General features: G+C 33.1%; 12 protein-coding genes across 15 annotated transcripts in view; 8 read left to right on the top strand and 4 right to left on the bottom strand.

Moving 5' to 3' along the window:
- The window catches only part of LOC145324297 (D-beta-hydroxybutyrate dehydrogenase, mitochondrial-like), a 26,766-nt gene extending 17,379 nt beyond the window's left edge, over window positions 1-9,387 (top strand). Inside the window, exons 8-14 of the mRNA XM_080166912.1 lie at window positions 368-417; window positions 4,330-4,398; window positions 4,634-4,752; window positions 5,236-5,323; window positions 7,372-7,415; window positions 7,778-7,840; window positions 8,400-9,387. Coding sequence (XP_080023038.1) covers window positions 368-417; window positions 4,330-4,398; window positions 4,634-4,752; window positions 5,236-5,323; window positions 7,372-7,415; window positions 7,778-7,840; window positions 8,400-8,469 — 503 coding nt within the window. The 3' untranslated portion in view covers window positions 8,470-9,387. The remainder of the gene's footprint in view (window positions 1-367; window positions 418-4,329; window positions 4,399-4,633; window positions 4,753-5,235; window positions 5,324-7,371; window positions 7,416-7,777; window positions 7,841-8,399) is intronic.
- Window positions 9,388-15,446: 6,059 nt separating this feature from the next.
- LOC145323677 (uncharacterized) lies at window positions 15,447-31,024 on the top strand. The gene is made up of 26 exons (XM_080166121.1): window positions 15,447-15,622; window positions 16,721-16,834; window positions 17,255-17,326; window positions 17,690-17,783; window positions 18,050-18,096; window positions 19,024-19,133; window positions 19,770-19,882; window positions 20,193-20,266; window positions 20,750-20,857; window positions 21,087-21,192; window positions 21,424-21,536; window positions 21,856-21,937; window positions 22,487-22,567; window positions 23,124-23,234; window positions 23,757-23,819; window positions 24,398-24,472; window positions 25,299-25,379; window positions 26,169-26,230; window positions 26,791-26,907; window positions 27,580-27,693; window positions 28,127-28,234; window positions 28,487-28,628; window positions 28,974-29,077; window positions 29,687-29,753; window positions 30,383-30,436; window positions 30,923-31,024. Exons 1-26 carry the CDS (start codon window positions 15,525-15,527, stop codon window positions 31,007-31,009), a joined length of 2,397 nt encoding a protein of 798 aa, XP_080022247.1. The 5' UTR covers window positions 15,447-15,524; the 3' UTR covers window positions 31,010-31,024.
- A 5,546-nt stretch (window positions 31,025-36,570) lies between these two features.
- Window positions 36,571-44,288, top strand: LOC145323681 (uncharacterized). Of its 2 annotated transcripts, none has more exons than XM_080166128.1 (11): window positions 36,571-36,701; window positions 37,023-37,082; window positions 37,501-37,553; window positions 38,030-38,124; window positions 39,151-39,221; window positions 39,968-40,030; window positions 40,471-40,565; window positions 40,882-40,990; window positions 41,245-41,341; window positions 41,978-42,024; window positions 44,129-44,288. In XM_080166128.1, the coding sequence occupies exons 1-11, from the start codon at window positions 36,671-36,673 to the stop codon at window positions 44,170-44,172; spliced, it is 765 nt and encodes a 254-aa protein (XP_080022254.1). In that variant the 5' UTR covers window positions 36,571-36,670; the 3' UTR covers window positions 44,173-44,288. The 2 variants fall into 2 exon arrangements, with proteins under 2 accessions (XP_080022254.1, XP_080022253.1); XM_080166127.1 differs by having other exon boundaries at window positions 36,572-36,701; window positions 37,023-37,085; window positions 37,504-37,553.
- A 95-nt stretch (window positions 44,289-44,383) lies between these two features.
- Window positions 44,384-50,753, bottom strand: LOC145324518 (uncharacterized). Its single transcript, XM_080167102.1, has 8 exons — window positions 50,736-50,753; window positions 49,113-49,164; window positions 47,873-48,679; window positions 47,650-47,697; window positions 47,205-47,256; window positions 46,159-46,224; window positions 45,266-45,329; window positions 44,384-44,501 (listed from the first exon to the last, which is right to left on the bottom strand). Exons 1-8 carry the CDS (start codon window positions 50,751-50,753, stop codon window positions 44,436-44,438), a joined length of 1,173 nt encoding a protein of 390 aa, XP_080023228.1. The 3' UTR covers window positions 44,384-44,435.
- Window positions 50,754-53,339: 2,586 nt separating this feature from the next.
- On the bottom strand, window positions 53,340-71,701 carry LOC145323678 (uncharacterized). The gene is made up of 20 exons (XM_080166122.1): window positions 71,612-71,701; window positions 70,683-70,746; window positions 69,970-70,064; window positions 69,622-69,714; window positions 68,915-68,976; window positions 67,817-67,954; window positions 67,139-67,198; window positions 66,696-66,777; window positions 66,060-66,157; window positions 61,243-61,332; window positions 60,805-60,869; window positions 60,154-60,285; window positions 59,074-59,170; window positions 58,575-58,654; window positions 58,119-58,197; window positions 57,289-57,354; window positions 56,808-56,868; window positions 55,628-55,702; window positions 53,890-53,931; window positions 53,340-53,578 (listed from the first exon to the last, which is right to left on the bottom strand). The coding sequence occupies exons 1-20, from the start codon at window positions 71,653-71,655 to the stop codon at window positions 53,506-53,508; spliced, it is 1,596 nt and encodes a 531-aa protein (XP_080022248.1). The 5' UTR covers window positions 71,656-71,701; the 3' UTR covers window positions 53,340-53,505.
- Window positions 71,702-74,666: 2,965 nt separating this feature from the next.
- LOC145323679 (palmitoyltransferase ZDHHC7-like) lies at window positions 74,667-96,585 on the top strand. The gene is made up of 11 exons (XM_080166124.1): window positions 74,667-74,752; window positions 75,114-75,183; window positions 75,382-75,487; window positions 75,939-75,992; window positions 76,285-76,344; window positions 93,692-93,757; window positions 94,333-94,385; window positions 94,676-94,775; window positions 95,186-95,262; window positions 95,665-95,798; window positions 96,200-96,585. The coding sequence occupies exons 1-11, from the start codon at window positions 74,738-74,740 to the stop codon at window positions 96,326-96,328; spliced, it is 864 nt and encodes a 287-aa protein (XP_080022250.1). The 5' UTR covers window positions 74,667-74,737; the 3' UTR covers window positions 96,329-96,585.
- Window positions 80,721-83,161, top strand: LOC145323680 (uncharacterized). Of its 2 annotated transcripts, XM_080166126.1 has the most exons (3): window positions 80,721-81,593; window positions 82,270-82,367; window positions 83,123-83,161. In XM_080166126.1, exons 1-2 carry the CDS (start codon window positions 80,871-80,873, stop codon window positions 82,354-82,356), a joined length of 810 nt encoding a protein of 269 aa, XP_080022252.1. In that variant the 5' UTR covers window positions 80,721-80,870; the 3' UTR covers window positions 82,357-82,367; window positions 83,123-83,161. The 2 variants fall into 2 exon arrangements, with proteins under 2 accessions (XP_080022252.1, XP_080022251.1); XM_080166125.1 differs by lacking the exon at window positions 83,123-83,161 and having other exon boundaries at window positions 82,270-82,694.
- A 26,417-nt stretch (window positions 96,586-123,002) lies between the features above and the next one.
- On the bottom strand, window positions 123,003-135,230 carry LOC145324519 (uncharacterized). Its single transcript, XM_080167103.1, has 6 exons — window positions 135,215-135,230; window positions 134,555-134,656; window positions 134,040-134,224; window positions 133,140-133,220; window positions 124,795-124,860; window positions 123,003-124,264 (listed from the first exon to the last, which is right to left on the bottom strand). The coding sequence occupies exons 1-5, from the start codon at window positions 135,228-135,230 to the stop codon at window positions 124,804-124,806; spliced, it is 441 nt and encodes a 146-aa protein (XP_080023229.1). The 3' UTR covers window positions 123,003-124,264; window positions 124,795-124,803.
- A 38-nt stretch (window positions 135,231-135,268) lies between these two features.
- On the bottom strand, window positions 135,269-176,557 carry LOC145324520 (uncharacterized). The gene is made up of 17 exons (XM_080167104.1): window positions 176,474-176,557; window positions 174,797-174,855; window positions 174,264-174,290; window positions 159,849-159,930; window positions 159,277-159,323; window positions 152,163-152,204; window positions 151,280-151,332; window positions 150,652-150,720; window positions 149,673-149,729; window positions 149,000-149,072; window positions 146,655-146,693; window positions 146,375-146,434; window positions 144,207-144,277; window positions 142,533-142,615; window positions 141,652-141,718; window positions 141,080-141,224; window positions 135,269-135,391 (listed from the first exon to the last, which is right to left on the bottom strand). The coding sequence occupies exons 4-17, from the start codon at window positions 159,874-159,876 to the stop codon at window positions 135,269-135,271; spliced, it is 957 nt and encodes a 318-aa protein (XP_080023230.1). The 5' UTR covers window positions 159,877-159,930; window positions 174,264-174,290; window positions 174,797-174,855; window positions 176,474-176,557.
- Window positions 176,558-182,630: 6,073 nt separating this feature from the next.
- LOC145324521 (uncharacterized) lies at window positions 182,631-221,278 on the top strand. Its single transcript, XM_080167105.1, has 16 exons — window positions 182,631-183,314; window positions 209,383-209,519; window positions 209,967-210,051; window positions 214,272-214,298; window positions 214,974-215,002; window positions 215,649-215,689; window positions 216,198-216,319; window positions 217,525-217,593; window positions 217,953-218,007; window positions 218,243-218,319; window positions 218,796-218,857; window positions 219,082-219,181; window positions 219,370-219,448; window positions 219,801-219,928; window positions 220,787-220,933; window positions 221,178-221,278. The coding sequence occupies exons 1-16, from the start codon at window positions 182,631-182,633 to the stop codon at window positions 221,226-221,228; spliced, it is 1,893 nt and encodes a 630-aa protein (XP_080023231.1). The 3' UTR covers window positions 221,229-221,278.
- Window positions 221,279-248,914: 27,636 nt separating this feature from the next.
- Window positions 248,915-261,819, top strand: jus (EB domain-containing julius seizure protein). 2 transcript variants are annotated; one of them, XM_080166913.1, is made up of 8 exons: window positions 248,915-249,039; window positions 249,680-249,796; window positions 253,173-253,202; window positions 253,941-253,969; window positions 254,920-255,002; window positions 260,387-260,463; window positions 260,948-261,001; window positions 261,484-261,819. In XM_080166913.1, exons 1-8 carry the CDS (start codon window positions 248,928-248,930, stop codon window positions 261,561-261,563), a joined length of 582 nt encoding a protein of 193 aa, XP_080023039.1. In that variant the 5' UTR covers window positions 248,915-248,927; the 3' UTR covers window positions 261,564-261,819. The 2 variants fall into 2 exon arrangements, with proteins under 2 accessions (XP_080023039.1, XP_080023040.1); XM_080166914.1 differs by lacking the exon at window positions 260,948-261,001.
- Window positions 261,820-266,723: 4,904 nt separating this feature from the next.
- The window catches only part of LOC145324522 (uncharacterized), a 42,542-nt gene continuing 26,765 nt past the window's right edge, over window positions 266,724-282,500 (top strand). The window contains exons 1-11 of the mRNA XM_080167106.1: window positions 266,724-266,748; window positions 271,445-271,545; window positions 271,870-271,968; window positions 272,289-272,387; window positions 273,504-273,544; window positions 273,831-273,886; window positions 276,870-276,947; window positions 277,491-277,569; window positions 278,091-278,184; window positions 281,251-281,307; window positions 281,774-281,847. Of these exons, the coding sequence (XP_080023232.1) occupies window positions 266,724-266,748; window positions 271,445-271,545; window positions 271,870-271,968; window positions 272,289-272,387; window positions 273,504-273,544; window positions 273,831-273,886; window positions 276,870-276,947; window positions 277,491-277,569; window positions 278,091-278,184; window positions 281,251-281,307; window positions 281,774-281,847 (803 nt within the window). The remainder of the gene's footprint in view (window positions 266,749-271,444; window positions 271,546-271,869; window positions 271,969-272,288; window positions 272,388-273,503; window positions 273,545-273,830; window positions 273,887-276,869; window positions 276,948-277,490; window positions 277,570-278,090; window positions 278,185-281,250; window positions 281,308-281,773; window positions 281,848-282,500) is intronic.

Consider the following 282,500-nt stretch of genomic DNA (forward strand, 5'->3'; position numbering starts at 1 on the left):
CAATAATTCAGGCAATGTAGTAGACACTTTGAGTACCAGTGTAATTTACAGTCCAACGTTTCCTCCCTCCCTATGTGATGTAATGGTTTTAGAATATATGGATATTGTGACATGGGAATTTTTGTCGTCAATTTAAGTTACTAATATGGACCTAATATGGATATAGGTCAATATGTTCCTCCATAGTCAGGAGAGGGGATGAATAAATTCATGAGTGGGGAGGGAGGATAGGGGTAATGTTACATTAGCCAACTGGGAGAAACATTATATTATGGTATGCAAGAATATCTCTCAATATCCACGTATCCTATATCCTTTGTTGATATAATACCAGCAACAAGTCTTGCAGAGATATTTCATATTTTAGGTCTGTCAGCTTATTGTGCTTCCAAATATGCTCTAGAGGGGTTTTCTCAGGTATCTATTTGTTCATCTTTCTATTAATCCATCTTTTTTTGTTCTTGACCCGTTTTAACAAAATATACAACCTCCCCCCCCCCAAAAAAAAAAAAGTTATAAACCTTCCTTATAGAAAATACTTTGTAAAGGATAACCTTAACGGCTCGTCGGTTGGTGAGGTCCTTAGGTACTCACACACAAACACACACACACACACAAGGAGATAGAGAGACTCTCAAACATCCTGTTACTTTTATATGAGGATAAATCTATATATTATACAATCATTAACTATTTATTTTACTTTTTTCTTCCTACTCCATGACTACTTAGTTCCAAACAATAAGAAACTATGACTACAAATACACACAGTTTTTATTTTATTTTTATTCATCTATTCAAAATCTATTTAATCTTATTTATCTATCTAATATATCTAACACATCTATTTATCTAACATAGTTAGAAACAAAGACCAACGAACAATTATTCTTATTTAATGAAACAAAATGACTTTCTGTTTCATATCTGTGCTAAAGATAACGCTAAACAAAGAGCTCTGCTTTATATTAAAGCTTCTTATAGGTCTCGGAAAGGTTTTTAAAAAACTATTTTTGGGGAAGCTACCCCCATCCTCCTTTAAAAATATCCCGTAGGAAAGTATACCCCCCCCCCCTCAAATATCTTTTTTTTACTTAATTAATATGTGTGATTAAAAGTTGAGGGTCGAGACACCCTCCCCTCCCCCCTTTCTGTAGGGTACCCGAAGGTCTTTAGGGGCGTAGTCGATATTTACGGATTTCTATTAAAATGTATTTTCAAATAAAGAATTTAGGGTGTCCCATAGTGTAGTGGTTAGCGCACTACGCTGTGGTTGGGAGAAACCGAGTTCAAGTCCCCTCATAGACTTTGCACTTGGTTGACAAATGCTGTCGCAATTTGTCAGATTATGATCACGCAACCTTCCCTAAGATGCCCTAGGGTTGTAAGGGGGGAGATTTGTAGGAAGTTAGGATTCTACAAATCAAGCAGCTCTAACCATGCTTTCCCTCATCCATACTCCTCGTATGAGAGTGCCATTAATTAGGGTGGCTTAATATGGAACACCTGCCAAAACTCTAGGCCAGGGTGATGTAATAATTGAGTAGCTTCCACGAGAATTGCGGGTCAGCTTGTAATGTAGCATAAAATGCAATCAGCTGTGCGCGAAGCTTACCAATCTAAGATTGGCCAAAGGATTCTCACTTCCAGTCTCCGTGTGCATCTGAGTCCTAACTTCAGAGAATCATGGCTACAACAACAACAACAACAAATAAAGAATTTAGATTTTAGACACAATAAAAATTCTTTCATGCACTATGTTACATTCTGTGCAAAACTCAAATCAAGCATGGATTTATCGAGGGTTACTTAAGGTTAAAGTTAACCCCTCCCCCCTTCCAATAAAAACCTTAGATACCTCTGATGGCGTTGCTGCTAGATTTTTTATATGAATAATCTGTCTATTTTTAGACAATTGTGAAATTGGCAATGACAGTAGATTTTTCTAAACAACCAAATTATTTAAAATAGCAATTATTGTCAACAAGGACAATTATTTCAAAACAAAGCATAAATGTAAAACTTTGATCAGTTATCATTTCTAAATGATACATTTCTATAGTTGTAATTAAAAATTATTTGAATGTTAGTATGTTTGTCTGTTCTCTTGTGTCTGTTTATGTCACTTGCAAGACATAGCAGCAGCATAAACCTTTTTTAACATCTCTATAGTATGTTGTGGTTATTCCTAGCCTTGAACCCAACTGAAAATTTTCATGCTTTTAGCTATTTATACTTTTTTTATTGGCTTATTTCAAAAATCACCAATTGGGAGAAAAAAGGTAACCACAATCATTTCTCAATCCTTTCTTACTTTTGTCTTTCTTTTTTTACTAGTTGTTAAGCTTCTCCATAACTCACTTTGTCTGTCTCTCCGTAATAACAAATTTAAGTTTGATTCTACTCTGGGAGGGATGAGAAATTGTATTGTTAATTAATACTATTTGGAGTGTTTTCTAATTTGTTAGCTTTAAAAATCTCAGGGTAAGTTGTCACAAAATAGCAATGTTCAAACTTTCACACCGATAAAGGGACCAATTTTGTTTATCATCATTGGGAGTCATTTATTGGGAGTTCATTACTTTGTATTTTTTATCAGATTTCAAAGTTGCAAAATTATTAAAGGATCTTTAAATTGCAAAGATTTTTTAGACTTGTTAATTAAAGTTGGTTTGGTTTGCAGTGGTCAATAAATTATTTGGAGAGAATTTTGTACAATATCTTGTAAGCTTAAAAGTAACCCCCTCTTATTAGATGTAAATTTGAGAATCTTTTAGAATTGTTTTATCTATTTCAAATTTTGTATAAAATATTTATGTGGTTATTAGAAGTTCATAATATTAGAATTTCAGAATTTTTGTGTTTTAAGCTTATATATGATAGAATTGCCCTATTATCTTTAAATATGCTGATCCCATGTAAGTTAGGTACAATGTCATAAGCGAATCTATTAAAAAGTCTTAAATTTGAGTATATCCTTATTTTGCATCCTGTATGTAAGCAATTTTGAAACCTCTCCGAAATATTATGTTATTTTGTCTGTCCGTCAGATTTGCTTAGCTTCGCTTTTATTGATGTGGTCTTCCGGATTCCAATTTTTGTAGAGAGGGGAGGATGAGGGGGCTGAATTTGACCCAATTTTCTTGAAATAAAAAATGTTTCAAAGTTCCCAGGCTTTTCTTTTCACTTTCAGAACCAATCAATTATATTTTTATCAGGAGTTAACTTACAATACCCTTGTTCAGAATTTTTTTAAATCCAAAGTAATGGTATTAGCAGATATACAATAGCAGGAGATTTGGGTGTAAAAGGATTGGCCCCCAACTTTAAACCTTAGTATTTTAAAAAGTATACATTTTGTGTTTTTTTTTTTGGGGGGGGGGGATTAAAAATATAGATTGTTTCCTTCCAGAGGCGATTTAATTTCTTTTGGTAGGGAGGAGGTATCCTACCTCAAACTATTAAATACCTTTCAATTTACCAATGAGAAGTTTTACTATAAAGGAGAACAATATCAGCGGTTAGTGTGTTATGTATTACATCATGGACTTGGAATTTTAGCATAAGATATAATATATCCAAAAGATATACATATACAGCGTAAGATTGCTTTAATAACATAGAAATTTACAGAAAACTAAATTTTGATTGTACAAAATTTGTCTGAAAGTCCCAAGGGAGTTGATGTGCTATTTAGGCACTTTAAGGGAAAGCAACACTTTATCTGTGAATTACAAAGAGTTTTGCTTGTTTATTGGCCATGATATTATTCAAACTATTAGTCTTATTGCAATAAGGAGCTAGCAATAATAAAAAATAATGTTAAAGTATAATACACAAAATATAAAGAAACTATTTAGCCAATGATCAGAAAAGAACAATTGTTTCACATGTTTTTGTATTATAAACATCCATATAATAAACTAGAAATTTTGTACTTTCCCTTAAAGTTCCTAGTGAGCACAATAACCCCTTCTAATTTTAGTAATCAGCAATTTTACAAATTTAATATTTTCAGCTAAAATGTATGAACCTACTTTTATATAAATTATCAAAAGTTTTTTTTGCACACATTTTGTAATAAATATAAAATTACCAGTAAAAAGAAAGTTATCCTTTCGATTATTCTTAATTATCTTAAAATTGGCAGTGACCAAACTTTTCCAACAATGCTCTTAATTTACAGAATATGTAAACATTTTGAGATAATTGGGGTGAACATATAATTATCATCCATTGTCTTATCCCTTAAGAAGCATACAGGATTTTATGGATTTTGTTTAGTTCAGGTATTGTGTTTAAACCTTTCAACCAATTATTTTGATTTAGGTTTTGCGACTTGAGATGGAGAAATTCAACATAAAAGTTATAACAGTCCAACCTGGGGATTTTAGTAAGGTACTGTTTTTAGTAGCGAAGCTACACATATATGTTAGTTCAGTCTGTTGGTTGGCAAGTTATGCTGGTCCTCATAGTTTTATAAAAACGTTCTCTCATTTGTTGGCACAAATATAAAGATTATAAGGGAGAAAAAGACGGAAAGATGAAAGAGAGAGAGAGAGAGAGAGAGAGAGAGAGAGAGAGAGAGCGGAAAATCTTTCTATCTATCTATCTATCTATCTATCTATGCTAGGCTACGAACCTGCTGACCTCTCACCACAGGAACATGAATGAGATGTGGGGAGAGATGGATGCAACTGCCAGACAAGAATATCAAAATTATTTCACAGCTTATCATGATAGTGTGGCTAAGTAAGTCTTTTTTTTTAAATTTCCATCTATCCATCTTTAATTTGAGGGGGGGGCCTAATCTATTTCTAGGGGCGATTGCTCTTGAAAAGGTGGTGATACCATCCTCTAAAATTGTTATAAACCTTCCTAAGACTTATGAGAAGCTACCCTGTAAAGGAGAACCATATCGGTTAGTAAGATACTTCGGTACAGACAGACAAAGATCCTATTACTTTTATAACTTTTAATTTCATTAACTTACTTGGATGGATTGAAAAGTCCTTAGCGAGCATAGATACCCCCCCCCTCCCCCATTATTTTTCAATTGAATTGAAAACTAAGATGGAAGAGGTAGTTTTTTTCTTCATACCTAACTAATAACCATTCAAGGAGGCTCTAGCCCTACGGTGCCCTAACCTAACGCAGAAAGCTTACGACCAATGGGTTGACCTACGGACAGACACTAAGTATAGAGTAGCTACGCTACTTACAATCCCTATCTAGGTCTGGTTTTACTGGTGAACGCAGGAAGCCTTTCTCAAGCCTTCCTCAAACCTTCCTTACTAGCTTCCAGGCAGCTTTGCTACAGAAGGTAAGTTAGATAGGGATCCTAATGGATGAGACAATGTACATTAAATTAAGTATCCTTCCACAAACCTCTCTAACTAGCTTCCAGGCAGCTTTGCTACAGAAGGTAAGGTAGAGAGGGATCTTAATGGACAATGAAACTTAAATTGAGTAACCTTCCCCAAACCTATCTAACTAGCTTCCAAGCAGCTTTGCTACAGAAGGTACATATGTTAGACAGGGATTTTAAGGGATAAGACAATGAAACTAAGATTCTAGTCTTCCTAAAACCTTCCTCACAGAATGTAGGTTTGAAAGGGATCCTAATGGATAAGACAATGAAACTTAAATTAAGTATCCTTCCACAAACCTCTCTAACTAGCTTCCAGGCAGCTTTGCTACAGAAGGTATGTTAGACAGGGATCAATTCTTAAATTAACTAATTTTCCCCAAATCTGCCTAATCAGCTTTCAAACAGCCTTACAACTGGAGGTAAATATAACAGGGATCTTAAGTGATAAGACAATGCACCTTAAATTCTAATCATACCCAAACTTTCCTTAATAGCTTTCAGGCAGCTTTACTGCAGAAGGTACATATTTTAGACAGGGATCTTAAGGGATAAGACAATGCACTTTACAATCTAACCTTCCCCAAACCTTCATGATCAGCATCCAAGCTGCTTTACTACAGAAGGTGGATTAGACAGGGATCTTAATGGATAAGACAATGTAACTTAAATCAACTAATCTTCCCAAAATCTTCCTTACTAGATTCCAAGAAAGACAGAGAGACAAACAGATAGACATATAAACAGACAGACAGACAAACAGACAGAAAAACAAACTAACAAGTTTATATTTCAGAATCCAAGCGGAAGGTGTCTATTGATGACAAGCAGACAGACAGCAGACATATAGAGAAACAGACAGACAGAAGAATTACAGACAAAAGATGGAAAGACAGACAAACAGACGAACAAAAGACGGACAGACAGACAAACAACCAGAGGACAGGCCGACAGACACACTAACAAGTTTATATTTCAGAATCCAAGTGGAAGAAATCTGTTGATGAAAGAAGACAGGCATACTGACAGAAAGACAGACAGACAGACTAACATGTTTATATTTCAGAATCCAAGTGGAAGAAATCTGTTAATGAAAGAAGACAGGCATACTGACAGAAAGACAGACAAACAGACAGACTAACATATTTATTTTTCAGAATCCAAGTGGAAGAAATCTGTTGATGAAAGAAGACAGGCATACTGACAGAAAGACAGACAGACAGACAGACAGACTAACATGTTTATATTTCAGAATCCAAGTGGAAGAAATCTGTTGATGAAAGAAGACAGGCATACTGACAGAAAGACAGACAGACAGACTAACATGTTTATATTTCAGAATCCAAGTGGAAGAAATCTGTTGATGAAAGAAGACAGGCATACTGACAGAAAGACAGACAAACAGACAGACAGACTAACATGTTTATATTTCAGAATCCAAGTGGAAGAAATCTGTTGATGAAAGAAGACAGGCATACTGACAGAAAGACAGACAAACAGACAGACAGACTAACATGTTTATATTTCAGAATCCAAGTGGAAGAAATCTGTTGATGAAAGAAGACAGGCATACTGACAGAAAGACAGACAAACAGACAGACAGACTAACATGTTTATATTTCAGAATCCAAGTGGAAGAAATCTGTTGATGAAGAAGACAGGCATACTGACAGAAAGACAGACAAACAGACAGACAGACTAACATGTTTATATTTCAGAATCCAAGTGGAAGAAATCTGTTGATGAAAGAAGACAGGCATACTGACAGAAAGACAGACAAACAGACAGACAGACTAACATATTTATTTTTCAGAATCCAAGTGGAAGAAATCTGTTGATGAAAGAAGACAGGCATACTGACAGAAAGACAGACAAACAGACAGACAGACTAACATGTTTATATTTCAGAATCCAAGTGGAAGAAATCTGTTGATGAAAGAAGACAGGCATTCTGACAGAAAGACAGATAAACAGACAGACAGACTAACATGTTTATTTTTCAGAATCCAAGTGGAAGATATGTATTGATGCCAAGCAATTCTTCCAGGTGAAGCCTTATCTTGGTCCGTCTTTCTGTAAGGTTAAGAGGAATCGTGATTTTTCGGCTTCTATTTAAGATATATAGAAGAAATTTTTGGTGAAGATTGCTATCGTTTTTTTCCTTTGGTCTTTTTATATTGATTTAATTTTACCTCTAGGCACTTAATGGTTGGTATTTTTTCAATTCTCTTCGGAGGTCGGTTCGGAGTATAAACTTTCTCTGGACCTAAAAGAACCTACACTGTTTAGAGAACCATACTGTTCCTTTGCTACACATAGGTAGATAGACTGATAGACATCCTGCTACTTTTATAGAAGGATATTGCTGCGCCTCTTATGGATATTATTGATTGTTTTTGTATGCTTTAGGATTCGAATGACGCTAATGACTTTATTGCCATCCATGGTCTCGGATTATTTTATCGCTGCCAGGTATAAAATCATATTTTTTCTGTAGCGCAGCTACTCTATAATTAGGGACTGGCTGTACGTCACGTCGTCCAAGTATTTATTTATTGACTATTTCCTCCTTTAAACAGACAGATGCTTTGAGTTTCATTTGCAATCCAGGGAATTTGATATATTAAGTTGATTTATTTTTACTACCTGCCAAAATAAGAAAATTTATCATATATTTGATAAAAATTACAGTTCCTATCTTTATAAATTTTGACAAAATTTTCCCTCAAATGTCTTGTTAAGCACAGAAACACACCATAAAACTTATTTTGAAATAATTTTAAAATAAGGATGAGTAGAGGAGTGGTGGTAGTTTTACGTTTGTTTGTTTTTTAGTTTAGAACAGGTTAGGCTAGGTTATATTGGGTAGGGCTACCGGTTAGCCCCGCAGGGTATACAAAATATCCCTCACCCTCTTATTTTCAACATGCTTCACAAATAAGAGAGAGTTTCAGTGCTCGATAGGCACTTTGAGGTAAAGCACCAATTATCCCACCTCAAAAAAATACAGTGACTTGTTACATTTTTTCAGATACAGAAAATCACTGCCGAAGTGTGACTTAGGACGAAGCCAAGCAAGTCTCAACACAATAACATACTAATTCAGCCTTCCATCAACATCAATTTTAGTTATCGCAGCACATTATAAACAGTTTTCCACGGATAAATAAGGAAAAATTATAGAGTTTAATTCTTTTTGGTTAGTTCGGTGGGCCTTAAGTCCACTGCCAACAGAACATGGATTAGTTTATTAATTTTTCCGTTATGGCTTAGAAACCGAATTATATAACCTGGATGAGAACCAGTATATATAAACGGAAAAATCTTCTAGCATCGTATTAGAGACAACTTTCCATAATTATTAAAAATAAAAATCATAAAAGTTTTGTTAGCCAGGGCCTTCGGCCCTTCTGGGCTAACTAATCTGAAAGTAATCTTTTTATTTTTTTTTTATTTTACTATACGCGGAAAGCTGTCAATAATAAGATTCGATGTACAACTAAACTTAAAAAAAAACTTTTATCTTCTAACTTGAACAGAGGATATGGGTCTTTGGCTTTGGCCAAGAAAAATAAATAAAGGATATTATGACTTTAAATAGCGCAGTAATAGCAATATACAATGAAAAATAGTGGCAAACTAAAATATTAAGAAAGTTTAATGTTTAAAATCTAATATTTTCTAGGAATACTTTCAGAATTTTTATCAATTGGCATTTTTTAAGGTTAAAATTTTTGTATGAAAAAGAATTTAATCACGAAACCTTGGAGTTTAGACCAAATATTTTTTTTTCTACGACGTCTATACGGCGTCTAGCATATCTATTTATAGAGAAGCTGCGCTTATAAAAACGTGCCTATGAATTGCTCAAATATCAATATATCACGGCCAAAACCCAGTTTTAAAATAACATTAAAACTAGCCGTTATATATAAATTTTAAAAATTATTTTTGTTGAATGCTGTATAGTTTATTAAACTTATTATTATAACCTTTTGTGAATAAATATTTAAAATACATTTTTTAATGGATTTTTGTGTACATAGATGAAAGAAGAAGTAGATTTATTTCTTTATCATCCACATATTTAATATCTATTGATCATAATCGTATTCTTGTTATAAATCGTTAATACATGAAAAAGATGGCATTGCCTCCCTACGTTCTTATGGACAATATTATTCTTGTTTCTTTTTAAACAAGGAGAAAAGCGAAGCTTTGAAACAGTAGGACAAACGCACATTCAAACTTATGGATTTCCAGAACTGAATAATCAGAATATAAATGTATATAAGTCGAAACAAAATTAGTTAAAAATTAAATACATGATAATGTTTAAGGACATACTTACATTTTTAGGACTTAATTATAGAGATGGTTCGCTTAAAATATAGCACTTTGTTGTCCTAGGAATCAGTATTCCTAATATCAGATCAATTGTATAATCATATCATACAAAAAAAAATGTTGTTAAAAATTTAAAAATTAGCATGTTTTAAATGAACGTACGGTTTTTTAGTAACGATTATAGAAATGCTATGCTTTCTAATTCGTGCCTAAAAGATATTCGTTCCGGGCGTACTGACGGACTGGCCTTAATTATAGAAAAGCTTTGCTGTTTCTTATTTTTACTCAGTGTTATTTTGTTTTCCTTTGCAATAAGCTTTCCATCACATTACTTGATAGTAAAAAACAAGGATGACAATATTCTTGATATCAAAGCTATATCATAAAAAAATAATGTGACGAAAAGAATTACAATTGATTATACTGTTAAGATTATCCCTAATTATTATAAGAATCATTTCAGGACGTTAAAACGGTCAGACGTAAATTCCATCTTCCCCTAAACATATACAAAATTTGTTTGCAGAATGACAGACGGACGTACACCTAAATTTAGAAAGCTTTGCTTTTGATAAGGTTATACTCAGTGAGCTACCGGCCTCCGTCGGAGAAAGCTTTCTTTCTCCCCTCCCCCATTTCCTCTCCCAATGGCAACCCCCAATTTTTTTCCCTTTTTCTTTCCCATCCCCTTTACACTTTAGTAGACTGACGGAGAATTTACGGCACTCTTTAATTTTATCCAAACAGAAATTTTAACATATATTTTGAATTACATAATACAATAAAAAGATATGCATGTTTTTTATTTGTGTGTTCACTAAGATCTCAAAGACTTCATACAAAGAATGTAGGATCTTAGTATTGCTTAAGAGCAGGTTTTAAATTATTTGAATATAAGCTAAAAGTCAACTTAGATAAAAAAAATATAGTTTTTTTTAAATTGAATTAAAATTCCATGCTTATAATTTATATATTACTGTTCTTTTTTATCTTAAATATTAATAAAGTGTAATTATTATATAAATAATAGTCTATTACAAAAAAAAATAAAAATCTTGAATATTCCCAGGTTGGGTGTGTAACGTGAAGGAATATAAATTCTACTACCACCCACTACTCTACACTATAAGACTCTAATACAAACTCTTTACACACACACACACACACACACACACACACACACACACACAGTATTACTTCAGCAGTGTGACTATTTCTCTTTCTTTAACATACTCCTTTCTTATTTTATATTGGCAAAGCTGTTTTTATCAATTAAATAGAATTACACAGTTTTTATTCAGCTTTCTTAACAGTTATAAGTTATATTTAGTGAATAATATAAGTGAATATTTAGCGTAGCTCCGTTACAGTTAGGGTAACGTCTTTACGTCCGTAAAGAATATTTGATTTAAATGCATTAGAAGCTTCCCATAGATTTTAAAACCTGTAGGAATTTTACTATATAATTTATTCTTTTACATACATAAACGACCAAGCTAATATTGCTTGATTCACTTCTGCAAGAGACAAAATGAATTGAAAATGATTGCTAACATCGAAATATATCTTCATGTCTTAGAATAGTGTATTTTTTTAAACAGGTTGAAAAACATACTAACTTTAAAATATATAAATATCACAAAGTTGAATTATGACTGTATGGCTCTGAATTTAGGGAATATACCTACTGGACTTTAGATGGTTTTATGCTATTTATTAGGATAATGTTAATAGTATAGTGTGGTTACCTAAAACTGTGCCCGTCCGTCAGTCCATCCGTCCGTAAAGGATAGCTTGCTTTTATGGTAAAAATGTTTTCATATTAGAATTGTTTTATTGGCATGATAATTCCTGTAACGTTAGTTAAAATTTAAAATGCGTAGCAATGCTAGTAATTACTAGAAAGTCCTTTTTCGTATAGATGAGAACCGGTTCCTATCCACCGGATTCGAATGAATACGAGAAAGTCCTTTCTGCTTTGCTTTTATGGATGTTGTCAACCTTGTTTTGACACAGAAAAATATTTCTTTTCGTTAAAAACATTGAAGTCGTTGTCGAGATCTTTTTTTCAAACATACTTTTTTTCAAACATACTTTTTTTCAAACATACTTTTTTTTAAACATACTTTTTTTCAAACATACTTTTTTTCAAACATACTTTTTTTCAAACATACTTTTTTTTGTTTATCTTCTTTGATGTACTCTAATAAAGGGAAACTCGCAGCTGGCTAAACTAATTTCATCCCATCCGCTCCCTCCTACTGGATTTTTTTTCAAAAACTGACCAATAAATGAGGTCCATATTAGCAATCTAAATTGACGACAAATTTGCCCTGTCAATACATCCACTATATTCTATATCCATTATTATACCTTTCTTTATTTTCCCCTATTAAGGGAAATTTCCCCCCATCCCCTTTTCTCCCCCCTGCTATAAAACATAGGTGTATATTAGCAGGGAAATATGGATAGAACAACGAAAGAAAAATTAATCCCCACCCCATTATTACGCATAGAATTGTCTCTTTTGTAAATGAGAAATATTTGGAGGGTAAAAGAAGGGTTGTATATTTACTTAATAGCCATTGTCCCCTACCTCCCTGATATTAATACGGGTAAGGGAAGTCGATTTGTTGGGGGGGGGGGGGGGGCGCTTTCCTTCGTCCTTTCAGAAATATATGATATACGATAATGTGTTAAAATCAGGGGGAGGAAGGGATTTGACATTTGACTGTAAATTATTCTCTTTATTCGAGGATTAAAGCCTTTGGGTGTTTTTATTATTTCTTGATTGGTTGGTTCAAACTAGCGCTGTACTGTCCAATAATTGCATCTACGTAAGGGATAATTTAGTTTATCATCATTAATCATTAAACACAGGAATAATAGAAAGCTCTTTATGGTGCCTATAGTAAAAAGGGGATAAATTTAAAAACTGTTGGCCGAAGTATCCCGAATGACGTTAAAAAATTTCCAATTTATTCCCTTTTTATAGGCACTATAAAGATCTTCGATCAATGGAAATTCTTTTTAAAAGCGAAGCTTTTCTATAATTAGGGTTGGTCCGTCCGTCCGTACGTCCGAGATAGATAGCTTTTATTCGTTAATTTAGGCATGTTAGAATTGTCCTATCGATTTCAAACTTTGCATGATGATTCCTGTAGTAGTTAGGTACGATTTAGAAAGCGTAGCAACTCTATAATCATTACCAGAATGTCCGTACGTCCATATTAAACATGTTGATTTTTCTAATTTTTTAACAGCAAATTTTTATGTGATCTAATTATCCGTTTGATCTGATTTTTGGTATATTGATTCCTGGGACAACAAAGAACAATATTTTAAGCGAAGCAACTCTATAATCAAATCCTAAAAATGTAAGTATGTCCATAAACTCAATAAACATTATCCTGTATCAAGAAGTTTTTCAACAAATTTACTTACAATTTTGCTTCGACTCTTATAATTTTATATTCTGATAATTCAGTTTAGACACTATACAGGTGTTAATGTCCGTTTGTCCTACCGTTTCAGTGCTTCGCTTTTATGGATGTTGTCATCCTTGTTTTATAAAGTTGTAGCCGTGTCTATGATCTTTGGCTACAAACAGATCAACGGATAGTTGAACATCTAATAACTATTATGCGTAGGATCTCTATATAGTACCCGCTTCCCTTACTGACTCACTTACTTACTAAGAAATGTTGTATACTGCTATTAGACCAAATGTTATTGAGTGTCCTTGAAATAAGGAGCTATTAGAGTATATTAGTATGTATGTTAGATAACAGCCCTTTATTTTTTAGTTGGCCAATTTTAATTTTCTCTTTTTGTACTTTTTGTACATTGAAACAGTTTTTTACTCTTCAAATTTTCCAAGAGGGAAAGGACAACGGAAATTTTAAAAATATCCTATTTTATTCAGTCTATGTAATATACAATGAATACATCTATTATCGTTTTAGGTCTAGTTTTAATTATATTTGAAGAAAATATAATAACACTTGTAATATTCTCATAAAACTGAGAAAGAGAGATAGATAGAGAGAAAGAGAGAAGGAGTGTGAAAAAGACATTGAGAGAGAGAGAGAGAGAGAGAGAGAGAGAGAGAGAGAGAGAGAGAGAGAGAGAGAGAGAGAGAGAGAGCATATGTAAAATTTATTGATTTCTTTCAATAAATACAAATAATTATTAGCATAGCTACTCTATAACTAACTTATTTGGGAAAATTGAAACGAATATTTGGTAATTTTTCAAATACTAAAGGCTTCGCTATACTTATTAATATTATCATCCTTGTTTACTTATATATTTCAAGATAGCATGTTTTTACAGTATTACTGAATTACTTCTGGATATATTTGTTCTTGTAATTATAAAATAAAAGCAAAGCTCTGAAACGGTAGGACAAACGAACATAAACGTACCTATAACTACTAAAGACGGACGGACTGACCCTAATTATAGTAAAGGTTTGCTTTTAACTTCTTTTGCTTTCTTTTTTTCTGCTCTCTTTTTACCTTTTTCTCTCTCTTTTCTTTCACTTTTTCTCTCTCTCCCTGGCATTATAAAAAAGAAAAATTATTTTTATTTATTATAAAATCCAAGAAAAGAGAAGGTTTTTTTGCAAAAAATAACGCAAAAATATGGGTTTAATCTACAAAAACTGGAGTAGTTTTAATACTAGAAGAATTACTAAAAATTAGAATTTAATTTCATTGCTAAATTTCCCTTTTTAACGGTTTTGATCAAACACTTTAAGTCTCCCTTCGGCGTTGGAGAAGTTCGGCCCTTTAAATATAAACAGCTGTTTTCCGTTCCCCCCTCACCCCCTCATATTTTACCCTTTTCTAATAGACATAAAAAGTTTAGATAAACAATTTCTAAATTTGACCATTAGGAACCTTGTGTAAGAAATTCCAATCACGGTATTAGGTAAAGATTATACATTTCTTGTAACGAAAGGCGCATTATTATGTCTAAATTGTGATTGATCATCTAAAGTATTAAACCTATTTTCTTTCGTTTTCGGACGGCCTCTGCGTAACTTTCCCCCTTGACTTTGTCCTCCACCTCTCTCCCTCCTTTCTATCTCTCTCTCTCTAGATCTAAGTACGAATTTTTATCGATCGATTTCATCATATTTCAGTTAGATACTGTACATTAACAACGAAACATAGTCAAAGTTATCGATTTAATCTATATTTTTGAAATGTTATGTTATATTTTTGTTAATTACAAGTTTATTTAGTTTTAGTGAATAATAGCCAATTTTTACCTACTGTTATTGGAAAGAATGTGATTTTCTAGGTTGTTTTTAAAGATAGACACCTGAATTTGTTGTGTACGTTATGATTACATTGAAAAATTACGCACGTTGTACGTCTACTGTTAAAGATAGACGTCTGAAATTAAGTTTTTGTAGATTCTTATTACCTATATAAGGTAGTTATTGATTTTTCGGTTGGTGCAATATTTTCATTGTAGGGATGCTTCATATGGGTCTTGGAATGTTTTAAGGCCATTTTTATGTCCACGGCCCAAAAAAGTTATTTTATTTATCGGCTACCATTAAAGATAAATGGTTTAAATTTCTTGTGAAAATTCGAGTAAATATGAGTCTCGACAGCTAGCTATAATAGATTAGATGTTTGACATTTTTAGTGATGATTCCTACGTTAACTCTAACATTGTCAATCTGTGTTTTTTTAGTATTATTAATCCTTTTTTCAGATTAAAATGTAAATAAATCAAAAGACAAAAAATAATCTCTCTTTAAAAAATTTCTTGTATATAAGTGACCCACCAAATGAAAATGGCTTCTTTTATCTGTACAGCTAATGTTAATAACAATAACAGCAGTGGTAATAATGCATCAGGCAGGGGATATAATCCTTTAGAAAACAGGTTGGTAATCAGGACTCTCAAGGTATAAGACAGTAAATGATAAATTAATGTAAACACCCAATTATGATGAACAAAATTGTAACTTGAGATTAAAGCAATGGTTTGTACGTGTACCAAACAATTAAGATTTATTAAAATATCCCTACAATTTTGAAGCCAACAATTGAGAGAACTATAGTTTCCAAGACTTGGGGACCAGTATAATTTACAGTCCAATCTCCAATCCCTTACTGGGTAGTTGTTATTTTGTTGTGAGCGCAATGTTCCGATATTTTGTTTCAAGATATTTCTTCCCTATTACCATGATTTTTAAATGAAGATTTCTATGATGATTAGGCCTTATTTAATCCTAAGCAAAGTATATTTGTTCGTTTGTCCGTCTGATTTGCTAACATAGAGAAAAAAATAAAAGAGAGGAATCGAAGCAACTAGAAGACGAAAATAGGCAGTGGGCCTAGAGGCCTACTCAGCTCTGTTGCAGCGCTAAAATTTATTGTTATTCCACTACTTTTTAAATGGGAGGATTAAAAATTATTAAAAAAAATATTTTTTTACTTTTTACTATTTCCATATTTAGGGCAAGAAAATTAGATTAGATATTTTCGTTTTAATGTTTTAATTAAAAATTACATAGAATTTTATTTTTATTTAAAAAAATTTGTTCATGAAAGATGAATCCTTCTATTTCTAAAAAGAGGGAAATTTTTTTCATAATGAACATTCAGCTGATTCTGACCGTTGCTAAATATCACTTTTCTTTTTATTCACATTATTATTTATGATTGACTTACAAAAAGCCCTGGGCGGTTTTTGATTTTTGTCTGCTTCTAAATTTAGGGATGGGGAAGTAGTATTTTACCATGAAAAAGGGGTGAGTATTCATCCTCTTATCCTTTTACCTTATGTTTGCTAAGCTTCGCCTTATGGATGTTGTCATCCTTATTAGTGCTTTTCCTCCAAGTGCCTAGAGTGAACAGAACCCCTCTCCCATCCTTTATATTTTTAATTAAAATGAAAGTAAAGGGAGAGGGTTGTAGTTCTGTGCTCGACTTTTCACTTTTCAGGAAAACCACTTCTTATTTTATGTTTATTTTTTAGGAACATCACAATAAAACCTCCGCCAGTGGGTGACATACTAACAATTGAAAGAAAAAATATTGGCGGCTTCATCACATATCCACAACCAGCCGCCGCAGCCGTCTTCATCGAACCAAAGGAAATGATTATTTTTAATTGATAGCTAATTCATGGTTATGAATGTTAGTTTGTCTGTATGTAATGCACGCTTAAAAATTGGTTAGTTTAGAATAGGGGTTTAAGGGGATAAGACAACGGACATTAAATTGATATTATCGGTGGAAAAGATTGAGCACTACAAGTTTGAATTAATCAATCATGATTAAATAAAAGTACCCAAAGTTTTAAGACTACTAATTACAGATGTTTTAAAATGAAACTTTGGGTACCAGTATAGTTTATAGTTTAAACTCCCATCCCCCAATACGTTAATAACAACTTTAGGAAGGCATATATGTATTATTCAGGTTGGGTTTTAAAGGGGTGAAAAATTAACTAAAATTACATAAAATTGACGTTTAATGAAACAATAATTTGAAGAAAAAAAACTAATCTAAAGGAGGAGGCTATTGATATTGTGGAGCATATTAAACAAGAAACTATTGAACAACAAATTGAAACTGAAAGGTATGGGTATTATTTTGAGTAGTGCAGCTATTTTTATATTTCAAATGTCCGTTTGTAAAGCTCTAATTAAAGTTAGACGTCTGAAATTTCTTGTTAAGATTCGCTTGACCAAGAAAGTATGTAATCTGTTAGTTACCTATTTTTACCGTCCGTCAATCCCTTATGCTATCACCTATATTCATTATACTGAGAAGGTTGAGTATGATTTTCTTGCATGCTATCAAAGGATAGATAGACATCTGAAGTTTTTTTTGTAACTATGAGCAAGCATCCCCTCTTTAATGTAAAGGTTTTTTCATTTATTGTTTTTCATTGCTGCGCTACTTCTAAAAAATATTTATTATCCTTGTTTTTTTATTCTAGGCCATTGTTACTGAACGCTGATGTTCTTGCTGAAGTAGTTAAGGATGAACCAGTTGATATTGAAGAGTATTCCTTGGTTGATAAAGAAAATAATGTAAGCTTTTTTTACAACCAAATAAATATTTAATGATAGGTAATTATTTAAAGTTATTAAGCCATCAATAGCAGAAGGTATAAAAACTCTGTGGGTCAGTAAAGTTTTCAGTCAGAAGTCCCCTTCTTTCCTTACTTTTGCCCCTTTATAAAAGGCAAATGTTTAGGTCACGGGAAGGCTTTATGAGGGGTATAAGGGGGGTGAGTCGACAACCCCCTGGCACAAAAAAAAATTTAAAATGTATAGGTAAAATACTTTGTTTTTAGGTTCCGCTAGGGAAGAAGGAAAAGTTATACGAATATGATCCCAACAGGTAAAAGATTCTCTGAAAAGCAAATCTCAATTGAATATTTCATCAAAAAAGTGTGTGTGTGGGTTTTATTTCTATATATAGTTCCCACCTTACCGTTAAATAATCCACATTCTGACCTCAACCAAAACCATGATATTTTTTGTGAAGATGTTCCTTTCCAGAGAGTACTTAGTATTTAAGCTACCTTGTCCGTCAGTTTGTCGGTAATGCTTCAAAATGCATTTTTATTGATATGTAAAGGTTGACATTCTATTATTTAATTTATCCTTATATTATTTTCTTCTCCCACTTTTTATGACCATTGACATCTGCTCTTCAATTTAATCTGTATGTTTGTTCAGCCAGGATTTTTTTTGTGTGATTCGCCCCTTGTGCCTGCTTTATCATCATTGGTTTCAAAGGGGGGGGGGCGAAAGTGACACTTTTTGAAACCAAAACTAAAAGTCAAAGGAACTCAACTAAAAAAAGTGTTACAGGTCTGACATTTTGCATGGCAGTTGCTTTATAGGGGTACAATATGGAACTGTGAAAAAACGGCGGCGCAACCGCCGAAAACCGCCGAGAAAAGGCAACAAAAATTACGGCGGGAAACGGCGGTTTTCGGCGGTTGCGCCGCCGTTTCTTCACAGTTCCATATTGTACCCCTATAAAGCAACTGCCATGCAAAATCTCATACCTGTAACCCTTTTTTTTAGTTCAGTTCCTTTGTTGACTCTTAGTTTTGGTTTCAAAAAGTGTCACTTTCGCCCCCCCCCCCCCTTTAGAACAAAATTTCCAGTATGGCTTCGAATCCGACCAATATCCACCATACTGAAAAATCATTAAACTAGTTTTAATCTTATAATAATTCATTTTAATATCCGCTAAAAGCTGTGTATAATAAGATGCGATGAATAAATATTCTAATATTTATATAAAACTTTTCAGTTTTGCCCGAAACCTGACAGTGAAGGAGTTGGTACGACTAGAATTTGGTATCGAACACGAACAACACAAATTTGTTTTTACCGGGGTGCCCTTTGTTAATATCAGAAATGGTAAGTTTCTTGTTTCATTTTATCGCAGCTACTTCGCTCATCGGGATGGAAGGGACATTGAAGGTGAAGTACCTAAAGTTTTGCCTAAAATTTTGGGTACTCTTATTAGATCTTAAAGAAATAGTTCAAACTTTAAAATCCTAATTTTTGTTTTACGCTAAACAAAGTGTTATTTTGTCTATCATAATTGGGGATGTACATAATTTTATCGTCCATTGTCTTATTCTTGTATCCCTGTGTTAAATTAAGATATTATTGTAACTTTAAATTTTACAAAGCATTTGATTGATAAAAAAAATGCTTAGGTAGGTATGTTTAAGAAAGATTAATTTGAATTTTATTGAGTTGCGCCTGTTTTAATTTCAATGCATTTTTACAACTATCCGTTTGCATGTCCGTATGTCAACAGATAGAATTTATATTTTGGTTTTCGCCGATTTTCAAATAATAAATCCTTATTAATCCCAGTATTTAAAACAGTTGCCTAGGTAATTTTTGTTTGTTAAATTAACGCCAACCAATAAACTCATCTTCAAGAAAGCTGGGAGTGTTTATGGCTTTTATTTCGAAAGTATTTGGATGGTTTTAGGCTACTTTTCTACCCCGCACCTCATTAAAAATGATTATTTTTTTCAGTGCATAAAGAAGAGTATGAGGGAATGTTGGTTTCCAAATCAAAATTAGAAATTGAAGAAAAAAATCTTCCAAAACGAAAGAAAAAGTCGACAAGAAAATCTAAAGAGAAAAAGGTAAATTTTTCTTTAAAAAATTTGGGAAGATTACTATGACCAATGATTGGTCATTTATTAAAAAACTTGCTTTGTCCGTCCGTTTGGCAGTCTAAGTTATTTTGATCTCATATATTTGTTGGGTATCTAGATTTTTATTTGTCGCTCTTTTTAATATAGAAAGAACTGTTTATTAAGTTAATTAAAAAGAAAAACAAATAATTTTGTATCTATTTCAGAGGTATCTTTTTTTTTATTTTTCTAATTCTTCCATCCAACTATCTATCAATCTATCAGTCCATAATATTAATCCCTTTATCTATCTATCTAGAATGATGTAAATGTAAAAGAAGAGCCTATGGACTGGGAAATGACGGCTGAAGAAGAAATTTTGAAAGCTAACAAGTAAGGATTTATTATATTTTACTTGTTATGGCTGCGCAATGTATGGACATATTTGTACCTGTTTCAGTTACTTTGTTTGTTAACACCAACAGATGGCACAATATGTTTCTCCTTAACTGTGAACCTTCTTAAAGGTCCTGGAAGGTTTTTTGAGAAATGGTAGCACATTCCTCCTCCCTCCTTATATTTTTACTAGCTTCATCGCAATACTTCACTTGAAATTCACATGATAAATCCTTTTCCATTATGGCTTTGAAACCGATTAATATCTTTTAGATAAGAACTGGTTCTCAACCACACTGAAAAATGTTGTATCGTATCATTTTATATCCAGTTTTGTATCTTCGACATCTCGGGGCTAAAAGAATGGTTTTAATCTTATTTTTATCTTATATTTTAATTATAATTGTAATGAACATTTTTATAACTGCGGATAGCTGTTTAAAATACGATGCGATAAATAACTATACCTACTTTACCCAGGGAATGGTCCAAGAACAACTACAGAGTCATTGAGAACCTGGATCCAGGATCCTGCCAGCAGTCACAACCATCCTCCAAGCCTGCTGCTCTCCAAACTCCAGGTTCCAGGTATAAAACAAATTCTTTTAACAACTCATATTGTCGTCACAGGAAGGTGATTGGTTCGAATCTCGTGATGTTATCATTTATCGAGTGAATACTTTGACCCAAAAACACATTACCATGCATAATTAAGACTTCCAGACAAAGGTTGTGCAATCAAAGGTTTTGTTTTTTAAAGTTTGAGATGCTAATGCCTTTGAGCTACTATAACACACACATCCTATTACTAATTTAGGTCAGATAGTCCAGTTATGATGGGGCCAGGACTAAACAAGGAAAGGTATGAACAACATAGGCCTGCCAGAAATAAGTTTCTACCTTTGCCACTTCAAAATAGCCAGGTAGTGTTTTTTTATTGATGTATAGTACTAAGATGTTCATCTGTCTGTCGGCAAAAGATCTCCAAAAACTGTGCTAGAATTAGGTCAAGTTTTTTGGTTGGTTTCATAGAAACTGTATGTAAAACATACAAAAAAATATAACATATATCTTGTAATACTAATAATACTCTTATAAATTAATCAATACATCTATTTATTTATCTATCATAATCTATCTACCTATCTGTTAAGATTGAAGAAGCAGTAGACGACTTAGAACCAGAATCTGGTGGTGAAGACATAGAGAATGAGAATAATAGTGATGAAGATTATGATCCTCAAGAGGATGGTTACAGATCTAGCAAGTATGTATATTGATAGATAGTTGGATAGAAATATGGTGTATCATGGGATTTAGAGATAGAAATGTAGACAGTTAGATAATAAATTCAATAATTAGATTTGGAAGATTATAATCCTCAAGAGGGTGGATTCAGGTCTAGCAGGATAATAGATAGATAGGTGGATAGTTGAATAGATAGATATATAAGTTTTATATAGATGTATTTAGTTAAAACGTATTTCTTGTAGGTAGAAAGGCGACCCACTAACAATCCTATCAAAGCATAGTTCATAGTCTTTTCTTTTACAAATACTATAGGACAAAAAATTTATTAATTTTAGGTGGAGTCCAGATTTAAGTGAACTCAATGAAAACCTAATTCACGTGGAAATTGAGGATAACTCTAATACTGGCTCTGATCAGGTAGATAGATAAAAGGATAGACAGATAGATAGTCAGATAGCCAGACAGATAGATGGATAGATAGTCAGATAGCCAGACAGATAGATATACAAAACCTATACATACCTAATTCATACTGGCTTCAGGTAGATAGATAGATAGGCAGACAGACAGACAGACAGACAGACAGACATACAGATAGACAGACAGACAGATAGACAGACAGATAGACAGACAGACAGACAGACAGATAGATAGTCAGATAACCAGACAGATAGATATACAGAACCTATACATACCTAATTCATACTGGCTTTTATCAAGTAGATAGATAGATAGGCAGATAGACAGATCGATAGATAGATAGACAGGCAGATAGTTAGTTAGTCAGACAGACAGACAGGTAGATAGATAGATAGCAAGACATGATTAGTTGGATAGCTATACATATGATTGTTGATTCGTATAGATTCTTTTTCCTACAGACGTCCTGATCGGTCAAGTAGTTTTGCCGTTTTTAAAAAAGCCCGTTTTTTGGCCCCACCCGGTATATTGTTATCCTTGTTTTAGATTACAATAAAGGACGAGTTAACCGCGGATGATGTAGAAAATACTGATGATGTCAAGATTGTTGAAATTGGAGATTTTAAGGTTTGCATTTGATATATTGTACTGTCAATTATACAGGTCCTCTAGGTTTTATAAACTTGTCCTCTCATTTAATGTTCTAAAAACTTTCGGGACTTTACAAGATGAATCGAACTAAAAGTGTTTAAACCTTTTCACTAACAATAATTTTAATTGGTGTAAAATTCCTTCTTAATTGAGGGAAATTTTTAAAATGATTAAACTTAAATTGTTTAAAATTGGAAAAAATATCTAAAAGCTAAAGGAGAGCAAGTGATTCTAATCACCTTCCTGCATTGATCAATAGTATTTTTTAGTGAATATACTAGGTTTATGTTTAATATTTGGTTTATCGACTAAAAAGTTGTTTCCATAGTGCGGGAATCATATTTTTCCGCGTATTTTCTATAAAGTTACCTTTGTTTACCATTTTGACAAACTGTTCATAATCATAACCAAATGTATATAAATGAAACGGACATAATTAAGAACAGTTTGACCGAATAAGCAATTTTGATCAAACGCTAACACACAACTTTACGGAAAAAAATCTGCAAAAAAAATGACCCTCTTTTTTCAGGTTGAGACTTTTGGAGACTATTCCAAGTGTCCTCGCTGTTCTAAATTTATCAAGTCTACTTTCATCATTAGGCATATCAAGAGCCATGATAACCCTCCAACCTTTCTCAAGGTGAGAATAAATTAAAAGTTAGACATACAGAAAGATAGTCAAACAGACAGAAAGACAAACAGACTGACTGAAATCAAGTCTACCTTTATTATTAGGCAAATTAAAAGCCATGATAACCTACGAACCTTTCTTAAGGCAGGTATAATGATATAGATTGCTAAATAGACATACAGACAGACAGACTGAAATCAATTCTACTAGAATCATTAGGCATATCAAGAGCCTCGATAACCCACCAACCTTCCTTAAGGTAGGTACAGATTATGATAGATTGATAGCCTAACGGACAGACAAACTTTAAAACTGATAGATAAAAAGACTGACCGACCGACAGACAAACAGACTAAAATAGATCATAGATAGATTGACGGAAAGACAGACATATAGATGGAAGAACAACTCCTTAAAAAATAGCCTAAATCTATAAAAGAAACAATGGTAAGTGGGAGCAACATCCAGACGGACGGACGTAGTCGTACAAACAGTTGAATAACACCATTATATTTTTTGTTTTTATTTCAGTGTCCTTACAAAAACTGTAAAGTCTCATTTAACAGATCAAATAACATGTACAGACATTTAAAGGTAATTTTGTTTATCATCATTAGGGGATGTTCACTGGTTCAGTATTAGTTATTTCTCGTATCGTATTATAAACGGCTTTCCGCGGATATAGAAAGTATAATTATGAGATTAAAACTGGTTTTAATCTTATGATTGTACATTTCTATATTCGTAGAAAGCTGGATAGAATACGATGCTAGACATAGTTTTTTCGTATAGATGAGAACCGGTTCCTATCCACCGGATTCGAATGAATACGAGAAAATTATTTATTGTCTATTGTCCCTTAAGAATTAAAAGATTTACTTAATTCATATAAAACATCACGTTTTTTTCTTTGAATTGTCCTTTTTTGTATTGCAATGTATTATATTTGTGTTCTTTGCTACTTATAAATGTTGTCATCCTAGTTAGAAGCGTAGTAGCTATGTTATTATTTATTTACTTTGTCTGTCCATTGGCAAGTTGATTTTCTTGGCTATTTAAAAATTTACTTTTTTATTTCCTTTACTAAATAAAGAGCCTCTTGTATACATTTAGTATAGTCCGTCAGTCTTCTGTCGTTCATGCTACTAAAGAATATCCTCACTTATGTTTAGGTAATCCACAACGACCCATCACCCTATATCTGCTGCTATAAGACTTGTGATCAAGTAAAATTTTCAGAATCAAAGGTAAAAAAATCATTTGCTGTTTATTGTAGGATTTTAAAGATATTGTCGCATTTGGAGATTTGCTTAATATTAGTAAATTATTCTATAAGTTACCTATTCATCTATATTGGATTACTCTTTAAATCAGTAAGGAAAGGGATTAAGGGAAGGGACATGGACGTTGGACTGTATATTTTAACTGGTGTCAAACTTTTCAAAACTAGTTCATCTTTCATTGTTTAAACAGTAAAATCTTTAGCTACTTTTCAACCAACTAGCGGCTGTGCCCCTAGCATCTAGGGGCTCTGTATTTAAAGGGCTAGTAAAATAGCTTTAAGAAATCTTAAGACCTAAATCTGAAAATGAAATAGCCTTAAACCACCTATCTCAAGATTATCTTAAATAGATAACCCTTTAAGTTCAGTAGTCATAGATATCTTAAGCTTTAGACAAAAACACTTACTACTTTATATATTAGGATTACCAACAGAAGGGGTTATTTTGTCTATCATAATTATTTTATACAATAATTTATCGTCCATTGTCTTATCTTCTAAGATCCCTGATGACTACACTTTATTTTTTTTCTATAATTTCCATTGTCAGACTGGAACGTTTAGGAGGAAATTTCATTTTCTCAGCTGCTATTACAGTTACATGGGAGATTTTTTATAAGATTCTTATGAAATAGGCATCCAGGACTTTTTTTGATTCCTCTATTTAAGATAGACATCTGAATTTTTGTGTGTAGATCTTTTTAACCGTTTTGCAAATAATTCTTGAAATAACTCAGTCTGTTTAGCTTGTTATTGCTGTGTTACCTTTGGACATAATTATCCTTGTTAAGGATCTACGTGACCACATCCGGTCATTTCACAAGTCCACGGTGGAACGGGAGATAGAAGAATTAGAGAATGGAAAGTTTCAGGTATAAAAATATTAAAGGTATTCTTCCAGTCTTGAAAGGAATTATGCACGAACGAGAGCAACTGATACTAAGCACCATCCAGCATTGATCCATAGTATTTTTTTAGTGATTATACTAGATTTATGTTTAATATTTGGTTTATCGACTAAAAAGTTGGGTTTTACCATCGTTTTATATGGGAAAAAAAATTTTTAAATGTAAAGCATTTTTTGATGCAATATTATCTGATGCTTTGTTAAGTTCAAAGGACAAAATAAAATGACACGACAGAAATGCATCAAATGCTGTAAATTGCAAAAGTTCATTAATTAAACTGTTTACAATATTACAAGTTACCAACCTTTTTTCTAAATATACATTTTTAATCAAAATACTATACTTTTGTGTCAAAGCTTTTAAACAACAGTTTGAACTCATCAAAACATTTGATGGTATTGCACCAAAAAATGCTTAACATCAAAAAGTTTTTTTTTACATATAAAAACATGGTGAAACCTAACTTTTTAGTCGATGAACCAAATATTAAACATAAACCTAGTATATTCACTAAAAAAATACTATGGATCAATGCTGGAAGGTGCTTAAAATTACTTGCCCTCGTTCGTGCATAGTCCCCTTTTAAGTGAATAGCTCTAATTTTGGTAGATGATAAATATTGTTGATGGGGAGAAAGTGTGGTTGGTAAAAAGTTTATAATTAAAAAAAAACATGCGTTTTGTCAAGTAAAGTAATATTTAAAATGTGTTTTCTTACTCTTTACTGTGTTACACTTCACTTTTCTTTTTTTAGTGCACCTATCCTGATTGTGATAAAGTTTACGGCAAGAAACAACATCTAAAAGAACACATTAGGTATTTTGAATTTGTTTAATAGATTGGAAGGAGTCATTTGCACTTTTGGATGCTTGGATTTTTTTCAATGTAAATAGTTTACTGATAATAAGATCATTAGAAATTGTGAGAAAGCGCAAAATATTTCTTTGTCTGTCAGTCTGTCGGTCGTGCTACAAAAGACTTTAATATACTTATATGTAGATAAAGGTTTCGTGATTTTATAATCTCACAATTTTTCTTCACTCTCTTTTTTTCGACAATTACTGAACTTCTGCTCTATGATTAACCTTATTTATCAATAAGAAATGTTGTCACCAAGAGGGAGAGGGGACAATTACACCAGCCCTCAAAGTTTTTTAACAACTTTGTCTTATTCGTTGGATTAAAAAACAACTTTGGGAACATTGGGTGAATTTTGATCGGTTGGTTAATTAAGTTGAGTGTTGAAACGATTCAACCACCATTTTAATCTACAAAATGGGTAATTTGTATATCATCATTGGGGGTGTACATCAAATTATCGGCCATTGGTTATCCCTTTAGATTCCTGATTATCATCCCGGTTTTTTTTCTTCTAGAAAGCACACAGGCGAGAAGAAATATGCATGTGACGTTTGTGGAGAAAGATTCTATGTTCATGGACATATGAAGAGACACTTGTACAGTCATACTGGCATTAAACCTCATGCTTGCAGGTAGATAGATAGATAGTGAGAAAGATAGACAGATGGTTGGATAGATAGATAGACAGAAAGATTCTACGTTCATGGACATATGAAGAGACACTTGTACAGTCATACTGGCATTAAACCTCATGCTTGCAGGTAGATAGATAGATAGTAAGAGAGATAGATAGATAGACAGATAGACATACAGATTCTATGTTCTTGGACATATGAAGAGACACTTGTACAGTCATACTGGCATTAAACCTCATGCTTGCAGGTAGATAGATAGATAGTGAGAAAGATAGATAGATAGACAGATAGACATACAGATTCTATGTTCATGGACATATGAAGAGACACTTGTACAGTCATACTGGCATTAAACCTCATGCTTGCAGGTACATAGATATATAGTCAGATATACAGATAGATCGATAGACAGACAGCCAGATATACAGAAAGATGGGAATGTGAGGCTATGTTCACTTCTTTTAATAAGAGGATGAAACATGAAAGATATCTGTATAAATACCTTATTTAGATTGGAATGTGGGGCTATATTTTCCTCTTCTAATAAGAGGATGAAACATGAAAGATATCTATGTAAATACCTTATTTAGATTAGAATGTGGGGCTATATTTTCCTCTTCTAATAAGAGGATGAAACATGAAAGATATCTATGTAAATACCTTATTTAGATGGAAATGTGGAGCTATTTTTGCCTCCTACGGAGGGAGGATGAAACATGAGAAGGCTCAGCACAGTGAAAACCCTTACAAGCTGGAGTGCGACATTTGTGGTAGGCCTTTCAGGTACACAATTTTAGGTTTTCAGCTTGTCTTTGGTGCATTCCTTAAAATCCCCGTTGAGTACTAGAACCTCCCCCTCCCCTCTAACTCATTTTTTTAAAGTAAGCGGTGGTTAGTTTGTTTTGCTATGTCTAACCCCAATGTTGGATGTGGGGCTTCCTAGTACCAAATAAAACTTAAACTAATAATCTTATCTCTCTTATTCAATTTATTTCAAAAATAAGTGGGGAAGGATTCAGTGCTCATAAGGATTTTTGAGATATATTGTTATATTATATATAAGAAATTTTTACTTATAGGCTTCTACTCTATAACTATCGATTTGGCGTTCCAAAACGCTATGGAGGAAATGTAATTCAATCAATTGCTAAATGAAATAGATTTTTGACATTTAACGTAAAGATTCCCTTGAAGATAATTTGTTTCCCTGTTTTAGATTTGACCGAGAACTAGACAAGCACAAGATGACCCATCTAGCCCCTAGCGAGCGTGTTGCCTACAGATGCTCTTTCTGTGGAATCATTTTTGACAGCATTTCTCATAGGTAATAGAGGAAAGAAAGTTTTAAACAGGGGTGTATATTCTGTACAAGATTCATTTATTTCCCCGGCAGCAAAATTATTTAATTTTTCTTCACCCCCCCCCCCCCCCACATTATTGTAATGTAGTTACCATCTAGAGAAAAAAGAAAAAAATTATGATCTTTTTGATACATCATCTTGAATATGGATTTGGGGGGTTCCTGTATACGATTAGGCACTTGAGTAAAACTAACAAACCTTATTTTATATACTAGAGAGCGCCACGAGAAGCGTCACCAGGACAAGGACGACTTCCATTGTGAAGAGTGCAACAAATATTTCAAGAATGAGAAGAATCTGCGTCACCACAACAAGGCACACCATGAACAGAATGGGGAGCATGTTAAGAAGCATCAGGTATGTCAGGGAAATGTTTGATTTATTTAAGATTATAGCTTAGATCATTTCAGCATAATTAAAGTTGTAAGGTTTTTGTCTATTCTTTAAGATCTCCACTGAATTAAGCTCCTTGGTAAGTTTTTAAGTTTTTTTTAGCTATTTTATTCTTTGCACAAAGGGTTTCTAAATGCTAGAGAAGATTGAATTAGAGTCAAAAATCATTCTAGGCATTCAATATTTTTCGTCTTTTGTTTGGCCATATGGTTCTCAAAAAAAACAACATTGTATTGGTCTGAGTTTTAGCCGCTTTTCATCCGATTTTAGAAAGTGTAGGTTAACATAAAACAACTTTTTTGTGTTAAGAATGCAGAAAAGAAGATAAAGAAGGAACCGCCAAAGTATAAGTGTCACATGTGCAACATTGACATAATGTTTCCGCTTACTGCACTAAGGAGACATCTAGCGAGGTAATTACAAACTAAATTCTAAAGAGTCTCCAAAGCATAAGTGTCATATGTGCAATATTGACATCATGTTCCCGCTTACTGCACTAAGGAGACATCTAGAGAGGTAATTATAAACTAAATTTAAAAAGAGTCTCCAAAGCATAAGTGTCACATGTGCCGTATTGACATTATGTTCCCGCTTACTACACTAAGGAGACATCTAGCGAGGTAATTAAAAACTAGAATTCAAAAGAAGACTTTAAAGTATAAATGCATATTTGGAATATTGTTTACTGGTGGCTATGCCCCTTTAGGCCTCTAGGAGGGGCATTTGAAGAAAGAGGGGGGGGGGGGGGGGGTGCGAAGTCAACCCTTTACTTTAGTTTCAAAAAGAAAAAAAACTTGATAGAGAAAGTTATTTTTTTTTTCATTGGATATTTCTCTTGGGGGGAGTGGTGGATGTACTCTCTCCCAAAATAGTTATATACCTGTCCAGAACTTTAAAGAAGCTTCACTGTCAAATAGATCCGTGTCGGTCCATTGGTTACCAAGTTCATGCAGTACACACATATAGGCAGATAGACTCAAAGATACCCTTTTACTTTTTTATAAATCATGTTTTTTTTTCAGAAAACATAGCACAAATTTTAAATGTGAGAAGGAGGGGTGTAACAAAACATTTGCACAACAATATCAGGTAAGTTCGCTAGATGCAAATAAGCGATGATAAAATTAAACAATATTATTAACTACAATATTTTTAGTTATAGAATAATTTATATAGCAAATTGCATAGGTATATACAATGTTGCTTAACGGGTTTATATTTATCATATTTTTTTATATAAAAACTTTAACTTTTTCTGTTTTTACAAGCTAAGCTACTCCACAATTCAAAATGCCCGTCTGTCTCCGTCCGTAACACACCAAGTGGAGGAAACCTGTTTTTTTCTTAGTTTCTATTCAATATACACGGCTGAAACTTCTTGTCAACATTCCCATCAAAATATTTTGGATAATAGTATCAAAATTAAATTTCCCGTTGTTCTGAGTATCCAGTATGTAATTTGACCGTCTGTCTGTCAGCTATCATACAAAAAAATAACTATTATAAAATATAAAGGTTTCGTGATTTCTTTCTATTCAATATATTCATCATCCTAACAAATGATCTTTAAATCTCCTTGTCCGTATTCCTTTCCATGATTTTTTTGTGCTTCGCTACTTATAGATGTAGTTATCCTTGTTTATTTTTAAAAATCATTGCATTACAATCGCAGCTTATCGACAATTATAACACAAATATATACGTTCTTTTTTATTCAGTTTGACGCTCATATGAAGCTGCACGCACACAGACATTGTCATCTTTGTGGAAAGGTTAGTGATTTTTATAAACGTAGCTGCTCTGCAAGATGTCTATGTTAGTTGGTTGTTAAGCTGGGTGGTTAATATTTATTTATCGCATCGTATTATAAACAGGTTTCCGCGGATATAAAATATACAATTGTAAGATTGAAACCTGTTTTTGGGCCCCGTGATGCTGAAGGCACGGGCTTAAAAAATGGGTTAATCTTATGAATTAATATCTTTATATATGTAGAAAACTGGATATAATCCGATGCTATACTTATTTTTCAGTATAGCTGAGAACCGGTTGCAATTCACCCGATATTAATCGGTTTCAAAAAAGTATACGACCCGCTTCCCCCCCCCCCCGCATGCATGGGGCCACCCAAAGTTTCCAATCTAACCAATGATAAAGGTGTTTATAAGAAATTCGGGTACAATTGTAATTTACAATCCTATATCCCCTCCCCTCCCCCTGACTCAGCTAGAAAACAAGTTTATTTTTTTATATTTTAGGATTTTAAACGGAAACAAAACGCCGATATCCATCTAATGGGAGTGCATGGATTTACTAAAGAAGATTTGGTAGCGCAGGGCAGATAATTTAACCAGGAAAAATAGTTCATCATTCAGCTTCATTTACAGCTTCAGCAATGGATTTGTTATTACTTGGATCTTACACCAGATTAACATGCTGTACTCTAATGAAGTGAAACTTGAAGCTGGCTAAAATTACGACCCCCCCCCCCTTCAGCCCCCTTTACCCTATCCCCTCCTCTCCTTCTGGATGAACAAACTGACCAATTAGTGATGTCCTTGGAAGCAACCTGTATTGGGCTTTCACTTCCGCTTATTGTCTCATACGAATAGAGCTTCATAATCGCCAAAAGACATGAATAGCTAAAATTTAGTTGTAGTTGTTTAATTCTCCTATCTTAACCCAACCAAACCAAACCAAACCAGTTTTGTAATTAAGGGGGGGGGGGGTTAATGCAACCATCTCGTAATCAATGCGCCAATGGCACCTAGAATCCGAATTTCATGATGAAATTTGGTATAAGTAATCCTTGGTAGGTCTATTTTCCCTAAATCGAATAAAAAGTTGGAAAAGTAACGGCTGGCGGCTCAGCCGTTTGGTCGGTTTTTGGCTATACCTACTTGATTTTTCGTTTTCATTATGGCTGAAAACCGTTTCTTATTCATTGGTGGATGGAAGTCATCTTAATATTAGCCAGCCGGAAATACCATTTCATTAAAATAGTCGAAAATCTGGTGCAATATCCAAGTAATTATATATTGATTATTATACAGGGTGTTTCAAATAAAACTGCGTTTTCCGGTTTTGGGAAACAGCCAGTAGGAGTATGAAAAAAATAATTATATGTCCATATTCTCTATAAAAATATGCATTGAACTTATAAAAGGTGTTTTTTAATATCTCTTAAAACAACGCCACTTTTTAGAGCCCAAAAAATTTAAAAAGTGTGTGTGTTACTGTATTCGCGTAGAATTTTATGATATAACGTTGAATTAAAATCTTGTTTTACTTGAAAACAACATTATAGCATGCACAACAAAATATTCTAAAAATTACATTTAAAATTTATTTTAAAATACATAAATATGAAAACAAAAATCAATTTTCTTATTGCTTGCATTTTGATTCTTAGTATTAAAAATGTTCATATTCGTTCATCATCCCTCCCCCTATAATTTCTTAATTTTGATTGACAGGTCATAACAGATTAACTCATAAAACTTAATTAATCTAAGAAAACGCATTTTTAGCAACAATTTAAACCAAAATAACTTTCTTATTAATTAAGATATTCAAATGAAATAAAAAGTGACTTGTTTTACTTATTGATATGCAAAGTAATAAAAGAGATCTTTTATGAAAAATAACTTTGCCATAGAGAAATAGAAAAAACAAAATTCTGAATAATCTAAAAAGCTCTTTGCATGAGGCCAAAAAAAGAAAATATGTAAAAAATCTCATATGGGGACATTGATTTACCCTTTTAATACTTTCATATTGTACTTTTAAACCAAAATGTTACAAAATAAATAAGTTAATTGAATATAATAGGTAGTTATCACAGTTTTAGCATGAGGCATTTTTACCCTACATGTACTTATCAGTACAGCCACATTTTTAGAGATATCAAAAAACACCTTAAGAAAATGTAATGTACATTTGTACAGAAAATATGCTTATATAATTATTTTTTTGAAACACCGTGTATATTGTTATATGAATTTATTAAACAACACTTGAAATTTATTTAATATTGTGAATAAGCCTAAAAAAGTGTTCTGAAATTAAGTAATTAATACATCACCTAAAATTAACCTAAACATCACTAAGTTTAATGTGAATTTTGAATTAAGTTCTGAATTAAATGTAGATAAGTATAACTTTATAGTATTATTAATTGAACTTGTACATCAAAGTGACAAAATACCTTATGTATCTCATTTAAACCAAAGATAACAAGGATGACAACATCCATAAAAGCGAAGCACTGAAACGGTAGGACAAACGGACATTAACACTTGTATAGTGTCTGAACTGAATAATCAGAATATAAAAGTATAAGAGTCGAAGAAAAATTGTGAGTAAATTTGTTGAAAAACTGCTTGATACAGGATAATGTTTATGGACATACTTACATTTTTAGGACTTGATTATAGAGTTGCTTCGCTTATAATATTGTTCTTTGTTGTCCCAGGAATCAATATACCAAAAATCAGATCAAACGGATAATTAGATCACATAAAAATTAGTTGTTAAAAAAGTAGAAAAATCAACATGTTTAAAATGGACGTACGGACATTCTGGTAATGATTATAGAGTTGCTACGCTTTCTAAATCGTACCTCACTAATACAGGAATCACCATGCAAAGTTTGAAATTGATAGGATAATTCTAACATGCCTAAATTAACGAATAAAAGCTATCTATCTCGGACGGACGGACGGACGTACGGACCGACCCTAATTATAGAAAAGCTTCGCTTTTAAAAAGCTCATTTCTTTACTGATAATACCTTATTTAAATGCATAATACTAAGTAAAAGCCTAAGATTGAAAACTTTTGTACCTTAAAATTAAAAAGTTTTTGCTAAAAAAATTTAAACCAAAGAAGATAAATTTTTAGTATTAGTTTATGAACAAAAATATAATTATATATCTAATTTTGTTTTTCATAATGGGTTAAGTTCTATAAAATTTCCTTTAGCCTTACATAGATATAAAGGAATATGTTAGACTTTAGAAAACAGAAAGCTAACCGATAAGCCTAAGAAAGGGAGGAGTAGGTTGCGCTAAAAATTCGTAAAGTTGTGAGTTTTAAGGGTTAAAAAATAGTAGTAGATCAGTAATATTAACTAAATATGTGTATTTCTTATTGAAAAGAACTAAACCTTGTAAAAACAATCAAAAGCTAACATAAATTTTTATCGTTCTATTACTGTTTTTAACTTAATACTCACAACCTTACGGAGTTTTAGCGCAACCTACTCTTCCCTTTGTTAGGATTTTACCCAATATCTTTATTCATATAGGATAAATTTAGATAAGCTAATCTATAATTAACTTTGTCTTTACCAGTACAAGGTACTTTTTATCCTAATTTGTAATAATGGCATGCTCATAGCGTTATCAATCAAGAAATTAAATATTTGTGTTTTTCCTTTCAGCCTTTTTTTTGTCTTGAAATTGATTGCTACGCTTCTTATAGACATAATTATCCTTTCTTGTTAGTGTAATATATGATTTCTCAGTATGGCTCAGAACCGGTTTTAGTCCAGCGGATATGAATCGGATTCGGAGGCATATAATTTAGTGCCATAATAATTAAAACAATTTCTAGTCTTATTAGTTAAACTCTTGCTCATTGTTTAATAGTGCTAATTTATTTTAGGGATTTCAAGGGATAAGATAATGGTGGATAAATTGAATTGTTGGTGGTAAAGTTTGGACATTGCTACTTTCTATCATTTCCACCGATAGATTTAAGCAAACAAAGGCAAAACGTGTTTATAAACTTATATAGTATAGTATAGTATAGTCCCTTTCGTGGCAACGCCCCTTAAGGGGGCGATTCGTCGTATTTTCAAAATGGCTTTTCATAGGTTATTTTAGGTTAAGTGAGGTATTTGCCCCGCAGGGTTTAGGCAATTGGCCCCGCAGTGTTAGAGCCATCCGCAGGGGCTAGAAATAGATAGGAGAAAAGCTACTGAGAAAATACGAGGAAACGCTCCTAAAGGGGCGCTGCCAAGAAAGGAACTATACCCCTTATTTACAGTCCATAGTCTACTCTGATTGGTTACAACAAACTAGCTGAGTCCAAACTTTACCACCAATATTTTAATCTACTAAAGGTATAATTTTGCTTATCATAACTGAGATTATTATTCAATTTAAGTTCCATTGTTTTTATCCCTTTAGAACCCTCTTATTACCTATAGATACTAATTTAGAAGTCTGCCATAATATTATATAACACAACAGTGCTATAAAAATACCAAAAAAATCTTTCAAACATTTTTGTTATTAAAGTATATATATTATTATCTAGTCAATTAAAAATGAAAAATCTTCCAAAAAATTATTTAGTTATAGTAATTAGTTTTACATTAATAGTGAATTTTAGTTTAATTTGAAAAATACCTAAACTTAACCTTAAACCAAAATGATGAGCTTAAATCCAATCCTAATCAAATGTAGTATACTTAATAATTAAAATCATTTAATTATTTTAACTTAATTTTTTGTGAATTTGAAACATAATTTTAAGTTGTGAATTCTTATTTAAATTTAAAGGGATTAGGTATTCCATTAAAGCTATATTAAAATTAACACTTTTTTATTTTTATAATCTTTCAAAATGGCCTAGAACCTTACACAATTGTAGATTAATCTGTATTAATGGAATTCAACCCTTTAAGTTATGTATAAAAAAACCAGTGATATAGTGTAATGATTTTTTTGTGTGTAATATATGTATATAAAATATTTTTACAATTTATGATTTGAATTAATTGTTTAATTGCTTGTAAATTTTCGAATATTTTCCCTAAATTTTATGTAAATAATCAACTATTTTTCATTATTGGGGATGTACAGCAGTTTTCTTCCATTGTCTTATCCCCTCAGATCCCTGACAATAATATTCATTTTTGCATTTTTGATAACTTCCAAATTAATTGTAATATATGATAACAGTTGAAATATGTAGGATGTTGTATATTTTTTTTTAAAGATAAATAATTTTTTTTCTGCTTATCTTTTATTTTTTATCCTTGAAAGTTTTTAGTAACATTGACATTGGAGTGAGGATTTATAGTGTTTAAATTAGTTGGACAAAAACAAAAAATAGTTAGTAGCGCTGCTACTCTACTACTAAGATGTTTCTTCATTTCATTGGCGGTGCTTTCACTTCATACTAGATCAACGAAAACACTCTTCTACACTCCCTATACTAGAAACCGCCGTTTGATTTTGAATTTTGATGCCGATCATATTAGATTTATATACTATCCGCCAAACTGCTGTAATAAATGATTTTATGGCGCTCCCGGCCCAAAAAGGCAGATTTACCGTGTAGTGATAGGTTTTAAATCTAATCCTACTTTAAGTAAAGTTCTTTATAGTTCCCAGCAGGTTTTATCCTATTGCTTTGGAGTGTACCTTAATCTTCCGAGAGAAATTATCCCCAGAAAAAATTGCATTACCCCCTTAAAAAAAAGGTTCACTCAAGATGTCTGAAACAGCAGAACTTTCTTGGATTTTGGGAAGTATGATTTTTTTGTAGGGCGATTTTTCTTGAGTATGGAATAATCATTTTACAATCTCCCAAATTAAGAGAGTGGGTACAATGGGCTGTTTATTACACTAATCCACAAAGTGTAATAATAACGTTATCTTATTTTATTCGTTGGCTTAACAAATTTGGAAACTTTAGTGAATGATTGGTTAATATTTAAGTTAAGTGTTTAAACGTTTCAATTACCAATTTTAATCTACAGAAGGGTTAATGTTGTGTATTAACATTGGGGATGAACATCGAATTGTCGGCTGTTACTTATCCCTTAAGATCCCTACTCCCAAATAAATATATATTTGAGGTTTCCGCCAACTAGCGAGATCTTTCGTTACAAAATCGCAGATAAGCTTATAGATAACAACAAATACTTTGGAACAAGGATTTAAACCAATTGAGATTGTACGATGTTTGTGCGTTAATTAAGATGCTTTAGAATGACAGGACCTGCTGATCAACGCTCACCAGGTTAGGTTAGGTTATATTGGGTACTGGGTATCCCCGCAGGATATTTAGAGGGGGGGGGGTAGGATGGATACACCTACTTGGTGTACACTTTCCTAAAACAAAGGGGATGTTTAAAAACTTGCATAAAAAAACAAATGAGGCCTGTTAGACTTTAATAAGTATGCAAATAACAATCTTCTTGAAGCCTTTATTAGACTCTACCGATTTTGGCTTAAGGGTGGTGTCAAAATTTTCAAATATCCCTCTGTGGACGAACCTGGCCTGGTTTAAAAGCTTCTTCAATTAAGCTTCAATTAAAATTAATAACTTAGCTTTTTATAGGTGGAGTTTGGGACATTGTTTGGAAAGGTGTTTGGTGGATCTTAACTTCCATCCCAATAGGTGTTATTTATTTATATACAAGGACAATAATATCCATAAGTGGAGCATCAACAATTAAATACTGTTTTTAAACCTGCAATGGACAGTATATTTTGTTCTGAAACCATTATTATTAACAGACTAGCTGTCTTTGTGATGGACAAATTGACATGGTACCAAAAAGTCTTAGAAATTTATGGTAATTAGTTGCGCATATTTAAGGTTTCAACATATCTTTTCCCACAATAAGACATACAAACCAGATTGAACGACCTTTGTCTTGAAGTGCTAATAAATAGTAGTGGCTTTTGCCTGTTTTTGGCCAAGACACTCCTCTTAATAGTATCTGACGCCTATTACAAGAAATTTATTTTCCCTCTAATGTAATTTGTTTAGTGATAAGAAAAATTTGGAATATATTATTATGATATTTATTTAGGAATATCCTACAAAGACAGACTTCAGCTAAGACATCCTATTAATCTTCATAAGGTATGATTATAACAGGGGTAACAAAATCCATTAGTACTGAAGCATAGATTAATGGCCTTAATTTTAGAGTAGATGCTCATATTGGGGCAAGGGTTTCACCAAAAAAATTCTTAGCCAAATCTAATAATAGTTATTTATCGCATCGTAATATAGATAGCTTTCCGTGGATATTAAAATGAAAACCTATAAGATCATAACCATCTTTGTTATCCCCGAGGTGCTAAAGTGCTGTTATAAGAAAACTGGTATTAATTTTAATATTCGTGGAAAATTGTTTTTAATACGATGCTGTACATGATTTTTCTGCATGGCTGAGAACCGGTTCAAATCCAGAGGATATCAATGGGATTTGAAGCCATAATGGAAATCTTATTAATCCCCATAGCAACTAAACATTAAAAAAAATCTACCTTTAATAGCAGACGAGTTTCTTAATTGTCTAATGCCTAAAAACAAAATAAATTATATATATTTAGGGCCTAACATTTTTTGTGATTGGATTTCTGAGCTTCTATTATGGAAGGTTTACTTATCCTGTAGCTGCTTACATTGGGGTTCATGGAAGTTATGGGTAATTATCCATCTATCTATCCGTCTATATGTCTATCTATCTATTCATCTGAATGTCTATCTATCTATGTGTAATGTCAGTCTATCTATCCATCTATATGTCTATCTATCTATATCTATGTGTATATCTACCTGTATGTCTATCTATCAATCCATCTGTATTTCTATCTATCTATCCATCTGTATTTTTATCAATCTATCCATCTGTATGTCAATCTACCTATCTATATGTATGTCTATCTACCTATCCATCTGTAGGTCTATCTATCTATCGATCTGTATATCTTTCTATCTATCCATTTGTATGTCTATCTATCTATTTATCTGTATGTCTATCTATCTATGTGTAATGTCAGTCTATCTATCCATCTATATGTCTATCCATGTGTATATCTACCTGTATGTCTATCTATCAATCCACCTGTATGTCTATATTCAATCCATCTGTATTTCTATCTATCTATCCATCTGTATTTCTATCAATCTATCCATTTGTATGTCTATCTACCTATCCATCTGTAAGTCTATCTACCTATCCATCTGTATTTTTATCAATCTATCCATCTGTATGTCTATCTACGTATCCATATGTAGGTATATATATCTATCCATCTGTATATCCATCTTTCTTTCTGTCTATCTATCTGTATGTCTATTTATCTGTATGTTTATATATCTGTATGTCTATCTATCTGTATGTCTATCTATATGTATGTCTATCTATCTGTATGTCTATCTATCTATCCATCTGTATTACTATCTATCAATCCATCTGTATTTCTATCAATCTATCCATCTGTATTTCTATCTATCTATCCATCTGTATTTCTATCAATCTATCCATCTGTATGTCTATCTATCTATCCATCTGTATTTCTATCTATCTATCCATCTGTATTTTTATCAATCTATCCATCTGTATGTCTATCTACCTATCCATCTGTATGTCTATATTGTCTACCTATCTATATATTTATTCTTCAAGGCAGCTTTGCTATACTGTTGAACCTAAACGTTCTTGTTTTAGATTTTTATGGTTATCGAAAGAAGAAATTTACAGAGATGCCAGCTGGGAGACACCCTGTTCTTTAGGATCAGGTATATATTGCTGAAAGAGATCAATAGAGAGTGTGTGAGAGAGAGAGAGAGAGAGAGAGAGAGAGAGAGAGAGAGAGAGAGAGAGAGAGAGAGAGAGAGATAGAGAGATAGAGAAAGAGATAGAGAGAGAGAGAGAGAGAGAGAGAGAGAGAGAGAGAGAGAGAGAGAGAGAGAGAGAGAGAGAGAGAGAGAGAGAGAGAGAGAGAGAGAGAGAGAGAGATAGATAGATAGAGAGAGAGAGAAATAAGCCTTAAGACAAGAGATGAAAATAGACAGCTAAAGAGAGAGGAAAAGAAATAGCAACAGAATGAGAGATAAAGCGAATTAGGGATAGAAAAGAGAGATTAAACTTGACTTTTACAGTTGTATTGTTTGAAATCAACAGGACGATTCGTTTTACAATTCAATCCGTACTGCACTAACCGTCCCTAGATGTTGACAAGAACTAGCTTTTACAAAATAATAAAGAATTATAGATCCAGACATTTTTAGTTAGAATGCACTAGATGCAAGCAATTTCTTTTATCTGGTTGTAACGCTATGTTGAAAATGCAACTTTCTCAGCTACTATTTAAGATAGTCTGTTGATTTTTTTTATCAAGATACCTCTTATCAAATAATCATATATTTTTGTGTATTCAAATGTTTCTTGATTTTTATGCCTATCATATACTTATCCCTCTTCTTTTCTTTGTTATGATCAATAAATATATCTGCTTTATAATTCACTTTGTCATATTGTTTAGGCGTTGGTGTGTTTGTTGGTGTTAGCTTTCTATATTGGTCCAGCCCATATTTAATCATCACAGGTAGTATTAGCATCATCCATTGGTAGTTTATCTATCTATCCATCTATTTATCTATCTAACTACCTATCTTTCTAACCATCTATTTATCTATTTAACTACCTATCTTTCTAACCATCTATTTATCTATCTAACTACCTATCTTTCTAACCATCTATTTATCTACTAACTACTAGTTTCTATATTGTTCCAGCCAATATCTAATCATTACAGGTAGCTCCTATCATTAATTTGGTATTTCCATCTTTAAGTTAACACAATTGCACATAAAACATACATATAGAATTGACTGTCATAAAACTTCTATTTATCTTTCTATCAATCTATCTGTCTGTATGTCTGTCTATCTATCTATCTATCAATCAATCAATCTATCAATCTATATGTCTATCTAACTCTCTGTCTATTTATCTATCTACCTAATCATAATCTATATTTGTAAGGTGGAGAATCTACCGAGCCAGGACCTATGCTCCTATGCATCCTTGTACTTTCATACTGTATTGGCCTTTGGATGCATCATACAGCTGACGCGCAGGTTTGATAGAATAGTCCTATGGATTTAAATCTATTGAGTATATTTATATTGGTTTTTACTTTTAATGTTTTTTTTCTCGTATTAATTCGAATCCGGTGGATAGGAACCGGTTCTCATCCATACGAAAAAACTATGTCTAACATCGTATTATATCCAGCTTTCTACGAATATAAAAATGTACAATCATAAGATTAAAACCAGTTTTTTTAGCCCCGAGGTGCCGAAGGCACGGGCTAAAAAAACTTAATAATTGCACATTCTATATCCGCGGAAAGCCGTATATAATACGATGAAAGAAATAACTATTAACTTTTAGAAATATTTTGTGCTACGGGCTAAGAAAGGGTTGATAACTAATGGAATGTTCGCTAGATGTCGCAATCCTAATTATCTAGGAGAAATTATCATCTATGGAACTTTTGCAGGTTATCTACCTATATATTTATTCATCTATCCATATCCATTTAATTATCAATCTATCTCTCTGAAATGTTCGTTAGATGTAGCAATCCAAATCATGTATAGAATTTTTGGTCAATCTTTCTATCTAACTATCTGTTCATCAATATATAGAACTTTTGAAGTTTAACTATCTATCGGCCTATTTGTCTGTATAATTATCAATTTTCCATTTAAATTGATTTTAATTGATTTTAAAATTTCGAAATTTTATATTTAGGATTTAGTTGGAACCATCCCTTATACTATATTCCCTGGATTAACTGCTTTGTAATATGGACATTCTTGTTTTATCCTGGTTGGCTAGCTAAAGATAGGTAGGTAGTATCTATCTATATGTATATCTATCTCTCTATCTGTAAATATCCCTTGGATTAACTGCTTTGTAATATAGACTTTCTTGTTTTATTCTGATTGGCTTGCTATCATCTGTCTATATATAAGTTAAAGTCTATCTTTATATCTATTAACCAGTACAATTTACAGTGCAATTTCCCCTCCCTCCCTCTAAATTATCTATCTACAAATCTGAGTGAAATGTGATTTTCCCCACTGCTATCTAAGAGAGAATGTATGTTTTTGGTAAAGAGCATCCAACACACAATTTACTGTGTCCATATCAGTTTTCAGGTCATGCAGAAAAACACAGATTTATTTATCTATTTAATCACAATAGTTTTTTTCCTTTTACTTTTTATGACGTCAGCTCTCTAGCTTACTTTTCCCATCTATTTATGTTTAGCTACTTGTAGATGTTGTCATCCTTATTTTATTCATTTTTCTTTCCATCAATTAGTTCGTAATTTGTGCATCAAAATTTACTAAATACGCTTGCAGATCCAGGTCTTTAAATAGTTTTCATTTAACCTTAATTATTACTATACTTTTGTCTTGGCAGCCTATTGTAACTGCGATACTTATGGACATATCTTTCCTTGTTTAAATATATCTAGATCAATGTCGAGATACCCAGAATGGTCCGAATACATTTCTAGAAGTGGTTAGTAATTTTAGTAGCGAAGCTACTCTATAAATGACGTTGTCTGACCGTCGGTTCGAATTTAACATCCTAGGAGGCATAGATTTTCTCTACTTAGCAGCTACGCACAAAGAGGCATATAGGGACAATTTATGGAAGGGCCGATTGCTTAGGGAAGGTAGGTAGGTGATAAACCTTCATTGGACCTATAATCAGCTTCATTGCAGCTTATATCAATAACGAAATTAATTTGGAAAAAATTACGAAACCTATACGTGTTTTTCAGCTGTCGTTGGGGGGCAACACATCGTAAAATTGACGCTCTCTTCATTTGCCCCCCAAATTTTATTTTAGATTTAATTCACTTGTTGGTTATACATTATTCCTGGCTTTATTGTAAAGGAGAATCATATCGGTTCAGCGCTTCGACACAAACAAACACAGATAGACATCATGCTACTTTTATACAGTGATACATTTGTATCTTTGTTATAGAGTAGCTACGCTTTTAAACTTATCAGAAAAATAGATGAACTGAAATTAGTTTCCGAATGTGAACACATTTTCCTAGGTGTTTCCCAATCCTATCTCAATATTTGCTACTAGCTAAAAAACCTTCAAACTTCAAAAAAAAATCAAAATTTGAATGTATTAACGATTTATACATTATACATTTAAAGTTTTAATTTTTCAAAGAAGTTGTATCAACTTTTTTGCTTTTTATTTAAGATAGCTAGCCGGTCCTTTCAGTAAGTAGTAGATGTAAAATTTTTCATAGAATTCAGATATGCAATCGGTTTTTTTGTAGACCTCTTATTTTTTAAGTAATTTAAGTTTTTAAAAAAAATAATTAAGTCGGTTTTAAGGTACTAAAACGCAACAAAATAAAAGAAGAAAATGGCCAGTATGAACAAAAATAGTAAGATCTTTAATTTGACACCTTACTTTTAAAATTCTGTTGAGTAATTATTGAAAAAATTTATTTTTTTAACCTCGGTTTAATAAAAACTTTAGACCTAAATATTTTCTCAAACAGACATAAAAAACATGGGTTCATATATACCTTTAGAATCAGAAAAATATTACGAATCTATTCTAAGCAAAATTGAAAAAGTTTTATAAAACTATAATAAAAAAATAAGTTTATTTTAAGAATCATAATTTTCGGCTTTAAAGGGTTAGCTTAAACCAAACCTGAAAAAAACCTAAACAAAAGACAATGCAATGTAGCAGATATTTTTTAAACACAAGAAACAATAATGTATTTTTAACTGCATTGTTTTGAAGTTTATAAACAGACTGATGCATATTTGTTCATAATTTTTCATTCTTTACATGTTCTTTAATATCACTATATTTATTGTAGTATATATTGTATGAACGTTCTCCTTTTTTTCTGGCAATTCTATAGGTTAATTTTATAGATTAAGCTTCCCGATTCGTCAATTTTTGCGATTTGTGTTTGGCTAGTTTAGTAGTTACAATTCTTAAAATAACTTTTTTAATTTTTCTATTTTTTATTACAATTTTTTTAAACTTTTTCAATTTTGCTTACAATGGATTCATATTATTTTTCTCATTCTAATGGTATATATGAACCCATATTTTTTATGTCTGTATGAGAAAATATTTAGGTTTAATGTTTTGATTAAACCAAGGTTAAAAAAATAGATTTTTTCAACAATTACTCAACAGAATTTTAAAAGTAAGGTGTCAAATTAAAGATCTTACTATTTTTGTTTATACTGGCTATTTTCTTCTTTTATTTTGTTGCGTTTTAGTACCTTAAAACCGACTTAATTATTTTTTTAAAAAACGTAAATTACTTAAAAAATAAGAGGTCTACAAAAAAACCGATTGCATATCTGAATTCTATGAAAAATTTTACATCTACTACTTACTGAAAGGACCGGCTAGCTATCTTAAATAAAAAGCAAAAAAGTTGATACAACTTCTTTTGATTTTTTTTTGGAAGTTTGAAGGTTTTTTAGCTAGTAGCAAATATTGAGATAGGATTGGGAAACACCTAGGAAAATGTGTTCACATTCGGAAACTAATTTCAGTTCACCGAAAAATAACCTTGTATAACTAGTTTTTGGGTCCTTACCATCTAATTCTATTTTAGGACTTATTATACCCTGGCCTTTTGCTGGAAAGAAACGTGAATAAACCAAAACAAGATTATTTTCTTACTTTATATTGAAGATAAATATTATGGACGATTTTTAAAATTCTTTTATAAATTAATTAATGATTTAATAATAAAAACCAATTTTATCAAATGTTTTTGAAAAAAATTATATAATCTTATTAAATACATATACTATTTTACAAACCTATATAGGTAAAATATAGACAAACCATCAATTTAAATTTCATGTTTATTTTCATTATTTCATACTAATAATTTATTTCAAAATAGTTTATAAGAATTAAAGTTTTCTGATTTTTTCAGCCACAATTTTGGGATTGTCTTCTTTAATGTGTTCCTTAGCATCCTGAAATTATAATAAAAATAAATTATCCTTATATAAAAGAAACAGAATGTCTGTCTGTATGTCTGTCTCTCTGTCTTTAGCTAAGGATCTCTCTCTCTCTCTAACCGCAGAACTGATAAGTTTTTCTTTACAATGAAGCTTCTTTAAGGCCCATGAAAGTTTCATTAATATTTAGAGAAAGAGTACTACCAAGAAAAATCACTAGTTATTACTGTGCTACGTATAGATAGATAGATAATAATATTATCACCCTGTGATAATCAAAATCACAGTTATGATCCCTCATATGGAGATTATAGAAATATTTGTTATTACTGTGCTACTTATAGATAGATAATAATAATATTATCACCTTATGATAATCAAAATCACAGTTATGATCCTTCATATGGAGGTCATAGAAATATTTGTTATTACTGTGCTACTTATAGATAGATAGATAATAATATTATCACCTTATGATAATCAAAATCACAGTTATGATCCTTCATATGCAGGTCATAGAAATACTTGTTATTACTGTGCTACTTATAGATAGATAGATAATAATATTATAACCTTATGATAATCAAAATCACAGTTATGATCCTTCATATGCAGGTCATAGAAATACTTGTTATTACTGTGCTACTTATAGATAGATAGATAATAATATTATTACCTTGTGATAATCAAAATCACAGTTATGATCCTTCATATGGAGATTATAGAAATATTTGTTATTACTGTGCTACTTATAGATAGATAGATAATAATATTATTACCTTGTGATAATCAAAATCACAGTTATGATCCTTCATATGAAGGTCACAAAAATACTTGCCACATCTAAATATAAAAAAAATATTAAAATATAATGAAGTTATTATCTCATTTGTTGGCTTTGAAACTTTAAAAAAGTTAAATTTCAGAAGAGGTAATTTTATTTATAATCGTTGGGTTTGAACATTAATTTAATGTCTATTGTCTTTCCCCCTACTAGCGGCTTCGCCCCTAGCCTCTAGGGGCTTTGCTAGATGATAAAAAAAAGTTAAGGTGAAATTCGTAAAAAAAGGACCAAGGATATCTCCTACAAAAAAGAAAAAAATGGGGGGGGGGATTTTTTTTGTTTTTGGGGGGGTTGGGGGTGTCCCACACCCCAAGAAAATAGCCTAAAACCACCACAGGACCAATAGGTATATACTCTGAAGAGTAGAATCCAATCGGTTCAGTGGTTACCGAGATCTTAAGGGACAGACGGACGGAAGGACAGACATCGTTCTACTTTGTATTATAGAAGATAAAAGCGCTTTAGAAGCGTAAATAAATTCAAGTCTAAATTGAAATTTATATTTTGCTGCATGTTTCTTTTAATATATTTAGACAATTATTGGTTCTAACTACCGAGCCAAAAGGAGGCTTTTTGAGAGTGTTTAAGCTTGTTACTTATTTTAATAGTGCCTATAAAAAATGACGTCATACTGGCCTACTAATGGTCAATTAATATTTAAACTGGACTGCATTTAGTCTGTATAGTGGTCTATCATTGATCTTTGTATGTATTGTATGGCGTCATTTTTATAGGCACTATAAAACACTTCCAATATCAAACAAAGCAAACAAATGTATACCAGATGATTATTCTTTATTTTTAATCAGTTAAACAAACTGTAATAACCTGCATTTATAAGCTGTCAGTTTTAGCCTCTTTCTGCATCCTTTCTGTGCACAAACACGAGATTTACTAAAATTTTATAACATAACAACTCGTTTTATTATAAACAAGGATGACAACATCCATAAAAGCTAAGCACTGAAACGGTAGGACAAACGGACATTAACACTTGTATAGTGTCAGAACTGAATAATCAGAATATAAATGTATTAGAGTCAAAGCAAAGTGGTAAGTAAATTTGTTGAAAAACTGCTTGATACAGGATAGTGTTAAGGACTTATTTACACTTTTAGGACTTGATTATAGAGTTGTTGTTTATAACATTATACTTTGTTGTCCCAGAAATCAATATACCAAAATTCAGATCAATCAGATGATTAGATCACATAAAAAGTTAAAAAGTAAAAAATCAACATGTTTAAAATGGACATACAGACATTTTGGTAATGATTATAGAGTTGCTACGCTTTCTAAATCGTACCTAACTACTAAAGGAATCACCATGCAAAGTTTGAAATTGATAGGACAATTCTAACATGCCTAAATTAACGAAAAAAGCTATCCGTTACGGACTGACGGACGGACCGACCCTAGTTATAGAAAAGCTTCGCTTTTAATAAGTTTTTTTGTGCATTTTGTCTTAAAAGGGAAAATTTGTGATATATAAGCAGATGCAATTTTATTATCTAGTCTTGGAAGCGGGTTACTTAAAAGAAGTTTTGCTACTATCGTTTCAAAGCCCAAAATACATTTTTTAACCATATTCTAAAAATCATAATACTAGTTTAGTCGTTTTAATAACATCCAGGGAAAAGGGAATGTGATTCTGACAAACAATTATAAGTGAAAATTTCCCATCAACCCTATCCCTTTTTTCTCCCCTTCTTATCCACTTCCCTTTTAGTTACACCAAAGAGCAAGTTTTACTCCAACAAAATATTTAATTTTTGGCAATTTCAAATGGAATTTATTAATTGGCTGAATAGCAGCCCCTGATAACATGCTTTATATTAAAAGCTTTGAAACGTATTTTTAAAAAATTTTCTTACCTTTTTGCTTTATTCTTTGCATCATTGGGTCGACCACTTATTCCTACGTCAGCTAAAAAAAATATTTTTTTTCCGGCCACGTTGAACAAAAATATAATAATAATCTCGAATTAAAAAAATATATGAAAACAGTCGAGAATGACAAAAGGGGGGTGGAAGAACGTCCCAATTTCGATTTTAAGGTTTGTGTTTACATACCACCCCCCCCTAAACCCCTACTTCACGCCGCTGAAAGTTTTATCTAAAAACAGTTTGACTTTCACAAAGTGTTTATTTCAAACAAACAAAATATATCTAGACAACTAAAGTATAAGAAAGTTTGTAGTTACGTCTATAAAGATCTCATAAATGTCTAGATTGAAAGGGCTACACTTTTCAGAAAAGCATAGGTAGTATTGGTCTTAGTTATTAAAAAGCTTTTTTGGAAAAAAAATTATTTTTATACCTTTCTCTTGATATGCAACTAATTCTCTCTTTCTCTTCTTATTTAGATCTAACAGATTATCAAAAAATTTCAATCAATCAAAGATAAATTTGTGATGTCTGTATGTCCTTCTGTAAGGGTTAACTGATTCTTGTAATACACCTTATCTTCAGCAGCAGAGCTAAAATGATTCAAAACGAACAATTTAAATGAAAAAGTAGCTGCAATAATTAAAATATCTTACCCTTATTTTTAGCTGTATCGTTGGAAGGATCATTAGTTTGAAAAAGATCATTGTCTTCGTTTGAAGCAGCATTTAAAGACTCAGTAGCATTTGGAGAATTATTGCCGTTTCCTTTCGTAACTTGTTTTGATGCTGTAACATTCCTAGGTTTATTGTCAGTGGTTTTAGCATTTGAGCCATCTTGAGAACTAGCATTTGGTGATTTGTTAGCGTTTGTAGCTTTATTGTCCTTTGATTCAACTTTTGAATCAGTCTTAGAAGCAGAGTTTGATGAGTTGCCATTTGCTCCAGCAACGTTTGTAGGATTGTTGCTATTTGCTTTGGTATCTTTTTTTGGGGCTGTATTTGGTGGTTTACTATTATTTTCTTGAGCGTCTAACGGTTCATTGTCCTTTGATACATCATTTGAACCAGTTTTAGAAGCAGCACTTGATGATTTGCTATTCGTTTCCGAAGCGTATGTTGGACTTTTGCTATTTGACATACAATCTGTGTTTGAAGTAGCATTTGATGGTTTGTTATTGGTTTCTTTAGCGTTTGCTGGCCCATTGTTCTTTGATACAGTGCTTGAACCAGTTTTAGAAGTAGAATTTGATGGCTTGTTGTCAGATTCCTTATCATTAGCTTCGCTATATTGCTTTGAATCAGCATTTGATGGTTTGTTATTAGCTTCTGTACCGTTTGTAGGACTATTCTCATTTCCTATGGCATCTTTTGAAGTAGATTTTTGTGGTTTATTTGTTACTGTGTCGTTTGCTGGTTTATTTCCATTTGATTTAGAAGCTGTTTCTTGGTTGCTATCTGAGTCTAATTCAAAAGTCACTTTGTACACAAGAAGTAGCTAAATGAAACCACGTCAACAGGGGCTTTAACATTCGAAAATTATCATATTTTTGCTTTGCCAATTCAAAATATTACAATCCCCTTAACAATATGCCTCTCTACAATTATTGATTTTTAAGTTTCTACGCTCTCCGGTTAATGTTACAAAAGTTCATAAGAATGGTTTGATGCAAAAATTCTAACATGCCTAAATTCACAATTAGAATCTTTAGCTATAGACAAAAAATCCTACTACTTTAGATGAAAGGATAATATCAAGAGGCCGGACAAATAAATCAGTAAGTTGCGATTATTTTAGACCAGGGCATTTACCCTACTCTAACTATAAATGTCGGATTCTTTCACAGCATATTGTAAAAAAAAGGCAATGCTGCAATATATCAAGTGCATAAAGTGCCTGGTCTATTTTGATTATCATCAGTTTTCTTCTTCTTACTGCCATCTGCTTTCTAGATTAAAACAAGGATGACAACATCCATAAGTAGCGAAGCACAAAAATTATGGATGGATATCCGGAAAAAATTTAATTTATTGCAGTTTCATAAAAAAACATTAAACTAAAAAATCACGAAACCTTATTTGAATTATAACGTGAAAATCTAGGAATTGATCTAGCACCTCAGCAAACCGGTATTATCCTCTTAGAAATTTTTTTTTCAATATTGAAAATTTGAGTAACAAATCTCGATAAAACTTGATAAAAGTATGCATAATATATAAGTATTCAATCCCTGAAAATTTCAGCCATCTGTGTTGAATAGGTGTTGAGAAAATCATAAATACTTAAAAATGTAGGAATAGATCTAGCACCCCAACCAACTGATGAATCTTAATGAAACTTAGTGAAAATACGAAGACTGTTAACATAATTAATCCCTGAAAATTTCAGCTCTCTATCTTTTATAGGATCCGAGAAAATCACGTTTCCCCCTTTCTGTCTCAGACGGACGGACATTTCGAATTATAGAGTAGCTTTGCTACTAACAAGGATGTCAAATACATACATACATTATAGTACATACAGCAAGGCTTATACATCAGACAGACAAACGAACAGTGACAAATATATAGAAATAATGCACTGAATATTAGAATAAAACAATAGAGGGGGAAGGGGTTAAATAACGGTATGTCCCTAGGACCCTGTGCCGACTTTCAGTTGGGTCCTTAAATATCAACAAATAGCATTTGGACGAAAAAGGTCTAGGTAGTGACCTGGTTATAGATCTATATTTATAGATTTATTCACTGAATATTAATATATGGAATTTCTTAACTCATGTTAATTGATCATTATATAAAAATTATAATTTTTGTGATAATAATTTTAAACTCAAGATGTTTACAATGGACCTACGGACATGATATTATAGAGATGCAATGCTTTCTTAATTATATCCAACTTATGTCAATCATCATCAATGTTTTAAATCGGTAAGACAATTCAAACAGATCTAAGATTAACGTTGAGAGCTCAGCTAGCAGTTTCGGATGGAATAACCTTAATAAGCCTAGCTTTTAACCATATTATATTTTTTTGGTAAATAGCGCAGCAAGTAGTTTGATTTGGCATTAATTAACCGTAGAAGAAAACCAAAATATATCAGACCATATCATAACTACTAATGCTTCAATTTCATTAACGTCGACCACATTGTTAACTGACGCAATAACGAGCTGTTATTTTTTTTAAAATTGGCATTATATGCTATAGTAGCTTGAAAATAAATAGATATCATTGACATATAACATTTTATTGAATGGGAATATTGTCAACAAATCACTGAATATGACATTTAAATTTATCGAGTAGATGACTATGTTTAAGTTTGAATGAACAAGCATAAAAACATTTTCGTTAGCAAATGTTCAAATTCTAGAAAAGCTTACGTAATAATACGAACTACCTATCAATTACAGAGAATCTTTGCTTTAACTGTTAAACAAGGCATTTAAGTATTAAAAATTTATAGAACGATTCAATATTAAATAATTAGAATTACAATTTGTAAAATCTTACCTTACTCACACCCGACATTTTGAAACTAATTTTAATTAGGAGATTTTTTGCTATTTTTTCGAAGATTTTTAATCCCGTAATTTTTTTAATTTTTGTAGCACAGATTCAAATCTGATTAATTTCCTCTGGATAAAAAACCAGTTCTGAACATCTCCGTATAAGGGTTTTTGCTTGTACGTTAAGATCTTGTTATCCAATTGACAAATATAGTTCTCCTTTATAGTAAAGCTTCTAATTAGGGATGGCAATCCGGATCCGCCCAATTTTTGGGCTAATTTTGGAATCCGAATCTGGTTTTTTAATAGCGGATTCCGGATTCTTAATTGGTAGGCTAAAATTAGCGTCTTGAGTTTTTTCTTTCAACTGCCTCTTTTTAAAGGCAAAGATTATCATCATTACATATAAAAACTGGTTCGATTATCGAAAGTGAATTATAGAGAACACCAAGAACATTAATTTTTAGGACATATGTAGCACTTAATTTTTTTAATTAAAAAAATCCTTTTAAAATACTGTTAGAATCCGGAATCCGCCAAAAATAAGAATCCGGAATCCACCATTTTTTGACGGATTCTTTTAAGAATCCGGAATCCGAATCCGGCCCAAAAATTTGACAGATTGCCATCACTACTTCTAATACAGCCAAGTGAGGACAGTAAAAAAAGTTAAACCCCCTGGAATTTAAAAAGGGTGTTTTATTATTAAAGTCATTTGATAGTTTTAGGCTTTTTTCCTGCCTTTTCGAATTCACGAATTCCTTTTTAAACAAAAAAAGTCATAATTCAAAACTAGATTTATTTCAAAAAGATATTTTAGGCCAACATTACAAAAAAATATATAAACCGTTATTTCTTAAATGCTAGTCAGTTAGCTCAACTTGTATAAAAAAGTTAATTATTTTTAAAAATGACAAAACATTTTAATAAAAAATAGAAAAATTGAGGTTATTAATCGACATACCAATGAAAAACAAATATAGATGAATATGAAAAACATTTATTAAAAGGTAGGTAGGTACATTAAGAAGAATATTTAACGAGTTTTGATTTTAATGATTAACCATATTAACCGTAGAAAAAAAAATCATAAGTAAAAAGTAAAACTGCTGGTTAGTACCTACCAATCAATATATATGTATTTCAAATATTTTCATTAAATATTCTTAGTAGAACTAAACTTATATTATGATATAATGAATAATGGCAGTATAATATGCTTATATAATATTCTAATATAACGAGAAACTGTCGAACTAAAAAGTTAATTAAAAGGTCAGTCATGAAACATATGTACCTACCTATATAATATTTAGGTATAAAAAAGAAATAATAAAAAAACTTATTTATAATAAAATCAATGGTTTCTTTATTACAACTTTATTGGTAACAGCAAGAGCATGCTTTTGCATTAAAGGATAAAAATATTTTTTGCTTATAAGAATTAAAATAAATCTTTAAATGGATTTTTCCAGGGGCGTCGTAGCTCAGTGGTAACGCACTGAGTTACGGTGATGAGAGTTCGAGTTCTAGTCCCCATGTGGCAACTCGAATTTCTCAGTTGGATACATTCACGCAACTTCCCCTGGTTGTGTAAGAAGGGGATTATTGAGTAAGTTTGGATACTTAATAGTCAAGTACATAATATCAGTACTACCCTTATTCCAAGCTCCTCTGCGGAGAGCGTCATTCATTACGGTGACTTAATTTGGGACACCTGCCATACTCGGCGAGGGTGAGGTAATAATGAGTAGCTCTCATGAGATAGCGGGTCAAGTCATAATGTGCTTGAACGTGGAGCTTGATAGCCCTAGTGGCTATACAAAAGTGTCTCAGCCTACTCCATGACTACTTAGGTCCAAACCCTAAGAGACTATGGCTAATCAATCAATCAAAAAAGTAAAGTTTATCAGCGTATTTCAAAATTGTAGGTCAAATGTGCTTTTTTTTGTAGGCGAACAAAAGTTAAAAAAACAACAACAGTAAAACACAAAAACAAAATTTTTAGATTATAAGTTAAACATACCTAATATTTTCTATTCCATTCTTAAAATTTGTTTTAAAAAAATATCGAAAATATCTTTCAAAACTTCTAAGAACTGAATATTCTTTGGGCATGTATTTCTAATACTATATCATACGTGTAAAAATGTTATTTAGGGGAAGAGACAATGAACGATAAATTGATATAGATCCTGAACTATATTATATATAATCAATATTACCCTTATGCAGAGTTTCGGATCCGCATTGATTGTATGCGGATCCGGATCCTCAAAATTTGGTCAGTGCGGATCCGGATCCGGTTCCGAATCCTTGACAATAATAATAAAATCACCAAATTTTTCAAAAAATTTTTATTCTTTAATTCAAAGTCAAAAATACTTTTAATTTTCAAGTCTGAACCTAAACCTTAAAGATTGGCTCTCATCAAGAGAATGTCTGAGATTTTATATAAATTTAGGTAGATTTTTCCATTTTTTCCGCATTTTTTTGAGTCCAAGGATCCGGATCCGCATTTTTTTGCGGAGGATCCGGATCCGCATTTTTTTGCGGATCCGGATCCTTGGACTCAAAAATATGCGGATCCTTGCGGATCCGGATCCGAAACTCTGCCCTTATGTAATTAAAAATTATTTTAAGATAATTTTTACTTTAAAAAGTTATTAGTTAGTTAATAAGAGATTTGTATTTATAAAAACCAATGCAATTTACAGTCCAATGTCATATCCTATTTCGACTAATGATTCCTGTAATGATTGTTTTGTGGCAGTTTAGTGATCCTCGGAACCAGAATCCTCTTCATAAGTTTTTAATTTTTTGGCTGTTCTTCTGACCGGCCTGTCACCTGTTGCAATTTTTACTTTTTTAACCATGTTTAATTTATGTCTACGTAACAGAAAAAATAATGTTTTTATGATGAGTACTGAGTAGGTATTGATAATCGGACTTTTTTATATTTTTATAAAAATAACTTATTTCTAGCCCCTATGGGGTGCTAACCAATAACCATGCAAGGCGTTGTTAACCTTTCCTTAACCTAAACATTTAAGGGTTTTGCCTATTCAATTTTGAGTAGTCATTTTTGAGCCAATAAGCGGCCAGCAGCTGTTCACTTCAAAAGTTTAAATAATCTAAAATGTTAAAAAGTATAAATTCCTGAAGCTTTTATGTCCAAAAGAGCCTTCTTTTTCTTATCTCTAAAATAATAAAAATTTATTGTACCTAATAACTGTAATATTTCATTTTTAAACAATATGATGTAATTTTCATGAAAACTAATATCTTTAATAGAATTAAAAGGTGAACTTTCCTTAGCAAAGACGTAAAACCCCAATAAAACAAGGAATACAACATCCATTAAATCAAAACCCTGGAACGTTAGCGAAGGACAGACAAACATTGACTCTTGTTGAGTGTCAGAACTAAAAAATGAGAACATAAATCTATAAGAAGTCTAAACAAAATTGTATAACATTGTACCTTGTTGTTATAGGAATCAGTACTACAAAAATCACACGAAAATTACATCACATTAAAAATTGTTGCTAATAAAGTAACATGATTAAATGGACGTGCTGACTTTCAGGTAAGGATCATAGAGTTGCTACGCTTTCTAAATTGTACCTGACTGTTATAGGAATGCTAAGTTTAAAACGATAGGACAATTCTAACATTTCCTAATTAACGTAGAGAGCTAAACATTACGGGCGGACGGAATGACCCTAATTATAGAAAAGCCTCGCTTTTAAAAAGGGGGGGGGGAAATGTGGTGACTCGTGCCACGACATACCAGCAATTTTATTTTGGGTGCTACTCCCTTAGTTTGAGAGATAATTGGGTGAAATCTTTTGGGCTGGGTCACTAATTACCCCAACTAGAGGTATCTTTCAAAAAAAACGGCGGCGGGTCCGCCGCTCCCGCCGTTCGCCGCCATTTTCCGCCGCCGCCAAAAAAAAATTTTTTATTGCATTTCTCGCCGAATTAGGCAATTTGGAATCATTTGAGACCATGTTATTTTTTTCAAAAATTTTTCCCCTTATAACCAACACTGCAATTTTCAATTTCTCGTTTATTAAGGTATATCTTAAATTCAGTGCCTCTCATAAGCTTTTAAAGATATTGAGACAAAACCTTTTGAGGTAAATCAGTAAAAAATATTTGAATAAAAAATGGCGGCGGTACCGCCGCTCCCGCCGTCCACCGCCATTTTCCGCCGCCGCCGCCAAAATTTTTTTTATTGCATTTCTCGCCGAATTAGGCAATTTGGAATCATTTGAGACCATGTTATTTTTTTCAAAAATTTTTCCCCTTATAACCAACCCTGCAGGGGGACTTTATATCTTAAATTCAGTACCTCTCCTAAGCTTTTAAAGATATTGAAACAAAATCTTTTGAGGTAGATCAGCAAAAAAATATTTGAATAAAAAATGGCGGCGATACCGCCGCTCCCGCCATCCACCGCCATTTTCCGCCGCCCACAAGACGGCTTGTAAGGGGAAAAATTTTTGAAAAAAATAATATGGTCTCAAATGATTCCAAATTGCCTAATTCGGCGAGAAATGCAATAAAAAAAGTCCCCCCGCAGGGTTGGTTATAATGCAATAAAAATTTTTTTTTTGGCGGCGGCGGAAAATGGCGGCGAACGGCGGGAGCGGCGGACCCGCCGCCGTTTTTTTTGAAAGATACCTCTAGTTGGGGTAATTAGTGACCCAGCCCAAAAGATTTCACCCAATTATCTCTAAAACTAAGGGAGTAGCACCCAAAATAAAATTGCTGGTATGTCGTGGCACGAGTCACCACATTTCCCCCCCCCCCCCCCTTTAACAATAGGTAAGTCTTTAATTTAAAGGACAAAAAAATCATCTTTTCGTATCCGCGGGCAAGCATACTTACTTTTCTTCCCAATCTGAGTCTTTGTCTGAATCCTCCTCAAAGTCAATATTGGACAGATTCTGCTTTATTCTTTTCCTAAACAAGCACAATTATGTCCATAACAACAACAAAAAAAGGCCATTTCACGGGATTGTATACTAGAGGCTGCTTTCTCAATGTGGACTTGGTAGTTAGTATTACCCAATCAATTAGGTATTCATACGATTGTTTTTGATAGGAATGGCAATCCGTCTAATTTTTCGATTCGGATCCTTACAATAATCAGTCAAAAAAAAAAATGGCGGATTCTCCTCGGATTCCGGATTCTAGCAATATTTTAAGAATTAAAAAAAAAATTAAGGGATTAAATTATACTGGGTACTGGGATGAATATAAAGCTGCGTTTTTTCATATTTTCTGATATCTCCACATGGTGGTGTAGGTGGGAGAGATGGGGGTGGTGGTGATATTTGCCTTTAAAGAAGGGGGGGGGGGGATGAAAGAAAAAACTCAAGGCGCTAATTTGAGCATACCAATTAAGAATCCGAATCCGCGATCAAAAAACGGATTCCGGATTCGGATTGCCAACCCTAGTTTTTGGGAAGGGTGGGGGGGGGGGGGGGGGTTGAGCGATGCCCTTTCATTGACAGTTAGCATTGACACAGAGTATTTGATCGAGGACCCTTTCAATTTGACAGGGTCCTCGATCAAATACTAAACTTTCCTCACAATAGTTGAACAATTGGTTCAGTCATTACGACATCTTAATTGATGTAAGGACACAAAGATAGAAGCATGTAACTTTGTAAAATAGGATAAGTAACGCTGCAAAAATAAGCTACCTCAATCAAACAAGGAAAACCATGTACATAAGTAATAAATCCTAATATGTTTTTATATGTAAATAACAAGCAAATATGTAATTGTCGATGAATCTCTAAATTGATTTAAATGGTAATCAAGAGCTGTCGATGAATCTCTAAATTGATTTAAATGGTAATCAAGAGCAAGGTGCTGGATGATTATCAAGGCCCATAAATGAAAAGTTGGAACTTTAAGATAAAATTCAAGCAATCAAACAGTAATAGGCGTCTACTGAATACTCCACTTAAGCAATTTCCAGTTATTTTGTACAACCCAAAAAGGACTATGCCAACCATGCCCTTATAAATAACCTTTAATCTGTTCTGGAAATCTTTACCTGTACAATGGTTGCTGAGGAATTACAGCTTCCACGTCGAAGTCTGAGCCACTATCAGAACCTACAAAATTCAGACATCTTCAGGGATGATCCAATAGATGATAATTTTATATCCATTAACAATGGTTTTAGACAAAATTACCACTTCGGTAGTGTAAAATTGTCGTTTAAAAATTTGGACACTGCTAGGTTGAACCACCTAATCATGCTTTAGGAAAAAAGTAGTTTTAAACCAACCAACAAACACAAAACTTTGGTTACCATAATAATTTAAGGTAAAATGTACTTTTCCTCCAAAATTTAATAATTTTTAAAATTGATTTAATAAGAATTTCATTTGTGGCCATTCAAAAATCTATCTACTCTGCCTCATACTAAAAAGTTTCATCGTTTTACCAAACATGCTCTAACTTCAGGATCTTCGGCTATCACCTAATTATAGAGTAGCTGTGCAACTAACAATAACTAGAAAGGGAATTACCTGAATCGTTGTGGTTTTTCTTTTTACTTTTACTTTTGGTCAGTTTCTTTTCTCTTTTTGGTTTCTCTACAGATTTAGCTATATATTAACATTAATCAGGGAGTAAGGAATATGACTTGACACCCCTTTTTAGCTCTTTAGGGGAGGGGGGGGGGTGTAGACCTTTCTAAGGGGGTAATATCAGGTTGGACATCAAAGTGTGGGGGGAGGGGGGGGGGGGCGTATCCAACCTCTTTCTGGAAGCCTATAGATAGTTCAATGGATAATAAACTGTTGCAACCTCCCAATTAACAAAACTGTTACTTCGTACATTGCTTTAAGGGTCAGAATAATTTAAAGTTCATTTTCCCATCTACCCCTCTCTCTTATTTTAATAACTGGTTCTTCTTATCCAGTAGAAATTAACCAGATTAAGGGCGGCAATGAGGAAATATAATAATAATCCTATTATATAAAGTAGAAAGCGTTTTTTGTCTGTCCCAAAGGATCTCGCTAACCGCAGAACCGATATTGTTCTCCATTACAGTGAAGATTCTTATAGGTCCTGGGAAGGTTTTAAACTATTTTTGGGGAGGGTGTCCTAACCCCCCTCTCCCCTTAAATATTTTTTTACACTTTTGAAACTCAAATTTAAAAGGGGATGAGGTCGACGTTTTCCCCTCCTACCTTAAGTGCCCCTAGAGGCTTCTAGGGGGCGTATCCGCTAGTAATCCTATAATATAAGTAGTAAGGCTTATGTCTGTACTCTAAGATCTAGCTGACGACTAAATCCATCGATTTATATTTGTCTTGAGCAGAATTTTAGCTGTTTTCTGTAATATATAACTTTCCTCTCTTCATATTAAAGCTTTTAACAATACTGTCAATAGCAGCTTTGGGGTCATAAGTTGCTTCAGTAATAGGAGCTTTCTGTTACATTTTTATTCATTTCATTTTGTCCAGTAAAATCTCGAAAACCTTGACACTATAGTAGGTCTTTATTTTGGACATGTTTTAAATGAGTTTCATAAGAATCGCCTGTTTTTAAGTCAAGGTATTCATACAAACATCTAAAATTAAGTTGAATGAAAAAAGCTCCATTATCCCCCCGGAGTAAACTCCAACTCCTAAAAGTGGCCATCCTACTTTATTTATATCTTTCGCATGACGAAACTCGGGTAAAAATATATATTGATTCCGATTTCTAGGTTTGAACGACGTACGTCGTACATACATAACAAAATATGTTAGCAGGGTTCGCTACTGATTCAGTGTTTACCTAGCTACTATTATATGATATGAATTTCCTTAAAGTTAGGGCTATAGTTGCTAGCGCTCGGCGAGTAAAATGTGGATGAGGGTAAACTTTTACTACTTGTATAGGAGTCTACACACAAGAGATATTTTAGCCAAAGAAAAACTTATTTTCCATCATTTTGTCCGCAATTCAAAAATAACGATTTATAATTTTATGTGAATACTGACGATCAACTTTCAATTTTAGTTTTATACAATTTTTTTTTTTGGAGTGGAGGAACATTTTTTTCTTGGGAGAGTGAAGATATCCTCTCAAAACAATATATACTCAATCTCATAAACCTTCAATGAGCCTGTAAGAGGCTTCACTGTATAAGTGAACCATTTAGGTTCAACGGTAAGCGAGATGCTTTACTGTCTTTACTACACAGAGACAGACAAACCTCCTGTTATTTTTATATAATGATAACAATAACGAGCAACATTATACTTTTGACTGATGAATATGTTTTACACAAAAGTTTTTTCTTTGGATGAAATCTCCCTTCCCTGAATATAAGATCTGAAGTTTCTTTACGAGATGGGGGTTAAATAATTTGTTGAAAAGTTCTTGGTCAAAGTCGTCTTCGCTCGCCTCGATTGCGTCCTAGAATAGTTATTTATCGCATCGTATTGTAGACAACTTTCCGCGGATAATAAATTTAAAAATTATAAGATTAATACCAGGCTAACAAACTAGTGTTATGATTTTTATTTTAATATTCGTGGAAAATTGTCTATAATACTAAGCTATACATGATCAAGCCAGCCATTGTCAAATAGGTATAATCAAAGAGTTAGGAAGATATGTAAAGGTAAAAACTTGATTTTATTTGTTTCTTAATAAGAAAGATAGACATTTGCGATATATTTTGAGGATTCCTCTGACTAATAAGCATTTTATATTCGTTAACTTACTCTGTCCGCATGTCCATCTATATTAAAGCCTTGGAATCGTAAGTAATATGGAGGGTTTAATATATTCTTTTTCTATACCTAATTAAGATTGACATCTAAAATATATTATTGCATCTACTCGTTTCCTTCAGGTAGCAGGGGTGTATATTCTACATGGGATTCCCTGCACAGGGGGGGGGGGCGGGGGGGAAATAAAAAATAAGTGGTTGGAGGGGAAAAAATGTAAAAATTAAGAAAACTGAAAACATTTTTTCCATTCCCGCCCCCCCTCCTTGGTGAAAAAAAACAAAAAAAAGTGTGGTAGGAGGGATAAAATAAATAAAATATAGAGTTCTTTAAATATGTTTCCATTTTTCCCTCTTCTTGGTGAGAAAAAACTAGGGGGAAAAGAAAAAAAAATTTGTAGCAGGGGAAAAAAATAAATCTTGTGCAGAATATACACCCCTGTCAGGTAGTTAAGATAAAGTAAGGGGGAGAGGGACTAATCAATAATCATAGATACCAGGGACCTAGGGGATAAGACAAAGGGTGAAAAGTTGTTAAACATCCCAAATAATGTTAAACAAAATAATCCCTTTTTTAGATAGGTAAGTAATGGTTGAAAAGTTTGAATGTTACTAGTTTGGAACCCATTGTCTTATCCATTTAGATCCTTCTGTGAGTCGTGGTCACCTTTAACTGATTATGATGGATGGCTAGATGGCAGATAATGGTACTTCTGAGGGCGCTTGTTGTACGGGCGTTCATCCGTTTTGTACACGTCTCACATTTATACTCTAAGCCAGATGGTTCAGGCACACTATTCTAAATTAATATACAATACAATAATCGATATATTATTACTTGGATGTTACACCAGAATTTCATAATTAAGTGAAGCTTGCAACTGGCAAAAATAATGATTCACTCCATCCACTTTTATCCAATCCCCTCCCCTCCTACTGGATGAACAAAATGAAATATTAAAGAGGTCCATATAAGTAAGCTAAATTGACGACACATTTCCCCCTGTCAATATATCCACGTTTATCCCATATCTATTAATACAATAAATATTAAATATCTAGATGAATAATTCCTTAATTGAGCCAATAAAAAAACCAAGAAGGAACATGACTGTTTTAACTTTTATAAACACGGTACCTAATTCATTGACGCCGAAACTTTTAATAGACTATTATCTAAATCATGCTTGTTTGGTACTAGCAATGTCCAAGTTTTTTCATTTTAATCGGTATTTTGGCTTATAGTTAAATTGGCTAAATATCATTAAATCTCCATTTTCTTATCCCTTAACATCCCTGCCTAAATATGCATACTGACCTCCCAGTAGGGCAGGTAATGGTAGAATAAATGTAGCTTCAGTGTTCCTACATTCTTGTTGTTATCTAAAATTAAAAAAAAGAATGACAAACACCAATATGTAGCGCCAATTAAGACTAAATAATACAAAAAAAAGAAAAGCACAAAAATCATTTATGGAAAAACTACCTAACAATTTAAGTTAAAAAGCAGATTTTTTTCAGTGGTCATAAAAAAGTGGAATAAGAAAAATAACAGAAAATCCCGAAATCTTTACATATCTAAATATAAATAACATCTTTTATAGCATGACCGACAGACAGACCAATGCTCTATGGCAAAAAGGAAATCTTCACAATAAAATCAAAAGTCTATCTTAACTAGCAGCCCTGAAAATTACATTTCCTCTATTACAGCGAAAGAGAAAGAAGAACATAATACTAATTATAAAAAAATTACCGTAGTCTTTGCAATCGTCTCTGTCGCGAAACGGACATCTTAACTTGTTGTCAGGTTTTAGGTTGGTTGTCGGTATTGGCAAGTTGCCAGCCTTGTACAACATCAGTATAATAATCTTATCGTATTATAAACAGCTTTCCGCGGATATAGAATGTACAATTATAAGATTAAAACCAATTTTTTTAGCCCGTGCCTTCGGCACCTCAGGGCTAAAAAACTGATTATGATTATACATTTCTATATTCGTAAAAAACTGGATATAATACGATGCTAGACATAGTTTTTTCGTATGGATGAGAACCGGTTCCTATCCACCGGATTCGAATGAATACGAGAAAGTATTATACAGAATTTGAACTATTTACATCAAGGTGCAATGAAAACAAAAAAAGGACACAGGGGTGTATATTAGCATTGGAAGTAGAGGGGCGTCGTGGTAGCTCAGTGGTAACGCACTGAGTTACGGTGATGAGAGTTCGAGTTCTAGTCCCCATGTGGCAACTCAAATTTCTCAGTTGAATACATTCACGCAACTTCCCCTGGTTGTGTAACAAGGGGATTATTGATAAGTTTGGATACTTAATAGTCAAGAACATAATATCAGTACTGCCCTTATCCCAAGCTCCTCTGCGGAGAGCGTCATTCATTACGGTGACTTAATTTGGGACACCTGCCGTACTCGGCGAGGGTGAGATAATAATGAGTAGCTCTCATGAGATAGCGGGTCAAGTCATAATGTGCTTGGACGTGGAGCTTGATGCCCCAGTGGCTTTACAAAACTAGGTGAGGGGAGGGGAAAATATTTTTCAGCCAGGAAAAATCATGTGCAGAATATACCTACACCCCTGTAAAGACATGATTAATTAGTTGCAAAGCGCAGATATATCATAAATGGTTGAACAGACAGAGTAAGTTATAATACAGATGCTAAGTGGCTATTTATAGAAAATAATTATCACAAAACCTGTCATAAATGTTTAAATATATATATTTTTGTAATATGACTGACAGACCAACGGATAATATAAACTAAATGCTTATTGATGAAGGAAAGGGGGGGGGGGGGCGTAATGACATAAGCTCTTAAACCGTGAGCAAAATGGTCTAAATATTGAGCTAGACCCTTCAAACTTGGTATATAAGCCTAGTCCTATAGGTATTACATCTAAATGGCAAAAAAATCCAAAAATTTTTATTTTTAGGTTAGGTTAGGTAAGAAAAACCCTGCGGAAATGGGGTTTTTAGGCTTTTTTGGTCTATTTTGATGTGGAAACTTGCCTTAAATTGTTTTTTCTTAGGGTTTTAACTTAAATACACTGTATCTATTCATATGGACATTATTTAAGATGATTCAGCAAGTCGGGGACCGACCCCAGGGGGCTAGGTGGGTGGCCCGCAGGGGTTAAGTTCATTTTTCCCAATATATTTGTTGTGATACATCAAATTATAGGTTTTTTAGGTCAAGGAACTCAAATTCAGGGCTAAAATAAGCATTAGACTAATCTGAAGCTAGCCCCAGCGGGCTAGGTTGGTGGCCCGCAGGGGTTAAGTGCATTTTTTCTAATATATATCTTGTTATATATCAAACTATAGGTTTTTTAGGTCAAGAAACTCAAATTCTGAGCGAAAATTAGCATTAGACTGACCTGAAGCTAACCCCCCCGGGCTAGGTTGGTTTTCTGCAGGGCTTAAGAGCATTTACCTAACCTAACCTAGAAACTTACTTATATTTTCACAGGTTTTTTTCTTGAATAAACTGTGTCTATTGATGAGGACTTTATTTAAGATGATCCAGCAAGTCGGGGAACGACCCCAGCGGGCTAGGTGGGTGGCCCGCAGGGGTTAAGTGCATTTTTCCCAATATATATGTTGCGATACATCAAATTATAAGTTTTTTAGGTCAGTTAACTCAAATTATGAACTAGAATTAGCATAAGACTAATCTGAAACTAGCCCCAGCGGGCTAGGTTGGTGGCCCGCAGGGGTTAAATGCATTATTTCCAATATAGATCTTGTTATATATCAAAAAAAAGGTTTTTAAAGTCAAGAAACTCAAATTCAGAGCTAAAATTGGCATAAGACTTACCTGAAGCTAACCCCTGCGGGCTAGGTAGATTTTCCACAGGGCTTATGTGCATTTTAACTAACCTAACCTAGAAACTTACTTATTCTTTTTGGTTTTTTCCTTGAATAAACTGTGTCTATTAATGAGGACATTATTTTAGATAATCCAGCAAGTTGGGGACCGACCCCAGCGGGCTAGGTGGGTGGCCCACAGGGGTGTAGTGCATTTTTTCTATAGTATGTGTTGTCATACATCAAATTATAGGTTTTTTGTGTCAAGAAACTCAAATTCAGAGCTATTTTAAGCATTAGACTGACCTAAGGCTAACCCCCGCGGATTAGTTGGGTTGCCTGCAGGGGTAAATTTTCCAAATTATGTGTTGTTATACATAAAACTATAGGTTTTTTAAGTCAATTTGGAGCTAAAAAAAACACAATAGCAACCTGATGCTAGTTTTTTCGGGGTATGTGGTATACATTAAATTAAAAAATTGTATACTATTAGCATATTAAATTCTTCCACCGCTAACATTGTACTATCAAAATTGAAATTCTTTCAAATATATGCCATATAAATGTAGTTTAACCAATTAACCAGGAAAAAATATGCAGTTCACTAAATTAAGTTCAAATGCATTTCGTGAAACTACCCCTTTGAATTTCTGGACCTAAAAAACCTATAATTTTATGTATGACATCTAAAAATGCACTTAACTCCTGCGGGCCACGCACCTAGCCTGCTGGGGTCTTAAATCTTAAATAATGTTCTAATAAATAGACACAGTTTATTCCAGAAAAAAACCATAAAAAAAACAAGTAAGGTTCTAGGTTAGGTTAGGTAAAATGCACTTAAGACTTGCAGGCAACCCACCTAGCCCGCTGGGGCTAGCTTCAGATTAGTCTGATGCTTTTATTAGATGTAAATTTGAGTTTCTTGACCTTAAAAACCTATAGTTGGATGAATGACAACACATACTTTTAAAAAAAATGCATTTAACTCCTGAGGGACACCCACCTAGCCCACTGGGGTCGGTCTTCGACTTGCTGGATCATCTGAAATAAGGTCCTCATGAATGGACAGTTTATTTGAAAAAAACCTAAAAAAAAAATATTAAATGTAAGTTTCTAGGTTAGGTTAGGTAAAATGCACTTAAGCCCTGTGGGCTACCTATCTAGCCCGCTGGGGTTAGCTTCAGATTAGTCTAATGCTTATTTCAGCTCTGAATTTGAGTTCTTTGACCTAAAAAACATATAATTGGATTTATCACAACATATATATTAGGGAAAATGCACTTAACCCCTGCAGGCCACCCACCTAGCCCGCTGGGGTCGGTCTTCGACTTGCTGAATCATCTGAAATAAGGTCCTCATGAATGGACAGTTTATTCTAGAAAAAAAACCTTAAAAAAATAATAAATGTAAGTTTCTAGGTTAGCTTAGGTAAAATGCACTTAAGCCCTGTGGGCAACCCAGCTAGCTCGCTTGGGTTAGCTTCAGATTATTCTAATGCTTATTTTAGCTCTGAATTTGAGTTCTTTGACCTAAAAAACATATCATTTAATGTATCACATCATATATATTGAAGAAAATGCACTTAACCCCTGCGGGCCACCCACCTAGCCCGCTGGGGTCGGTCCCTGGCTTGCTGGATCATCTTAAATAAAGTCTTCATTAATTGACACAGTTTATTCAAGAAAAAAACCTGTAAAAATATATGTAAGTTTCTAGGTTAGGTTAGGTAAATGCTCTTAAGCCCTGCAGAAAACCAACCTAGCCCTAACCTAGGGGGTTAGCTTCAGGTCAGTCTAATGCTAATTTTCGCTCAGAATTTGAGTTTCTTGACCTAAAAAACCTATAGTTTGATATATAACAAGATATATATTAGAAAAAATGCACTTAACCCCTGCAGGCCACCAACCTAGCCCGCTGGGGCTAGCTTCAGATTAGTCTAATGCTTATTTTAGCTCTGAATTTGAGTTCCTTGACCTAAAAAACCTATAATTTGATGTATCACAACAAATATATTAGGAAAAATGAACTTAACCCCTGCGGGCCACCCACCTAGCCCCCTGGGGTCGGTCCCCGACTTGCTGAATCATCTTAAATAATGTCCATATGAATAGATACAGTGTATTTAAGTTAAAACCCTAAAAAAAAACAATTTAAGGCAAGTTTCCACATCAAAATAGACCAAAAAAGCCTAAAAACCCCATTTCCGCAGGGTTTTTCTTACCTAACCTAACCTAAAAATAAAAATTTTTGGATTTTTTTGCCATTTAGATGTAATACCTATAGGACTAGGCTTATATACCAAGTTTGAAGGGTCTAGCTCAATATTTAGACCATTTTGCTCACGGTTTAAGAGCTTATGTCATTACGCCCCCCCCCCCCCTTTGCACAAAAATAATCAGTAACCTATCTAAAATAAAGTTTCATGGCGCACATGTCAATAATAAGAGATGGAGGGGACATTGGTCTGTAAATTACACTGGTACCCAAAGTCTTAAAAATAAGTTAGCTTATTCGTTTGCTGAAAAACCGTGGGTACTTACAATACATTTGCTTTGTGACTCACACTACCAGTGTCCAAACTTTATCAACTAATAAATTTAATCTACAAAAGGAATTATTTTGTTAATCATCATTGGGAATGTACATCAATTTATCAAATATCATCTTATTCTTAATGATTCCTGATACAAATCTTTTCAAAAGGCATTGAGAGAATAATGAAGAGAAGATCATTATATTTTCCTTTTCCTTCAGTTGACTTAACTGCCACTCACAATATTCTTGTACTTTGTATGGCTCGGAGTCAAAGGTTGAATCTGTTCCTTTGGTTACAAATTCTCTGCGACAATATTTTATTACATATTTTTACAATTTTTCTGAAGAACTCGAAAATAATATTCTGGATCGGTTGTTTATGAATGTCTTAGGGTTGTTTCAGGCTATTTTCTCGACCTCCTCCGCCCTCTCTAGAGACTAGGTGTGAAGCAACTAATCAAACAAATAACATTAAACTATCATACATTAAACATGTTTTTTAACGCACGGACGGTCGTATCCAAGTATTTGATTAACAAACTACGATATAAATACAAAACGACATTTTATCAACATTAATTTTGCAATGTTTGAATTGATTTGCCATTTCTTGGATCTTACACCAGAATTTCATGTACTCTAATAAAGTGAAACTTGTTTCTCGCTAAAATAATGCCCCCCTCCGACCCTCATTCACCCCCATTACCCAATCCCCTTCCTTCATACTGGATTTACAAACTGACCAATACCTAAATGATTTCCATGTTAGCAATTTTCCCCTGTCATAATATATACATTATACAAGTTTATTTTATATCCATTAATGTTGGTGTAATAAATTCCTGTTTTCTGGGCTGAATTTCTGCAGAGTTCTAAGCACGACTTCTATCTTGGCAGGATCCAAATCCGGATCCTCTCGAATAACTGGAAATAAACGATATTAATGGCGGTTTCCCTCGATGGATTGAAAAAAAAATATTTTTTAAGTCACTAGGTAGGTTCTAATTTTTTTTATTTATTAAGAGAAGCAAATATTTTTCTGAAATTGATTTGAAAACGGCTAAAATATGCATGATATCTTATGCAGCAACGGACAAACAAGGGACCTACGTTTTACAGGTGTTCTATACTAGGTAAGCAATTAAATGCAAATTCTTTTTTTTTAAATATCAATTACTTTCTACAAAACCCGATGATTGAAGATTGAAATTAAACTATTTCTTATCATCGTTAAAACTAACATAATTATCACATATAATAATATGACAAGAGAATAAAAACTTACTGTCAATAATTTTTCCATGATGAACTGCATAGTGGAATAAAAAGGAAGCTCGAGCTGGCTCTGAAATGTTTTTAATAAATTTAATATAAGGTATCTTATGAGATAACACACACAGTGGTTGAAAAGTATGGACACTCAAATTCCAACCAAGATTAATTAAGTTAATAAGTACCCAAAGTTTGTTTGCGAGGGAATCTGACACCATGGAAACTGTCCCAATTTTGTATAACTTTTGCGGAACATGTTCCAGTTACGTCATATTTTTCTTTCCCGAAAAAGGGAAGGAAGAAAGAAAAAAAAGGGAAGGGGGAAGAAAAAAGAGATGGGAGAAAAGGGGGTTTTCCCCATCTCTTTTGAAGAGATTTTCTTCCCCACTTCCCTTTTTCGGGAAAGAAAAATATGACGTAACTGGAACATGTTCCGCAAAAGTTATACAAAATTGGGACAGTTTCCATGGTGTCAAGAAGCTTATACTTTGGGTACCAGTATAATTTTACTCCTGTTTGTCTTATTGTTAACAATCCTAATTTTTCAGTAAGTCTCAGTATGTTTAAAAATCTTACTAGATCTATCTTTATTTGTTAATTAGGTAATTTATCTGTCGTTGTGTCTTAAAATATGTCCGTCTGTCCATTCTATCTATCTCCATACCTGGATCCTATCTATCTATCTCTATACCTGGATCCTGTTTCTCTCTGTTGCACCTAAACTTTTGTCCACAAAGCTGGCACTGATAACTCTCAATCCTAACCCTGTCCTCTTCAGTTGTCGGAGGCACTATTTTCTTCCAGTGTCCTTGCTCTCGGTAGTGAAGAACTTAATCAAAGAAACAAGGATAATTACATCATTAACAATATTATAACTTGAAAAACGAGAATTTGAAAAAAATGACTACAAGGTTGCTTGTAAGGGAAAAAATTTTTGAAAAAAAATAACATGGTCTCAAATGATTCCAAATCGCCCAATTCGGCGAGAAATGCAATAACATTTTTTTTTGTGGCGGCAGAAAACCACGGCGGACTGCGGAAGCGGCGGTCCCGCCGCCGTTTTTTTTTTTGAAAGATATCAAAACTTGGGGTAATTAGTATATAAAAAAATATTGCATTTCTCGCCGAGTTAGGCAATTTAGAATCATATGAGACCATGTTATTTTTTTCAAATTTTTTTGGGGGCGGTGGCGGATAACGGCGGCGGCTGATGGCGGAAGCAGGGTAAAAAGACCTAAAAAGATTTTGTTTCATTATCTTCAAAATCACAGGAGAAGTACTGTATTTAAGATATACCTTAATAAACGAAATTTGAAAACAATGACTACAAAAAAATAACATGGTCTCAAATGATTCCAAATCGCCCAATTCGGCGAGAAATGCAATAAAAAAAAATTTTGGTGGCGGCGGAAAACGGTGGCGGACGCGGAGGTCCCGCCGCCGTTTTTTTGAAAGATACCAAAACTTGGGGTAATTAGTGACATAAACAAAAAGATTTCACCCAAATATCTCTAAAACTAAGGGAGTAGCACCCAAAATAAAGTTGCTGGTATGTCGTGTGACGAGTCACCACATTTCCCCCCTCCCCTTTCGAGCGATATTGACCAACATGAATAAGCATCAAATTAACATGCGATTCTATTAATTTCTTAATGTTCTGATTATACGCATGATATACAACTTTCTAGAGGATCCACCTAGTGGGTTCAGTCTAGTAGGTAGTTGCACGTTGAACATTAGGACAAGCCATTATTGTAAAGTAGATGCGCTATTAACAAAGTAAACTTACAATAATGAGACAGAATATCGCTGACTGGTATCTCCAAAGCTTTCTTGTTTGTACATGATTTACTAAAAAAATATAATATATAAAGTAGCAGGATGTCTATTTGTAGCGAAGAATCTCGCTAACCGCTGAACATATATTATTAACCCTTTGAAATGTAGCTTCTAATAGATCCAGGTAAGCGACGGAAATTCTATTTCATTTAACATAGAATATGATACATTTTATATGCGTGTTCAACGTATATTCTATTGTAAAGAATTTCATACATATATCACAATTATTTTTAAAACTAACTTCAGAGACTAGTCAAATTACAAAATCTTGCAAATGATTTATCCCACATATTACAAGTATTTGACTCTCAAATGTTTAGGCTCATAACAACCTATTTATGGTTTAAATAACGAGAAAAATATTGAATGATTTTCGATTCAACAGCTGGGTACCTACCTAGGTAACGTAGAGATTCAAAATAATTTTTTTTATCTAACACTTTGAACAAATATTTGAAGTTTTACACAGTTATCCAGAGATTTAACGGATAAGTTCATTCCCAATGATGATATATTACATCTTTTGTAGAAAATTAATATTGAATGAAAAGTTTTGACATTGCTAGTTTCCACGAACCAATCATGATTTTATTCAAGTACCTAACGAATGAGTAAGCTTAAATATATCGCTTTTTGTACTTGTATTATACTTACGTTAAACTTTGACCCTTGATTTCAGACAATCCGTTCATAATACAAACATGTTTCACTTTGTTCGGGCTTAACTCAGTTTCTGCCGTCGTCTCACTAAAATAGATGATCAATTTTATGTTAAATGTAGCAGGATAAGTGAGTGTTCGTTAATTCCCATATTACTGCCTATCTGTCTTTACCAAAAGATCTCACTAACCGCTGGATCGATATGTCCAAAGAAGTTTCCAAACTAATATAAAGAAGTGTTCCTCCAATGGGCAGGATAATTCGCTCCGGGAAACTATACAACCTCCTAATTTCTTTCCTTTTCTTATGAATACTAAGACTAAAGATGGGTGATATGCTTACCTGCCATTTTGAGTGTTCTGGTGTTCTGTGGCCGCCTGGCTCTGTCCAGAGTCCTCCACATCCTCTTCGGGGTCATCGGGTGCCAGATCTGCTTCCTAAATATTAGGAGGGTTATATTCTGCATCGGATCCCCTGCTAATTATAAATATGTGAAAGAGTGATGGGGAGGGGTAATGGAAAAAATAAAGAATAGGTACTTACCTAGTCTGAAAACATTTTTTCCCTCCTTTTGGGAAAAACTAGAAAAATATGTGGTCGGGAAAAAATAAAAATTAATAAGATAAAGAGTAGGTACTAACACTTTTCCAATTCATTCCTCTTCTTGGGGGGGAAAACTTGGGGAACATCGTGGGTTAAATCTACATAGGATCACCTGATAAAAGTGTGGGGGGGGGGGGGAATATAAATACTACCTAAAGATACTTTTTTTTTTCCCCTACATGGAGGAAAAATATTACGGGGGTGGGGTGGAATTAGATACCTATGTGTTTTGTCTCAACAACTTAAATTGGTTGCTTGAATGATTTAAACCTAAATGATAAATTACTTTCAAAAGTGACATCAAATAAAACTCATGATAATTTAAATGTAAGATGTAAAAATTCCGAATTCTATTAAATTACCGAAATATATATGATAATTTAGTAATTTAACCAGGATGCAATAATGAGGTAACTGATTTTTAAGTTTTTAGGGAAGTTTGCTATTATTACCTTGACCGGAGTAAGTTTGATACTGTCAGCTTCCAAAATAGCATCAGCTTCGTCTATACCGTTACTGAACAAGGAAAAGGAGGTAACAACGTTGCACAACACAATAAACAAATCTTCTTAGGGGTTGAAAGTTGATTGACCCTCGACTTTTGATTTTTAGAAAGGGGACTATTCACGAACGAGACCAAATGATTCTAAGCACTTTCCAGCATTGAACCACAGTAGATTTTTAGTGATTTTACTAGGTTTATGTTGGTGTATTGACTAAAAAAAAAGTTTTAATATGGTTTTATATTAATAAAAACTTTGAAATTATAAGCATGTATATAGATAAAATATCACCAATTTTTGTTGTTGATATAATACTGTTGTTTCAAAAGCATTGACACAAAGTATTATTTCGAATCTCGATAAATACAAATGTATATTGTAAACAGTTTATATGATGTACCTACCTACTTTTGCAATTTACAGCATTTGATAATTTTTCGTCGTGTTATTTTATTTTGTCCTTTTATCTCAACAAAGCATTAGATGATATTGCACCAAAAAATGCTTAGGTAGCATTTCAACAACAATAAATTATATAAAAACCATGGTGAAACTTAACTCTTTAGTCGATAAACCAAATATTTAACATAAACCTAGTTATATATTCACTAAAAAACTACTGAGGATCAATGCTGTAAGGTGCTTAAAATCACTTGGTCTCTTTCATGCACAGTTCACAATAAAAGTAGCGAGGTGATGTATCATGAAAGAGAGTAGGTATCCTCTTCAAAATTAGTTAAAAAACCTCCCTAGACAATGAAACGAGAAGATTCACAGTTAAGATCACTTTTTTTTGGGGGGGGAGGGGGGGGGGGGGGGGTAATATTATTTCCCAACAAGTGAAATTGCCCCGAGAAAACTAACTGATTTATATTTACCTTTTTGGCTTGTTCTTACTTCCTTTCGGTCTTCCAGCTGGCATTTTTAATATACTATTACTTCTTCTTGAATGAATATAAAAAAATAGACATATATAAGCAAGGTTAACAACATCTATATTCAGCAAAGCACCAAAAATCCTCGATGGACAAACTGACAGAAGCATGGCCGAAGAAAACAGTAAGTTATATACTAAATGATCTTTGTTAAGGAGAATCTTCACAAAAATCACAAATATATAGTACTAGCATTCGAGAAAATATAAATCATTTTACCCAACTTGCTTTACTGACGGACACGTACACAGACGTTCAACTGAAAGTACATGACTTAAAATTATATTTAAAGTTCTTTTTTATTAATAGGCACATATTACATTTTCTCAGAGAGAGAGAGAGAGGCAACATTGGACTGTAAATTATCCTGGTACCCAAAGTTTTTATCTTCTAGCTTCGTTGTTTGAAAAACTTTTGGCAGGTACTTAACATGAATTAAAGCAAAAATGTATTTCATTAAACAGATTCTTGCAAATTAATTTGCCCTGAATAAAGCCAAAAAACATGTTAAACCGTTACTTTTCCATCTTTTTATTCGTTTGTCCCTTAAAATCTCGGTGTGCAAAATCGGCGCGGTTTTGGTGTTTTCTATTCTGTTATTATACATAAAAATTGTTGCGGCATTCTCGCTCAACAGGGTTCCCAACTTTAGATTAGATTAGATTTAGATTAGATTAGATTTATTTTGACACACAAAGAAAGATAAATTAGCAACTAGTATAATTATATGTACAATTTTATAGATTTTCTTTCTTGTGTAGCCGGGAACTAGGTAGCCGACAGGTCGGTAATGTATCACCCCTTACAAGGTCAGCTGTGAGTTGCCGCAGATTTAGCAGCCATTCTTGATAGGCCGGGCATCCGACTTGTGTGTCAATTCAGCAGCTGGCTATGGGCACATGCCTCAAGTCTCGCTTCTCATTCCTTTGTGGTCCAAGGAACCCGCCCCCTCCGCACATGAAACAAAAAAGATTATAGTAAGTATGAAATTATCTGCCAGTGCAAGGCAACCAAGTGGCTGCGAAACAATGACAGACAACTGCCGGGTTAAACCCTAAAAAGGAAGACAGGACAACAAATTAATAAATTTAAATTAATAAATTTAAATTAAATTTAATTTAAAAATTAAAATGAAAAGGAGGGGGAAAGAAAAAAGGGAGTGAAATTACAAAATAATTCAATAATAGGGTCAAACTAGATTATCAAGCAAAGATATGTGCAAGAAAATGTATGAAAGAAATTGGGAAGGTTTATTTTGAAAGAGAAAATAAAGGAAAAAGTTTTTATCAATGTTTGTTATTCAAGAGTTTGTAAAAGGTAGTTTTCCAGTTTTCTTAAGAATTCAGCCCTGTTCTCAATCCCTCTAAGATCCCTAGGTAATGAGTTAAATAATCTAGGGAACATAAATTTTGGTGAATCTCTTATGTAATTGTGCTCAGCACGCAAGATTACAAAATTGTTAGCATTTCTAGTCCTGTGGTTGTGGATATCATGGTTAAATTGCCAGGTATTATTGAAAATTTCTGGTGTCCTGTTAGATTTGTAGTCAAACATAAATTTACAGCAATTAAATTTAATTAATTCATTAATTGGTAAAATTCTAAGTTGCTTAAAAATTGGGGTTGTGTGATCTCTATAGCCTGAATTACAAACAATTCTGACTGCTTTTTTTTTGTAAGTTTTTGATAGGTTTTAATAAATAAGCAGGACACCTAGTAAAAAGAATTGACCCATACTCAATTACAGAGCGTATATATGCAGAGTACAGAATCTTTAAATGCCGTTGATCTAAAATATGACGCATTTGTTTTAAACTAAAAATTATTTTGTTGATTTTGCTTTGTACAGTGGCTAAATGATATCTGTAAGATAATTTATCATCAATTAAAATTCCAAGTAGACGTGCCCAAGATTCATCTTCATTAGGAATTAAATTAATTTTAGTTATTTTGGAAGGATCATTTACACCAGGATCATTTAAATTAATGGTTACTGGAAATTCCCTTAGGAGAAGACTGTCTTCTTCAGAGTAGTTGGGACGAGGGGAACTAAAAACTATTGACTTTGTTTTGCCAGGATGTATAATTAACTTATTACTTGAGTACCAATCTACCAAGACAGGAATAGCTCTTTGTGCCTTATTAATTAGGTCATTTAGGTCGTCTCCAACAATAATAGAAAGACAGTCGTCTGCAAATAAATTGTTAATGATGTCAGGACAACAATTGGTAAGATCGTTAATAAAAATCAAAAATAGAATGACGCTGAGAATCGAGCCCTGGAGGATACCGACAACGATATCCTCCAGGGTACTGCTCTCAACGCCATTAAAGAAAAATCTTTGTTTACGGTTAGAAAAATAGCTACAAAACCAGTCATGGGGGGTTCCACGGATACCATAATGGTATAATTTAGACAACAAAATATCTCTTGGTATCATGTCAAAACATTTTTTGACATCTAGAAAGATAGCCATAACTACCTTTCCAGATGCCAAAAAATCATGAACAATGTTAGAGAGATGGAGACAAGCATGAATTGTAGAGTAGCCCTTACGAAAACCAAATTGATTGGGTGACCAAAAGTTGTGTTCATCCAAAAATTCAAGGAGACAATTATAAACATGCTTTTCTAATATTTTAGAAAAATTATTTAATATTATTAATTATTTTAGTTTTTATTTTCTTTTTTCTTATTTTTTTATTAAAAAACTTTAATTTATTTCAACTCTATTTCTTTTTAATCTTAATTGACTTTAAAAAGTCAAAAACTACATTAAATAAGAAAATACTATATTTTATGGTAGAAAAATAAATAAAAAATAATTCTCAAAAAATAGTTTTGATAACCCTGTCAATAAGTCAATAATAAACATACCATCAACAATAACAAACAAATATTATATTACTTTTTATAACAAAAAAAGTGCATTTAAGCTTTCTAGTCGTTTTATTATTAATATTTACATTATTTTATGTATTTGTTTTGATTTTTAATACCTATTTCAGAAAAATGAGAAAGACTTAAAAATATTGTTTCTTCGTATTTTATTTTGTAAAATTATCAATTATGTTATACAGCGAGGTAATTTTTATTTCTATGTATTCTGACTTTCTAGAGCTTTTCATAAATCACAATGTCCTTTTGTTTGTCTAAAAAGTCACGAAAGATTAATAATCCGTCCCAAAATCTCTATATATACTGGAAGGGGGGGGGGGGAGGTGTAAAAACTCAATTGTAATATAGGAAATGTCTATGGCGAGTTTGGGACAGATTTGTAACCTACAACCCCCCCTTACCCTATGGAAACTACTTTTAAGGTTTTTAGAAAAAATCAATCCTTTAGATACATCGATTAATTTTTATTGTTCTATCATGCACTCAATCTGAATTTTCAGTAGTTCCTAATCTATTGTTGTTTTGTTATTTATTTTTTTTTCTTAAGGCAAGCGATTTGATAGCTGTTATATTTCTCAACTATGTGTTACCTACATTTAATGCAATACTTATAGCAGGTATGTATGTTTATGCTTATTTTTTGCTATTATTCTTTAGTAAAGCTACTTATTTAATATTAGGCTGTAGCAGTACACATATATAGATAGACATTTAGAAATATAAACTCCTCCTTTCTTAGGTAGTTGCATTCTTAGATTCTGCTGATCTGGTACCCTTTTCTTAATATGGTGCTACGACTTTATATATATTTTTAGGCATCACAATAACAACGGCGAAAATCCGCATATCTGAGGGCCTCTCCTTGATATGGTGCTACTTTTTCCCCGCACAAATCATTCTTAACTGGATACAATTTTATAGGTGAGATCTAATCACTGTAAATTATTATGGTACCCTAAGTCTTTTAACCACATGCCCTAATGCGTTATCACTTTCATTGAATTTTGATTGGTTGGTAAAACTTATAGCGACCAAGGTTTTCATTGCTTATTTTAATCTTCAAAAGAGGTAGTTTTTCTTCATATGAGATGTACAATATACTATCTATTGTGTTAACTCCTAAGATCTCCTTATATGGTGCTACTTTTTTTCTGTTTAAAATTTTTAACTTGATTAAATTTTAATATTACTGTAATATCATTAAACCTAATTGTCTTCGGAATCACGATTTTAAGAATTCATGTAATCAGGATAACCCTATCATATCATGATTTAATTTCAAATTAAATAAACATGTTTGAAGCTATCATATTGTACCCAATTGTTGGAGGATTCTTCATGTAAGGTTAAAAAATGATCTTATTTGTTTCAGACAACCATCTTTTATACCCCTTACAACAGAACCAATACCTGCTTTAATAACCAAGTAAGATTTATTATATATTTAGTAGTAGCGAAGCTACTCTGTGTTTACAAATGATGTCTTGACAGACTGTTATATGTCTGTAAATAGGATACGTTATAGGGATATGTGATTTTCTTCGAGTTTGAAACTTAAACACAAAATACCTATGTATTATAAAATATTTCGTAAATCTATATCTTATCCAAAAAAGTATATCTTGGTAAAAAATGAAAATTAAAATGCATTTCGTAGAAAACTTTCTTTTATTAACATAATATTCCTACCAATCTCAATAAAAATATTTTTATTTTAGAACGAATGACTTAATTCAACGAGACATTAGTATAACTATGCCTGATCAGACCGTCATAAAGTAAGTATATATTGAATTTATTCTTTGTATAAAAAAAACGGATCATGAAATAAAACAATTTTCTTCTTCTTGTAGCCCATTATCCTTCTTGTTAATGGGTCTCGTCAAGAAAACAAATTAACGGGTTTCGTCGTATTTTCACAGTAGCTTTTCTCCGATTTCTAGCCCCTGCGGGGCCAATTTCCTAACCCTGCTGGACAATTATTAGGTAACATTTACCTAACCTAACCTAGAATAATCTATCAAAAGCTACTGTAAAAATACGATGAAACCCGCTACTTCGTTTTCTTTCCATGATCTGAAAATATTACCTACTAATAAGGATGACAACATCCATAACAAGCGAATCACAACAAAATTATAATTTGACAAAAGGAGTAGGTAGGTATTAAAAAAGATATATTTAAAAAAGTAACTTGAAATAAGTAGGTACCTAGTGTCGCAAAAAGAATGCAAAGATTTATAATTTTCTTGCAGATAATATTTAATTATATTTTAAATAAGGCAAAGGAAGAAATTAGATGTAATTATGGATAAATTCATCATCATCGCCATTTATCTCTTCTTTCCAGAGCATAGGCCACGCACAATGGTTCTCCATTTATCTTTGAATTGGGCCTCAGTAGAGGCTTCACTGAAAGATGAAAAATTCTTTTTACTCAGTTCTTCAAGGAATTCCCTCCTCCAGGTTGTCTTTGGTCTACCTGGTTTCCTTTTTCCTGTGAAGGGGTCCCAAGTCAAGGCTTGATAGGTTAAATCATCATGCCCTTTCCTTAGAGTGTGCCCCAACCATCTCCATTTTCTCTGTTTTATTGTCAGTTTGATGTCTGACATATCACTGCGCTCTAAAAGCTCAGCATTTGTGATCTTGTTTGGCCAAAAGATCTTGTGGATTCTCCTAAGACATTTGTTGACATATGTCTGAAGCTTGGAGACCACTGCTGTGTTTAGGAACCAAGTTTCGGCCCCATACAGCAAAACAGACAGAACATTTGACTTGAAAAGTCTTAACTTGGTCTTTATGGAGATGTTGTTGGAATTCCAAATTTTATTCAAGCTGGCAAAGGCTGTTCTAGATTTGTTAATTCTAGCTTTAACATCTGTCAAAGTGCCTCCAGCTTCATCAATTTTACTTCCAAGATACTCAAAGCAGTTAACATCCTCAAGAATTTGATTTCCAATAGTTATTGGTTCTTGAGAGTTTGCATTTAATCTGAGTATTTTAGTTTTTGGAACATTTATTTCAAGTCCAACTTTCTTGGAAGTTTCAGCTATCATGTTAGTCCTTCTTTGCATTTGACTTCTATTGCTTGTTAACAAAGCAATATCATCAGCAAAGTCCAGATCTCCCAAATATTTGGGATTGCCAAATAACTGCCAGCGAATGCCATCATTGCTTTCACAGTTCTTCATGATCCAGTCAATGGCAAGGAGGAAAAGGAAGGGAGAGAGAAGGCATCCTTGTCTGACACCTGTTACAATCTCAAAAAAGGTTGATAGTTTACCTTTATACATAACATTTCCACCTCCTTTATGATAGATAGCTTTAATGATATTGATTATCTTTTCTGGAATGCCATAGTGTCGGCAGATTTTCCAGAGTAATTTCCTGTCTAAAGAATCAAATGCTTTTTTGTAGTCAATAAAGTTTATAAAAAGCTCAGAGTTCCATTCCTTGGATTGCTCTATGATGATTCTTAGAGAGGTTATCTGATCAATAGTGGAACGGTTTGGTCTAAATCCAGCCTGATTAGGTCTTAGCTTTTCATTAACCTTCTTCTTTATTCTATTAAGAAGAATCTTACTAAGGATACGGCCAGGTACTGAAAGAAGCATTATCCCTCTGTAGTTTCCACATTGGGTCAAGTCTCCTTTTTTGGCCAGTATTGAGATATGTCCATTTTTCCAGTCCTCTGGGCATAACTCATCATTCCATATCTTAGTGATCAAAGGTAGGAATGCCTCAGCAGATGTGTCTAGGTCTGCTTTCATGACCTCAGCTGGGATGTTATCAGGTCCTGCGGCCTTGTTATTTTTCAAACTTTTAATGGCCTCTTTGATTTCCAATAGATTTGGCGCTCGACAGTCAATGTCAAGTGCATCTGAGGGTGGAATCTCAGTTTCTTCCTCTGGAACTGGAAGATTCAGCAGTTCAGTGAAATGTTCTGCCCATCTATTTAGAATATCCTCATCAGTTTTAAGGAGTGAACCATCCTTATCCCTGATGTGTGATCCTGATTTGTGTACTTTGCCTGCAATGCTCTTAGTAATCTCATAGACATCTTTCATTCTATTTTGATTAGCAGCATTTTCTGCTTGCAAGGCAAGGTTTTCCAAGTGTTCTTTTTTGTCAATTCTGACACTTTTTTGGATTTCCCTGCTGAGCCTCTTATACAGGTCTTTATCTTCTGGAGAGTTTCTAGAGAGTGTCTTTTGTCTTACCTCTCTTCTTTGATCCATGAGATCAATGGATCTTTGAGTGATCCACGGCTTTTGGTTAGCCTTTTTGAAACCTAATTTTTCTTGGCTGGTATCATTATAAACTTTTTTGATACCTTGCCAAATATCTTCCACTCCATCTTCCTCTTGAAGAGTCAGCAACTCAAATCTATTCTTTAGAGTGAGCTTAAACTCTTGCAACTTTTCAGAGTTTTGGAGGGTTGTTAAATTATATTTCTTCCTGGGGTTAGGCTTTGTGTCCTGCTTTTTAAATCTAAGCCGAACTTTAGAAGATAGAAGATAATGGTCTGAATTAACATCAGGTCCTCTTTCAACCCTGACATCAAGGAGAGAACCTTTAAAGCGTCTAGATATACATATGTGGTCTATCTGGTTAAAGGTTCTTTGAACTGGTGATCTCCAGGTGGCAGTATGAATCTTTTTGTGTTTAAAGATGGTTCCACCAATGACAAGTTTGTTTTCAGTACAAAAACTTACAAGTCTATCACCATTGTCATTTTCCTTGCCATTACTTAAGCCTAGGCCATATCTGCCCATAACTTCTTCTAAATTCTCATTATTACTCCCCACTTGAGCATTGAAATCTCCTAGGAGCATGGTCAGATCCTTTTCTTTATGACCATTTTTAAATACAGAGTCAAGCTGGTCATAAAATTCGTTTTTGACCTCTGTATTTGCTTGTTCTGTAGGAGCATATGCTACTATAATTCTCAGTTTGATGTTTTTAACTGAGGATTTGAAATAAGCCTCCATAATTCTAGGACCATGGGGTTGCCAACTGATCATGGCCTGCTCTGCTTGCTTGGTCAGCACAAGAGCCACCCCTTGATTATGGCCTAGATCCTCATTCATATGACCTGAGTATAGTATTTTCAAGCCAGAATGATGTTTAAACTCTCCATTGTTTGTCCACCTTGATTCGGTGATAGCCAGGATGTCAACCTTGGCTTTTAGCATTTCTCGGCAAATGTTTTCTGTCTGGCCTGACTGAAACATTGTCCGAACATTCCAGGTGCAAATTTTTTGCTGGTCTGCGGGAATTCAGAATCATCCGCCTGACTGGTCCGTTAGCGGTTTCCCAGCCAAACATCATATTGTCGTTTCCAACCTCTACTTCGTTCCCGAGCCCAAAGTTAAATTGGTCATTACTTTGTGCGGGTTGAACATAAGCAGGTTTTTTCTAGGGAGGGATTGTTAGCCCCACCCAAACCCCCTGAACTGGGGGAAGTGACCAGAATTCAGTCTGGCATCTACCCTAGGACCTTTCCAGCACAGTAGGACTCTTCTGGTGTAGCTCCTAGGATCATTGATGCACGGTGCAGGATGGACGGCGTGCACGTAACTGGTCTCCCATCCCAATAAATATAAATTGCAAAGTCAATTTGGCCAAATACAAAAAAAGTTTTTTAATCTATTGGTGGGGGGGGGGGGGGGGGTATGAATGTTGTATAAATGTTTCTTCCTTTGTAAATTTCTACCACAGTTAATAATGTTTTGGTTAAATTCAATATTTATTTTTAGAAAAATAAACTTGCATTGCAACCTTTAGAATATTAAGTCAGCAAACTAGCGCTGCTCCCCTATAATCAAGGGTATCTATATTCAAAATTGGAAGAATGTGACAGAAAAATAGTTTAAAACCAACACCAAAAAGATACCTACCACCTAATAAGACAAAGAAACTGGTTCTATGGTTAATTTTTCAAATCTTACTAGATATTTTATATTAATGTGATGTATAGTCCCTTTCTTCCTGATTTTAAGAGCAATACATGTATTTTATAGTTTAGCACTTTAGTTCTGGTATCCACGGTTTCGGAGCAAGTCATTGCTCTGCAACAGGATACGAACATAAAGTGAACAGTTGTCTTAATATTAATGTTATTATTGTATATTAACCTTGTATTGAATTAATACACTTTATAAGAATATTTAGCTGTTTGTTCTTGCTATTACTATACGTCATTTTGGCGCAGTAGTGTAGTACGAATCTATAGCTCAGATTTTCTTTTAATTGTATTATTTCTTTTCTTTTTAGTTTGTTCAGGTATTTTTTGGTTGGAGCGATGGGATTGACCATTGAAGAGTGGAGGAAGTTGTCTCAGGATGAGAAGGATTTGCATTTGGTTAATGAGATCCATGCTCTTGGGACTAGAATTGATAATGTGGCGGCGGAGCTGGGTGGGCGTATAGCGCCACTGGAGACGAAAATTCAAGAGTTGACGGATAATGTTGATACTAATGTTGCTGCGGTTACTGGACTGGCTACTCGGATGGACGATTTGGAAGATCGTCTTAATAAGGTGGTGGAGCCTAGTGTTGATAATGATATCAAGACTGAGAATGTGACCGTTGTGAATGAGTTTATGACTGGTCAGCAGCGTATCCTTGAAAAGATTGCCCAGCAGAATAGTTTGAATGACCAGCAGAATGGTTCGAATACCCAGCAGAATGGGTCGAATAATCAGCAGAATACCCAGCAGAATGGGTCGAATAACCAGCAGAATGGTTTAAATAACTCTATGCCGTGGCAGAGGACGGCTGGTGGATCTGGAGGATTTGGAGGATCAGAAGAGAAGCCTAAGTTGTTTGCTGGTGGTTCTCGGCCTATTTTTGGTGGTATGCAGGGAAATGAAGATAAGATCATAAAACTTTGGGAATTGTCTAGAGTTGATGCTGTGGATAATATCTATAATGGAGTTCTCATGTGGTGGCCAGCCCTTTCTGAGGTTGATGCGGAGGATTTTAATACGCTCAATTTTTTTGAAGCCGGACTGAGTGATTCGCAGGTTAGTTGGTGTAAATCTCTTGTTTATGTACCAGATAGATCTCTGTATGTTTCGCAGGGGGAGGAGAATGTGCATAGGTACAATGAAACGTGTGCTAAACTTGATGATCAGTTCAGAAAAAATGCGCCTGAATTTGCAGTTGACGATGATGTGATTTTTTTTGATGATTATTTGGAGAGATTTTGGATGACTACTAGACGTTATCATATGACTAATCATCAAGTGTGTAAGGAAATTTTGTTTGATAAATGTGTGGGTGTAAGAACCGCTTGTGGTTATACACTAAAACCTGCTGATATGGAGAATAGACAATTAACATTAAAGGGGTATTTGTGTAAGATGCGGGAGACATTTTTACCACCCGACATGAAAAATGTGTGTAAAGATGCGTATTTGAGTGTTAAGCAACATGAGAATGATAAGATTGATGCATTTTTTGATAAGATACTATCTTTCTGGAAACGTGCGTATCCGAAACCAACTGATGATATGTTTATGGATTTCTATTCTCAAGTGTGTAATGTGGTTTTATCTCCACTTTTGGCTAATCAGATGCGTCAATTTGCATTGGATTTGGAACGTGACGGACAAGTGCGAATGATAACGAAGTTTCGGACAGAGTTAATAGTTAAAGCACAATTGATTGTTAAAGGGCTACAATTTAATCAAATTTCAGGGTCAATGGCTAGAGGATGTACAACAAACCAGATGGCTTTGGCTAAGACGATGGTTGGTGGCGTTGGTTCTAAGTCAAATCCTGTAACTATTGATCAGGTTAGTGATGAAGATAATTTGTCATTTGAAATAAATCAATGTGAAATTGATTTAGCTGATGAATTTGGTGGACCAGCTGAACTTATTCCTTTAATTGGCGCAATTCAAGGTGGATTTATTTGTTATTATTGCAACAAAAAGGGTCACATGATGAGGGATTGTTTTGATATTAGAGATAAAAAGTTGCCTAATCCTAAAGGAAAATACTTTTTGCGGTGGGGAAACAAGCCTTTTGTTCCTTATAAGACGGGGCAAAAGAGTTTTAAAAAGAATGAAAATAGTATGGATAAAAAGAAATTGGTTGGTGAAATTGAAGGAGAGGTGAAAGAAGGGGAAGACACGAAGGAAGTGGCACATGTCGATGGTTTAGGGGCAAGCGATTATGACGACGATCTTGTAGCGGAAGTCGAGGCATGGAATAATGCTATTATAGATGACATTTTATGGTTTTAATGTTTTGAATGTATTATAATCATACAACCTTATTCCATTTTCTACTTGTTACGCGGCATTGTTTTGATTTATGCGCATTGTAAATAAACAACAACAAAACAAAATTAATGATAAAGAGTGAACGAAGCAACTCTAATTTTGTGATAATTTATTTTGATGGTTTATTTTGAATTATGAAAAAATAACATATTGTTTATAAGCCTATATGAAATTATGAGATTATGTTATAATGGAAATCAAAATAATTAATTTAGTTTTTGATTATGTTTTGTTGAAATTAGGAAAATTCATTTTTGTTTCAGACTGTTGTGGAGTCTAACAGAGATAAGAATAATAAAAAGTGAAAATGAAAAACGAATTAGGAATACAATTTTGTAAAATTGCTATTGAAAAATATTAAATTGAATTTTAAATTGAATTAAATTTGATAAAAATATGAAATTAGATATTTGAAAAGTATTAAATTTTGATGAAATGTGGAAAATTGTTTTTAAAGATGAGTCAGTTATTGTGATTTAAAGTATTCGATTTTAAAACAATTATATTGCGATTTAGTGATGTTGATTCAGCAAAATTTTTAATGAAGTTTAGAATTTCATGAAGCAAAATTGTTATAATGCATTAGATATAATCGTGGAGAAGTCTCTTTTTATGAAGGAAGGGAGGGGCTGTCTCTCGGAGCTGGTATGCACAAATATGGTGGAGCTGTCTCTTTTGTTGGAAGAGAAAGGGGGAGTGAACATATTTGCAACGAATATTGCACTACCTCTCAGAGTTGGTATGCGCAGATATGGGGGAGCTGTCTCTTTTGTTTGAGAGAAAGGGGGAGTGACCATATTTGCAAAGAAATTTGCACTGTCTCTCAGAGCTGGTATGCGCAATATGGGGCGGTGTATAGAGGTAGCTGAAATGAGTGGAGCGCGCCATGCGCAGAAAGTTGGACTGCGCAGAGAAACAAAGCTGCGCAAGAAAGTGCTCTCAGGTATTGAGATATATAGTTAGTTGAATTTCGACTTTTAAACCTTTTATACATCTCAGTTTAATCTGACAATAATAGTTTTGTTAGGTAATATTTTATTGAATTTCAAAGAATTGAACTTATGGTATTTGGAAAGATTAATCTGTTTAGTGATTGATAATGTTTGATCATGTCATATTTCTTAATACAATTTCTTTTATTGTGTTACAAGTTATTGGTTCAGTGAAACATTTATTTATGGCATCTAAAATCATTGTATTAATTTTAGATTGGCTGAGAAGAGTGTTTTTCTTTGGTGATTGGGAGATACTGTCATCATTATTTATTTGATGGTAAGTTGTTATGATTTCATGTTGTTACCATTTGATTATCATTATATATGTTGCTATTTGAAAAATAGTCTTGTAATTTTGTTATATATATATTGATATCAATATTAATTCTTATGTACAGTGATTTTCCATCAATTGGCATCTAAAATTTTGTAATATTTTAGATTGGTCGGAGAGAAGTTTACTGATTGTGGATTAACAGTTTGGGGAGTTTCTGTTGGCCGTAGAATTTCTGTTGTTGATTGAGGATTAAGAGATATTTTCTGTTGGTGGATGAAATATTGTCGGTGAGTGAATTGTTTTATTCAGTTTTTTTGTTATTTGTTGTAGACAGATAGATAGTTATTTGATAGACAATTGGATAGTTACAACCTCATAACTGTTGGTGTGAGTTAGATAGCTGTTTTATAAGTTTCATGAAGATTCGGAGATGGCGGCTGGAGCGGCTGAAGTCTATGTTCCAACAAAGATTGGTGGCATGGAAATCCTGACTTTAATTGATAGCGGCAATGCAAGAGGCTGCCTGATATCTCAAGTGTTGGCTAGAAAGCTTGATTGTGTGATTGAAGAAACGGAGTCGAAAGCAACAGGCGTGCAGGGTTCCAGCATCAAGATTGATGGTGTTGTTCGGAATGTTGAATTTCAGATTGGAGGTCACAGTTTTCAAGAAGATTGTTTTGTTATTTCCGGCATGACTGTACCTATGAACCTAGGCAGTTATTGGTTGAACAAAAATAACGTGAAGACGATATTTGCCAAAGACGGCAACAGGATTGAGATGCATGGAATCAGTGTGAATTTAGTAGCTAAACGGAAAATTGTAGTGAAGAATTTGGTTCATACAATTTTGGAGAAAATGGAGAAAGCAAGAACTAAGAAACCTGAGATTAATGTAGCTGAGTTACAAGACCAAAAATGGATTTGTTCATTAAAAAATCGAATAGAAATTCCTGCATTGAGTACAGTGGTGGTAGAAGTTTCAACTAAAGGAAATATGCCTGAAGGACAGTTGTGTTATATAGCTCCTAGACAGGGTTATTGTAGCCGAAACAACTTGTTGATAAACGAAGGGATTACTGAGGTGGGAAAGAACGGTAAAATTATGACTAAAATCACAAATTTTGAAGCTGTTAAGAAATCTGTTCCTGCTGGTACTTTGGTTGGAAATTTGTTTGTGGCGGAGAAGATAGCAATGCTGCAAGAGAACAGGGTTAAAGAAGATGTGTCAACAACATTAAAGAAGATTCGTTTTATTAAAGATAAATTGAAGTTGGATAAAGTTCCGTTTTTAAAGGATAATGTTTCTTTGAAAGGAAGGATAGTTGGGTTGTTCTTAAAGAATTTCAAGGCATTATCGATTGATCCTACGGATATTGGATCTTGTACTTTGGAGGAGTATGATATTCAGCTGGTTCCTGGAGCTCAACCTTTCAAGAATAGGATGATTAGGCTCAATCCTCATCATGCAGAGAAACTAAAAGAACAGATTGATTTATGGTTGGAAACAGATGTGATAGAAGAATGTAATTCACCGTTTAATTCTGGAATTTTTGCTGTTAAGAAGAAAGTTGGAAATACTAACGAGGTGAAAGTCCGTTTTGTCCTGGACTACCGCTCATTAAATGAGATAACTGAGAAGATCTGTTACCCTTTGCCTAACATTGGTGAGCTGTTTGACAAACTTGGAGGAAAGAAGATTTTTACGTCCATTGACCTAACTTCAGCATATAATTCAATGCATTTGAAGGAATCTGTCAGGAAATATACAGCATTTTGTTCTAATGGACGGCAATATTGCTTCAAGAGGCTTCCGTTTGGATTGACCAATGCTCCAAGTGCATTTGTAAAGTTGATGGATAGAGTAATGGATTTGAGTCCTGAATTAAGGGCATTTTGCCTAGTTTACCTGGACGATGTTCTTATATATAGTATGAATGTGGAGGAACATCTGGAACATTTGAATATTCTACTACGAACATTCTGTGAAGCAGGCCTCAAGATTAATCTTGGAAAATGTACATTGTTTGCAGAGGAAGTGAAATTTCTGGGCCATATTATAAATGAAGAAGGCATATTTATGGACCAAGCATATATTGAAAAGATTAAGAATTGGCCAGTACCTGAAACAGGTAAAGATATTCAAAGATTTACTGGTTTCATAAATTATTATGGTTCATATTTCAAGAATTTTTCTGATATTACAGCACCATTGAACAAATTTAGAAACAGTAGTAAAATAGAATGGGATGAAAAAAGTATGGAAGCTTTTACAAAGACTAGAGAATTGTTCTGTGAAGAAATAAGTAAATCATTCCCGGATTGGAGAATGGAGGCTGAACCATTTGTGTTGGATACAGATTGGTCATCTACAGCTATGTCAGCGGTGTTAAGTCAAAAACAAAATGGACAAGAGAAGATGATATCATGTTGGTCACGTGTTTGTTCAACTCATGAAGCCAACTATGCAGCACACAAAGGAGAATTATGTGCATTAGTAAATGCTGTTGAAAGATTTGAATGTTATTTGAGACACAAGAAGTTTATCGTGAGAACTGATTCAGCTGCACTGAAACATCTATCTACTTGGAGGCAGAACGGATATTTTGTTGGTCTCACCATAAGGTGGATAAATTTTTTATCCACCTTCAGTTATGAGGTTGTACATAGGCAGGGCAAGATGCATACTAATGTTGATATATTGTCACGTACTGCATTAAAGGATAGTAAAGATAGGATATCTAAATTATCGACAGACGAACAAGGAGAGTTAATATTGGATACTGTATATCAATTGGAAGATCCTAAATTATGTCTTATTGCAGGAATTGGAGCAGAGACGGCCAGTCAAATATCATCCAGATTGAAGGCGAGAGAGTTTAGTCGTAGCCTGGAGAAGGATCCTGTTTTAGTTGAGGTGAGGAAATTTATTGTAAATAATGTCAAACCTACGTCCAGAGAATTGTCTCAAATGCCTTATCGTGGTAAACAAATATTAAGATTTTTCGAACATCTGAGTTATAGGGATGGTTTAATTATCCTGACTTCACCTATGCGGCTTCAGAGAGAATTTCAATTTATTGAACGGGTAGTGGTACCTATTGGAATGTACAATAAAGTTTTCTTGTTAGCTCATGCAGATGTTACAGCGGGGCATAGGGGTTATTTAGAAACTTTGAGCAGGATTAATCGTCACTTCATTTTGCCCTATGTATCTAAATATGTAGCGGCGGCAGTTGCAAATTGTGTCATTTGTTTGAATAGACGTAAAAAACCTAAACATAATCATAATATAGAATTTTCTCCTTTGGCTGGGGAAGCTATGGCAGAGTTGGCCATAGATGCTTTAGGTCCTTTGAATGAGTGTGAATATAATGGAGTCATTTGTAAGCATATTTTAATAGTAGTTGATAGTTGTACTAGATATGTGTGGTTGTTTGCTATTGAGGATGTTAAAGCTGAAACAATTATTGAATGTCTGAAATTTAATTTATTTTCTGTTTGGGGACTATGCGAGCGAATTAGGACTGACAATGCACAAAGCTTCAAATCAAAAGTTTTTAGGGAGGTTTGTTTAAGGTTGGGAATTGAACAAATTTTTATCCCTCCAAGATCAGCAAATTCGAATTACAGTGAAAGATACAACCAATCGGTGTATTCGTTTCTTAAGACTGATTTACGTTTTCAAGATGGAGATTGGGCTTATAAACTTAAAGCTACACAATTTTGTATGAACACTTCTTTCAATCGGAGGTTAGGATGTTCCCCATATTTTAAGATGTTCCTAAGAAATCCTAAGCTTCCACTTGATTCATTTGACCCGTTAACACGCTCGAAAATTAAACATATGAATTTTTCAGAGTTATTGGAGTGCCTTGACAAGAATTGGAGGACTGGACAAGAAAGAACTGAGAAGTATTTGCAGGTAGAAAATACAGAAAGGATAGGTAGGCCGGTAGCTATAAATTCCTATTGTTACATTTTTTATGACGTCACTACGATTGGTGTAGCTCGTAAACTCTGCTCGTTATGGGTGGGTCCGTGTTTAGTGACAAAAGCAATTTCTGATAGTTTATTCGAGGTTCAACCCCTTGAAAAGTGTAGATTGAAAGATAAAGGGGTGAGAATTGTACCAAGAGATAAAATATATGTTATTGAGAGTACTTTAGACTTGACTCCAGATGAAAAGATTGACTTAGTGATTACAGATGAATGTTTCTCTGTGGATAATACCTTGAAAGTAAACTATGACTTTCCCAATACTTTGAGAAATTTAACTTGTTCAGGCGTTTCTGAAGAGGAGAATAGTTGTGGCGCTAGTCCAGAGGTGGTTGGAAGGCGGAAGGATGGACAGGTAACACCAGAATTTTTGGAGAAATCTTTTTTGGGTGTTGGGTTGTCACAGCTAAGGTCAAATGTATCTCAGAATAATGAAAATTTAGATGATTTAGTTGAGGATCTTAGTGATACTTTGGAAAGTACTCATATTTCTGATAGTGTAGATTCAAATGATATGACTGACAAAACTAAGTTAGACTCTACATATTCTACTATTAGTAAGGATAGTGTTTTTCATGGGGATTATGCCTCTGATAATAGCTTAGTAGACAACAGTTTGGGTGTAGAGGATGTTAACATGGAATCTGCTAGAGAGTTAGAGTCTCGGATGAGTATTTTAGAGGACACTTTTCCAAAATTGCAAAGTAAAATTGTAAACTTGGAACAACGAAGGGGAAGTGTTAAACGAGGTAGAGATGTTGAGGAGGATGAATTAGATAGATCGTTAGATAATGCAAAATCGCAAAAAATGTCTGAGACTATTCCTGTTAAGGGTCGTCCTAAAGGTTCTACAAATGAAGTGCAATTACAAAAATTAGAAGAGGATAGACAAAACAGAGAAAAGGACAGATTAGAACGTTATTCAGTAGCCGATGTAGTAACTAGGAACCTCGCAAAATTGATTAAAAAATAATTTGTAATAATTTGTATACTATTTGCAGGAGAAGAGATTACCATGAGAACCGTAGAGAGCGTGATGACAAAAGAGGAAGCGGCGGTGGTGATAGAGATCGTGGAGATCGTGGAGATCGTGGTATGCGCAAGAGGTCACCGGACGCTTGTAGTTCAAAGAGTGGACGTGCTGGACCAGTACCTGTGAAGAAATCCAAGGATGAAAGAGTCAGGTACTTGGATATTTTGTTATTTGTTGTTGTGATGCAGGTTTATTGTTTGATTGTTGTTGGTGGTATGTATACGTCACAGGATCCACGGTTAGCAGCTTATGATTGTTCTCAAATAAGTAATGTTGAACTTAGATCAGCTGCCTGTTTGCATGATAGGATGGAACCGGTCAGATCTGTGGAATTGTTGGGGTTAGCAGAAACCGATTTTATATTGTCAGAAGCCATTAGTTGTGAGGTTAGACTAAAATTGGAGCGCTGGTTTTGCGGTACCGCGAGTCATGTGCACGTACTAGACGTGCCACATGAAAAACAGGTAGAGTTGAGTATGGACGAATGTAGGAGGGTTTTTCATTCTGGCAAGTATCAGCATGATGGAATTAGTTTTAAAGTAAATATAGATTTGCCAACTGTTCACAGTTTCACAGTTAATGGAACATTGTCACCTTTCTGGGATGTTGGTGGTGAAAATATTCAATGCAAGACATTGGGAATATACGCGCACAATATGTGGTTCAATTTAGGTTTTGCTGTTGGGACTTTGCATATTTTAGTAAAAAATACACCCGTTTTGATCAAGGGAAATGTTGTTATGGATTATGATAAAAAGACAATTGTGGCGAATTTTGAAGATAATCATTTGTGGGCAACATCAACTTCTCCATATTTTCCGTATGTAGTACGAAAACCGGCCAGCAATTTTAAGGTAGTTTTTCAAGATACATTCAATTTAACTACTTGGAATGAACAACTTTTTGTTTCTAACTTGGAAAGGAATATTTTAGTTAAAATTATGGGAACAGAGAAACTTACTTTGCAGCATCTGGATTTCAACATTTTTGTAACAGAATTAGAGGGTATCAAGTTTTTAGAGGAACCGAAGGCGGCTGTTAGAAGTTATTTTGGGGATTTGTTAAAACAGGAGGCTAGATTTGATTTGAATGCTATGTTTTTGGCTAGTAGAGAAAGAAACGAGAGGATGATGGAACTTTTTAGTATTTCTAGATGTGCTCAAACAGAAGTTAGGTCAAATGTACAGATGCATCATGGGTTCAGAATTATATACCTGGGAGAAATTGCTAAGTATGAAAAGTGTACAGCGGTTGAAATTCCAGTAAAGTTAGGTGTGGATTATGGATGTGCAGTAGGACACTTAATGGTGGATTATAAAGGTGAAACAGTTGGAATACAAGAATATAGTAGAATGATTGTAGCAGTAGAGGATATAAAATTGTTAAATTGTTCGCAAAGTCCGGTATTTTTGAAGTTGACAGCTAATTTGTTCCTTGGGAATCAGGGGCAGGGACTCGAACTTCTGCATATTGCCAATGAAAAATCAGAACACGTGGGACAAAAGATTTTTCTGAACGATGAAAAGGTGTTTATTGCTGACTTTAATAAGACTATTAAATATCAGGGATTAGAGGATTTTGAGGATTTTAATGGACAAGCTTCTAAATTGGATTTTGTTGATCATAAGTTGTCATTTTTCGAACAGGTTACAGGTCCTTGGTTTGGTCTAGAACATTTGTTCAAGGATATATTACCATTGTTTGCCAAGTTTGTTTTGATTGTGTTAATGTTGTTGTTAGGTATAATTCCTACGTTGGCATTGTTGTATTGTTGTTGTTCATGGTGTCATAAAAAAAGATTTACTGAGGCAGAATTTAATGCTAGATCTTAAATTTCTTATGCTGAAAATTAATTATATTGTATTTTTGCAGTTTGGTTACGGCGGCAACAATGAATCAAAAGTTATTGAGCAATGGAGAAGATGGTCGCCACAAACAATCTGCCAATGAAGGAAATCAAGTCAAACCTGGTCTACCAGTATCTGCATTGATCAGCAACTCTGCATCCCGGCTGGTGTTGGTAATGTCGCGCGTTGAGCTGCCCACGTTGAGTGTGGGCAGGGCGACAAAGAACATATTTTTGAGCAGTGAAGACATGCCACTGGCAGATTTAGCTCGTCTTATTGATAATGAACCAAGGTTTAAGTTGAATTTGATAAACATGTTATCAGTGCAGTTGGAGATGGGGAGATGCATCCACTCCATAGACTGGCCTGTGGACAGGATCCCTATCTTTACCAGCCAGAATTCAAGATACCTCAACCTGATGGCGGCTGGTGAGCATTCTAAAGCTATAAATAAAAAGTTGTCATGGAACGAGACAACTAGTTTGAATAAGTTGAGTGCGACCATATTTCTCTCTAAGCTTGTTTGCGAAAATTTACCAAGTTTGGTATTGCTTGCTAAGATTGAATACCTGGATGGAGATGAGAGAAAAAGCTGTCAAACGTTGGGCGAATTGTTACCCATAATCAAACATATGGGGGAACTTGAGGATTGGCTTCAACTTTCAAAAATTGACGTCATACCTGCAGATGGTAAAATGAGCCTTCAGACGGTGTTGAGAACGGTGGTGGGTAACAGCGTTGATCCGAGGTTGAAGACGCAGGTTGTGTCAGCTATCCGGCTCCTGGCACATTGGAAAGATGTCGTGAATAAAGTAAGCTTTATTCTGAAGCAAATGCCATCCACAACTTTGTTAGAGTTACAGAAAGATTGGCTTGATGGAAAGTCTGAACAGGATTTGAGTGCTAAAGTGTTTATTGACTCCATTCAGGTGAATGAATATATGAACTTATCAATCTACATTCCACGTATTATAAACGTGAATTCGGTGAGTCTAATCACCAGTGGAGAGATGCCTGCTGAGATACGTTATGTTAGATTGGATGGTCAAAGAGACATAATTGATAACCTGGTGAGTGCCACATATGCAGGTAGTCTGATGAATGATAAAGTAGACTCCAGAGTTCTGACCTGGCAAATGCAGATGCGTTGCAAGCGTCTTCGTCCGACTCTAGCCAAGCAGATATTGTTATGTGATCCAAATACCACTTTAGAGAATGTAGTGAAGGAAATCAAATTGGAGTTGGATGGAAACGTTTATACAAGTTTGTTGACAACCAATATTGAGTGGAAGTTTAATCCTGAACACAAAGTAAATGAGTGGTTCGAGGGTGATTTCAAATTGGTTACTCGGTTTGGGGATCCTGTTTGTGTTCAGATGGATCAGCCCTTAAATCCGAACATTCCTGTTTGTCTGGACCTTGAATTGTCAAATCAGCAATGGCGTGTTGATGAACAAGTGAGGGAGGAGATGAGGTTGGAACACACGCCTGGAATATTGATGATGCTTGATAAATTTGGAGAAGAGGTTAGTCGTAAGCATCAAAAGATTTTGGATAATCAGGAGGAGGTTGATAACGTTGCAACCTCGATTTCGGTTGCGGTTAATAACGGATTTGAAAGATGTCTTCATATGCTTGGTGATACTGAGGCAAGGATGTCTCAAGACGGCTTGTGTGATGAGACCGCAAAACTTGGAGTGAATGATGAGGAAGCTATTATGCCCATGGATATTGAAGAACCTGGCAAGAAGAGAACATCTGGAAAAAGAAAGTAATAATTATAGTTATGTGTATTAATTCATATTTTATTTTATTTTATGTATTTAATATTTGTTGAGGCAGTAGTAGTCTCAAAAAAAGTTTAAAATTCATGTTTCATATTAATGCTCTATAATACCATGTTTAAATCTGATGGTTATATGTTAACCAATGTTATTTTTATATCATGTATTTATGATAACTATGTAATTAATGCATTAGGTGTAAATCAATGCATTCTTCAATGATTATATGTTAATCAATGTTTTTTTCTTAAAAAAAAATATTAAAAAAAGAAAAAAAAACACATAAAGAAAAAAGGAAAATATATAAAAAACACAAAAGAGTTCTAAGGAACCAAAATAAATAAAAAAAATGCATACGAAGTGTTTAAAGATCTGGAATAAAAATATAAAAAAAAAATAAAAAATATGGCAGGTGTCATACCAGATCCACTATTATCTATTTTATAAGCGTTCAACGCTACTTATAATATCTATGATAATTAACATGTAAAAACCTATTGTTATATTTAATCTGTAATATTACAGTTTGAAACCGAGGTTCATGTTTAAGCCAGGGAGAAATGTGATGTATAGTCCCTTTCTTCCTGATTTTAAGAGCAATACATGTATTTTATAGTTTAGCACTTTAGTTCTGGTATCCACGGTTTCGGAGCAAGTCATTGCTCTGCAACAGGATACGAACATAAAGTGAACAGTTGTCTTAATATTAATGTTATTATTGTATATTAACCTTGTATTGAATTAATACACTTTATAAGAATATTTAGCTGTTTGTTCTTGCTATTACTATACGTCATTAAAATATACTTAATACTTAAACCTAAAGTGCGCAAATGGACGGACGTAGTATCTTATTTATAGAGAAGCTGCACTTCTATGCAAGGACAAATATATTTTTAGGTACAAAGAATGTTATAAATGTGACCTCTATGTCCCAGAGAGATCTCATCACTGCCCATACTGCAAGTAAGTTCAGAATTAGGGTTTCTACAGGGATTCAAAGGGATAAGGCAATGGTTGATAAATTGATGAAACACAAAATTACCCCTTCTGTAGATTGAGACTAGTGATTAAAACGTTTTAAAACTCAACTTAATGAATAAACCAATCAATAAAGATGTTAAGCCAACGAATAAGAAAACTTTATTATAAATCTTTAGGGACTAGTGTAATAAAAAGCTTACTGTCCCCTTTCTCTCTGTGTGTCTGTTTGTTTGTCTATATAAAGATGAAAATCTCATAACTGTCTATATTGCAAGTTATTATTTTGTGTTTAGGTAGTAAGATGTTCGTCTGTATATCTCTATAAACTTGTCTTAACAATGGTTTTATTATTACTTTGATCTTACACAAGATTATCATGTACTCTAATAAAGTTAAACTTGCAGCTGGCTAAAATAGAAATACCCCTCCCCATCTACACCGTTTATCTTATCCCCTCCCGTGCTACTGGAGCGAACTCCTAAGAAGATTAGGCATACAAGTTTAATGTTACCATTTTATTGGAAAACATTTACCTATTACAATTATTTACTATTTAGGAAATGCGTTTATATTTTGGATCATCACTGTTTCTTTTTGGGCTACTGCGTTGGTAAGTTTGTCGTTAGGAGCGCAGCTACGCTATACTTTGATCTTTGTTGGTCTTCTAGTCTGAAGATTTTTCACCCGTCAAATGTGTTGTTTCTTAAACTTAACTATCAATGAATTTAGATATTTTTAAAAGGTCCACATACTAAAATTTTTCAAAACAAGATGATTTTTAAAGCTAAATAATAATTCAACTTTTGAATGAATTTTTTAATGGTTATTTACCTAGCCTTGTGTTTTTAAAACTTGCTTACAATCTCGGTCTACTGGATCTCCGTAATCCTTTATTTTTAGGAAGAACAAATATGAAGTATTTCATCACCTTCTGTATGTGGGCAGCTATCGGAACAGCATACGGACTCTACCATATCTTTGATGTCATGACATTTTACAGGTAGGTCTGCGGTTTCCCTCAATTGGTCTAGTCGAGCTTAGAACCCGCCCTTCTTTTTGTTGGGAAAAAGATTAAAAATAGGGGAGGGGGAGGTGTGAGAGTTTTTCTTGCAATTTTTTATTACTTTCGGTCAGGTTAGGTTAGGTTAGAATATATTTGATTGGGTATTGAGAAGCCCCGCTTGGTTTTAGTTTAGGTATAGAGAAAAAATATTAGTTGAATTATTGTTCTTATATGAGCTTTTTACTGATATGTTTCTTATGGGCATAATTATCCATGTTTTTATATAAACACAATAGATCTTATTTGGGGTTTGAAAATCCTTTACGAGTTTTGCAAAGCTTACGTTCCCCAATAGGTTTTGTTATCCCCCCGCAGGGATTAAGCGCTGACTTTTTTTGTTTATTTAGAAGCATATCAGGAAAAGAGGCCATGTTCTACTTTTTCCCATTCACCTTTGCCATGTGGTATGTTGAGAGAGCCGCAGGTATCAATTAAGAATAAGATTAACGGCTACGCCCCTAAATGCACTTGAGAGAATGGGGGGGGGGGGGGGGAGTCGACTTTAAACTTTGATTTAGTATTTAAAAGAAAAGAGTTTTGAATATTTTATTGGTGGGGGAATTTTTTTCCAGAGGTTATTTTACTTGGGTGGTTTAAGGCCACTCTCTTAAAATAGTTTTAAACCTTCTCTTACAGAGAGGGGAGGGGACTTTGGACTTTATATAATACCAGTACCCAAAGTTTTATAATCACGCTTTCGCCGTTATTCGATTAATAATATCAGGGACTTTTATTAAATTTGTATTGGTTGCTACAAGCAATTTGTTACATAGTTAATTTTAGTTAAATTGCTAGGTACCTAAACAATATTTTTTCTTTCTTTCAGATTTTGAGGTGTTCTACATATTTTTATTGGATTTTGGGCTGGGAGCGCTGATAATCTGCATATTCCTGACCTCCATGGGTCTCTACAGCACCCTCAACAACAGCACGCCCTATGAGGATAGAAAAAATATTAAGGTTTGTAGCTTTGTTAGTAGCGCAGCTACTCTATAACTATAGTATTTACGTCTACCTATTTGTCTGTTTTTTAGAATAAGTTACTTAAATAGATCAATAAATCTATTTTTCACAGATTCACAGGGAGGGAGTGGACATTGGACTTTTAATTACACTAGTACCCAAAGTTTTAAAAAATCGTTTCATTATTCTTTTAATGAAAAAGTTTGGTAGTTGAATGTTTTGTTAGTCAGATTTAGTCGTTTTTATTTCATTAGGTAAGATAATTAGAATCATATGAGACTAAACAATAAAAAAAACTATCGTCTGCTAGAAGTCCAGTTTTAAGTTTTTAGGTTGACTGACCACCTATGAAAATATATCTATATAGCTTTGGCTAACATCCTTGTAACTATATGTAGGCCGACGGGAGTGACAAAAGTTTGCTGGACAATTTCGAGGCTGTTTTCGGGCGCCACGGGTACTTTCACTTTGTGTTTCCCATGTTCCCTACCAAGGCCACCAGGATACCAGTGGGGTATCGCAGATGACAAAATTACTAAATTTCACGGCGGCACCTTAACCACCAGGGATCTTAAGGGATAAGAGATAATTGATGTATATTCCGAATGATGATGGACAAAATTACCCCTTCTATAGTTCCTTGATTATCTGTCTTTTATGTTACCTACCTTAGTTATTTTTAAATAAAAAAGTCATATATGTGCAATATTAAGAAATAGACCAATTTTTTTATCTGAAGCGTGCTATTTTTTTCGTTTCAGTTTTATGCAAATTAGATCAAAAACGGTTCAAAGTTAAAAGAATTGTAATGAAGTTTTAAAATGCAAAAATTTAATGCTGAACATATCTTTAAAACACTTAAATGAAAATGCAAAAAATTCTCAATTTTTTTCTTTCTGACGGCTTTAAAATCAAATCACCATAATCATTATTAGAGCTTAGTTTTTATCAAATCACCTCTTTCATTTTTTATAGGTAATATGTGTCTCAAAAAAAATTATTTATGACGATTTTTTACTATTTGCAGACGGAAGTTTTTGTTTTTATTAACTTATTTGTATTTGAAAATATAAAAAAAGTTAACTGTTTGGTTACACTAAAACTCAATAAAAACTAAAAAGATCATCACATAAATAGTGGATCAAGTTAGGCAGAGTATGCCAACAGGTAAAAAACAGTCTGCCAATATTGAAACAGAGTATGCCAAAATTTAATTTTGCATTCTTGGTTTAACTTGATCCAAAATAGTATTTATATACCTACAAACCTCTAATTTTAGAAAATCAAACACATTCCATGTACAATTGTTTTTCGAAAAGATTTTCCAGTATGGCTTCAAAACCCATTGATATCTGCTGGAGGAGAACCGGTGTCCAGCCATACTGTAAAATCATGTATTATAATATCGTACGAAAGTAAATTTTCCACCAATATTAAAATGGGGTATTCCTGTCCAGTTTTTTGTTTAGGAATGAATATTTCTTACCCGAGGGAATAAATGATGGACCGATAGGTCATCATTTATTCACGAGGTTTAATTTTGGTTTTTAATTTTCATTTATTTCCCGGCTATGATTATTTATATCCCTGATATCAAGTTTCTTTTAATAATTAATAAAATTCAAAAATCTTCCAAAAAAATTTGAAAATCTTTTAAAAATGACTACCTCCGGGAAATAAATGACTACCTCCGGGAAATAAATGAGTTATTTAAGCAAACAAAAGGTGATGTTAGCAAATAATTTCTTGAATAAAATCATAAAACGTTTTTTCATTTAATTTTCATTTTTTTCACTGTTGTGTTTTTATTTGACATTAAAAATAAAAATCATAAAAAATATTCCAAATCAAAGAGAAAAAATCTTTGAATTATTGGTCAATTTAAGTTCAAAGATTTTTTTATTGTAAAAAGTTAATTTTTTAAAAATATTTTAGAAAAAAAATTATCATAATCCAAGATGGCGTCAATACATGTAAAATAATATTTTCAAAACAAAAAATTAAAACTTGAATATCTTTTTTCACAGATTGAATTTCAAAAATCGGTCTGACAGTTTTTCCAAAGTCAGTATGATCTATCGAATGAAATAGGTTTGAAACTGATAGAGCATTTCTTTATACTAAAACATATTTTTTTCCTGTTTTTCCCACACTTCCAAAAAATGAAATTCAATGAAAATTAAATGGTTCTCACGTTAAAAAAATTTTCTCACGGGTCCAAAAAATGAATTTAAAGGAAAATCATATGTACCATTTAAATCAAAATAAATGGTTCCCACATTCTAAAAATTTTCCCACGCTTGACATTCTTGAAAAATGCTAAATAAATGGACATTTAAACAAACCAAAGATCGCGTTTTTTTGCAATGGAATGAATATTTACATCCACTATTTAAGGGGTTGGTTATATGGGAATGAATAATCATAAAATTTAAACTTTACATTTTAATATCCGCGAAAAGCTGTCTATAATACGATGCGATAAATAACTATTCTGTAGTAGATGTAACCATGTCAGTTTAAAGCGAAGCTTTTCTTCATTTAGGGGTCGGACAGCATTGATTTTTAATTATGACATGTTAGATTTGTTCTATAGATTTAAAACTTTGCCTGTTGATTTTAATTTAGCAAGCATACAAACTGTATAATATTATTACACCACAAAAAACATCTCTATAATTAAGCCTAGAATGTTAGCAGGTCCATATAAAGTATCTTGTAATTTGGCTATTAAACTACATATTTACCTCAAATTCTTGTTCTTTAAAAGTAAAAGCGCAGTCACGCGCTATGTAGATCCTTATAATTGATTTCCTTTGCTTTAATGGATGTTGTCATTCTTGTTTAAGGGGAAAACTCCTAGTTATTAAGTAGCTGCGATATTGGAATAATTCTCATGTTGATCTCATTGAAATCCATCTTTAAAAAATCTATGCATTACTCCATCAAACCATAATGTGTGATATTGAATAATTTTTTTAAATAAGACTTTTATAGTCCGCAATTCAAATATACATGTATAAAGGGGACTATCCACAAACGAGAGCAAGTGATTCTAAGCACCTTCCAGCATTGATCTATAGTAATTTTTTAGTGAATATACTAGGTTTATGTGTAATACTATTTGGTTTATCGACTAAAAAGTTAAGTTTCACCATGGTTTTATACAGTGTTGTGTATCCAGATCTGCAAGGATCTGCATTTTTTTGAGTCCAAGGATCCGGATCCGGATCCGGATCCTGGGGTATAAATTTATGGAAAAATCTACCTAAATTTATATAAAATAGTCACTTACAAATTTTGAAATATCTGGAAACCTTGTTAAGATCAGCTGATTCACTCCCACACTCTTCTCTCTCACATTGTATATAATCTCCCCTTCCCTTTTCGTATACCCCTGGTCGGTGATTTTATTTTTATTGTCAAGGATCTGGATCCGGTCTGATCTGGATCCGGATCCGCACTGACCAAATTTGGAGGATCCGGATCCGCATACAATCAATGCGGATCCGCAACACTGGACTTTTATATGAAAAAAACTTTGAAATGTAAAGCATTTTTTGATGTTTAAAAGCTTTGACACAATAGTAATTATTTTGATTAAAAATGTATACCTATTTAGAAAAAAAGTTGGTAACTTGTAATATTGTAAACAGTTTAATTAATGTACTTTTGCAATTTACAGCATTTGATGCTTTTTTCTGTCCTATTATTTTATTTGGTTCTTTGAACTCAACAAAGAATTTGATGACAATTCATCGAAAAATGCTTTAAATTTTAAAGTTTTTTTCATATAAAACCATGGTGAAACCTAACTTTTTAGTCGATAAACCAAATATTACACTTAAACCTAGTATATTCATTAAAAAATTACAATGCTGGAAGGTGCTTAGAATCACATGCTGTCGTTCGTGGATAGTCCCCTTTTAACAAATAAAAGTGGAGATAAATTTCATAATTGCCCTTGGAAGCATTTTATTATTTAGAATAGATGTTAGGTTAGCTTCCATTGTTTTCTACCTCCCTTTTAAACTGCGAACCAAAAAAATAGGCAAATCTAAATTTGCAGAATAGCAGCTTTAATATTCATTTAGGATGATTTTACTGTAAATATAAAATGTAGATGCATCTTTTTGTTACAAGTTTCCACCGTTAATTTTTTATTAATCAGCACCACTGAAGCACAAGATCTCAAAAACAGCATTTTGGGTAAAAACTGGTGAACCAAAAAGATATGCAAATCCAAAACAAATCAATAGAAAAACGATTATTTTGCATCTTTCTTCTGTTTTAAAGATTGATTCTGATAAATTAACAATTTTTTTAGGGATTTATGCATTAATTATTATGAAATGTAGTATAAGGTAGAAATTAATGATTTTTTAAAATAAGAAATATTTTAAAAAAAGAAATTCGACCCCTATTACTTTAGAGGACAGTTGCTGACCTCCAGTCTTATGGATGAAGCTAAATACATATTGAAAATAGTAATTACTACCAAAAGTATACAAAAATGATTTTTAATGTGTTAAAAAAATCCATTTTAAAATCTTGATTTTGAGGATGATGGCCTTTAAGATGCTCCTATGGGTAGTGATGGTAAGCCAAATGTTATCAAAGTGCATGACCATGATGACAACTTATATATTGAACTATGGTCCAATTTTTGTATTAATAGCAGCCTCCAGCCAATCAGGATTAAAAAACAAAAAAATTGCAATTTTAATTACTCAAATGAATAAGGTAAATACTGTCGTTTTTAGAAGATGTTTATATTTCTTGTCGGTTGGCTCCATTGGAGATTGCTATGACTACAAAAAATGGTACATAGGTTAATAGACAAGTTGTTGTAATGGGCATGTACTTATATAACATTTGGCTTACCATCATCACCAATAGGAGCATCTGAAAGGACATCATCCTCAAAATCAAGATTTTAAAATGTTTTTTTTTAACACATTAAAAAGCATTTTTGTATACTTTTCAGGGTAATTTTTATCTTTAACATGTATTAGGCTACATCCATTAAACTGGAGGTCAGCAGCTGACCTCTAAAGTGATAGGGATTGAATTTCTTTTTTTCTAATATTTCTTATTTTAAAAAATCATTAATTTCTACCTTATACTACATTTCATAATAATTAATGCATAAATCCTTTTAAAAATTGTGATTTTATCAGAATCAATCTTTAAAACAGAAGAAAAGTGCAAAAAAATCGTTTTCCCATTGATTTGTTTTGGATTTGCATATCTTTTTGGTTCACCAGTTTTTACCCAAAATGCTGTTTTTGAGATCTTGTGCTTCATTGGTGCTGATTAATAAAAAATCAACGGTGGAAACTTGTAACAAAAAGATGCATCTACATATTATATTTACAGTAAATCCGTCCCAAATGAATAATGAAGCTGCAATTTTGAAAATTCGGATTTGCCTATTTTTTTGGTTCGCAGTTTATTTATTTAAAAGGCATTTACTAATGAAATATTGCAATATTTTGTGTTTTTTTTTGTTAAAGAGAATATTATAGTTGTTCTGTAAAAAGTTAAATAGGTATACGAAGAAAGTATTTTTTGTAACTTTAAAGGCTGCTTGCGAGCAAACGGCCGGCCGCACAACTTAAATACGCCCATCATTAGAACCGGCTAAACCTAGTCAAAAACTAGTTTGAAATAGTTTAGACTTTATAATATAACTATTCTATTTTACGCGCATTTTCTTCAGCCGTCTGCTACATGTACATTATTTGGGCATTTTATTATGTCTTAAGGCAAGTTGTAATGATGTGCATGTGCAACAACCCTAAACGGTGTCGTCAGCAAACAGCCTTAAAAATTACTCAAAATACCTTTCTTTGTATAACCTTTTAAAAATGAAATACTTGTGCTTTTCCTCAAAGTGCTAAGCGAGCACCAAACTCCTCCCCACCCCCTCGGTTTAAACTTTTTTTGAAAATAATGGCTAAACCTTGTTTTGGAGGCCTATACCTCAGAAAAAAATACCCTACTCTTACCTCTTCTTAATGTCAATCTATTTCAATGTACAAGGTAGGGAGGGGGGGGGGGCTTCTATGATCGACTAACACTTTTAGAGAAACCACAAAAGTACTTAAAAGTACTTGTCATAGTTAAAATAATTTAGTAAAAAAAAATTTGTTGTAATTCTTTTATGTGTACCTATACTATAAATGATTTTATTTATATTTATTCTTATTTTTGTTTGTCAGATTTCGTTATCAGATACTCAAATGGAAATTTTTTATAAATTTTTTAACAAAAATGTTCATTACACAAAGAAACATAAAAATGATATCTTTCAATAATTATGTCTTAACAAATTGTTACTAAAATGGATCTAAAAGTTATTACCTAGAGAAAAAATAATACTTATATTTATCGCATTATAAACAGTTTTTTACAAAAAGGAAAATGAAAAACGATAGGATTTTATTTTGGTTGGCTCCATGGGGAAAAGCCATGCTGAAAACACAAGAAAACTATAATTGTACATTTCATATTGCGAAAGCTGTTTGTAATACGATGTGAGAAAATAACAATTATAAAATTGATAAAACCTTTTTTATGAACAATTTTGTTAAGTTTAAAAGTTATTTTTTTGCCATAAACAAATGTCTATTACTCAATGTAACCAGTTTTTAACATGTATAATTGATTAGGAAAAAATTGGTATGGTGTATCAACAAGCTTCCCTTCCCCTCTTGCAATTTAATTACAAGTCACAATGTTAGAATATAGACTTATTTTAAATTTGGCGGTGTTTAGTGCTTAGTCGAGCAAAGACACCCCCCCCCCCCCTCGAATTAGACAATACAGGGGGTATGGGATGAAAACTATTACTACCCTCAACTTTTAAATATTTTTTAAGGGGTATTGGTTCGTGCTCGAAAAGCAAATATAGGGGAAAGCACTATAAAGGGGGGGGGTGGTGATTCGTGCCACGAAATACCAGCAATTTATTTTGGGTGCTACTCCCTTAGTTTTAGAGATAATTGGGTAAAATCCTTTGGGCTGGGTCACTAATTACCCCAAGTTTTGGTATCTTTAAAAAAAACGGCGGCGGGACCGCCGTTCACCGCCATTTTCCGCCGCCGCCAAAAAAAGGGAAAATTTTTTGAAAAAAATAACATGGTCTCAAATAATTCCGAATTGCCTAATTTGGCGAGAAATGCCATAACTTTTTTTTGGCGGCGGAAAACGGCGGGGACTGCGGGAGCGGCGGTACCGCCGCCATTTTTTATTCTAATATTTTGTACTGACCTACCTAAAAAGATTTTGTTTTAATATCTTTAAAAGCACGAGTCACAACATCACCCCCCCCCCCCCTTTATCAATGTAAGTTAATGTAAGATGACTAGGTAGTACTCTTAAAGTTTATATTTATCTACTAAATGATATCTATTGGAAAGAAGGGATTTTGTTAGTATAGTTTATTGTTATTTTTTCTTAATGTTTTTTGTTAGTGAATTAATATTACTTTAGTCAGAAATAAATGTTTAGTCAAAAAATATATCTGTAAATATTTTAACAGCGAAGCCTTTTATAGTTAGAGCTTGTATGTACGTTCGTTGTTAAGGCGGATTTTGTCTAACTTTGTCCGTTTGTCTATCCACGTTTTTTTTGTGCTACGCTTCTTATGGATGTTGTCATTAGGGATGGCAATCCGTTAAAGTTTTGTACCGGATTCGGATTCTTACAAGAATCCGTCCAATAAATGGCGGATTCCCGCGGATTCCGGATTTTTATTTTTGGCTGATTCCGGATTCTAGCAATATTTTAAAAGGCTTTTTTAAAAAAATTATAAAAATTAAGTGCTTTATATGTCCTAAAAGTTAATGTCCTTGGTTTTCTCTATAATTCACTTCCGAGAATCGAACCAGATTTTAAAAGATTTTTATATATAATGATGAGAAATTTTGCCTTCTAAAAGGGGGAGTTGAAAGAATAAACTCAAGACGCTAATTTAAGCCTACCAATTAAGAATCCGAATACACTATTAAAAAACGGATTCCGGATTCGGATTCCAAATTTGACCAAAAATTGGGCGGATTCCGGATCCCAGATTCGGATTCGGATTGCCAACCCTAGTTGTCATGCTTGTTTTTTTTATCTAGAACATAACTCGACTTTTAAACTATAAATAGGAAATATAAAAACATCTTTTCCTTTGATTATCAAAACATTTTAGATTTATAAATCTAATTTTATTTTTCATTCTAAGAAATTAAGGTTTTAAGTTCTTAAAATAGATATAAAACAAGGATGGCAGCATTCATAAGAAACTGTTACTATAATGAATAAAACGATGTCTGTCCGCCTGTCTTTTTTCGCCAAAAGCTAGAATAATTTTAAAAGACAAATGTGGGTTAGGAACTATAATATTTTTCAGTACAGAATACTCAATAGTTTTTTGCGTTAAAAAATAAATTTTACAAATTGACTTTCTGGTAAAGATTTTAAAAATTTATAAACACGGTCTCTAATTCGTTGGCTGCAAAAACTTTTGGTTAAATCTTGAAAAATATTAAGACCTATAATTCTATTCTACAGAATGGTTAATTTTATTCTTCAAAATCGGGAATGTACATAAATTTATCTTCATATTGTCTTATCCCTCATTTATATGCTTCATATATGCATATGATATCATAGAATATGAAAAATACTCCGTTTACTTATCTATAATACAAAGTAGAACGATGTCTGTCTGTTTGTTTGTCTGTTTGTAGCGAAGGATCTCGCTAACTGCTGAACCGATCGGGTTCTCCTTTACAGGGTAGCTTCTCATAGGTCCCGGGAAGGTTTATAACTATTTTCTTGGGGAGTGGGACACCCTAACCCCCCCCAAAAAAATTTTCTATTTAAAACTAAAATTAAAATAGTGGCGTCGACTCCCCCCCCCCCCAAATTTTTTTTTTATTTTCTTTAAAATCTAAAACACGAAAAATTAGATTGAGCAAACTTCTTGGGGAAAAGCCCCTAGAGGCTAGGGGCGAAGCCGCTAGTTTAAGTATAAATGAACGTTGTGGTAGCTACTATCACTTTACTATGAATTTTACTTTTCCACTTTGTGTTAATCAATAATGACCTTACGTTATTAAAAGCTTTCTTGGTCTTTGTCGTAATCGATCTTCCTTATACGAATGTGTATTGTTAAGTATTATCAAAGCTACGCTACTTATGGATATATTTCATAATTGCCAATGTTTTCAGCTTAGTTTTCCTCATTTATATCAGGGATCTACAGGGATAGGATAATGGCCGATAAATTGATGTACATCCCCAATAATGGTACACAAAATCACACCTTCTGTAGATTACAATTCGTGATTTAAACTGCACTTAATAATTAAACTAACCATTCAAAATTTAAGTCCCCAAAGTTATGAAGCCAACGAATAAGAAAACGTTATTATAAAACGTTGGGGACAAGTGCATTAAAAAGTCCAATGTCCCCTCCCTCCCTGTGTGTATATATATATGTGTGACGTCAGAAATATGAATATTCAAATAAAGGTGTTCACAGAAACAAACTAATTTTTTTAAGTATTTAGGCCTTAAACTTCAAGTGGGAGAATAATGTAGTGTTTACCCCCTCAAAGTTTGAAACTAATTTTAATTTCATTTTAATAAAATTAGTCTAGTATATTGCTATTTTCATTTTTCATAGCATTATAGAAACATAAATAATATACAATGCAGTTGTTTTTTCATAAATTATTCATCAATCAAAAAACTGCTTTAAAAACAGTCAATTTTAAATGATGTTTTTATTGAATCCTTAAACTATATACTATAAGTATCAATTATTCTAGATTGTCGAAATATTATTTTGTTTTTATGGCATACCTTAATTTTTAAAAACCGTTTTAGAAAAATTGGTGTACAACATCCATGAGTATAAAAGCACAAAAAAATCGGTCAAACAGTTTGAAAAGGATGCTAACTTTTTAATTATTAGTTATTAATAGCATCGTATATATTATAGTCAGCTTTACGCCGATATTAAAATGAAAAAAATATATAAGATAAAAACCAATTAACAAAACTGGTATTAACAGGGTGACCACTATGTACATTATGTTCATATTGAACACCACTTTAAGGTTTTATGGTACGTTTTTGTTCGTTATTGATTTTTGTGTACAATATGAACATTTCAGCATACGTTGTTGTACGTTTTTCTGTAATGTATGATTAGTATTAGTAATCATTAATGTATTTGTATTTCATAAAAACTACCAAAAAAATTTCTCCGTGCTTCGCGCACCATTTTATCAATTTATCCTGGGATTTATGACGTCATAGTGAAGCTTCCATAAAATAAAAAAACTCAACTCAATCAAGCTTTTCAGTAAATATAAAAAAATCCTCTAAACTAAAGGGGGGGGGGGGGGAGTTTTGACACATTTGCGTAAACCTGGAGTATAGGCTTTATCTTTGGACTGAGGGGATAGGTTATTAATGATAAAATCATTCTTATATGATGAAATACCCGCAACTTTAAGATTTTTTGGATAGACCTCTAGGTACCGGATTTATTTGGGGGGGGGGGGGGCGGGGCAGAATTTTTTTTGGTGGGGGTAGTCTAACTCCCCTTCCCTTTTTTGATTTCAGTTTTTAAAAAAAAGGATTTTTTTTCTGGGGGGGGGGTATTTTTCAGTTTTGGGGGGGTTGGGGGTGTCCCACCCACCAAGAAAATAGCTTAAAACTATCCCAGGACCAGTAGGTATATTCCCTGAAGAGCAGAGCACAATCGGTTCAGTGGTTACTGAGATCTTAAGCAACAGACAGACAGACAGACATCGTACTACTTTGTAATATAGATGTATATGTGCTTTATGGTACGTTATTGTACGTTATTTTTTCAAAAAAATGTACGTTATTGTGTTCATTGTAATTTTTTTGTAGTACGTTATTTTCAATATTAATATCAAAAAGGCAGTGGTCGCCCTGTATTAATCATGTTTTTATTTTAATATTCGTTGAAAACTGTCTATAATACGATGCTCTTCAGTTTGGCTTAGAACAGTTTCTAATCTAGCGTATATAAACCGGTTTCGAAGCCATACTGTAAAATTATTTACAATGGCTATATTGCTACAGTGAAAAGAGGTCATCGCTGACATAATATCGACAGTCCAATATTTTTAAAAAAGGCCAAAGAATTTTTTATGAGATCATGTCTTTCTTAAGTAAATTATGGTAGAAGGGGAGGGGACAATCGGCTGTTTATTACACTAGTCCTCAAATTTATAATAACGTTTTCTTATTCGTTGGCTTAACAACTTGATTGGTTGGTTTATACGTTGAGTGTTCAAACGTTTCACTAACTTGTCAACTACAGAAGGGTAATTTTGTGTGTCATCATAAGGGATGTACATCAATTTTTTAGCCAATGTCTTATCCCTTTAGATCCCTGTGATTATGATCAATATATTACGAAATTTTATTATTTTGTCGATATATGTTAACTATATTATGTCAGCACACTGCTCCCCGGTTGAACAGGGTGGTATTCAGTTTCTTATAAAACCTCTCTCTCTCTCTCTCTCTCTCTCTCTCTCTCTCTCTCTGTTGACAAGATTGTTGCACTAGGTCAGCAAATATGGAAGGGCACAGTGGTCTTGAAGCAGAAATGGGCATAAAATATGGCAATTTACATCATTTTTAATAAATATGAGGGATCTTAATGAATAAGTTTTTGGAGAAAAATTAATGTTTATCCCCAATTACAAAAATAACTATTTCTGTAGATCAAATATATTTTGAGGAAAGTTTGGACATTGAAGGTTTGTACAACCTAATCAAGATCTTATAACAGTCCCTAAAGTTTTAAAAAATACAATCCAATATCTCCTTCCTCCCTGGACAAAGTATTGATTATCAGAGATCTTAAGGGATAAGACAATGGCAAATATATTGAAGCAAATCCTCAATGTTATTTAGAATGAACCTGACAGACAACCCAGGCTGTCAACAGTGTGGATCCCATGAGGAAACCATCGAACACCTCATCGGCTACTGCCCCAGATACAACAGGCTCAGGCTGGAGCTATTTGGTAACAACACCATACGGACCAAAGACTTCCATACCTTGAGCCTTAAGCACATATTAAAATTTATGTACAGAACAGGAAAATTTAGAGTTTAAAACCACAATTTTAGAGAAACATATATTATAGGCGGACATGGGACACCATGTCACAACAAGAGATAGCTAACATATACTATTTAGGTTTGTTAGCTAAGAGCAGTGGTAACAAAGCAGATGGGTCTGTGGACAAGTGCGTAGCATAAGTTTGGTCCCTGCCTTGGACAAGTCGCCCAACTTCCTGAGGCCTGCTGAATTCTGATACCTGATACCTGATACCAATGTTAATACACAAAATTTCCTCCTGTGTAGATAAAATTAATGGTTGAAACGTTCGGACACTCAACTGGATAATTAAACCAATTAAAATACAACAAAAGTTACCAAAGTTAAATAAGAAAACTTTAGGGACTTGTGAAATAAACAGCCTTATTTCCCCTCCCTCCCTGAATAATTGTGCATTGTTTAGATTTGTGTCTGTCTATTGGCGAAGGCTTTCTATTTACTCTAACTATTATTGTTATCACATCTTTAATATGACTTTTTAGCTGAAATATTTTTAATCTTCATTCCACTTCCAACAAACTGTGATGGTGATAAAAAGGGGAACAAATTTAGGGGGGCGGGGATGGACAGGAAAGATACATTGATAAACCAAGGAGATATATCACATTAGAGTAAGTATACATAGACTAATCATAGCTTTCTTTAGGACTGTAGTAGGGGAACATAAGGAGGGGGTGTTTTCAAAGAGGGGATGGAGATAGTAGGAAAGATACATTGATAAACCAAGGAGATATATCACATTAGAGTAAGTAAACATAGATTGATCAAAAATTACTCCAAGGTCGTGCAGCACTTTTAAAAGTGTAGGCACTGTAGAAAACTTAGTAGGGAATATACATTGATCAACCAAAGATCTATAGAATTTGAGTAGTAAGTAAACACATACATAGACCAACCATTGTCTATTTCAGGGAAAATTTTTAAAAAATCAGGTTAAGGTGTTAAAACATATAAAGTGCAACTAGAATTTTAGTGCCTTGAGACCTACAATATAGGTCTAAAACTACATTATTATTAGCAAAACCATTCTAAAAGGAATTTGAACAAGAGAAGGAAAGTAGTAGGGTTGCTAAGTGACAGTCTAGGTTTACTCTATTAATTCAGAGTAGGGGATAAGGTAACTTTCAAGAGGAACTTCAACACACACTCACAAATACACACACACACACACACAGAATAACACATGTAGAGGGGAGAAAATAATCACTTAGATAGAAAGATTCATAATCGAAAGATTTTTTTATAAAGAAGCTTTCCTAAAGATGATATCAGTCGACCCTCTACTTTAAATTTTAGCTTTTAAAAAAAGGATTTTTTTTTATAGAGAAGGGGGTTATTTACTTAAGATGTATATGGCACTCTTCCTATAAACAATCATAAACCTTTCATGGACCTATAAGAAGCTTCTTTTTAAAGAAGAACCATATATAGATCTTTACTATGGACAGACAATCGTCCTGCTACTTAATTAGTATACTAGTTATTGCACTCCCAGCATCTAGGTATTTTTATTGGAAGGAGTAAAGAAAGTAGGAAAATAGCCAAATTTAAAATATAAATATTAAATAGCCTAAAACCAACCAAGGACCTATAAGAAGCTTCCACAAATGGAAATCTCAATTGATTCTGTAATTATTGAAATTTTAAGCTACAGACAAAAAAATAATAGGATTAGGGATAAAAATATATATCAAATGCGTTGCTTATGTCAAAAAGACACAAATTAAGTTATATTTCACTAGAACAAGAATATTTATTAAACAGAGAATACGAAATTAATTTTTAATAATAGAATTTTATTATTACCTAATTAATTCCCGTCATATTAAAGATTAAAAAACATTTTAAATAACTCATTCTGTCAGATCATAGAAGTCTAAGAACAAGAAGAACGTTAGACAATAAAGCAATGATTTTAATCCCCTTTTAAATGAACTATTTGAAAAATTACACTCCCATTTGGACAAAAAAAATGGTTGTTCAAAGCTCAAAATTGTTTTGAAATCAAAATTAATTTTTGGTAATGCTTGCATGCCTAAAATTCACAAAAGCCCTCTCCCCCCCCCCCCCCTACTTCTTTGGTTTTGGTTTCGAGCTCCCCCCCCCCCTCCTTCCACAATTATTCTGAGCACGCCTGAACCCACCTCCTTCAAACTTTTTATAATGACATAACTTGCAGAGAGAGAGGGGATAATGGGCTGTTGTTGTTACACTAGTCCCCAAAATTTTATAATAACAATTTTATATTCGTTGGCTTGACAACTTTCAGGACTTTAGTGAATTTTGATTGGTTGATTCATAAAGTTGAGTGTTTAAACGTTTCAACCACTAATTTTAATCTACAGAAGCCTGAAACGGTAATTTTGTGTAATAAAATCAGGGATGTTCGGATATAAAATGAGTATAGCTTCAGGGAGTAAGGGAGGGGACAATGGATCGAATATTCAATTTTTAGGAGTCTCAGACTTTAGGTATTGGCTTAAAGGGAATGTTCAAGAATTTAGCAGTTTCTGACTGACTCTGGGTACTAGCGCACAAAATGCCGCTAACTCGTTTGTTAGTTTTGAATATTGAAGACAAGTATCAATAAACTTAATTTGTTTTGATGTGGCTGGATTTAACAATTTTTTTCTCTCCAGAAAATATCATTTCATAGATAAAAACTTTATTGTGATATTTGTTAAATAAACAATCTAAGAATCCAATTAAATTTTGGGTTATGGGGCTATGGGTTGAATGGGTTCCAGGGAGATTTTTCTAGTTATTAATTACAGAATGGTTACGTCAGTCTGATGTGCTGGTAATAAAATTTTCAAATGAATGCTTTTTTCTTGGAACTTTCTTCTTATTTTATAGTTTTCTGTATTGTATGAACTCTCCCTTTACAATTTCCTCCATATTTTCTGGAATAATCTGGATTTAAGGTCTTTCAGCAAATACTCTTAAATTGAATTAATTGCCCATTGTCCCCTCTCTTACTCCCTGGGATATCTTACATATTTAAAGCTGCGGTTTTTTGCGGATGGCAAATGTTACTTAAAATAATGTTTTATGTTGTAATATACAAGATATAGTTAATCTATCTATATTGTTAAAGCCTGTCTGAAATAGTTTAGTTCAAAAGTCAGTATTCGATTTGTAGACCTATTTGCGTTACTTTCGAAGACGCTTTCATCCTTGTTTTCTTATGATATTTCTTATTATACGATAAAAAGTAGGAAAAAAGGAGTGTAATTAGAGTCTAATCCCCCCTAGATTTACTGGCTATCAAAGGCTAAACTTTACACAAATATTGGGAGGGAATATAAGTTTATTCTCCATTTCCATAACACTGTATCCTTTAGGTATATAAGGCGAAGATAATCTTTTTATAATAGAAAATATGCAAATTAGATACATTAATCTTATTTTCTTTTTTTTACTCTTTCTTTCGTTATATTCATATATCTAATTATCTATCTATCTGTGTCTATATCTATTTTTATCTATCTATTTTTTCATCTACTAGTCCAAACGTGAGAATATTTATAGATAAAAAGATATGCAAAAAATACATTGATATTTTTTTACTTTATCTATTTTTACATACATCCTTTCAATTTATCTACCTAACTTTCAATCTTTCTATAAATCTATCTGTCTATCCATCCATCCATCAATCAATCTACTTACCTCATCCATCCATTTATATATCCATTTCTCCATCTATCTATTTTCTAATCTATTTGCCTAAATATCTTTCCATCTTTGTATCTATCTATCTAATAACTATCAATTTATCTATCCACCAATCCAATTAACTAAATAAAAAAAAGGTACTTGTGATACCTTAAATTTTTACACCACTATGGCTAATTTAATAAACTACGGAAGTTAAAGAGTAGCTGCGCCCCTAGAAATGTGTTAATGAGCGTAGAAGAGGGAAAAATTTGGCTATGTGCCGGGGTGACTTATAAGTATTACATTCACATGGGATCCAGATATTTATTTAGGAAAAACAAATGGAATAACAAAAGGGATATGACAATCGAGATGAATTCAGCTACATACATAATTTTGTCAAATACTCCTTTTGTAGGTTATGGGTATTGGCTGAAAAGTTTGGACATGCCATTTGTTACAGCTCTACAGAAAGTCAGAGAGAGAGGGGACAGTGGGCTGTTAATCACATTAGTCCCCAAAGTTTTATAATAAAGTTTCTTTGGAGACTTTTACTGAATTTTGAATTTTTTGGTTAATTAATTTTAGTGTACAAACCTGTCAACAAATAATTGTAATCTACAGAAAGATTAATTTTGTGTATCATCATTGAGGATGTACAGGGTGAGTCAGAAAAAACTGAGTTTTCCGATTTTCTGATACAACCAGTAGGAATATGGAAAAAACAATTATAGGTTCTTGTTCTCTATAAAAATATACAATAAACTTAGAAAAGGTGTTTTTGAATATCTCTGAAAACAATGGCACTTTTTAGAGCATAAAGATTTCAAAAAGTGTGTGTGATGACTTTTTCGGCCATTATTTTGTACTTTTTAGGTAGATTTATTTATAATAAAAAATGTCTATCATTCTAAAAAGATAAACAAACATATCTTTTGATCATTAAAATTTTTATTCAACAGATTGTAAATATTTAACATGTTAAAAATACAATTTATTTAAATTAAATCATCACATTTTAAATCAAATGTTTTGTTGTAATCTATTGTTAAGATTTAATACCCCATGACCGGAAAACCAGCTCATGACCGGAAATATTTCATCTTGTTAACTAAATTCCTCCCCCCTCTCCCTGAAGACTGGATTTCATCTCCAAAATCTTCGCCCCCTTTTGACAAATTATACTTGTGTGTTATTTACTAAGTATATTTGCGATTACTTTTATTTAATAGATTTTTCCAATTTTTAACATTTACAAAAGGGCCTGCTTTATTGCTTCAAGATCCATGTCAGATCTATATAGGAAATAAATGTCTATAAACGAGCTCAAGTTTTCCAAGGAATAAATGTTTAAAACTCATAGTGCTCCAATAATCCATAATAAACTCTCATTGCCCAGAACAATAAAACCCAATATTTTACTTTATTAAGAATAAATTATTTTTTTTTATTTCACCTTGCTATTTACATAATATTAAAGTATTTTATTACTATTCTTAAAAAAGAAAATTTAATTCATAATATAGTAAATTTAAGAAAACTTAGTTTTAAAATAGGTTGATTCTAGCGCCCCTCCCTAATGTGTCCAAATTTTAAAACAAAAATTAAAAACATTTTAACCCTTTCCTGACGGTTATAAAAAAAATATATATTGGAAAATAAAATCCGTAATTTAAATTGCATTTTTAAAAGAATGAAAATGGCTTTATTATAAATACGTATTTGAAGATTAAATTAAGAAATCAAAAGAAAATGGAAGAAAAAGCAAGTTAGAGAGAGGTTTTTTTTAGAAACAAGAAAACGCTAAGGCAGAATGTTAATACGTTCATAGTATCAAAGGCTTTTATTATAAAATAAATAACTAAAATCAGCCAGACAGAAATTCTAACGTAAGTAGTTGAACTCGAAGTAATCTTTATGTGTAAGTTAATATATTTATCTCTTTCTATTCTAAATGCATAAGAATATTTTAAACTAGAAGATGTGTACCTAGCATCCAGGGGCTCTCAATTAAAAGGGGCAGAAACAGGCTAGAAAAAAACAGCTCAAAACCATCTGAAAATGATATAGCCTAATACCATCATGGGACCGATTTAAAGCTTACCTAAATAGAGAACCCAATTGCTTCAGTAGTTATTGAGATCTTAACCTTCATAAAAAAAGTGAAAAACATATTTTTGCAGACAGACTGACGGGCCAATTGAGATGCAGAGTAGATGCTCATCACCCTGTAAAATTTTACCAGGGAAAAATTCATCTTTCTATCAATCAAATGACAATCAGAGCATTACCGATAGACTGACAGACCAGGTAAATTATATAATGGATGCTTATTTGTAAAGGAGAACCATATCGATTCTGCGCTCATAGAGATCTTTTAGTACAGACAGACACACACACACACACACCGAGATCCTTTTACTTTATTTTAAGGACTATAGGCTAGACTTCTATTTTCAATAGAAGAAAAGGCACATTTCCCTACAGAAATTGATGTCATCTGGAGGGTTACAGACAGACTAACCAACTAAATAAGGTAGAGAGTAGATATTCATCAATCAGGAAAATCTTCTCTAGAAAAAATCAGTTGTGATCGTCTATCTAATTCAGAATTTGATAAATAAAATTTCTACATTTTAAATTAAATGCCTTGCAGGGTATTTCCGACAGGCTGATGGAATAAGTAAATCACATATTGGTTGCTTAAAGGATTAGGGTATATTCTCAAAAATTAAAACCGTCTATCTTTAATAGCAGATGGTGAATTATGTTTTACCCTCAGACGGACATTTCTAATTAAAGAGGGGCTTCGCGTAAAAAATATTATATTTAATAAAAAAGCAAGGTCAGCCAAAGTGAGGATTAGGGTGCTTTCCCATATCGAGTGCATATCGAGCATTGAAAATACACTTCCATATTTTATCAATAAATTGTAAATTAGAAGGGATAGTTTTTATTGCATAAGCCTAACTCTTGCAGGGGGCCCTAACCCACCAAGGTTTACCCTTGATGTGCCCTTACTCTTGATAAGATATTAATTATAGAACATATAGCATTTTTTAGAAATTTTAAAGCTAAACAAGGATGACATCATTTATAAGTCCTTAGTAAAGCTAATAAACATGGAAATCTTTACAATAGAATTTATATAATATCTTTGATAGTAGATGCATATCAAAGCATTCCAACAGACGGACGGACAAAGTAAGTTCATCAGTATGGGGATGTTTTTATTTCCAGCCATTGATCTTTTATAACTGAAGAGAAATTCACGTTTACTTCTTTACGGTTTCTTTTAGACAGACAGACAGACATTTCAATTAGAGTACAAAGAAACATATGATAACATCCATAAACTTTGTGAAGTTCATAAAAATCTAATAAAATAGACGGACAATATGGTTAAAACATTAGATGTCAATAGAAATATATACAGTAAACTTAAAACATAAAATACCATAAAATCTAATTACTAAAACTTTAGCATAATGGACGGACTGACTGACAAAGTTAATTTCTGCTAAAATATTTTTTAGTAGAGAAGCTACTCTATAATTTATAATATAACAATTTTTTCTAATAACTCGGACCCTAAGGCGGCCTGAGGCCGCTTCGTCATATTTAATAATTGCATTAGCCTTCTACCTTTCCAGTACGGATATTTAATATTCTCAAGAGCATTACAGACCAGCGAACAACGTGAGCTGTAGGCTAGTAATACATCATAATACCTACATAGAAGCCACATTTTTAAAGATAATGAAAAGCACCTTTTACAAGTTTGATGTGCTTTTGTATAGAGAATAAGGACATATAATTATTTTTTCTGTATTCCTTCTGGTTGTTTCTGAAAATCGAAAAACTCAGTTTTTTCTGACTCACCCTGTACATAAATTTTTTTGGCCATTTTCTTTACCCTTTAGATTCTTGAGTCATACTATCAACGTCTTAGGCTTTATTGAACAGTTTATAAGATTCTTTGTCCGTTGAGTAAATGTTAATGATCAGCTGCCATAGTTTTGGCAGACATAATCAAATTATCACTTTCTATCTATCCAGCCAGCCATTGATCTATATAGTGCCTTTGTATCTATCTATCTATCGAACTACACCCTATCGCCCTTACTTTAAATTGTAGTTTCAAAAAGAAAAGTCATACAGTGGCGCTGCCTATTTTTTGTTATTTCTTTTCTAGGGGCAATTTTTCTTTTGAGGGTGTTAGTAACCTCTCCAGGACCTTTGAGAAGCTACATTGTAATGGAAAACCATATCAGTTCAGCTACATATTAGCGAGATCATTCATTACAGACAGACAGAATATATAAGATTATACCTCTGTCTATCTATCTACCCAGAGAGAGGGGACAATGAGCTGTTAATTACACTAGTCCTCAAAGTTTCATAATAACGTTTTCTTATTTGTTGGCTTAACAACTTTGGAGACTATGAGTGATCAAACTTTTAAACCACTTTTTGTAGTCTAAAGAAGGGGTAATTTTGTGTATCATCATAGGGGAAATAGATCAATTTATAGGCCATTGTCTTATCCCTTTATATCCCTGTCCTATCTATCTATCTATGTCTCCGTATTTGTATATAAAAATATTTGGCATGCCTAATGGAATTATATCACAAGTTTTCTTCACTTACCATTCAGGCAGGGAGGGGACATTGGAATGTATATTATTCTGGTACCCAAAGTTTTATAAACAAGTTCTCTTATACATTTGATTAGAAATTTAGAAATAAATCTTGATTTGTTGAATTTAACTTTGGTGTAATATCTTTTCTCTATTAGATTAATATACAAAAAGGATAATTTTGTCTATCAACATTGGGTACATGCATCAATTTATTGTCCATTGTCTTATCCCTTAAGATCTCTGTATTCTACTTCTACTGTGACCAACAGGAAGCGTTCCCACAATGTTTATAAACACAATTTTGTCATAAAATAGCACTATACGCGAAATTAAAAACAATAAAGGACAATTTTTTCATAAAAAGCGGAGCAAAAACAAAAAAAAATTTATGTAAACCTTGGTAGTTGTATGAGGTCTATACAATTTTTTAGTGGATATTGTCAATAAAACTTACTTTATCATTATCCCAGGAGAAACGCAGGAGTGGACAAACGTTGGAGTGGACAACCGATGGAGTAAACAAACATCGGAGTGAACACTTAACCTAACCTAACCTATTTTAAACCGTCTAAATGCCTAATCTCTGCGGAGGGCTTATTTGTATATTACCTTACCTAACCTGTATAGAAATACTACATTGTTTTAATATTAATTATTAATTACATCGGATTAAAGTATAGCTGCGCTGCTAAATTTTTCTCTCTGTTGTTTTAATATAAATGTATGACCAACAGTCAGTCTTACCAATTATCCCCCTTAACACCTCTTCCCTCTCTCTTTTCCTCTCTCTCTCTCTCTCTCTCTCTCTCTCTCTCTCTCTCTCTCTCTCTCTCTCTCTCTCTCTCTCTCTCATTCACTCTTGTAACTAATCTATTAACCTAGTCAACAACTCTCTCTTTCTCTTTTGCAAAGTTTTTTTCCCTTTCTTTCCTCTCTCTCTCTATCTTTCCCCTCCTATCTCTTAGTTTTCTCTATCTCTGTAACTGCTTGTTTGTTTCTCTCCAAATATTTGGAATGCATACTTTACTAGTGCCAGAAGATTGACTCAAATTTTGCCCCAGAAAAAATTTGCTCATTTAAGATTGAGATTATCAGATATAGAAATTTCTGGAGAAGAACCAAGCGATGAGTAAAAAATTCTGGTTCAATATCAAATTCTTAAAATGTTTGAGACAAACTTATAGATGATCAGATTCAAGTTGCATAAAATGATATTTGTAAGACATTTTATACAATGTTCTATTCTCTTAAAGATGTTGCGAAATGTTTCATCAATATTTGAGAAATACATATATGGATTGTCAATATAATGTTGCTTAAAATGTTTGAACAAAATTTAAGATTTACAGCACAGCAGAAAATTATTCATCAATATTTGAGACACACTTGTGTATAATCAATTCAAAATGTGCATAAAATATTTGAGCAAATTTTGAGACTTACTAGAATGAAAAATTTTCAGTGCAGCAAAAAAATCATTCAGCAATATTTGAGACACACTTGTATATTAACAATAAAGAGCAGCAAAAAATAATTGGGCAAAAATTAAGTCTTGCTTATTATCAATACAGTGTTGCATAAGTATTTGAGCAATATTTGAGACACACTTGTATATAATCAATACAACGTGGCATAAATGAAGGGAATATTACATTAATAGGCTAGAATAAATAGTCACTCCATCTTTCTATCTGTCTGTATATCTATCTAAAATATCAATCCAAAACATTACATGATGATTCCTGTATCGATAAGGTTTAATTGGGGAAGTGTAGAAAGTGTCAGAAATTAAAACGTTTAAAACACCAATATTTATTTCATTATTTGACATTAAAATATTGAAATAATATTCTGTCATCTTTGAATTTAAAATTCAGTAACTCAATGTTCGTTTGTCTATCTGATATATTAAACTTGGGTACTTTTGAATGTTGTCGTTCTTACTTAAATATTTATTTATGATTTTTCTTTATATATTTAGTTTACTAATTAATTTACTTATAGATGTTGTCATCCTTGTTTAAATATTTGTTTATGATTTATTTCTTATCTATTTAGCTGAACTAATTAATTTCCATATGTATGTTGTCATCCTTGTTTAAATATTTGTTTATGTTTTTTGTTATATATTTTCTGTACTTATTAATTTATTTAAGGATTTTTTATCCTTATTCAAATATTTGTTTGTGATTTTTCTGTACTAATTAATTTTAGTAGCACAGCTACTCTATAACTCGTATTTTCTCTTTTTCTCGTATTCATTCGAATCCGGTGGATAGGAACCGGATCTCATCCATACGAAAAAACTATGTCTAGCATCGTATTATATCCAGCTTTCTACGAATAAAAAAATGTACAATCATAAGATTAAAACCAGTTTTATTAGCCCCACGGTGCCGAAGGTGCGGAAAGCTGATTATAATACGCTGCAAGAAATAACTATTCTATTACCCTAGTCTTTATGCTTACATCTAATTGTACTATCAATAAACAACCTCTCTGTTATTTTAGGCTTAATAATACAAATATATACATGGATAGATAAATAAATAGATTTAGGCAGGGATTCTAGGGATAAGACAAAAAGGTGTACATATCTAATAATGATAAACAAAAATACCCCTGCAGTATATAAGAATATTTAGCTGAAAATTTGAAAATTGTTATTCTAAACCAACTAGGTAATCAAGAATTTATAAAAATAAAGCTTTTTTTAGATGATGGGTACCAGTATAATTTACAGTCCAGTGTCACATCCCTTCCTGTTGAGGTAAATAAAGTGATAATATTTACATATAATTTGATATATTAAAGTCATGTATTGTAAGGGATAAGACAATGGACAATAAATGGATGTTCATCCTTAATGATAACAAACAATTACCACTTCTTTTTGTTTAAATTATTTGTTGAAATGTTTGAACAAAATGAAAATACCCAAAATTTTTAAGCCCATTAATAAGAAAATTTGATTTTAAAACTTTCATTACCATATTATGATTTACTACATATAATCTTCTCTCTCCCTCATTGTTTTCGAAGCGAAGTTACCCTATAATTCACCTTGTTGATCATTACGTCCGTATTTCCGTAGGTCCGTCCGTGCGTCCGTAATGGTTAGCTCTTTTCGTTAATTTAGGCATATTATAATTGTCCTATCGTTTTCAAACTTTGTATGAGTTATGAATGACTTTTATAATGATTTATACAACAAAAAAGTACAATGTTATAAGCGAGGCATCTCTATAATCAAATCATATAAAAATTACATATAATTTTGTTTAGATATTTATATTCTGTTTTATTCAATTTTAACACTTTATATACAGTGTAAATAAATGTTTGTATTTCGTACTGTTCTAGAGCTTCGCTTTTATGGATGTTATCATCCTTGCTAGTTTATGTATATAGTATAGCTACTATATAAGTAATTTATCTACGTCTGCCTGTTTGACTGTTCAGTATACAAACTTTTCGCCAGTAAAAATTTAACATACAAAAGGGAAAATAAAGAGATCTTAATGGATAAGTCAATGGGCGATAAATATATATGCATCCTCAACAAAAATATACAAAATTACCAATTTGTAGATTAAAATTATTGACAGAAAAGTTTGTACACTACTAGTTTGAAAGCATCCAATCAAAATTCAACAAAAGTACCTAAAGTTTTAAACCAACGAATAAGATAAATTGGTTATAAAACTTTGGGTACTAGTATAATTTAAATACCCCTCCCTTACTGTAAAAATACTAGTTTATTAAAAGCAATATATCAATCTATATAAGTTTATTTACTTATTTATATTTCATGTCATTTTTTATACAATTAATAGTAAATGAAATATTTTCATCAGTTTGCATTTTTATAATATCATTTATTGGTATGTTATGGGGTAAATAGTTGATTTAAAAAAAAGAGGGAGGTCATTTTCTAGTAAATCCCGTAAAGGTGTGTGTTATGAGGCCTAAAAATAGTAGTAGAACGATAAGGTGCTCTATATATTTGTATTCCCTATTGAATAGAACAATAGGGAAGAAATTTTTTTTTTTTTTTTTTGATAACCGTACCTGGAATATCTTAAAAAAATAAGAAATTTCTATCAAACGCTTTGTTTGGCTCAAACTGACAAAAATTTTAAAAAAATATAATTATAATAAATCAACCTGTAAAGAATGGCTTCTTCCTTTGTTTAATGGTATAGATTGTTCTTAACCTTTACCTTGAACCTATAGAAAACATTATTATTATAATTATATTTTTTTTAAATTTTTGTCAGTTTGAGCCAAACAAAGCGTTTGATAGAAATTTCATATTTTTTAAAGATATTCCAGGTACGGTTATCAAAAAAAATAAAAAATTTCTCTATTGTTCTATTCAATATGGAATACAAATATATAGAGCACCTTATCGTTCTACTACTATTTTTAGGCCTTATAACACACACCTTTACGGGATTTACTAGAAATTGACTTCCCTCTTATTTTAGACGAAAAAAGTATTTTAAAATAGTGATTTGAGAGACAGTTCTCTCTTGCCGTTTAATTAATTTAAAACTATTTATCGCATCGTATTATAAACAGCATTCCGCGGATATAAAAATGTACAATTATAAGACTAAAACCAGTTTTGTTAAACCCGAGGGACCGAAGATCCTCAGCTGTTAAAAATTGGTGTTAAAAATGGTATTAGTTTTAAGCTTATTCAAATATTCGTGGAAAAATGTCTGTAATGCGATACTATACAATAAGGCTGAGAACTGGTTCTAATCCAGCGGATATCAATCTGTTTAGGAACCATACTGAACAAGTTTTGATTTTGTCATTTTTGCTGTACAACAAAAAAAACTATTTACCCCTCAAACCAAATCAATTATTTTATTGGCATTGTTATATTAATAAAATATTAGAGACTTTTTTTTAGCAGGAATAGGCAAATGAAAGATTTGTTAATCTTGTCTGTATATTCCTGTTTTCCCGTATTTTTTTGTGTAAAAATATCGGATCTGGTACAGTTTACGGTAAAATACTCATGGAATCGATTATCTCAAAGTAAAAACATAAACTTTAAAAGCCAATTGCGGACAAACGGCTAAGCGTATATGCTATGTTAAGCGATAAACAATCTTCAACAGCAAAAAGGGAATGTGATTCTAAAAAACAATCCTATAGGAAAATTTCCCCACAACCCATTTTCCCCCTTCTTACCCACCCCTCTTCAGTTACATCAAAAAACAAGTTATACTCCAACTTTAATCCATCAAAATATTAAATTTTGCGGCAATTTCAATTGGAATTAATTGGCTGAATAGCAGCCCCTGCATCTGCAATAGTCAAGATCAAATAATTCACATAATATAACACACATAAAATAAGTCTTTTTAGCGCATTTAAGTGCGCTGCGCGACAGCTGTAGCAATTCAGCATAGTCTATTCCATATTTTTGTAGTGCTTCATATGTCGATTATGATGTTCGAACGTTCAGCCGTTTAGCCGCCACTAATCTTCAAAGTTTATTCTTTTTTGGTAAATAATCGATTCCAGAAATATTCTACCGTAAACTGCTCCCAATCTCAACAATCTTGGATTTGTACCAAAAATTAATAAAATTTCACTCTTTTTTAATTTTAAAACAATCTACACTCTTCTTTTTCACACATCAACAAAAACGATTGCGTTCAATAGAAGCGAAGCTAATGTTTTTTTTTAAAAAACAAATAAGATACATTGGTTATAAACCTTTGAGTACCTGTGTAATTTACAGTCCAATTTCCCCTCCCTCCATGATTTAATATATGTAACAACAGACTTTCATTTATACTTTTAGAGTAGCTTTGTTACTTATAATAAGGATAATTAAACAATATAAACTCAATAAAAAATATTTAATCTTTCTATGTTGGGTCAAAATGTTTTTAAGGAACGTTAATTTTAAAAATAAAAAAAAGCGTCATTTTTTTCGCAATTATCCGTAAAATTGGATGTAAGCTTTCAGTCAAATGCGCTTATTAGGTCACACTGTACTTAATTTTTAACAAACGCTTAGTATAATTAAACAGTTATGGAGTTGAATCCATTTTTATAGAAGCAGAAATATAATCTATGATTACGGTTTTGACCCTCTAAAAAAACATAATCTACCATTCCACTTTCGCCTCTCTTGATGATGATATAATCAACGCCGATATGATTTTTGTAATCTACCTTTCAACTTTTGCCTCTCTTGGTGATGATATCATCACCAAGAAAGGGGAAAGTGGAATGGTAGATTACGTTTTTTAAAGGGTCAAAACCGTAATCATAGATAATATTTCTGCTTCTATAAAAATGGATTCAACTCCATAACTGTTAAACGCATAATTAGGAACAGTTTGACCTAATAAGCGCATTTGACTGGAATCTTGCACCCAATTTACAGAATATTGCAAAAAAATATGATGATCTTTGTTTATATAAAAGATTTTAAAAGATATTTTTTACTATTTTAAAACTTAAATAAAATTTTTTTATGATATGATTGGGTTTATTGAAAAATGTAGGTTTTATGAGGTTTATTTTTACAATTATTGCTTTGTAAATAATAACTATTTTAAATGCATTACAAGTTATAACAGTAAAAAAATTTGATTTGAAATTAAAAGTTCAATTTTAGCGTAGCTTTTTAAAGAAATAATTATTTACAATTACTAAAATTATCTAGATTTAAAAATATTGGTTAAAAAGTTTGGACATATGTCAAATGTCCCCTCACTCAAGAAAATAAAAGAAAACAGTATTTTAGATGAAAATATATCAGTACCTTATATCATAGTAAAAATAGAGGCAGTCAACGTACTGACAAATTCTCAAATTATAGAGTAGCTTCGCTACAAAAATCTCTTTGATCTCAGAACCGTAATACTTCATAGAATACTATCGTTACATATTTAATAGAACAATCATAAAGTAGTATTTGTTTTTGCATAGAATCATAACAGTTTAATATGGATGCTGTAAAATAAAATTTTATATTTAAAATTAATATAATATTATCATATAAAACTAGTGCGTTCAATAGAGGCAAATTATTTTCCATAAAAAAAGTCTGAATTTGCGAGGGATCTTAAGGGATAAGACAATTAACGATAAATTGATTCATATCCTTAATGATGATAAATAAATTTACCCCTTCTGTAGATATTTGTTGAAAAGTTTGAGCGTAGTAATAAAACTTGGGGCACTAGTGTAATTTACAGTCTAATGTCCCCTCCACCCTTAATAAGAATACATATCTAATATCAGAGAAAAATGAAAAGAGTGATAAATTCAAACAACTGTATGTCCATTGCATAACATACCAACAGACAAAAAAAACTTGTAAAGTAGTTTCGCTACGAAAAAGGTAATTTTTAAGGCTTTTAGTAACTTTTTTGCATCCATTTTTAATATCATTTTTTTTATATACTATATTACTACAAACATTTTAAAATAACTTTTTTTTTCAGGGGGACTAAAATTGACTATATTTCGATATCTAATATAATTCCTAACTATATATTATTATTAATATGTTTATTCTTTTGATTTTTTTGTATATTATCACCGTATTTTTTTTATAATTTTTGTTTGTTAACATTTTTCTCACTCGTAAATCACTTGAATTTTTTTTCTACACATTTTCTTGCGTTCGGGGTTTGAAAAAAAACAAAATTTATAAAGGGGCTTAGGATCGAATTATTACGTATTTTATCAAATGTTGGAGCCTATATGGCATTTTTGACATTATTTCACCTTCCCCCAAAAGTTTTTTGAATTTTTTTTGCTGTGTTTAGGCTTCTAGCAAATACGGGTAGGGGGAAATATTGATGATTCTTTGCTGAATTCGAAAAAAAACCGCGAACACAAATTATACTTATGATGAAGGGTGATGATTATTATGTCGACACCATTTTGCTTCTGATGATGTGAGTGTGTGTGTTGGTTCAAACCCTAGCAAAAGTGGTGACCTGAAAAATACATCAATTAATTAATACTATTATATAAAGTAATAAGTTTTTTTTTTGTCTGTAGCTTAAGATTTATTTATCCATTTTATGGAAGATTCTTATATATATTATTTTAGGCTATTTTATTTACTATAGAGCTCATTGAGGCTAGGAGAGCAGCCGCTAGTAAAAATTGAAGCAAGAATAGTTTTCATGGAAACTTATGCTTTTTAAATTACATAAGAGCTAATAATTCTGGTTCTTTACCCCAAAGTGTCCATCAAACAAATGAGACCCCTTCTAGTGTTTTTTAAATAAAAGAAAAATAATTATGGACCGATGGACAGAATGAGTGACAGACATACTAACATTTTAAATTATAGAGCAGTCTTGTTACTTAGAACTGACAGAGAGAAGGGGACAATGCCAGTTCAACACAAGTCCCCTCCCCCCAACTAATTAACAAACTACCAAAATCAGAATTTGACACATTTGGAACCAATTATCGTCCATTGTCTTATCCCTATTACCCTGAAAAGCAGAAATAATACCTGTAAAGATCATACCCTTGCCAGCAGTGTGTCCTGATGGAACATAGCACTCACCTCCTTATCATCCTAATAGTAATAATTGTATCAGAAAGGAAGCGTTCTTTGAGTCATTCGTCGTGCTCTTTGTGAAAATCCTCATGCCTTATAAACCTTACTCCGTTGAATTAGAAAAGACGACATTTCCCCCAAATTCACCTCCGACAGTGCGGCATTTGTGTGCGCCAGTTTGTTGTTGTCTCTGTGAGCGCATTTTCCTTTGTTCATTGGAGAATGCAAGAAACGGATGTTTTGTGCCACGTAAATTAAAATAATGATAATATATGCATTTAAGTGTATATAGAAGTGCTAGAAGTGTATCTATGCCTTTTGTAGCATTACCGACAAACTGACAAAGCAAGTTAAAGTGTATGTTGGTCTTCATGAAAAATATGAGCAGTCTATCTTATATAGAAGTAGAGAAAATCCTAGCTAAAACCAAATATTTATCAACTTTTATAAGAAGAATTTTAGTAGTTATTTCTTTGTGTGTGTAGTCGTTTTTCTTCTAAATTGTGTACATTCTTGGGATACTGAGTATTTCTTTTATTCATTGGAGGGAAGGGGGGGGGGGCATTTTTTAGGGACGGTAGTTTAGTTCAATGGAATATAGTGGTGTTCTCTGCCAATATAACTATAAACCTTCCCAGGACCTATTAGAAGCTCCATTGTAAAAGACATTATAAAGGAAGACAGACACACAAAGATAGACATCCTGTTACTTTTATAATTAGGATTATTGTACCTTTTTACTTTACTTACTTATAAGTCTAAAAATATTTTATAAAGTGTTTCATCTAATTTCTATTAGGACAAGAAAATTTATGTCCATAAGTTGTTCAGCAATAGTTTGATAAAATAGTCAGTAAATTATTTTTAAATATTAATGAAAATTAAAGTTTAAACAAAGATATTTTGCAAATATTTTATTTATATTTAAGGAATTTTACCTAAGGACGCACGAACAACCCTAGTTGTAGAGTAGCTGCGCTACTAAAAAGGAAAAATGTAAGTTTTTTACTTAAGATAAAATTAGAAAGTTGGGTAATGAAGTCTAAAATAATTAAAAGTTATAAAGACCAAAGAGAAATATATAGATAAACAATTGGGTAGCTTAGTTTGTAGATATATAAGGAACAAGCTACACCCCTGGCCTCTTGAGAGCCATTTCTTTTGGGAGATTGATCTTCACTCCCAAAGGGTAAAAAATTAAGAAATGAGAAAACTCTCTTACGTTCTTTTTCAATTTATTCTAAAAATATGTTGGGGGGGGGGGGGGGGAGGGGGGTTGAATTTCAGAGCTCAATATGCATTTTAAGGGAAGACACTGATTATCACTTTATATGGGGTGATTTTTTTCCTAATCATAGACTTTATTGTCTCTGTAAAATAGCTTAAAACCTGACCTAGGATTTATACAAAATCATATACCATAATTTCTTGGATGAGATCTTACTGAACACACACAGATACAAATGATACAAACATATAAAAACAGGGAGGAAGAGGATATTATGCTCTAAATTACACTAGTACCCAAAGTTTTATAACAACGATGTCTTTTTCGTTGGTGACTTTCACAAGACTTTGATTGGTCAGTTCCAAACTAAGCTGCCCAAACTTTAAAATAAATTCAATCTACAGGAGAAGTTTCTTGTTTATCATCATCGGGGATGTATTGTATACTTATTTATCGTCCATTGTCTTATCCCTTAAGATACCTAGATAAGAAACAAGTCGGAAGATTTTTCATGTATCAGCAACCTCTTCCTGTCAGGAATAAGGGAAACACATCCTATTTGCATTGGTCTTTAACAGGTTTTAGGCTATTTTGCTAGGCTGTTAGGTCAATCCTCCTGATGTTAATTAATAGTTACTGGATTGCATATTATTTTTGGAATTATGGAAAGAAAACAAGTAGCGGGTTTCGTCGTATTTTCTCAGTAGCTTCAGTGGTGTAACCCTGCGGGGCCAATTCATTAACCCTGCGGAGCCATTATTAACATTTACCTAATATAACCTAAAACATTGTGAAAATGCGACAAAACCCGCTACTTCGTTTTCTTTCCATGATCCAATTTTAGGCAAACAAAAAAGAATAGGACAATCATTCATGATCATCGTTTTTATACCTAGGAAATTTTCCATTACCAATGTCCTATACCTTTAGCCCTGAATAACCTCTAAACTTATATTTAGATTTCTTTTAAATGAAACTTTTTTATTTTATTTTCTGCTCCAAGTCTAAACTCTAAAATAGAAACTAGATTACGTATACATTAAAGGGGCGTCCCATCACAAACGCTAAAATACAATAAAAAGCAAATATAAGAATTGAATAATGCCATTTTGTTGTTTTTATTGGTTTAAGCTAACTATATAGCTTTAAATATAAGCATATATATAAAAAATGGCGTTTTCTCTCAAAGTCCTTGTTGAGCCCCTGATTCCCCCCCCCCCTTTTTTTAAAACTAAAATAAAAGGTTAGGTTATGTTACATTGATCACATTAGAGACCCGGCCGCAGGGTCCTGCAGTGTTAGGGAACTTATGGGATAGGAAAATATATAAATTGAAGGGGGAGTTCAGTGCTCGATAGACAATTTGATGGGAAAGCACCGTAATTTGATAATTTTATACATCTAAATTTAAAAAATATAGAGAAATTAATTTATCGAAGCTGAAGGAACACCAGAACATGGTCATAAGGTTGAATATACAATTCATTTTACTTTTTTATACTTTAAAAATCAACAGTTTTAAAAAATGTTTAAATACAGTATTAAAAACTATTTCTAGGGCATTTGCATTAAGAGGTAAGATAAGTTTTAACCCCTTAATAATAAAAATGAGGGGAGGGTGCATTATTTTTAGGTGACCTTTTAACACTATTAAAATAGCCTAAAACCTTTCCACAAACTGCTTTGACTAGTATTGATCGGGAAATGACTTTAACTCTAAAATATGTTTTTCCTTTTAATAGGATATATTGGTGGGCATACATTACCGCTTATATATCAATATTAAAACCGCATATTATTACAACAGAACAAAGTGACCTTCCCTCCCACCCCCTCCCCTCCAATGCATCAATTTAATAAACAAAACATTCTACATCATTAATATCCTATTGTTTTTTTATTGCCAGTGATAAGACAATGGACGATAAATTGATGTATATCCCCAATGACGATAAACAAAATAAACCCTTCTGAAGATTAAAATCATTGGCGAAAATGGAATATGAAAGTTTTAACTATCCAATCAAAATTTAATAAAAGTCTCCAAAGTTTTGAAGCCATTGAATGAGATAACGTATTTATAAAACTTTGGGTACCCTCCTGCGGAAGGTTAGGCACCCTACGATATAAAACATATTATGTCAGCATTTGAGGTTGGGGAAGGGCGGGGGGGAAAATTTGGGAAAGGGGGATTAACATGAATTTTAAGGATTTAAAAATCAAACATTTTTACATTTCAATATTTTTATCAAATTTTTATGTAAACTTTCAAATTATATCAAAAATGAAAATGATTGATGTTGTATGTGTGTTGTGTATTTATGTACATTAAGGTTTTAAAACTTCTGAGTTAATCACTTTTTTAGGGAAAGCTTTTTATGATGAGCCATAACGGCTAACTCTTACCGTTAATCCAGACATGTTAGAATTATCCTATCGGTTTTTAAATTTTCATTATAGATTCTGTGACAGTTAGGTAGATTTAAAAAGCGTTCACTCTTCATAATAATTACCAGAGGGTCCGAGTGTCAATTTTAACATAATGATTTTTTTGCTTTTAATAGTTTTTATACTATAGAATTATCCAATTCTTTTGATTTTTGAAAATAGTGTTTTCCGGATTGAGTAGTCACAATGCACATTGGGGCAAATCAATCAAAAAGGGGATTTAATTATTTAGTACCCTTAAAATTCATCCCACAAAAATTTCATTTTATACTTTTTTGTAGGCAATTTAACAACGAACAAATTTGCTTTTATGTTTTTTTCTGTCATTTGAAAGAAACAGGGAGATAAAGGTCATTTAATGAAGGTAGATGGAAAATTACCGGATTAACCCCTCCCCAAAAATAGCGCCCCCTTAACTTATCCATCTATCTATTAATCTATCTATCCATCCGTTTATCTATCCATCTATCTATCCATCTATCTATCAATCTATCTATCCATCTATCTATCCATCAATCTATCCATCTATCTATCCATCTATCTATCTATCTATCCATCTATCTATCTATCCATCTATCTATCTATCCATCTATCTATCTATCCATCTATCTATCTATCCATCTATCTATTTATCCATCTATCTATCCATCTATATATCCATCTATCTATCCATCTATCTATCCATTTATCTATCTATCCATCTAATTATCCATCTATCTATCTATCCATCTATCTTACCATCTATCTATCCATCTATTTATACATCTATCTATTCATCTATCTATACATCTATCTATCCATCTATCTATCCATCTATATATCCATCTATCTATCCATCTATCTATCCATCTATCTATCCATCTATCTATCTATCTATCTATCTATCTATCTATCTATCTATCTATCCATCTATCTATCTATCCATCTATCTATCTATCCATCTATCTATCTTTCCATCTGTCTATCCATCTATCTATCCATCTATCGATCCATCTATCTATCCATCAACTATTTATCTATCTATCCATCAACTATCCATCTATCCATCCATCTATCTATCCATCTATCTATCCATTTATCTATCCATCCATCCATCTATACATCCGTCTATCCATCTGTCTATCAATTTACTCATCCATCTATCTATCCATCTATATATCCATCCATCTATCCATCCCTCTATCCATCTGTCTACCAATCTGTCTATCCATTTGTCTATCCATTTACTCATCCATGTATCTATCCATATATCTATTCATCTACCTATCCATCTATCTATCCATCAAAGTATTCAAAATGTCAAATTTGGGGTCATTTAATTCATTTCAGTAGAAGGGGAGAGGATGGTGTAAAGGGGTGGATGGGTATTCTTATTTTAGCAAGCTACAAGTTTTACTTAATAATAAATCCATTATAAATGTGAGCATGATTGACATAAATTTTTATTGGCTAATAACTATATTTATAATGATATTATGATTCTTGTTTACTGTTTATATGTATACTAGCAGTTTCGCCCCTAGCCTCTATGGGCTTTGCTCCAAGAGGTAATTAAACAAGGATGACAACATCCATAGAAGCGAAGCTCTGAAATGGAAGGACAAACGAACACTAACACTTGTGAAGTGTCAGAACTAAATATTAATGCATGTCTATACAAAATTGTAATTAAAACTGATTAAATACATGTTACTGTTTAAGGACATACTGACGTTTTTAGGACTTTTTATAGAGATGCTTTGCTTATAACACTATACCTTATTGTACTAGGAATCAGTATTCAAAAATCAGATGAATAGGATATTTTTAACATTCAAAACCATTATTTGTTGTCATAAAATTAAAAAATCAGCTTGTTATAAATGGATGTATGGACTTTCTGGTAACGATTATAGAGTTTCTGTGCTTTCTAAGTCGTACCTAACTGTTGTAGAAAACGGCATGAAAAGTTTGAAATCGATAGGACAATTCTAGCCTGTTTAAATTAACTAAAAGAGCTAACTGTAACAGACGTACGGACGGACCGATCCTAATTATAGAAATATGAAAAAATTTAGAGGATTTTTTTTTGTAAAATAGCTATAAACCACCACAGGACCAGTAGATATATTCCCTGAAGAGTAGAATATAATCGGTTTAGTGGTTACCGAGATCTTAAGGGACGGACGGACAGACAAACAGACATTAAGCTATTTTTTATTATAGATTAACGCCCAGGGATCTAAGGAACTAAACAATAACCGATTAATGTATGTACATCCCCAATATTGATATATAAAATAATAAATTATATTACAAAATTGATTGTCTGTAGATGACAATTAGTGGTTGAAAAGTTTTGATACTCATCTTAATGAACCAACCAATAAAACATCAATCAAATTTCCTAAAGTTGTTATGCCAACGAATATAAAAACGTTATTATAAAACTTTGAAGTTTGGGGACTAGTGTAATGTCCTCTCCCTTTCTAAATAAAACTGCTGATGCTAAACATAAAGACCATGTAACTACATAATTTAAAAACAAAGCATTACCAATAGACAGACAGATAGACTACTTGCTAATTCCAATTTAGTATGATTATTAGAACACTTCGTTATTTGAATATTATCTTTACCTTTCCGCAGTGAGAGAGGGGACATTGGGCTGTTTATAAAACTAGTCCCCAAAGTTTTACAGTTGTGTGTTCAAACGTTTTAACTACTAACTTTAATCTACACAAGGGGTAATTTTGTGTATTACCATTGGGGATGTACATCAATTTATTGACCTTTGTCTTATCCCTTTAGATCCCTGATATTTGTAATAATCCATAGAAACAATTATTCAGTTACATTAAAACATCGAACATAAAGAGGTTTAGATTTAGGTTTAGCCCCCCCTTCCTCGCCTCTCAATCATTTAGTGCAATAGAACTTGAAAATATTCATTATCAACTTTAATTCAAAGTCTGATCAAATAAATATTTCTCATAACTATGTTTTTGCGTCTTTTATTTATATGTATTACATCTCACATTTTGACTTTAAAAGCGCATTTAAAAGATTTTTCTAACAAACTTTTCGTGCACCCAACCTCAGAAAACGCGCTAAAAACCAATACGGGGGCGCGGGGGGGTAAATGAGACCAGTACAGGCGATTATAATATGTCTTTGGGTAATCAAATATCGTATTCTTAGCCGGTGGCAACCAGTGAAAACATGTTTCCTCTCACTGTCTACTGAAATGTTGATTATAAAACAAACAAAAATAAACTAAAATCTTAACTTCAACTAGAATTATTTAGGACTAATATCTTTAATCTGTGTTTTTTTCTTTTATATTGTCAAAATAAATGTAGTGCATGACTCACCTGAAGTTATTTTGTCTAATTACGTTAATTCTAAGAGATTTTATAATACTTTTAAAATTGTTGGTGAAACACAAAATATATGCCTTTTTCTGTAAGAAAATTTTTGCATATCTTGACTTTCAGACTTTAGAAAGCTTACTTAAAAAGCGTATTTTTACGATTCCTTTGAAATCTGATGTACATTGGGTATGATAATACTCATAGAATGATTAAAACTTTATTTGGGGGTGGTGAATTGAATCCCCTTGTTGCCCCTATGTGCAATGTAAGAGCGAAGTATTTCTATACTATCTTCTATCCAAATTATTAAGTTAATATAAACTTGTTATTACTCCATCAAAACAGCCAAAAAAATATAGACGATGGTTACCTCTAGGGAATGTGAACTATTTGTTCTATAGTTGGAATGTTTCTGGAACTTACCTCTAGAGAATGTGAATTATTGGTTCTATTGTTGGAATGTTTCTGGAACTTACCTCTAAAGAATGTGAACTATTGGTTCTATTGTTAAAATGTTTCTAGAACTTACCTCTAGGGAATGTGAACTATTGGTTCTATTGTTGAATGTTTCTGGAACTTACCTCTAGAAAATGAGAACTATTGGTTCTATTGTTGGAATGTTTCTGGAACTTACCTCTAGAGAATATGAACTATTTGTTCAATTGTTGGAATGTTTCTGGAACTTACCTCTAAAGAATGTGAACTATTAGTTTTAGTGTTAGAATGTTTCTGGAACTTACCCCCAGAGAATGTGGACTATTGGTTCTACTTTTGGAGTGTTTCTGGAACTTACCTCTAGAGAATTTGAACTTTGGTTCTATTGTTAGAATGTTTCTAGAACTTACCCCTAGAAAATGTGAACTATTGGTTCTATTGTTGGAATTTTCTGGAACTTACCTCTAGAGAATGGGAACTATTGGTTCTATTTTTAGAATGTTTTTGGAACTTACCTCTAGGGAATGTGAACTATTACTTTTAGTGTTGGAAGGTTTCTGGAACTTACCTCTAGAGAATATGAACTATTTGTTCTATTGTTGGAATGTTTCTGAAACTTACCTCTAGAGAATATGAACTATTTGTTCTATTGTTGGAATGTTTCTGGAACTTAACTAAAGAGAATGTGAACTATTAGTTTTAGTGTTGGAATGTTTCTGGAACTTACCTCTAGAGAATGTGAACTATTAGTTTTAGTGTTGGAATGTTTCTGGAACTTACCTCTAGAGAATGTGAACTATTAGTTTTAGTGTTGGAATGTTTCTGGAACTTACCTCTAGAGAATGTGAACTATTGGTTCTATTGTTGGAATGTTTCTGGAACGCTGAGGCGGTCGGCAAAGTCACACGGGAGGTCTGAAAATATTGAAGCTGTTTATAGTACCTATAAAAATTACGTTATACAATACAAATGACCATTGATAGGCCAATACACCGACTTATTTACCAATTGCAGACTAGTATACATTTTAATTGACCAATGGTAGGTCAGTATAACGTCATATTTTATAGGCACTATATCTAGCTAAAAAATATGAAAATATTTATGACCAATGGATTTCTATTTTGTAAGTAATTATATCTGTCCGTATGTCTGTCAATCATAATCTTAAAAAGGTTTCTATTGTCACAGAGCATTCAGCAATAGCATCTGTAGAATGTGGGTGGTGGAGTGTCCACAATTTAAATAACAACAAAAGGCGGATTATCCTTGCTAACTTGTGATCGTGTATCTTTTAAAAAATTATCACTAGTTATCACCAGCTTATACCAATAACGAAATTAATTCGGGAAAAAATCACGAAACCTATACGTGTTTTTCAGCTGTCGTTGGGGGGCAACACATCGTAAAATTGACGACCTCTCCATTTGCCCCCCAAATATTATTTTAAATTTATTTCGCTTGTTGGTTATACCTTATACCTGAGTTATCACTACTTTTATATTTTAACAAAGATGATAGGTAGCATAGGCGTCGCTCTCACTAGTAGAAAAAGGATTCGCCCCATTACACATCTACTTATGGATGTTGTCAGCCTTATTCAAATTAAAATGGGATTAGTCAATGCATTTTTGTACATCCGCACTCCTTATGTAGATTAAAATTATTGGTTAAATAGTTTGAACACTGCTAGTTTGAACCAACCAATCAAGTCAGTCAAGAACTATAAGCACCTGGTAAGGAGAAGAAGTTCTTCGTTGATGTGATTGTGATGGGGGCGGGTAGCCTGACTGGCCGCCACTCCCTGAAGGGGGGTAGCCCGAGGTGCCCCCACTACCTGAGGAACTGCCGCCACCGTTGAGGCCCCCGTGGCTGCTGGAAATGACTGAACTCGGACCAGAACGGGCTACGTGAACACCTGGTTGATAGATAGATAGAAAGGTGCTGTAGAAAGATAGATATTTAGGTATATAGGTAGATAGGTGTAATTGTATAAATAGATAGATATGTATGTAGACTGATAGTTAGGTGTATAGATAGATAGATAGGTAGATAGATAGTATTAGATACAAAGAAAGATAGATAAATAGATAGTAGGTAGGTGTATAGATAAATAGTTAGATATATAAATAAATAGATATGTACATAGATAGACAGGTATATAGATAGATAGTTCTATAGTAATTACATATTCTCCCCCCCCCCAAAAAAAAAAAAACTCTTTGACCCCCCTCCCCTGTAGACTAACCTGCAGAATTATGAGTAGTAGAATGTCTGTCTCTATCCTGTGGAGGCCCCCGTGTTAGTATACAAAGTTTATAAATATGATGGTTGTTTGGTTTTACATAATCTTAAGCTCAGGGGCAAATGTTTAACCTTTCAATAGAAGCGCTCGAAAGTGTTATGTGTGATGTCATAAAAAGACATCTAAATCGATCTCTTTTTCAGGGGTTTCCTTTCCCAATTCTCCTCTCATCCCTTCTTTTTTAGACGTATTGTTATGACGTCACACAGCGCTTCCTTTAATTAAAGCAGTAATAAATAATCAATTTACTAAATATGCCATTAGAATATGCTATACGGCTTTTTAGTAACGAGCTACGCTATAATTCATTTTGTCTGTCCGTCAGTCCGTCCGCAACGCTATGAGAGAAATGCGATTTTTGGCTGCTCTTGAAGAAATATCTCGGCTGCAATTTTTAGTGAAGATTCCCTGTATTAATGAGCACAAAGTTTATAATTTACTTTGTCCGTCAGTCTGTCTATCATGCATAGAAAGACATTCCAAATATTTTTATTATTATTTCAGGAAGGTTTCATTATATTATGAATTATTGCATCTTTATAGACAAAATCTTTTTTTCTATAATTCATTTTGTCTGTTTGTCCTTCCATGAATCTTTGCTACTTTTTGATTTTGTCATCCTTGTTTAAATGTAATGCATAGGTAAATCAATGGACTTTAAAACTTTTCCTGTATAGAGTTATGGGTGGTGTGATGTAGGGAGCCCTGACTGGCATGATGTACAGACCCCTGGCTGGCGTGGTGTCCACCTGTAGAGAGGTAGCGCTCCCCTTCCCGCTCCTAAATAAAAATAGCTCATTACTATCTAACAGAAAGGTTCTAAGTATTTATGAGCAAAACTTTGATTAATACACTTAAGACCAGGGATCTCAAGGAACAAGACAATTGGTGATGATTTTATCAACATTCCAAGTTACCTTTCCTATAGATTATAATTATTGGTAAAAAAGTATGAACCCTAAAGATTTTCACAACCTAATAAAAATTTCTTTCTGTTAATGCCTGGAGGTATGGGACATTGGGCTTAATATTCTACTGATACCCAAAGTTTTAAAACATGGCATTTCATTTGTTGGCTTAAATACTGTAGGTATTTTTATTTAATCGTGTCGTAATTCTATCTACAGAAGGAGTAATTTTGTTGATCATCATTGGGAAAACTGTAAAATTATGGTAAATTGTCTTTTCCTCTTGTCAATGTCATGCATCTGACAAAGCAGAAGTATATATATATTTGTCCTTGTGTCATGTTATTTGTATTTGTGTATAAGTTGATATCTAAATAACATTTTGTTGTTGTATATGAAAACAGTGGAATAAAATTAGATGTTGTCATTCCTGGATTTACATGTTTTTATAAAGAGTTTCATAACTGTCTCTGCCAAGCTGCTGTAAAATAGTACAACAGCTGTTCCCAGGGTTGACAACTTTTTCTACTTTGAATTAATTTAACCAGTTGATTAGCAAAGTATTTATTTTCAAATAATTGTGTTGGTGTATGCTCGACTATGAGAAAAAAGCCACCAATCACTTTCTTTCAATCATAAATTTGAGAGGTAATTAACATTGGTGGAAACATGTAATAAATATTCCTAGACAAAAGTTGGTCACCCTTACCAATAATTTTAAAAACAGCTGTTTGGAAACAGATAAACTAATCAGCTGTCTGCTTGTGCACACAACACAATATGCTGAAGACAGCTAAAATTCAAGATGGAAAGAGTTTAGCATGGTAAAGTAAAGCAAAGCAGTTACAGGGCTTCCTTGAATTCATTTTTTTATTTAATATTCTATTTGTTTTAGATACAGTCTGAATTATAATATACATAATAAAAGTAAATACACATATGTTTATTCTTTAGATTTAACTTGAAATTTGTATTTGAGGAAAACTGTTTCTCAAAGGTTTCTTTTAACTGTAAAATTGAGAACCTATAAAATTGAAGAAAAAAATTATATCCAGTAAGGTGTATAATGATATCTTTGTTTAAACCTACTTCGCTAAGAAGATCTCATTAAATGTTTGGCCTTATGTTACCAATTGACAACACACTTTAACACTTTTATTGCACAACCTTGATCCAAAAGTCAGTTGTGGGGGTTAATACATTTTTACTGCCCTGCCATTATTATCATGTATATAACATATTAGCAGTAAGTATTTTGGCTTGGCCTAAACTCAACAACTAGCAGAGAATGGCTTAAAAGTTAATAGTTACTTAAATATCATATATTTTAGATATGTGAAAATAAAAAAATAAATATAATATTGGTGGGCCAGTTGACTGATTGTGAAAGGTTTAAACTTGAGATTGCTGTATCATCAGTAGCCACATCCAGGTGGACAATCAAATCCACAAAAAATGGATAAAAAGTCAGAGATCTAAAGGGATAAGACAAAAATACATAAAATTACCCCTTCTGTAGATTACAATTGATAGTTGAAACGTTTGGACACTCAACTTAATGATCCAACTAATCAAAATTCACTAAAAGCCCACAAAGTTGTTGAGCCAACGAATAAGAAAAGGCTATAACTTTTGAGACTAGTTTTATTAACAGTCCATTGTCCCCCCCCCCCTGTCTCTGATAAAAGTAAAGTAAAGAAAAGAGAAAATCTATTAGATTGGGCTAATGATAAAATACAAGAGAAATGGGAAAGATTCAATGAAGACCTTAAAGACAAAATTCTAAATGAATAGAATTATACAGTCTACATATCTTTAAAACAAACTCATTGACAAGTTATTTATATGAGAACAAGAACTAAAAGTGCATACCAATATTACAATTCCATTAAAAATACTCACTTAACATTAATAAGCTTCTAAGAAACTTCTGAGTTAGTGATTGAGTAATGAATCCAATAATTTAGTCAGTCAGTAATAAAGAGGGACAATGCATAAAAAACTTTGCAGTTTTAAATAAACACCTCTAGATTTTGGAAAAATCAAGATCTATAAAAAAAATTTAATACCTATATTTAAAAATAAATATAATTTTTTAAATTTCTACCTACAGAAGTTTGTAAATTTAGGGAAAAGAATAATAAAAAAATATCTTTAAAGATTAATTGTAAAGATCTCAAACCAACCTAGACTTTTCTATAAGACCACTCTTTAACTGCGTTTAAGCAGCTTTATATACTAGCGGCTCCTCCCCTAACATATTGATGTTCTATATTCGAAGAGGTTGGGAGCTAAATTGGTTTAATAGTTATTGAAATTTTAACTTACATAAAAAACCTTACTTCTTTAAATGATTTTACAGTATTTTTTTTACATTCCTGAAACGAAAGCGTATATAGTACATAGCATGAACAATTTGCTGGCATCTTATTTTAGAACAGTTCTGCTGGGCTACTTGTGAAAGATTTTGTGCTTCTTAGAGAGCCAATTAAAAAGGCTTAACTTAACAAATGATTAATATCAATTCATGTTAAGTATGGATAGACAATAGGTTAAATTAATCTTTACACCCTTAGGGAAAAAAGATTAATATATCATCCATTGTGCTAACCCTGCTGGTTATGTTGCTAGTGTCGAATTGTTATACAAACTTTTTGTCAAACTTTTCATCAAGTAAAAAGTTGGTAGCATCCTTTTTTCCCTGCGATGCACCTTCAATCTCAAATTTTTTGTAGACAAAATTATTTCTAATCGTCTTAGAAATCATTACAACAGAAGTCAGAATAGAAAACGGAAATATCTAAAATGGACCTATATTGTTTCAAGTAAATCCCACCGTAAGGCTTAAGTTAATAGAACGATTTGAAAAAAACTTAAATCTATCATCTATTTGTAATAAGAATGAACAAACTTTAATAATTTAAACTAAGATCAGTGGGGTGGTGGGGGGGGGGGGAGCCCAATGGCAAAATACTAGAATTTCCTAAAACTTTCTTTTTAATAATTTTATCAATCAATGCTCAACAAATATGTTTGTAACAGTAAGGAATATTTTTTTTAAAAAGAAAAGCTTTTCTACATTAAGTATCAGCCTGTGTCGTAATGGATAGCTCTAATCGTTAATTTAGGCATGTTAAAATTGTCCTATCAGTATCGATTTGAAACTTGACATGACGATTCCCTTAACATATATATAGAAAGCGTAGCAACTCTGTAAGCATTAAAAGAAAGTCTGTTTGTAAATTTAAATATTATTTTTGTTTTTGGCTTTTTGATATAAATATTAAAACTGTTTCTCGTATTCATTCGAATCCGGTGGATAGGAACCGGTTCTCATCCATACGAAAAAACTATGTCTAGCATCGTATTATAAACCGCTTTCTACGAATATAAAAATGTACAATCATAAGAATAAAACCAGTTTTTTTAGCCCCGAGGTGCCGAAGGCACGGGCTAAAAAGCGCAAAGCGGTTTATAATACGATGAAAAAAATAACTATGTTCTGTCGATATACAATAACAATGGTTTATATCGACCATTTAGTATTAAATAAATGTAGTCATGGCTGACATAATAACGACATTTAATATAGAATAAACATTATTTAAGTCGACTTTAAGGGATTAAAAACATAGAATGCACAGAGTTTACAACCTGAAAATGTTGACACCCCCTCCATACCATTTTAGAGATATACGGGAGTAAAAATGAAAAAGATAAACGTCAAAGCTATTATGATAACAGTGTAAATATAATTGTGAAAATATTTATGATCGCATCGTTTTATAGTCATATTCCCGCGGATTCTGAAAGCATAAAACCGATTATAATCCAGCGGATATTAATCGGTTTCAAAGCCATTGGAAAAGTAGTTGTTGATAACGTCATTGTTATTTCTTGCAAATGTAGAAAATAGGCTTTTAATCAAGAGAATTAGTTATGTTTTTCTGATCTACTGGCTTTTGTCAAACATTTACAGTTACTATGTGTAGAAATACTGCAGAGGGGATTGCCCACACTAACTTGCGGGTCTTCATCTTAAAGTTGATATTTCAATATTACATAACAAATTAGATAATGGACGATTAAAGGTTAGAGTGGTATTCAAATAACTAAAAATGACCAAAATGTAATGATCCTCAAGAAAGCTTTTTTTGAGTGGTTATTATATCAATTTTAGTATTTTTCATTATTTCAATGATTTATCAGTAATGAACACTTTAATTTGATGTAATAAAGTCGAAAAGTATAAATTTTAATGTTTTTTTTCCCAACAAGATAAACGTTTTGACAGGTTTAAAAAGGTAAGAGTAATACAATGGCTTTTAACAGGTACAAGCCATTAACTTTTTATTAGAACCTACAAACAATGGTCAATATAGGAATTTCAGTAATACTATCTACAACAATTATTTTAGCCCGCTAAAGGTTTCACTATATTAGAGAACAAGAAAATGTGGTGTAAGATCCATATGATAATATATCCATTACTGCAATTTTTTGTTTCCCGATTTTAGACTTTAATTTAGAATTTAGATGGCCCCAAATTTTCTTTGGACAACAATTGGGGAATTTGAGCTAAAATTATTTCTCGTATTCATTCGAATCCGGTGGATAGAAACCGATTCTCATCCATACGGAACAACTATGCCTGGCATCGTATTATATCCAGCTTTCTACGAATATAAAAATGTACAATTTCGGCATCTCAGGGCTAAAAAAACTGATTTTAATCTTATAATTGTACATTTTATATCCGCAGAAAGCGGTTTATAATACGATGAAAGAAATATTTATTATAATTAGGCAGTGATCTAAAGGGAAAGACAATGGCCGATAAATCAATATACATTGTACATCCTCAATGATTTAAACTTTCCGTAGCGTAAGATTAGGTGTTGAAACGTTTGAACACTCAACTTAATAAACCAACCAATCAAAGTTCACTAAAGTCCCCAAAGTTGTTAAGCCAATGAATATGAAAACATTATTATAAAACTTTGTGGACTAGTGTAATAAATATCACATTGTCCCCTCTTTCTCTGACTTAAAATTAGAATAAAATAAAAAATGGTATCGATTTCTACAAAAATTATGAAAATTATGACACTATATCAAAATTAAAAATGGCGCCGAATTTTAATACACTCTACGTCCATACGTCCATTATTAAGACAAACTTTGCAAAATGAATTAGATTCTCCCGATGCAAAATTATGTCTGATCACTTTCACAAGAGTGTCGGGTTCTTAAAAGATAAGACAATGGACGAAAAATATATGTGCACCAATGATGATAAACAAAATTACCTCTTCTGTAGATCAGAATTGTTGGTTGAAAAGTTTGAAACTTACCAGTCACATTTAAATAAAAGTACTCAAAGTTTTTGAGCCAATGAATAATATTTTGTGTACAGGTCCAATGTCCCCTTCCTCCCTGCAAGAATGTAACAATTATGACCATTCTACGTAACGTACTTTTTGGAGTGACATAAAGACGGACATACCCTAGTTATAGAAGAGCTGCGCTAAACAAAAACAAGAACTATGGGTTAGCTCACCTGACATGAGTGCATCTCAAAATTGGATTTATGCAGTGGGTGGTGGGAGCCGCCAGGATGGTTGGAGGGGTGGTGCTGCCCCCCTCCGGAGGAATTATAGTCGGGGGCACCTACACCCCCACTTCCTCCACCGTGCTCACGTAAACTAAATAAAAAATATAATTTTTAATTGTCAGAAAGAAATTGGTAAAATAAGAAGAGAAAGATTAGATTTTATAAAAAAGATAATAATTTTAATAACTAGATAGATAGACATTAGGATACAATATATAAATAGATAGATAATAATAATTAGATGGATAGATAAGTAGATAGATGAATGAATAGATAGATAGATGGATAGATAGATAGATGGATAGATGGACAGATAGATATATATATATATATATAGATAGATAGATAGATAGATAGATAGATAGATAGATAGATAGATAGATAGATAGATAGATAGATGGATAGGTAGATTGATAGATAGATGGATGGATGGATAGATAGACAAAAAGATAAATAGATAGATGGATAATTAGTTAGATGGATAATCAATTAGATGGATAGATAGATAGATTGATTACCTGTGCACATTTGAGTAAGATCCAGAAAGTTTAGATTGTTCATACAACAAGGCAGAGGAGTCTCCTCCTAAAACATAAATCCATTATATTTTTTTTGTTTTGTTTTAAGTGCTTTCCCTCAAAGTGCATATCGAGCACTGAGACCCCCCAACCCTTATTTATAAAATAAATTGAAAATTAGGGGAGTTGTAATTCTTTTCCTGGTAGCCTTAACCCTGTGGTGCCTATACCCGCAATGCCCTAACCCTGTGGGCTACCCAGCATACTATATAACCTAACAAATGAATAACTATCCTAACTGACTTTTTAATTCATATAAAAGTCTATTCCCCCATCGACTCGTGAGCACTGGTTTTGAAACTCAAATCATTATGTTTAATCAAAGGCTATTTTAAAGTTAAAGTGCTTTTATATAAGTAAAAAGTTAAATCATGATTAGGTTGAAAGTTTAGGCTAATATCTTGGTTTCATCTTATCCTATATTATTAAATAGCATCTAGGGTTTCTGTATTCGAAGTTGTAAGAAGAGCAGAAACTTAGCCCTAAAACCATACCATTATTTGAATCTAAAAATCTAAAGTATCTGAATGAAATAACCTAAAACAATCACAGAACCTATGTAAAGCTTCCCCATAATAAAGAACCTATCTTAAGCTACAAACAAAATAACCTTACTACCTTATATAATAGGATTAATATTTTTTTCCGTCTGTTAAGCCATTGTTGAAAAAAATTCTAATTGATTTTTCCGTTATCGTAAAGTTTAATACAGGTCCTAGGATGGTTCTAGGCTATTTGGAAAAAGAAAACTATAATTTTATGCAGCTCCCTTCTTTAACACATCAAAAAATCATTGCAAAATTAAAGTTTAATAATCTTACCTAATCTGCCATTACATCGATAAGACATCTGAGGTGGGGGTGGGGGGTAGGGGGGAGGTGTGCCCCTGCTAGCATCATTCAGTCTAGATATATAGATAGATAAATATAAATAAATATGGGGGGTAGGGGGTAGGGGGTTTGGGTGCCCCTGCTAGCATCATTCATTCTAGATACATAGATAGATAAATATATACAAATATGGGGGGGAGGGAGGTGTGCCCCTGCTAGCATCATTCAGTCTAGATACATAGATAGATAAATATATACAAATATGGGGGGTAGGGGGGAGGTGTGCCCCTGCTAGCATCATTCAGTCTAGATACATAGATAGATAAATATATACAAATATGGGGGGTAGGGGGGAGGTGTGCCCCTTCTAGCACCATTCAGTCTAGATACATAGATAGATAAATATATACAAATATGGGGGGGGGGGGGTGTGCCCCTGCTAGCATCATTCAGTCTAGATACATAGATAGATAAATATATACAAATATGGGGGGAGGGAGGTGTGCCCCTGCTAGCATCATTCAGTCTAGATATATAGATAGATAAATATAAATAAATATGGGGGGTAGGGGGGAGATGTGCCCCCGCTAGCATCATTCAGTCTAGATACATAGATAGATAAATATATACAAATATGGGGGGGAGGGAGGTGTGCCCCTGCTAGCATCATTCAGTCTAGATATATAGATAGATAAATATAAATAAATATGGGGGGTAGGGGGGAGATGTGCCCCTGCTAGCATCATTCAGTCTAGATACATAGATAGATAAATATATACAAATATGGGGGGGGGGGAGGTGTGCCCCTTCTAGCACCATTCAGTCTAAATACATAGATAGATAAATATACATGAATATGGGGGGGGGGGGTAGGGGGAAGGTGTGCCCCTGCTAGCATCATTCAGTCTAGATACATAGATAGATAAATATATATAAATATGGGGGGGGGGGAGGTGTGCCCCTGCTAGCATCATTCAGTCTAGATACATAGATAGATAAATATATACAAATATGGGGTATGGGGGAGGTGTGCCCCTGCTAGCATCACTCAGTCTAGATACATAGATAGATAAATATATATAAATATGGGGGGGTAGGGGGGAGGTGTGCCCCTGCTAGCATCATTCAGTCTAGATACATAGATAGATAAATAAATACAAATATGGGGGGTATGGGGGAGGTGTGCCCCTGCTAGCATCACTCAGTCTAGATACATAGATAGATAAATATATATAAATATGGGGGGTAGGGGGGAGATGTGCCCCTACTAACATCATTCAGTCTGGATACATAGATAGATAAATAAATACAAATATGGGGGGTAGGGGGGAGGTGTGCCCCTGCTAGCATCACTCAGTTAAAAAGATACATAGATAGATAAATATATACAAATATGGGGGGGGGAGGTAGACCCTGCTAGCATCATTTAACTACCTTAAGGACCTATTTCGTCTGCTAGCAAATGACTTTCTGCTCGTGACTTGGCTGTGTTTATATTCCCGACGCTATTCGTTGATTTTCAAAGACCCAATTGAATGTCGGCACAGGGTCATCGGGAAGGGAACATACAGTTATTTTACCCCTTTCCCCTCTATCGTTTTACTCTAATGTATGACCTTAAATTATTTATTATTCATTGTCCTATCCCTTAACCCTTGGCTGTACCTGATTTTCTCGATAGAGCTGAAATGGTTAATTTTCATCATTGGCAGTTCTTCGGTTGATCTTGCTGAAGTCTAGATACATAGATGAATAATTGAATGGATAGATAATTGAAAAGACCATGGATGGATGCATGCATTGATAGATGGGTGAATGGATGAATAAATAGAAGGATGGATGGTTTAATGGATGGATATAGTGATAGATGAATGAAATAAATGAATAGATGGATAGATGGATGGATGGATATATTGATAGATAGACAAATAATAGGATAGATTGGTTGATGGATGGATGAAGTATAGATGGATATATTGATATACGGATGATTAGATAAAGAGGTGTAGGATGAATGGATGTGTGCACAGATGTTTGGGGGGGGGGGGGGTAGTCGACCTCACTATTTTAATTTTAGTTTTAAAAATAGTTTTAAACCTTCCCGGGACCTATAAGAAGCTACCCTATAAAGGAGAACCCGATCGGTTCAGCAGTTAGCGAGATCCTTCGCTACAAACAGACAGACAAACAAACAGACAGACAGACAGACAAACAGACAGATAGACAAACAGACATCGTTCTACTTTGTATTATAGATATATAAATATAACAAACTAGCAGTGATAGGTTTAAATTAGAACAGTGTGTAACCTGTCCAGGAATAATAAATAGTCTCCCCATTTTTTTGCCGTTCATAAGATCTTATTAAACACACTTAGAATTACCCACAAACAGACAGACCATTATCTACTAACTTTATATTAGAAGTAGAACATATATAAAAGGGACTAAAAGCTGAAAGGACATGTCTTATTTTACAATAAAAATATAAATATCTATCAATATCTATCTTTCTCTCTATTTACGGTTTGGCATTTGAATAACTTAGATATCAATCATGGACAACAAGAGATAAGACATTGAAAGATAAATTTATATATTATTTAGATTCTCATCATGATAAACAAAATTTCAATACTGAAATTATTAGTTGTAATATTTAGACGCAATTAGTTTCAGTAAAAGTACTCATTGTTTTTAAGCCAACAAACAAGATAAAATGTCTATAGAAGGTTGGGTACCAGTGTAATTTACTGTCCAATGTCCCCTGCCTTCCTGATATGAATGTTATACTATTAAAAGAACAAGAATGAAGGCATTCAAAAGTAGTACAGGACAAAAATTATAGCAATACCTCAGAGAGTGTAAAATATAGTGCCTAATTGTTCTAGGAATCATCACTTTGTTTACAAAATCAATGTTAACTCCGTTTCCTAGATTATACCACTTGTTTTAAGTCGATAGGGCTATTCTTTAAACTTGAAACTTTTTATACTCTCAGATATCGATAATGACAGAGAGACGAACAAATCCAAAATATGAAAAGCCGCGCGCTTTCACTCAATAGACAGGGTGAAATGGGACATTGGGCTGTAAATTACAGTGGTACCCGAAATTTGATTCCATATTTCTTATAAGTTGGCAAAAATATATGGTCCTACGACAAACGCTGGAGTCCCAAACGTCGGAGTGGACAAACGTCGGAGTGGACAAACGTCGGAGTGGACAAACGTCGGAGTGGACAAACGTCGGAGTGGACAAACGTCGGAGTGGACACTTAACCTAACCTAACCTATTTTAGACCATCTTATAGGTTTTTTAAATGCTTAATCCCTGCGGGAGGCTTATTTGTTCATTCATATCTTAACCTAACCTAATCTGTACAGAAATACATAATAAAATTACAATTTTAACACTCCTGCGTTTGTCCACTCCGACGTTTGGGACTCCTGCGTTTGTCCTGGAACCAAATATTTGATTGGTTGGTTCCAAAACCGATAGTTTTCAAATTTTTTCAATAATAATTATAATCTTCAGAAGGTTTTTTGGGTATAGTCCCTTTCGTAACATCGCACCTTATAGGGCGATAATTCGTATTTTTCACAGTAGTTTTTCTCCTATTTCTAGCCCCTGCGGGGCCAATGAACTAACCCTGTGGGGCAATCACCTAACCCAATATAACCTAACCTAACCTAAAATAACCTATAAAAAGCCATTTTAAAAATACGACGAATCGCCCCTTATGAGGCGATGCTACGAAAGGGAATATTCCCAGTTTTTTTGTGGTATGTCTATCAAATATTCTTCCATTCATCCCATCAGATCCCTGTTACCTTTCTAGTTTCAGCAAATCTGAGTGCAGAATGTCTGGAACACCGCGGTGTTGATTTAACCTAAACATTGATAGAGTTGTCCTAGCTGCTTTAAACTTTGCTTGTTTTCATTAGCATCTATTCACTGTCTATAAATCTATTTATTAAGAGGTATTTATATCTATTTACTTATCTATCTCTTTTTCTGTTTTATATCTTTATGTATAGCTGACTGTCCTTGTGTCTGTCTGTATGTATGTCTGTCTGTCTGTCCATCTATTTATCTATAAATCTATCTAACCTGATATTCCGTTGAACCTCGCCTGTCGACCAAATTCTCCTTAAAAATATTTATCTTATAACATACATATAATTAAATAGTCTAAACCTTACCAATATTAGGTTTTAAAAAGTAAATTCGCAATATTTAAAGTAAATTAATCGGTTTGAATTATATTTTGTTTGTGTGTTTTTCTTTAAATTTGTTTTCATTCTTTATTTTTAAAAGCGAAGCTTTTCTATAATTAGGGTCGGTCCGTCCGTCCGTCCGTAACGGATAGCTTTTTTCGTTAATTTAGGCATGTTAGAATTGTCCTATCGATTTCAAATTTTGTATGGTGATTCCTTTAGTAGTTAGGTACGATTTAGAAAGCGTAGCAACTCTATAATCATTACCAAAATGTCCGTACGTCCATTTTAAACATGTTTTTTTTATACTTTTTTAACAACAAATTTTTATGTGATCTAATCATCCGATTGATCTGATTTTTGGTATATTGATTCTTAGGACAACAAAGTATAATGTTATAAGCAACTCTATAATCAAGTCCTAAATATGTAAGTATGTCCATAAACATTATCCTGTATAAAGCAATTTTTCAACAAATTTACTTACAATTTTGCTTCAACTTTTATACATTTATATTCTGATTATTCAGTTCTGACACTATATAAGTGCTCATGTCCGTTTGTACTACCGTTTCAGTGCTTCGCTTTTATGGATGTTGTCATCCTTGTTTTTTTGGTTTTTACTTCAAAATTATTCCAATTTTTTTTTTAAAGAACGCAGCTACTTTATAACTAAGGTATGAAAATAAAAAAAAATTGTTGTAACATGTTTAACATCTCATTATTATATATTTTGTTCCTTTGATTCAGTTATACAATCTTTAACTGTACTGGTTTCTTATTGCTGCGCGACTTATGGCCATAATATTTCTTGTTTGTTTAGCGGAGAGATTTAGATTTCTTATGACAGGTTATCGATAATTACATCAAGTTAACAAGGATCATTAAGTTTAATAGGAGCGAAGCTTCTTTTATATGTCCTATTATGTATTTTTTAATTCGTCCATTAAGATTACTAGTCCTCCATTAAAGGGAAGCTTAACTTAGATCCCAGGATGGCTATTAAGGTTAGCAACTTTATTATAATTGAATTAAACAAAGTTATTAGTGGTAATCTTAAAAATGCCTTTTTTGGTCCTTTTTGTGTTTTCATTTTGTTACTATTGTTAATAATTAAACAATACAAAAAATCCAACTTATAGAGTAGTTTTGCTACTAACAAAATAAGTGTTATTGTATATATATATATACCAATAAAGTCTTATTGTACAAAAATATATGTATATAACAGATTTTTAAAAGCGAAGCTTTTCTATAATTAGGGTCGGTCCGTCGTACGTCCGTCCGAGATAGATAGCTTTTATTCGTTAATTTAGGCATGTTAGAATTATCCTATCGATTTCAAACTTTGCATGATGATTCCTCTAGTAGTTAGGTACGATTTAGAAAGCGTAGCAACTCTATAATCATTACCAGAATGTCCGTAAGTCCATTTTAAACATGTTGATTTTTCTACTTTTTTAACAACAAATTTTTATGTGATCTAAATATCCGTTTAATCTGATTTTTGGTATATTGATTCCTGGGACAACAAATAACAATGTTATAAGCGAAACAACTCTATAATCAAGTCCTAAGAATGTAAGTATGTCCATAAACATTATCCTGTTTTAAGCAGTTTTTCATCAAATTTACTTACAATTTTGCTTCGACTATTATACTTTTATGTTCTGATTATTCAGTTCAGACACTATACAAGTGTTAATGTCCGTTTGTCCTACCGTTTCAGTGCTTCGCTTTTATGGATGTTGTCATCCTTGTTTTTACAATCATAGAAGCGAAGTAGTTCTATAGTTGTCAGTCTCTTTCTGTTTGTCTGTCTGTCTTCCCATGAATTCTTACTGTATAAAAATATCAAAGGTTATTTACATTTCTTTTTATTTATAAATGTTTCTTAACGGCTGTGTCCCTTCCATCTCAAGAGGTTGGGGACAGTAAAATAGTAGGAAACCATCCTGACTTAAATTTAAAAAATAATAGCCTAAAAATATAGCGTGAAGGATATCTAAAATGAAGAACTTTATCGGTTCAGTGGTTATAAGATCTTAATGTATTTTACAAAAGCCTTAATACTTTATATAATAAGATACTCTGAAGCGCTTGAAATTGTCATGTGTGACGTCATAAAAATAGTCTAAATCCATATCTTTTTTCTCTCATTTCTCCTCTTAAGACGTACTTTTAGGCTAGTGTAAAAACGTTTACCATTCTGAAACTTTAATGATTTATTGATCCTACCTGCGAAGGATAATTTGCGTATCTTGAGTAAGAGTGGTTCGAGTGCGGCCTTAAGTCAGGGGCAGATTCTTGTCTGGAAATATTAAACATGTATGATAACATCCATAAGAAAATATGTACAATTTCAGTATGGCTTCGAAACAGATTAATATCCGCTAGATTAGAACCATACTGAAAAATTATGTGTCGTATTACTGACAATTTTCCACGAAAAATAAAATTAAAATCTGGAAATCATTATCAGTCTAGTTGGCCCAGGTCTATGTATGTCACCATTGGGGCCAACTAATTTGGAAATAATCTTTTTTTTCCATTTACTATCCGCGGAAAGTTGTCTATAACACGATGCGATAAATTAATGAACAATCAATAAAAGTGTAACGAAACATGGAGTAGATACAAATTGGATTCTTCATGAGTAATTTCACAGCACTGAAATTTGTAACTTTGGACAGACAAACAGACAACATGAGTTTTAGGGTATAGACAGACATATCATGAAGACATACAAACCTTAAAGCATACAGACAGACAGACAGACATACTTACACACAGACATATAGATAAACAGATATACTGAAAGACACACAGATACACGTATAGAAAAAAAATAAAGATAGACAGAAAGGCATATAGACAGACACACAGACAAATTTAGAAAGATTATATTTACCTATAATCAGGTGATTTAGTGTGTCTATGGCTATCTGGGGTACAAAGTAGCTCTTCCCTATAAATAAATAGATAGATTGATAGTCATTTAGTTAGATTGAAGGACAGATTGATAGATAGATAGATAAATAGATAGATTTAGTGTGTCTATGGCTATCTGGGGTACAAAGTAGCTCTTCCCTATAAATAGATAGATAGATAGTCAGTTAGTTAGATTGAAGGACAGATTGATAGATAGATAGATAGATAGATAGATTTAGTGTGTCTATGGCTATCTGGGGTACAAAGTAGCTCTTCCCTATAAATAGATAGATAGATAGTCAGTTAGTTAGATTGAAGGACAGATTGATAGATAGATAGATAGATAGATAGATTTAGTGTGTCTATGGCTATCTGGGGTACAAAGTAGCTCTTCCCTATAAATAGATAGATAGATAGTCAGTTAGTTAGATTGAAGGACAGATTGATAGATAGATAGATAGATAGATAGATTTAGTGTGTCTATGGCTATCTGGGGTACAAAGTAGCTCTTCCCTATAAATAAATAGATAGATATACGGATAGTTAGATAGATAGACTGATTGTTAGATAGATAGATATATTTAGTGTGTCTATGGCTATCTGGGGTACAAAGAAGCTCTTCCCTATAAATAGATAGACGGATAGTTAGATAGATAGACAGATAGATATATAGACAGATTGTTAGATAGATAGATTTAGTGTGTCTCTGGCTATCTGGGGCAGGGCACAAAGAAGCTCTTGCTTATAAATGGATAGTTAGATAGATATGGATGGATGGATAGATAGAAAAATTGATAGATAAATGGATTGATAGATAGATAGATAGACAGATAATAAGCTACATACCTTGAACCTTCCATTCTATAAGGAGGTGGGAGGTCCTTGGCTGAGTCTTGGAGATATATAGATAGATAGATAAATATGTAGATAGATAGATAGACAGATAAAAAGCTACATACCTTGAACCTTCTATTCTATGAGGGGGTGGAGGAGGTCCTTGGCTAAAGCTTACAGATCTTGGCAGGCCACTGAAACAAAATATAGAATTGTCCTTTGGACTTAAAACATTATGCATAAAATAAAGTGATAAATGAGAAACTAGTCTGTCTAATAAATGAATAATAATGAATTAAAATGAATAAAATATAAAGATAATGAATAGATAGATAGTGAGGAGTAAACTTATAGATATATACAAAAATGTTACATACAATGTATTAATCAGATTTCCAGCTAGAAAATTATGAGATGGATATTTGGACAGCTAGTTAGAATTAGATAGCTCGACATGAAATAACTAGAAAGCAAGATAGAAAATTCGACATCAAGGTAGACATAAATTGACTAGATATCTAGATAGAAAATTCGACATCAAGGTAGACATAAAATAACTAGATATCTAGATAGAAAATTAGATATCAAGGTAGACATAAAATAACTAGATATCTAGATAGAAAATTCGACATCAAGGTAGACATAAAATAACTAGATATCTAGATAGAAAATTAGATATCAAGGTAGACATAAAATAACTAGATAGCAAGATAGAAAATTAGATATCTAAGTATCTCAGTATAAAATTGCTACCTGTATGGATGTAAAGGTTTGTCTATAATAGGACTATGATCTGGTTCTGGAGGCTAAAAATATAAAAAATATTAGTAATTTTCCCCAAAAGTCCCTTCGAGCACGGAACCCCCCCCCTCCTTAATATGAAATTGAAAATAAGGACGAGGTATATGGTGGCGCTTTTTTCTATGTCTAACCACTGCTGCTGGCCCTAACCCTGCAGGGTCTATACCTTTTTAAAGTTAGGTTATATCAGGCCCTATAAGATTAAGGTTTGACTCCTGCAGGAGTTAAAGATTAGTTTCAAAAGTATGTTCAAAGATGATCCTTTTAAAGTACATACGGACGGACCGACACTTAATATAGAAAAACTTCACATTTATAAAAGTTTGTTGTACATGATTTTTCTTACGTAACGCGATAACGGAATAGATTTTAAAACTGCTGCGTAGAGAAAAATTTTATTTAGTTCATTTCTAAAGAATACCTTTGTAGCGGGTTAAACTGCAATTTAGCAAATTTTTATGTACATATATAATAATAACAACTTAAAATATATTTTTTCTTCTAAAAACAAAGCTCAATTAATCATAACATTGTAAATTTCTTTAAATCCAAGCTCTAAGATCTTAAACATTTATGCCCCATTAAGGGGATTATTTAGACTAGGTTTCAACTCAATCTGACGATTCTATCATGTCTTATTTTATGATTATAAATAACAGAACAAACATACACAATAAGAAAGTATAAACTTATTATTTGATTAAGAGTTTTTGGTATTTTAAAATCTTATTTTCATTTTGGGACAACCTTTAGCCCCGTCTCCCCCCCCCCCCCACCCATGTCCATCACTCACCCCCAACCTTCCCCCCCTTGACCCCCCCCCACCCCCACTTACCTGTGAATCTAGTGAGAAGAGCTGATACAGTAGATTAGTCACCTAAATCATCATACACAGTTTACAAATTTTATTTTTAGATTATAGTTAGATAGATAGATAGATAGATAGATAGATAGATATAGTAGATTAGTCACCTAAATCATGATACACAGTTTACAAATTTTATTTTTAGATTATAGTTAGATAGTTAAATAGATATAGTAGATTAGTCACCTAAATCATCATACACAGTTTATAAATTTTATTTTTAGATTATAGTTAGATAGATGGATAAATACAGTAGATTAGTCACCTAAATCATCATAAACAGTTTACAAATTTTATTTTTAGATTATAGTCAGATAGATAAATTTATAGATTAGGTAGATTAGTCACCTAAATCATCATACACAGTTTATAGATTTTATTTTTAGATTATAGTTAGATTGATTGATGAGTAAATTAGTAGATTAGTAGTCATTTGTATACATATTTTATTTTTGTATTATATGTAGTTATGCTGCTAAATGAATAGATGGTCAGATTGATGGTTAGATAGATAGATACACAGACAAATGAATGAATAGATAAATAGAAAGATATAGTAGGTTAACTACCTAAATCATCAGATTTGTTTACAAATTTTATTTTAGATTATAGATAGATGGACACACATTCAAATAGTATAAGTAGATAAGTGGATAAATAGAAAGATGGATAGATAGACAAATAGTAAGTTAGAAAAATTAATGTTTAAGTAGATAAATAAACAGGAAGAAGGAAAAGAAATAAAGGAATTGATTAAATAATATAAACAAAATTGTAAATGTGTGGTAATACGGCAACAGACGGACGGGTAGTTTACAGAGTTGCTACGCAGTGGCTTATCATGTCAAGCCTTCTGCACTAATCCTATTATATCACCATTCACCTCATGACCGCAGATGACCCCGTTGCGCAGCGGTCAAATTGGACTGGCTAAATAGGGGAGGGGCACGGACACTTAGCAACCCCGCGCCCCTCAGGCAACTATACAACCGGGAGATGGTGCCTTCCCTTTTACCACAGCTACCCCCACAGAATGTCTACCGCCGCGGGCTACGCCCTTGTCTCCCACACCCCCTTCAAACCTAACCTATTGTTATAATCTATTTGTATATATATAGTAACCACCCATTGTAAATGTATTCAGTTAAATATATAATTTCTGTATGAGTAAATCCTGCTAGTTTGTTTTGGTAGAATACTTCAAGGCTAGGGCTCGTTGGATTCGAACTCGCAACCAGTGAGCTGAAACGCTTCAGCTTACCACATCTTGGTGTCAGCGTGTTTCAATCGAGCCCTACAGAAACTAGCCAATTCTACCTCTGATTGGACCCTTTTGCAAGTAAGGGGACAGTCAGCTGCCAACTGAGAAGCCAACTGACCCGCGAGACGGCCTTTTTAGGTCGATTTTCCATCATTTTGAACGCATTATGTAGGCCTCTGGCCTACAGCAAGCAGATTTAGCCTGCTAAAAGCGCCAGTTTATGGCGTTTTTCCGTACCATGTGGGAGTAGCGCTAGGTGCGCAGCCACGGTAATCGGATAATTTAGCTCAGACGGCTACAGAACTGAGTCGAGATTGGCAAGTGTAGCTGGGACAAGCCCCAGGACACCCAGGCCAAACCTACGAGACGGACAGCTAAGTGCTGGTCTCCCTGAGAAGGCAATGTGTGGCTGCGAAGCTTCAGCACACAAGTAAGGCCTACCACTGCGACGGATAGCAGAATTTGAGCCAAAGGCACGGCAGGACGGGACATTCCCTGCCGCTGCCTCCCAGGATTCGAACCCGAGGCGCTGCAGGAAGGGCCATTCCCTGCCGCCATATTTCGGGATTCGAACCAGCGGTGCTGCAGGACGGGACATTCCCTGCCGCCGCCATCCATCGACCCTTGCAGGACGGACATTCCCTGCTGCCATCGCTTCCAGAATCACATCTAGAGCTCCTAGTGATAACTACACATAAGTGTTTATAAATGTCAACCAAGTGATAAAAAGAAATATAAAATTGTTGACCCAGTGATAATTGATAAGCTCTAGTGATTCGAAGCTAGAGTATAAGCCACCACCAGCAGTCTACACACACCATGGTAAGCGATACTACCATAGCTGCGGTTCGGCCACCGCCGAAGTTTCTGCCGACCCCAGCCGAGCGGGAGGCCCCCTTGTCTCAAGGGCAGGACCTCCACTTCCCCTGCCACATCAGGGTGAGGTTCCCTACTCCTGACCCTGCCCAGCATGTACAGGTTGATGCCATGGTAGATTCTGGCAACCGTGTACCAGGGTCTGCTGTCATTTCTGAACACCTCATGCACGCAATGGGCGTGCAGCAGATGTTGGTTCCAGACAACACCCAAATCCTGACTGCTAATGAGGAAGGGCAACCCCTTCAGGTAATTGGAAAATTATATGAATTATATATGGCAGTCTCACACACTCTTATACTCCATCTGTACCACGTGACTGTGGTACGGAATCTCTCACACCCTCTGAACCTAGGAGGGTACTTTCTCAAGGAGTTCGGAACTAGGCTCTGTTTCGACATGCAACCCCCCTGCTTGTGGGTGCGTGGGGAGTTTATCCCACTCCGTGGCGTCCCCATAGACCGGGAGACAGCCGAGAGAGAGCTGAGTTACGAGGGGCCTCTGCCAGGCCCACTGCCAGAGCAGCCGCGTGTAGTCGAGAAAGGCACGCACTGGGTGGATGCTGCGCTGAACGCCCACAGGGGGACCAACCTGCTAGCCATGGGAGTGCCCCCAGTACCCAAGGTGCCTCTGGAGAACCTGCCAACGACGTTTCCCGAGATTTCCAGCCCTCCAGAGCCTATCTTCTCCGCCAACACCTTCATCAACGGCCAGCCGTGTCCACCTGGCCCCCTCTACCTGGGGCCCCCAGCAATCCAACCGGCCAAGTCCGAGCCCAGGCCCGTCAAGTCGCGGTCTGATGCACTCGGAGCCACGCCCAGCCCCCAGGAATCAGCCTCTCCCGGCGCCGTGCCCGTCAAGTCGTGGCCGGACGCCCTCGGAGCCACGCATGGCTCCGATGCCTCAGCCTCTCCCGGCGCCGAGCCCGTCAAGTCGCGGCCGAACGCCCACGGAGCCACGCATGGCTCCGACACCTCAGCCCCTCCCGGCGCCGAGCCCGTCAAATCGCGGCCAGTGGCCCCCGGAGCTGAAGCTGACCCCGTGCCAGCCACTTACAGGCTAAGTGCTATCACTCCAACTCCGTACAGCCAAGAGGGTGGTCTTGCCTGGCCGCGGTGTCATGGCTGTCCCTGTTGAGCTAGTGGGACACCGTACCAAGGATGCCATCCAACTATCTGCCCCAGAACAGAGGTTTGGGGAGTATCTTGTCATCCCAGAAGGCCTGTATGCGCACAGGCCTGGCTCCGCCAGCGTGTTCCGAGTGCTGGTGGTAAATGAGGGAGAGATGCCGCTCCTGCTGAACGCCGGCCTCCCCGTGGCTGGGGAGCTGGTAAAGCCCGACATTCTGGAGGTCTCCGACAAGCCTCCCCCTCGCATCCATTCGTTCCAAGAGCCTGTTGAGCCCCCAGACATGCAGCAGCTGTGGGCAGCCCTTGAGATGGAGGAGAACGAATTTCTGCGCAAGGACCCCCTGCTCAAGAAGGAGGTCTGGACCATGTTGTCAGAGTACAGGGATGTCTTCTCAAACTCTACCCCCGGCTGCACTGATGTAGTAGAGTTGCAGCTGCGCCTCAAGCCAGGGACCCAGCCGATCCGCCAGAGATTTCGGGATCTGAACCCGCGGCAGGAGGCTGAGCTGGAAAAACAACTGGACACCTGGTTGCAAGAAGGAGTCATAGAGCCTTCGGACTCAGCCTGGAGCAGCCCCCTGGTGCCTATCAAGAAGAAGGACGGGAGCACCCGCTGGGCCGTCGACTATAGGGCCCTCAACAAGTGTCTTGAGCTGGACAGCTACCCCTTGCCCAGGATCCAGCAGCTGGTAGAACGAGCTGGGGGACACCGCGTCTACAGTGCCCTAGACGCGGTGGCTGCGTACTACACCATCCGAGTGTCTGAGGACAGCCGGCCCTGCACCGCCTTCACCACCCCCCTTATACCAATGGAAAAGGATGCCCTTTGGCCTAGCTACCGCACCATCTGTCTACTCCAGATTTATTGCAGGGGTCCTTAACCCACTGGGAACGGCCAACCTCCAGTCCTATCTTGATGACGTCCTGACCTTTCACCAAGACACCTGGGCCCACCTGGCTAGGCTCCGGGAAGTCTTGGAAGCCCACCGCAGGGGAGGAATCCGCCTCAAGCCAGCCAAGACCAAGCTGTTCCGAGCCAAAGTAGACTACCTGGGCCACACCCTCAGCCGTGAGAGGATAGCCATGCAAGAGGATTATATTGACCGCATCCTTGACTGGCCGGCCCCCATCACCCCCAAGGACCTGCTGGCGCTCCTGGGGTTCTTTGGCTACTACCGCTTGTTCATCCCCGAGTATGCCGACCTCACCTACGAGATGAATCGGCAGAAAACGGCCAAGACACTGACCTGGACAGCCGAGATGGAAGCCCAGCTGGTACAGCTCAAGGACAAGTTTCGCCAAGCTCCCATCCGAGCGCCACCCAGGTTTGACTTACCAGCTGTGTTCCAACTCACCACAGACTTCAGCAGCCGCGCCATCTCTGCCATACTCAGCCAATGCCAGGACGGCAAGGAGAGGCTCATTGCCGCCGTGGGGCGCAAGACAACCGACCCCGAAACTTGCTACCCGTCCTGGAAGGGAGAGATGGCCGCCATCATGTATGGAATTCGGAAATTTCACGGTATCTTGTCCTACCGTAGTTTCCAGATCAACACTGATTCCTCAGCCTTGCTACAGATGAAGTCACTGAACACATCCACAGGGATGGTGGCCCGCTGGCAGGAGGAGCTAGCGGCCCTAGATTTCACTGTCTGCCATCGTCCTGGCACCCAGAACACCAATGCTGACGCCCTCAGCCGCCGGGAGGATGATAATATGCCGACAGCCACCGCCGAAGAATTAGCAGAACAGGCTGAATACCTCCACACCCTTTGCCAGCTAGGGGAGCCCGCAGCTGGCAGACCCTCCGCAGCACGGCTGGATCCGGCTCGAGTCTTAGAAGCACAGACCCAGGATCCCCTCCTGCTCCGTGTCCGCCAGTGGGTGGCCGACGGAAAGGCCCCAACTAAGGCTGAGCTACGAGGCAAGGAACGGAACGAGCAGCAGTACGCCAGCCGCTTCGCAGCCCTGGGACTCGACGAGCATGGCTGCCTCACCACCACCGACCAGACCCTGACAGGGGAGAGGACAAGATACCTGCTGCCTTCGGCCCTCCAGCAGGACGCGTTTTTCCTGGCCCATGGAGCCCCCATGGCTGGGCACTTTGGGATGGACGCCACTATTGCCCGCGTCGCCATGCATTTCTGGTGGCCCAACCTGTCCTGTGACGTCCGCCTGATGGTTCAGACTTGCCCTGAGTGTGTACAGAAGGTCACCAAGGAGAGGCTGAAGTTAGGAATACACGTGCCCTCCCGACAGGGGTATCCACAGCAAGTCCTGTTTATTGACCTGGTGGGGCCCCTACCAGAGACGCCAGCCAGGAACCGCTACATCCTCACCTGTCAGGATGGGTTCAGCCGGTTTGTCAGCCTCTACGCCATCCCCAACAAGCGCACTCTCACGGTGGCTGAAACCCTACTGCACCGCCACCTGGCCACGTTCGGATGTCCCCTGAAGATTCACTCCGACAATGGGATGGAGTTCACTGGAAAGGTATTCAAGGAACTGGCCTCCAAGCTTGAGATTGGTCTGACACATCCACCGCCCTACAACCCGCAGTCCAACCGGGTGGAGAGGTTCCATCGGACGCTCAACACAGGCATGCGGCTGTTCCTGGATAGAGATGACAACAACTGGGAGCCACACTTGCCTGCCATCGCCTTCGCCTACAATACCAAAGCCTGCAGATCCACGGGCGTGACCCCTTTCCTGGCCTACTTTGGGAGAGAGGCCAAGCTTCCGGTGGACTTGGTACTCCGGCTGCCAGACACTGAATATGCCTCAGTCCCAGCCAACGTCCAAGCCCTCCTGCAACGATACCATGCCGTGTACGCCGCAATCCAGCAGCGAGAGGAGGGAACCATCTGAAGGAGCGCGGCCGCTTACGAAGGCACGGCCAAGTACGAAGTTGGAGACCTGGTCTGGTATCTGGCCCCCCGTCTGGTGCCAGGGAAGTCAGCCAAGATTACCAAGAGGTGGACTGGCCCTTGGAGGGTAGTGAGACGAGCCATGGACGTCCATTACGTCATCAAACCTGCCTCTCCAACAGCCAAGATCTCGGAAATCACCGCAAATACACCGGAGATGTCACTGCCCAGCAGATTCCAACAGACATCCAAGGCGATCTGGACGGCGACGAGGACGCCACTGAGCTGCCAGCCGGAGCTGCGGCGCTGCCAGCTGGTGAACCAGGACAACTTCCAGTGTACCAGCCGGCAGCCGCCGCCCCACAGCCTAGCGGCCAGGATCGTGACCCGGTAGAAGAGAACCTGCAGCACCAACCCAACGAACCACCGCTGCCGCCGCCAGCCCCAGAACCGCCTAGGGATGCAGTCTGGAACCCTGATGCTGACATGGAGCCCCTGCCTGCCAGCAGCGAGCCTACAGGAGAAGAAGCGGCCACTCAGATGGAAGTGGCGGCCCCAGAGGGTGAAGCTGAAGCGATGTGTCCCCTACTGATGACAGCCGTCCCCATCCGAGTGGGAGCTAAGAGGCCGAGCAACCTGGACCAGGCAGGCGCCCCCATGGAATTCTACGCGCCTTCCCCCCTTGGGAGCCTCTAGAGTGAGCCTAGGCCTCCGTGTTTAGTTACCAGCCAAGACAGAGCTAGTCCTGCAAACAAGGCCAAACTTCCAACGACGGGGCCTGGCTGTCGCCAACCCGCGGCTGAAACGCTTCGGCTTACCACAAATGGATAAAACAGATGCAAAAAATAAAAGATTAATATTCAAAAGATGGATAGGACATAATAAATATATAAATAAAAAGATAAATAGAGATGTTGTTAATAGGATAGATAGATAAATAGGTATATTACCTTGTAACAGCATAGACAGAACACCAGGACACCAAGGACTAGTAGGCCTAAATAGTAGATAATTTTTTAGAAAAGTGTTATTAAGCATTATAGAGATGGATTATATTTATAAATACCTAGAATTATTCACAGATAATCTGAAAGGGTATATTTAGTTTCATAATGTAATCTATCCTCACTTTACCTAACTATTCTACTATTTTAACTACAAATCTACCTATCTACCATTCCTACATACCTACCTGCCAACCTAAAAACCAACCTATCTACGTACAAAACTTACCTACTACTATAAGTACATCTTTCGCTATGTAAAATAATTCTGGAACCTAATATTTCTCTACCTACCTACTATCATACCTACCTATCTACCATACCTACTTACCTATCTGCCAACATAAAAACCAACCTATCAATCTAAAAACTTACCTAATACTATAAGTACATCTTTTGCCATGTAAAATAATGCTGGAACAAAATGGATTTCTACCTACATACTAACATACCTACCTATCTAACATACCTACTTACCTACCTACCAACCAACAAACCTGTCAATCTAGAAAACTTACCTACTACTATAAGTACATCTTTCGCCATGTAAAATAATGCTGGAACCTAATGGATTACTCATCAAGGAATATTAGTGGGCACCTGAAAAAAATAACAATAAATTGTAACACATCAATAAACAAGGACTATTATTTTTATAAGAATCATAGCAATGACAGGCTATTGAAGAATTCTGGTACAAAACACAAAAAAATTATTTAAAGTTCTGTCTATAAGCAGCTCAGCAATAACATAAAACATAAAAAGAGAGCAGTCGATTCTTATGCAGTAATCGTAAAAATTGAAAATCGGCACATTAGTACCGCAATAATCATTTAGAATACAGCATCGTCGCAGCGTCTCAAACTAAAAATTTGTTTTGTAAACATTTTATTTGTACTTATATTTAAAATTTATTTAAATATCTTAAGAAAAAGAATATGCTAGTTTTTTCTGTGTGTTATATGTGTAAGGACAGAAACCCTATAAAAGCATATACACACACATACACACACACAGACTCTCACACACACTCACACACACAAACACGTTTGAGAAAAGTATAAAAATGAAAAAACGTCACTTAATTTCAAATAAAATAATTAGAATTTATTTTAAAATTGGTTTATGAGCAGAGAATTTAATGGATAAGACAATAGAAACTAAATTAATGTATGCACCCAATGATGTTAAATAAAATTACATATTTTTTATAGGTTAAAATTATAGCATGAAAAGTTTGGATACCGCAGGTTTTAACCAAACAATCAAAATTTAAGAAAAGCTGAATGTAAGATTTTTTTTTTCAAACCCCTAATAAAAATAATTTGAAAATGAACAACTTTGATTTTGTAAGACAAGCAGACAAACATTCTTTAGTTGTAGAGTAGCTGCGCCACTAATTGTTCATGTTGTTTTTGTGTTATTTAGTAAAGATTACTTAATCTTTTTGTCTATCTAGATATCAGCATATTAGACAATAGGCAGCTTATGATAAATATTATATAGAATATACATTCGGTATTTTTGTATATACCATTGAATCTTTGTTATATAGATTATACATTAGGTATTTTTGTATATACCATTGAATCTTTGTTATATAGATTATACATTGGGTATTTTTGTTTATATCAGCTTATAAGATAAAAAGCAAAGAATAAATCTCATATAGAATAAACATTTGGTATTTTTGTCTATCAAAGATATATTTATAGTAGACAATAACCATAGAATAAATATATCATATAGAATAAACATAAGGTATTTTTGTCTATCAAGATATCAGTATTTTAGACTATAGTCAAAGAATATATACTTTATAGATTTTCTATGATAATAACAAATATAACGCATGGGGTTTAAATTCTACATACATTTTTCTATGTTATGTAATTGTATAATATGATAGCATCCATACTTAATGGTGTATTTGTTTATAGGCTTTATACATAACAAATATCCTTTAAATTACAAGCAGAATAACTAAAAAAGTTTCAACCGTCTAGTACTTTTTGATTGGTTGGTTCCAAACTTTTTAACCAATGTACAAGAATGACAACATCCATAGAAGCAAAGCACAACAGTTAATGAGATTCATACTGCCTAATTTTCATGGAAATCACCTTTTTAAAAATTATTTTAATAGGACAACTACACGATAAATAAGTGTATGATAATTCATCTTAAAAATCATTATGTTTAAACTGGACATACAGAGGTTTTGGTAAAAATTATAGAGTTGCTACACTTTTTTTTAATTGCACCTAGCTGCTTAAAGAATTATCATGCAAAGTTTGAAGTCTATAGGTTAATTCTACCATACTCAAATTAATAATAATTTTTGAGGTTAGTTGAGCTCTTGGGGACGAAGCCCAACTGTCCTACTTTTGATTCCTGTGACGTAATAAAACTGAGGGATTATCCATCTCTTTTTTAGGGGTTTTCTTTCCCACTTCTCCTCTCATCTCCCTCATTTTTAGGACGTCACAGGAATCAAAAGTAGGACAGATTGGGCTCCGTCCTCTTGGGCTACAAAAAAGGGTGTGGGGGTGGTTATGTATGGCCCACTAGTTGATTTAAGGGATCATACCCTGCTTTATATTTTCAGCTATCAACATAACTTATACTCTAACAAATACATTCAAATATCAAAAACTTTTCATAGATTTCTTAAAGCAAAACTGTCTATAAAGAGATTCTTATGTCAGTAAATCACCAATAATCAGATTTCATTTAATTGGCATTTAATAATATTTTTAAAAAATCACTATCAATATATTTTTAACAGTTAACTTAACGCTGGCTTTACATACATAGTACAACAAAAATACATTGAAAATAACAAAAAATAAATAAATTGTTTTATAACTAAAGGCAAATATTTTTTTGTCTTCTTAGACAGAGCGAATACTCCCTTAAAGCCTCTAGTTGCACTCTAATAGAAGATTTTTAAAAGTAAAATAAATTCAGGGGGGGGGGCTTTCATTTTGTTCTAGTGGTGATTTCTCTTATGGGAGTACTCTTTCCCAAAATATATTTGAACCTTGCCTAGACCTAGACAAAGCAAAAAAGGAGAACCTTATCGGGGTTTGCGAGCTCCATAGTATAGACAGTTTTATGGCCAATAGAAATATAATTCTTTTAATGCAATATTATAAACTAGCGGCTTCGCCCCTGGCCTCTAGTGGCTTTGCCCCAAGAGGTGATCAAAATAAAAATTAAAGGAAATCTTCAGCAAAAAAAAGGACGAAGGAAATCTTTTACAAAAAAAAGAAAAAAAAAATTAAAAAGAAAAAAAAATTAAAATTAAAAAAAAAATTAAAAATTAAAAAAAGAAAAATAAATTTTTTTATAAAAATTAAAGAAAAAAATTAAAGAAAAAAAAATTAAAGAAGAAAAAAAGTAAAAAAAAATAACAAAAAAAAGTAAAAGAAAAGTAAAGAAAAAAATAAAGAAAAAAAAGAAAAAAAAAATATGGGGGGGATTTTTTTGTTTTTTGGGGGGTTGGGGGTGTCCCACCCCCCAAGAAAATAGCTTAAAACCACCACAGGACCAATAGGTATATACCCTCAAGAGTAGAATCCGATCGGTTCAGTGGTTACCGGGATCTTAAGCTTCAGACGGACGGACAGACAGACAGACAGACATCGTACTACTTTGTATTATTGATAACAAACCTTTTAATTGCACGACCCATTATTGGAGTTTTGATTATGAATTATGGTAGGAATGCATCATAACCCTAAAACATCGGGAATGGGAATGTGTGTGAGTGGGGGGGGGGGGGGGCATCAGGGTTTTTATTTCTCATTTTCTGTAAGTTAAGGATACAAAGCAGGTATCTAAAGGGATAAGACAATGGCCGATAAATGATGCACATCCCCAATGATGATATACAACGTTTCCCCTTCCATAGATTAAAATAAGTGGTTGTAACATTTAAACACTCAACTTTATAAGCAAAACTAATCAAAATTCACAAAGCCCCCAAAGTTGTCAGGGCAACGAATAAGAAGACGTTACTATAAAACTTTGGGAACTAGTGTAATAAACAGCCCATTGTCCCCTCTCTCTCTCTTGATAGAAAACCTTAATTAAATGACTTCTTTGGTTTAGCTATCCCAAAACAGACCCTAATTATTGAGGAGCTACTCTAATAAAAAAAATTAGCCAAACCCGATAATTATATATCCAATAATAATAATAATAATAAAGATTGATATCCGGGCAGGGAGGGGACATTTGGGCTACTAGTCTCCAAAGTTATATAAATTAACGTTTTCTTATTCGTTGTCTTTAAAACTTTAGAGAATTTTGTTGACTTTGATTGGTTGGTTAATTTAGTTGAGTATTCAAGCGTTTCAACCACTAAATATAATGTACAAATGAGTTATTTTTGTGTATCATCATTAGGGATACGCATCAATTTATCTTATCCCTTTAGATCCCTGTTGATATCAATATTTCTATATTTTTATTTACCTTATTTATGCAATAATAATATTACAAACAAAGAACAATTATGTTCATAGGCAGCAGTAATTATCATGGAGGGATTGGACACTGGACAGAAAATTTCACTGATACCCACAGTTTTAAAAAAAAACAATGTCTTATTTGTCGGCTCTAAAAGTAAGGGTACTTTTATTAAATTTTGATTGGTTGGTTCCTAATTAGTAATGTCCAATCTTTTTAACTAATGATTTTAAACTACAGAAGAGTGGATACTTTGTTTATCATCATTGGGGATGTAGTATATCAATTTATCGTCCATTGTCCTATTAGTGGCTAAAATTACTAAATGTTTTGTTTTAATAGTTAAGTCAATTAAAGATTTAAAACAAATATTAGAATGACTCTTAAAAGTCAAAATTTTCCATTTAAGTATCTAATGCATCATATGGATACACAGACAGACATTTGTTTTAGGATAGAGTAGGTTCGCTACAAAAACAATAACATTATCGGAAAAAGACTTGTTTTATATATACTATCCTATTATTTTAAGTAGTAATATTTTTTGTTTGTTTGTTTGTCAGTTAGTAACTCGGTAATCACTGAACCGTTTTAGTTCTTAATTTTAGGGAAGGCTATCAAAATTTTAAATATAAATCTAGAGATGGTTTAAGGCTTTTTATTACTTTTAAATTTAAGTCTTTGGATGTTTTAAAGCTATTATATTGTTCTTCCTTCTATAGATGTCATATTGTTCCTTCTCTGTTTAATTTTTGAATATAATTGTACATACATCGTTTGGTAAATGCTATTAATAAGTATATTATCAATAGTATCGCTTTTTTTGTAAGCGGAACGAAAAAGCCTCCTATAGTTTTCATAGATTTTTGTCCTCTACTTTTTACTAAAAATAAAACAAAAAATCATTATTCTAAGATATGCTTGACAGGCGAAAAAAGTGGCTTAAGATGGGGTGATAAAGGCCAATACACAGACTAAATTACCAATAACAGGTCAATATACATTTTAATTGACCAATGGTAGGCCAGTATGACGCCATTTTTATACACACCATAAAAAGCTTTCTACCATGAACTGATATGAGGGAATGAGGACAGTCTGACAGTATAACGGACTAACTAACTTTTGTAGTAGATTCGTTATCAAGGGATGAAGGGTTGGCATCGCGGTGATCCTTTTCCAAATGAAGAGATTATTTCCATTATTCTATGTTTATTCTGCATTGCAGTAATATCAGATTCAAAACCACACAAAATCAACCAAAACAGAAACCGAAAAAATCTTTGAAAACAGAAACCCAAAAATCCGTGAAACGTTGGGAGGGAGGGAACATTGGGATGTAAGTTCCAGTGGTATCCAAAGTATTAAAATATCATTCGTTGGCTAAAACTTTGGTATATAAGATTTTAATTGAATGGTTCCTAACATTTAAACAAAAATAAGGGTTTATTTTGCTTATCATCATTGAGGATGTATATAATTTTTCCCTTAAGATTCCTAGTTAAATGAAAAGAATAAATCCAAAAGACAAAGCCCAAATTGTGTTAAAATTGTGTGACGTAAAAAAATTAGGGAGATGAGAGAAGAAGTGGGAAAGAAAACCTCTAAAAAAGAGATGGATTATCCCTCTTTTTTAAATTACGTCACACGAATAAATTTTGACACAATTTTAACACAATTTGGTTTTTGTCAATCCAAAATATAGCAATATCAATATCAAATACTATACTATAGTCAAACTGCTATAAATAAACTATTCAAGTTTAATCCCAGGGATATAAATGGATAAGACAGTGTATGATGAATTAATATACGACCCTAATGATGATACAACATAATTACCCCATCTTTAGATTTAAACTATTGGTCAAAAAGATAGGAGACTGTCAGTTTTAACCAATCAAACCAGAAAATGTAGGACTTCTAGCTAGACAAAGGCTTTAATATTGGCTAATTTATGGAAAAATAGCTGAAATACGAAAACATTATTCGAATGTTATAATATATCTTATGAATAAAGCTTAACTAATAGCCCCTACACAATATAATACAAGCATATTTATATTCATATGTAGCGCAGCAATACAAAAATCAGTTAATTTTTCCATAGGAAATAGTCTAAAACCATACTTGGTTGAATAAAAATAGTAGAAGGATGAGACAAGCCGTTTAAAAGATCTTATTACACATTCTTAGTTATATAGTAGCTACGCTTTATAAATATGAATTGAATCTTATATTATCTTAAAAGGTAAACAGCATGGTATAAGAGGTTAGAACCATTATAAAGACATTAATATCATTACAGTTTTTCCAGTATGGCTTCCAAACCGATGAATATCCGCTGGATTAGAAACAGTTCCGGGCTATACTGAAATATCATGTACAATATCGTATTACAGACAATTTTCTACGAATAATGAAATAAAGATGATAATATTGATAACAGTTTTGTTAGCCCGGCCGGTCCTTTGGCCTCTGAAGGCTAAGTAAATATTTAATCTATGTTTTAGGTATTAAATAATTGATCTATTGTTATTAAACCTAGTCAATTTAAATAAACAATGATTAGGCATAATTCAGTTAGCAAAGCAGCTTTTTAATCCTAACCAAAATTGTCCACAGGTTTATATTTAATTTTTATAAAGAATTTAGCATACCAAGTGTTAATTCGATAGAATCCCGAATGATAATACACGAATTACCCCTTCTGTAGATTAAAATTAGTAGTTTGAACGTTTGAACACTCAAGTTAATGAACCAAACAATCAAAATTCACTAAGGTCCCTAAAGCTGTCGAGCCAACAAATAAGAAAACGTTATTATAAAGCTTTGGGGTCTAGTGTAATTAACAGCCCATTGTCCCCCCTCTCTCTGTAACAAAACTGTTTTTATAGTATTTTTTCTGTTTTTTTTTCGCCTGTAGAAAAAAAACAAAAGCGTACAATTATTACTACACATATTATGTAATAAAAACAGGTAATGATAATTGCTTTTTAATTATAGTATTTTTATCAGTTATTTACTTTGAAAAATGTTATAGGAATGATTATCTACAATAGCAGCCGAGCTTTTGATTTGAATACGCCAAAATGCAATATTGTATTAGAAAGGGAGAAGACATTGTCTTTTTATTACACTAGTCCCCAAAATATTATTAAAACGATTCTTTTTCTTTGATTAACAACCTTGTGGAATTTTATTAAATTTTGATTGGTTGGCTCATTAGTTTAGTGTCCAAAGAATATCTTTTTTTTGGAGGGGGGTGCGTAATTAACAAAAGTCTAAAAAGTGACAGTTGCCAAACAAATCTTAGATACAGTAGTTCTTAAAATCTTAATGGTCAAATACAAATACACTAATGCATATATCTGTGAAAAACAAGATATAATAGCAGAGACTGACAAGGTTTGATTGAGGAGACGCTACGCTACTTAAAAAACAAATTGTGTATAGTACATACATTAGGAAAATTAATAATGATATTTTTTAGTAGCGAAGCTACTCTTAATTCTGGTGATTGTTCTTTATTATATTTGAACACAGGTATTATTGCTCAATCGAAAGCTAAGAAAGAAAAAGAATGAAAGATTCATAGAAAGAAAGAAAGAGAAAGAAGAGAGATTGAGAGAGAGAGATTGAGAGAGAGAGAGAGAAAGAAAGAGAGAGAGAGAGAGAGAGAGAGAGAGAGAGAGAGAGAGAGAGAGAGAGAGAGAGAGAGAGAGAGAGAGAGAGAGAGAGAGAGAGAGAGAGAGAGAGAGAGAGAGAGAGAGAGAGAGAGAGAGAGAGAGAGAGAAAGAAAAGAGATTGAGAAAGAGAGAGAACCCAGATAAATTAATATATAAATAGATAGATAAGAAAGACATAATTACAACAGAAAAACATGAATAATTACAAAGTAGCTTCGCTTATTTGCATAAAAAGAAACGTACGGACGTACCTACCCTAGTAATATATCAGCTACGCTGGAAGCCACATTATCATTAACTTCACATAAACATATATCACTTCATTTTTGGCAAACATTAACTCGTACCCAGCTAAACTTGATGATATTAAGTTGACCTATCACTCACATTAGCTTTGAACCGTTACTAATTCGACATTATCCTAGTAATGAATCTAATGATCTTCTAGTTAATTATCCTAGTAATAAATCTAATGATCTCCTAGTCAAAATATGTTTTTCTTTTCAGGGAAGTTTCATAAATGTTTTTTGGTTGGTTTTAGCCCATTTCCTGATCTACTCCCGCCCACTAAAGACTAGGGGCGTAGCCGCTAGTATATAGTCAAAGGCTTTGCTTACAAAAATGCTTCTTAATATAAAAGGTTTATACTATTTTTGGTTGAGGGTACATCTACAAAGAGAATTAGCCCCTGGGAAAAATTGCCCATTTCCTTTTTTTACTTTTTTTCTCTTCCTACCCCCCCCCCCTCCCACACCCCAAAAAAAATCAACCTACCTACCAACAAGTTGACGGACGGACGGACATTATACCCTAATTAAAAATAGCTATGCAATTAATACAGTTTGTTGATATAATTATAAATGTATTTAATGCAGGGAGGTAGGGGACAATGGACTATTAATTATCCAAGTACCAAAGGATATATAACTACGTTATCTTAATCGTTGGCTCAAAAACTTTGGGTATATTCTACAGAAGAGGTAATTCAGTTTATCATAATTGTGGATGTATATCAATTTATCGCCATCTTTGTCTTATCCCTTAAGATCCCTGATTTTAATGAAATATAATAAATTTCAATACATTTATCAAACTATCTATTTATAATTTTTATACATTTATATTACTAATTATTGTGCAAAATAGGATAAATATGTCAATGAGTTGCGCTGCAATAATAAATTGCTGCAGTTTATTACATAAAAAAGAAAGTAAATTTTGTGAAATTTCTTTAAAAATTATTTGTTAGATTTTGATACTCTGGAGGAGATACTTATCGGCATACTCCAAGGCAGCTGTCTGGGCGTATTAATGTTTTTGATATTCATTAATGACCTAGACAGCAGCTGCAGAGAAGCCATTTTTAACCTTTTCTGCGATGACACCCTAATCTTCTTAAAATCTGACAATTTCACAAATTTAATCCAAACAATAAATAGAGTCCTACCTCAAGCAAATGACTGGTATGCTGCCAATAAATTAATCATAAACTCCTTAAAAACAAAAATTATCCTTTTTAAAACTCCTAGACAAGTTATTCCTGCAAATGAAATTGACCTTCTTAATGAATTTCCTGTTTATATTGATTCTAACAACTATGGGGAAAGGGATCCTGGCAAAATTGTCAAGCTTGATAAAGTCGACTGTAACCATGAAAATGAAAAGAATAGATGGGCTAAGCACTTAGGTATTAGGTTAGATTCTAAGTTGAAGTTTACTTATCACTGGGGGGACCTTCACAGCAGGCTGCAGCGCGCAATCTTTAGCCTCCGTGTCATGAAGAACGTGCTCGACATGCAGCATCTTAAGATGCTGTATTTCGCGTACGTACATAGCATTATCGAGTATTCAATAATAGTTTTTACAGGTGTAACTGACGGACAGGCAAGTATTATACACAAACTACAAAAAAAGTGTGCTAGAATAATCACAAACAGCTCCAGCACTGCACACAGTGCTCCTTTGTTCAAACAATTGCGTATTTTACCATTCAAAGAGCTGAGAGATTATAATATCATGCTTTTTATGCATAAATATATTAACGGCCAACAGCCGGACATTTTTGATAATACTTGGCAATATAGACGTCAATTACACTCCTACAACACACGTCATAGAAATGATTTACATGTGGACAGTACAACAAGAAATTTTATATTCAATTTACCTTTAATTCAATTTCCAATAGTTTATAACTCTTTACCAGAAAACCTGAAAACTATCCAAGATTTTAAACTTTTCAAAAAAAGAGTTTTTAATTACTTACTAAATAGAATTGTGTAAAATGTCAACCACAAATACGTTATTTTAACTTGTTTTAATTTAACTTTCATTTTCACTTTCTTAGCTGCATTTGAATTAAACTTAAATTTAATTTTTTATGACGTGTGACAGATTAATATTATTCCAATCAATTTATTGACTACTTTTTAGTCATTCTTAATTTATTTAACTCGAAGCTAAGTTTGTCCGGGGGCAGGGATTGCGGGTTGCGGCGGCGGATGGAAGAATATTCTTAATATTCTTAGTTTTATAAACTAAATTCCTGGTTATAATTTATCTTTCCTTCAACTTAAGCTGTTTACTAATTCTTTCTGTTTTAGGGGGTTGTCGTGAGCAGGGACTGCGGCTTAATGCTATGGGGTTGGTTGGAGAGAATTGTGGTGAGTGACTCCAGCCGCGACAGTAGCAGCGTTCTATGCCATTTTTCCGAACAAAATGTGTTATTTTTCTCGCTTGAAGACTTTTTGTCCTTGTTCTGTCAAAATTGAATTTTGACGCAGTTTTTTGTTGCAACAAACAACACGTTTTGGAATATTTAATTTTGAATATTCTCTGTTGCATTCATGAATATTGGAACTCTTCCAATTTTCAAATTTTGTTAATTTTATTCGTTTATTCTTCATGACACATGATTTTTGACGCATAATTGTTCGAACCTTGGCAGGTGGGGCGCGGCAACCCGAGCGGGGGGGGTCATGGGCACACTTTTCTTCAACTCTTCTACGCTTGAATATTCATGAATATTCATTGAATATTCGTTTATTAGGATCGGACCAAAATAAAAAACTTAATCAAAGCCAAAAATTTTCAAATTAATTTATTCTTTATGATTTATTTCAATTTTAACCTTTCTTTTGTCCATATCACTCAAAACTATTTCTCCATAGCGTGGTTATTAGCGTGGTTACTGCAAGCAGAATTCTCTAGGTACCTATTCTTAAGTTTTTTAAGACTTATTGACTTTTTAATTTTATTTTTATTTTTTGTTTACTTTTTTATAAATAGGTACCTAGTCCTACTGAATATAGACGTATGGGATAAATTATGGATTGTTATTACGAGTTGCGCTTCTATCTATTTGATAACCTTGTTCCTTGGTCCTAGGACCAAGGAATTGTATTAACTTTACTATTTAGGAATCACATTTGGAGGCATTGCGCGGCGGTGGGGGACAACCAAAGACGGAGGCGGACAGACTTCTGGGGGTGTAGCAAGCATATTGAAGCATAATTGCGGAATTTTATCATTATTGAACTATAACAGCAATGTTCAAATTCACTAGTCCGACTATGCCGGCCAGCAATAGCGCCTGAACGTCATCAAGGGCGTGCTCCAGCCTTAGGGCTACGTACTGCACCTGGCTAGTCAGACATGGGCATTATCCGCTATCATTATTAAATTGTTTAGTCAATATTATCGCTAATAATATGTCATAATGATTGGATGGGAAATAAAAATAAACCATCATATAATTATAAGTAAATGTGATAATATGTAATTAAATCATATATAATAATCTAATATTATCATTAACATGTATTTTATCATGTAAAATCTATCATTTTATTTTCCCGGTGGAGGATAATTGTCCAAGATCGGGGTTTGTCGGATCTATGGTTAATAAATTGAATTTGAATTTGAATTTGAATTTGAACAAGAGTTGTTTCATCCTTAGCCTCTAGAAGAGGGCTGTGGAGATCAGGAAAATAGTATAAAGCCCCATTTAAGACATTTATGAAGCTTTCATTAAAAGTTTAATAAACTTTAGTTTAGATTATTAATAAATCGTCCAATTGATTTAATTTTTTTGACGCCTTGTTTCTAAAGATCTAGAAAACAATAGTATTCAATGGGCTCTGGGCCTCTTTTTGATTATTTTTTAATTGCTTACTAATGTAAATTTTTCATCATTAATGTATATTTGAATTGAAGAAAAAACCATCAAATTAATAAGTTATTGGTTAAAACATGAATAAAATATTCTAATTATCTAAAGCAATACTTTTATGATAAATACGTTAACTTCAAGGATCTATATTAAAAAAACATTTTTTGTTGATTTTGACTTTTGATTTTAATATTTTATCAAACCTCTAGTGGGTTAAATGGATAAAACTAAAAAAGGCAGATTAAGGACGTCCAAGATTTTTTGTTTTAGGGGGGTAATCTAATGTATTTTGTTTCAAAATTTTCAGAGGGGTAAAATAAGAGGTTTTCAATGATTTGAAGGGGATAATTTAATGTATTTTTAAAATTTTGAGAGGGGTAAAATGAGGGGTTTTAAAGGTTTGGGGTGTGTAAACACCCCTTCACCCCTCCCCCTCTAAACGTCTATGCTTGCAACAGAATATTGTAAAATTAAATGTTATACATAATTTTGTACCACTTATTTATACAATTATCTAGCAGGGTTAACTAGTGCAACATTAGCTACATAGACATAGATCTCATGGACATAGCTACCTGACCATAGATCTTTAGTAATCTATGGGCTTAGTCTTAACTCCTTGATACCTGGCTCTAGATCTCTAATAATCTATGAATCTAATCTTAATACTTAGCTACATGACCTTAGATCTCTAGTAATCTATGGACTTAGCTACCTGGCCCTATGTCTCTAATAATCTATAGACGTAGCCTTAATACTTATCTACCAGGCCCTAGATCTCTAGTAACTTATGGACTTAGCTACCTGACCCTAAATCTAATGTAATCTATGAACTTAGTCTTAATGCACTTTTGCCAGGAATACAGGGATAGAACAATAGGTATTTATTTCTTCAATTTAGCATTTCTATCTTTAAATGGTTTTAATAAGAGATCTTAAGTGGCAACTTTTAGAAGAAAATGAATTTAGTGAGTGGATGTTTTTTTTATTTTAATTGTTTTATTTTAAAATATTTATTAAAATATTTTTAAGGTTATTTTAAATACTTAAATTTTCATTTTCTTATTTAGTAAATTCTACTATTTTCAACTGCACAAAAAAGTAAATATGAGTGGCTGCTTTAGCTTTCCACCCAAAAATAGTTAGACAAACTAAAATATTAGATTTAAGGTCTTTTCCCTAACTTCCTGAATTTTGTAAAAGAGGATATATGGTAAAGTTTGTATATTTGTTAGGTAGTGAGAGAGAGAGAGAGAGAGGGAGAGAGAGAGAATGAATTAGAGAGAGAGAGAGTAAGAGTAGCTAATACATTATACAGTAGTGGAGATAAACATACTTTTCTTCTATTTAAGAGAAGCATCTTTTTAATGAAGAAATAAAAGGAGATTTTTTTTATAGGGAATCCACATATAAATTTCTAGCCCTCTGCTGAGCAAGGAGGGGATTAGAGATCAACACCAGATAGAGAGAGGGGACGATGAGCTGTTTATTACACTAGTCCCTAATTTTAAGTATCATCATTGTAGATGTACATCAATTTGTCGGCCATTGTCTTATCCCTTTAGATTCTTGGATCGACACACCTAATTCGGCCCAAAAAGGTCCAGAAGTGGCCCATTTTTAAAGTAAAGTGAGCACTTTCAACCACTGCACTTTTATATATATACTATAGTATAGAATAATATTACAGTAGTATAGGATATACAACTTATTTCTCATACAAACAAACAAATTTTGTCCTTCAAAATAGCAGTTTTAGTGACAGAACTTTAAAACATACATCATTTAATGCTTAAAAAGTTTTGGAATATTTCTTATATATCCAATTATTAGAAATTGATAAAGAGGGTCATTTTTTGCTTAATTCCGTAAAGGTGGGTATCAAATGCTCTTATTAAGTCAAAGTGTTATTAATTATAACCAAATGTATATATATGAAAATTACGGAATCATGCGAAAAAAATAATCCTCATTAATATATTGAAGTAGTGCTATTCCAAAATTCTGCTAAATTGTTGTAATACTTTAAATGCAGTTTGAAATACACATTCGAGATACAAAGTAACTTTAATCATTTTAAAATATAAATTTTATAATTATGATAAAATAAAAGCCAAAATTTTGGGTAAATATATAAAATAAGTCCACAAGGCCATAGAAATGCCGAGAGAGCATTGAAATTTTTTTTTTGGTTTTGTGCAAGAACCTAATACTAGATGCTTTTTTGATAAAAATAATAATTACAACGTCTAGAAGTAGCAAATCACAGCAACAAAATTAAATTGGCTTTAAAATCATATGGACTTAAAAGCAATGCTTTATAATTTAGGGAACGAATCATATAAATTTTAGATGCTTATCTTATGTATTATACAAAAGTATAATGTTGTTTACCATCGAACCCTTTTGATTTATCCTGGTAGGAAAGCTTAATTCAGGTCCAATTAGGTTTTTAACTATCTTATTTGTAAATTAAAAATATCCCTTGAGGCTAGGGGTGTTACAGATTTAAGTAACAGAATGTCTTTCTGTAGCAAAGGATTTGAAAATTCCTTCCTTAGTTATAGAACAGCTAAGCATTAATAAATAAGTTTTACCTGTTTTATTTTGAAAAATTATTCCACCTAAATTTCATGTTTCTTTATATCAATAAACTAGCGGCTGCTCCCTAGCATAGCATTTAGTGGAGCTGTATTCAAAGTTATAAGGAAAAATAGCTTTAAACCTTTCCAGAACTTCACGGCTATTAATGAAGATAGAAGGTACAGGTTATTTTTTGACGGTCATGCTACAAAATACTATTTGATTTATAATAATCTTTTCCAGTGTGGCTTCGGTTAGATTAATATCCAATGGAAAACAACCCGATGTCATCATGTATAACACCGTATTAAAGACAATTTTCAACTATTAATAAAATAAATATTATGAAATTAATACCAGTTTTGTTACACCAGGCCTTCGTTCCCTCGGGCCTAACAAAACTATTTTTAATCTTAAAATTTATCATGTTGATATCCACAAAAAGTTACTTAAGATACGATGCGATACATAACATTAACTGATTCTACCAAAGGATTGCCCTATCCTTATATCCCTATTTGTACAGCTGATGCTAAGAGGAACATGCCTAAATTATTTTTGTTGTGTAGAGGGTTGTTCACTTGCAAAACTAATAGGAACATTCAACTAAAAAAAAATAATTTATTCAATTTTTGTTAATAATAATGTTATAAAAGTAACAGAATGTCCGTCTGACCCCGTATATGTGTTTCTCGGTCCTAGGACAAACGCAGGAGTCCCAAACGTCGGAGTCCCAAACGCAGGAGTGGACACTTAACCTAACCTAACCTATTTTAGACCATCTTAAAGGTTTTTTAAATGCCTGCGGGGGGCTCTTATTTGTACATTCATATCTTAACCTAACCTAATCTGTATAGAAATATACTTAATTAAATTAACATTTTAACACTCCTGCGATTGTCCCCTCTGACGTTTGGGACTGGAACCTGTTTGTCCTTTACAGTGAAATTTCTTATAAGTTCATTTAAAGTTTATATTTTTTTTTGGGGGGGGGGATGTTACATTCACCCTCCCAAGAGATTTCGCACCTAGAATTTACCCTCCTACCCCATATTTTTCCTTTTAAATCTGAAGTGGAGGGTAGGAATGCTTTGAGAGGTTGAAGTTTTACTAAAAAGCGGGTAGCGAGATCTTTCGGTGCAAACAAACACACAAACATCCTGGTACTTGACCTTGAAACTATAAATATAATGTGATTCTTAAAAAATCCAATTAAATAATTGGTTGTATTTGGCCCATTAAACAATGAATCAATAGAACATTTGTTTCTTTTGGTTTTGGTCCATAGCGGGGAGGGAGAGGCCATTTGGAGTAAAATTAATCTATATCCTTCTACAATTTACTATAATTAGCTGTTCTATTCATGGACATATTTCTCCTTGCTTATTTGTATTTTTTTTGCAAATTTTTCTGTCCGTCTATCTCTGATAGTGGCCAAGAAAAAGTTATTTGTCATAATTATGTCAGGCTATATACACAGGGAGAGAGAGAGTTAGAGAGAAAGAGAGAGAGAGAGAGAGAGAGAGAGAGAAGGGGGGGGATAGAGTACAAAAGTAGAGAGAGAGAACAAAGGTAGCTTGAATGAGAGATAGAAATAATTATTTCCAAAAACCTAAAAAGGACAATTTTGTCCATAAGCAACATTTTCAATTACATGATCAGAAATAACAATTTATAACATGTATTCAGGGCTCGGCAACCGCGTGTCAGCCGCCGCAACTAAGCCTCAAAATTTAACCCGTTTGGATGCTTTGAATAATTTGTTGAGTAGAGGGATTGCCATATTTGGAACAGGTTTGGACTTCCAGGTAAATTTTAAAATTAAAACAGGTTGATTTCCCTGAGGATTACACTCGGCTGCTTAGCCCTCTGCATGTATTGTCATTAAAGTGCTTGAAAATAGTCAATAAAGCTAAATAGAGGTTACATCCAGCCGTTTTAGATATCTTTAACGACATATTTATGTTTAGTAGATTAGCTCCTAGAGAAGGGTGTGGTTTAATCAACCATTCTCCCCTAAATAAGAAACATTTAGTTTTGCTTATAGAAAGTTGTTTATTTAGGGCCAAATCTACTTTCGCACGGGGTTTATATACCCCACGCTAAAAAGCCTTAATCCTGCCCTGAACCCAAACAAACGATCGTCCGAGCTATTTTCAAGATTTTAATGGACATACCGACAGACATCCTGTTACTTTATTATATAGATTAATTATCTCCATACCTGGTTGTAATATTTGTTTGATTATTATTTTCTACTTCGTTATTTTTTATTTTCATTAATATTTATTTTATTCACTGCCTCACTAAAATAGTATATCTAGTTTATTCATTTATTTATAGATAGATAGACTTATTTAGAAATGAATGGATAGATAGATGAATTTATAGATAGATAGATTGATAAGGGAAATGTTTATTTTATTCACTGCCTCACTATAATAGTATATTTCGTTTATTCATTTATTTATAGATAGATAAATGGATAGATAGATTGATAAGCAAATATTTATTTTATTTACTGCCTTACTATATTAGTATATATAGTTTATTCATTTATTTATAGATATATAGACTTATAGATAGATAGATAGATAGATAAGTTCATATATAGATGGTTAGATAGATAATATAATAATTATACATCTATTTATTCATTTGTAAATAGATAGATTGATAGATAGAGTAACTATTTATTATTCTATTAAGTAGATGAGTGAAATTTGTTTAGATTTATAGATAGACCATTAATCTTATTAGATATACAGATAGATAGATATAAATAAAATAGAAACACAGATAGATAGATAGATATAAATGAACTAGATATACAGATAGATAGATAGATATAAATAAAATAGATATACAGATAGATAGATATAAATAAACTAAATAACTATTCCTGTAGTTAGACATTAGCGCCAACTGAACGTACATTTTAATATAAATTAACCTTTTGCTATTTTTTTTTATCTGAAAAAAGTTAAGTCTGATATACATTTTTAAGCCGTTACTCTAAAACTATAATGTTTGTCTGTCTGTCTGTCCCTTCCCTCTAATATTAGATTCTTGGCTGGATTTAAAAGGTTTCCTATAACTAATAAATTGGAAATCTACTCTATAAGATACTATATCCATTTAATGGTTCATTTTCCCTAGTCAAACTAAAAATATATGATATGTTTTATTTATATTGTATATTGACTATAATTGCAGGTTTTAAACTCTTTTTTTTATTAGGGAGGGAGGAGACATTTGACTGTAAATCACACTGGTACCCAAAGTTTTTAAATTCTATTCCTCAACTCAAACACTCTTCGTATTTTTATAGAAGTGTAATTGGTTGGTTCCAAATTAGAAGTGTCTAAACTTTTCAACCAACGATTTTACTGTACAGGAAGGGGATCCCTCCTTTTTTATACTAAATTAAATTATAGAGTTGCTACGATTCTAAATAACTATTATATAATCCTTATGTAATTTATATTAATTGGGAATTTTAGGAATTTATGTGTCATTCAAAACTGCAAAAATATTTTCGTCTGTCTGTATTTTTTTGTCCCTCAAATGTATCAACGTATCTTTAAATTCTAAAGATAAGATTATATAAATTACCAAGTTAAGTTTAAATGCTAAATATTATAAAAAAATTTTATTGAACCCAGTAAAAGTGTCGGACTGATTATGACGTAAAAAAATAATTAGCCAATGAGAGGCCACTATAAATTTTACCATTGGTCAATAATGGCCTCTCATTGGCTATTTTTTTTTGACGTCATTATCAGTCCGACACTATTACTGGGTTCTTTTAATTGTGGTGGGTTGGGGGGGGGGGGGGGGGTATCTTTTTCATTAGCCTAATTCCTAAGGGGGGTCATAACCCATGTGTGGCTTATTACGGAAGTACCCTACTTCTGCAGTTCACAATAAACCAAATGAAAAGATAGAAAATCTACAACTAATATCTTTTAGGAAGAGTTGAATCAGTAAATTATAATCCAGGAATTGTAATTGTGAGTTTATAATAATTAAAGGGAAGCTTAAATCATCCTCAATTGACCTCTCACTGAATGCATTAAATAATTAGTAAATATTTAGCTAACTTTTATTTTTACCAGTTTTGGAAAATAATACACAAATTTTTATATCATTTTATATTAATGTATTTACCTTAAATTGCTATTAATATAATTCATAAAAGTATCTTCTGACATTTATAACAATATGACAATAAAGAAGAAAAATATATAAATTAATCCAAAAGACTTTTTTTGGTACTAGATATAAAAGTATCTTGTTTTTATGAATTGACGCCTTTCTTAAAAGTAGACGTTAGTTAAACAGTTTAAAAGATATCAAAAAACATACATAAAGACAAAAAAAACATTGTTATTTTGTTTAACCATCTACTAAATTGTAAAAAAATAATGTTTTTCCAACCATTTTCTAAGCAAAAAAGTTTTTGTTTTGTTTCTAAAAGTCTACCAAAAAGTTTTGTGTCAACAATAATTAATAGAAATAAAAGTTTAAATGTACACTCCCTAATGGGGCCAATAGGAACGCAGTGTAGAAACAAGAGGCATAATTAATAGATATAAAAAGTCTAGATCTACAATCTCTTATGGGGCCAATAGGAACACAGTGTATAAACAAAAGGCATAATTAATAGATTTAAAAGTCTAGATCTACAATCTCTTATGGGGCTTATAGGAACACAGTGTATAAACAAGAGGCATAATTAATAGATATAAAAAGTTTAGATGTTCAATCCCTAATGGGGCCAATAGGAACACAGTGTATAAACAAGAGGCATAATTAATAGATATAAAAGTTTAGATGTACAATCCCTAATGGGGCCAATAAGAACACAGTGTATAAACAAGAGGCATAATTAATAGATATAAAAAGTCTAGATCTATAAACTCTTATGGGGCCAATAGGAACACAGTGTATAAACAAGAGGCTTAATTAATAGATATAAAAAGTCTAGACCTACAAATTTTTGTGGGACCAATAAAAAAACAGTGTATAAACAAGAGGCATAATTAAAAGATATAAAAAGTCTAGATCTACAATCACTTATGGGACCAATAGAAACACAGTGTATAAACAAGAGGCATAATTAATAGATATAAAAAGTCTAGACCTACAAATTTTTGTGGGACCAATAGAAACACAGTGTATAAACAAGAGGCATAATTAATAGATATAAATAGTCTAGATCTACAAACACTTATGGGGCCAATAGGAACACAGTGTATAAACAAGAGGCATAATTAATAGATATAAAAAGTCTAGATCTATAAACTCTTATGGGGCCAATAGGAACACAGTGTATAAACAAGAGGCATAATTAATAGATATAAAAAGTCTAGACCTACAAATTTTTGTGGGACCAATAGAAAAACAGTGTATAAACAAGAGGCATAATTAAAAGATATAAAAAGTCTAGATCTACAATCACTTATGGGACCAATAGAAACACAGTGTATAAACAAGAGGCATAATTAATAGATATAAAAAGTCTAGACCTACAAACTCTTATGGGGCCAATAGGAACACATTGTACTGTATTTTAAATTAAATTGGTACCCAACGTTTCATAACCACGTTATCTTATATGTCAGCTTAAAAACTTTGGGTACTTCTAATTTTTGAGTTTTTATTGTTTGGTTACAAACTGGATGTGTCCAAAGTTTTTAACCAATAATTAAAATATAAAGAAAGTGTACTAAATGATCTCAATAAATGCTGCTGGATTACATGTTTCTCCTTTACTTAAGAAAGCTTCAAATGAATCTGAGCAGAAACATAGGGTTTATATTAATATTTATCCATTAAAAGGATTCTTATAAAATTTGAGTACAACTTAAAAAACAATGACAATGTCCATAAATAGAGCAGCACGAACAATCAGAAAAAACACAGTAAATTGTAATACAGTAAGATAGAAGAAAATGATTGTGAAACACCAACTCTCAGGCTAGCCTTGTCTAGGAAATTTTATCCTAGATTTTGGCTTATTGTTAATTTATAACAATTTAAAGTAGAATATTCACTATTACAAAATAATAATATTTTTTGTATAGAATGTATTTGTAATGATTATTATAATATTCCAGCAGGCTGTTTTATTACAAGGATAAACAGATAAATAAATTGAAAATTTTCAAAAGATTTGCTTTTTAAATTAAAGAAACTTTACTCTTTTGATTTAAAAAAAAAAACTAACTGTGTCTTCATGTACAATAATATAAGCAAAAAAAAATTATAAAATTAGAAAAAAACTTTTAGAATCCATTGTTTAAAAGGTATTTGGGGACCATAATAATGACGAGAAAGACCTCAAAACAAAATTTTCATTGATCGAAAAGGAAAAGACCAACATTTTTTTTTATCTAAAAGGCATATTTCTTTATTTTCAAATTATATACATGTGTTATCATTGTGGATCAGAACATATTTTAATCTAACAGAAATGTATATAATTCCAACTCTATAAATCTGGGTTTATTTTTTTTTAATTTTCAGATTTGTTAAATTTACAATTTGTCTTTTTGTCTACTTATTTATTTCCTTAGCTCAACTTCTATCATACCTATAATCATAGAACTATTTTATATCTTAATAACAGTAGAATATTATACTGAAATCCTATTGTTATTGTAATAAAAAATGATAAAAGACCCGGGTACTAATTAATTAGACAAAGCAATGAGGGAGAAAATTATTTTTTTTCTTTCTTTTAGATAGAACAAACAAATTCTTTTGTGTGGAGCAAAGCTGCTCTACATCTTATTGTGTCTGTTCCTATCAAAATTTGGTGTGTTTTTCCTAAAAGTGCCTTGTTGAGCACACAAACCCTTCCTTATTTTGAAATAATTTGAAAATAAATGAGATAGTATTTTGTTTTTTGGACAGGTTAAGTTAGGTTATATTAGTTACTGGGCCAACCATGCAGGTTAAGTCTCGCAGGGTTAGGCCCCCCACAACAGGCGTTATGTATAGGGAAAAAAACATTTCAATAAAAACATTATTTTGAACATTAAGAAAAAACGCTATTTGTTAGATATAAAAATCTAATGGTTATGGTTATGTTAGAAAAAAATATATTTTAACAACTGCTTTTTTATAGACTACTTTAAAGTAAACTAGTGAGGGTGGGGGGAGTTAGGAAAATATCCTAAAACCTACCCAAGACATTTACAAGCTTCTATGAAAGATACAACTCATTTAGATCATTAATTTATGAGATTCTTAGCCTCAGTCCAAAAACCTTACACGGAAAAATATAGACAATAAAATATCCCAACAAATATTTAGTTTTAACAGGAATTATTGCTGCACTACTATTGTATTGTATTGATCTTGTTCTGTATGATGATGAATAAATAATTTTCTAATCTATTGTGAGATTATAATTATTAGATAAGCGTATATATCACAAGAAGAGTGTTCATACATACATATGCACAACTCAGAGAGAGACAGAGGACAATGGGCTGTTTATTACACTAGTCCCTAAAGTTTTATTTTCTTATTCGTAGGCTTAACAACTTTGGAGACTTTAGTGAATTTTGATTGGTTGAATTATTAAGTTGAGTGTTCAAACGTTTTAACCACTAATTGTAATCTACAGAAGGGGTAATTTTGTTTATCATCATTGAGGATGTACAATACATCCTTGTGCACAACAACTTGAAGTAACAGTTTTATGTTAGACATTGAACTTTCTGTGCATGGCATTTAATTGAACCTGTTTAGGGGCCAAGGCAGTATACCTACTCTCCATTTTATAATCACGAATCTGACATGACAGCAGTAAATATCTCATTTTTAATGTCTTTGATTATATGTGGTTCAGCTCTTTAGGTTTTTAACATTTTGAATATGACGGCGTTTTGATAGAGACTCGAAATAACCAATGGTTTTCAAAACAACCTACATTTTGCAATGTCAAGCATATAGCCTTACTAAAATGGTAATGGCTGACATATTATCGTCATTTTGATATTCTAATGAAATTTTGACAACAAACTTAAGAGGACGCGTAAAATTTGGTGCTATAAAAATTCTTTAAAATATTTGCTGTTTTATTTGAAAACCTTTCAGATAAATGTGTTGCTTTTCGGGTATTAAATAAGAAGAAATTATTCTCCTATATATATATTCTTTTTATTTATCTATCTGTCTCTCTATTTATCTATTTATCTATGTGTCTATCTATATGTTATTTATCTATCTAAAGGTGTTGTTTTGTATTAGATCAGTTGTGATCTAGTTTTCAAGCAAGCAACACATAATTAGTTTGACCGCTATAATCCTATTCATGTGAATTACATTTAACCAGTAGGGTGACACAAAATTTTTGTTTCTAAAAAATGGCCAAGAAAGTTGATGTCGAGGTAGTGAAAGATGTATTGAAGAAAATAGGAAGAGAAAAGTGTGAAGTTGATATTAATAACAACAAAGCACTTTTAAACTACCTATTTATTGTCTGCCAGCACATAATTTCCACTGGTGGATCAGAGTGGAAAACTGTTGGCAAAGATGGCAAATCCACAAATCTGAAGGATGATGTGAAAACTGCTAAGGCTGAGGCTAAAGAAGCATTGAATACGGCAGATTACTCATTGCAACGTAATCTTAAGGGCAACTTTTTACTTACTAGCCCACCTAATGTTGAAAAAGGATGGAAAAGTCTCTTTGAACCCCATGATGATCAGGACACAAGAACTCTCACAGAAAGGACATTAGATCTTGTCCATGAGTGCTATGGAGTCAGAATTCCTGAATCTGACATAACAGCAGTACATGAACTGAAAAACAACTCAGTCCTGCTAAAAATATGGAACAGAAAAAATGGGTCAGCCTATTTTGATTTGGTTTCCGCTGTGAAAAGAGGAGGAGTAAAGAAGTCAGATATGCCGAAAAATGGAGGCGGGGATATGTCTGGGGAGGGGGGCAAGAAGGAGGGGGATGGGGACAATAAGGATTGTGAGGGGGACAAGAAGGAGGGGGAGGATATGAGCAACAAATACGACTCTACACTTCCGGGACAAAAGGTAAAATCAAACATTCCTAGGCAAAGATTCTTTATAAACTTTCAACTAACCAAAAATCGTTACAAGATTTTAGGTCATATCAAAATTCTGAAGAAAAAAGGCATCATTCACAAATTTGATACAAACCAAAATGGTGACATTAACATGACTGTCAAAGAAGGAGAAAAACCTGTATGGTTAACTTATTATCCTAAAAGTGAAAATTCATTTACGTACACCATAAGTGATATCAACAGCTATCTGCCTAACCATGTTGGTGTTAAATCTGATATAAAGCCAAAATATGTGAAAAAGAATTAAATAGAATCTTATTTAAAAATCATTCTCTGATATCAAATCTAATATATGTTTAAACTAACGTCACCACTCTACACATTATCTCTATTGTATGTCACTAATCTTTTACTATATGCTAATCAAGTTTACTATTTTGGGGTTAAATAGTAAAACTTATCAAATTAATTTTCCAAATAGGCAATTTTTAACAGTAAAATTTAAACTTATCTGTTATTATAAGGCTTCGATGAAGATATAGAACTAATTTCAAGTAATGGTCAGAATGAGCTTATATTAAATAGAGATTTTGGGCACAGCTGTAAGTATGTTGATCAAAATGAATTTAAATCGCTAGTTAGTAATAAAAGTGAACAATTTTCCGTTTTAAGCTTAAATATACGTAGTATTTCAAATAAATCAAAGGATTTTAGAGATTTGATAGAGGAAACCAAAAACCTAGACTTTAATTTTTCTTGTTTATGTGTTCAGGAGACGTGGGGAATTAAAATAAAGATTTAGTCTGTCTAAATAATTATAATCTAATCTCAAAAGACAGGGAAGAAAAGAGAGGAGGGGGTTTGGCTATTTATTTATCTAACTTAAAAAACTATGAAATTATTAAAGAATTCTCGTGCTTTAATGACAATTTTGAATCTCTAATAATTAAAGTTTACATTTCAAAAAACAAGTTTAAGATAATCGCAAATATTTATAGAATACCAAATAGCAATATACAATTTTTTTCTGATTGGCTTAACACAACTCTAACATCTCTTAAAATTATGAATGCAGAAGAAATAATTCTTTGCTCTGACTTAAATATTAATCTGCTTAAATATAATGAACATTCTCCAACCAACGACTTTTTAAATATGTTAATCTCTCATTCATTTTTACCAGTTATTACATTACCTAGCAGAATTACACCAACAAGTGCCACTTTGATTGATAATATTTTTACAAATAAAAGGATGGATAATTACAATGCTGGACTTATTTATTCAAGCCTATCTGACCATCTTCCAATATTTTACTTAAATGTAAGTAATCCTAAGCAAAACAAAGATTCTTCTTTACAAAAAAGAAATATGTCTAATGAAAATACTGAAATATTTAAGCAATCCTTATCTTCTTTTGATTGGTCTGACATAACTACAGATTCTAGTCCAGAGAGTGCTTTTGAAAACTTTTCTAATGTTATCAACGAAAACTTTGAAAAATGTTTCCCTTTTAAAACTATAAAACCCAACAAAAGAGTTATCCCCCAAAATCCCTGGATGTCACCAGATTTACTAAACCTAAGAAAGAAAAAGGAAATGTTATTAAGAAAAAAATTTAAGGATAAAACCGTTGATAGCAATAGAAAATTTGTCACTGCAAATAATATTTATAAATCTGCAGTTAGGAAAGCCAAAAAAGAGTACTATTTTTCTAAATTCAATGAATTTTCGTCTAACATGAAAAAAACTTGGTCTACAATTAATCAACTCATTAACAAGAATAAAAAAACGCATTCTATCCCAAATCTTTTTACAGATGATAACAGATCTTATGAAAACTTTCAAGATATTTGTGAAGGTTTTAACAATTTTTTTATTAATGTTGGACCCAGACTAGCGGATGAAATTCCATTTTGCGAAAATGATTTTAATGACTACCTTGGGGTTCCAGTCAATAAAAATTTTGTGTTTCAAAAAATCACCCCTCAAATAATTTTTTCTACTCTCAATAAGCTAAAACCTAAACTAAGTTGTGGGCCTGACAATATTTCTACTAAACTTTTAAAAGAAATTATGCCAAGTATTATAGAGCCTGTTGTACACCTATTTAATCTATCTTTTAAACATGGCTTTGTTCCAAACAGTTATAAACGCGCAAAAATTTTGCCAATCTTTAAATCAGGAAGGAATAATTCATTTGATAACTATAGACCTATTAGTATATTAAATGCCTTTTCTAAGCTTCTGGAAAAAATAGTTGCCTGTCAAATGTTTAAATACTTAAATAAGTTCAATATTCTTTATAAACATCAGTATGGATTTAGACCCAAGCACAACACAACCCAGCCCTTAATTCAACTATTGAATAAAATATACCAAGGTCTTGATTCTCAAACACCAGAATACACACTGGGATTCTTCATTGACTTAAAAAAGGCATTTGATACTTGCAATGTCCAATTCCTTTTAAACAAACTAAATCATTGTGGTTTTAAAGGTTTATCAAATAAATGGTTCCATTCTTATTTAAATAATCGTACTCAATATGTAGAAATTAATGGTATCAAATCATCTATTCAAAACATAACCCATGGAGTCCCACAGGGAAGTGTTCTTGGTCCTATACTGTTTTTATTATATATAAATGACTTGCCTAATGCAATTGATATATTTTCCTCACTTTTTGCTGATGACACAATTTTTGCACATAGTGATAGCAATTTAAAAAGATTAGAGGAGAGGGTAAACATTGAACTAGAAAAAGCTAAACTTTGGTTTCAAGCAAATAAACTTTCACTTGATGTTGCCAAAACTAAGTTTATGGTTTTTAGAACCAAAAAAATGCAGTGTGTTAAAGATTCATTAGACATAAAAATTGGCGGTGAAAAAATTGAAAGAATCGGGAATGATTGTAATATTAAATCTTTTAAATTTGTAGGTGTTCATTTAGATGAGTTTATAACATGGGAACACCATATAAACTCAGTTATTAACAAAGTATCTAGTGCTAATTTTGTATTAAATCAATTGAAAAAGTTTGTACCCACTAAAATTCGTAAATCTATATATAATTCCCTTGTAAAAGCGCACTTGGAATTTTCTATTATAACATGGGGTAATGCTAAATGTGAGGGAATGAATAGATTATTATTAAAACAAAAGCAAGCTGTGAGATATGTCGCTAATGCAAAGTACATTGCTCATGTAGATCCATTACTTGAAAAGCTTGAGTTACTTAAACTTGAAGATATTAAGATAGTTAATATAGGTAGCTTTGTAAAAAGTTTCCTTGCAGGACAAATGCCAGACTCATTTAATAATATTTTTGAACCAATGTTATCAAACAGAGTAATGAAATTAAAAGTACCTTTACCTAAACATAAAGCCTTAGAAACTTTTCCCAATGTCTGCTTTGTTAAAACATGGAACAATCTAGACACTGCTATAAGGTGTGCTAAAACTAAAAATTCCACTAAAAATCTCATTAAAAAGAAATCATTAGAAAAGTACAAGAGTTTTAACTGTAATAAGCAAAAATGTTTTGTCTGTAAAAATAATTAAAATCTGCCTAAATTTGTTGTAAAACTTTTAACAACTCTCTAACCCCATTGTATCATAGTGTAAATACCATTGCTAATACCATACTATTTATTTATTTATTTGTTCTGTTTAAACCTATTTATATGTTATATGTATATATCCAATATGACTATCTTATTAAAATTCGATGTAGCTAGAAACCTTATAAAATCTTTTTGAATATGTTTGTCATGAACTGGTATTTTCAGCTTATGCAACGGCCAACCCAGGTTATGAAAGTACCAAACTATGCATAAAAATATGTGAATATGTGTAATAATCTTATTATTATTATTTTGTATGCTTATGTTGAAATACATATCTATCTATCTATCTATCTATTATATTCATATATATATTACCTTTTAATTTATGAAACATATGTATCTATCTATTAATATATTTTTATTATGAAATATAAATATATTACTATTATATTTATATTTATAGTTTTACAATGATATTTTCTCTTGAAGTAAAATAGCCTAAAAAATTAATAAGACAATAAAGATAACCTCCCTATTTTTAGAATTAAATTGAAAATAAGAGTGCTTTTTTAGGGGGGGGGGGGTTGACCTTGAATTTTTTTTTCTGTGCCTTATCCCTGCGTTGAGACCTAACTCTTCGTAGCCTATACTTGTTTTGGAATAACTCTGCATGGCTATCCAGTATCTAATATAATCTATAACTTAACCTAAAAGTAAAAAAAAACATTACCACCTATACGGTCTCCTACCCCTTCTTAATTTTAATCTTTAATAAAATAAGGGGAAATCGGGATTAGCAGTGCTCAACAAAGTACTTGGTGTAAAAACGGAAACAAAAAAAATCTTCTAAAATTTAGGCTAACATTTTATAATTTTATTGGCTCTAATCTCTCTCTCTCTCTATCTATCTATCTATCTATAACTGAATATTGGATAATTTACTGCCTACTTCCTAGACAACAACTATCAGCATTAATTTATATTTTCAGTAGCACAGCTACTCTATATATAGTGTAGGTCTGTACGTCACAGAATAGTTGGATAATATGTATTGTGCAAAATATTAACCATAATAGATATATTCTATTTTTCTGAAAAATCATTTGCTTCGTCTTTAGCTTGAATTGGCTTTACTATTAATATACCAATTATTTTAGAAATGTATTAATTATACACTAACTCCTCCTAATTGATAAAAGAGTGGAAGATAAACTCCATGATGATAAACAAAATACCCCCCTTGTAGATTTAAACTGCTGAGGTCGGTTCTTAAAAAAAATTTGCCCCACTAATCGCTTAGTGGGGCAAAATTGATTTCGTGAAAAATCCACCAAAATCACATTAAAAATCTACAAAAATTAAACAAAATCATAGAAGGGTTATTAACATAAGATTTTATTTAATTTTTGTAGATTTTTTATGTGATTTTGGAGGATTTTTCACGAAATCAATTTTGCCCCACTAAGCGATTAGTGGGGCAAATTTTTTTTAAGAACCGACCTCAGCAGTTTAAATCTACAAGGGGGGTATTTTGTTTATCATCATGGAGTTTATCTTCCACTCTTTTATCAATTAGGAGGAGTTAGTGTATAATTAATACATTTCTAAAATAATTGGTATATTAATAGTAAAGCCCCACTAAGCAATTAGTGGGGCAAATTTTTTTTAAGAATCCACCTCTGGTTTTATCCAACAGATTAGGATATCGTGATTGTAAAAGTTTAGTATAATTTACAATCCAATTTCTCCTCGTTCCCTGACCACATATGGACATAATTTTTCTTGTCTACCGTGTACAAGGGGAAAATTTACACCATTTTTGATCATTCAATTTTATCAGGAATCTGAAGTGATAAGACAACAGACGACAAATTGATTTACATCCCCAACGATGATAATCAAAATTACACCATTTGCAGAATTAAATTATTGGTTGGAAATTTTTTAAGCTGACTAATGAAATATCTTAAGACTTAAACTTTAATTTTAAGAGACAGAAAAAAAGCCGCCTAAAACTATTCTAAGATATACGTATAATGAAAATTTTTTTCCCATTTAACCTCTAACAGTCGGGCCCCTAGCCGCACCTTTATCGGTCGGTTATGACCTGGAGGATCAGAACCTTCAAGATCATACCTGGAACCTGAAATTGTCTTGAACACTTTCATTTCATATAAGGATGATAGATGGCTAGATGATATTTTGGTAAGATAAAATGATTTGTTTAAGTCAAAAAATATTTTTGCTCTTTACATGGATGACCCTGCCAGGTTTGCTGGCATCTTGTGCCCACCAGGATGGAAATATTAAAAAAAATTCAAATCTCAGTATGTGTCATACCTATATTTAAAAAGTCACTCAGTTATATCCCTCTATCTTTCACACACAGAAAATGAGAAAAGAACCGTTCAACGCCCTTTTCCTCCCCCGACCGTTAAGGAACTCAAGTTGTTAAGGAGTTGAAGAGATCTGAAAGGACAAGAAAAACCTTACTAAATACTTTATATAATAGGATAATGTGATGTTAATAAAAGTAATACATTAAACAAAATTTATAGATAAAACAAACATTATACAATTAAAATGTTTAAGAAAATATTAACACTTCCTGCCCCCCACTTAAACAAATGAAATGTTCAGGTTTTTGGCTATTTTGCAGAATTGTTTTCAGTCAAAACCTTTCACCAAAAGAAGTTCAACCTCCTACCAACCACTACCAATTTTTTTTCTATCCATTTATCAAAAAATTTTTTTGGGGTATTTTAAACATTTCTCTTTACTCTTATACACTGTCCCCGAACAATAGATGCCAAACAGGCACTATTAACCAAATAAAATCCTAATCTTGTTATAGTTTTATATAAAATTGGACACTTACTATATACCCAGGGAGGGAAGGGATATTGTGCCGTAAATTATATTGCTAACCAAAGTTTTTAAAAGCTAATTCATTCATTGGTTGGCTCAAATACTTTGGATACTGGTGATTTAGTTTTACTTTATTAAGCATGTACATCAATTTGATGTCCATTGTCTTATCCATTTAGATCCATGTAAAAATAAAACTTAACCATATTATTGATGCTTTTCTTGCGTTAGGTTTTGTATGCTACACATTAAATCGAGAGTATATAAATGGATATAGAATATATACGTGGATATTATGACAGGGGAAAATTTGTCGTTAATTTAGGTTACTAACATGAAAATTATTTATTGGCTAGTTCATTCATCCAGTAAGAGGGGATTGGAGATATCTTTATTTTAGCCCGCTGCGAGTTTCTCTACACTGGAGAAGATGAAAATCTGGTGTAACATCCAAGTAATAATATATCTATTTAAAGTTTTAAGAAATATAACTCCGCTAGTAATGGACCTCTATGTACTTGCTTTCATAGTAGTATAATTAAGTTCTCAACAACCAAACTTAGAAATTCTGGATCTACTGCAGTTCATGGTAAAATATTGCTGGTAACGAATATTGCCAAAAATTTATGAATTTTAAAGGCTGCTAGCTGTCAAACGGCTTAACGTATAGATCATACCTGCACTGCACGCCATTTTAAGTGGTATAAGAAGGCCTACAAATAATCTGGAATAGCCAAGATCCAATGATGCACAGGGAAAGCTTCACTGAAGAAAAAACGCGTAAAATAGGCCTTTTTCGCGTATTTCTCTGCACTGCAAGATAATTATGCATTATTGATTTATGACTATTCCAGATTATTTGTAGGCCTTCTTCTGCCGCTTAAAACAGTGTGCGGGCATGATCTGTACATTCAGCCGTTTTGCAGCCAGCAGCCTTTATAATTCATAGATTTTTGGCAATATTCGTAACCAGCAATATTTTACCGTGAACTGCAGTAGATCCGAAATATTATATCCTTATAAAAAATTGACTGTCAGTATGTGTTTGTTGCGATGGATCTCGCTAACCGCTGAACTGATATGGTTCCCCTTTAAAATTGAGCTTTTTATGGTTCAGGGAAGGTTTATAACTATATAGGGGGGGGGGGGGGGTGTGTAGGATATCCACCCCTACCTACAAGTTAACCTGAAGCCACTAGTAAGACTTATTTTGTAGTCATGATGTCATTAGAATACCATTATGTTGATAGATTATCAGCAATGACCACTTTTATATAATCCCATTTAGTCGACATTGACCTAATTACATCGATTTTAAACATTTATTATTGTGCTTAATTTTACTTTCAGACACTTTACATGTTTATATTCATAATTTAATTTGTTTTTTTGCTGCGCTTCTTATGGACATAATTCACCCTTGTCTTTATATTTATTTTTGGTAGACAAAAAACTGTTTTGATTATTCCTAGCAATTTTTTCCAAGTTTGGGCGAAATTGTAAACTTTCATAGGAAATCATTTGCTTTTTCTCAGGGATCTTAAGGGATAAGACATTGGAGGATAAATTAAGACACATTCCCAAAGAAAAGTACCCCTTCTGTACATTAAAAAATGGTTGAAATGTGTTGACACTACTAGTTGGGAATAATATTTCAAAATATCCAAAGTTTTCTTTTCAATGAATTAGTTAATGTCATTTTAACAAGGATGACAACATCCATAAAAGCGAAGCACTGAAACGGTAGGACAAACGGACATTAACACTTGTATAGTATCTGAACTGAAAAATCGGAACATAAATTTATAAATGTCGAATCAAAATTGTAGGTAAATTTGTTGAAAAACTGCTTAAAAACAGGATAATGTTTATGGACATACTTACATTTTTGGACTTGATTATAGAGTTGCTTCGCGTATAATATTGTTCTTTGTTGTCCCAGGAATCAATATACCAAAAATCAGATCAAACGGATAATTAAAACACTTGAAAATTTGTTGTTAAAAAGTAGAAAAATCAACATGTTTAAAATGGACGTACGGACATTCTGGTACTGATTATAGAGTTGCTACGCTTTCTAAATCGTACCCAACTACTACAGGAATCATCATGCAAAGTTTGAAATCGATAGGACAATTCTAACATGCCTAAATTAACGAATAAAAGCTATCTATCTCGGACGGACGGACGGACGGACGGACGGACGTACGGACGGACGGACGGACCGACCCTAATTATAGAAAAGCTTCGCTTTTAAAAATTCCAATATCCCCTCCCTCCCTTGTTTCTATGAAATTAAGCCCCTAGCCCATAGGGGAATTACCTTGAATGGGAGGGCAGTTATCCCCCTCCCCCACAAAACATATATAGTTTTAAAATAAATTTGCGAAAGTTTTTTTTGGGGGATGGGGAGGATTTTTTTATGGGATTTTATTCTGACCTATCCCCTCCTAAATAGCTTAAAACCTACTCGGGTGCACAATTTCCTGAAAATACTTACATATATACACCCAAGTGCTTAAAACAGGTAGGATATATGTTTGTTTGTCTGGCTGTAGCAAAAGATCTTGCATACTGCTGGCCCGACTAATTCTTTTTCAGGACATTCAATTTTATGACTAGGAGGGTTTTAATTTATTTTTTGGGAGGTAGTTCAACCCTAAGAAATAGCTTACATCAGACGTAATCGTCCTTGTGGTTTTTTTGTATAAAAATATTTTTTTTTCTTAGTTGTGTAGTAGGGTGGGTTCATATCGGAATTAGACAAAGCGGGGATATGCAACAGATAAAATTAACCTTAAAAACATTTCTGACCGAAAAAGAATTTTAAAAAATTGAGTTTTAAAACACGACCACTTAAAAATATAATTCATTACTTATTAGTATGCAAAGACGACATTCAAATTTTTTTTTGAATCAGAACTATGGCTTCATGGTGCTCCCTGGAAAGGCCTTGAGGAGCTGAATCAGGAACTTTTGTCCGTTTCAAAATATCTCGTTCCTAGCCTTAGAAATCACTAAAAAACCAAAATTCTTTAAGGTTTATTGAGAATTGTCCAATTTGTAGAGGTTTTTTAGATTTTCTCAGGCTAGGAATGAGATTTTTTGAAACGGACAAAAGTTCCTGACTCAGCTCCTCAATGCATTTCCAGGGAGCACCATGAAGCCATAGTTCTGATTCAATAAATTTTTGACTCCCATTTACAAATAGCTATACAATTGAATGTCTGGTCGTCAGCGGTTATAAGACTTAGGATAAATTTTAAATCATCCAGAGGTGTATTATATCTATATAAATTGAGTGCAGATCACCGCTTTGGCCTCGGAAAAAAAATGTCCAAAATCGACCCACCCTATTGTGTAGATATTGATTATATTTAGGTGTGATCGGCATAAATTATTTTTTTTTGCAGGGGAGCTGCTCTATAATTCAAGGAAATAAAGGGATAAGACAATGACCGATAAATTAATATACATCCCCAATGATGATAAATAGAATAACTCCTTCTGTAGATTGAAATTAGTGGTTAAAACGTTTGAATACTCAACTTAATTAATCAACCAATCAAAGTACACTTACGTCCCCAAAGTTGTTAAATCAACGAATAAGAAATCGTAATTATACAACTTTGGGACTAGTGTAATAAACAGCTTTGTAGCTTAAGATCTAGCTAACCGCTCAAATGACATGTTACCCATTTTGGGTAAAGCCTCTTAAAGGTTTAGTGTAGGTTTATAACTATTTTGGAGGAGGGTACCTTCATCCTCCCTATTTAAATCGCCCCATGAAATCAAATACCAACCCTGGAATTTTCAATTTTTCATTTTAAACTAAAGGAGGATGATCAAACCTGTTACTAGAGAATTCTATGGATATAGCAGCTAATCACTTGAATAAGAAAAGGTAGAATGTCTGACTGACTATTTTAGAATTTTTAAATGTTATAGCAAACCAGCTATGGACCGATGAGGTTCAAGAATCTATATATTAATATTTAGATGTTGCACCAGATTTTCATATACTTTAAGTAATTTTCGCAGATGGCTAAAATACTTATTTAATCGTTTTTTCACCAGTGAATTTTTCCCTGTGCTTTATGGGATTATGAATATTCCAGATTATTTGCAGGCCTCCCCATGCCGCTATACACGGTTTTCGGGCTTACTATGTACATTCAGCTGTTGGCATTTGGCAGCCTTCAAAGTTCATAGATTTTTGGAGCAAATAATAGTTACCAGGAACATTTTACCGTAAACTGCACTTGATCCTTATACCAAGCTGTAGAAAAAATATTTTATTAAAAGATATAAGCAGATATAAATAGAAATAATTAATCTTAATTATCTTTATATAGGAATGTATATAGGATATATTTATTACATAACATAAAAAACAAGGATTATAACATCCATAAAAGAAAACAAAATTTACATCCATCATAAGGTATAGAGATTTTAAATTATTGGGATGAAATTATTATTTCAAAATTTTAACGAAACTTCGATGTAGAATGTAAAAAATGCTTAAATATATGATATTTAATATAGCTAGTTACATCTAATGACTTGATTATGGGAATGTTTAGATTATATCAGGGTGCCTCATAATTCTAAGAATCACCATTTCAAAGGGAGATGGCTAAACTGCCTTATATAGCAAACATTTTTGAATGTCCAAATAGTTTTTGGGAAAATAGTTGTTCATTAAAACACTCGCCCTTAAATTGATAAAATTGAAAACTTGCAGGTTTTTTTCTAGAGAGATATAAACCCTGTGGGGCCTATACCTGCAATGACATAACCATGCAGGGCTACCCAATACCCAACATAACCTAACCTAGCCTGACCTAAAGTAATAAACAAAAGAAACTTATTATTTTAATGGATTTTTGAATTTTTTTTCACTTGACAAAAACAAAGTAATCGTAAACAAGCTTTTGATAACGTGCTGGAATTCTATTAGCAAAAGTAAAATACAAAGAAAACGTTTGAATAAAATAATTAATCTTTATCTGTCCATTCCCTGGCTAACTATAAGCCTCTACAAGTTGTCATAAAAAGTCCGAAAACTTTCACCAAAGATGACCAAACAGCTACAGAGACTAGGATTCTGCAAAACTAATGATTTTATTTATATAATATTGTAGTAAAATAAAGAGTATATTGATATAACTAAGGACAATTATATCAATATGCAGCATAGAAGTAACTGAAAAGAATAGTAAAGTATAAAAAATTTAAAAAGAAATCGTAGCCCACCCCCTGACATGAACTCATTAAGGAATTCTATTATTTGATGTTCTTTTTTAATATCAGTCAATAAAGAAATATTAAACTGGTCAATTTTATTGTCAGTCGCTCCGTCCAAGTGAATTATGGCAATGAGCCATTGGTTAGGTTATTGTTACTTACCTTGTACAAGATGAGATTTTAAATATTTAAAAATATAAATATCTATTGATAAAATCATAAACATATTGCATATATGTCTTATTTTTTTATTTTCTGACATTACCTATAAAATATTACAGTGCAGTTAGCTATCTAAGCTTTCATTCAATTAATAAACATGATTGCTTAAAATCTATTAGGTTTCAATTGCGCATTTATTTCTTCAGAAAACGAATTCTATGTAATTACTTTATTACATTTGACTGTTCCTTCATTATTCTAAACTTTCTAGCTTGTTATTGATATGCTACTAACTGGCATAATTAATATTATTTTTAATAGTATCAATCTATGTCCCCCCATGTTACAAACAAAGTTAATATACTTTTATTTTGTTACTTTCCTTAATTTTCTTGATGTCACAAGAGCGTTTGACTCTGTGTGTCATGGCTTAACAAATACAAAATTACAATAAGAGTCACTTCAAAATTCACTTTTATTACATAAAAACATAGTTTAAAAAATCATAATATAACATAAAATCACAGCTACTCTTGTATAGGAGTTATACGTCCGTAGGTCCTCTGGACAAGACTAGAGAAACCATACTGTGGTCCGTTGAGCCTGCCATACTCCACAATAGAGGACACACACACACACACACACTACCAAGCCGGCTGGATGATATAGTCATACTCTCTTCAACAGAATTTTTTCAAATTTTCCCAAAAGTTAGCTTTCCCAAAATATTTAAAAAAAACACAAACGAAAGCAAAGCAATTAATTCTCATTGATTTGAAAAAACAATTTTTCATTTAAAGAACTAAGAGTCAGCTTTAAAATTGTAAAAAAAATGTGGGAAAAATTTGCATTAGCTGGCTGTCCTCTACTTGATGATAGACAATCAATTTTGAACTGTTGTAATATTTTGACGAAATAACTTGTTATAGCCAGATTAGAAAATGATTTGCATATAGGTAGTTATAGTTTTAGGTATCCATATATAGAAAGATATGATGTATAATACATATATGTCTATAAAGAAAACATGTCTTTGAAAATAGGTATACTTATATCTTTTTATAAGCAAGGCTTCTCCATAATTAAAATATTTCCATCCATCCGTTGGTAGGAATACTTGTAAGTTTAAAAAGCGTCTCAAAAATCAGCCATGTGACGTCATATGAGGGAGATGAGAGGAGAAGTGGAAAAGAAAACCCCTAAAAAAGAGATGGATAATCCCTCATTTTTATGACGTCACATGGCTGATTTTTGAGACACTTTGTAAAGTTACGGAATACTTTCAAATATTTTTTATCTCTACATTTCATTGGCTTAAAAACACATTACAGTTAGATAATACTTGACTATTTTATATTTAAACATTACATTTACTGAACATATGATAATTGCTTTGTTAAACCTTATTTTATTCTTAACAATACATTTTAAACCTACTTTTAATTCTATTGAAGCATGCTATCTTATCCCAAAAACTTTCTAATTAAAAAAATGTAAAAATCTTCAAAAATTATAGTTTTTATGTGTCTCTGTTCAGTAAAAGCGACTATCCAAAATGTATATCTGCATTATTATTTTTAAAAGCTTTGTATTTACGAACGTTTTATACAATAATTTTAATTCGGACAACATAGGACAATTACGTTCAAATATATAACTTCAATGAATTCTTATTTATGGTTTATAATGCAAAAATGAACCTAGTAATAGTGTCTAACTTTTTATCTTTGTGACGTAACAAAAATCCATCTCTTTTTTAGGGGTTTCCTTTCCCACCTCCCCTCTCATACTTCGATTTTTGTTACGTCACAAAGATAAAAAGTTAGACACTATTACTAGGTTCTGCAAAAATTTAATTTAAAAACTGAAACACTCATTAGCAAATAAGAAGAGATTCTACAAGAAAAAAAAATTCCAGAGGTTATTTTCTTTCCAGAGGCGATTTTTGATATGAATGTGGTGGTACTCTCCCTGAAAATAGTTACAAACCTTCCCGTGACCTATGACAAGCACCACTAATAATGTGAATCATATTGGTTTAGCTGTTCTGCGGATCCTTCGGTGCATACATACATACAGACACACAACCTGTTACTTTTTTATAAGGTTTGCTTATGGTTTTAATATTACATTGATAAAATATGACAAGATTTTAGATTTTTTATATCAAAAATAACCCAAATTACGACGACATTTATCTTAATCATTGGATACGTTATATTTAATAGCGCATCTACTCTATGACCTAAGTTTGTTTATATATCAATGCATGCCAAGACAATGCATATGCAATACTAGCAGCTGCACGCTTAGCATGCAGGGGTCCTATATATAAAGGGATAGAGAAGAGCAGAAAAGTCTTAAAGACTTAAATATAAAAATCAGATAGCCTAAAACCATCCCAGGATCTATGTGATGGTTTCCTGAAAAGGAGAACTCCTGAAGAGGAGAATTTTTAACTTCAGAAAAAAATTCACTGCTATATATAATAGGATGTGTGCAAAATATTTGCTACTAATTTTTGTAATTGCCTTATTTATTTTACTATTGCCTCTAGGACCCGTGGAAAGTTTTTTTTTACAAACAAAGAAAGGTGCACTGCATTTATCTATACTTAGTAAAGCGCAGAGCCCAATCGGTTCATTGGTTACTGAATTCTTAAGATTCAGACAGACAGACGAACGGACTGACAGAGAGATATCGACATTAAGATTCCTGTGGCATTAGGGTCCTAAACTCTTCTTGTCCGAACTGACTGTCTGACTGAAAAACCAGACAGAAATAGAAGCTTCGCTGTAGAAATTAACTATTCAGTCAAACATATTTTATTGACTAAACGTGAAGCTGTCTTAAAGGCCAAAGTGCATTTAAAGTAGCAAATGCTACTCAATAAGTCAAAAACATCTGTCTGTCTGTCAGTTTATTAGCAATATTAAGGGTGGTTCCCTAAATTAACTGGGTACTTTCACTCATACCTAATTTTGTACCTTACCCGTGTACGTTTCAGTCCCTTGCAGGGGTGGGGGGGGGGGGGGGGGGGGCTCCATACTTTTCGAACCTTTTCACATGGGTCTACATTACAACCCTGCGGAGTTCTTCCAACCTTTGCTTAACCTAGAATAAGTTAAGATAAAAATGACAAGAAAACGTTTTTTTTTTATTGTTTACTAGTTTCTTCGCCCCTAGCCATTATAATAGGGCGGGAGAGATCAAGAAAATTGAAGATATTCATAAAGCTTACCTGAAAAGTAAAATCTAATTTAAACCAACAATTTCCAAGATCTTTAGATGCAAACAAAAAAGCCTTACTACTTTATATTACAAAAAAGTAGAAAGATAATGTGATATGGAGAAAACCCTAACCCTCTTGTTACTAATGTTAATTGTTAATTTGTTATTGCTGCGCTACTTATTAATATACTTGTCCTTGTCATATTATTTGCATTTCAATATATTTACAGCACAAGGGGATAAGACAATGACGGATAAATTAAACTTCAATAATACAAGAATGGTGGAAGTAAGATTAATTTTTGTGTCCATAAACCTTTTCCGTCTTAGAGTTCCCAGTCAGGGAAGGGTTATTTAGTACTCAAAGTTTTATCAACACTTTCTTTCGTCTGTTGGCTAAAAAACGTTGGGGACTTTTTATTAGATTTTGTTTGGATGGTACAAACTTCTTAACTAATAATTTCAATAATTTACAGAGGGTAAATTTTGTTTATCATAATTTGAGATGTACACCAATAATCTGTTTGTACCAAAGGATCTCGCTAACCGTTAAACCGCTATAGTTCTCCTTTACAGGGTAGCTTCTCATAGGTCCTCAAATTATATATTTAAAAAATAAAATAAAATTAAAGTGCCACTAGAGACCTAGATAGGGTTGTAGCTGCTAGTTCATTAATATTCATGTAAATCCCTTTATCATTATTTTAATAGCTATTCTTAGCGGGTAGTTTATTAATTGATATAAGTTATCGACAATCTACTTTCCATTTTATTGGGAGGGGGGGGGGGAGGAAGCGTTCATCTTAAGAAGGTGTAGGTACCTTCCCCCAAAATAGATGCAACCCTTCTTTACCTATACTAAGCTTCACATTAAAGGAGAACCATATCAGGTCAGCGGTTAGCGAGATTCAGGACAACAAACACAGTGATACACACACACCTACACACATACATCCTTTTACTTTTATATAAGGATAGATAGATAAATATTATGCAGAATTGCTGCAGTGCAATGCTAAAAAATCTCACTTTCAAAAATGCACCATGAGTTGTAAAACTAAACTCAAGGATCTTAAGGGAAGAGACAATGGGCGATAATTTATGTATACACTCAATAACAATGAACATAATATCCCCTTCAGTTTTTTAAAAATATCGGGGGAAAACTTCATTTTATCAATAATTAATTAATTAATATCTTTACATAGTGTATCTTTTGGTAATAGTGCAATATAAATCTATGTTTTGTAAACTTAGACAAATTTTACTTAAAGTACCCAAAGTGTCTGGGCCAACAAACGATAACATGTTGATAAAACTTTGGGTACCAGTATAATAATTTACAGTCTTATGTCCTCTACGTCTCTTCTAAAATCAGATGTATCAAAGGTTTATGATGAATAATAAAACTCAAGTTTCACATTTCTTGCATTTACAATATACAAGGACTTTTATGTTCATAAGTAGTGCTGCTAAAAGAAAATTAAAAGGAGCAATAATCTTATTATATAAAGTAGTAAAGTTATTTTAATTTCTCTGTTAAAATCTCGCTAACCACTGAACCGTTCTGTTTTCAACTTTAGGGAATCCATACATAATTTTCAAGATATTTTATTTTTAAGTATTTAAATGGTTTTATGGCCCCTTCATAACCATTCAAATACAGATCCCCTTGATAATAATTTTATGATTGCAAAATGTGAAAAGTTCAAAAATTTAAATAAACAATGTTTATCAAAAAATAGTTCATTGCTTTATCAGTTAACATAACTAAACACTTCAAATTATCTTTATAAAATTTTTGAAGCCCCCTATATATATATTTTAGATTGTATGTTTACCTTAATCTTAAATGAAGTCTCTCAAACCTTCAGCGCGCAATCCATGGAAGATTTGAAATGAATGTCTCATGAATATACAAAAAAAGGAAGACATCATTCATCAAAGCAAATTATACAAATCACACATAGTTAGAAAAAAGTCTTTCTTTACTAATACAATTGATTTTTACAAAAAAAGTTCCAGTTTTTACATATATATCTAAAATTGAATATAGAGTTACTTCACTATTTCCATAGTGCCTTATCGTTCTCTTAATCACCATTATTTAGGAAATATAAGTATAGTATCATGTTAATTTAGTTCAAATATATAATTAAAGACGTAAATTATTTAAATGGATGTACAAATTTCTTTCAATCCTAATAGAGCTGACACTCTTTCTAAATAGTGGAAAGGTTTGAAATCAATAGAACGGTTCTCATATGCCTAAATACCGACTTACGGACAAGCAGATTGACCTATATTGCAGAGAAAGCTTTACTTTTGAAAAATTTATGTGAATTACAATTTTCCGTCTTGTTCGCTTTGCGCTCCGGCGAGGTCAATAACCTCTTGGGGGTACACTGTGGGACAATACTCATAATAAAGTAACAGGATGTCTATGTCTATCTGTCTGTACCGAAGGATCTTAAAAAAATGTGTTTTGTCTAAGTCTATAAATCAAATTTAAACTTCATTTGTTTTAAAATCTTTTCTAATGTATTGTTTTTTTAAAAGAAATATGAAAAATCATTATAAAGAATGCCTTTTAAAACATATTTTTCGATTGTTGGAATATGCAGAACTTGGAATTTTTATTGAATTTTGATTGGTTGGTTAATTAGGTTTAAATGTTCAAACGTTTCAACAACAAATTATAATCTACAAAAGAGGTAATTTTGTGTTTCATCATTGAGGATATATGTGGTATTCGGCAACCGTGAGCCATGTCTATGGCACCCCTGATCTGGGGTTCGGTGTAGGGTCAATGGCCCTCCCCCGAGTCCTGGGGAAGGGGTCTAGTGACCCCCTCCCTACGCTTAGAATTAATGATTTGAATCTGTCATGTTTATTATGGTTAACTGTATTCTTAATTCTCCCCCACCCTTTCCAGGGATGGGGGAATCATTATTGCCCAAACTGACCATTGTATATGTATTATTTATGCTTTTATGTTATGATTATTTATTCCTATCCATGTAATTATTGTTTGTTGTATATAACTGCAGTATCTCTTAACCCTTCAATAAAGTGACAACTGAAAATAGATGTTGATCATTATCTAGTGAAAGCTAGAGAAGCGTAGCTTCTCTATAGTAAGGTGTCCACGTCTGTCACACTGCCGTAATCTAATTGAACTCCGGTGTCTGCCCTTTATCCTCGGCGGATACCACAACTTTGGTGACAGCTGTGTGAGATTACGGCGAACCACAAGTGTAGAGCAGACGCGCATCTGAGGCTAAGGTACTCCCAGCAGTGAATCTGGCAAAACTGACGCAAGCAACCTGAATTACCCACCCTGGACAGCAAAGTTTAACTCTGCATCCGGCAGTTGTGGAAGCGAAACAGCGAAATCTGACGAATAACCGCGAGCAGCGCCGATATCTAACGGAGAATTGAGCGCCAAAAGGGCTGAAACAGGCCTGCGGACCGGCTGAAACAAGCCAAATACGTGTAGACGGCTGAAAATAGGCCAACCTTACTGCAAGAAATAGCAGGATCCGAACCAGTGGCGCTAGCAGGACGGGACATTCCCTGCCGCCGATAGGCTGAAACATGCCACATAGCTGCAAGCTGCGAGCTAACATACGGGTGTAGTGCACCAGAACAGAGAAAAACTACGTCAACCCCGAGTATCCTGAGAAGCTACAACGCAGCCACCCATCTAGAAGACAGATATTATATCACATTTGCAGGGATTACCACCCTAATGTGATGGCCAAACAATAGATTTATGAGCAAAGCTTGGCAAACAAATTGTTGTGTTGTGATAAATCTAAGAATAGAACAGGCTTGGATTACTGTGTATTGTGATAACAGCTAAAAATAGAACAGAGTTGGTCAACAAATCTGTTATGCAATTGTGATAAGGACAAAAATAAAAGCTAGATGTAATATAATCAAAACAATCTCAAGCCCACAGCACAAAAACAATACACCCCTTATTCCAAGGGAAGGGGAGGGGCCCCTCTCCATTGAAGGCAAATACAATCAGGGTGATATAACAGATAAGCCTAAGATTAAGAAGCAAAGGCCCCATTACACCAGCACACAGTTACCCCCCTCCCTCACAGTGGGAACGGACGGAGTTACCCCCGTCCCCTCACGCGCTTCCCCCCTTCCTACCCACACTAGACTAAGTCCGTCTGTAGTGTGGAGCTAGCGATCGGATACACAGAGCGCCATTCACGGGTAGCGCAACAGAGTGCGGAAAATATCATAAATCCAACGGACGAAGCGGACCAATGAGAGAGCGAGCTGAGGGGTGAGAGCGCGTTTTCCCCGGGTGCGCGGATTTGACGGCGCGAACGCGCGTTACAAGGACAGAAGATTCCACGCACACACACACACACACCTTCACACCAGAGCGGAGCTACTCCATAGCATTTAACAGGGGTATTTTTAGCAAATAAAGAATTGCAAGTTTCTTTCCTCCTAGCTCTAGTGTGATAAGGGAAAACCCAATCAGTTCCTGACAGCAGTTCCGACCCTCAACATCTATCTACCTCAACACCTAACTATTGATAAGTACAGCTAAGTTATATCTTTGCAACTAAAACTCCCAACCTAGTGATACAAACAGTGTTGGCTGTTGGGCTAGGAAGCCTTAAGTGACAACCCATTCATTGTAGTACTGTATAACTTTGTGCCCGCCGTTTCACCGTTGACCCAATGGACCAGCATCAAGTCCCAGGAGGTGACCAAGCCCCAGGATGGCTCCAGGATGACCCTCAGCCGGCCCCAGCCGAGTACCGCAAGCTGATGCTGAGCAATCTGCCGGAGTTTAGAGGGCCGCCCAAGCAGTCCTGGTCGGCACATATCCGCCGACTGGAGATGTCATGGGCGGCTTACCGCGTGCCACCTCATGATTCCCTCAACCGCCGCAACGCCCTACTACTGTCATTGGTAGGGCAAGCGGCGGAAATGGCGTCCCATCTGTTTGGCGAGGCAGGCCAAGCCTTGACCTACGAACAGGTCAAGACCGAGTGTGAATTGCTATTTCGCCCTGCTTTTGAATCCCAAACGCTTAAACAAGCGTTTAGGGATTACAAGCAACACTCGACAGAACCTATACAGGCGTACATATCAACAAAGTGCGCCTTGTATAGGGACGCCTACAACCATGAGGATCTTGAGTTGTTGGTGGACGAATTAAATCGTGGAATTCGTAACGCCAATGTAAAACGCCTCATGATGAACCATGAAATTGCGAGTGTACCTGAGTACACTCGCAAGGCCATGTTCACCGTGACCATGGTTACTAAGCAGCTGAAGGAAGGTGTGTGCTTAGTGGACTCGACCGACGGGCTGACTGGATCTGCCTGCATCCAGTTGCCCCAATATGACGAGTCGGAGCCAATGGAGATTGGCTCCTTGGCTCCGGGTCTCCACCAGATGGGGAAGGTCGCTCCAGATGACAAGGTTCCAGGCCGCTGCTACCGCTGCCAGGGGAGAGGCCACCGAGCTCGAGACTCTCCAACGCCTGTGGAAGTTAGCCTAGAGGAGAGGCGCACCCAGCCACGCCGTGACCGTTCTGCCAAGTGTGAGCGTTGCCACTATGACGGTCACACGGCGGCCGATTGTAGAGCTGACTGGGCCCAGGTAGCCAGCCGCAGGCGCACCGCCGACAAGGGTGCCCCTCCAGGGAAGCCCAGCAGAGTGGCCCATATGGAAGGGAGCGCGCCCCCAGCACCACCACCGCAAGCAGCCGCCCCCAGAGCTGCGGACCGAGCCGATGGGATGCCGCAGTTCGGGACTGTCCCAGCTAGGATCAACGTACTGGGCGGCGCGGCTGAACCCAACCGGGTTGGCCTAGGCTTCAGTCTTAACCATCTGGGGCCAGAGCTGGTACAGCCCAACAACATAGCCGAGCCAGAGGTGCTGAGGCCCCAGCCTTTCAGCCTCAACATGATGGAACCTGCCCGACTGAGCCTACCCAGCAAGAGTGGAGGGGCGCTGCCCAGCGTCCCTGAGACAGTGTATGGGGAGGCCCTGGCAGCCGCTGAACGAGAGAGGCAGGAGGTGCTAGCCAGCACCTCTGCATCGATGTATGGGACGCCACCCGGCGTCGCCACCTGGGATGATGGGGGGGTGCTATCCAGCGCCTCCCACCTTGTGCCTGGGGCGACAACCGTCGCCGCCACCGAGATACCTGGATCCTGGAACGAGCCAGCCTCCAACCTGATGTCTGGGGCGACAACCGTCGCCGCCACCGAGAGACCTGAGTCCTGGAACGAGCCAGCGGTCCCAGGGGAAGGGGTGACACCCGTCACCCCCAGCCAGCCAGCGCCACCAGTCTGCAGGGAGAGCCCAGCTACATGCCAGCCAGCGCCACCAGCCTGCAGGGAGAGTCCAGCTACATGCCATCCAGAGCCCTCTACCAGCCAAGGGAACCCAGCGGCTCACCATCAGGATAAGTTGAATTTGTTAAATGTGTTGTATCCAAAACATTGTAAACACCCAGCCTTGCCTGTGCCCCCTGCACCTGAGGCTGGGGAGATTGAAATTTGGGAAAATAAGGACTTGCCTGTGCCACATGCACCTGAGTTCCTAGGGCAGGGGAGGGCATTGAGTAAGGGCGAGCCTGTGCCACATGCACTTCAGCCCCATGCCACTGGGCATGCCTTGGACCAGGGAAGGGAGCACTTAGGGCTAGGGGAGCCGACACCCAGGCAAGTGCCAGTCGCTTGCCAGTCTGTCATTGGGGAGGGTATCGGGGTGCCTCGGCCGCATACAGATAACGCTCAATGGAAAATTGTATCTAGCCAGGAGCAGCCCAGCCGTGTCCAGCCCCAAGAAGCAGCCGTGACCAGAGCCGGAGATCCCCAGCCGCGTGTACGAGGAAGATGGTTACCTGGAAGCCTCTCCCATTGGTGGATGGTCCTGTGGGGCCTCCTGCTGGCAGCCGTGTGGCCTACAACCAGCTACGTCCTGGTGGGGTGGGACTGTGCCAACCCCACCCATGTCACGTCTTACAATAAAGAAAAGATGTGTGACACGGAGCCCCTACACCAGGAGGTGCCCCTGGGCCATGACGTCCACGTCCTGCAGCAAGTCAAGGTGAGGGAAACCACTGGGTTCAGCTGTCAGCTCACCGTGTCCCAGTGGACATTCAGGTGTGGGGTATGGGGTCACCTCAAGGTGACCTCGGTCCCCACCCTCATGAGGCCAACCAAGATAGACCCAGAAGCGTGCCGAGACCTGGCCAGGAACCGAGTATACACGTTGCCAGGCAAGACCCAGCCACTGACGTTCCAGCTGAACCACCCCCTGTTCTTCACCATTGATATGGTGGGCGCCCTCGTCAACAGCCCCGAGGGGGTGGGTTGCGAGGGGGAGGACGTCCACTTTGAGGGCCAGCTCTACCGCAATGAATTAGTGCTCCAGGAGCGGCGGCTGCTGGTCAAGGAGGAGACCTATGTGGTGGAGGATGGACGGGTGGAGTCCCAGTCTGACCACCTGACCCTCGAGTGTCCCCATTCTGAGCTGTCCTGTATCACTGGGGAAGCAACCTACGTGTGGGACCACCTGGGAAGAGATTGCCCCTTGAGGCTGATCCGCAGCCTCCAGCCCAGCCTGGTGAGGGATGCATATCTGGTTGACCATCAGGCCCAGTTTTTCATCAACATGACCAACCCCACCTCAATTGTGAACTGCGACTTCGAGGCCCATGCCACCAACCATCCAGCATTGTTCGTGGCAGCTGACCCAGCCGCGGCTGCGCTGCCCAGAGTGTCGGCCAGGGATGTTGACGTTCCCCTTCAAGCACAGATCCATGCAGGTTATATTGGATTTACCCTGGAAACGCGCATGAGAAGCACTGCAGCAGAAGAAGTAGCGGCCAACTGCTGGAAGCTCCAGCAACTAGATCCGGCCCACCCGGTGCGTGTCCAGGGGAGCACGTTCTCGGTACTGAGGGGAGACATCCTGCTGCAGCTGACCTGCCAAAGGCACAAGTATGTTGTCCGCGAACACAAGGAGTGTTGGGACAAAGTGCCAGTGGAGCCCACAGGTTTTGTAGACGCTGTGACACGGGTATACAGTGAGCACGCCACCAAGATTCCCTGTTCCTCCACCTACCCCCTGACTGTGCACGCGGAGGAAGGCTGGATAGAGTTAACCCCTGCTCCCAAGAAGAGGCCACCCCCGCTGGATACGCCTAAGCAGTTGTTGACAGAACCCTTAGATGACTTCAGTTCAGGTGGTTTGTATTCGCAGGCTGAGTTGAATGACTGGCAACAACTGCTGGCATTCCCAGCATACAAGAGTGCCATGCTGACCGGCCTATCCTATGGCTCCTGCGTTCAGCAAGGCAGCTGTTCGGCCACAGGAGACCATGGGATAGTGTCCTACAACATTGACCGACTGGCGGAGGAAGGAGAGGCAGCCCTGGATGTCTGGGCAGGATTTAGACAAGCCATCCACGAGTGGGGAGATGGCGCCGCCATCCTGTGCTTGCTGTTGCTGATCCTCAAACTGCTGGGGGACCTAACCATCATTTCTCTGGCAGCAGCACAAGGAGGAGTCCGGGCAGCCCTGAATGCGATATCACAAGTGTTCCTGTACCATCCAGCTTTGTATAGGAAGGCGTTGGCCAGAGCCAGGCTCAACCATGCCAAGTCCCGGGACTTTTCAGTGGACTGGGATGCCATTCCCATCGGCAGGGAAGCAGCCGAGGAAATGGTGTCTATGAAATCAACTGACAGCGGGCATGACCGCCCAGGTAGGCCAGGACCGCCCTCTGGCAGACCCCGCGGCCCCTCAGGAGGACAGGCCGCTGCTCAGACAATCAACCTGGCAGCCAGTGCCCCAGCCGCTGCCAACAACAATCCGCAGGCCCCACTGCTGACCGTTCCAGCAACAACTGTGCCACCAGCAAACCTGATACCTGCCGGCGCTGACCAACGTATCCAACCCAAGTCAGCCTCTGCCTTCTATCCCACATTGGGAGCCCATCAACCCTAAGAAGATACTCACCACTAGGATTCCATTGAATCATTATCGTTTGTATATATATTTTAGTCCTAAGGAGCGGGCCGAAGGCCTCAACCACTGTCGGAAGTCTGGTAGGGAAACCACCTCCCAGCCTTCCGAGGGGAGAGTTGTGGTATTCGGCAACCGTGAGCCATGTCTATGGCACCCCTGATCTGGGGTTCGGTGTAGGGTCAATGGCCCTCCCCCGAGTCCTGGGGAAGGGGTCTAGTGACCCCCTCCCTACGCTTAGAATTAATGATTTGAATCTGTCATGTTTATTATGGTTAACTGTATTCTTAATTCTCCCCCACCCTTTCCAGGGATGGGGGAATCATTATTGCCCAAACTGACCATTGTATATGTATTATTTATGCTTTTATGTTATGATTATTTATTCCTATCCATGTAATTATTGTTTGTTGTATATAACTGCAGTATCTCTTAACCCTTCAATAAAGTGACAACTGAAAATAGATGTTGATCATTATCTAGTGAAAGCTAGAGAAGCGTAGCTTCTCTATAGTAAGGTGTCCACGTCTGTCACACTGCCGTAATCTAATTGAACTCCGGTGTCTGCCCTTTATCCTCGGCGGATACCACATATACATCAATTTATCGGCCATTGTCTTATCCTTTTAGATCCCTAGTGCTATGTGGTAATAAAGACTAATATATGTGGCAGTATCAAAAAGATATTCACCTCCTGCTGTTTTGTTAACCTTGTTTCTACTAGGGAAGATTTTCTATAATTAGGATCAGTCCGTCTATTCGGGATATTTAGTTCTTTTCTTTAATTAAAATTGTCCTATCGATTTCAAAATTTTCATGATGATCTCTATAACAGGTAGATCGTTATCAGTAAGTTAGTGCGTCCATTTAAAACATGCTGATTTGACAATTTTGTTTTGTACAGATATAATTGTCATATTGATCTGATTTTTGGAATACTGATTCCTATTACAGCAAAGTACAATATTAGAAGCGAAGCATCTCCATTATAAAGTCCTGAAAATGTAAGCATGTTCTTATACAGTATTCTGTATTTAAGAATTTATGCAAATTAACGTACAATTTTGTTTAAACTTTTATATTTTGCTGATTGAATTTTGACACTCTACAAGGGATAATGTTCGTTTGTTTTACCGTTTTAGAGCTTTACTTTTATAGATGTTGACATCCTTGTTTATGAGTATAGTAACTACATTTTGAGTACGCCCTGTCCATATAGTCATTTTTAAAATTTATATTTCTCAGCTGCTATAAAAGATAGATTTTACTAGTTTTTAGTGTGTAGATTCCCTAATTAGTGTTTAAGGGAAATTGGACCATAAATTTCACTGGTACCCAAATAAATAAACTTTCTCATTTATTGGCTAAAAAAATTTAGGTACTTTTATTATATTTTGATAATTTGGTTGTAATAGTGTTGCTATTTTCAACAAATAATTTTAATGTACAAAAGGGATACTGTACACATATAAGAACATAATCTATTTTTAAAAGCAAAGCTTTTCTATAATTAAGGTCGGTCCGTCCGTACGTCCGTCCGTCCGAGATAGTTAGCTTTTATTCGTTAATTTAGGCATGTTAGAATTGTCCTATCGATTTCAAACTTTGCATGGTGATTCCTGTAGTAGTTAGGTACGATTTAGAAAGCGTAGCAACTCTATAATCGTTACCAGAATGTCCGTATGTCCATTTTAAACATGTTGATTTTTTTTACTTTTTTAATAAAAATTTTTTATGTTATAAAATCATCCGATTAGTCTGATTTTTTTATTACTGATTCCTATTACAACAAGGTACAGTATTATGAGCGAAGCATCTCTATAATCAAGTATTAAAATGTCAGTATGTCCTTAAACAGAATTCTGTATTTAAGAAGTTTTGCAACAAATTTACGTATAATTTTGTCAAACCTTATATTTTCTAATTCAACTTCTGTACCAACACTCTTTCTAATTCAACTTCTGCAACTAGTCCTCATGTAATATATTTGAATTTGACAAATCTCTGTTCCTGCAAGCTTGTGGCACAGCCATGGGCACGGCTTGTGCTCCAAACTATGCAACAATAATGATGCATAGTATGGATGTCAAGATAAAAAATCTAGCAAGGCAAGTGGCAGCTGGCAGAAATCCCCTAATTTTGCTGAAAAGATTCTTGGATGACCTGTTTATGATCTGGAGAGGCAGTGTGGAGAATCTACAAATGTTTTTAGAATTGGTCAATACACTCCACCCCACAATTAAATTACAAGTTCGTTCACCTGTCCTTTCCCTTGTACCTATCCTGCTGGATTTGAACATGACTGCTTCTGCCACTTTAGCCGATCCATACCTTTCCTGGACACATTAGTTACCATCAAAAACAAAACCTTGGTCACAGATATCTATAAAAAACCTACAGACCGTTGCCAGTACCTGTTGCCAACATCAGCACATCCTGCACACATTACCAAAAATATTCCTTTCAGCTTATGTTACAGATTAGTAAGAATATGTTCGGAAAAAAAACACACTAATCCAACGACTAGATGAACTTAAACAACTGCTTCTTTCTAGAAACTACAACCTACAGATAATCAATGGTGCTATTGCCAAGGCTCTAAATATTGATAGAAATGCGGCCCTGGAAAAGAAAGTTAAAGTATCAACCAAGAGAATACCATTTGTTATTACTTTCCATCCAGCTCTACCTTCAATCAGCACAATCCTAAAACAAGGGTGGAAAATAATGGTAAAGGATGAGAGACTGAAAAAAATATTTCCAGAACCACCTTTAGTTGCATATCGTCAGCCTAAACACAGCTCTCTCCGGGAAAAATTGGTGAAATCAAAGCTACCTGAACGTGAAAAAAGAAGTGTCAAAGGTATGAAGAGGTGCAACCTACCTAACTGTCCCTCCTGCCCTCATGTCCGTGAAGCCAAAGTTGTCTACAGCTCAGCAAATAATTTTAAGGTACCTATTTTACACCAGTCAACTGCTCTACAAAAAATCTCGTTTATGTTATAACATGTGATAGGAGAGAATGCAAATACACACAGTATGTAGGAGAAACGGGGAAACAGCTTAAAGAAAGATTCAAACAACATTTAGATTGTGTCAGATCTCAAAATGAAAACTTGAATAAAACTGCAGTTGGGAAACATTTTAATCTTCCTGGACACAGTGTTGCCAACATGAAAGTATCTGTTATAGAAAATTGCAGGCAGGAGTCAGCCGTGTACAGAAAATGTCGAGAATCCTTCTTCATCAATAAATTTGAAACAAAGCACCTGGGGCTGAACAGAAAAATGTAAAATTATTGTTATTGTTATATATTTTTGTTAATGAAAGTAAATTTTGCTAATACATGTTGTTTTTTCTTGTAACATAATTTATACCTATTTGACTTGCAAATTGCAATATTTTTTTAAAAATGCTAACCCAACCAAACTTATGAATATTTTCTTCCTTGTTGTTGTATAAATTCTTACCACTGTTGAAAAGTTTGACCGCCAATTTTCATCTGCTAACCCTTCCCCCCCCCCCTTCCTTTACAATAAATAATTCAGTTGTACATAAACTCTCAAACAATTAGGTACACCATATTTCAAAGTAAAAAGATTTGGATTTTATTTTGTTTTAAAAATTCTTTTTTTCAAAGTACTTAATATTGTTAACTTGTTTTTTTGTTAAACTTATATTAATTTTAACTAGTATGAAGCTTGTTGTTTTCTTAAGAATTTTTGCAAATATGGTTATTATTTTATAGAATTAAGAAGGCTTGAATAAAGCGAAATATATTTTCTACAAAGAAGTTTGTTCTTTCATGTGTAGTTAGCTCTAGCCGCGCGTTTTTTGAGATTTATATTTTCATATTTTGTATATTCAGTTCTTACACTCTACAAAAGTTAATGTTCGTCTGTCATATCGTTTCAGAGCTTTGCTTTTATGGATGTTGTCATCCTTGTTTATGATTTAATTATGCTTCGCTTATAGAATTTGACCTTGTTGTCCTAGGAACATTATCATTAAATTCTGATAACTATAAATGGGGTAAAATTGCTTTCAAAAGAGTTCCCATAATAAAAACAAGCTGTTTTACATAGAAGAACAGCACAGTAAATGGAAGAAAAAACTGACAGATGTAAGTGTAATGTAGAGTAGAAGCTCACTGGTAGCAGGCAATGAATATTCATAAAACAAATTCCCAACTTTATATTAGACTTCTATAAATCCTATGAAATCACATTTTCACATAATATTGTATATCTATCATACGTACAGACAAACCTTTATATATATAGAATAGCTTCGCTACTACTAAAAAGTCCGTGTATCAAATGAAATAATATTGGTGGGGAGAAAGTATCTTTTTTTTCTCTCCCATGACCTAACTCCTCAGTTGGGTTTTAGACGCTCACAGTAATGGACGATGAAAAAAAGAATATAGTAAAGCTACTCTATAATATAAAATTTCTGTCAGAAACGTTTAAGAGCAAACATGAATTTCTTAGCTGCTATTGTGGATAGATGGCTGATTTTTTTGTGTGAAAATCTTGCTGACTAAACGCAACTCTACTCCATACATCACTTTGTCTGTCTGTAATGCTGTAGAGTTCATCAAGCGTGGCGAGAAATTTTTTTCTTTTCTATTGCTATTTAAGTTAGACGGCTGATTTTTGGTATGGAGATTCCACTGATTCAATGAATATCCACTCTATAAATTGTTAGCAGGGAGGGAGAGGACATTTGGCTATTTATTACACTAGTCCCCGGCCCAAAGTGTTACATCATAGTTTTCGTGTTTGTTGGCTTGCATTTTGATTGGTTGGTTTCTTTATTTGAATGTCCAACCAAACATTTCCACTAATTCTCATATATAGAAGGGTTAATTTTGTTTATCATCATTGGGATTGTACATCAATTTATCAGCTATTGTCTTATCCCTTTAGATTCCTGTTTTGCAATGATTTTGGGATGTGATTTTCTTGGCGGCTATTTTATATAAACTTCTCGTATGAAGATTTTGCTCACCATTAAACATTCCATTTACAAATGACTTGGTCTGTCAGTCTGTAATGCTCTAGAAGACAAACAATTTATATGTGTATTAATATTTCTTCTTTATTGCAGAAAGAACAAAATGAAAACGTTAAAGGTTTGTAAATTTAATAATAGAAATCAGACAATACAAAGCTAAAATTTCAGGGAAAAGTCCCTTTCGTAACATCGCCCCATAAGGGGCGATCCGTCGTATTTAAAAATGGCATTTTATAGGTTATTTTAGGTTAGGTTAGCTTATATTGGGTTAGGTGATTGCCCCGTAGGGTTACGTAATTGGCCCCGCAGGGTTAGAGCCCCCCGCAGGGGCTAGAAATAGGAGAAAGTTAATGTGAAAAATACGAAGAATCGCCCCATAAGGAGCGATGTTACGAAAGGGACTATACCCAAATTTCCTTCTCAAATAAAAAAGCATCAGTTTTCATGAAAACTATTCCTATTTTCAATTTAGATATTTGTCCTGGTAGCAGTGGTGATGTTGTGCCTTAATATTCAAACTTCTTTGTCCTGCGCGGAAAGTTCATTTTTCAAATAAAACTTTGATGGAAATAATTATTTATAGCATCATATTATAGACATGTTTCCGCAAATATTAGAATTGAAAATTATTTTAAATCAGTTTTGTTAGCCTTGAGGGTTCAAATGCCAAGACTAACAAAGCTAATATTCATAATATGTTTTTAGTAGGGAAGCTACTCTATAATTCACTTTGTCCGTCCGTCCGTCCGTCTGTCAGTCCGTCCGTCAGTCCGTCAGTCCTTAACGCTATGGGGGAAATGGGATTTGCTCAGCTCCTATAAATGATAGAATGCTGAAATTTTTTGACAATATTTCCATCATGAAGGAGCACAATTAAGTACAAAACATCGATGACGGTGGGACCGCTTTTTAGCAGGTTTTATGCTACTTTTGTATTTTTCACATTTTTCTCCATATCTTCAGTGGTCCGATTTTCAAAATTTTTTCAGTTATAGATATCAAAATTAAATTTCCTGTTCTTTAAAGAAAACAACTATGACGGCCAGACTGCCTTTCAGCAGGTTTTAGGCTATTTTTGTATTTTTCACATTTTTCTCCATATCTTTGGTGTTTATGGTACAATTTCCAAAAATTTTTCCGTTATACATGTCAAAATTAAATTTCCTGTTGTTTAAAGAAAACAACCATGACGGTCAGACTTCCTTTTTGCAGGTTTTTGGCTATTTTAAAATTTTTCCATATCTTTGATGTATATAGTCCAATTTTCTAAATTTTTTGAAGTTGAGGATTTAAAAATTAAATTTCCTGTCGTTTTAAGAAAACAAGCATGGCTTTCAGACTGCCTTTTAGCAGGTTTTTGCTATTTTTATATGTTTTACATATTTCCCTATATCTTTGCCGTTTTTGGTCAAATTCTAAATCTTTTTTGGGATATCATTATTAAAATAATTTTTCCTATTGTTATGAGCATCTTTTATGTAATTTACTTTGACCGTCATTATTATACAAAATAAACAGGGTTTTATAAATTAATAAATTAATTAATAAATACACTTTAAATCTACTTGTACGTATTACCATCTTTGATTTTATTTTTTGTGCTTCGCTACTTATGGATGTTGTCATCCTTGTTTAATTTCCATATTCGAAGAATAGTGGCTTTAAAATGATACGACACATAATTTTCAGTATGGCTTATAACCGGTTCTAATCCAGCGGATATTAAAGATTTGACACCTTTCGAAGCATAGTATTTTTCCTTGTACTTTTAAACTCACGTACATTCTCGGACTACTGATTGTATGTCATCTAAAAAATTTAAAAATGAACTTTATTCTTAGTGCCGATATTGTACTGCTAGAGGAAGGGTAAGTTTAATTGCAGAATGCAATTTTTTTTCTATAAAATACGAATGCCTTAAAACGACACCATGGGATTTAATTAGTTTGGGGGAAGGGGTTTTCACCACCCCCCCCCCGCACCCCCAATAAACATATCGTAGCCGGTAATATTTTTTTATGGGCAAAATTGTTTGTAAAATAACTGATATTTTAAAATAACCACACTGATTTTTAAATATTTTCAAAAATGAAAGTTCATGGAGTAGACTCATCCCCTCCCCACCCTCTTAAAGGTCTCAAGGGGTGTAGCCGAGCCGAAAAGAACATTTTAAAAACATATAGTTTATTGTTGATACTTCAATATGTATGGCTACTTTATAAGTAAGGTATGTACTAACGAAAATCTTAATTTCCATAAGAATTTTACAAGATTTCATGTTTTTTAAGTACAGTTTTTCAAAATTACAGTTAAATATTCATTTCCATTCAAGCCATCGACTTCCAAGAGTGAGTGTAAAGGGGTGTTTACCCACCCCTCTGAACTATACCCCACAAAAAATTGTAAAAATACATATATATACTAGATTACCCCTCTTAAACCTTTAAAAACCTCATTTTACCCACCTTAAAATTTAAAGCTTAGACGTCCACCTTATAATGCTGCGCTACTTATTGTACCTAATTGTCCTTGTTATACTCTAGAGCTTTGGAGTTACATCTGGAGAATCAAGGTAGATGCCTTTTTTTTATGACAGGAAAATTTATGGTAAATGTATGTTCAATTAATTTATTAATTAATTTTTTCATGTTGCCTGAAGCTTAAAATCTCGGAAAATACTGGCTCTGGTTTCGGGAACCTTTTTATATATGTCTTTAGAGGTTTTCGATTTTTTCTTGCCTATTTTACTCTCCCCTAGATGCTAAGGGCAAAGCAAAAGGTTTATTGAACAAAACATAATAGTAACTGAAATTTTAGTAGTATCTACTCTATAATAATGATACGTAAGTATGATTTGTAAATCCGTATGTCACGATGGAAAACTGCTTAACCCAGAAAGGTTTGGTGTATTTTTAGTATTAATACTTTTCTAGCTATATCAATTCAATAGATAAAGCACACGTGTACATATTGACAGGGGAAAATTTGTAGTCAATTTAGGTTGCTTATTTGGACCTCAATTAGTGGTCAGTTCGTTTATCCAGTAGGGGATGGTAGATATCGTTATTTTATCCAGCTGCGAATATCACTTTATTAGAGTACATCTGGTGCAACATCCAAGTAAGATTTACAGATTATCAGTTTAGTACCAAGTCATCTAAGCAATTGATAACTTCCTTAACTGCTGTGCTATTTATTGCCCTTGTTGTGTTATCTAGAGCTCTGATCAGCCTGTTTCCTTGCTGTCCAACTTGTAGAGGTAAGCTTTACAAATTTCAGGGATCTTGAGGAGCAAGACAAAGGACGATGAATTGATATACTTCCCACCTTGCAAAATCATATAACAAAATCTTTCATGGATTAAGGACTAATGTTTTCAAATTTTATGTATTGCCGAATTTTTTAATCTATTGAAACTAATCATCTATGTGTTTCAATCTCCACAAAATTTTGAAATTATAAAAACATATATAAGTCTATGGGTTTTAATTGGGAATAAAATTATAACTTAAACTGGCTTTTTGTATCATAATGTGTTCAATTTTAGATAATAATTTGGCTTGGTTTTCTTAAAATGGTGGAAATTTTGACCTAGTTCTAAAAGCAATATTATTTTTGTACATATTTAAATTACCAAATATGCCGCCAAAATAAACCAATCACGTGTCTTCTAACTAAAATAACAGCTTACTATTGGATGTCTTATTTACAGGATTGGTGCATTTTGGCGGCAAAATAGAAATTCGTACATATATTTATATATTAAGGAACTGGTGATACTTCTAATTTGAAAAATGACGAATGTGGAATGGTAAACCCGCGAAGGCGCAGAAGCAGCAGTTCTTCTGCTAACAGAAAGAATAAAAAGTGCAAAGGCACGAAAGAGGAGGTATTTTTGTCTTCTTTTCATTACCCTTTACAATAACAGAAATGTTTGTCAAAAAGAAAATAAAATCACTTAAGGTAATAGGTATTATTACAGATTTTTAATTTAGATGGAAAAAATACAAACAGACAAATTTTTCAATAGTCAAATTTGCTATTACTTTTGAATTCATAGTATAAACTACTTGGGACGGAATCATTTATGTTCATTTCCGTAATGTATAATTTTAAACAGCTCATTAAAAAGGAATGAATAAATTTGCCCAAGTGAATAAATAATGGAACAATAGCTCAACATTTCTTCCACAAATGTGATAGAAACATCCCATAAAATTACCACAGTCTCCAAAAGAATTCACATTTCAACCAATTATTTCGGGGGTGTTTGTCATAATAATAGAAATAATCTAGATACAAACTGTCTAAATCAGCCAATAGAAGAAAACTAAAGACACAAGTTACATCCTTATACTAAAGTAACAGGATGTCTGTTTGTCTGTGTGTTTGTGTGTCTGTACTGAAGGATCTCGCTAACCGCTGAACCGATCGGGTTCTCCTTAACAGGGTAGCTTCTCATAGGACCCGTGAAGGTTTATAACTATTTTCTTGGGGGGTGGGACACACCCAACCCCCCCCAAAAATAAAAAATCCCCCCCCGAAAAATTTATTTTTTATTTTTTTTTACTAAAATTAAAAATGAGGGGGGGGCACCCCCCCCAAAAAAAAAATAAAAAAAATTTCGCCCCCCCCCAAAAAAAAATTTAATTTTTCTTTTAAAATCTAAAATAAGAAATTGGGTTATTAAATTCGACTCTCTCCTCCTCAAGTACCCCCTAGAGGCCTCTAGGGGCGTAGCCGCTAGTTCTAATATATAAAGGAGTAAGCTTTTTTGTCTCTATCGAAGGATCTCGCTAACCGCTGAACCGATATAGTCTTCCTTTACAGTGAAGCTTCTTATAGGTTTCGGGATGGTTTTAGGCTATTTTATTTTTTATAAAAGTACGGGTAGGTAGGTTTTAGGCTATTTTAATGCCCTTCCATATTCCTTAGATATAAAGCCCCTAGATGCTAGGGGCGCAGCCGCTAGTATATAACAAAACGGTTTTATTCTGCCAAAAATCGCTTTTTAATTTGACAAAAAAATGGGCCAGATGGACCATCTAGATATATTATATCTATTATCATTATCATATTATATTATTCATTTAGAAGAAGGCCTGCAGGAATGAGCATAATGAGGTGACCAGACTTTCAGGTGGAACTCCAGCCGTTAGTTCTGTAAGTTTTATTCAATTTATAAGTAACTAAGAGTTATTTTTAGGGCATATGTCATTATGTTGCAAAGAAACTATATTTTAATAAAAGAGTTCCAAGTGTTGAAAACAAGAATAAAGGTACTATTAAAACAAGTGTTTTGGGTCATGACTGAAAAGGAATTGATAATGAATATTGTTTTCCATTTTTAGTCTGTGATAGCCATTCTTAAAAAATCTCAGTTTTTACTCCTGATCTGATTTCTGCTGGACTAAGAATAATTTTAAACCATTCTCTAAAAATTAATTAGTGAAAACTTGAATACAATCATATGTTAAAATTTTCTTACGTGAATATGCTTTAAATTATAATTATTTATTTAGACTTTCGGTAGCAAATACCCATGGGTAGTAGGACTTGTGGACAAGAGCTTTACTTGTAAGTTAACTAAAAATAATTTTTTTGGGGGGGGAATCATTGTTTTAGAGGTCTTCAGGGCCAAATTACTTTAAAGGATTAAAGAATTGAAAATGGGGTAAGGTTTAAAACATTTAGCTTTTTTCCAAATAGCATAATGCAAGATATTAAATTTAAAACTTAAGAAATCCTTACATGTACAAAATATACCCTATTCAAAATCAGAGCATAAATTTCTAATGCTTTTTTATTGCAGTATTGAAGCTTCCCTTTTGTGCTGGAACAATTATTGCATCCCAGTGGGTTATAACTTCAGCACATTGTATTTTTAAGGTATAAAAGGTGCTTTTACAAAGCACATTGTTGAGCACTAAGCCTCGACCATATTTTAAAATAGATAAAGAATAGGGGGTGGGGTATTTATTTGTTAGTTTAATAGTTAGGTTAGATTATATTGGGTAGCTCTGCAGGGTTAAGGACTGCTGGTATAGGCCCACAGGGTTAAATAAGGATAGGGAAAAAAACTAATCATCCGATATTTTTAATTAAAAAAATATGGTGTTGGGAGGTTTATCTGTGCTCAGCAGGCACTTTGTGTGAAAACCCTGGTATTTTATAGTAGTACTGTCATTTCTAACCTGTGAAAATAACTATTTATGGGTCTCTATTTGATAATACCAACAATATCATTAGAATTCAAGGGATTGGCTTAATTGAATATTTTGTCTATTAAACAATTTTTTTTATACATATATGTATAATATTAATAGTATATATTATATTTATATATTTTTATTTATTCATTTTAGTCTGCATCTGAGATTGAGATTGTTTTGGGAAATCCATTTATCATTGCTTTAACACCTAATACGTAAGTATTCCATACTTAAAATCAGAGATAAGGTAGAATTGCTGTCTTTGACTTATCTTTTATTATCAGGTATTAAAAATTCTACAAAATCATAATTGACCCACTTATCACACACAAGCTTGTAAGCCCCATGAGAAGTCTAACCCTCAAGGATTATAATTATTGAATAAGCAGTTGATCTTTCTTGAAGAAATCTAACTCAACCTAAACAAATTTTTGTTTAGAGAGACTGTTGGAGTATCAGCTATATTCAAACACACTGGCTTTGTGGATAATTCAAGATCATATATGAATGATGTAGCCCTACTTAAGCTTAATAGAGAGGTATGTTGAAAATCATGATAAACAACATAACCTTACTTAAATAGATAGAGAATATGTTAGAAACAACCATTAAATTAGGTTTTAATGTCATAGAATTCTGGAAAAGATTATAATTACCAGTTAACCTAGTCTATGATTTTCTATATTAGTTAGTAGGTCCTTTATAAAGTAGGGAAAATATTGTTTAGATTGATTTGAATGTATATACACCTGCCTGTCTACCTGAAGCTAATTTGAACTTGGAAGGAAAAATGGCAACTTCTTTGGGTAAATATACACTAATTTGTATTTGTATCCTATTAAATAAAGTAGCAAAATTTGTATGTTGATTCATTTCTGTTAGCTATGTTAATAATACACTCTGGCTAATAAACAGGTTTAGACCATGTACTACAATATAAATATGACTTTTAAAATAGAAAGTGCAATCAAATGGTTGGAAGTCTGTGGGGCATTGGTTAAAACATCATCCGGTATTATGGACATGCCTTAATCTGCTACTAAAACATAAATAAATTATTGATAAATGACCTAAAAATTAAAAATTTACTGGGTGTTTAGTCCAAAAATTGGCAAACTAATCCACAATATTTTAGGATTGCAATCTCATCTGTTTTAGGATATTCACCATATCCAGCTGACCTAGCAAACCCAGTGCCCAACATTATTATTCAAGAAGTTGTATTGCCAGTGACAGACAAGACTACCTGCAACACTGTCTATTCTGGTGCCCCATTCAACACTCAGGTAAGTGCAAACTCTCAGTTACCTAATTATTGCTATCAACAAAACTAAATTATAAAACTTATTATGATTAGAATAAGAATATTTAAAAATATTCTGCATTACCCAGAATCTGAATATAAATAAAACCTGGTTAAATTACGCTTACACAAATAAGTCTTTTTCGTGAAATTGAAATAGCTGTGCAGTGTTACAGGTTATCCTTATAATAAAGTAACAGGATGTCTGTTTGTGTGTCTGTTTGTACCGAATGATCTCGCTAACCGCTGAACCAATCTGGTTCTCCTTAACAGGTTAGCTTCTCATAGGTCCCGTAAAGGTTTATAACTATTTTCTTGGGGGGTGGGACACCCCCAACCCCCCAAAAAATGAAAAATACCATACCCATCCAAAAAATGAAAACTTTTTAAATCAAATTAAAAAAAAAAAAAATTTCCACCCCTCAAAATTTTTTTTTACCTTTCTTTTAAAATCTAAAATAAGAAATTGGGTTATCAAATTCGACTCTCCCCTCCTCAAGTGCCCCGAGAGGCCTCTAGGGCGTAGCCGCTAGTTTTGTATAAAGGATCCTTAAAGTTTATACTTTTTTGTTGAAGCAATTGATTTCATGAATATTTAGTTGTTGAAGTGTACCTAATCCTTCCATTAAACTACAAATTCATTGCTATTAGTTCATATTTCTAGATAAGAGATGGTCAATTGTACACTGGTTGAGCAGATAACTGTGCAGAATTTGTTATGCCAGATGTTTAGTATATACGACTTATCTTGCAAATTGCTAGAATCCTGTTAAGTTTTTAAAAAAAGGATATTTGGATCTTACTTACACTCATTTCACATATTACATATATCTTTTTCTAGATAAGAGATGGCCAATTGTGTGCTGGTGGTGTTGCTGGGGCAGGAGTTTGCCAGGGAGATGATGGAGGTCCACTGACTATTCCAATGGGGAATGCCAATCAACATACTCTTGTTGGAGTTACTAGCTTTACTAACGGATGTGGACAGGTATCTAACTTTAGAGATCTGAACCCTTAAAGGATAAGAACAATTCTTAATTTTACAAATGGAAGTGAGACGTTTCTGGATTTTGTACTGGTTAACTACCCAAGAAAATGCCAGTTATGTTGCTAGAAATAATATCTTTGATATTGGAAGTTGATAAGTGTCTGTTTTTATAAACTTTATCCTACTGGACTGGGTCTAAACTTCAAAGAAAACCATAAAAATGAAAAATAATTTAATTATTTAGGATGGTGTGCCTGGAGTTTTTGCTGACATTTCTTACTTCAGGAAAATTTAATATTAAAATAATAAAAAGCTTGGATTAGGGATCAAATTTAAACATGACAGAGAGCTGGACAGACATTGGTCTACTTTGCATTATAACTGACATGATTAACTACTTCTATTTGCTATAAATTCTAGAAGCGGTTTCGCCCCTAGCCTCTAGGGGCTTTGAACTGATAAAAAAGAAAACTTTTTGGGGGGAATTCTTTTGTTTTTTTTTGGGGGGATTCTTTTTTTTTGGGGGGGGGGATGGGAGTGTCCCACCCTCTAAGAAAATAGCCTAAAACCACCACAAGACAAGTAAGTATATTCCTTGAAGAGATGAATCCAATCGGTTCAGTGGTTACCGAAGGAGCGGACGGACAGACATCATTCTACTTTGTATTTTAAATATATTATTGATTTAAAACACATATATCTAATTTATAATTGATGATCAGAGACTGGATTGAGTGCAAGATGAAAGAGAATGGAGGTGCTAATTTTGTTCCCTAAGCACTTCTACCTCAATGATGAACATCAACTATTGAAATTTGCCCTATTACTGTATAAAGGTTTACTGCTCAATTGTTTTAAAGGGTGTTTAAAAAAAAACCAATCGCTCACATTTTGAACCACCGTAAGTACTTCAAATCTTGGAGATAGACCCTATAATGTTTAGAGTTTTTGATGGGGCATGCAAAAACCTTTCTTTAGACACCTTAAACAGGTTTCTACCTCAATCCTAGCCGATTTGGGATAAAAAAGGCAGACCCATCCAACATTGAGGCATGGCGGCTCTGTTTAAATCTAGTTCTTGATGTTTGTCAGGTATTTCTTTATGATGCCAAATTGGCTAGGATTGTGTTAGAAACCTAGTTAAGGTGTCTAGAGAAAGGTCTTTACATGCCCCATCAAAAACCCTAAACATTATGGGGTCTATCTGCAAGATTTCAAGTACTTAAGACGGTTTGTTCTTTTTTTAAAGAGACAAATTTGTCTTAATTTTATTATAAAATATGCACTTTCGGCGTAGGGCAAATTTCTCTGCAAGGGCTAGGTTTCGAGCTCTAGTGCTCTGGAAAGGTGAGTAGATTTAAAATTTAATATTGTTTTGTTATTGTCATTGCTTGGGCATGAATTGTACTATTTTATATTAATTTTGGACCAACACTGTAAGGTTTATATTGAAAAAAGTGAAGCGATTGGTTTTTATTTAAACACCCTTTAGTTGCACTCACTCTTAATCCTGTATCAGGAGAATATTTTATATAAAGCTTTAATTATTTGAAAATTTTTAAGTTTTGTTGTTAATCTTATTTATAACATATTATTTGTTTTATTTGTTAATTGTTATTGTTATGATTTTTAATTTGTAAATTTTTATTATTGTTATTTCTTATTTGTTACTTTTATATATTGCATTTTGAGTAGAGATGTTTTGCTAAATGCAAGTAAACGATTTTAAAACCAGTGAGCATTGTTATAATTATGAGATTAAAGCTTATAATTTTAAAATACTACGATTTCAATTGATAAAAAAATTAGACCAAAATAATATTTCTCCACTATTCACCCAAAAATGGTCCGATCATTTACAAATTATAACTATCTATAATACAAAGTAGCTTGATGTCCGTCCGTCCTTTAAGATCTTGGTAACCAATGAACTGATTCTACTCTTCAGGGAATATACCTACTGGTCCTATGGTGGTTTTATGCTATTTTCTTTGGGGTGGGACAACACCAACCCCCCAAAAAACAACCCCCCCCCCAATTTTTTTAACGAATTTTTATGAATTTTGGAAAAGAAGGTGTATTAACTTTTTTGCTTTTTATTTAAGATAGCTAGCCTGTGCTTTTAGTAAGTAGTAGATGTAAAATTTTTCATAGAATTCAGATATGCAATCGTTTTTTTTTGTAGACCTCTTATTTTTTAAGTAATTTAAGTTCTTAAAAAAATAATTAGTCGGTTTTAAGGTACTAAAACGCAACAAAATAAAAGAAGAAAATGGCCAGTATGAACAAAAATAGTAAGATCTTTAATTTGACCCCTTACTTTTAAAATTCTGTTAAGTAATTATTGAAAAAAATCTATTTTTTTAACCTCGGTTTAATAAAAACATGGTTTCATATATACCTGAGAATCAGAAAAATATTACGAATCCATTCTAAGCAAAATTGAAAAAAAGGAAAAACTTAAAAAAATAAAAATGGCCTAAAATATTATATTTTTACAGGCAACACTTAATTGTAACTTTTAAACTAGCCAATCAAAAATTTCTAAAATTGACGAATCAAGAAGCTTCACCTCAAAACTTAACCAATAGAATTGACCAAAAAAAGGATAATGTTCAAACAATATATACAATAGATACTACAAAAAAAATAGTGATACTTACATAACATGTAAAGAATGAAAAATTATGAACAAGTATGCTTCAGTCTGTTTATAAACTTCAAAACAATGCAGTTAAAAATGCATTATTGTTTCTTGTGTTTAAAAAATATCTGTTACAGTGTATGTACATTTGTTTAGGTTTTTTTCAGGTTTTGTTCAAGTCAACCCTTTAAAGCCGAAAATTATGATTCTTAAAATAAACTTATTTTTTTTATTATAGTTTTATAAAACTTTTTCAATTTTGCTTAGAATAGATTTGTAATATTTTTCTGATTCTAAAGGTATATATGAACCCATATTTTTTATGTCTGTTTGAGAAAATATTTAGGTTTAAAGTTTTTATTAAAAAAAAGATTTTTTCAATAATTACTCAACAGAATTTTAAAAGTAAGGTGTCAAATTAAAGATCTTACTATTTTTGTTCATACTGGCCATTTTCTTCTTTTATTTTGTTGCGTTTTAGTACCTTAAAACCGACTTAATTATTTATTTAAAAAAACTTAAATTACTTAAAAAATAAGAGGTCTACAAAAAAACCAATTACATATCTGAATTCTATGAAAATTTTTACATCTACTACTTACTGAAAGCACCGGCTAGTTATCTTAAATAAAAAGGAAAAAAGTTAATACACCTTCTTTGCGATTCATTTGCTTTTTTTCCGCTGGGTATTGCGATTATTTTGCATTTTTTCCGCTGGGTATTGTGATTAATTCGCATTTTTTCCGCTGGGTAGATTATAGTAGATGTAATTATACCTCTTGGGGCAAAGCCCCTAGAGGCTAGGGGCGAAATCGCTAGTATACTATAGAGTAAATGTGTCTTCTATAAATTACTTTTGAACGTATACCTTATTTTCCAGACATATTAGAAACTTTGAGGGATAAAGCTAAGGACAATAAATTGATATACATTCCAAATAATGCTACACAAAATTACCACTTTTGTAGTTAAAAATTATTGGTTGAAGGGTTTGGACAATCGGGGATGGAATCAAACAAACAAAATTTGATAAGTGTACCCAAACCTAAAAGTGTACCTAAAAGTTTGGGTACAAGTGTAATTAACATTCCAATATCCCTTCCTTCCCTGAGATTTATATATCCCAGCACTAACTAATGTTTTGATCACGTCTTGCATAGCATGTGATAAATAAATAATATAAATGCATAATATTATTTGCAGCTAATTCTAAAGGTATGCAATATATTTATATTCAGGGATTTAATAAGTTTCCATTTACATATTCCCACAAAAAAAAGATTTGCTAGATCCATTCCTAGATTTTCACATTATAAATTTGAAAGGTTTCGTGACTTAATTTAGTTTAGTGTTTTTTTTATAACTCTGCTCAATAACTCGTTTTTTTCCGGATGTCTCTCTAAAATTTTCTAGCTTCGCTACTTAGGGATGTTATCATCTTTGTTATTCTTAAAAATAAAAAAAAGTTAAAAGGTCGTCTTTTTTTAGATTAATATGAAAAATTTTAAAAGAGCATTTTAGGTTATTTTAACAGATAATTATTTTTTTTCTCATAATAGCGATTGAATTTGAAATGAAAAGTTATTTCTTAAAATTTCAAGTACATCTCTAGATAAAAAATTCGGTTCTTCCCTGGTGTACTTGTATTAAATTCAATTACTATTACATTCTTATACATGGAAAACAGAAAAATATTAATAGAATAGTAATAGGATAATTCTTGTAATATTAACGGTTTTTTTAAGATAAGTCTTATCTTATTTTTTTTCTAGAGTTATAATTGAAAAAGACGTTAAAAATTTAGAATATTAACAAAAAAAAATTCTCAAGAGGGGTCCGGGATGTGAAGCATTTATTAAGTAAACAAGGATGACAACATCCATAAGTAGCGAAGCACAAAAAATCGTAGATGGGAATACGTACAGGTAGATTTAAAAGGTTTTTACTAAAATCAAGAATAGATTTATTGGATAAAATAAATATGAAACCTTGTTTTATTTTGTATGATGACGATGGTCAAAGTAAATTATATTAAAGATGCTCATAACAATGGGAAAAATTATTTTGATACTGATATTCCATAAAAGTTTGAAAATTGGATCAAAATAAACAAAGATCTTGGGAAATATGTAAAACATATAAAAGTAGCCAAAAACCTGATAAAAGGCAGTCTGGCCGCCATGGTTGTTTTCTTAAAACGACAAAAAATTTAATTTTTAAATCCTTAAAAACTTTAAAAATTTGGAAAATCGGACCATATACACTGAAGATATGGAAAAAAGTGTTAAATATATTTATAAATAGCCTAAAACCTGCCAAAAAGGCAGTCTGGCCATCATGGTTATTTCCTGTAAAGACGGGAAATTTAATTTTGATATCTACAACTGAAAAAATTTTGAAAATCAGACTATAAACACTGAAGATATGGAAAAAAATGTTAAAAATATAAAAAAAAACAGCCTTAAACCTGCTGAAAAGGCAGTCTGGCCGTCATGGTTGTCTTCTTTAAAAGACGGGAAATTTAATTTTGATATCTATAACTGAAAAAATTTTGAAAATCGGACCATACATTGAAGATATGGAGAAAAATGTGAAAAATATAAAGATAGCCTAAAACCTGCTAAAAAGGCAGTCTGGTCTTCATGATTGTTTCTTTAAACGACAGGAAATTTAATTTTGATATCTGTAACTGAAAAAATTTTGAAAATCGGACCATAAACACTGAAGATATGGAGAAAAATGTGAAAAATATAAAAATAGCCTAAAACCTGCTAAAAATCGGTCCGACCGCAAATGATGTTTTATAGTCAATTGTGCTCCTTAATAATGGGAATGTTGTCAAAAAATTTCAGCATTCTATCTTTTATAGGAGCTGAGTAAATCCCATTTCCCCCATAGCGTTACGGACTGACGGACTGACGGACTGACGGACGGACAAAGTGAATTATAGAGTAGCTTCGCTACTAAAAAATATCTTGGCTTGTAACATGAGACAAAGTGTTTATACATATCATCAAAAATATTTTTTTTACTTTTTAAAACTTTTTGATAACCCTCAAGGGCACTCTTTACCACTGCTTAATCTAACCTAACTTCAAATAAGCATAAACACAACTGTTAAACTAAGTAGAGCTTCCAGCTTGCCTTGTTTTAATTTTTTTTGAATAAATTGAATTCTTTACAATTTGGGAATTGACACCTTTCTTAAAAGGAATTATTTCTTTTTTGTATAAATACCTATTTTATACCCAAAATTTAACTTCTGTTCTACTACATATTATTAATTGGAAAGTATTCCTTTAAAACTTCTAATAGTATGTTATGCTAGATTTTATTCTGTTACTAATAAAAGCTTTTTAAATATCAGATTTATCATTTTAATATTATTGGGGTATAATAGATGAATTCTATAAAATTAGATTGTAACTAAATGTTTAATTCTAATAATTTGCTGCTTTAGAAAAACGTTTCATTTTTAATGTTTGTCAGTTATTTCTTAAGTCAGTTTGCTATGCTGACAACTACCAAAGTGAAAGGACAAATATATGTGGAAAGAAAAACTGACAAACAAAGAAACTGAAAATCAAAGAAACCTAAATCATTACATATGTGCAAGAGTATAAAATAAATTATGATTTCTTTTTAATTCAAATATTGAAAGAATTAGATGAATTTATAGTTGTTTTATGCTTTCGAATTTCGACAAATTTAGATAATATTCATTTTATTTTAAAGTCTTAAATAAAATATTTCCTAAAAGGGCTCTTCCTTATTATATTATTCAGCTAATGATTTTATAATAAGTATTAGTTCACAATCTATGGAAGATAATTTTATTTATAACATAAATAAAGAAAAAGGAAGAAAATATTGAAATCATCAGAAGTTTTAAAGATAGTTTTTAGAATCAGTAATCAATTTGTGTTTATTATATTCTAATTGTTAATATTGATTGTTGTTATTTATATAATGGTATTTTAGTTAAGATATTTAGAATCATTTTTTCAAATTTCTTTATATTATTGTTTAAGAAGATTTTATTAAAGGAAAAGTGTTAAAGGTAAGAATAAAGGGTATGAAAGGGTAAGAAGGGAAGGGAGTATAAAGGGATTTGCCAGGGGCTGTGAGATTTTGGGATGAAAAAAGGGGAAGGGAGGCGTTCCCTATTTTAATTTCAAGGGGATAAATCAAGAAGGGGCGGGGGTGGAATGAGGAATGGGAGGGGAGTAAAAGGAGGAGGGATAGGGGGTAGATGAAGGAGATAATAGGGGGGGGGGATAAGGAAGCGGTGGGGGGTATTCAGAGGAAGGAGGGGGTACATGAAAGAGAGGTGGGGGGGGGGGGGGTAAAAGAAGGAGGGGTAGGGGGTAGATGAAGGAGATAATAGGGGGGGAATAAGGAAGCGGTGGGGGGTATTCAGAGGAAGGAGGGGGTGAAAAAAGGAGGAAATGGGATTAAAAAGGGAGTAGAAATTGATAAAAAAAAGTGAAAGGTAGTATAAGAGGAGGGGGTATATGCATGCAATAAAACTTAGAGGGGGGGGGGGGAGGTTAACACTTATTCAGGGCTTAATATTATATTTGTTATCATTTAAATTAAAAATTCTAAATGTTCATAAAATCTAAATTTAGATTTGTTTTTTTCTTTCCAAAAAATATGAAAATTATTAAACACCCCTGCTTTTTCAAATTAGGTTAGTTTTAGAAATATCCTGAAAAATTAGGATAATAATAAAACAGGTGGTGTTTTAGTTCATTTTCCTATTCCATTACTCTTCTTAAAATTTCGAATAGTCCTTATTAGTGAGAATTTCCATTAAAACTCCAACGGAAATTATTTTGAAAAAGTGTCTTAAACAGTTCGAGAAAATAGGGAAAAAATAAGACAAATTCTGTCTTAAACTTTTGAACTATTCTTAAAATTCTCCATTATTATTCCATTTTTAAGCTATATTTATTTTTTTGAGACACCAGGGTTTCCCCAAAATGGCCTGTTAGGCCCTGACCCCCCCTCCCAGAATTCTGAAAAAATTGAAAAAAAGGGGGGGGGGGTATTTTTTCCTATTCCCAACCCCTAACCCTGCAGGGCCTCTACCTGTGTAATCCAGACCCTGCGGGACTTTCCATTACTAACCCGAAATAATAAACAAATAAGCGAAAATATACCGCCCTTACCTTTTCAATTTATAAAAAAAATAAGAGTGAGGGGGTTATCTAAAATAAAAAAATAAAATATATAGAAAAGCTTTACATACAAGCAATCCTATTTTAGATTATACTGAAACTTTTAGAAAAATTTGTAATAAGAGGAATTGAATAAATAAGTTAATACTTTTACTTGAAAACCTGATTTTCTATATAAAACCTCAAACTTTAAATTTTAAGATGATGCTTTACTGTTCTTTAGTATAGTTGAGGATATTTTAAGATAATTTTAAAATTGACAATGACAATAATAGCAAAGAAATACTAAGCTTCAACAAAAATTATAAATTAAATAAATTATTTTAATCTACAGAAGTGATAATTTTGTTTATCATTATTTGGGATGCACATAAACTTTTCAACCATATTCCGAATGTTTAATACGGTGGACATTTGTATATTGTATAATCTATAATAGTTTAGCTGCACTACAAAAAAGTTTGCATTTTATTATAGAAAATTAATTAGTATTTCAATAAAAGAGGACCTAAAAATAAAGTTTGTTGAATAAATGGGCAACGAAGCAAACTATGAATAAAGGTCCGGAACCATTATTAATGGTTAAAACTACGTTCCAAATATTTGGAAGTTTATAAGTTTAAAAACTGCTGAATTTTCATTTAAATATTTATTTCCTATACGAGAATAGTTATTTCTCGCATCGTATTATAAACAGCTTTCCGCGGATATAAATTATACAATTAAAAGATTAAAACCAGTTTTTAACCCTGAGATGCCGAAGGCACGGGCTAAAAAAACTGGTTTTAATCTTATGATTGTACATTTTTATATTTTTAGAAAACTGGATATAATATATATAAAATTCACGAAACCTTTGAAAATAAGTATTTAAGTCTTTTAAAGCATGACCGATAGGGATTCTTTAGCAAAAATTTGCAGCAGTCACATTTCCATGCCGTTACGAAGTTAATTATAATAAAAATACAATATTGGGCAGCAACTTCGACTTTTGGGAAATTAAGCTGCAAGATCGACTAATATTGCAGCTGCAAAACACATACTTTAAGAAATAAAAGTGTGATCTCATGTAAACATAAGCGTGCGGACCAGACCGGGCATTTAGATGGTATAACTATAAGCACCCATATATAACAAGATAATAAAATTAGCGAACTGCCTTTCCCCTTTTTTTCAAACCTCAAGGTATCTGCACACCCCTTGCTGTGCATGCCACTGATGAAAACCTTGAAATATAGAAAACAAGGATATGACAACATATAATGAAAGCGAAGCTCCATAAAAAAAGACAAAGGAAAAGCGAACATAAAAAATGATACAATCAAAATACCAGAGGTTCCAAAGGGTTAATACAATGGCGGATGAATTGATGTACATCTCCAATGATAATGCACAAAATTCCCTTTTCTGTACGAACAGACAGACAAACCACAATTGTAGAAAAGCTTCGCTTTTTTCATTGAAATATAATTAATGAAGTGCAAAATTGTACAAAAACCCGATGTTGGCAAACTTTAAGATTACCAGAGAGGGAGGGGAATTGGGCTGTAAATTACACTGGTACCCATAGCCTTATATCTTATTTCTTGGCCCAAAACTTTGGGTACTTTTACTAAATTTTGATTGGTTGGCTCCAAACTAGCAGTGCACTGAACTTTTTGTGTAAAAATTTGTCTTATCTCTTAACATTCATGAAAATTATCTACAAAAAGTTTGTGAAATTTTTTGGGGAAAAAAAGGTTTGTCAATTCTAAACAATGATTTCAAGGACAATGTGACATCAGCTTGCCCAAACTCTGTCATAATTTAAGATGTTAACAATTGAAATTATGCGTTCCTACAAGAAGTATTAGAGTGTAAATTTATTTGGTAATAGGGCATGCCTTGGCCTTTACAAATGTATATATTTTTCTTTTTTCACTATATTTTTCCAACTCTTTCTCTCTCTCTCTACCTCTACCCCTCTCTCTCTCTCTCTCTCTCTCTCTCTCTCTCTCTCATTGGCACTAAATCTTTCTTTCTCTTACGTGTTTTCGTTAAATATCTATACTAATTTTTTTCATCATTCCCCCTATATCTCTCTTCTCTCCATCCGTTCTCTATATCTCTTCTTAATACTCTATCTTTCTTTCTCGCCCCATTTCCTTCTATCATTTCATTTCATATCTTAGTCTCTCTCTCCTCTCTCTCTCTCTCCTCATATCTCTCTTTCCCTCCCTCTTTCTCTCTCTCTCTCTCTCCCTCATACTTCCGATGGTTAAAGAGTATTCTCTGACAAAATCGGATAATATTAGTCTAAGATTGGACAGTCTTACATCGAGTCAATTAATACATAGAAAAATTCTCAAAAAAATACTATATAAAAAATTACAAATATTTGAGAAAATTTACCAAGAAAAGTGATTTTTATGTATTACAAGTTTAAAAAAGGTAATATTTTTTGTATCTATATAATCTTTAACTTTAAAATTATATATTTTTTATTAAAACAATTTCAATTGAAATCTATACGATAGCTTTTAATTCTAAAGCCGAAATTAAAAGTTATTATTGCAAAATCAATCTCCTTAAAAATCTTCTTTAGATATGTGTTATTTTTGACTACGTGATAAATATAATACTACGAGAAAAATGTTCTTTTCTAGGGAAGGGTGGGTTGTGGGTTATAAAAAACCTAATTTAACCCTCCCTTTTTTGTTTGAAATAGCTCTAAGTTATGACCATAATTAAAAAATAAAAGCATCCAGAATTAAAGCTAATAAATAAGATAACGTGGTTATAAAACTTTTGGTTTTCAATGTTTCCTCCCTCCCTGTCTGAAAGCAGAACCTAATGGGTCCAGCGGCTAAAAAGATAGTACGCCTTAAATAGACGGTGATAAATCAAAACAACGACCATTGCATTCATAAAAGGGCATCTGGAAAGAGAAAAATTTAGTTTCAATTATAGCTATCCATAGATGATAAAAGTATGGGGGGGGGGGGAGGTCGAGATATAGACGGTCAATTGTCATGTCAAAATAATCGGAGAGAAGATGTCAATGACTATTAAGTCTCCTACACCACTAAAAAATAGCTAATTGAAGCAAAACTTGTATTTTTTTGTTTGTTGTCTTAGATAATTTTCCTTTTTCTATCCTAATGTGTAATGTTTATGTCAATGATAGAAATACATACTCAATTCTAATAGATGTAATATATAATAGATAGACAATTAGAAGCTAACAGTTTATTAATTGAAGAAGTAATGGAGTAAAAAAGTCATGGAATAATGTGTGACAGAGTTACAAACTTATGGACAGGCATACAGATATTATGTACAATAGATACAGAAAATCTAAATGGTCAAACTGGCCCCGTAATCCGTCAAACTTTAAAGAATATTCTAGTAGATAAATAATTTGTTTATTTTTTCTTATTACACTATTCAATTATATGAGCTATGGAATTTTTCGAATATATAAATTCACGAAATATACTAAATTCAATTGTTAATGGCTGACTTATTATTTATGTTTTGTAATATGAATCACAATTCACAAGGGATGATTTTTACCTCAGCAATGCTTTATCCGAAGAAATATGACTATTTCTAACTAATTGAATATGCGAATGAAATGAAAAAATAACTGTCCATTCTTACTAAAATATGTACACTTTTTTACCAATAATATGATCGGTTTGTTGATTTATAATATATGTATCTAGATTATATTTATGTATATTTGTGTATATCATAACAGAATAACAGAATAACAAATTAAACATGGGGGAATAACTTTTGGAAGATAATAGTATAACTTTAGCTATGTATTGTGTATGCACTTCCGCAGATGAATCACATCATAAAATCAACAGAACATAAAAGTAAAAGAAAAGAGGAAGCACGAGCTATATGTAACTCTGCCTACTCTCAATTGGATCTTTGAATAACAGCAACAAAATATCAGTAATTGATTTGATAGCACTTTAGCGAGATAGTTATCTGGGTTATACATCTATACTGATACATTTATTATCAGAACCGCGTATTATCAAACAACACAAAATACTCCGTCCCTTTTTCCCCTCTAAACAAAAAAATATTAAAACCCTCTCTTATATTTTTTTTGTCTCTTTTAGCAATTATTAAACTCCAACTTGATATGAGATCAACTGAAAATAGTTGCCGAATGTGTACGCAGTTTCCTGGGTGTTTCCTCATCCTAGCTCAATATTTACTACTAGCTACAAATCTTCAAACTTCCCTTTAAAAAATCAAAATTTGAATGTATAAACGATTTATACATTATAAATTTGAATTTTTTAAATTTTGATTTTTTTTGAAGTTTGAAGCTTTTTTAGCTAGTAGTAAATATTGAGCTAGGATGAGGAAACACTCAGAAAACTGCGTACACATTCGGCAACTATTTTCAGTTGATCTGATATGATTATAGGCGGAAGTTGATGCATATTAACTCTGTATATAATATATAAACAATAGATGTATTACCATCGATAGTCAAATATCCGTCCAATCTAAACAAAACCTTTGTATTAAGTTATTTATGATTCAAATTCTTTGTAGGATCTAATTGACCAAAGCAATCAAAGCTTTATCCTATAAATTATACCATAATATAACTAACCAATATTGAAGTCGGATTTTTCCTAATGGTCAAATTAAAGGATTGTTCATCTAGACTTTCTATATTTAGTAGATTTCTTTTACTGATGGAGTTATCTGTGTATATAAAGTAGTAAGGTTTTAAGTCTGAACTTTAATATTTCAACTGAAACTATTGAGTCCTCCGTTTTAAAGAAAGCTTCATAGGGGTCACTGCACTGGATGGTTTTAGACTATTTTTCCGCCCCCTACGAAAATACAGCACCTAGATGCGCAGGTGCTAGTATTAAATATATAAAGAGTTCTATGTTTGTATGTCTGGTAAAACTAATACCTCATAAACGGACTAAAGAAATCTATATTTTCAGGAATGCTCTAATTTAGTCTTTGGCCCATTTTAGTCTCATAAGTACTGACGGACTTACCATGGGTACAAAGTGGCTGCGCTACATTAAAAGCGTGTATGTAAACATCGGCTACTCTATAACTGGGGTCTGTCCCTTTGTATAGACTACAAGTTTTAGTTTATTGGTGGATTATAAAATGTCTCACAAGATGTTTATGTAGTCTAATATAGTGATACTCACAGCTGACTGAAATAACGATACCTCCTATCCAATCCCTTTTACCCAATCAACTTTCCTGACCAATAAATAAGTTACATATTAGCAACCTAAATTGACGCCCCATTTTCCTTTGCCAATATATCCACGTGATCTTTATCCATTTCTCTTTCTCTCTCTTATGTATTGCTTATCGCTAGTTTTAGATTTAATAGTTATTGCTTTGTCATAATTTGTTATGGACATATTTATCCTTATTTTAGATGATTTTTGGTATTAACAAGAACAATATTACATCTTCATGAGCGGAGAATAGCCAAGCAGATTTAGAAAATGATGATAGAAGTAGCTTACACTTTATCAACACTAATTGTAGGTAAGTTTAATTTATTAGCTTTTGTTTTATCCCTTTTTCCTAGGTATATACATGAAGACAGAAGCATGTTCATCATTTAGCCAGAAAAGCAACTTTATAATTTATTGACGATACACGTCAAATATTCATCTACTTAAATTAAACTTTTGTGCTCTTAAAAAAGCCAACAAAAAAGATAAGTATAATGATATAGATAGATGTCGACATTGTAACCACTTTGAAGTGAAAAATCCTTAAACGAACATTCAACAATCTTCTTATAATGTCTTTAAAGTTAAAAACGTTTTTTTTTTGTCGGGGGAGGGGGGGGGGTGTAACTTCACTTTGTCTTCCATTGGACCACCTTGGTCACAGAAACTGTATTATAATAACTAAATAAAATGTTTAAACTGATATTCAGCGGAAATCATTGAACACTGTTACATAATCAGAGAGAAAAGAGGGTGGGGGTGCAATGCCACACACAAAAAACTGTGTATTTATACTGGCTGCTTATTGGTACAGGGAATCTTCACAAAAAATCCAGCTATCTATCTTAAAAAGAAGACGAGAAATTGACGTTTTCCCCTTTACGATTTCTTATAGAGTGCCCAACAAACAAAGTAAATAATAGAGTAGCTTCGCTATCAAAAGATGCGGAATGGTATGGACACTATAAATTTGACTACTCGCCTTTATACTTTACTAGTGAATCGGTGGTGCAGGCACCACCTAAAAAATTATATTCTACGTTATCTCACTTCTGAATATTAACCCTATTCTTCCATTGACCTATCCCCGACTATTAACCTTTTTTCTTCCATTGACCTATCCCCGACTATTAACCTTTTTTCTTCCATTGACCTATCCCCGACTATTAACCTTTTTTTCTTCCATAGAGCTATCCCTGAATATTAACCTTTTTTTCTTCCATTGACCTATCCCCACCTATTAAACTTTTTTCTTCCATTGACCTATCCCCGACTATTAATTTTCTATTCTTCCATTGACCTATCCCCGACTATTAACCTTTTTTCTTCCATTGACCTATCCCCGACTATTAACCTTTTTTTCTTCCATTGACCTATCCCCGACTATTATTAATTTTTCTTCCATTGACCTATCCCCGACTATTAATAATTTTTCTTCCATTGACCTATCCCTGACTATTAACTTTTTTTCTTCCATTGACCTATCCCCGACTATTAACTTTTTTTCTTCCATGGACCTATCCCCGACTATTAACTTTTTTTCTTCCATTGACCTATCCCCGACTTTTAAATTTTTTTCTTCCATTGACCTATCCCCTACTATTAATCATTTTTCTTCCATTAACCTATCCCTCAATATCTCTCTCTCTCTCTCTCTCTCTCTCTCTCTCTCCGAACCGTACTACAAATCAAGTTACTCATAAAGATTACTACGACTTTTATAGTTTCGTTTCTTCATCATTTTTTAAAGATTTAATGTCCCTCTCTCTCACTTCCCTTTTCTTCCGTCTTTATTTTAATTTCATTTTTTTTTAAAAACCGTATTTATAATTTTGTCTCTCTTTCTTAAAACTATTTTAGGGTCCTATTGTTTTTTTGTTTAAAATTGTCGTCCTGAAAGGGTTAAACTATTTAGCTAAATGTTAAATTTTAGTTTAATATCTGAACACATTCGGGCGCGTCGCTAGTATCATATTACATTAAAACTTAGTTTTCCTTGATTTACTATATCATAAACTTAAATTTTCTATTTTATGAATAGAAATTTAATACTTCAATATAATTTGAATAGCATAATAAAATAAATAATGTAATTTATTCTTCATAGTGTAAAATAATGGGTCTTATCATTCTGGTCATTGAGAGTTTATTATTGATTATTGAACCAGTATGAGTTTTTAACATCTGTCCTTTGGAAAACTTGAGCTCGTTTATAGACATTTATTTCCTATATAGATCTGTCATGGATCTTGATGCAATACAGCAAGCCGTTTTGTAAATGTTAAAAATTGGAAGATTTCATTAAATAAAAGTAATCGCAAATATAAGTATTAAATAAGAAGATATGAATAAATATATCCTTATACTAAAGTAACAGGATGTTTGTATGTGTGTCTGTGTGTGTATCTGTGTGTCTGTACCGAAGGGTCTCGCTAACCGCTGAACTGATCGGGTTCTCCGTAACAGGGTAGCTTCTCATAGGTCCCGGGAAGGTTTATAACTATTTTGGGGGAGGGTACCACCACCCTCCCAAGAGAAATCACAATAAAATCAAAAATAATAAATATTTCCGCCGCATAGTGTCGCTAGCATAGTCTCGCTTCGTAGTCGCGCTGCGTAGATGCATGAATTTAACAATTGATAACATAGACAAGTTATTTCTCAAATTAGATATTTAAAATAAAAAAAACATCTAAAGGCCACTAGAGGCCTCTAGGGGCACTTAAGGGGGAAAAGTCGACCTAATCCCATATTAAATTTGCGTTTCAAAAGAATAAAAAAATATTTTTTTGGAGGAGGGGGGTGAAGACACCCTCCCCAAAAATAGTTTAAAACCTTTCCAGGACCTATAAGAAGCTTCACTGTAAAGGAGAACAATATCGGTTCAGCGGTTAGTGAGATCCTTCGGGACAGACAAGAAACGCTTACTACTTTATAAAATAGGATATCATATAGATAGAATTTTAAATATGAACAGTATGTCCAAAAAGTTCAGAACGATTAGGTCCATAAAAATGCACATTTTTCATAAAACGAAAATAATTTTGTTCATAAGTAGCGCAGCAATAACAAGCTGTCAGTATTCTGATGACTGTAAGCTTGTCACATTTATACTTATACATCAATCAATCAATAAATCAATAATCTATAATACAAAGTAGAACGATGTCTGTCTGTTTGTCTGTGTGTTTGTTTGTTTGTAGCGAAGGATCTCGCTAACCGCTGAACCGATCGGGTTCTCCTTTACAGGGAAGCTTCTCATAGGTCCCGGGAAGGTTTATAACTATTTTCTTGGGGGGTGGGACACCCCGAACCCCCCAAAAAAATAAGAATATCCCCCCCTCAAATTTTTTTTTTCTTTTTAAAACTAAAATTAAAAAGTGGGGCCGACTACCCCCTCCCTAAAAAAATTTCTCCCCCCCCAAAAATTTTAAAAAAAAATTTTCTTTAAATCTAAAATTTGAAAAATTGGTTTGATTAAACCTCTTGGGGCAAAGCCCCTAGAGGCTAGGGGCGAAGCCGCTAGTAAATAAATATAAAGTAGTAAAGTTTTTCTTGTCTGAAGCTTAAGATTTCATTAACTACTGAACCGATTGATTTCTCTATTTTAGAGAAGCTTCACATAGGTCTGTTGATGGTTTTAGGCTACTTTGATTTTAAATTTATAATGGTTTCAGGCTATTTATTCAATTTTTGAATACAGAGCCCGAATATGCTAAGATCTAGTTAAATATTTATTAAAATAGAGATAGGATTTTAGATTTGAACAATACTAAATATAAGATATGTATGAAGATTTAATTTTAAATGTGAACAGTATATATAAAAACGATTTTTGAATGAAAAACGATTATGTCCATAAGGAACCTTCGAAAAATTAATAATTGTCAATTGTTAGCGCATCAATAACAAGGTCATTTCTCAATATTTGACTTCATTTAAAATTTTAAGGTTCGGTAAGTAGACAGATAATTTCAAGTTTACTGACAATTTTTCATGTAAGACATTGATTAACTAAGTTGTCATGTCTGATATAAAATCGACCAATATGATAAGTGACTACTTTTATTTCGCCTATATGGCATTAAATAAAAGTACTCTTGACTGACATATTATCGACGTCATGATATTAAAGCTTATGTTGATATAGTTCAAACAAAATTTAATGTTAGACACCCTGTTGAAAATTTGGCTAGTTTACAGGGAGGGTGGGTATATTGGACTGTTTTTAAAGTGGTACCCAAAGTTTTATAACCATGTTATGGAACATTTGGTACTTTTATTGAATTTGATTGGTTGGTTCAAAACTAGCAGTGTCATACTTTTTTACCGATAACTTTAATCTATAGAAGAAATTATTTTGTTTATCATCATTGGGGATCTAAAGGGATAAGACAATGGCTGATAAATTAATTTACATCCCCCAAGATTATACACAAAATTACACCTTCTGTAGATTAAAACTAGTGGTTGAAAAGATTGGACACCCAACTAAGGGTAATAAACAATCAAAATTTAATATGAAAGTTGTTAAGCCAACTAATAAAAATCGATATAATTATAAAACTTTGGGGACTAGTCTAATAAACAGCCATATGTCCCCTCCCCCCCTGGGAGGTATATTAATTTTTCGTTCATTGTCTTATCCCTGTATATCCCTGCTAGTATGAAACTTGAATAAATCTAATTCTGAAATGAATGGGAGCAAAAGATATGCTAATCTTCAGGAATTTAAGGGATAAGGCGAGAAATCAATCTTCTCAATTTTTTATTGCGTTTAATTGTGTACTTATATTGTACATATGTACATAGTAATTAGAATTATACAGTGGTGGAGGGGATATTGTGAGTAATGTAAATTTTACTAGTCCTCAAAGTTTTATAATAACGTTTCTTATTCGTTGGCTTAACAACTTTGGGGACTTTTACTAAATTTTGATTGGATATTTCATTAAGTTGAGTGTTTAACAAATTGCAATCTACATAATTTATGCATTATCATTGGGGATGTACATCAACTCATCGGCCATTGTCTTATCCCTTTAGATCCCTGAATATCATGTTAACCATGACCATTTTATTTAATGCCATATTACATAATAGTCGACTGATGAAAAATTATTTAATAGTGAAATGTCGGTATTATGTCAACAATAACCACTTTTACCTTTGTCGAAATAAACAATATCAATGTTACTATACTAATAGTGTTATTGACATGTCAGCCACGACCATTTTTACCATATAGATAGTAACATATAGTCGATTTAAACCAATGAAATGGAAGGTGGACTGGATGATCTTTTTCGTCTGCTAGCTAATTGCTTTTGTTCTTTTGAAGTTACTTGAATGTGTTAGTACTAACGACGATTTAGTCAAAACCCAATTGAAACAGCACACCTGCCCCCCTCTATTTTTTCACTTCAATGATCCATGGTTTATCTATCTGCCATCGTCCTCTCCCTCCCTGGATAAATGTAGGCAAAATAAATATAAGAAATGAATGCAGAGAAAGACTAATAGAAGATTATAAAAGTCTAACATTTTTAGTAAATATTAAATAGTTATAATAGCTTAGCAATTCTTTAAAAAGTGGCTGATATTCAGTTAAAAAGCAGCCTAACCGCCAAATGTCTTAAACTCTCAATTATACTTTATACAGAACTAGCGGCTTTGCACCTAGAGGCATCTAGGGACACGTAAAATTGTTTTTTAATCTATTTTAAAATCAGCTATTTACCAAAAATATTTTTTTAGCCGATAGATGGTGTTAGTTATGTTTTTAGTTAATTGCAAAAATGTCCGCATCGGCGTTTTTTCAATTTTTCAATTTTTTTTTTCAATTTCTCTGGGGAGGTTGGTGGTACATTCCCACAAAATAGTTATAAACATTCCTGGGACCTTTCAGAAGCTACGCTGTTAAGGAGAACCCGATCGATTCAGTGGTTAGCGAGATCCTTTGGTACAAACAGACCTTTCCAACCTTTTAACATTGCACCTCTTTAAATCTTACTTACTAAGACAGACAATATTTAAAGAGTAGGTACGCTACTATAAAGAAATAGTTGAATAAAGAATAAAGATTAATTAGACTTTGTTTTATCTAAATCTTTTAAGCTTATTCAGTAAATGTTATCTTAAACCGGCAATTGAATAATCTATTTATAGGTTATTATACAATATACGAAGTTTTAATTAAGATATCTGAAAATACTAAGAAATACAATTAGTTAATTAATTTTGACATCTGTGATTGGTGGATTGAAAATTATCTGCGCTCTGATTGGAGAAGCTTAAGTGTCGCACATCATTCAACCAATTAGAGCGCAGGTAGTTTCCAATCCACCTACCCTATTAGTCAAATTTTATAAAAAAAAATCCTTAAAATTTGATGCAGATTTCAAATCTCCCTCTAACATTGAAATTCCTTTCAACTTATATATCCTAATATACATAGTTAAGTTAGCATTGTTAATAATAATATACAGTATACATGGCAAGATGGATGGATGGATAACTTGATAGATGGATAAAATGATGGATGGGTAGATTGACGAATGAATGGACGAATAATATTTAAATTAGGCCTTAAGTATACACTATACATTAAGATATATAAGTTTTCCGGAATTTTAAAGTTAGGGGGAGATTTGAAATCTGCGTCAAATTTTAAGGATTTTTTATAAAATTCGTTTTTTCTATAATTCTTTATCTAAGAGCGGAAATGCATTTTAAGTTAATTAATTTTGACCAATAGGATAGGTGGATTTTAAACTACCTGCGCTCTAATTGGTTGAATGATGTACGACATCCAATCAGAGCGCAGATTTTTTAAATCCACCAATCACAGATGCCAAAATTAATTAACTTAAAATGCATTTCCGCTTTTAGATAAAGAATTATAGAAAAAACGAATTTTATAAAAAATCCTTAAAATTTGATGCAGATTTCAAATCTCCCCCTAACTTTAAAATTCCGGAAAACTTATATATCTTACTATACATACTATATACCATGGTTGTTATACATTACAGCAGAAATATATTTTAGCTAAAATCTGGTTTTAAAAGGGATAGGGAGAGTTTTATGGATAAATATAAAGAGAAAGATAAAAAGAGAGAGAGAGGGGGGGAGAGAGAGAAAAAAAGAAATAAAGAGAGAGAGAGAGAGACAGTAAGAGAGAGAGAGAGAGAGAGAGACAGTAAGAGAGAGAGAGAGAGAGTAAGAGGAGAAAGATAGGTAGAAAGAGAGAAAGAAAAAGAAAGAAAGATCGAAAGAGTAAGGGAAAAAGAAAGAGAACAAAAAAATGAAAGAAAATAATTTTTGTTGTTGTTCTATTAAAACATATATATGCTGTGCTTCTTAAGATAAGGATGGCTCACTTAATTAGGGGTATTTATTCATGTCCGCTAGAGGTTACTTTTTAGCTAAAGACTATTCTTAGTAGCGAAACTAATATATAAATAATGCTTGTTCTTTTATATTCTTTTTAAATGTTCCTTTCTATTCTCTCCCTTTCTCTCTCTCTTTCTTTCTCACTCTCTATCTATCTTTATATCTTAACTGGTACCTATCGATGCGCATAAGATCTTATAAATGGCCGTAATAATAGATCTAAAATTTTAAAGAAAGTATTGGTTCAATACAGTTTAAAGATGAAGAAATAAACAACCTCTTGGTTTTTTCATCCCTTTTTTTCTTTTGTAGATAGATCTTCTTTTAACTTACAAGAAGCTTCACTGTAAATATAAATCATATTGGTTCAGCAGTTTTTTTGATTCTTTGCTACACACAGACAGACATAAAGACAGAGATTCTGTTAATTTTACATATTTCCAGACCCCCCCCCCTAGAGGCTATGGGCAAAGCCACTAGTGTACAAAAACGTCTTACTAATTATTCCATTATACATAAAGACAAAGCTATCTTTTACACACAGTCAGTATTATATCCTATTATATAAAGTAGTAAGCGTTTTTTGTCTGTCCCGAAGGATCTCGCTAACCGATGAACCAAAATAGTTCAACTTTACAGTGAAGCTTCTTATAGATCGTGGGAAGGTTTTAAACTATTTTTGGGAAGGGTGTCTTCACCCCCGTCCCCCCCAAAAAATATTTTTTTAATCTTTGGGATTAAATTTAAAATGGGATGAGGTCGACTTTTCCCCCTCCTACCTTGAGTGACCCTAGAGGCTTCTAGGGGAGTTGCCGCTAGTCAGTAATAAAGGAATATGTTATTGAAATAAAACAAAAATAATAAAATTTGTCTGTTGGATTGTAATGCGTAAGAAATGTTATGAATAATGTGTGTGCTAGATATCTAAAACTCAAGCAAATTTTCAAAAAAATCTTGTTACATAAATAGTAAATAAAAACGTGTTTTACAAATAATCAACTTTAAATTGATGAAGTAGATTTATAAGTTTTATTGTGCTAGCCATATTTTTTATGCTAAAAGAGATTAACAAATAAATAATGATTGCCTTTAACCTAAAAGTATTTGCTGATATATTTATTTTCAGTATAGCGTCCTATATTAACTTTCTCCGAATTGAAAATGGTTCATGGCCATACTGGAAAAAATATACAATGGTATGGTTTAACAGACAATTTTTAACGAACAATAAACACAAAAATCTAGATTAATTCCAGTTTGGTTGGCCCCGAGGGAAAATATCTCAAAACTATAGAATAAATATCTAACCTTTATAAACAGTTCTCTGCGTATTATAGGTATTTTCCCTTTATAGCAAAAATAGTCCATTTATTGTAGGTTTGACTTTGATATAACATTTGATTACCAAGAATAAGAACTTTTAGTTTGAAAAGGTATCTTATGGGATAAAACAACAGATGATAAATTTATATCTCTCCCCCTGATTATGATAGAAAATTATCCATCCTGCAGATTAGAATTATTTGTGGTGGTTTGTACAACCCAATCGAAATTGATTAACAGTCTCTCAAGTTTAAAACAATCATTTTGGAATTTATATTTCATTAAAGGTTAATATTTCCTACTTGATAAACCTATTATTATTAAATTATTGCTGCACTATTAATGGACATAATTATAACAATTAGTATATAATTAGGAATATAAACAATAATTAGCAATTTTATAATTAGATTATTTCTATTTTTGTTTCTTAATTATCATACGATAAGAAAACAAAGTCAGATGTGGCCATAGGCAATATAATAAGCATTACAATTTATAAATACTATGCTTTATTAAAATTAGTATCACAACTTTAAAAAAAGAAACCGTCAGCGCTTTTGCCTTTGAAAATATGTTAAAACTGTATGATCGTTATGAAACTTGACACAATTCTTAATTTACTTTTTTTTATGGGAATTGAGAAATAATACGTGATAAGACAATGGACGATAAAATGAAGTGCAACATCTTCAAAAATGATATTAACCATTAACTAAAAAAGTATTTGGGTTTACAGCCCATATTTCTTAATGTATCACATATTCATGTTCTCTTTAAAATTTTATATCAGTAAATGAAAAACAAATTAATTTCAAGAATGTGTCATTTGAGATTTTTGAGGCCAAAGTTTCTGAAAAGCTCTTGAGAAATGTTTTTTGTTGTTTTTCATATTCATTTTTTATATATAATGTCTTTCTGTTAACTAGAAAATAATACAGGGTGGGGCAAATAAGACCGGACATTTTTCAAACGACCATAGCTCCAAAACTACTTAACCAATCAGGACGTTTGACCCCACTATAAAAAGCTTAGGCAATAACCTTTTTGCCCATAAAAATCTTTGGACGATGAAGGACATGTACTCCGAGCTGGCCGCGCATATGTTCAACAAGGCGGATTCCGAGTGCGCCCGTACAATACCTTGGATTCTTCACTATGGCCTACTAAATCTGATCTTAGTCCATCTCTAGATGAGATAGACTTATAAAACTTGCTGGAGTTACTGTTGGATACATAAGTAAGACACCAGAAAAGACTAGAGCTCTCTATCCTAGCTGGCTTGGCCATAGTACTCCGGCAAAGTGAAACGTGGCAGATTTTAAAGTAAAAAACGTCTAAAATCTTGAATATTTCTAGGTTCTTGACTTCAGAGGCCCATATGGAACTCGTTTTAGACTATGGGTTGCGCTGATAACCCTTGCTAAATCTTCATGCCATTTCCAAAAAGGTATAGAACGTTGTTATAGCTCAATTGTAGCACAAATGAGAGCCGCCGTGTCGAAGGTTAGCTTAAAGATGGGTGAATTTGGATCCTGCAGTTACTCACGTTCCGAAGGAAATGTGGCCTCCCAGCAGCCCCTATCTTAATCTAATGTACTATTGGGCCTGGGGCTACTTTAAAGCATGCACCAATAGACATGCCCATACCACAAAGACCTCCCTCATGTCCATTATTAAGGAGAACTTCGCCAGATTGGACAGGGACATGGTGATCATGGACTGCGGGCGGTTCAGGGGGCGGGCAGAGGCGGTGATTGGGGTTGACCGCAATTTTATTGAATAATCTAATAGTCTTATACCCAATTTGCTTCCCAGTTTTTGAAATTTAATAAAATCTTGAAAATTGACGATTTTATGTTCATTTGATTAAAAAATATAATTTGTCCGGTCTTATTTGCCCCACCCTGTATATAAAGAAAAACAAGCTTAATTATTTCTTTTTTTTATTCCACCAAAAAAATATCAATTATCTGTTGAAATGTTTGGTAATGATAGTTAATGAAATAAGGTTCCAGGACAAACGCAGGAGTCCCAAACGTCGGAGTGGACAAACGCAGGAGTGTTAAAATATTAATTTTATTAAGTATTTCTATACAGATTAGGCTAGGTTAAGATATGAATGAACAAATAAGCCCCCCGCATGGGTTAGGCATTTGAAAAACCTATCAGATGGTCTAAAATAGGTAGGGTTAGGTTAAGTTTCCACTCCGACGTTTGTCCGCTCCGACGTTTGTCGTAGGACCTGAAATAATAATGGTAATTTTTTGTATTCTCTTATTATTTGTCAGTTTATTACAAAGTTTCTCTTAAAATAAAAGCTTTCTTTAATCCCTAAACGTTGGACTAATATGTTTCTCCTTTGCAATTGAGCTTCTTATTGGTCCCTGGAAGGTTTATAGCTATTTTGGACAAGGGTACCTCCATCCTCACATGAAAATCGCCCAATGAAAAAACACTTCAACATTTTTTAAACTTTTTTTCTTATAAACTAAAATGGTAAGTTGAGGGTCGACTCACGGACCTTACACCCTACCTCATTTGCCTCTAGGTGCTTCAAGGGACATTAGTAGCTAGTATGAAAAAATATACGTCGAAAATAATTCCCTATCTTGGACAAGAAATAAGATTTGGCAGAAGTTTCAATGAATGCATTGTAAACCTTTCATACACATTAAGTGTGCATATAAAATGACAAAAAATGAATAAGGAACAGACTGTTATACTTCTTCAATGAAAAAAAAAAGTTTTTGATATAATCCTTTTATATAAAGTAGTAAGCCTTTTTTTGTATGCAGCGAAGGATCTGTCTAACTACTGTGTTCTCCTTTACAGTGAGGCTTTTCATAGGCCCTGGAATGGTTTTAGACTATTTTATTTTTTTAAAACAAGTCTGGTATGGATTTAGGATATTTTTCTGTCCTTTCATATCCCTTCGAATAAAGAGCCTCTAGATGCTCGATGCAGTTGAACCGATTATATTCTCCTTTAAAATGTAGCTTTTCATAGATTATAGATAATTTCTATTATACAATTGAACACAAACTTCAATATATAGAGTGCAAAAATTTGAGAATACTGCATATTTTAAAGGATAAGTGTGGTGGACGGTAAAAAGAAGAACTTGTTTCTAAAACTTTGGGTACCAGTATAATTTGGTTTCCAAAATAAATGTATACAATATGCTTTTAGAATAAATATGAATCCTTAAAAAATATTACATTACCAAGGGCATTTATTTCTTTGTATTTTCATAACTCAAGTCTTTCATTGGTTAAAATCACCCCATATTTTGCTACATCGTACAAACTCTTTTTTACATGCTCATGATTTACTTTTTGTTTCTTTTTGTCTAGGAAAAAATGAAAGAAAATACGTTGTTTTCCTCATTAGTATGGATCTAAAGAGATACGACAATAGACGATAAAGTGATATACATCCCCAATGATTAAACACAAAACTACCCTTTCTATAGAATATAATTAGTGGTTGAAACGTTTGGACAATCAACAATATGAACCAACTAATCAATATTCAATAAAAGTCATCAAAGTTGTTAAGCCAAAAAAATAAGAAAGTGGTTTACATAAAACTTTGGGGACTAGTGTAATAAACAGCCCAATGTCCCCTCCTTGTACTTATAATAGGACTGAACAGAGAAACATTTTTAAACTGATTTTTACTGCTTTTATAAATCGATAAATAATTACTTGTATGTTTTACCAAATTTTCATGTTTTTTAATAAAGTGATATTTCCAGATGTCTAAAATAACGTACCACCTCATCACCTCCTTTTACCAACCCCTCCCCTCCTACTGGATAAACAAAATGACCAATAAATGAGGTCCAACATAAATTGAAAACAAATTTTTACATGTTAATATATCCAGTCTTTTATGATATCTTCCAACAAAAACATACTGAAACATGAAAAATGTTGTAAAAGTATAAAACAAGGATAACAACATCTACAAAAGCGAAGCCATAAAACGGTAGGACAAACGAACATTAACACTTTTAGAGTGCCAGAACGGAATATTAACAGAATCAGAAAATATATTTAGAAGTCATAATAAAATTGTAAGTGATTTTGTTGCAAAACTGCTTCAATAAATGATAATGTTTAAGGACTTCAAATATAGAGCAAAGGGAAACGTGTTCTCAATTAGCGCGGCAATTACAATTTTGCTAAAAGACATTTACGTGACTTACAGACTTAAGTAAACCATTGAAGAGTATCTCCGCTACCAATATCGTTTCATGGTTGAAAATTAATTTCTTTCTCTCGATAAAAAAGTTAAATATAGCAAATTTGCATTTTTCTTAGAAGAAAATATTGAAATTTAAGAAAAATGAATATGCAACGTAGCGCAGTTACTCTATAATGTATGTATGTACGTCATTCTGTCACACTGTCAAATACTACTTTAACGTAATTCTTTAACAATTAACAATTCTTATTGTTTAATATTGAAAATTTCTTTCCAACATGGTTTCGAATTCGATTATTTCCACTGCATTAGAAACAGTTCTGAAAAAATAGACGACTTTGTGCAATTTGATAAAATAAAAATCATAATGGTAATTGTTGAGTTTTTCGTTTTATATCTGCGGAAAGCTGTCTATAATACAATGCGATAAATATCTATTCTAACATTCCTTCTAAACTTATAAACATATCTGCTTCTGAGCCATATTGAAAATCATGTATCGTATTGTATTTAAAGAATTTTACAAGAATAAATCATAAGATTAAGACCAGTTTTGTTAGCCCAGGCCTATGATCCCTCTGTCTATGGACACGAAACCGATTAATTATAAACAGTTTTCGTTGGATAAGTCAAAACTTATATTGATATAATAAAGACTCGATTTTAATAGTCTTATAGTCAGGGAGGGAGGGCGTAACAACTTTGGGGACTTTTAATGAATTTTGATGGTTGGTTTATTAAATTGAGTGTCTACACTAATTTCTATCTACAGAAGGGGTAAATTATGTATAATCATTGGGGATGTATGTAAATTTATCGGCCATTGTCTCATCTCTTTAGATCCCACAATAAAAGTAATAAAGTCTAACAGAGGTTATAATAAAACTTTTTGAATACATATTACATTTTTCCCATCAAGAACTTATCATATTAATAATAAGATTATTAATTTTATTACAAAAAAAACTTTTTTATGAATATTTTTTTTCTGTTACATAAAAAGTAAAAAAGGATGACAACATCCATAAATGCGAAGCTGAACAAATTATGCAAAAATTCTACATAAATCTATCCCAAAATTACTAAATTACAGAATGTTTTTTTATGGATATACTGTGTGGCTGTCCTGTAATTATTAAAACCTAACCTAAGCTAAAGTAATAAACAAATGGAAAACTACTCTTCCCCCCCCCTTCCTTTATTTTGAATTCATAAGGGAAGGGTTCCTGTGCTCAACAAGGTACCTTGAGGGGAAAGTCACTTTGGACGGGCAGAAAGACTTATGGACATACAGACAGGTAGACATATGAACAAACTAACAGACTCTAATTAAAGAGTAGCGCTGACACTAGAAAGTTTTTGTGGGAAAAAAATATTAATATTATCTTATTTTAGTGACTGGTCTGAATTGTACAGGAGATTCCTGTAACGACACAACAAGTACAAGCACAATCATAGCCGACAATACTCAGCTACAAAATAATAATCCATGCTCAGGAATGTTTTTATATTATTTTTCTTCTATTTCTTCTATTTTTTTATTTTTATCCCTCATTATTTTCAACCTTATTCTATCTTTATCATTAATTCTCATTAAGTTTTCCTCTCTTTCTGCTTTATTTTTTATTATCTCTATTTTTCCCTCTATATATCTATCTCTCTATTCATTTTGATCTTTTCTCCCCTTTTTTCTTTTTTTTCTGTAGATCTCTCTTTGAATCTCCCTTCTACAATTCTTACTCTTCATTTTCTCTTTTTTATATCTTTCTCTTTCAAATTTCTTGTAAGTCAAAAAATATTTTTGCTCTTTACCTGGATGACCTTGCCAGGTTTGCTGGCATTCTGAGCCCGCCAGGATTGAGATATTCAAAAAATGTAATCTTTCAGTTAAGTGTCATACCGATATATCAAAAGTGTGTATGAGAGGTGGGTTTTAAGGGTTAACCATAGAGTAGCCAAAAAAATAATAAAACATTAATACCATAGGAGGTGACTGTGACAAAATGTCTGGTAATTGTACAGCAACAGCTGGGTGTACACTTACAGTAGGGGATGGAAGTACAAACTGTACAAAGCCAGGATGGTATTCAAACCTCCAGGGTAAATGTGTACAAGGTATTGTTAATAAAGCAGCTTATAGTGCCCATAAAACATGACGTCAAACAATACAAATGACCAATGATTGGCCAGTATACATTTTACCATTGGTAAATAATATACTGGCCTGTCATTGGTCATTTGTGTTTCATGACGTCATTTATTATAGGCACTATAAGCTGCTTCATTGTTTATTTATATTAACAAATTAACATGATGTCTGCCACTTACTTGAGATAAATATAAAACAGTTGGAGTGGATGTGGAAGCATATATTCACCTTTGAAAACATTTATCCATCCATTTTTTTGATATTTATCCATTAATACATCCTTTTATTTGTTAATCCAATGATATATCCATCTATACATCTATTTCATCCATTTTTCATACGTTACCATGTCTATCCATCTATTTTTTGCTATTTATTTATCTATCTACCTATTTACATATATATTTACCTACCTATCTTTCTGCCTATCTGTCTATCTATATATCTGCCTATCTATCTATCTATCTACCTATTTAAATATATATTTACCTATCTATCTATCTGCCTATCTATCTATCTATCTACCTATTTACATATATATTTACCTATCTATATATCTGCCTATCTAGCTATCCTCCCTATTTAAATATAAATCTATCTATCTAGGTAAATCTCTGAATGAGCACTGTGAAACGGAAGCCAGCTGTGTAGCTGGTATTCTTCACTCAGAGTGTAACTCCCTTCTCAAGATCTGTATGTGCAGGCCTGGATATGAGAGGATAGGTAGGCTAGATAGATAGATAGATGGATAGATAGATAGATAGATAGATAGATAGATAGATAGATAGATAGATAGATAGATAGATAGATAGATACATAGATAGTCCAAATAGAATGAATAACAAAAGATTATTTGTAACATTAACATTAAGTTTCATGCATTAAAGCAATATTCAGTTACAAGCATCTTTTAATGCTAACAATAATATCAGCCTTCATAGATTTTTTCAAAAATTTATAGGATTTTTTTGATTATTGAAATTACAAATAAACATAATTTAAAAAAAGACTATCTTGAAACGGCAGTATCAGGTATCAATCAGAAGAAACTTGTCCATATGTCTGCACTTGCTGTTGATCTCATACCTCTTATATAGGTAGATAGATAGATAGATATATAGATATGTATATAGTTAGAAAGATAGATCGATAAAGGTTCTCATTTGAATTTTTAAATTTAAATCTTAATTCAAGACGTCAATAATGTTTCCTACATACTGCTGCTATGTCAGATGACCCACAAGATTGTATAGGCTCAAAACAGGAGCTTGGTAAAATCATGCACAGTAAGGATTTTCAGGCTAAGGCCTTTCAATCATGCAATACTTTTTTATCTCTATATTGTATAACTTTATTGGTGTAGGCAGTAATCAATCAAATAAAAGTATATAAAAGGCATACAGAAAAAAATGCTATTGTTTGTTTTATCTAAATGTTCATATAATAATACTAATTTTACAAAAAAAAAAGTGATTTTAAGCACCTTTTAGCAGTGATGTAAGACATTTTTTGGTTGATATACTAAATTTCTGTTATTTAAAACTAAATTAATAATTGAAAGTTAAGGTCTACCATGATCTTGACAAAAAATCGTTGAAAAATGTATAACGTGTTATTATAAATCATCAAATGCTTTGACACAAAACTATTCTATATGATGAAAAAATATATGTTTAGCAAAAGGGATGGTAAATTGTAATAATATAAACAGTTTGATAAATGTACTTTTGAATTTTACAGTATTTCATGATGTTTTGTCATTTTACAATGCACTTTGAACTCAACAAAACATTTGATTATATTTAATTGAAAAAATACATAGCATTTAATTTTTTTTCATATTAAACTATCGTGAAACTTATCTTATATTATTATGTAATAAATATAAGCATAGTATATTCACTAAAACAAGGATGATAACATCCATAAAAGCGAAGCTCTGAAAGGGTAGGACAAGCTAGCATTTGCACATAGTAGAGTTTCAGAACTGAATATGCAGAATATATAAATATATGAGTCTACAAAATTGTAATTATATTTTTTTGGCAAGACTATACTTACATTTATACGCCTTGATTATAGAGATGTTTCCCTTACAACATTGTACCTTGTTGTAATAGGAATCAGAATACCAAAGTTTAAATTAATAGAATAATTATATCACATTATAAATTGTTGTTCAAAAGGTTTAAAAGCAACATGTTTATTAACTGTTAAAGGAATCACCATGCAAAGTCTACATTTGATTTCATAGTCTATATCTTGAAGTCTTGGGGGGAAAATCTGCTAAAATGTAAGTACACATATTTTGGATGCTTCTGATTATTATCATAAAAAATAGAATAATATTTCTTTATACATACAGGGTGCTCATAATAATTCGGATAGTCAACTAGCTTCTTGCAGACACTAAAAAAGAACATAATTAAGAAAAAGTAGGTTTAGAATCAATTGCTTATTAGAGATGGATACTTTATAAAAATAACAGCGTGTATATTTGTCTGTCTGTAAACCGATTTGTAGCTTCTCAGAGCTCATGGAAATGATTTTAACTATTTAGGGTGAGGGGGTACCACAACCCTCCAAAACAAACAACAATTTTTTATCTTAAAAAATCCAAAACAAACAACAATTTTTTATCTTAAAAAAAATAAAATTGAAAATAGGAAAGGGGGTCGTCATTCTTTCCCTATTAAATCTTCTCTGAAGGGTTTATGCTTAAAATTTCGTGTTTGGTAACTGTTAAAGTTTGAGGATGAAAACAGTGTTGTAAATTGATTATTTTTTCTTCTTTTCACCATAAATAACACTGAATTATAAGGATATATTAAAACAAACTATTTTTGGTATAAAAAAATAATTTATCTAGTAGCCTTATTTTTCATTGAATTAAAATAAGAACAAATCATTTGAAAAATATACATACAAAATTCATTGAGGTCACCCTGTATATAAAAATATTACATAATGTCTGATTTGTACATGAAGAAATAAGATTGATATATGCATGTAAAGGTACATTAAAAGAATGAGAAAATGGGGGTGCTTTCACACAAAGTGCTTATTAAACAGTGATACCCCTCCCCTTATTTTTTAATTGAAAATTAGGCGCAGGGTCAGAATCATGAGAGGCCTATACATGCGGTGTTCTAACCCAGCAGGGACCCAGTAATTTAACTTAACATAAAGTAATAATTAAAACAAGGATGACAACATCCATAAAAGCGAAGCACTGAAACGGTAGGACAAACGGACATTAGCACTTGTATAGAGTCAGAACTGAAGTAAATTTGTTAAAAAAATGCTTGATGCAGGATAATGTTTATGAACATGCTTACAATTTTAGAACTTGATTTTGGAGTTGCTTTGCTTAAATTATTTTAATTTGTTGTCCCAGGAATCAATATACCAATAATTAGATCGATCGGATAATTAGATCTCATATTTATTTTTTAATAGAAAATCAACATGTTTAAAATGGACGCACGGACATTCTGGTAATGATTATAGAGTTGCTACGCTTTCTAAATCGTACCCAACTACTACAGGAATCACCATGCAAAGTTTGAAATCGATAGAACAATTCTAACATGCCTAAATTAAAGAAAAAAGCTATCTGTCTCGGACGGACGGACGGACGTACGGAAAGACGGACGGACCGACCCTAATAATAGAAAAGCTTTGCTTTTAAAAATGAAAAACATTCCTCAGTTTTCTCAGCTGCGCTACTTATAAACAATTGTCCTTGTTCTATGATAAATTATATTTTAATACATCAAAAGCTGAAATGTATTTAATAGTAAATTAAATAAATCTAATCTTAAGGATAGGTTTATTAAATTATCTTAACATGAACCTTTATGGCATTATTAGATTCGGAACTCCTATATAAAAGCCTTGTATGTTCGTCTTTCCATTAGTCTGTTCTTTAGTCTATAAGCCTAAATGTGATTTGAAATAGAAGGCTTGATTTTTACAAAGATTACTAGAAGGAAGTTTTAGAGGCATTTCTAGGTTTGAAATTGCAAAAATATTTTTGATTAGACAAAAACATATTTTAAAAGGTAAATGATGATTTAATAAGATGTTTCTTTTTCAGATACCAGAGGGTCCCCACCGATATGTAGGGGTAAGTTTAGTTTAAATAACAAACCTACTCTTTGAAGAGAATAAGTCTTCATGTAGATCCGTCCGATAATCAATTGGGTTTGAAATAAAGGGACAATAAATTAGAAAAGTAGGTCGTAAATTGCAATTCGAAACGAGTTTATAATGGCAAATATTGTTTTGTATTGCTTCAGAAAAGTAATGATTAAGCCATGCATTGGACAATAATATACATTTTCAAATGATTTAAAACAAAATTGCTCATTCAGTAGTTTGATATTATCTGTTTAAAAGTTTAGAAACTGCTAATTTGAACCAACTATTCAAGAATTTAAAAAAAAATTTTAAAGATAATATGTTTATGCATTTTGAGTATTAGTATATTTTACAGTCCAATTTCCTCTCCCTCCCTGATAATTAATTTTTAACAAGAATCCATAAGTAGCGAAACACAACAAAATCATTGAATGTATAAACAAACAAAGTAAGTTATAGAACAGATGTTCATAACAAAGAAAAAAGAGAGAGAATATACAAAAACAAGAGAATCACGAAACCTCAAAAGAAAAACGCTCTCAAAAAATGACCGACGGTCAATCTATAAATTAAATAAATTGACAAATGTTAAAATTAAATTAGTCACCAATTTTAGAATAGCAATTAACCCCAATATAATATAAAATGACCACAAACCAAACTGCTAAAATTTAGAATAGCTTTCCATGCTATTATAAATGTAATAAATCTTTTTCTATTTTAGTTTTGGATGATTTTGGCAAAATAGGCGAGGTAAAACTTTTCTTAGCCAATTTTTAAATTAACTCTACAAATTGCATCTTTATTTACCTCTATCTATCTATCTATCTATCTGTCTATCTATCTATCTATCTATTTATTCATCCATCTATCAATCTATCTATAGATTGACCTAGCAATGGTTTTTATTCTGTTCCTATTGTGTGCTATGTTCATTATCTATCTATCTATCTATAGATTGATCTTGCAATGGTGTTTATTCTGTTCCTTCTGTTGTATACTATGTTCATAATTATCTATCTATCTATAGATTGACATTGCAATGGTGTTTATTCTGTTCCTACTGTGTGCTATGTTCATAATTATCTAACTGTAGATTGACCTTACAATTGTGTTTATACTGTTCTTGCTGTGTGCTATGTTCATTAAGATATATAAGTTTTCCGGAATTTTAAAGTTAGGGGGAGATTTGAAATCTGCGTCAAATTTTAAGGATTTTTTATAAAATTCGTTTTTTCTATAATTCTTTATCTAAGAGCGGAAATGCATTTTAAGTTAATTAATTTTGACCAATAGGATAGGTGGATTTTAAACTACCTGCGCTCTAATTGGTTGAATGATGTACGCCATCCAATCAGAGCGCAGATTTTTTAAATCCACCAATCACAGATGCCAAAATTAATTAACTTAAAATGCATTTCCGCTTTTAAATAAAGAATTATAGAAAAAACGAATTTTATAAAAAATCCTTAAAATTTGATGCAGATTTCAAATCTCCCCCTAACTTTAAAATTCCGGAAAACTTATATATCTTAATGTTCATACTTATCTATCTATCTATAGATTGATCTTGCAATGGTGTTTATTCTGTTCCCTCTGTGTACTATGTTCATAATTATCTATCTATCTATAGATTGACCTGACAATGGTGTTTATTCTGTTCCTCCTATGTACTATGTTCATAATTATCTATCTATCTATAGATTGACCTGGCAATGGTGTTCATTCTGTTCCTACTGTGTGCTATGTTCATAATTATCTGCATTGTCTTCCAGATGTTTTCAAGGTAGGACATACAGACAGTTATTCACTTATTTATAGAGTTGCTACACTCGCAGAGGTATTAAGAAGGGATATGATAATAGAGTATAGATTGATGTACTTCCCCGATTATGACAACTATACCGTATGAAAATTAAAATTATTAGTTTTAACATATTACAGTTTGATCAAAACACAAAATCTATAATATGTGTTTGATTTCATAATTGAGAAAGCATGCTTATTAAACTTTGGGTACCACTATAATTTACAGTCTATTGTTTTCTCTTTCCCTGAGTACACCTATCTACTCCTATCCCTAGCAAAATAGCCTAAAACCTAAGTTTATTGTTCTTTCTCTTCAAATCTGCATGTTATTGCTGCGCTATTTATGGACTTTCTTGTCCTTATTTCATTACAGTTTTTCTGTCGTCCTAGGTTAACAAAAAAATACCACAATCCCTTGAACCAAAAAGTGGACTAAAGAACCACCTCCCTCTTATTATTTTGTACTTAAACACAGTTGTCAACATCATTAAATATGAAGTTACAGATTATCAATTTTCAAAAAGAAGTTGTATCAACTTTTTTTTTTATAGCTAGCCGGTTCTTTTAGTAAGTAGTAGATGTAAAATTTTTCATAGAATTCAAATATGCAATCGGTTTTTTTGTAGACCTCTTATTTTTTAAGTAATTTAAGTTTTTAAAAAAAATAATTAAGTCGGTTTTAAGGTACTAAAACGCAACAAAATAAAAGAAGAAAATGGTCAGTAAGAACAAAAATAGTAAGATCTTTAATTTGACACCTTACTTTTAAAATTCTGTTGAGTAATTATTGAAAAAATCTATTTTTTTAACCTCGGTATAATAAAAACTTTAGACCTAAATATTTTCTCAAACAGACATAAAAAACATGGGTTCATATATACCATTAGAATCAGAAAAATATTACGAATCCATTGTAAGCAAAATTGAAAAAAATTAAAAAATTATAAAATTACAGAAATGGCCAATTATTTTTTTTGTTCAGACAACACTATTGTCTTCCCTTTTTTACCCCCTCTTTACCCCCTCTTTACCCCCTTCCCATTTTTATACTCAATTGAAGAATTAAGACGTTGCCTGTACAACATAATATGATATTTTCATATAATTCCTTTTATTGTAGTTTATATACTATATTGTAAACTTTTTTTTTCAATTTTGCTTACAATGGATTCGTAATATTTTTCTGATTCTAATGGTATATATGAACCCATATTTTTTTATTTGTGAAATAATAAAATTAAGTTCAAAGTTTTTATTCTCGTGGGTTTAAAAAAATCGATTTTTTCAATAATTACCTGACAGAATTGAAAAAGTAAGGTGTCAAATTAAAGATCTTACTATTTTTGTTCATAATGACCATTTTCTTTCTTTTTTTTGTTGCATTTTAGTACCTTAAAATCGACTTAATTTTTTTTTTTTTAAACTTAAATTACTTAAAAAATAAGAGGTCTACAAAAAAACCGATTGCATATCTGAATTCTATGAAAAATTTTACATCTACTACTTACTAAAAGAACCGGCTAGCTATAAAAAAAATAGTTGATACACCTTCTTTAAAAATATAAAAATATGATAATGATATCACATAAAAATTGTTAAGATGGATGGTCTTTCTTGTAATGATAATAAAGGTGCTTCGTTATTGTAGTTGTTACTGAAATAATCTTGCAAAGTTTTAATAAATAGGACAATTCTAACATGTCTAAATCAACGGAAAAAGCTATCCATTACAGACCTACGTATGGACCGACCTTTAATAATAGAAAAGTTCCATAAAACCAGTTTAAAGAATTTGTTTGTGGTCCAATTTCGGTTTAGGGGAAATTTAAGAAAAAGTTTGACAAGCTAGCTCAAGTCTTTGAAGATTAATTTATTTCAAACTTATATTTATATATTTTCTAATAGCATGTCTACTCTATAAAATATGTTTGTCAGTCTTTTATAAAGATGGAGGTCAACATTAAACTGTAGCTTATAATGGTACCCTGAGTATAATAGGTCGTCAGCTTAATTACTTTATGTTCTGTTTGTTTATCATCATTGGAGGATGATCCCTCAAGATTCCTTACAATATACTGCAAACAGTTTTAGTTACATTAATAAACAGACAGGCTGTAAAATTCACATCCAAATACTCATTTACTGGACATGTCATAACTAATCTAAATGATTATTGTATTTCGGGATATTATGTCTTTTAACGAAAATATTACTAGCTTGTTATTGCTGCGCTAATTATGGACATGCTATTCCTTGTTTAATACTATCCCTAAGCTAAATTGATTATATTTAGGTTTATATTATAAAAATATATTAAAATAGATTACCTTTTATATCCTTGAAAACATTTAGTTTTCGAAGAAAAATTCCTGACTCAAATGTAGTTGAATATCCACGCGTGGATCAATTTTAAATGTCTGTCTGTCTATATGGTTGTCTGTCTATTCATTTGTCTTACTGATTGTCTTTATGTTTGTATGCCTGTCCGTATGTCTGGATGCTTGTCCATATGACTGACTGTTAACATGTCTGTCCATATGTCTGTCTGTCAATCTTCATGTATATCCATATGTCTGTCTGTTCATATGTCGAGTGTCTGTCTGTCTTTATGATTCTCCTTTACAAAAAAGCTTTTTGCAGGTCCCGTAAATGTATAATCTGTTAAGAAAAGGATATCTTAAGAATCCAAAGATAATCGGCACTGATAAAGTACCGCCCTTAATTAAGCACACTAATTAAAGGAAGTCTTTGTTCTTTTAAATATAAATTGAAGGGGTAGTATAGTTCAAGTAAAAGCCGCCCCTCCCCCCATCGGTTTTATTTGATTTTTAAAAGTAAAAGTATTAAACAATTTTTTGTTATAAAATGGACTTTAAAGATCAGAAATATTCAAGTCAAATTCAGACATTTTTATTCCAATACACAAAAAGGTGTGCTATAGTTTCTAAATGTGGCACTTAAAAGTAAGAAAAACGTCAAAATCAAGGAATTGATCTAGCCCCCCAATACCATACCATACCATACAAAAATCTTAATGAGTTTATGTAAAAATATGTAGAATGTAAACTCATTCAATCCCTATAAATTTCAACCGTCTATCTTGAATAGGAGATGAGAAAATCACAAAAACTTAAAAATCTAGGAAACGATCTAGCACCCCAATTAATGGGCAAATCTTGATGAAACTTTAATGAAATATGCAGAATTTGAACTTATTTATTTAAAAATTTTAGCTATCTGAATAGGAGCCAAGAAAATTACGTTTCCCCCCGTAGCTGTACGGACTGACGGACAGACAAAGTGAATTATGTAGTAGCTTCTCTACTATAAAGAAACTGTATCAGGGAAATGATGTGTTACCATTGAAATAACACTTTTTATCAAAATCTAAAGAATAGATATTGTATATCTTAACCAACAGTTTTCAAGCAAAAACGTTCCTGTAACACTACAAAAAATATTTGCCAGTAACTGTTGAGAAAAAAGAGCATTTGAGTATTATACAGTAAGTATAGATAAAAACATAATGGGAAACGATCAGATTTTAGGACAATATCCTATTACATAAAGAAGATTTTTTGTTTTGTTTGTAGCAAAGGATCACGCTAACCGCTGAACTGATATGGTTCTCCTTTACAATGTATCTTCCCATAGGTCCTGGGAAGGTTTATATCTATTTGGAGAGAGGGTAACACCACCTTCCTGAGAGAAATCGCCAAAAATCTACAAATATATAAAGCGCTGCCAAATGGAGATCTTTAGGTAAACAGTTAATCTTGAAAAGAAAACATTTTATGTGCTACTAGAGGCTTCTAATGCTAAGATAAATAAAAAAAATTAAATTGGAAGCAAAAAATGACAGAATGAGAGAAAAAAGGAACACAGTAATAGTGTCTGACTGATTATGATGTAACAAAAAAATTAGCCAATGAGAGGCCACTATAAATTTTACCATTGGTCAATAACGGCCTCTCATTGGCTATTTTTTTTGTTACGTCATAATCAGTCAGACACTATTACTGTGTTCAGAAAAAAGAGAAAAATGAAAACAAAATATGGATATTTACAAATATTGCCTGTTTAAAAGAACACTGTATATATCAGTCAAGATGAACTGAAATTTAGTTGCCGAATGTGTACGCAGTTTCCTGGGTGTTTCCTCATCCTAGCTCAATATTTACTACTAGCTAAAAATCTTCAAACTTCCCCCATAAAATCAAAATTTGAATGTATAAACGATTTATACATTATAAATTAGAATTTTTCAAATTTTGATTTTTTTTTATGTTTGAAGCTTTTTTAGCTAGTAGTAAATATTGAGCTAGAATGAGGAAACACTCAGGAAACTGCGTACACATTCGGCAACTAAATTTCAGTTCATCTCAGTCAAGCTTTTTATACAAATATGTTAAGTAGAAGCAAATACAAACTTTTACAGATAGACAGATAAACATTGAGTTAAAGAAAGTTAGATATGTAGATATAAATTCAAATGTTTGTAGATTTTAAGAGTTAATGAACATTAGTTAGATAGATTATATATTATTTTACATTTTTTTTTTTGGGGGGGGGGTGTCCTACCCCCCAAGAAAATAGCTTAAAACCATCACAGGACCAGTAGGTATATCCCCTGAAAAGTAGAGCCCAATCGGTTCAGTGGTTACTGAGATCTTAAGCTTCAGACAGACAGACAGACGGATAGACAGACAGATATTGTACTACTTTGTATTATAGATATAGGGTTATTATATAAAGATATTTAGACATTCAAATGAAATTGAGAGAAATGTAGGTAAAGTTTTTTTTTCAGTATAGCTTCAAAACATATTATCATCTGGATTAGAACCGGTTCTCACCCATACTAAAAAATTCATATCAGTGGAAATTTGACTATAATATGATACGTTAAATAACTATTACCTTATTTTCATTGGTTTTAAAAGCGGAGTTACTTTACAATTAGGGCAAATTTGACTTTTTTAATAATCAAAATATTTAAGTATAGCGCGTATTATATGTACATTTGCCGATCATTAAAAGCAATTTTTAGTTTGAAAAAATGATCTTTATTTAAGTGTGACATTAGCTTGTAATTGCTGCGCTTCGCGGCTTCTTATTGATCTTGCAGTACGGGCCCAGTTCCAAGAAAATCATACAATAATCACCACAGTTAATGAATCTAATACTATTTATCATTGAGATACGGTTCCATGAAAAATATTTACCACAGCTACAACGAGATCGAAACTAATAGTTTGTTAATTCCAAACGCTCGGTTCTAAGAAAACCGAGCAATTTTCAACACAGCAAATTCTAGGCTAAGAACCTTATATTTTATGGGGTATTTAATTTTATATTAAGGGCCCGGTTCCAAGAAAACAGAACAATTTTCAACACAGCAAATCCCAGGCTTATGAATGCTTCTTTCAGTGCAAAAGGTATTCCTTCATAATTTTATTCTATCTTGCTGTTGTTTTCTTTATATACATGTATCCTTATATTTTTCAATTGTTTTCTTTTTCATTCATCCATTTTTCCATCCATTTATTTATTTGTTATTAATTTTTCATCTTTGTCCATTTATCAATCTATCCATTTATCTATATATTCATATGCAAAATAATCAACTATCTAATAATCTATAAATATGATTCATTAATCCATCCTCCATCTATCGTATTCTCTTTTTTTTATCTTTATTATTATTTATATCTATTCAATATCTAACAAATCGTCAATCAAACTATCCCTTCATCTATCCATCAATTAATAGATCTATATAACTATGATTGGTTTATCAATATAAACAAAATCATGTATGTATCTTTCAAATTGTCTATCTCTTTATCCATCCATCTGTTCATCATCTATCCGAAATCTATCGATTTATCTATTTTTTGTATCTATTTTTTTATGTTGCAGATATAATAAACAGGCGACGAACAATTCGTGGCTCCGAGGGTTCCAATAGTTTAGGTAAATCCAGGGAGGGAGGGGACAATGGAGTGTAAATGGTACTGCCACCCATAAAGTTTATAAATTTTTTCAAACATTTGCTGGAAAAGAAGGATGACAACTTCCATGAAAGCGAAGCTCTGCAACGTTAGGACAAACTAACATTAACACTGCAGAATATAATATATGTTAAGTAAATTAATGCAAAACTGCTTAAATACAGAATACTGTTAAAGGACAAACTTACTTTCTGAGGACTGATTTAAAGATATGCTTCGCTTATTAAATTGTAACTTGTTTTAAAAGAAAAGAGTACTAAAAAATCTGATTAATCGGATAATTAAAAGTTTATTTAAAAAAAAATAAAAATCCGCATGTTTTAAATTGACGTGATGGAGGGATTCGGGAGGAACACCCCATCCGAGATTTTTACCTCTTAAATCCCCTGGCAAATACATGTACACGCCACCGTCAGAATGGCCCTATTATTTTGAAACTTTCAGAGGATGTACGGGAGGAGCGACAAAGAAAGATTGAACGGATTCGTGGGAAGCAAACTGAACAGGACAGTGAAGAAGTTTAGTACAAATTATTAACATTTTTTGTGTTTTTTTACACCAGGAATCTAATGGGATAAGGCATTGAACGATAATTTGATGTACATCACAAATTATAATGAACAATTTTACCTCATTCTATAGATTAAAAATATCTTTGTTTAAAAGATATATAAAATTCCTAAAATTTAAAACAACGAATGAAGTTTATAAAACTTTGAGTACCAGTGAATGTCTCTTCCTCCATGCCATTTGCTAGCTTAAAAAAAGTTTGAAAAATGATTGGGCTATACAAACTTTTTTAAAAATAATTTTATTCTATATGAGGGGTAGTTTTGTTTATTTTAATTGGAGGAATATATCAATTTATCGTCCATTGTCATATACCTACTTTGATCTTGGTTTTTATCTAAATGAAAATATTTTAATAAAAGACTGCTAAATGTTAGGGGTATGGAGATAGGTCAATGAAAGATTAATTAAGTTTTTTGTTTATTTCATCATCCATTTGTTAGGGCTTTCCATTAAAAAGAAATGGGGAACAACAATTTATCTTTTTTATCTATCTCTATGACTTTAGTCTAAATGTAAAACTAGATCAGCATTGTATAATGTAAAGCATATGATAGATTATGTTTTAAGTTCCTTAAAAAATATTATCAATTTGAACATTGATGACAATTGTAGCATGCTAAAAAAATACATTTTCTAAGTCTAAAGATCATTTTTTACTGATGAAAAAATTGGGGTTGAAAAAATCCTTAATTAATCAATTGTTTGTATATTCATTTTTTGTAAATAGAAATCATAACATAAAATATCATAAAAATGAAACAGTTACATAAAACAAAATTGTGAAAAAAGTGATTTATAAAACAAACAATAAATGCACTATTATAGAGTAGCTGTGCTATCATTTAAATATATTTTAGTATTAATTTATTATAGTAAAATCAAATTGTTATGAAAATTGAATTGTAAATAATTATAAAATTATTATTTTTACTCGAACCCTATAATAGTTATTTCTAGCATCGTATTATAAACAGCTTTCCGCGGATATAGAATGTACAATTATGAGATTTTTTTAGCCCCGAGGTGCCGAAGGCTAGGGGCGTCCAAGCTTTTAAATTTTTTGGGGGTTAATCCTTATATCATAGAGGTATTTTTTTATTTAGGGGGTGGGGGTAAAAAATAAAAATTAAAAATCCAAATTCGTTTGGGGGGTGGGGTTAATCACCCCGTTACCCCCCCCCCCCATTGAACGTCTTTGCCGAAGTCACGGGCTAAAAAAAACTGGTTTTAATCTTATGATTGTACATTTTTATATTCGTAGAAAGCTGGATATAATACGATGCTAGACATAGATTTTTTGTATGGATGAGAACCGGTTCCTATCCACCGGATTCGAATGAATACAGGAATAGTTATTTCTCGCATCGTATTATAAACGGCTTTCCGCGGATATAGAATGTACAATTAAAAGATTAAAACTAGTTTTTTTAGCCCCGAGGTGCCGGAGGCACCGGCTAAAAAACTGGTTTTAATCTTATGATTGTACATTTCTATATTCGTAGAAAGCTGGATATAATACGATGCTAGACATAGTTTTTTCGTATGGATGAGAACCGGTTCCTATCCACCGGATTCGAATGAATACGAGAATAGTTATCTCTCGTATCGTATTATAAACGGCTTTCCGCGGATATAGAATGTACAATTATAAGATTAAAACTAGTTATAATATAAACTGGATATAATACGATGCTAGACATAGTTTTTTCGTATTCATGAGAACCGGTTCCTATCCACCGGATTCAAATGAATACGAGAATAGTTATTTCTCGTATCGTATTATAAACGGCTTTCCGCGGATATAGAATGTACAATTATAAGATTAAAACTAGTTTTTTTAGCCCCGTGGTGCCGAAGGCACCGGCTAAAAAAACTAGTTTTAATCTTATGATTGTACATTTCTATATTCGTAGAAAACTGGATATAATACGATGCTAGACATAGTTTTTTCGTATTCATGAGAACCGGTTCCTATCCACCGGATTCAAATGAATACGAGAAACAAATTTACCTAATTTTTACAACCGGTATTTTGTGAATAAATTTTCATTTAATTCTACCAAGATTATATATCTTCACTGTTAAGTAGCATAAAACATGCACCCAAATACAAATATATCTAAAAATTTGGAATGATCGGTCCCACTATTGTCAAATTTCTCCTTTTTTACTAAGGTTTAATATTCTATATATTAATTTTTAAGCATGGATATATGTATTTCTTAATTATCTTTCAAAATATCATGTGTCTGCAGTTTAAGATCTCGCTAACTACAGAGCCAATATAGTTCTCCATTTTAGATAATCTTCACATAATTCCCTTGAATGGTTTTGGGCTATTTAAACTTATTAAACTTAAGCCCTGTATTGGTTCTAGGCTATTTCTATGCCACCTTCTACACAGTCAAATGCTAGTGGTGCAGCCTTTATACTCCGTGGTATAAATTATGATAAATCATAGTTGATGTATTATGTTTGTACATCAAATATTTATCTTTCTCTCTCAGGGTCGGACAAAGACACATATTCGCATCCTTGTTTATTTGGCGGTTTCCCTCAAAGTGTTAATTCGAGTAAAAAAACCCTCTCCCTCCTCCACTTACTTTACATGCATTAAAAATAAAAGAGGGTAATTACTTTAATGCAGGTTAGGTTAGGTTAGTTTATATTGGATTCTTTGTAGCCCTGCCAGGATTGAAAACTGCAGATATGGGTACAACATACGTGGATATTATGATTGGGGAAATTTTGTCGTCATTTAGGTTGCTACTAGTCCTCATTTATTGGTCAGTACTTTCCTCCAGTAAGATGGTGGGTATTGGGTAAAAGGGGTAACCTTATTTTAGCCAGTCGAAAATATAGTGCAACATCCAAGTTATAGCATTCGAACAAAATTCACTTAAAATTGATAATAATTATCCCAATTCCGTTTTTCATAAAGATATTTACTTTTATTGATATATTGATCTTGAGAAATATTTCATTTTATAATAATTGATTTAGTAAAATTAATGGATAAGAAATAAACAATAAATCTATGAACATTCCTAATGATGATAAACTTCAAATACCCTTTCTGTTGATAAAAATTAGTGGTTTCGAAAGTTAGAACACTGCTAATTTAAAGCAATCAGATTTTGACCTACAAACTATTTTTAGCTATTGGCCATTATTTAATGAAAATTAATTAAGATCGATGTTTCCATTTTTCATATACTTAGATTTTTACTTATGGATTTAACTTAGGAAATACTTAATTTTTATATTATTCAATTTCAAGAGGGGTACCCCCCCCCCCATATCAGTTATGACCGGTAAATTCAGAGTCCGATTTTTTACATATTTGTCTTTCTCGAGTTTTACATTAACTTTTAAAAAAAGAAATTAATACTAAAATGTACAAAATAAATCGACATTTTTAATAATAATGTTAGATATAACATAGCTTCTGTTGATTCAATAACAGTACCTAAGTCTTATAGGCTTATCTAAATCAATGTCATCTATAAAAGTAATGGAGGGAGGGGACAATGGACTATTAATTGTAACTATGTTTAGTAGGTGAAACTATAAAAAAACACAATAATTTTAATCTCCATATAGGTGAAAGTTTTTATCATCATTGGTGATCTATATCGATTTATCGTCCATTGTCTTATCCTTTTAGATATAATTGTAATCTTTAATTATTATCATATATTGAATGTATTTCGATAATTTATATTATTAGATCCTAATTCGTATGTTTAATTATATAATCAAACATATTTTTCATATTCATAGATTATAATATATTCTTAAAGCGCAGCTACTACATGATAAGGTTATACTGTACGTCTGTCTGTCAAACTTTTGCTTCACATCTTTATACAGTTTGAAGCAATCAATCAAAAATACACAAAGTTTTTGATTCATGTACTCCAATAAAGTGAAACATGTAGCTTGCTAAAATAAAGATCCCCCATCCAGAAATAAAATAATAGTCAATATGTATTGCTTCGCTACTATTAAACTGAATCGTTCTTATTTTAACATATAGATACTTGTAATCATATTTTTAAGTGTGATTTTTCATAAACATATATATAGAAATATAAATAATAAAAATAAAATAAACCTTTTTATGTATTCTTTCTTATTTGGCGCATCTACTATATAATTTAAAGGGATTTAGGAAACTAGTTTGTAAAAAAAACTCCCCTTACTTACTGAAACATTACTAAAAGAAACCTATAACAACACTATCTATGTAACGTTATTAAACTAAAGACTATCCAAAAAAACAAACTGATATGACCCAAAGTTTTAAATCAAATTATCTTATTAATTGTCTCAAAAACTCTGAGTACTTTGTTTGAATTTTGATTGGCTTTAAGCTGGGAATGTCACTATTTTGAATTTATAGAAGAGGTAATTTTGTTTATCATCATTAAGTATATATATATGAATTATATCTTCTATTGACTCATCCCTGGTAATAATATATAAAAGTCGGCCGATAAAATTCGGCAGATATTTAAGTTTTATTAAAAATTAAAAATTTGAACACCGAAGGTCTTTGTTCAAGAAAGTTAAAATCTCTTCTTTCAAGTTTAAAAAGCTTTTTCAATACTGCTAAAGTTTTAATAGCAAATTGTTATCGTCATGCTCCTATTAAAACAGTAATATAAACTAATTTTTAACGTCTTTAGTTGTGACACGGTTGAATACACGTTCATACATTTGTTCAACGAATTCACAACATGGCTACAAACCTTTAAATAGGGAAGACTTTTACAATTCGGTTCTCATTTTTCGGAAAGTTTCATATTTCTCAACCAGATTAAACCTATTTTGTTACTGTCATTAAGGATGCCAGGCTGTTTAAAAGACTGTAAGTAGCACACAAACACACATGCTGCTACTTGTATTTGAAATTATTGCATGGACAACCATTTTAAGTTTGGACTCTGCTGGCTCGGAACAAAAATTATGAGGGAGAACAAAATTGTTTCAATTAAAACTTTTTCACAAAATGTGTAAAGAGTTTTAACTTTTCTATAGTGAGGACCTTGGTTGCATTGCAGTACAATAGAGTAAGAAGTTGAGCACGGAATCCATTATTATCAATGATGCCCAAGCTGGTTTGGAGTTGGGGTAAATATCCCAGTTGTTGATATAAAACTTCTTCCATCTTTTTCTACACTTTTATATTAAAGTATTATGATGTCTCTTTATCTGTCCGTGTCTCTGTATGTAGTGAAGTATCTCGCCTACTTCTGAACTTTTATGTTTAAATGTTTCTCCTTTTTCCTTTCCCGAAGTAATCTGCTAGAACATTGATAGACCGACAATGGATATAGGACATACGTGGATATTTTGACAGGGAAAATTTGTTCATCCAGGGAGGGGAGAGGAGTATAGTTATTTTATCCAGCTGCAAGTATTACTTAAAAGAGTACATGAAAATTTGGTGCAACATCTAAGTAATAATATATCGATAAGGAAAAATGCAATTGTTACTATTTCTTGGTAAATTGAAGAAGAAAATGCTTGAAAAGCAAATTATTATTTTTCTTATTTCTAAACTTTTTTAGCTGATCTCTTTAAACATTAAATTAAACATTTATTTATATGGATTATTGAAGCTATTAAAACTTAGGGTGGGAGGGGACAATGAGCTGTTTATTACACTGGTCCCCATAGTTTTATAATAACATTTTCTTATTTGTTGGCTCAACAACATTGTGGACTTATATAGAATTTTAATTAGTTGGTTCATTAAACTGAGTGTCCTAACGTTTCAACTGCTAATTGTAATCTTCATAAGGGGTAATCTTGTGTAACATCATTGTGGATGTGGATGTCAATTATCTTATCCCTTTAAATCACTGCTAAAACTACATATTTAGTGATTTACTGGCAATGCGCGCCCAATTTTAAGATTTTATCTGTCAATCTGATTATTTATATAAACAAATTTTCTGTCCTTACTGTATAACACTTTACTGTGATCTTTAATCAAAATGTTGTTATATTATTATTGCTGCGCAACTTGTGGACAATATTGCCCCTTAGTTTAGACTGTAAATGAGATGAAAAAATGTTTGAAATCTGTGTAAGAAGATTTAATAATATGAGGAAACATGTTTTAGTAACAGTTTATGTAACAGGATTGTCTGTTTTAAATTTATTTCCTAACAGTAAATAATAACTTTGAAAAAATAAATGAATTCTACAACAGAAATAAATGCTAAATATCGCTGTATAAAAAAAGTGCCTTTTCACAAAGTAATCTATTAAGCACTGATAACCTCCTTCTTTTGAAAATAAGTGAAGGAGTGGGGGGGGGGGATTAGGTTTCATTTTTTTATTATTTCAGATCAGGTAAGTTTAGCTTATAATAGGTAATAGCTATCACCACAATTACATGCCCAGCAGATTTGGTGGCCCTTACAAAGATTAGGCGAATTTCAAAAATAAGGAGGGTAGCATGTGTGGGTAACCAGTGCCCAATAGGCACTTTAAAGGTATGGTATGGTGTAGAACTGATTTGTATCCAGTAGAAATATATTGCCGAATCCGGAATTTTATTTTATCACAGAAATTTTAATTCTAAAAAATAAATGAGCATGAATTTCTGGATGTTTTTGTGTATAAATAAAGTATTATTGTTTTATCTTTACAAATGTACATTTTCTGAATGCATTTCACCATGTATGCCACAGTTACAAGCCCAATGCAAATTTGAAAAACCAATCAGATGAATAGGAATGATTAGAAATTGCTGTGACTGATCAACTTTTTTTGCATTCTCTTCATTTTGTTACTCAGCAAATTTTACTTTTCTGGGTAATAACAAATATTAGACTTCTTATATTTTAATTTTATTCACAACTGTGGCCACTATGATACTTGCAAGATATTGTTCTTGAAGGAAGGGAGTGATGTGGCAAGAGCCTAAATTTATCATAAAAATTTAATTTTGTTAAAAAATAGTCTGAGCCCATCAAATTAGTTATCTGAGGCTTCCCTAATTGTAGATCTTAATTGTATCTATGTTGACAAACTCAAATTTACAGACATAAGAAGAGTTATTTATTGCTTTTTTAGACAGCTTTCCACGGATATAAAAATCTACAATTATTAGAATAAAACCAGTGTTTCAGCCCTGAGATGGCGAACTCCCAAGCTAAAAAAACTGGTTTTAATCTTATGATTGTACAATTTTATAATCATAGAAAACTGGATGTAAGACGGTGATATACACAATTTTTAAGTATGGCTGAGAACCGGATTTAATCCATCAGATTTTAATAGGTTTCAAAGTGATACTGGAAAAATAATAATTCAAATGATAGGAAAAAACGGGTCACATTATTACAAAATTGACTTTCAAAGTATTGATCTTATTCTATGAAGTAGAAATTTGATTTTTCATTTCTATTTGCTTAACATTTATAACGGACAAGCTTAAAATTAAAAACAATTATTTTCTTTTAAATTGTTGTTTTTAATAAAAACAATTAAAATCTTAATCTAAAACAGACACTCCTTTTGTTATATGCTTAAAATTGGGTACATAAACAATTATTATCTGCTTAGTTCACATTTGTTGACACAGTGTGTAAGATGTGGGTGAAGGGCCCTGCCACAGCTCAGCTTACAAGGAGTGTTTATATGCATCAGCAACTGCTACTAAAAATGTGATAAAAAGTTATGAAAAAATTGCAATCAAGTGCATTTTAAGGGAAAAAAATCTGATGTTTCGACGCTTACTCTGTGTCATTTTTTTATGAAATTATTGGTTGCTTATCCTCAAAGTACCATTAGATCAATGAAAACCCCTTTTTCTTATTTTATGAATAAATTGTAGATTAAAAAAAGGTTTTTTACTCTGTGACTATCCCTTACGGGAAGCCCTTAACCTTTGTGGCTAATCTAACCTGACCAAAAGAAGTAGAAATAAAATATTTTCTCCTTATTTTCCATATTTTTAAATTTAAGGGGAATGGGGTTTTTGTTTTTGTGCTTGACTAGGTACTTTGAGGGGAACTGCCAATTTAAATACTTTTTGCTACGATGTAAGGCACGTGACGTTAGCTTAGGTTAGGTTAGACTTATATTGGGGACCATTAATGATAAAACACCCAATTTTAGTGTGAGGGGGGGATATTTGCAGATATCCCTTGAAAAATACAAAATTATTTGTTTCTAAGATCTTAACTAACTATTTCTGCTATAAATCAAATCAGCAGTTAATTATAAACACATTACGAAACTTAGGCTGAGCGTGATATTATTATTAATATTGACATTAGCTTCACATATAGGAGAGAATCATTCTTAGTTAATCTGTGTATATTCATCATCTATTTGTCTGTATGTCCGTCTTAAACAATGGCGTAACGTTTAAATTATAGATTTACACTCTAAGAATATAATAAAATAATACATACTTTCTGGCAATGATTATAGAGTTGCAACGCTTATGAAATTGTACCCGGTTGTTATAGGAATTAATGAAGACAGACATACGGACTAACGCATACATAGAAGTTGCGTTTTTAAAAAATTAAAAGCATTTTTATAAAAATGAGAAATCCAAATGTTATGTTTTGAATTATCCAATTTAAATTTAAGATTTCACTTGTAAGTTCTAGTTTTCAAAAAAAATGTTTCATAACTTTCAAAATTTTCTATGTTTATGGTCAGTCCGTCCGTTTGTCTATAATGGATACCTTGCAGGATGATTCCTGTGCATATAAGGAATTTTCTTTAATGTATAGCAAATCTATAATCATTACCAGAATATTAATATAAATAATATTGAAGCGGTGGAAAGTGTCAAGTGTGACGTCATAAAAATAGGTCTAATATCCATCCCTCTTTTAGGGGTTTCCTTTCCTAATTCTCTGTTCATTTCCACCCCCTATAGAAGTATTTTTATAACGTCACACATGGCACTTTCCAGCACTTACCATTAATATACTTATCTAAATTTTACTCTATTCGTTTTTACGTTTTTAATTGAGTTTCGTCTTTATGGATGTTGTTCATCCTTGTTCAATCCACGTTCTGGGGTCTTGGATGAATCATGATTGGATTGTAAAAGTAACAACATCCAAACGTTTCCACCAATAATTTGATATGGTGCAATTTTATACAAAAATTTCTCGTCCATTGTCTTATCCCTTGATATCCCTGGTTTCAAAGAATGATTCCATAGCAAGGTGTGACGACCTGGATTATGACTATGACCAAATAGGAACATCATACAATTTTATTTAAATTTGGAAATCAGTAGAAATATAAGCAGCAAAAAGCTGCTCAAAAGCAGTCCGACCGCTTTTGATGTGTAATTATTAAATAAGCTCTATAATGATGGGAATATTGACAAGAAATTTCAGCTGTCTATCTTAAACAGGAGCCACGAAATTTTAATTATAGATATAGAGTTGCTTCGATTATAAAAGGTAAGTGGACAAAGTGACTAAAAAATCAGCCATGTAACGTCATAAAAATGAGGGTTATGAGAGGGGAAGTGGGAAAGAAAACCCCTAAAAAAGAGATGGCTAATCCCTCATTTTTATGACGTCACATGGCTGATTTTTGAGTCATTTTGTCCACATACTCTAAAAGATTTTGCAGTTTATTGATTAACATTAGATTACATACATAATCCAAGTTTAAAAGTTTTAAATCTTCAGATCCAAAATTTTTCAAAAATTATTTTAGTCTACAAAGGTGTAATTTTATTGGAGATGTACAGTACATCATTTCATTGTCCATTGTCTTATTCCTGAAGATCCATGCTTTTTGGTTAAATTGTATGACAACCAAACCTTAACAGACGAAGCACCCTCAGATGGGGGAGGAGGGTGGGGGCTGGGCTCCTGGCTTGGGGGAGGTGGAGAAGAGGCGGCCGTGCCGGTCAATGGGAATTCTGTACAGGTACTGTTTTACTAATGAAAGAGTTGTCTGATCTTTATAAAACATTCATCACCATTAGTCCAAGAATGTAAAAAGCAAATAAAATAATTCTTAGGTGTATGTCTGTCTGTTTTTCTGTACCGAAGAATCTCGATGAGCCAATATGATTTTTCTTTGCAGTGTAGCTTATTTTAGGTTCTGGGAAGTTTTAATACTATTTTTAGGACGACACAACCACCTTTCCAAAATAAAGTTACCCGTAGAGGCTTTTGTTTTCTTTTTCTGGTTATTGGTTATTAGTCTTATTTAATATGCATTTTTATGGATGTTGTTATTATTTGGCAGGATCCTCCAGGGCCTGCAGCTGGACAGGATGCAGCTAGACAGTCTGCAGGTGGTCAGGATGCAGATTATATTGATCAGCAACAATTATTAGGGCCTCAGGTAGAGATAGATAGTAAATGAATAGTTAGTTGGATGGATGATGACTCTAGAGAGCTTGTTATCGCTTCGGGTTCTATATATATCAACATAGCATCAATAGAAACCATTTTAACGTCTTTAGTTATGACGCGGTGTAGGGCCAAGATTGGAACTTATCACCTTCCCGGCTATGAGCGGATACGCCACAGTCATAGGTTGAAGTACTTGGATGGATAGATAGTAGAAAGATAGATTGTATTGAATACACCTGAATTAGGACCTTGAAACAAATATTATGCAATCATCTGGTTGTTTCATACTTAAGGTATACTTTTTTTTAGATCCTTAGCAATTTATTTGATGAAAATGACCCTGTTGAAGATATACCTAAAGTTGATATTGGTAAACCTGTATCTGAAGCTCCACAGTTTGGTGTCAAGGTAATATATTAAGGATATACCTATAGTTTGGTGTCAAGGTAATGTATTAAGGATATACCTATAGTTTGGTGTCAAGGTAATATATTAAGGATATACCTATAGTTTGGTGTCAAGGTAATATATTAAGGATATACCTATAGTATGGTGTCAAGGTAATATAAATTAAGGATATAACTATAGTTTGGTGTCAAGGTATTATATTAAGGATATACCTATAGTTTGGTGTCAAGGTAATATATTAAGGATATACCTATAGTTTGGTGTCAAGGTAATATAAATTAAGGATATAACTATAGTTTGGTGTCAAGGTAATATATTAAAGATATACCTATAGTTTGGTGTCAAGGTAATATATTAAGGATATACCTATAGTTTTGTGTCAAGGTAATATATTAAGGATATACCTATAGTTTGGTGTCAAGGTAATATATTAAGGATATACCTATAGTTTGGTGTCAAGGTAATGTATTAAGGATATACCTATAGTTTGGTGTCAAGGTAATATATTAAAGATATACCTATAGTTTGGTGTCAAGGTAATATATTAAGGATATACCTATAGTTTTGTGTCAAGGTAATATATTAAAGATATACCTATAGTTTGGTGTCAAGGTAATATATTAAGGATATACTTATAGTTTGGTGTCAAGGTAATATATTAAGGATATACCTATAGTTTTGTGTCAAGGTAATATATTAAGGATATACCTATAGTTTGGTGTCAAGGTAATATATTAAGGATATACCTATAGTTTGGTGTCAAGGTAATATATTAAGGATATTCCTATAGTTTGGTGTCAAGGTAATATATTAAGGATATACCTATAGTTTGGTGTCAAGGTAATATATTAAGGATTTACCTATAGTTTTGTTTCAAGGTAATATATTAAGGATATACCTATAGTTTGGTGTCAAGGTAATATATTAAGGATATACCTATAGTTTGGTGTCGAGGCAATATATTGAGGATATCCTAGTTTATAAAATTACGTTTTCTGTCTGAAGCTTAAGATATTATTAACTACTGAACCTATTAAGTTCTCCTTTTCAGGGAATTCTCAAATAGGTCTCAGAGTGGTTTTAGGCTATTTTCTTAAATTATTTCATTTTTTTTAGGAGAAAGCATTTGACGAGTTGGTCGTGGATGAAGAAGACAGGCAGGATATAGATTATTTTAGAGTAGCTGCGTACTTCTTACATGGTTGCGGGAAATTAGAATGTAAATTACTCTTGCATCCACAATTGTATAACCACATTATCTCACTCGTGCTTTACATATTGGTTATTTTTGTAAATTTTTTGTAAGGGTACTTGGGGTTATACATTAATTTATTGTCATATTCCTTAACATCCAAGAAAGATTAATATCTTTAACACGAAATATGTTTTTAAAACCGCTTTATTTCCAATAGAAAATTATGCTAAAATTCTTTAAATTAACAGAGAAATAGAGAAAGCAAAGCAGGAGGAGGAACAGTTTGATCAAAACTATGTTTCAGGTAATTTAATCCTTCTCAGGGATCTTAAGGGATAAGACAGTGGACGATAAATTTAAATGCATCCCAAATGATAATTCCCTTAAAAATTATTGTTTGAAAAGTTTGTACACTAAATGTTTAGAACCAAACAATAACTGTTCAAAGAAAAACATTTAAAAGTTTTTGAGTCATCGATTAAGATTATGTGCTTATAAAACTCTGGGCAACAGTGTAATTTAAATTTCACTGTCCCCTACCCCCCTAAATTCTTGTCCACTGACATTCCCAGGTTGATATGAGTTCAACAATTAGCGAGATACAGATAACACACACATAGATATGCTCCTACTTATATTTAAGGAATTTTTCACATTTAACTTACAAAGAAGGTGTCCTAACTTTTTTGATTTTTATTTAAAATAGCTAGTCGGTGTTTTTAGTAAGTAGTAGATGTAAAATGGTCCATAGAATTTAGATATGCAATCGTTTTTTTGTAGACTGCTTATTTTTAAAGTAAGTTTTTTTTTAATTGCAATTTTCTTTTTTTTTGTTGCGTTTTAGTACCTTAAAACCAACTTAATTTAAAAAAAAACTTAAAGTACTTTAAGAAAAAGACATGTACTAATTACTAAAAACACCGACTAGCTATATTAATTAAATAAAAATCAAAAAAGTTAGGACACCTTCTTTAGTCCTAAGATTTCTGAAACTTTTATCGCGTCGTAACACGGTTTCAACAAAATGCACAGAATAGGGACAAAATTAGGGATGGCAATCCGTAAAATTTTTGGACCGGATTCGGATTCTTATTTTTGGCGGATTCCGGATTCGGATTCAGGATTCTAGCAATGTTTTAAAAATCTTTTTTTAAATTAAAAAAAATTAAGTGCTACATGTGTCCTAAAAAATGTTCTTGGTGTTCTATATAATTCACTTCCGAGAATCGAACCAGATTTTAAAAGATGTTAATGATGATAATTTTTGCCTTCAAAAAGGCGGAGTTGAAAGAAAAAACTTAAGACGCTAATTTTAGCCTACCAATTAAGAATCCGAATCCGCTATTAAAAAACAAATTCCGGATTCGGATTCCAAAATTGGCTAAAAATTGGGCGGATTCCGGATTCGGATTGCCAACCCTAGACAAAATATTATCTTTCACAAAATGCCAACATAGACATTTAAAAAAAGGGCTGTAGATTAAATATTCCAAGTCCGCCCGTGTAGCGAGTTTATTTCTTTTTCTGAGAAAAGGATATTGGATTAAATATTTTATAGATACAAATCCATTATGAAACAAAAAAAGATGTTTTAGTATTTTTTACTTCTATAGCTAATGAAAGTTCATATGACTATTAGACCGTTCATCTAAATTATTACAACAAATCATGCTGTAAATTGAATCTTTTATACTGACTTACTGTCTCCATGTACCAAAAGATCTCGCTAACTGTACGACTAATATATAACGTCTATTTCTATAGTTCCAGGAAAGGTATTTATTGAAGGGTGGATCTACCATCCCTAAAAAAATTGCCTCCTCCCAATAATTTTTTTAGAGCAAAATAAAAAATGGGACTGGGGTATGTATCAACCCCCATTCTTTTGAATACTACTAGAGATCTTTAAAGGCGAGGCTGGATTACTTGAATTGTTATTTCGTACAACTTAATCGAGATTCTAATGTTTAAAGTTCATTACAAGCTTTGCTAATTCGTTGGTTTAAAATCTTGAATGATGGGTAGGAACACAGTAATAGTGTCTGACTGATTATGACGTAACAAAAATAATTAGCCAATGAGAGGCCACTATAAATTTTACCATTGGTCAATAACGGCCTCTCATTGGCTATTTTTTTTTGTTACGTCATAATCAGTCAGACACTATTACTGTGTTCGATGGGTAGTAAACTAGCATTTTCCATACTTTTCAACAAATCATTTCTATCTACAGAAGGGTAAATTTTGTTTATCAACATTTGAGGATTTACTTCAATGTTTTGTCCATTGTCTTATCCCTTAAGATCACTGGCTTTTCGTGGGGTTATTAAAGAGTTCATTAAATGGTATTCTACTGAAGGTGTGACTTCACAACCCCATATTATTTCTTCCACATAGTGTTTAATATTTGCCAATAAGCATTTAAATTAGAAGGTCTGTTGAATGGTGAGATTAATGCAAAGAGTAATAATGTCAGGGAGGGAGGGGATAATGGACTGCCAATCAACGTTTTGAGAACACGAGCTCCCCTTTGTTAGTTAAAAAATACTGATAATTTTATTAAATATTGATTGGTTTATCAAAACTAACAATGCAGAAACTTTTCAACCAATAACATTAATCTACAGATACATATATTTATCATCAATTGTCTTATCCCTTGAGATCCCTGCAATTCTGGTTTATTAGTGATGCGCGGCAGTGATAATGTATATCTCTACTAAAAACAAATTTTTGTTGAAAACTTTAAAACTTTGTTAAAAAACTTTTAAAACCAATCATAATAAAGTTTTAAAACAAGGATGTCAACATCCATAACGGCAAAACGTATGATTATGCTACGCAAAATATGTTAAATTGAAAATGTTAAATAATAGAATAGCTTTCCTATACTGAATTTTAGAAATATTCTGTCCATGACATACAAACTAACGACCCAAGATAACCAAGGGGAGCAAAATGTCTCCTTCTATGTCCTAAAACCCGGGTATTAGGTTTAATTTATAGCTCTCATCAGAGAACCAACCCTTTGATTGCACGACCTTTGTCTGAGAAGCCCTTACTGTGCATGGTAATAAGTTACGGCTGTTTTGGGCCAAGTCATTCCCGCTACTCTAGCTATTAATGTCGCGCACCTGACATAGTAGCGGTAGGAACCATTTTTAACGTCTTTAGTTATGACGCGGTGTTAAGCCGATATTCGAACCTAACACCTCCCCGACGACGAGCGAGTGCGCTAGGTGTTGACGATAGATTTACCTAACTTTTATACAAATTTTTATAATTAGGTGTTCTACCTCGGCCAAGATTTGTGATGTTGGGTCAGCAAGGCGTTGGAAAATCATCAATAGCCAACAGTTTACTAGGTACATTCGTTGTTTATCCAAATCACCAACCAAAGGGCGTCCAAGCTTTTTGTTTTGAGGTTGGTAAACTGAGGGGTTTCAAAGGTTTGAGAGGGTAATATAATGTATTTTTTTTTAAAATTTGACGGGGTTAAAATAAGTGGTTTTAAAGTTTGAGGGGGGTAAAGACTCCTATAACTTATATAGTCTATTAGTCCATGAAAGCTATGAGAAAATATGATTTTCTCAGATGCTATTTAAGATAGATGCTGAATTGTTGTTAAGATTCCCTTAAAAGGTTCCGTAATAAATTCTTTCTATCTCTCTAATTTTTTTCTTTTTTTTATGACCGCTTTACATTTCTGACTCTTTTTTTTCCGTTTTTCCAATGATGATTTTTTTGCGCCTCTATACTCAAAGATGTTGTTATACCTGTTTCGATTTTGCCAACAGAAACATAAATGATATGACTGAAAGATCAATGCAAAGCTAATCTGTAATATTTCAAGTGGTTTTATTTACATATCTGCAGACAATTGTCTATAATCAGCATGCAACTTTCAGGTTATGATAATCTCGCTGAGGCTGGCAAGAAGAAGAAGTCAAGAGAAAGAATGCCCTTTGCTGTTGGTCATGGTCTTAGGTAACTTTCAAAATTATTATCATCATATAAAAGTGACAGGATGTCTGTGTGTCTGTAGAGTAAGATCTCGCATACAGGCAGGGTCATCCAGGCAAAAAGCAAATCTCCAAAATACTGAAATATCTTTTGATACAAAAAAAAACAATATAAAAGTATAAATGTCCAAGCTGATTCTAGGCTCCAGTTATGATCCTTCAGGTTCCATTACAGATAAACAACTGTAAAGAGCTAACACAAAGAAATACCCAATCAGTTCAAAAGTTAGCAAAAATTATTAGGTTCATACATACACAAACATACAGACATCTTAATACTTTTATATAAGGATAAGTCTTTTCCTTTGTCCTGTTTGAAAAGAAAATATTTTGAGTAAATGGAATATAAAACTTTAGGCTTTATATGGAATTTTTAACTATGTGAAAGAAAATTCTCCATCTAACTCCACACTACAAACAGACAGACAGACATTCTGTTACTTTATTATATGGATTACACTACATGACGGTAAATTTTATCCTTAGATCCAAAACGAAGATGACAAGCTTCAGTACAGGACACTTCCTTGGTAATACTGCCAGTCCTAATATTACTGTTGTGGATACTCCTGGTTTCAAGGTTGGTTATATAGATAGATAGATAGATACTTCAGTACAGGACACTTCCTTGGTAATACTGCCAGTCATAACATCACTGTTGTGGATACTCCTGGTTTCAAGATTGATTATATAGATAGATACTTCAGTACAGGACACTTTCTTGGTAATATTGCCAGTCCTAACATTACTGTAGTGGATACTCCTGGTTTCAAGGTTGGTTATATACATAGATAGATAGATACTTCAGTACAGGACACTTCCTTTGTAATACTGCCAGTCCTAACATTACTGTTGTGGATACTCCTGGTTTCAAGGTTGGTTATATAGATAGATAGATAGATACTTCAGTACAGGACACTTCCTTTGTAATACTGCCAGTCCTAACATTACTGTTGTGGATACTCCTGGTTTCAAGGTTGGTTATATAGATAGATAGATAGATACTTCAGTACAGGACACTTCCTTGGTAATACTGCAAGTCCTAACATCACTGTAGTGGATACTCCTGGTTTCAAGGTTGGTATATAGATAGATAGATATATACTTCAGTACAGGATACTTCCTTGGTAATACTGCCAGTCCTAACATCACTGTTGTGGATACTCCAGGTTTCAAGGTTGGTTATGTAGATAGATACTTCAGTACAGGACACTTCCTTGATAATACTGCAAGTCCTAACATCACTGTTGTAGATACTCCTGGTTTCAAGGTTGGTTATATAGATAGATACTTTAGTACAGGACACTTTCTTAGTAATACTGCTAGTCCTAACATCACTGTTTTGGATACTCCTGGTTTCAAGGTTGGTTATTTAGATAGATAGATAGACAAATAGAAAGATAGATAGATAATATAGATAGATCTAATTTAGAACATATCTTGGCTTAATTTGTATAAATTAGTGGAAGTTGTTTACATCTGTTTGTAAGGATAAATTATACATAATTAAAACAAGGATTAAAACATCTGTAAGTAGCGAAGCTCTATTAATAATCATTGAGAGAATTAGTTTTAGTACCATCTGAGAAAACCAGAGTTCCACTATGGCATACAGCATATCTTATTGACAAAGTGAGTTGTATGGTTGTTGGTCAGGAAGATTTTAAACTAAGAGTCAGCTGTATATCTCTAATAGTAGTAAATAATATTTCTCCATTAAAAAATCTACTAAATAATTCTCCTTTCAATTTAATTTTTAACTTTCTTTTGTTAAGCTACTTATGTGCATAATAGTCCTTGTTTTAAAAATGTACATTACATACTACTTTATACAGACCTTTTGGTAGGACCATAGGTATGTAAAAGACATGCTTATAACCTAATGTATATTTAGCTATTCCCAAGAGCTTTTAGCTAGCTGGCTTCACTTTTTACAAAACAGTAAAAAAATAGTAAGGTGTATTTTTTGTTGAAAGAAAGATTTTTATAGGATTATTTTAGGTTATTCAACTTTTGAATTTGGGTAGTGGGGTGGTTTTAGGCTACCTTTAATCTTTATCTACAAGTTCTTAAATTAAATAGTAATTTATTCTACCTATTTTTAGTTATGACATTTCCCCCAAATTTTAATGTCAAACGGCTCACAATGATTTTGTATCAAGAAATCTTAAGAAATAAGACAATGGACGATAAATTACTTCTTCTGTATATTAATATATGTGGTAAGTCCCCAAAAATGTTAAGCAATCGATTAGGACCAGTAAAACTAGCATTCCAATATCTTCTCCTTATTTTAATTCATTTAATTATATTGGCGGAAAAGTCTGAACACTCTATCTATATGTGAGCATACAAGACAAACAAGCAAAAGTTTGAAAAGTAAACATCAATATGTGGAAATTACTGAGTCCAATCCTTAAAAATTGAAGATTCTCAAAAATTATTTTTACATTAACAAGGATTATTGCCCATAAGAAGCTCGGCATCCGCAAGTAGTAAAGGAAGAGTTAACTGTAAAACAGTTAACAAATATAATGTTTTTCAATGTTAAAAATGGAGCTCACTGTGTGACATTGCGTAGAAGCTACAATTTAATGACATCTGGACGTACGGACTTGTCCTAGTTATAGAGTTGCTGCGCTACTTTATATCTTTCACATTTTTATTGCACTTTTTACAAATGTTTTCTGCTCCTCTACAAAAAAAAAATATTTTTATAGAATTTTTTTCTTGTACTAAATCTACCATCAATAAAGACAATAATTCTATTAAGGACAGAAGAACAGATTTTTAACGAATTTATCTATTCTAAACGTCTATTGGTACATGCTTAAAAATTCTATTTTCAATCTTTTCTGATTAGCTCCTCTTCAACAAAACAGGGATGACAACCAGAGAGAGGGGAGAGGGCTGTTTATTACACTAGTCCCAAAAGTTTTATAATAATGTTTCTCGTATTCATTCGAATCCGGTAGATAGGAACCGGTTCTCATCTATACGAAAAAACTATGTCTAGCATCGTATTATAAACCGCTTTCTACGAATATAAAAAATGTACAATCATAAGATTAAAACTATTTTTTTAGCCCTTGCCTTCGGCACCTCGGGGCCAAAAAAACTAGTTTTAATCTTATAATTTTACATTTTTATATCCGCGGAAAGCGGTTTATAATACGATGAAAGAAATAACTATTCTCATTCGTTGACTCAACAACTTTGGGGACATTAGTAACCTTTGTGTGGTTGGCTCAGTAAGTTGTGTGTTCAAACGTTTCAACAACTGATTTTAATCTACTGAGGGGGAAATTTTGTAAATCATAATTGGTAATGTACATCAATTTATATGCCATTGTCTTATCCCTTTAGATCCCTGGATGACAACATCCATAACAGAACAACTTAAAAAATGAGTCAGACTAAAGATACATTAACAAATATTGAGTAAATGCACTTTAAATAATGAGGAATCATAATTTCATGTACACCCAAGAAAAATATTCGTTTTAATCTGTCTTAGAAATAATTAAGATGCATTATACGTGCTATGATTTGATCTATCTATCTATCTATCTGTCTGTCTATCTATCTATCTGTCTGTATATCTATCTATCTATCTATATGTATGTCTTACTAACTATCTATCTAGGATCAAAGAGATACCGAATTTGTTGAAGAGTTGATGAACGTTCTTGGTGATGAAATCAAGGAATTTTCATTTTATCCACATTTTGGAATAGCTACTCTATAACTGGGATATGTCTGAACGTTTGTATGTCAATATGTTACTTATGCTGCTTTTTGAGAGCTAACTGCTAAATTTGCTATATGTTTACAAAGTACAGCGATCTCTATCAAATTAACCTGTACAAACAATCTCATAGTTTTACCTTTAGTATCAAAGCTACTCTGTAATTCATTTTGTCTGTACGTCTGTCCGTCAGCCAGTCCGCAACGATTAGGAGAACATATTAATTTCTCGTATGCTATTCAAGATAGACGTCTGAAATTTTTGGGTAGATTCCCTATACCAATGAGCATTCAGTATCGGGTTTACATGGTCCGTTAGTCTGTCAGTCATAGTACTTTACTCCATGTTGTTGTGCTTCACTAATCATGGATGTTGTCATCCTTGTTATAATTTAAAATGTGAAAATGAAAAATATTTAATAAAGGAAGTGGACAGCTTTGTTATTGTTTACAAATACAAAGATAGATTTACCTCTCCCTTTGCTAGAACTTTGAGGTAATCATATATTCATCTATCCATCCATCTATTTATTTTTCCATCTATCTAACCACCTATCTATTTATCTAAATTGTTTTAGAATACAAAGATATATTTACTTCTCCGTTTGCTAGATCTCCAAGGTAATCCTATATCCATCTATCCATCCATCTATCCATCCATCTATTTATCTTTCCATCTATCTATCCATCTATCTATCCATCTATCTATCCATCTATCTATCCATCTATCTATCCATCTATCTATCCATCTATCTAGGTATCAATATAAATTGTTTATAAATATAAAGATACAAATCATCTATCTATTTATTTCATGAGAAAACTAAATATTGATAACAATTAAGATAAATCTATAAAATCCCAAAATAATCATTAATGTTTAAAAATAACCTTATAATAGTATGTTTAATCTTTATTTCTTATCTCTCTCTTTCCTAATACCCTTTTTCCTGTATTACATGTTTCTCTCTCTCTCATTCTTTCTCTCTCTCTCTCTCCTTCTCTCTCTCTCTCTCTCTCCTTCTCTCTCTCTCTCTCTCTCTCTCTCTCTCTCTCTCTCATTCTTTCTCTATATCTCTTTCTTTTTCTCTATCTCTCTCGCTTTCTTTCACTATTTTTTTTATCTCCCAAAGTTCGTAGACAAATGAT

This window comes from Acartia tonsa, chromosome 7 (assembly GCF_053477335.1).
Source record: "Acartia tonsa isolate MP-2025a chromosome 7, ASM5347733v1, whole genome shotgun sequence".
Lineage (NCBI taxonomy): Eukaryota > Metazoa > Arthropoda > Copepoda > Calanoida > Acartiidae > Acartia > Acartia tonsa.

What these genes read in the sequence shown, in the direction of transcription:
- jus (XM_080166913.1), top strand. Translation starts at nt 248,928, where the DNA reads ATGTCTGGTAATTGTACAGCAACAGCTGGGTGTACACTTACAGTAGGG. An exon ending in ATTTTGGCAAAATAGGCGAG is followed by an intron (nt 253,970 to 254,919) that starts GTAAAACTTTTC and finishes ATCTATCTATAG; the next exon opens with ATTGACCTGGCAATGGTGTT. An exon ending in CGAGGGTTCCAATAGTTTAG is followed by an intron (nt 261,002 to 261,483) that starts GTAAATCCAGGG and finishes TGAAACTTTCAG; the next exon opens with AGGATGTACGGGAGGAGCGA.
- LOC145323680 (XM_080166126.1), top strand. Translation starts at nt 80,871, where the DNA reads ATGGGATTGACCATTGAAGAGTGGAGGAAGTTGTCTCAGGATGAGAAG. An exon ending in CCGGACTGAGTGATTCGCAG is followed by an intron (nt 81,594 to 82,269) that starts GTTAGTTGGTGT and finishes ATCAAATTTCAG; the next exon opens with GGTCAATGGCTAGAGGATGT.
- LOC145323681 (XM_080166128.1), top strand. Translation starts at nt 36,671, where the DNA reads ATGACAGGACCTGCTGATCAACGCTCACCAG. An exon ending in ACCCTGTTCTTTAGGATCAG is followed by an intron (nt 39,222 to 39,967) that starts GTATATATTGCT and finishes CATATTGTTTAG; the next exon opens with GCGTTGGTGTGTTTGTTGGT. An exon ending in CCCATATTTAATCATCACAG is followed by an intron (nt 40,031 to 40,470) that starts GTAGTATTAGCA and finishes TATATTTGTAAG; the next exon opens with GTGGAGAATCTACCGAGCCA.
- LOC145324519 (XM_080167103.1), bottom strand. An exon ending in TACTACTCATAATTCTGCAG is followed by an intron (nt 134,225 to 134,554) that starts GTTAGTCTACAG and finishes TCTATCAACCAG; the next exon opens with GTGTTCACGTAGCCCGTTCT. An exon ending in GAACTTCTTCTCCTTACCAG is followed by an intron (nt 133,221 to 134,039) that starts GTGCTTATAGTT and finishes CAATATTTTCAG; the next exon opens with ACCTCCCGTGTGACTTTGCC.
- LOC145323679 (XM_080166124.1), top strand. An exon ending in GTATGTTGAGAGAGCCGCAG is followed by an intron (nt 95,263 to 95,664) that starts GTATCAATTAAG and finishes TCTTTCTTTCAG; the next exon opens with ATTTTGAGGTGTTCTACATA. An exon ending in AGGATAGAAAAAATATTAAG is followed by an intron (nt 95,799 to 96,199) that starts GTTTGTAGCTTT and finishes AACTATATGTAG; the next exon opens with GCCGACGGGAGTGACAAAAG.
- LOC145324518 (XM_080167102.1), bottom strand. An exon ending in TGATAATCAAAATAGACCAG is followed by an intron (nt 48,680 to 49,112) that starts GCACTTTATGCA and finishes CTTTTGAATTAG; the next exon opens with ACTCAGATAGCAACCAAGAA. An exon ending in AGTTGCATATCAAGAGAAAG is followed by an intron (nt 47,257 to 47,649) that starts GTATAAAAATAA and finishes TATTTTTTTTAG; the next exon opens with CTGACGTAGGAATAAGTGGT.
- LOC145323678 (XM_080166122.1), bottom strand. Translation starts at nt 71,655, where the DNA reads ATGCCAGCTGGAAGACCGAAAGGAAGTAAGAACAAGCCAAAAAG. An exon ending in TCAAACTTACTCCGGTCAAG is followed by an intron (nt 70,065 to 70,682) that starts GTAATAATAGCA and finishes CCTAATATTTAG; the next exon opens with GAAGCAGATCTGGCACCCGA. An exon ending in AAGCTTTAATATGAAGAGAG is followed by an intron (nt 57,355 to 58,118) that starts GAAAGTTATATA and finishes CTAAATCTGTAG; the next exon opens with AGAAACCAAAAAGAGAAAAG.
- LOC145324520 (XM_080167104.1), bottom strand. Translation starts at nt 159,876, where the DNA reads ATGGCGAAAGATGTACTTATAGTAGTAG. An exon ending in AGATGTACTTATAGTAGTAG is followed by an intron (nt 159,324 to 159,848) that starts GTAAGTTTTCTA and finishes TCTACTATTTAG; the next exon opens with GCCTACTAGTCCTTGGTGTC. An exon ending in AGCTCTATCGAGAAAATCAG is followed by an intron (nt 142,616 to 144,206) that starts GTACAGCCAAGG and finishes CTATATATCTAG; the next exon opens with ACTGAATGATGCTAGCAGGG.
- LOC145324521 (XM_080167105.1), top strand. Translation starts at nt 182,631, where the DNA reads ATGGCCAAGAAAGTTGATGTCGAGGTAGTGAAAGATGTATTGAAGAAA. An exon ending in CTACACTTCCGGGACAAAAG is followed by an intron (nt 183,315 to 209,382) that starts GTAAAATCAAAC and finishes TTCTGCAACTAG; the next exon opens with TCCTCATGTAATATATTTGA. An exon ending in CCCTGGAAAAGAAAGTTAAA is followed by an intron (nt 210,052 to 214,271) that starts GTATCAACCAAG and finishes CTTTATTCTTAG; the next exon opens with TGCCGATATTGTACTGCTAG.
- LOC145323677 (XM_080166121.1), top strand. Translation starts at nt 15,525, where the DNA reads ATGAAAATGGCTTCTTTTATCTGTACAGCTAATGTTAATAACAATAAC. An exon ending in TATAATCCTTTAGAAAACAG is followed by an intron (nt 15,623 to 16,720) that starts GTTGGTAATCAG and finishes TTTATTTTTTAG; the next exon opens with GAACATCACAATAAAACCTC. An exon ending in TTGAAATTGGAGATTTTAAG is followed by an intron (nt 22,568 to 23,123) that starts GTTTGCATTTGA and finishes CTCTTTTTTCAG; the next exon opens with GTTGAGACTTTTGGAGACTA.